This window comes from Salmo trutta, chromosome 8, assembly GCF_901001165.1.
Source record: "Salmo trutta chromosome 8, fSalTru1.1, whole genome shotgun sequence".
Classification (NCBI taxonomy): domain Eukaryota; kingdom Metazoa; phylum Chordata; class Actinopteri; order Salmoniformes; family Salmonidae; genus Salmo; species Salmo trutta.
Window position 1 is genome coordinate 25,339,233 of NC_042964.1, and position 288,358 is coordinate 25,627,590.

Sequence of the window (288,358 nt, forward strand, 5' to 3'; positions counted from 1 at the left end):
GGAAATACTTTTTTAATGAGATATGGAACATTTCTGGTATGTTTCATTTCTGCTCATCAAACATGGGCCCAACACTTTACATGTTGTGTTTATATTTTTGTTCAGTGTAGATAGACATAGCATCATTGTATCTGTCCCATTATGGCGCATGTGAGAGCATGGGCAGCGCCATTGAGGCCATCTTCATTTTGAAATAGTACATTTTCTACTACTTCTATGAGTTGGCAAACAATCTGAAAGGGTGCAAACTGCCACCTAGAGTGTGTTGTTTGAACAGGTATAAAGCCATGGTTGGCGATTTACTGCCACCTACAGTTATGGAATGTTTGCTCACGAGTGTAATTCATTGGTTTATCCCTGATGATCAAGATGGACTCATGTGATCCTTCCTTAACCCATGGGAAGTCCTACCCAGTTGACTACTTAAAAATGGTGAAAGTCCTCAATGGCACTGTCCATGCTAAAACATGCTTTTAGGCACTTGAATCATATATCCATCTCTATGAGATAATCCCAATCCCAGTTGCATTCTGGGTTACCTGCTGCTTTTGCTCCCTATGCCACCAGGGGGAGTGCTGTAGTTTGATTAAACCCTGAGACATATACTGGTACATAGGGACAGACAGTAGGCCTACAGGTACAGGGGTTGCCTGTAACCAATGATACATATAGTTTTCATAACCCTTTCATTGAGATTTAGGTTTGATTTGCCCCATCATTTATCTAATTTGAGATCCATTCAGAACACCAAAGATACATTATTTGTGATCTAGGAAAAATGGTTTATTATAACAGTCAGATATCATTCGATCATGGGAGTAGGTAGAATGTGCACTCTAAGTACAGATACAAGTTTTCTTAATTGATGTAAGCAATTAGGTTTTACTTGCTCCTCTGTGTATCTAATTTGAATGCCATTCAGAATACCAAAGCTACAGTATTTGTGATATTGGGAAATATGTTTATTGAAAGACTGTTACAATCATTTAACTATATGGCCATACTGTAGGCATATGTACTGTTTGTCTGAGTCACCACATATGGGTCATGAAAGTGCATTATTGTGAGTAAATTGACCAGCAGTGACTAGTCTGTTATGAAGCCATGAAAATAGTATCTAATGCAAGCCATACTAACAAGTTACAGTACAACTTTTCCCTTATTTGGGGACTTGGTCTTTACACCTGTAGCTACCCACCAATGGAAACCTCTGCTGTTCAAAATCCAGGAGCGTTTTCCTGGAAGACTGAGGTGTACATAAAAGAACATCATTATAACACACAATAAAAAAAAGAAGCAAAGCTTGCGTTTCAGTAAGCCAGCAGACGGACAGTCTGCAGACGGACAAAGTGTGCTTCCTTTGAAAGTTTGTCATGTTCCCTGTGTCCAATCGTGTCAGACTTTCATTAGGGCACAATGAGAGGATGAGGGGGGAAGTAGGAGAAGAAAGAAGGAAGCAGGAGGATGAGGCTTTGAATAAAATGTTCATCTCCTGAAAGATCCAATCCGTGGTTTGCTGAGTAATACAGTCCAACTGAGTCCTATTAATAGTCCCTGGCTAATGTGACTCATCATCCTACCATCCTGCAAGGTGCTTCTTATTTAAAACAAGCTCCAGTAACCTCTGCACAGCACACAACTTTGCCCCATGCCCGAGACAGTTCCAGGGCTTGTGCAATGCATGACTAGACACTTTCCCTTTTTGAAAAGTCACCAAAAACTTGCATACACAAGCTGGTCACTAGACCCACTCTGCTGTTCCCTTTCAAAGTTGACCATGGAGAAATAGTGAGGATATGTGGCTCAAAACGGACACAGAATCAGTTTTTTAAAAAGTAGTCAATTGGTGGCCCTCATTGGTCAAACCCAAGTTCCATTGGTTCAAAATGGAGTCAAAATAAGCCTTTGCATAATGCCCGTCTTTCTGGCTAGGGTCAAAGGTCGGTCGTGGTGCATCATGACGTTGTCATCGTCCACCATAGTGATCTGAGCCACTGTTCTGATGGTGGAGATCTTCTTCACGGCCTTCTGGAGGAGCCGCTTGAAGTCCTTGTTGATCTCCTGGGCAGACCTGAAAGACACAAGAGAGAGTTTTATATAAATGTTCCCAACACAATAAGAGTCTAGTAAGAGTGCTTTTAGCTTTGCTGCCCCATCATCTTGGAACGTTTTGTAGAAGGACCTGAAATAATAAATAATGCTATGCAACTGAATGTCTAGAATTAGAACAAGATTCAACATTCTACAACTTCTAAATAACTCTAGAAATACATGGCTCTACTAGGGGGTATTCAAATCTAAGCCTGGAGGTCTAACTGGCAGCAACACTGCTGCTGGTTTTCATTCAGGGATGTAACTTAACCTCTCTTGAGTAGGGGGCAGTATTATTTTCACATCCGGATGAAAAGCATGCCCAAAGTCAACTGCCTGTTACTCAGGCCCAGAAGCTAGGATATGAAGATTGGTAGATTTGGATAGAAAACACTCTAAAGTTTCTAAAACTGTTAAAATGATGTCTGAGTATAACAGAACTGATATGGCAGGCGAAACCCCGAGGACAAACCATCCCAAAAAATAATAATTTTCAGCCTTCCACTGTTTCCGATGGCTTTCATGTTTATTATGAGGCGAAGTCCTCCCAGATTGCAGTACCTGGGGCTTCCACTAGATGTCAACAGTCTTTAGAAAGTTTCAGGCTGGTTTTTGGAAAAATGAGCTAGAAGTTGTAGTTTTTCTAACTGGCTCCCATTTTGGCTGTAGTTTTTCCGTGTGTGGGTGAAAACGCGTTCTTTGTTATTTATCTCTGGTAATGAACATACTATTCTCCATGTTAAATTTTATAGTTTATTTACGTATTAGGGTACCTGAGGTTTGATTATAAGCATTGTTTGACTTGTTTGGATAAGTTTATTGGTAATGTTTGGGATTCATTTTGTATGCATTTTGAAGGAGGGAAACCGGTGGATTATTGAATGAAGCGCGCCATCTAAATTTAGTTTTTATGGATATAAAGGACTTTATCGAACAAAAGGACAATTTGTGATGTAACTGGGACCTTTTGGAGTGCCAACAGAAGAAGATCTTCAAAGGTAAGGCATTTATTATATCGCTATTTCTGACTTTCGTGTCGCACCTGCCTGGTTGAAAAATGTTTTTATGTTTTTGTATGCGGGGCGCGGTCCTCAGATAATCGCATGGTGTGCTTTCGCCGTAAAGCCTTTTTGAAATCTGACACAGAGGCTGGATAAACAAGAAGAATATTTATATTTCTGTCATTTGAAATTCGCGCTCTGCAATTTCACCAGATGTTGGCCAGGTGGGATGCTACCATCCCAACTGCCCATAAGAAGTTAAGCATTTTGGGCACTGCTCAGTCGGGCTAATAGACCACAAGTTTTACAAGTCCGTGTCCTAAATCTGTGCCCTGCGATATTTGAAAAGACAATTTTCTACTAGCCTCGGGCTAGTGGGGTAGCTTAATTTCCATCCTTGTCTTCATCCTTCCCCAACCAGGGGAGTGGACACAATGGTCAATCCATGACAATGAATCAATGAACTACCAGGGAGAATCAACTCTGCTGAAGAGACATGGTATTGGCAGCAAGACAAAGGAGCTGATCGTGGACTACAGGAAAAGGCGGGCCGAACAGGCCCCCATTAACATTGACGGGGCTGTAGTGGAGCAGTTCGAGAGTTTCAAGTTCCTTGGTGTCCACATCACCAACGAACTATCATGGTCCAAACATACCAAGACAGTCGTGAAGAGGGCATGACAAAACCTTTTCCCCCTCAGGACACTGAAAAGATTTGGCATGGGCCCCCATATCCTCAAAAGGTTCTACAGCTGCACCATCGAGAGCATCCTGACCGGTTGCATCACCGCCTGTTGTGGCAACTGCTCGGCATCTGACCATAAGGCGCTACAGAGGGTAGTGCGAACGGCCCAGTACATCACTGGGGCCAAGCTTCCTGCCATCCAGGACCTATATAATAGGCGGTGTCAAAGAAAAGCCCATAAAATTGTCAGAGACTCCAGTCACCCAGGTTATAGACTTTTCTCTGCTACTGCACGGCAAGCAGTACCAGAACGCCAAGTCTAGGACCAAAAGGCTCCACAACAGCTTCTACCCCCAAGTCATTAGACTGCTGAACAATTCATAAAAATTGCCACCGGACAATTTACATTTACCCCCCGCCCCCTACACTGCTGCTACTCGCTGTTTGTTTGTTACCTATGCATAGTCACTTCACCCCCACCTACATGTACAGATTACCTCAACTAGCCTGTACACCCGCACACTGACTCGGTACTGGTGCCCCCTGTACAGTCGTGGCCAAAAGTTTTGAGAATGACACAAATATTAATTTTCACAAAGTCTGCTGCCTCAGTTTGTATGATGGCAATTTGCATATACTCCAGAATGTTATGAAGAGTGATCAGATGAATTGCAATTAATTGCAAAGTCCCTCTTTGTCATGCAAATGAACTGAATCCCCAAAAAACATTTCCTCTGCATTTCAGCCCTGCCACAAAAGGACCAGCTGACATCATGTCAGTGATTCTCTCGTTAACACAGGTGTGAGTGTTGACGAGGACAAGGCTGGAGATCACTCTGTAATGCTGATTGAATTTGAATAACAGACTGGAAGCTTCAAAAGGAGGGTTGTGCTTGGAATCATTGTTCTTCATCTGTCAACCATGGTTACCTGCAAGGAAACACATGCCCTCATCATTGCTTTGCACAAAAAGGGCTTCTTCACAGGCAAGGATATTGCTGCCAGTAAGATTGCACCTAAATCAACCATTTATCGGATCATCAAGAACTTCAAGGAGAGCGGTTCAATTGTTATGGAGAAGGCTTCAGGGCGCCCAAGAAAGTCCAGCAAGCGCCAGGACCATCTCCTAAAGTTGATTCAGCTGCGGGATCGGGGCACCACCAGTACAGAGCTTGCTCAGGAATGGCAGCAGGCAGGTGTGAGCGCATCTATCTGCATGCACAGTGAGGCGAAGACTTTGAGGATGCGAAGACTTTGGTGTCAAGAAGGGCAGCAAAGAAGGCACTTCTCTCCAGGAAAAACATCAGGGACAGACTGATATTCTGCAAAAGGTACAGGGATTGGACTGCTGAGGACTGGGGTAAAGTCATTTTCTCTGATGAATCCCCTTTCCGATTGTTTGGGGCATCCGGAAAAAAGCTTGTCCAGAGAAGACAAGGTGAGCGCTACCATCAGTCCTGTGTCATGCCAACAGTAAAGCATCCTGAGACCATTCATGTGTGGGGTTGCTTCTCAGCCAAGGGAGTGGGCTCACTCACAGCCATGAATAAAGAATGGTACCAACACATCCTCCGAGAGCAACTTCTCCCAACCATCCAGGAACAGTTTGGTGACGAACAATGCCTTTTCCAGCATGATGGAGCACCTTGCCATAAGGCAAAAGTGATAACTAAGTGGCTCGGGGAACAAAACACCGATATTTTGGGTCCATGGCCAGGAAACTCCCCAGACCTTAATCCCATTGAGAACTTGTGGTCAATCCTCAAGAGGCGGGTGGACAAACAAAAACCCACATATTCTGACAAACTCCAAACATTGATTATGCAAGAATGGGCTGCCATCAGTCAGGATGTGGCCCAGAAGTTAATTGACAGCATGCCAGGGTGGATTGCAGAGGTCTTGAAAAAGGGTCAACACGGCAAATATTGACTCTTTGCATCAACTTCATGTAATTGTCAATAAAAGCCTTTGACACTTATGAAATGCTTGTAATTATACTTCAGTATTCCATAGTAACAACTGACAAAAATATCTAAAGACACTGAGGTAGCAGACTTTGTGAAAATTAAAATTTGTGTAATTCTCAAAACTTTTTACGACTGTACAGTACAAACAACATATGTAGGATTCCACACATACAGTAGGGTGCATTATTGGCAGCTGATATAAAATGCGATAAGAAACTATAGTACGTGCTTCATATTAGGGCCTGGACGATACCAGTATCGCAATATTTTTTCCATGGCAAAAATGAACACGAAGCAGATCTAACTCTTTTGTCCTTTAAAAACCTGTTCTATGTAAAATATTGTTTGCTATAGCTTGGAAAATAAATAAAATGTGACTCGGGATGACAACTTAATGATGTTTGTTTCCAACATTGGGGCTGTTTTACTAAAGAATTAAATGCGCTTTTTGTTTTGTTTCCTTGCCATGATACTAACGAGTACCGCAATACTGGTGTTGTCCCGGGCCCTACTTCATATTTTTATTTAAATAGGCAAGTCAGTTAAGAACAAATTCTTATTTACAATGACGGCCTACCAAAAGGCCTCCTGCAGGGACAATTAAAAAAATATAGGACAACAGCACAAAGGGCAAGGTAGAGACAACAATACATCACGCAAAGCATCCACAACTGTCAGTAAGAGCGTCCATGATTGAGTCTTTGAATGAAGAGATAAAGCTGAGATAAAACTCCAGTTTGAGTGTTTGTTGCAGCTCATTCCAGTCGCTAGCTGCAGCGAACTGAAAAGACGAGCGACCCAGGGATGTGTGTGCTTTGGGGACCTTTAACAGAATGTGACAGGCAGAACAGGTGTTGTATGTGGAGGATGAGGGCTGCAGTAGATATCTCAGATAGGGGGGAGTGAGGCTAAGAGGGTTTTATAAATAAGCATCAACCAGTTGGTCTTGCGACGGGTATACAGAGATGACCAGTTTACAGAAGAGTATCGAGTGCAGTGATGTGTCCTATAAGGAGCATCGGTGGCAAATCTGATGGCAAAATGGTAAAGAACATCTAGCCGCTCGAGAGCACCCTTACCTGCCGATGAATAAATGATGTCTCCGTAATCTAGCATGGGTAGGATGGTCATCTGAATCAGGGTTAGTTTGGCAGCTGGGGTGAAAGAGGAGCGATTACAATAGAGGAAACCAAGTGGGCTAGGTTAGTAGAAGAACCGAGTCATCAGTGACCAACAAATTAATATAAATGGCAATGGGGTGACGCCAAACAAAAACGTTTTATAAGGATCACAACTAGCCCCAAGTCCTAAACTACAGTAAGTAAAAACATAGCCAAACAAGTCATGTTATACATTTTTCATGCATAACATTACCTTATGTAAATGCAGTTATTTTTCTTTGCAAGCTGTTGCAATTTATCAGCTTTTTTCATCTTCTATCTCGCCATCTCCTCCATCTGCAGACCGTGAGCCATTTGCCTATGGAAAACGAACCGGACACAGAGGCAGGATCAACAAGGAAAGACACACAGACAATGGAGGAGAGACAGGGGAGGGAAGGAAGGAGGGCGTTCCTTACCCTTTCTTGAATTTGGGAGGGATGGGGAGAGGTTTCTCAAAGTTGCCCTTCCCTATAAGCCAGTAGGTCTCCTCTGTTCCTCCTTTTCCCTGTGAGGAGGAGAGGGGGAGAGGACAGAAAGACAGAGGGCAGGGAAAGACGAGAGAGAAAGAGTTTAGTAGGGAGATCTAGGTGAGTTCTAGAGAGTTCTAGACAGTTCTATTAAGTTTTAGGGTGTTGTAGGGAGTTTGAAGTATTCTTGAGCTTACTGTATGTAACATGATGGTGGTACCAAGTAGTCGGTCCTACATGTGACTTTTACCTTGAGGTCTGTCCCGCCTCAGTTGCACCTTGTATCCTGCCTTGAGATCCAGGAGGATTTTAACTGTGCTGTTATGGATGTGGATCTGGACGCTGCAAATACAGGCGGAATGACACTCAAAACTCTAATTTATACACAAAGAAGCTTCCTGGCTCAGTCAATCATGTACCCACGACAAGTCCTTCACTTTTAAGCAACAGTGCATAGACTACATTCCATATCTATTATACATGCATATGTAATTTACGCATCCCAGTAGACTCCATACGAGAGGCAGTGGTGACGGTTACCGAATGAACGGTACCTGGGCATAGTCAGTTCTACTACCCCTGCTACAAACGGACCTATTGGATAGACACAGATAGGTGAGGTAAGGTATGTCCCCCCACTCTCTCACCTGAGTGTAGTCCTATGCTTACGCGTACAGGGACATCAAGCATGTGTCTCATCTTGAAGGTGCCCACAGCACTGAGGTTTTTCTTGATTTTTACTATGTTCTACATTGTAGAATAATAGTGAAGACATCAAAACTATGAAATAACACATGAAATAATAAATCAAATCAAAATATATTTAAGAAAGTAGCCACCCTTTGCCTTGATGACAGCTTTGCACACTCTTGGCATTCTCTAAACCAGCTTCACCTGGAATGCTTTTCCAACAGTCTGAAAACAAGTTCCCACATACACTGAGCACTAATTGGCTGCTTTTCCTTCACTCTGCGGTCCCACTCTTCCCAAACCATCTCAATTAGGTTGAGGTCAGGTGATTGTGGAGACAAGGTTATCTGATGCAGCCCTCCATCACTCTCTTTCTTGGTAAAATAGCCCTTACAAAGCATGGAAGTGTGTTTTGGGTCATTGTCCTGTTGAAAAACACATGATAGTCCCACTAAGCGCAAACTAGATGAGATTGTGTATCGCTGAAGAATGCGGTGGTAGCCATGCTGGTTAAGCGGGCCTTGAATTCTAAATAAAAATCACAGACAGTGTCACCAGCAAAGTACCCCCACACCATCACACCTCCTCCTCCATGCTTCACGGTGGGAAGCACACATGCGGAGATCATCTGTCACAAAGACTTCGCGTCACAAAGACACAAATTTGGACTCATCAAAGGACAGATATCCACCGGTGTAATGTTCATTGCTCATGTTTCTTGGCCCAAGCAAGTCTCTTCTTATTATTTTTACCCTTTAGTAGTGGTTTCATTGCAGCAATTCGACCATGAAGGCCTGATTCACGCAGTCTCCTCTGAACAGTTGATGTTGAGATGTGTCTGTTACTTGAACTCTGAAGCATTTATTTGGGCTGCAATTTCTGAGGTGCAGTTAACTCTAATGAAATCCCCTGCAACAGATGTAACTCTGGGTCTTCCTTTCCTGTGGCGGTCCTCATGAGAGCCAGTTTCATCATGTTGTTTGACTGCACTTGAAAAGCCAGTTTCATCATGACGCTTCATGGTTTTTGCGACTGCACTTGAAGAAACGTTCAAAATTCGTAACATTTTCCAGATTGACTGACCTTCATGTCTTAAAGTATTGATGGACTGTCATTTCTCTTTGCTTATTTGAGCTGTCATCAATGCAAAGGGAGGCTATTTGAAGAACCTCAAATACAAAATATATTTTGACTCTTGAATGAGTAGGTGTGTCCAAACTTTTGACTTGTGTGTGTGTGTGTGTGTGTGTGTGTGTGTGTGTGTGTGTGTGTGTATGTATGTATGTATGTATGTATGTATATATATATATATATATGTGCTGAACGCACGGAGACGTCAGTGTGTTTCAAAAATCGTCAAAAGAGTAATTATTGTAACCTAAAGCACTTAATAAAAGACATTTATAGTACAATATTATGGGGAATGGGAATAAGAGGGTTACTTACAGTGTTTGGAAGGGATCAAAGCAGTGATTGAATGAGTGTATGAGGCATGAGTTGAGGTGTTCAGAGGCTTGACTTCAGTGCAGGACAGGATGTCTGGGAAGACAAAAAAAAACAATAACACAACACAGTTAGACCAAAGAGCTTAGAATGAGTTAGTCCAAGCAAGGAGCAAAATCATTGATGTGTAATAATGTGATTGTGTATGTGATTGACTCTACATAGAGTAATGAGAGAAAATTGAAAGGGGTACACAGTGCTTGGAGAGGAAACATTCAATGTGAAAGTGGATGAGCGGGCACATGAGACATGGCTTCAGTTCATGTCAGGACAGAGTTGTCAATGGTAGTAGAGCAGACTGGTCATCACCTCTTAAAATCAGGGAACAGGAGGGGACTTTGCTGGAAATACAAATAGCAGATACATTCCATTACAGCTGCGCCATCGTAGGTTTGAAGAAGCTTCTACGGGAAGTTAAACACAGAGTTGGCATCTCGCCCACTTGACACATCAAAGTAGCCCAAGAAACATTCCTGAATAAAGCCCTGATCATCCACATACCTGACCATAACAGACAACTGCAAGCAGACTGGTGGCACCATAGGTCCCAGAGCGGGGCAATTTTTACCCCCTTGGGCCCAATCTGTTAACCTACCCAGGAAAACTCTGGACCCTATAAGGTATGACAGTGATTAATCCGTTGTAAAACGTTTTTATAAAGGTTATGATGGGACCAGTTTTTCCTAATCAAGTCCCATGTTTTTAAAAACTGAAGAAGAAAAAAACTTCTGGCCCTGGGCAGATGAAAACCCTGTCAAACTGCATCAACCTTACACTTGTTCATTTGAATTATATTTATACTAGATTAGGAAGGTGATTTCCTCTACCCAGACAACAACTGATAGACAATAGAACTCACAGGGCTGAGCTTGCTTTATGTTTACATCATGCAGTTCTATGCAACTGTAGGCCTTATAAAACATTTACTCACATCAGTCATCACCATTATGTTGATTGATTCATTCCAGTTAATCATTTTTTATTTGAAAACGTATTGGCAGCCTAACCAGCCTGTCACGACTTCTGCCGAAGTTGGTGCCTCTCCTTGTTCGGGCAGCGTTCGGCGGTCGACGTCACCGGCTTTCTAGCTGCCACCGATCTACGTTTCTTTTTCTATGTTGTTCTGTCTTGATTGTACACACCTGGTTCCCATTACGTTATAATTTATTCCCTATTTAACCCTCTGGTTCCCACATGGTTTTGTGCGTGTTTATTCTTTGTTTAGTGTTCAAGACTTCTGTGAGCTGGTGTGTTTTTCCTTGCGTGGAAATCATTGTTTCTTTTCGAGTGAAGTACGTCTTTTACTCAGTTATGTGTCCTGCGCCTGACTCCGTCCTAACCGCTGCACACTGACACTTGACACAGCTCAATGTTGAATATAAACCAAATTTGATCACATTTTCTCCTGACACACAAATGGACTATAAATACATAAAGTTACCTATTAGTTTACCCTGGCCAAATGGACAGCGCACGTAGGCTGTATGCATCTGCTCTTATTAGTAGCTTGCCATTGATCAGACTGAAACATTCTCGTTTTTTATCCCAAACAGCATTTCAGATCTCTAATGTTATGGTGTAGCCTAGACTGCTGCAACATTTAGATCATTACTTTTTGCTTGTCTGTCCGGAGTGATGTGTTTTCATCTTTGCTAAATAAAAACCGGAGGAAAGTGGAAAGCCTACATGAGCTGCGTCAACCTGTAATATTTTAATGGATGCGATGGAGGCTATCAAATCATTCGGAATTGATTTCGACATCCCAGAAAAGACATTCGAAAGTTCGATATGTTCAGCAAGTAAAGCATTGTTACGTGCAATTACCCCTGCGAGCTCATTGTAGTTAACCTTGTCGGCGGGACTTTCCATCTCGTAGTGTCCTCTAAAAGCTAATTATTGCATGCCCAAAAACGCAGTGGCGTTGATAAGCCGCATCCCTGTTTCTTCTAACTTTCTCGCGGTGTCGCCCAGTTTGAATACGCAGACCTTCGTCATGATCGATGCAGATTTTTCCCAGTAGCTTGAATCCGATATGGACAATTATATATGCTGCCTGCTGAACAATCGATGGTCTTCGGGTCACTGTACCAATCTTTCGAGCAAGGCTCAGACTTTCAAAAAACAGGCTATGGCTAGCAATACAGGCTGCTTGATGAAAGGCTCCTGTTAACCAGCTATACTTTTGATACCAGTTGGTATTGAACGCACGCACCTTTTCATCCTTCTTCATGAAACTGATCTTATACAGAGGTCGACCCTCACTTTTAATTCGCACCGTGTACCCCAGAGAATGAAAGGGGTTCTTCAACAAAAAATGCACAACATTTTCGTCAGCCGAGCTACCATTCTGGCCGAGAAAACAGCACACTCGCGCTGGTAGCTAGCTAACGTTAGCTACTAAAGTTAACGGTTCAATTTATTTAAATGTTCCTTAACTGGACACAAATTAAGTTATAAAACCAATACATGTTATAATATCACTTCCTCCGTCTACTGTAAATTGAAAAAAATCATTTGAATTGAATAATATATTTTAAAATAATGCTCAACTATCACTTTACCGTTATTTAACTAGGCAAGTCAGTTAAGAACACATTTTTAATGACTGCCTACACCAGCCAAACAAGGATGACCCTGGGCAAATTGTACAGCGCCCTATGGGACTCCCAATTACGGCCGGTTGTGATACAGCCTGGATTCGAACCAGGGTGTCTGTAGTGATGCCTCTAGCACTGAGATGCAGTGCCTTAGACCCCTGCATCTCAACAATGTACAAATCTGTCGTTCTGCCCCTGAACAGGCAGTTAACCCATTGAAAATAAGAATTTGTTCTTAACTAACTTGCCTAGTTAAATAAAGGTTACACACTCTTAATCTCTATCCAACAATGTCACCAAGATTCTCAACACATAGAACCCCCATAATGCTCTGTGGCACAATCCCAATACAACTCACTAGGTTCATACTCTGATCCTAATTCTATGATCGATGGACAACATGTCAGTTCATACTGCAAAAGTTGATTGGTTGGAGGATGTCATGGTTACAATGACCAAGTATGTCTATAGAAGGGGGTGAGGCCTACCAGCCTCCTAAGTTTTGTATTTAAGTCAATGTGGCCAGAGGAGGACGGACGCTAGCTGTCCTCCGGCTACACCATGGTGCTATCCCAGACAGTGCTGTTGAAGTTTCTGTAGACCTTCATTGCAAAACAGTGTATTTAAATACATTATTTGGTGACAGGAATATATTTAATACAGTTTTATCTTAGGATAAATATTGTTACTATTTTTATGAAATTTCACTGAGTAGGATGGTCCTCCCCTTCCTCTGAGCAGTGGAGGCTCCTATCAATACACACACATGTTACAGCCTTATTCTAATAGATTACATTTAAAAAAATCCTCAGCAATATACACACAATACCCCATAATGACAAAGCGAAAATAGTTTTTGTAATTTTTGCAAATTTATTAAAGATTAAAAACAGAAAGACCTTATTTACATACATATTCAGACCCTTTGCTATGAGACTCAAAATTGAGTTTAGGTGCATCCTGTTTCCAGTGATCATCCATGAGATGTTTCTACAACTTGATTGGAGTCCACCTGTGGTCAATTCAATTGATTGAACATGATTTGGAAAGGCACACACTTGTCTATATAAAAAGGTCCCACAGTTGACGGTCCATGTCAGAGCAAAAACCAAGCCATGAGGTCGAAGGAATTGTCCGTAGAGCTCAGAGACATGATTGTGTCGAAGCTGGCACGTCCTGACCAGTAAAGGGGTTATTTGTTATTGTAGTTTGGTCAGGACGTGGCAGGGGGGTGTTTGTTTTATGGGGTTCGGGGTTTGTTGGGATATGTACTTATGTAAGAGGGGTGTTTGTTTTATGTGTTCCGTTTTTTTTTGGTCTATGTTCTATGTTAGTGTACTTCTATGTTCAGTCTAGTCTATCTATTTCTATGTTTAGTTCATTGGATTGACCTTCAATTGGAGGCAGCTGTTCCTCGTTGCCTCTGATTGAAGGTCCTATGTATAGGGGTGTTTTTGTAATGGGATTTGTGGGTAGTTGTCTCCTGTTTTGTGTCTGTGCACCTGACAGGACTGTTAGTGTCGTTCGTTGTTTTGTATACGTGATTTGTTTGTTTTTCCTTCTTTTAATTAATTAAAGAAGATGAGTATACACGTTCCCGCTGCACCTTGGTCCAATCCTTACGACGCCCGTTACAGAGGCACAGATCTGGGGATGGGTAGCAAAACATTTCTGTAGCATTGAAGATCCCCAGTTTGGAACCACAAACTCTTTCTAGAGCCGGACCGCCCGGCCAAACAGAGCAATCAGGCGAGAAGGGCCTTGGTCAGGGAGGTGACCAAGAACCCGGTGGTCACTCTGACAGAGCTCTAGAGTTCCTCTGTGAAGATGGGAGAACGTTCCAGAAGGACAACCATCTCTGCAGCACTCCACCAATCAGGCATTTATGGTAGAGTTTGCCAGACAGAAGCAACTACTCAGTAAAAGGCACGAGAGTCCGCTTGGAGTTCCCCAAAAGGCACCTAAAGACTCTCAGACCATGATAAACAAGATTCTCTGGTCTGATGAAACCAAGATTGAACTCGTCGCTGCTAAAGGTGCTTCAAAGTACTGAGTAGTCTGAATACCTATGTAATTACATAAAAAAAAATATATAAATTAGCAAAAATGTCTAAACCTGTTTTTGTTTTGTCATTATGGGGTATTTTGTGTAGATTGATGTGGATCCTTGCGACATGGGGCCGTGCATTATCATACTGAAACATGAGGTAATGGCGGTGAATGAATGGTAGAACAATGACCAGGAATGCCATCTGGGCCGGCGGCTTTGGTCTCCTTTGAGAGTTTGAGAGTCAGCCTTGGAGAGCGAAAGCACCTAGTCGTCCGGAGCAGCGGGAGTCTTCCTGGATGACTCAGTATTGTCTGCCTCGAAGCGAGCATAGAATGTGTTAAGCCTGTCTGGGCGTGAGGCTTCGGTTGGCACCTAACAGCTTTGAATTCCAATCAGTATTCTCAAAAAGGTCCTCCAGTATTGAGTCTGCCTCTTCTGTCCAGCGCCTCAATATTCTGTTAGCTCTCTTGAGTTGCTGCTATGGGCAGGGAGTAGGAACTGAGAGACCTGATTGGCTGAAGTGGGGGCGGGAATGGCTTTGTATCCATCACAGATGTTTGTATATAGATGGTCCAGCACGTTGTTTCCTCTCGTGGATACATGGTGATATTTGGGAAAAAATGTATTTTAACCTGTCTGGCCTAGGGGGCAGTATTTTCACGGCCGGATAAAAAACGTACCCGATTTAAACTGGTTACTACTCTTGCCCAGAAACGAGAATATGCATATTATTAGTAGATTTGGATAGCAAACACTCTAAAGTTTCTAAAACTGTTTGAATGGTGTCTGTGAGTATAACAGAACTCATATGGCAGGCAAAAACCTGAGAAGATTCCAAGTAGGAAGTGGCCTGTCTGCGATTTTGTAGTTCTCCTTTTGCTTGTCTATCGAAACTACAGTATCCGTGGGGTTATGTTGCACTTTCTAAGGCTTTCATTGGCTCTCTAAAGCCGCCAGAAAGCGGATTGGGGCGTCTCCTGTCTCTGGGCAAAGTATAGTAACTCAGTTTGTCAGTGGTCTGCCTGAGGACAAAGGGAATGGAAATGCGCGTTCACGAGACCTCGCAATTTTTTCTTTTCCTCTTTGAATGAATACAGTATTGTTCGGTTGGAATATTATCACTATTTTACGAGAAAAATACCATAATGGAACATTTTGATTTTTTTTGTCTCGAAATGCGCTCGCACGTTACCCTTTGGATAGTGACCTGAATGCACGAACAAAATGGGGGTATTTGCACATAACTATGGATTATTTGGAACAAAAACAACATTTGTTGTGGAAGTAGCAGTCCTGGGAGTGCATTCTGACGAAGAACAGCAAAGGTAATCAAATTTTTCTATTAGTAATTCTGAGTTTAGATTGCCCCAAACTTGGCGGGTGTCAAATTAGCGAGCCGTGATGGCTGAGCTATGTACTTAGAATATTGCAAAATGTGCTTTCGCCGAAAAGCTATTTTAAAATCTGACATAGCGATTGCATAAAGGAGTTCTGTATCTATAATTCTTAAAATAATTGTTATGTATTTTGTCAACGTTTATCATGAGTAATTTAGTAAATTCACCGGAAGTTTTCGGTGGGAATGCTAGTTCTGAACATCACATGCTAATGTAAAAAGCTGTTTTTTTTTATATAAATATGAACTTGATTGAACAAAACATGCATGTATTATATAACATAATGTCCTAGGAGTGTCATCTGATGAAGATCATCAAAGGTTAGTGCTGCATTTAGCTGTGTTTTGGGTTTTGTGACATATATGCATGCTTGACAAATGGCTGTGTGGTTATTTGTGTCTATGTACTCTCCTAACATAATCCAATGTTTTGCTTTCGCTGTAAAGCCTTTTTGAAATCGGACAATGTGGTTAGATTAACGAGAGTCTTATCTTTCAAATGGTGTAAAATAGTCGTATGTTTGAAATATTGAAATTATTGCATTTTTTAGGTATTTGTATTTCGCGCCACACGATTCCACTGGCTGTTGAATAGAGTGGGACGCTAAACGTCCCACCTAGCCCATAGAAGTTAAACGTGCTTGGTTAAAAATCACCCAAAACAATAAAGACTGCCTCTGGGTGTGTGCTTGTGACAGTATGTAAACAGCTGTAATAACACACATGAATTCCCTCGGCAGCAGCAGAGGGAGGACCATCCTATCCACGGGACAGTAGTGGAGAAGGTGGAATGTTTTGTTCCTCGGCGTTCACATCACGGACAAACTGAAATGGTCCACCCACACAGACAGCGTGGTGAAGGCGGGCGGTGCAACAGCGCCTCTTCAACCTCATGAGGCTGAAGAAATTTGTCTCCAAAAACACTCAAACTTTTACAGATGCAGAATCGAGAGCATCCTGTCAGGCTGTATCACTGCCTGGTACCACCACCTACAACCCACCTTTAGGGCTTCCGCCACGGAGCTAGGAGCGAGAGGGAGACATTACAGGTGTGTTTGTATGTGTATGTGTGTGTACCGGTGTCTTTATATAGCTTACGAAGGCAGCATCTGAGTGAGTAGTTCTGTTTCTCTATATCTAGCTCCTCTGTCCTCCAGTTTAGAGGAATACTGTTCCAGCATCCGCAACATAGATTCTCTGATGTTGGTCTTCCTGCCCTTGTTGATTTTCTTAAACTGGAGACAGAAAGAGTATATAGTGTGTGAATGATGAGACTGAGTGAGGGAAAGAGTGAGAGAATGAGAGAATTGAAGGAATACAGTACAGGTTCAGTCAGTGACCCTAAGTTTGAAGGTAAGAAGTACACCCTGATAAACGTATGATCATGGAAATACCAGTAGGGTTAAATCATATTGGTCAATATCAAGCCACGGATATACAGTGGAAAGAAAAAGTATGTGAACCCTTTGGAATTACCTGGATTTATGCCGAAATTGGTCATAACATTTGATCTGCTCTTCACCTAAGTCACACAATAGACAAACCGTTTGCTTACACTAATAACCCACTAAAAAGTATACATTTTCATGTCTTTGTTGAACACACTGTGTAGGCTTGGAAAAGTATGTGAACCCTTGGACTTAATAACTGGGTGACCCTCCTTTGGCAGCAATAACCTCAACCAAATGTTTTCTGTAGTCGCAGATCAGACCTGCACAATGGACAGGAGGAATTTTGGACCATTCCTCTTTACGAAACTGTTTCAGTTCAGCAATATTCTTGGGATGTCTGGTGTGAATCACTCTCGAGGTCATGCCACAGCATTTCAATCGGGTTGAGGTCAGGACTGACTGGGCCACTCCAGAAGGCGTATTGTCTACTGTTGAAGTCATTCTGTTGCTGATTTACTTCTGTGTTTTGGGTTGTTGTCCTGTTGCATCACCAAACTTCTGTTGAGCTTCAATTGGCAGTTAGCCTTACATTCTCCTGCAAAATGTCTTGATAAACTTGGGAATTCATTTTTCCGATGATGGCAAGCTGCACAGGCCCTGAGGCAGTAAAGCAGCCCCAAACCATGATGCTCCCTCCACCATACTTTATAGTTGGGATAAGGTTTTGATGTTGCTGTGCTGTGCCTCAACTTTAGTTTCATCTGTCCACATAATATTTTGCCAGTAGCGCTGTGGAACATCCAGGTGCTCTTTTGCAAACTTCAGCAATGTTTTTTTGGACAGCAGTGGCTTCTTCCGTGGTGTCCTCACATGAACACCATTCTTGTTTAGTGTTTTACAGATTGTAAACTCGTCAACAAAGATGTTAGCATGTTCCAGAGATTTATGTAAGTCCTTAGCTGACACTCTAGGATTCTTCTTAACCTCATTGAACATTCTGCGCTGTGCTCTTGCAGTCATCTTTGCAGGATGGGCACTCCTAGGGAGAGTAGCAACAGCGCTGAACTTTCTGCATTTTATAGACAATTTGTCTTACCGTGGACTGATGAACATCAAGGCTTTTAGAGATACTTTTGTAACCTTTATCAGCGTTATGCAAGTCAACAATTCTTAATCTTAGGTCTTCTGAGATCTCTTTTGTTCGAGACATGGTTCACATCAGGCAATGCTTCTTGTGAATAGCAAACTCAAATTTTGTGAGTGTTTATAGGGCAGCTCTAACCAACATCTCCAATCTCATCTCATTGATTGGACTCCACGTTAGCGGACTCCTGACTCCAATTAGCTTTTGGAGAAGTCATTAGCCTAGGGGGTTCACATACTTTTCCAACCTACACTATAGTGTAGTGATATATTCAATATAGACAAGAAAAATACAATAATTTGTGTGTTATTAGTTTAAGCACACTGTTTGTCTATTGTTGTGACTTAGATGAAGATCAGATCAAATTTTATGACCAATTTATGCAGAAATCCCAGTAATTCCAAAGGATTCACATACTTTTTCTTGCCACTGTACATTCAGTATACAAAACATTAAGAACACCACCTTTTTTCCCCCTCAGAACAGCCTCAATTCGTCGGGGCATGGACTATACAAGATGTCGAAAGCATTCCACGAGGAAGCTGGCCCATGTTGACTCCAATGCTTCCCTGGCATGTTGACTCCAATGCTTCCCACAGTTGTGTCAAGTTGGCAGGATGTCCTTTGGGTGGTGGACCATCCTTGATGCACATGGGAAACTGTTGAGCGTGAAAAACCCGTCAGCGTTGTCGTTTTTGACACAAACCGGTACGTCTAGCACCTACAGCAGGTAGCCTAGTGGTTAGAGCGTTGGGCCAGTAACTGGAAGGTTGCTGGATCGAATCCACGAGCTGACAAAGTAAAAACATGTTGTTCTGCCCCTGAGCAAGACAGTTAACCCACTGATCCCTGGGTGCCGAAGACGTGGCTGTTGATTACGGCAGCACCCCGCACTTCTGATTCAGAGGAGTTGGGTTAAACACAGAAGACACATTTCAGTTGAATACATTCAGTTGGACAACTGACTAGGTATCCCCCGTTCAAAGGCACTTAAATATTTTGACTTGCCCACTTTAATTTGATTCACCCTCTGAATGGCACACATACACAATCCATGTCTCAATTCTCTCAAGGCTTAAAAATCCTCCTTTAACCCGTCTCCTCCAGTACACGGATTGAAGTGGATTTAACAAGAAACATCAATAAGGGATCATAGCTTTTCACCTGGATTCACCTGGTCAGTCAATGTCATGGAAAGAGTGATGTTGTAACAGTCGTCGTATATACTGGACCAAGGCGCAGCGGGTTGAGTGCTCATTTGATCTTTTATTGAACAATTAACGAACAAAACAAGAAAACGTACGAACGAACAGTATTGCAGGCTAACACAGCAGTGCAAAAACAACTTCCCACAAGGGACATGTGAAAACAGGGCTACCTAAGTATGACTCCCAATCAACAACAACGATGTACAGCTGTTCCTGATTGAAAGCAATACCAGGCCAACAAAAAGAAATACACAACATAGACAGATCATAGAAATACAAACATAGAACATAACCAAAAACCCCGGAATACTCTAAACAAACACCCCTCTACATAAACACATATCCCAACAAACCCCGAACCACATAAAACAAGCACCCCCCCTGCCACGTCCTGACCAAACTACAATAACAAATAACCCCTTTACTGGTCAGGACGTGACAGATGTTTAGTTCACTCAGTGTATAACTTGTATCATTGCCTTATCTTGAAAACATGTTAATTTGATTCGGATTCATCTCTACATCTAATAAAGTACACATACATACCAAGTCAAAGATCTCGTCGAAGCACGGCCGTCTGTCTGTCTGTTTCTTCCATCACTGTTTCATCAGCTGGATACACTCCATGGGGCGTAGTCAGGGTAGACCACTAGATGACACAGCGGAGGGGGTTTTCGGATCTTCTGGATCAACTCCGGTGGGGCAGGGGGGTAAAGATCAAAAGGACAACAGACTAGTCAGGTATATTAAAGAAAAATACCGTAGCAACATGATTCTCGAGCAGTGTTTCTTAATCCTGGTCCTGGGGACCTATAGGGGTGCACATTTATGTTTGTCTCAACGCCACACACCTGACTCCACTCTAAACAAGTTCCAAATGATTGATGTAGGATTAGGGCAAAAACTAAAATGTACACCTCTTCGGGGGAACACGTCCTGTTACCTGTACTGGGGTACTCTGGGTAATGGACTTTTATCAGACTGCTCCAGCATGCAGAAGGTCGGCCCACTCATGACCACTTCCTGTTTCTTGTACAGGTGTACTCTGCGTAATGTAGTCTCTTACCTGCAGCAGACTGCCCCATGCATGCAGAAGGGCGGGCCCCTCATAACCCCTTCCTGGATGATGATGGCGACGCTGCAGATGTCACCATGGAGACCGCCATAGAGACCGGGGAGGGGCCCTGCAGGATTTCAGGGGCCACCCACAAAAGGTCTAGGAGGGACACGCACGCAGACACACACAAGCATAGAGTTAGCACACACACGTGGCGGATAGTGGGAGGAGCTATAGGAGGACGGGTTCTTTTCATGTCCTGTGTTGGTTGTTGTGGCAGTCATTATGCTGTTGCAAGTTTTTCTTGTTTACGCTGCTGTGCGTTTTTGTTGCCGTTTTTACTTTGCTACCTGACGGTTTTTACTTTTTCATTACCGTATATTTTTACTTTTTCCCCTCACTCAACTTTTTTTTCATTCAACTTTCCTACCCCGGAGGTTTTATCTGGACGTGGTTCGTCAGGACTTCAAACAGCCGAAGCTAAGTAACATTAACATGATGCCTTCTAATTGCAGTCGTTGTACTCATAATATACAGGAGAACGATCGCCTTACGGCAAGGATAGCTGTGCTGCAAGCCCAGCTTCAGACGCAATCGTTAGGCAAGGGTCATTTCAGTGTAGGAAAGGATGAAACAGCGTCTGTGCCACCAGCAAGTACAGATAGTAACGTTAGTATAAACCCCCTCGCACGGTCCCCGCAGCCGGACATCTTTCTCATGGCGTCTGGAGGGAAACGCTGTAGGAATGCTCAACCGGTGTCGCTTATTCAGCCGACAGAAACTTTCAACCGGTTCTCCCCGTTAAGCGAGTCGGAGTTGGAGGCCGAGACTTCTCTGGTCTCTGCTCCTCCCGTTGTGGGGTCTGAGACGCCGACGGCTCCCACCATTAGCTCTGACAAATTGAAAACCCTAGTCATTGGCGACTCCATTACCCGCAGTATTAGACTTAAAACTAATCATCCAGCGATCATACACTGTTTACCAGGGGGCAGGGCTACCGACGTTAAGGCTAATCTAAAGACGGTGCTGGCTAAAGCTAAAACTGGCGAGTGTAGAGAGTATAGAGATATTGTTATCCACGTCGGCACCAACGATGTTAGGATGAAACAGTCAGAGGTCACCAAGCGCAACATAGCTTCAGCTTGTAAATCAGCTAGAAAGATGTGTCGGCATCGATTAATTGTCTCTGGCCCCCTCCCAGTTAGGGGGAGTGATGAGCTCTACAGCAGAGTCTCACAACTCAATCGCTGGATGAAAACTGTTTTCTGCCCCTCCCAAAAGATAGAATTTGTAGATAACTGGCCCTCTTTCTGGGATTCACCCACAAACAGGACCAAGCCTGGCCTGCTGAGGAGTGACGGACTCCATCCTAGCTGGAGGGGTGCTCTCATCTTATCTACGAACATAGACAGGGCTCTAACTCCTCTAGCTCCACAATGAAATAGGGTGCAGGCCAGGCAACAGGCTGTTAGCCAGCCTGCCAGCTTAGTGGAGTCTGCCACTAGCACAGTTAGCGTAGTCAGCTCAGCTTTCCCCATTGAGACCGTGTCTGTGCCTCGATCTAGGTTGGGCAAAATTAAAAATGGCGGTGTTCGCTTCAGTAATCTTACTAGTATAAAGACCTCCTCCATTCCTGCCATTATTGAAAGAGATTGTGATACTTCACATCTCAAAATTGGGTTACTTAATGTTAGATCCCTCACTTCCAAGGCAGTTATAGTCAATGAACTAATCACTGATCATAATCTTGATGTGATTGGCCTGACTGAAACATGGCTTAAGCCTGATGAATTTACTGTGTTAAATGAGGCCTCACCCCCTGGTTACACTAGTGACCATACCCCCCGTGCATCCGGCAAAGGCGGAGGTGTTGCTAACATTTACGATTGCAAATTTCAATTTACAAAAAAAAAAACAATGACGTTTTCGTCTTTTGAGCTTCTAGTCATGAAATCTATGCAGCCTACTCAATCACTTTTTATAGCTACTGTTTACAGGCCTCCTGGGCCATATGCAGTGTTCCTTACTGAGTTCCCTGAATTCCTATCGGATCTTGTAGTCATAGCAGATAATATTCTAATTTTTGGTGACTTTAACATTCACATGGAAAAGTCCACAGACCCACTCCAAAAGGCTTTCGGAGCCATCATCGACTCAGTGGGTTTTGTCCAACATGTCTCTGGACCTACTCACTGCCACAGTCATACTCTGGACCTAGTTTTGTCCCATGGAATAAATGTTGTGGATCTTAATGTTTTTCCTCATAATCCTGGATTATCGGACCACCATTTTATTGCGTTTACAATTGCAACAAATAATCTGCTCAGACCCCAACCAAGGAAGATTAAAAGTCGTGCTATAAATTCTCAGACAACCCAAAGATTCCTTGATGCCCTTCCAGACTCCCTCTGCCTACCCAAGGACGTCAGAGGTCAAGAATCAGTTAACCACCTAACCGAGGAACTCAATTTAACCTTGCGCAATACCCTAGATGCAGTTGCACCCCTAAAAATTAAAAACATCTGTCATAAGAAACTAGCTCCCTGGTATACAGAAAATACACGAGCTCTGAAGCAAGCTTCCAGAAAATTGGAACGGAAATGGCGCCACACTAAACTGGAAGTCTTCCGACTAGCTTGGAAAGACAGTACCGTGCAGTATCGAAGAGCCCTCACTGCTGCACGATCATCCTATTTTTCCAACTTAATTGAGGAAAATAAGAACAATCCGAAATTTCTTTTTGACACTGTCGCAAAGCTAACTAAAAAGCAGCATTCGCAAATGGAGGATGGCTTTCACTTCAGCAGTAATAAATTTATGAACTTCTTTGAGGAAAAGATCATGATCATTAGAAAGCAAATTACGGACTCCTCTTTAAATCTGGGTATTCCTCCAGGGCTCCATTGTCCTGAGTCTGCACAACTCTGCCAGGACCTAGGATCAAGGGAGATACTAAAGTGTTTTAGTACTATATCTCTCGACATAATGATGAAAATAATCATGGCCTCCAAACCCTCAAGCTGCATACTGGACCCTATTCCAACTAAACTACTGAAAGAGCTGCTTCCTGTGCTTGGCCCTCCTATGTTGAACATAATAAACGGCTCTCTATCCACCGGATGTGTACCAAGCTCACTAAAAGTGGCAGTAATAAAGCCTCTCTTGAAAAAGCCGAATCTTGACCCAGAAATTATAAAAAACTATCGGCCTATATCGAATCTTCCATTCCTCTCAAAAATCTTAGAAAAAGTTGTTGCGCAGCAACTCACTGCCTTCCTGAAGACAAACAATGTATACGAAACGCTTCAGTCTGGTTTTAGACCCCATCATAGCACTGAGACTGCACTTGTGAAGGTGGTAAATGACCTTTTAATGACGTCAGAGCGAGGCTCTGCATCTGTCCTCATGCTCCTAGATCTTAGTGCCGCTTTTGATACCATCGATCACCACATTCTTTTGGAGAGATTGGAAACCCAAATTGGTCTACATGGACAAGTTCTGGCCTGGTTTAGATCTTATCTGTCGGAAAGATATCAGTTTGTCTCTGTGAATGGTTCGTCCTCTGACAAATCAATTGTAAATTTCGGTGTTCCTCAAGGTTCCGTTCTAGGACCACTATTGTTTTCACTATATATTTTACCTCTTGGGGATGTCATTCGAAAACATAATGTTAAATTTCACTGCTATGCGGACGACACACAGCTGTACATTTCAATGAAACATGGTGAAGCCCCAAAATTGCCCTCGCTAGAAGCCTGTGTTTCAGACATAAGGAAGTGGATGGCTGCAAATTTTCTACTTTTAAACTCGGACAAAACAGAGATGCTTGTCCTAGGTCCCAAGAAACAAAGAGATCTTCTGTTGAATCTGACAATTAATCTGGATGGTTGTACAGTCGTCTCAAATAAAACTGTGAAGGACCTCGGCGTTACTCTGGACCCTGATCTCTCTTTTGAAGAACATATCAAGACTGCTTCAAGGACAGCTTTTTTCCATCTACGTAACATTGCAAAAATCAGAAACTTTCTGTCCAAAAATGACGCAGAAAAATTAATCCATGCTTTTGTTACTTCTAGGCTCGACTACTGCAATGCTCTACTTTCCGGCTACCCGGATAAAGCACTAAACAAACTTCAGTTAGTGCTAAATACGGCTGCTAGAATCCTGACTAGAACCAAAAAATTTGATCATATTACTCCAGTGCTAGCCTCCCTACACTGGCTTCCTGTTAAGGCAAGGGCTGATTTCAAGGTTTTACTGCTAACCTACAAAGCATTACATGGGCTTGCTCCTACCTATCTTTCCGATTTGGTCCTGCCGTACATACCTACACGTACGCTACGGTCACAAGACGCAGGCCTCCTAATTGTCCCTAGAATTTCTAAGCAAACGGCTGGAGGTAGGGCTTTCTCCTATAGAGCTCCATTTTTATGGAATGGTCTGCCTACCCATGTGAGAGACGCAGACTCAGTCTCAACCTTTTAAGTCTTTACTGAAGACTTATCTCTTCAGTAGGTCCTATGATTAAGTATAGTCTGGCCCAGGAGTGTGAAGGTGAACGGAAAGGCTGGAGCAACGAACCGCCCTTGCTGTCTCTGCCTTGTCGGTTCCCCTCTTCCCACTGGGATTCTCTGCCTCTAACCCTTTTACAGGGGCTGAGTCACTGACTTACTGGTGTTCTTCCATGCCGTCCATGGGAGTGGTGCGTCACTTGAGTAGGTTGAGCCACTGACGTGGTCTTCCTGTCTGGGTTGGCGCCCCCCCCTTGGGTTGTTCCGTGGCGGAGATCTTTGTGGGCTATACTCGGCCTTGTCTTCGGACGGTAAGTTGGTGGTTGTCGATATCCCTCTAGTGGTGTGGGGGCTGTGCTTTGGCAAAGTGGGTGGGGTTATATCCTGCCTGTTTGGCCCTGTCCGGGGGTATCATCGGATGGGGCCACAGTGTCTTCTGATCCCTCCTGTCTCAGCCTCCAGTATTTATGCTGCAGTAGTTTATGTGTCGGGGGGCTAGGGTCAGTCTGTTACATCTGGAGTATTCTCTTGTCTTATCCGGTGTCCTGTGTGAATGTAAATATGCTCTCTCTAATTCTCTCTTTCTTTCTTTCTCTCGGAGGACCTGAGCCCTAGGACCATGCCTCAGGACTACCTGGCATGATGACTCCTTGCTGTCCCCAGTCCACCTGGCCATGCTGCTGCTCCAGTTTCAACTGTTCTGCCTGCGGCTACGGAACCCTGACCTGTTCACCGGACGTGCTTGTTGCACCCTCGACAATTACTGTGATTATTATTATTTGACCATGCTGGTCATTTACGAACATTTTAACATCTTGACCATGTTCTGTTATAATATCCACCCGGCACAGCCAGAAGAGGACTGGCCACCCCTCATAGCCTGGTTCCTCTCTAGGTTTCTTCCTAGGTTTTTGGCCTTTCTCAGGAGTTTTTCCTAGGGAGTTTTTCCCAGCCACCGTGCTTCTTTCACATGCATTGCTTGCTGTTTGGGGTTTTAGACTGGGTTTCTGTACAGCACTTTGAGATTTCAGCTGATGTACGAAGGGCTATATAAATAAATTTGATTTGATTCATTGTAATGTTATCAAACATATGGAAACCACATTGACTCTTTTCCATTAACTCCATTCCAGCGATTACAGTGAGCCTGTCCTCCTATAGCCCCTCCCACCAGCCTCCTCTGACACACACACCTACTCACCCTCTGCAGGTGGTTCTCGGTAGGGGAACCTTGCTGCCTCGTTGTATCCGTAGTCAATGCTCTTCATGACAAAAAGGCTGTCCACCACACAGTTCCTGCGCTTCAGACGACCATGAAACAAGTTTCTGTGGTGCGGGTACTTCATACCCTGGGGGAGAACATGGAACATAGAACTCAGAGAACATAGAATATAGAGAACACTGGTACTTAGCATGGAACCCAGGCGTGCCCTCCCACCTTCCCCTTTGCACTTTAGACTCCTGCTCCTCCCGCTTTCCTTTTGGCTGAGCCACTTTCATATCTCTTGCCCTGCCTCCACCCCCTCTTACTTCTTCCTTTCCTCCTAATGCCTCCATCCCCACTCCCTCTCCACTTCTCCTCACCTTAATAAGGTCCAGCAGTAGAGATGACTTGAACATCCAGTCCACCATCCCCCATCTTCTTTTCCTCCCTCCCTCCTATCTTAAGGTCTACCAGTAGTGATGACATCCAGTCCAGTTTTACATCATTGTTGAGCAGTAGGTTTTCCATGCTTCCCCTGGTGCAGAACTCTGTCACAATGGCAAACACTCCACAGTTGTGGAAAAAAACCCAGGAAAAGGTTAATGTTCTCATGACGAATGTCCTTCATCTGGGGAGATTAGAGGTAGGTATTGTATTATGGTGTCATATTTCAACAGCATTTGTGACAGTGTAAAGTACAGCTAGCCCAGCTAGTTCCCAGATCTGTTTGTGCCAAACAATGACTGACAAGGAGTGGCATGGTAGCACAAAACAGACTGGCACTAGAGTACAGTGTTGGGTTCACCTTGGGGTCATGATAGGGGCTGTACCAAATGTTTGATGTATTATAATAATTGATTATGCTTATGTTGTATTAATAGAAGGGGAAGGGTTATAAGACCCCTCCCCATTACATTTATAGGGTCTTAGACTACAGATTAACAATATGTATTTGCATTATAAGGTTTAATATTGTTCCACAGTTATTTTCTAGTCTCTGCCTCTTATAAAGAAACGGTCTGAGAGATGTGTGACTGAGAAAGAGCCTCAAAGATAAGAGATGCAGAGACACAGAACTCTGCAGGAGAGTGAAAGAGATGAGACTAGTCAAACATTCCACTATAAATCAACTTGGGGAGTGGACATTTACTGCTGAGCCTTTAGATAACACTGAAACTCTTGTTTGTATAGCTGCGTAGGCATGGGTTTGGTCTCATGAGTAGAAGGTAATGACATAGGCAGTGACATCACTAAGATATATGACTGCAGGCATAATAAAACAACTCAAACCCTTTTCTATTATGCAGAACTTACTCGGAAACATGCATGCTATGTTCCCGTTGTCAACTTCTGTCTGCAACTGCATTAATAAATGAATGATTGATTTACATAAAGATACTGTCTGAATGCTAATTTCACCAATGAGCCAATGATTGACAAGGAACAAGGAACGAACCCCAACAACAGCAAGGACAGAAAACATCACTAATCACCAACTTGATGTTAAAATATACTTAGAAAACTATAGCCAAGGATATTAATAAACATTAATTTAAAAAAAAATCTTAAGGAAACCCACCAGTTCAAACACGTCATAGACTGTTCTCTGGAGCGCCAAGTCTAGGTCCAAGAGACTTCTAAACAGCTTCTACCCCCAAGCCATAAGACTCCTGAACATCTAATCAAATGGCTACACACACTATTTGCACCCCCCCCCCACCACTGCTACTCTCTGTTATCATTTATGTATAGTCACTTTATTAACTCTACCTACATGTACATATTACCTCAACAGGTGCCTCCGCACATTTACTCTGTACCGGTACCCCCCTGTATAAAGTCTCGCTATTGTTATTTTACTGCTGCTCTTTAATTACTTCTTACTTTTATTTCTTATTCTTATCCGTATTTTTTAAACTGCATTGTTGGTTAGGGGCTCGTAAGTTAGCATTTCACTGTTGTATTTGGCGCATGTGACTAATACAATTTGATTTTGTTATTAATGCTCCTGAATGTTCCATGAGGTAGTCTCATAAGCCACGCCCAGTCTAAACCAACATTAAATTGGGCCATAATAGTCAAGAATTTCCCCACTCAGATGTTCATCACAAACATGTTTTTAACTAATGCAGTTCATTATAACAAATCAATTAATCATTTTAACAATCAAACAACCATTCCGCTCTTTCTTACTTCATAGAGGACGGAGTTATCGTAGGTGGCAGGTGATTGTTCAGAGAAGGGGACATGACGCATGCGCTGTGACAGGCTCCTCAGAGAGACTCCACTGGTCTTACTCTTACTGTCGTCTATACTCAGCTTCTGGAGCACAGCAGAAATGGGTTCAATCATGACTGCTAATACACCAGGGTCTTTCCACAAAAAGAGTGCCATTTGATATTTTAAGTTGAAATTGTACAACAATATTGAATTTTAAAAGCCTGTTATATTAAATGAAGTGCCCTTTAATATAGACCACATGGAGAATTCAATAAATCACATTTACAGATTTTTTTATGTAAATGAAGGCTTGCTAAAGTGCAAAGAATCTGCATTTTGACATGTCCATCCATCAACCCTGTGTCACTTCTAGGAAGACCCAATTAATCCAAAAATGTCTCCAAGTTTCACCATCATTGTAAACAAAGTTACTTTGTTGCTCTGACAAACTCATTTTGGAAGATCATTGTTTTACGTAATTAGTGATAAATGTAGGTCTGTTCCTCATTTTTAAATCAACCCTGTTACGTGAACTGATATCTGGTTTTATATCGTGAAACAATTCCTTTTTAAATATATTTCCAAAAGAAGCGCAAAAGCAGGTGAGCTGGTTCTACTATTTTTGGCCATTTTCTGGTGTTTTGTGGTAGAAAACTGAGCGGGTTGAGCATAACACGTCAACCCTCAGACAGGCTAGAAATGTTTGAGCAATTACATTTTGTTGTTGCTTGCATTCAACTACCACTTCCTGTTGCACACAACAAGCTTCCATACCCTCTGTCACAAGGGGTTGTATTGCTGATTTAAGATGAAATCGTCAACCCTGTAATTTTATTTGTCACTTAATAGGTGCTTACTATAGTAATCATTTAATTTAACCTGTTGAGATGGGAAAATGTGTTTATGAAGTTGAACATGTGCTCTTTGACAGAATGTTAAAATAAAGTGAAATCAAAAGTTTGTCGACCAAGATATACTTCACAAAAAGGCACTGAATCGGTGGAACGATCCATCAGTATTCATAATTTCCCAACCGTGAGTGAATCGTCATAGACGCCCAGCAAAATAAGCCTACATGTTGTTTATGAGAGCATTTCACAATATTTTGGGTTTGAGTTGGAGTCGAGTTGCTTGGCTGACCTTGTTGGTAGCGACGGATTGATGAAAGTGATGTTGTTGAGGGTGACCAGGATCTTGTTGGGACCCCGAAACAACCAGATGTGGTTAATGCGTCGCCTAAGAAACAAGAGACCCAGGACGTGTTCGTAAATTCAATCTGGAGTGCCAGAGTGCGCTCAGAGAGCGCTCTGGGCATTTGTAAATTTAGAGCGTTGTCAGACTGTCCCTTCGTAAATTCACAGTGCACACTAGACGCTCTGGGCAAGGAGTTCGGTTGATCCAAGCGTTCTGACCTCTGACCTAACTTGCATTGGTGGGAAAGTACCCAACTGTCAAAAGTAAAGATACCTTCATAGAAAATGACTCAAGTTAAAGTGAAAGTCACCCAGAAAAATACTAACGTTACTTGAGTAAGTCTAAAACTATTTGGTTTTAAATGTGTTAAAAGTATAAATCATTTCAAATTGCTTATAATAAGACTGCACAATTCTCTTGTTTAAAAAAAATGCTATTTACAGATAGCCAGGGGCACACTACAACACGCATACATCATTTATAAATTAAGCATTTGTGTTTAGTGAGTCCTCCAGATCAGAGGCAGTAGGGATAACCATGGATGTTCTCTTGATAAGTGTGTGAATTGGACCACTTTCCTGTCCTGCTAAGCATGAAAAATGTAACAAGTACTTTTGGTTGTCAGGGAAAATGTATGGAACAAAAAGTACATCATTTTCTTTAGGAATGTATTGAAGTAAAAGTAGTCAAAAATATAAATAGTAAAGTACAGATACCTAAAAAACTACTTACAGTTGAAGTCGGAAGTTTACATACACTTATGTTGGAGTCATTAAAACTAGTTTTTCTACCACTCAACAAAGTTCTTGTTAAAAACTATAGTTTTGGCATGTCGGTTAGGACATCTACTGTGTGCATGACAAGTAATTTTTCCAACAATTGTTTACAGACAGATTATTTCCCTTATAATTCACTGTATCACAATTCCAGTTACATACACTAAGTTGACTGTGCCTTTAAACAGGTCTAGGTGTGAAAATTCCAGCTTGGAAAATTGGAAAATTCCCAAAAATTATGTCATGGCTTCAGAAGCGTCTGATAGGCTAATTGACATATTTTGAGTCAATTGGAGGTATACCTGTGGATGTATTTCAAGGCCTACTGTCAAATTCAGTGCCTCCTTGCTTGACATCATGGGAAAATCAGAAGAAATCAGCCAAGACCTCAGAAAAAAAATTGTAGACCTCCTCAAGTCTGGTTCATCCTTGAGAGCAATTCCAAACGCCTGAAGGTACCAAGTTCATCTGTACAAACAATAGTACGCAAGTATAAACACCATGGGACCACGCAGCCGTCATACCGCTCAGGAAGGAGACGCATTCTGTCTCCTAGAGATGAACGTACTTTGGTGCGAAAAGTGCAAATCAATCCCAGAACAGCAGCAAAGGACCTTGTGAAGATGCTGGAGGAAACAGGTACAAAAGTCTCTATATCCACATTAAAACGAGTCCTATATCGACATAACCTGAAAGGCCGCTCAGCAAGGAAGAAGCCACTGCTCCAAAACCACCATAAAAAAGCCAGACTATGGTTTGCAACTGCACATGGGGACAAAGATCGTACTTTTTGGAGAAATGTCCTCTGGCCTGATGAAACAAATATAAAACTGTTTGGCCATAATGACCACCGTTATGTTTGGGGGAAAAATGGGGAGGCTTGCAAGCCGAAGAACACCATCCCAACTGTGAAGGACGGGTGTGGCAGCATCATGTTGTGGGGGTGCTTTGCTGCAGGAGGGACTGGTGCACTTCACAAAATAGATGGCATTATGAGGTAGGAAAATTATGTGGAAATATTGAAGCAACGTCTCAAGACATCAGTCAGGAAGTTAAAGCTTGGTCGCAAATGGGTCTTCCAAATGGACAATGACCCCAAGCATACTTCCGAAGTTGTGGCAAAATGGCTTAAGGACAACAAAGTCAAGGTATTGGAGTGGCCATCACAAAGCCCTGACCTCAATCCTATAGAACATTTGTGGGCAGGACTGATAAAGCCTGTGCGAGCAAGGAGACCTACAAACCTGACTCACTTACACCAGCTCTGTCAGGAGGAATGGGCCAAAATTCACCTAACTTATTGCGGGAAGCTTGTGGAAGGCTACCCGAAACGTTTGACACAAGTTAAACAATTTAAAGGCAATGCTGCCAAATACTAATTGAGTGTATGTAAAGTTCTGACCAACTGGGAATGTGATGAAAGAAATAAAAGCTGAAATAAATAATTCTCTCTACTATTATTCTGACATTTCACATTCTTAAAATTAAGTGGTGATCCTAACTGACCTAAGACAGGAACGTTTTACTAGGATTAAATGTCAGGAATTGTGAAAAACTGAGTTTAAATGTATTTGGCTAAGGTGTATGTAAACTTCTGACTTCAACTGGTTAGAACACCTACTCATTCAAGGGTTTTTCTTTGTATTTACTATAGTGAATAATAATGAAGACATCAAAACTATGAAACAAAACATATGGAATCATGTTGTAACCAAAAAAGTGTTAAACAAATCAAAATATATTTTCTATTTGACTTTCTTCAAATAGCCACCCTTTGCCTTGATGATAGCCTTGCACACTCTTGGCATTCTCTCAACCAGCTTCATAAGGTAGTCACCTGGAATGCATTTCAATTAACCGGTTTGCCTTGTTAAAAGTATATTCGTGGGATTTCTAACCTTCTTGGAGTCAATCAGTTGAGCCAATCAGTTGTGTTGTGACAAGGTAGGGTAGGTATACAGAAGATCAACCTATTTGGTAAAAGACCAAGTCCATATTATGGCAAAAACAACTCAAATAAGCAAAGAGAAATGACAGTCCATCAATACTTTAAGACATGAAGGTCACTCAATACGGAAAATGTCATGAACTTTGAAAGTTTCTTCAAGTGCAGTCGCAAAAACCATCAAGCACTATGATGAAACTGTCTCTCATGAGACTGGCTCTCATGAGGACCGCCACAGGAATGGAAGACCCAGAGTTACCTCTGCTACAGAGGAAAAGTTCATTAGAGTCACCAGCCTCAGAAATTGCAGCCCAAATGCTTCACAGAGTTCAAGTAACAGACACATCTCAACATCTGTGAATCAGGCCTTCATGGTCGACTTGCTGCAAAGACACCACTACTAAAGGACATCAATAAGAAGAGACTTGCTTGGGCCAAAAAACACGAGCAATGGACATTAGACCGGTGGAGATTTGTCCTTTGGTCTGGAGTCCAAATTTGAGATTTTTGGTTCCAACCGCCGTGTCTTTGTGAGACGCGGTGTGGGTGAAGGGATGATCTCCGCGTGTATACAGTGGGGCAAAAAAGTATTTAGTCAGCCACCAATTGTGCAAGTTCTCCCACTTAAAAAGATGAGAGAGGCCTGTAATTTTCATCATATGTACACTTCAACTATGACAGACAAAATGAGAATTGTTTTTTTCCAGAAAATCACATTGTAGGATTTTTAATGAATTTATTTGCAAATTATGGTGGAAAATAAGTATTTGGTCAATAACAAAAGTTTATCTCAATACTTTGTTATATACCCTTTGTTGGCAATGACACAGGTCAAACATTTTCTGTAAGTCTTCACAAGGTTTTCACACACTGTTGCTGGTATTTTGGCCCATTCCTCCATGCAGATCTCCTCTAGAGCAGTGATGTTTTGGGGCTGTTGCTGGGCAACACGGACTTTCAACTCCCTCCAAAGATTTTCTATGGGGTTGAGATCTGGAGACTGGCTAGGCCACTCCAGGACCTTGAAATGCTTCTTACGAAGCCACTCCTCCGTTGCCCGGGCGGTGTGTTTGGGATCATTGTCATGCTGAAAGACCCAGCCATGTTTCATCTTCAATGCCCTTGCTGATGGAAGGAGGTTTTCACTCAAAATCTCACAATACATGGCCCCATTCATTCTTTCCTTTACATGGATCAGTCGTCCTGGTCCCTTTTCAGAAAAACAGCCCCCAAAGCATGATGTTTCCACCCCCATGCTTCACAGTAGGTATGGTGTTCTTTGGATGCAACTCAGCATTCTTTGTCCTCCAAACACAACGAGTTGAGTTTTTACCAAAAAGTTCTATTTTGGTTTCATCTGACTATATGACATTCTCCCAATCCTCTTCTGAATCATCCAAATGCTCTCTAGCAAACTTCAGATGGGCCTTGACATGTACTGGCTTAAGCAGGGGGACACGTCTGGTACTGCAGGATTTGAGTCCCTGGCGGCTTAGTGTGTTACTGACGGTAGGCTTTGTTACTTTGGTCCCAGCACTCTGCAGGTCATTCACTAGGTCCCCCCGTGTGGTTCTGGGATTTTTGCTCACCATTCTTGTGATCATTTTGACCCCACGGGGTGAGATCTTGCGTGGAGCCCCAGATCGAGGGAGATTATCAGTGGTCTTGTATGTCTTCCATTTCCTAATAATTGCACCCACAGTTGATTTCTTCAAACCAAGCTGCTTACCTATTGCAGATTCAGTCTTCCCAGCCTGGTGCAGGTCTACAATTTTGTTTCTGGTGTCCTTTGACAGCTCTTTGGTCTTGGCCATAGTGGAGTTTGGAGTGTGACTGTTTGAGGTTGTGGACAGGTGTCTTTTATACTGATAACAAGTTCAAACAGGTGCCATTAATACAGGTAACGAGTGGAGGACAGAGGAGCCTCTTAAAGAAGAAGTTACAGGTCTGTGAGAGCCAGAAATCTTGCTTGTTTTGTAGGTGACCAAATACTTATTTTCCACCATAATTTGTAAATAAATTCATTAAAAATCCTACAATGTGATTTTCTGGAATTTTTTTTCTCATTTTGTCTGTCATAGTTGAAGTGTACATATGATAATTACAGGCCTCTCTCATCTTTTTAAGTGGGAGAACTTGCACAATTGGTGGCTGACTAAATACTTTTTTGCCCGACTGTATTTCCCACCGTAAAGCATGGAGGAGGAGGTGTTATGGTGTGGGGGTGCTTTGCTGGTGGCACTGTTGGTGATTTATTTAGAATTCAAGGCACACTTAACCAGCATGACTACCACAGCATTCTGCAGCGATACGCCATCCCATTTGGTTTGCGCTTAGTGGGACTATCATTTGTTTTTCAACAGGACAATGACCCAAAACACCTCCAGGCTGTGTAAGAGCTATTTTACTAAGAAGGAGAGTGATGGAGTGCTGCATCAGATGGCCTGGCCTCCACAATCCCCGGACCTTAACCAAATTGAGATGGTTTGGGATGAGTCGGACCGCAGAGTGAAGGAAAATCAGCCAACAAGTGCTCAGCATATGTGGGAACTAGTTCAAGACTGTTGGAAAAGCATTCCAGGTGAAGCTGGTGGAGAGAATGCCAAGGGTGTGCAGAGCTGTCATCAAGGCAAAGGGTGGCTATTTGAAGAATCTCAAATATAAAATATATTTAGATTTGTTTAACCCTTTTATGGTTACTACATGATTCCATATGTGTTATTTTTATATTTTTGATGTCTTCACCCTTGAATGAGTAGGTGTTCTAAAACTTTTGACCGGTAGTGTATAAAAACAGGAAATGTTTTTATATTAGGCCTACCTATAACCTTTATCTTCAACCTTATTTTGCTCTTTGTAGGTAGTCCTACACCCGCTGACCAGACACATCTGCCCAAGTAGTGTGGGGCTGAAGTTACTTTGTGGACTACAATAGTGGGACAAATCATGTATCTCAATCTCAACATAATAACCTTATTGTTCTACTACTGGACGTTCTGGGACATAGCACAGCACCAAGCACATGATACGCAGGCTCTAACCTAACATTCCATCTTGATTTTCCATGTCCAGCCTGTCCATGGAGACATTCTGATTTATTCTGTATTTTACAACTCTGGAACTCTGTCTTTGAAACAGATAGAAAAGAGGAAACCATCTGTACTCGGTTGCAACACTCACTGCTGAGTTCCAAACTGCCTTTGGGAGTAACATCAGCACAAGAACTGTTCTTGTGCTGATGTTAGGCTACAAAACATTGTAGGACACCAGGATGCGCTTAAACACTGACCTAAGGTCAGTGTTGTGTTTTACTTTGTAATTTACACCTTCAGATTTGGGAGTAAGTTGATCCTAGACCTGCTCCTATCTTTGGGCAACTTCTACCTACAGCATCCGGATTTTCAGTTATTCTTCTTGAAGCTAGAGGGCAGCACAAGATAGCAACTTCAGTGGTTCATTCTCATTGGGTAACAGTTCTACAATGGAGTTCCCATGTGGAACTCTGAGTATAGAGTTACATTCTGGAACTCTATAATGATAGAAAACAGATTATGTTTATGCAGGCGCTTTCCTCACTCACCCAGACTTACTTAACCAATTCACTGTGATAAGCTAGCTTGTACTATTTGGTGTTGGGAACAAACAACAAGATTTACGTGAGTTTTGGGCTTGGCAAGCACTGTTTAACATAATCTGTAGCATCGGATCCCTTATTACCCTATCTCTTTCTTTGTCCCACCCCTCACTCACTCGCTCTCTTCTTCACCTCCTCTCTCTCTTACCAGTTCTCTCATTCTGAAAATGTCATCATCATGAATCTGTCACGTGGCAGAGAGAATAAACTGTGTGAAAGACCATTAGAGAGGGAAACAGATTGGCAGAAAAGAGTGATAAGAGTGAGTGAGTGTGGGAGAGGGAGAGAAAGAGAATGAAAGACAGAAAGCCGAACACCCGAGAGGTTGTGTCCAAGTCATTAAGGATGACAGAGGTGACATGCTCTCTCTCTCTCTCTTTCTCTTTCTCTCTCTCTCCCCCCTTCCCCTGACATTAGTAACAGCAGTAGTCTGCCAATACTAACAGGTCCAGATGTTCGTAGGGAGACTGACTACCAAAGGTCTGCGTCCCAAATGGCACCCTGTTCCCTACTTATGTAGTACAGAACTTTTGACCAGGGCCCATAGGACTAATGTCAAAAGTAGTGCACTACACTCTTAGAAAAAATAGTTCCAAAAGGGTTCTTTGACTGTCCCCATAGGATAATCCTTTTTGGTTCCAGGTAAAACCCCTTTTTGGTTCCAGGTAAAACCCCTTTTTGGTTCCATGTATAACCCAAAACAGTAGAGCCCAAAACAGTTCTACTTGGAACCAAAAGGGTTCTACCTAGATCCAACAAGGATTCTTCAAAGGGTTCTCCTATGGGGACAGCCGAAGAACCCTTTTAGGATCTAGATAGCACCTTTTTTTCTAAGAGTGTTACTATTTTTATTCTTTATCTGCATCGTTGGGGAGGGCTCGTAAGCAAGCATGTCACGGTGAAGTCTACACCGGTTGTATTCGGCACATGTGACAAATAACATTTGGGACGCAGAGAGGCTGGCTTCTCTCATGGCCCCGTGCAGAGCTCAGCTCAGCTCAGCCCAGCATAGCACCACACTCATTACATTATGTAACGATCGTCGTGCAGGAAGGAAGAAGTGGACCAAGGCGCAGCTGGGAGCGAACACATGTTATTTATTAAAGACTGAAATAACACGGTCAAAACAGAGAATAAACGTATCGTTACTGCTCAAAGACCAAGAGACAACAACCCACAAACATCGTGGGGGGAAAAGGAACTTAAATATGATTCCCCAATCAGAGGCAACTAGCGACAGCTGTCTCTGATTGGGAATCGACAGAACCCAACATAGAAATACGCCCCAAAGCAAGGCTATACCAAAAACATAGAAAATAAACTATAGAAATGCCACACCCTGACCAAAATAGAAGAGTTCACCTGGTCAGGGCGTGACACATTATCATTACGTGTGGTATCGAATCATGAACTCTTTGATGTGGGGCCAGGTTTGGAATACCATAATAGTCATTTTAGAGTACTACAAGTTCAAGCATGGGGGAGACCACTTTCAAAATACATCCTTTTCCCTTAGAGCGCAATACTGGTCAAACGAGCCCTGGTCAAAGTTGTTCCCTACATAGGGAATAGGGAGTTATTTTGGAAGCAGCCACAGGCTTATGCCCAGGTGATGACAGGTGGTCTGATAGTGATGCTGTAACTTAATCCTTCTCAATATTAGTTATCTGGATGAAAATATTGAGCATGCATCCCAAATTGCACCCTCTCCTCTTAAAGTGTACTACTTTTGACCAGAGCCCTATGGGTTTGCCCTATTGGCCCTGGTCAAAAGTAGTGCACTATATAGGGAATAGGGTGCCATTTGGGATGATATATCGAGCCACGTACTGTCAGTGATGGGTGGTTCCCGAAGACTGGCTATCTCCTAGTAAGACCATGTTGAGACATCATCGGCCATTGTCCCTCGAGTCTTGTCTGATGCTGTCCACACCAGTCTGGCTCTCTTCTTAGGGAGGATGATGATTGCACAATAATAATGATAATGGCAATGACAATCTGGACCTCAAAGATTGTAGATCAGAGAGTATTATTTTAGAGGATATTGTTTTATTGTAATGTGGGTTTATTGTAATGATTTTGGTGAGCAAGGCCACACTTCCAAGACTTTGAACTTGAACCACAGAGTTTAAAGGGGCAATCTGCGCTTTGTACATCCATTTTTGACTTTTAAATGAATGATACATACATACCCATTGATTCTTGAGGAATATAACTTATAAATGCCTCAGGAGCTTAGTTCAACTGTCGTACCCCATCCGAACCCAAAATATAAGCTTGTTTAACTTACTGTTTGTAAACAACACAATTGTAAACAAACACTGTATAGCCTCAAAACATGGTTAAAACTATACTTTTGATATCATGGATGGTCAGTCCTTGCATCCATAGCTCTGTCTGTGAATTTTAGTGGTTACATTTTTCCAGCCTCATGCCTCAGCCTTTTACCAAAATAGTGGTTGGGTGGCGGCTTTGTTATTGTCTGAACTACAGATTGCATTCAGAATAGCCTACAGGCTCAAGAAAACACATCACAACTAATTTTGTGTTGTATGAATGGTTGTTGTGATGTTTCAGTGCTAGGACTTCTGAAGATGTTTCTCGGTCAAAGAAGGATCTATTCTTCTCCTTCAAGGAAAACATTTTGGAGAGGATGAACGGGTAAACAAGTGCCCCTCCCTCTTTCTTTTTTTCTTCCTCGCTCTGTTTGTTTTACTTGGAGATGAGGGATGTGGGGGAGGGAGGAGAGGATAGGGTCAGTTGGAGTTGGTGATTACAAAACACTCTCTAAGGAAAGAAAATATGACATTGGCCTCAGCTGCAAAATAGCAAATTACATCACTGATATTTCAAAAGGCTTCTTTCTGTAGAATGTGTAATAAAATGCAAAAAACAATATTACGTGTGAATTGAATTTGAAGTATCATTTAATTCACAGAAATTGCAAATAATAATGCAGTCATCTTTCTTGGGTGGTAAGTGTAATATCTCTCTCTCCCTCAACCATATTGGCTATTATGTTCATGTGTTGGGATGTCCAGTGTAGCCTTTTAATAGGCCTATATGTGGATAGATAATCACTGAAGCCTGTAAGTTTGAGTTTCCATAGCTGACAGATACATTAGATTAAATATGTTTTATACACCAGATGCGGTGAAATGTGCTGTTTTACAAGGTCAGCCATAGTAGTTCAGTGGCCCTGGAGCAAATCGAACAGCTGGATGAGTCAACAGACGAGGCCGCCTGGCACAGCTCGTGGTAAATGTCTGTTACGTTAATGAGGGGACAATTCAGGAAGACATCCTCTTCTGCAAACCACTGGAAACCAGGACAACAGGGGAGAATATTTTTAAAGTACTGTACAGCTTTGTGACATCAAATGGACTTTGGTGGTCAAGATGTGTTGGTATCTGTACTGATGGCACAAACGCCATGACAGGGAGACATGGTAACGTGCGTGCAAGCAGTTGCTTCCGATTATTTGGGTACACTGCAGCATCCACTGACGGCTCTTGCTGCCAAATGAATGCCTGACAGCTTGAAAGACGTTTTGGATACTCCAGTGAAAATGGTTAACTTTGTTAAAGCAAGGCACTTGAACTCTTGTGTATTTTTTGCACTTTGCAATGATATGGGCAGCGACCATGTAACGCTTTTACAACATACAGAAGTGCGCTGCTTATCAAGGGGCAAAGTATTGACACATTTTTAAAAATTGAGAGACAAGCTTAAAGTTTTATTTACCATAATTTTCACTTGTCTGACCACTTGCATGATGACAAGTTTCTCACACGACTAGCCTATCTGGGTGATGTTTTTTCTCACCTGAATCTAGGATTACAGGGACTCTCCGCAACTATATCCAATGTGCGGGCCAAAATTGAGGCTATGATTAAGAAGTTGGAGCTCTTCTCTGTCTGCATTAAGAAGGACAACACACAGGTCTTTCCATCATTGTATGATTTTTTGTGTGCAAATGACCTCAAGCTTACGGACAATGTCAAATGTGATATAGCGAAGCACCTGAGTGAGTTGGGTGCGCAAATACGCAGGTACTTTCCCGAAACGGATGACACAAACAACTAGATTCGTTATCCCCTTCATGCCCTGCTTCCAGTCCACTTACCAATATCTGAATAAGAGAGCCTCATCAAAATTGCAATAAGCGGTTCTGTGAAAATTGAATTTAATCAGAAGCTATTGCCAGATTTCTGGATTGGGCTGCGCTCAGAGTATCCTGCCTTGGTAAATCACGCTGTTAAAACACTGATGCCCTTTGCAACCACGTACCTATGTGAGAGTGGATTCTCGGCCCTCACTAGCATGAAAACTAAATACAGGCACAGACAGTGTGTGGAAAATGATTTAAGACTGAGACTCTCTCCAATACAACCCAACATTGCAGAGTTATGTGCATCCTTTCAAGCAAACCCTTCTCATTAACCTGTGGTGAGTTATTCACAATTTTCAATTAACAAATAACATTTTATATGTAAGATGGCTAAATAAAGAGCAAAATTATTATTATTATATTATTATTTGTGCCTTGGTCCTATAAGAGCTCTTTGTCACTTCAAACGAGCCAGGCTGTGACAAAAACTCACACATTTTTATGTTAAATAAATGTATCGTATAGCGTGTGTGGCAGGCGTACAATGATGGCAAAAAAACACATTTGAGAGTGCTCTGACCCTGGTGCTAGAGGAGGTACGCAGCTGTAGGTTGAATGTTTGAAGGGGTACTGGACTATAAAAAGTTTGGGAACCACTGATCTAGGTTAAGTTTTGTGGTGATCCGTGTATGGTTAAGGTAAGGCTTTAGGAGACTGAGCTGATCATAGACCTGTGCATATACTGACAGCATCTTTGATATTGTGGTATCAGATAAATGAGTCAACTGACGAAACGCGCACACAAACACACCACTCAGAGGAACGGCCCACATTCAGTTAAACCTAGCAGCTAGTCTCTGAACTACAAATGATTGCTCAAATGATTGCACATAGAAGCAAATATGTCCACGTTTCTTGATATTTATCATCAAACAGACCGTGCTCAGTGATCAGACTCAATTCACACAGTAGATAAGGCAGCAAACCAGTCCAGTTACAGTTTTTTTATGTCACAAGTAGTATGTGGTACATTTCACAACTCTTAGTACAAAACTCCAATCTAGTCACACTTGTAGCACAGGCAGTCTTTTATTCAAAACATGTCATTGTGCATTCATTTGGATTTTAAACATCTCTCACCACACAACCATTGATTCAAAATATGTTTATAGTGAAATGAACTGAGAACATTGGTTTAATCACCAAAACACAATATAAGGATATCTTTTCAATTTAGTCATTTTAACTACCAGTTAATCCAATTGCAAACAATGCAGGATACTTGTTTCAAATCACCCTTAGAAGTGATGAAAGTAATATGCTCCAGTACTGTAAATAACAGTAGATTACACAGTTCACATTAGGCAATACACTTAGATTACCCAGCAAAATTGACAGAAAATCTATAATTTCCATAATATCTATCAGGTGTGATCAACGAATCATTAATACAAAACAAACATTGTACTTTTCAGATAAAATTGCAACATAGATGTACTGTCTGTAATCAAATGTAACAAAATGAAATGCAACAAATTAAAGGAATGAAAATAAACATAACATTTAGCACACATTAATCTGCATCAAGTGTTTCTTGAGCATTTGGCCATAAATTCTCATCCACATCACAGTGAATGTCCTCATTGTTCATGCACCGTGGGAAAAACCTCTTGGCATGGCGAATCCTAGCTTGACATTGGTCTGCATTGATGTTGTCGTATGACTCATCCTTGGCCAGAAGGAGGGCGGCATGTTCATGGGGATGGTGATCGTACACCTTCCACCTCCATGCTGAAAAAATGTATTCAATAGTTTTGAGGAAAGGAGAGTATGCTGGCAGGTATTGGGTCACGAATCAGGAATGGGCCCGAAACCATGCCTGAACCAACTCTGCATGGTGGAACCTGACATTGTCCCACACAGTGACATAGGTGACCCTTTCACCTTGACAGGCCTGCTCATTTTAATTGAGAAACACAATGAGGTGTGCAGCGTTGTTGTCTCCAAGAAATGTCCTACATCCTACCACACCATCTTCAGAGATAGCTGTGCACATGGAGATGTTTCCCCCACGTTGTCCAGGCACTTGGGCGGTCGCCCATTGGCCGATGAGGATCTGCCCACGATGCCGAGTTTTGGCCAGTTTAAAGCCTGCTTCACTCACAAAGATATACTTGTGATGGTTCACAACAACATCAATCACCCTCTTTTTGCAGTATAGTTCCAATATGATATTGTGAAGTAGCATGTGCATCAAATAGTAACGGTATACAGTATATTTTGCTGTACCTGAACATACTCGGCCCTCAGTTGTTTCACCCGGTCTTGTTTCTTTTAAAAGGCACCAGGTAAATGTGTTTCATAGATACCTGGTGCCTCTTCAAAAGACAGGCGATTGTTGGTAGGCTGATGGATGCCACATTGGCAAAGATGTCATCGTTCTTGTTCAATCAATCAGTCAAATGTATTTATAAAGCCCTTTTTACATCAGCTGATGTCACAAAGTTCTATACAGAAACCCAGCCTAAAACCCCAAACAGCAAGCAATGCAGATGTAGAAGCACGGTGGCTAGGAAAAACTCCCATGAAAGGCAGGAACTTAGGAAGAAACTTAGAAAGGAACCAGGCTCTGAGGGGTGGCCAGTCCTCTTCTGGCTGTGCCGGGTGGAGATTATAACTGTCACGCCCTGATCTGTTTCACCTGTTCCTGTTCCTGTTCCTGTTCCACCCCCTCCAGGTGTCGCTTATTTTCCCCAGTGTATTTATCCCTGTGTTTCCTGTCTCTCTGTACCAGTTCATCCTGTATATTAGTCAAGTCAACCAGTGTGTTTGTTTTTTCCATACACCTTTTGCTATTCTCTTTTTGTTAGTCTTCCTGGTTTTGACCCATGCCTGACTCTGGACTACTTTCCCGCCTGCCTGATCATCCTGCCCTGACCTTGATTCCACCTGCCCTTCGCTACCTTTTGGACTCTGAACTGGTTTTGACCTTTTTGCCTGTCCACGACCATTCTCTTGCCTTACCCTATTGGATTAATAAATATTGTAAGACTCCAACCGTCTGCCTCCTGTGTCTGCATCTGGGTCTCACCTTGTGTCATGATAATAACAGTACATGGCCAAGATGTTCAAATGTTCATAGATGACCACCAATGGCTTGCCTTATTTCGGACAGCTGTATGTCATTCCTGGGCCTCACCATTTCCACCACTACCCACTCCTGTTGGTCGGTCAGCACACGGCCGCATGCATTTACAATATGTAATTTACTGTAAATGTAATGGTAAACGCATAGTGCATGTCCTGCAGAGTTACCGGTTATCTTGGCGAAATGTTCTCATGATCGAATTGACAGTGGATATTTTCAGATTGAGGTGAACTAATCTGATAGCCTCTGCCATGGTAAGGCCTCTGTTCACAACATGGTCAACAAATTTGGCACAGACTTCATTAGACACAACAGTTCCCTGCTGTCTGCCTCCCCCTCTGATGTCCACCTCTTTGACGGGGCCCATGCCCACCTCTTTGAACTCTTTGATGGGGCCCATGCCCACCTCTCTGACGGGCCTCTTGTCCACAACCTCTTTTATTTCTTCATCTCCTTTGCTGTCTATCCTGCTCCATGTTGAAAGAAATTGGATGTGTTCACACACTGCCTTTTATTGGCGACCAATTGTGTTAACCACTATGTGTAATCAATTAGCAATAACCTGTAGTTACTATGCATGGTTATCATGTACCTTATATGTCATTTAGATGATTATACTTTACAAACACACATTTTATTTCTGTATTTCTCAAAATCCATATATAGTAGGCAAACCAGTTAAAAATCTATAGGTTTGCCAAACGGTGAAGTGACTAACCATTAAGCGCAGTTGGATTAAGTGATGGTCAAATGTATTTAAACAAATGAGAAGAGAATCATATGAAAAGTATTGTGAGCATTGCATTGTGAAAGGCAATTACTTTATATGAAAAGTATTTCTAGATTAAACACTGATAAGGTTTGGTGAAAAAGTTACTGTGTGATTTTCTGTGTTGTACTTTAGTCAATTGAAAATGTGCTTAAAGTTTTGAAAAAACAGCCTTTTTGATGATCTGTTTTGATTTTTGTACTAAGAGTTGTGAAATTTTACCACGTACTTGTGAAAATAGGAAGAAAGCGGTAAACAACTGTAATAACTCAACATCTGCGAGTTGTTTTTCAAATCAAATCAAATTGTATTTGTCACATGCGCCGAATACAACAGATGTAGACCTCACCGTGAAATGCTTACTTACAAGTCCTTAACCAACAATGCAGTTCAAGAAATAGAGTTAAGATAATATATACTGCAAAAAAAGACAATAAAAAGTAACACATAAAAATAACAATAACGGGGCTATATACAGGGGGTACCGGTACCGAGGCAATGTGCGGGGGTACAGGTTAGTCGAGGTAATTTGTACATGAAGGTGCATAGATATGCATAGATAATAGACAGCGAGTAACAGCAGCAGCATGTCAGTAGCAGCATACCACCCTGCATCCCACTGCTGGCTTACTTCTGAAGCTAAGCTGGTTTGGTCCTGGATGGGAGACCAGATGCTGCTGGAAGTGGTGTTGGAGGGCCAGTAGAAGGCACCCTTTCCTCTGGTCCAAAAAAGAAATGATCCCAGGGCAGTGATTGGGGACATTGCCCTGTGTAGGGTGCTGTCTTTTGGATGGGAAGTTAAACGGGTGTCCTGACTCTCTGTGGTCACTAAAGATCCCATGGCACTTGTTGTAAGAGTAGGGGTGTTAACCCTGGTGTCCTAGCTAAATTCCCAATCTGGCCCTCATACTCTCACAGTCACCTAATCATCCCCAGCTTACAATTGGCTCATTCATCCCTGTAACTATTCACCAGGTTGTTGCTGTAAATGAGAATGTGTTCTCAGTCAACTTACCTGATAAAATGAGGAATAAATAAATAAAAAGCAGTGTAAAAACAAGGGGGGGGTGTCAATGTAAATAGTCTGGGTTGCCATTTGATTAATTGTTCAGCAGTCTTTTTGCTTGCGGGTAGACGCTGTTAAGGAGCCTTTTGGACATAGACTTGACGTTTCTTTCTGCTACCGCTTGCCGTGTGGTTGCAGAAAGAACACTTGGGTGACTGGAGTCTTTGACAATTTCTTGGACCTTCCTCTGACACAGCCTGGTATATAGGTTCTGGATGGCAGGAAGCTTGGCCCCAGTGATGTACTGGGCCATATGCACTACCGTCTGTAGCGCCTTATGGTCAGATGCCGAGCAGTTGCCATACCAGGCGGTGATGCAACCAGTCAGGATGCTCTCAATGGTGCAGCTGTAGAACATTTTGAGGATCTGGGGACCCATGCCAAATATTTGTAGTCTCATGAGAGGGAAAAGGTTTTGTTGTGCCCTCTTCACGACTGTCTTGGTGTGTTTGGACCATGATAGTTTGTTGGTGATGTGGACACCAAGGAGCTTGAAACTATATATTCATTACATATTGTATGTGTGATTGCTATTGCATTCTTATATGTTTCATTTCAAACAATTGTTTTAACATTTTATAGACAGGTTGGGTGTTCACCAACAAAACCGATGTGTGCGCAACTTCGAGGCAAAACAGACAGGGTTGGCTTACAATCAAAGGATTATTGACAATCTGTAAACTATATTTTGTCCGCAAATGTTTTATTGAAAACATAAATACATTTGAAAAGAGGGTTCCAAAAGGATTCTCCAGCTGTCTCCATATGAGAACTCTTTTTGGTTCCATATAGAACCCTCTGTGGAAAGGGTTCTGCCTAGTAGCAAAAAGGGTTCTACAAATGGCTTTCCTATGGGGAATGCCGAAGAACCCTTTTTGGGTCTAGATAGCACCTTTTTTTCTAAGAGTGTAATATGGCCAACCATTCCACAGAAACCAAAAAGTGTTCTACCTGGAACCAAAAACAGTTCTCCTATGGTGACAGCCAAAGAACCATTTTGAAACCCTTTTTACTAGAGTGTAGCAAAAAGTTGTGTTCCCTTATTCCTTATCTAAAACCCAGATACATATGTAAGCCCAAAGTCTAGTGTAGGGAAAAGTGGTATGTGTGTCTGTGTGTGCATGTGTGCGTGCGTGCGTGTTGGGTGCTGCAGAGCGTTCATACATCAGTCAGTTTGACTGATGGACTCACAGGTAATTCCAGACCAGCACACTGACATGAGTTCTACTCCAGGCCCATCTATCTCTCTCACTTTCTTTCTTTTCTGCTGCCCTGCCCTTTCACTCCCTTTTGCTCCCCACATCTCAATCGCCCTCTATCTCTGCTTGTCCCCCTCTGCTCTGGCCTCTCTCTCACTCTCTCACTCTCTCCCAACCCTCCTCCCCTGCCCCTGCTTTCTATCCCTCTAACCCCCTCTCCCTTGGCCCTTCTCTCCCTCCCTCCTCTCCCCCCTCATCCATCCCCCTCTCTCATCCTAGGAGGTTAGTGTTTCTTTCTCTCTTTCGCTCTCTCTCTCTCTTGCTCTCTTTCTCTCTCCTCCTCCTTCTCTCCCCTCATCCCAGGCGGTAAGTAGCCTAGTGGTTAGAGAGTTGGACTTGTAACCGAAAGGTTACATAATCGAATCCCTGAGCTGACAAGGTGAAAATCTGTCATTCTGCCCCTGAACAGGCAGTTAACCCACTGTTCCTAGGCTGTCATTGAAAATATGAATTTGTTCTAAACTGACCTGCCTAGTTAAATAAAGGTAAAAAAAAACCATCCCAGGCGGTGAGTGTTCTCCTGGCCTCTGAACCCCCACATCCTGCCTCATCTGACAACGAGGCAAAGCGTTAACAACCTCGCCCACTCTAACACACACACTAACAAGACCAACAGCTGTTCCATGTCCAGCAACACATTTCCTTAGAAGACGTACCATGTTCTAATCCCTCTCATAACGAGCTCTCTCCCACCATCTATCATGCTTTCACAGACTGATAGAGGCATACTATAAATGCTAGTTTACATGCTTTATTTTTAAGTTAGCAGATTTTTGAGTTAGCTGATAAACCCCTTTACAGTTAAAAGAGTTTGTTTTCTTTATTTACATTTTTTAAATCTTTTTTCATCTCTTTAAGGGTTGCGAGGAGGAGGAGGAAGTTGACACAAGAAAGATCTAAGACTAATCTACAGTTAGAATTCAGAGAGGGTAAACTGATCCTAGATCTGCGGGGAAGTTTCTGCCCCAAGCAAGAGCGAGGCCCATCATCAGAAGACAGGAAGTGATCCATTTTAATCTGTCAAGGGGAGTGACCTCATTGGTTAATCTGTCAAAGGGAGTGATCTCATTGTTTATGTTGTTGTCAGCGGTGTCAGTGGGACGTGAACGACAGGAGAGAGCTGGCCAGTGAAGGATGAAGGAGGAGACCATCAACAACTGCTTATTAGGGTATAGGGAAGGAGAGGGTCATCATCACATGCATCTCTCTGAGATCCTTGAGCGCAAATGGCTTTTCTGTGTCATGTTTTGATTTTCTTTGCAGTAATTTCTGGGTATATACTGGTAAAACATCTTTATTGAATACTTTAGTCAGTGAAAGCATTGGCAATGTATCATTTTGGATAAGCTGTACCTTATTGCTGTACCATTTCAGTAATCTTTTATTTGTATAATGTATAAATGCTATCTATCTAGATTAGACGTATATCAAAATATATGCAATGTAACTACTGTTAAAAAAAAGTGCCATGTATGTAAAATGTGTGTAGAACTGGTTTGAGGTCATGGCTCTGTGCAGGCCAATCATGTTCTTCCACACCAATCTCGACAAACCATTTCTGTACGGACCTCGCTTTGTGCACGGAGGCATTGTCATGCTGAAACAGGAAATGGCCTTCCCCAAACTGTTGCCACAAAGTTGGAAGCACAGAACCGTCTAGAATTTTGTTGTATCCTGTAGCGTTAAGATTTCCCTTCACTGGAACTAAGGGGCCTAGCCTGAACCATGATTCCTCTTCCACCAAACTTTATAGTTGGCACTATGCATTCGGGTAGCATTCTCCTGGCATCCGCCAAACACAGATTCGTCCATCGGACTGCCAGATGGTGAAGCGTCATTCATCACTCCAGAGAAAGCGTTTCTACTGCTCCAGAGTCCAGTGGCGGCGAGCTTTACACCACTCCATCCAATGCTTGGAATTGTGCATGGTGATCTTAGGCTTGTGTGCGGCTGCTTGACCATGGAAACCCATTTCATGAAGCTCCCGATGAACAGTTATTGTGCTGACGTTGCTTCCAGAGTAAGTTTGGTAATCGGTAGTGAGTGTTGCAACCGAGGACAGACGATTTTTACACGCTACGTGCTTCAGCACTCTGCGGTCCCGTTCTGTGAACTTGTGTGGCCTACCACTTGACGGCTGACCGTTGTTGCTCCTAGATGTTTCCACTTCACAATAACAGCATTTACAGCTGACTGGGGCAGCTCTATCAGGGCAGAAATTTGACGAACTGACTTGTTGGAATTGTGGCATCCTATGACGGTGCCACGTTGAAAGTCACTGAGCCCCAATATTTGTCTATGGCTGTGTGCTCGATTTTATACACCTGTAAGCAACGTGTGTGGCTGAAATAGCCACTTATTTGAAGGGGTGTCCACATCGTTTTTTATTTTTTATTATTGAATATAAAAAAAAAATCTATCTACTTGTAGTGAAGCCGCTCAACATTTACATTACATTCACTCATCTAACAGAAGCAACCAGGGTCAATGCCCTGCTCAAGGGCACGTTGACAGATTTCCCACAAGGTCAAAAACGGGGAGTCAAACCAGTGACCTGTCAGCCACCGGCCCAAGCTCCCAACCGTCAAGCCATCAGCCCTCCACAGTTCCCCGAGAGCTGCTCCTCAACCATCTGAGACGCCCTCCCACAGTCCCCACCCTCCCGAAAAAAGTAAAAGTAAAATAATTCCTTTCCCCACCCCCAAGACCCCCGCCCCCCCCAAGCCCCTGTCCCCGAATGCACTAACAACAAACAAAATGAACAAAAGAGAAGAAAGAGGGAAAAAAACGAAAACAGAAAACAACACTGCAAAAAATAAATCAAGGACAACAAAAATCATAACAGCAAGGCCAAATTAATACGTTTGAGTGCATGTATGGCACTATTTACATATGTATGTGTGTGTGTGTGTGCACACGTGTGTGAGTTTGAATGCAAGTGTGTGTATATTTTAGATCAGTGTGTGTTATGCTTTTTCATCCATTCCTGAACCTGAGACCAGAAACAGGCTACCTGAAGGCAATACCAAAACAAATGGTCTATTGATTCTGAGACTCACAACAAAATCTGCAGAGCTGCGATGATTGTATGCCCCAAATATTCTGTTGGTGGCAAGAATTCTGTACAATAATTTTAGCTGAAAAGCACAAAGTCTTGAATCTTGTGTCATTTGAACTATTTTGCAATCTGAGTGGCACAGCTGTCAACATCCTGGTCCTCAAATGAAACTGGTATACTTTCCTATTTATGCTATTTTTATTCCTCTGCCAGTTTTTATCCTTTATATTGGGAAGACAGACTAGTTCCCTACCTCCTCCCGCTGCCACCTGCCTCCTCCATTTTTGGGGTAATGCTGTAATCAATTGGTTATAATCTTGGATTGAGCAGACCTTCCCATACCATTCTGATAACTCCATGAAAGACACAACTCTACCATTCCAATTTAAAATATAACTTAAAAACAAAATATCTTTTTAAACACCATTTCCATAAATACAGGTATTTTATCAGCCAGGACATTTGAGTTCAACCATAATATTTGTTCTATGTTTTCAGGGGGATGAAATTGTAACGGTCGTCATATATAGTGGACCAAGGCGCAGCGGGTTGAGTGCTCATATTAACTTTTATTTGAACACATAAAACAAGAACACGAACGAACGGTAATGCAGGCTACACACACAGCAGTGCAAAAACAACTTCCCGCCAAGGACAGGTGAAAACAGGGCTACCTAAGTATGACTCCCAATCAGCAACAACGATGTACAGCTGTTCCTGATTGAGAGCCATACCAGGCCAACACAAAGAAATACACAACATAGACAGAGCATAGAAATACAAAACATAGAACATAACCAAAAACCCCAGAATACTCTAAACAAACACCCCTCTACATTAACACATATCCCAACAAACCCTGAACCACATAAAACAAACACCCCCCTGCCAAGTCCTGACCAAACTACAATAACAAATAATCTCTTTACTGGACAGGATGTGACAGAAATTTGAATACATATGAACCAGCTCTGTAATGCTTGTTTGAAAAAGAGAGATAAGAAAAAGTTTTGATTTTCAATTAAATAAAAAATTAGACATGTCAATATGCACAAAGGCAAAAAGGCCATTTTTAAACAGCTTTTCTTAATAATCTACTTGAGAACCATTTAGGGTTCAAGCAGGGGAGCAACTTTCACTGGGGACGGGGGCACATTCTGAAATTGTCCCCCCCAGTTTTATCAATTGGAATGTGATACAAAATGAGGCAACAGAGTGCTTTAGGACCACGTGGACTCCTCCGAGCGGTTGGGTAGGCTGTTTGTCCGACTGGATAATAATTATGTCCCCCCCACTTCTAAAACCAAAGTTGCGCCTCTGGATTCAAGCAAAACGTTTGTATAAGTGAAGCTTTTAGAGAGAGGTTTACTGCTTTTATATTTAATCATCTCAACCCACCCAGTTCATATTCATTATATATATAGGCACGTTTTATCTTGTCTGGTTTAGCATCCCAGACAAAGCAAAATATTTTTTGCTCATATGATTTGAAAAACGAATCATTAGGAGTAGGCAGCGCCATAAGTAAGTGAGTAAATTGAGATATGACTAAGGAGTTAATCAGTGCACTTTTTTACCTCTCCATGGTTGCTATTTTTACTAGGTTTCTATTGAAATTCATTGTGGAGAGCTCATATCTTTTGTGATATGAATACCAAGTCTGTCTACTTCACCATCAGCCCGTTTTATTGCAGGGTAATGAAAAAGTTGTATTTTTTAAAGATCCAATACATAATACTGTACACTTTGATTTTAGTCCAGAGAGTCCAGAAAAGTTACCTAGATCTTCAATGAGACATTGCAGGGATCTAGCTTGCGGACTTAATATAAAACTTGAGTCATCAGCATACATGGACACCTTTGTTTTTAAGCCTTGAATTTCTAATCCTTTAATGTTGATATTTGATCTGATTTTAATAGCTAGCATTTCGATGGCCATAACGAATAGATATGGTGACAGCAGACACCCTTGTTTAACTCCTTTTGACAATTCAAAACTCTGAGAATTAGCCGCTATTTACTATTTTACACCTGGGGTTGCTATATATTACTTTTACCTGTTTTATAAGAGACTCATCGAAATTGAAAAAAATCCAGGCATTTATAAATCTAATCCAGTCTTACTTTATCGAAGGCCTGGCTTCTTAGATGTTTAAAGTTGTTCTATTATTTCTAGCAGTTGTCGTATATTATCTCCAATGTATCGTACATGTTAAAAACCTCTCTGATCAGGATGAACAATATCTGGTTAAACCAGAGTGCTATGCATTTCGCTAGTATTTTTGCATCACAACATTGAAGTGTAAGAGGCCTACAGTTTTTTAGATCTTTATATTTGCCGTCCGGGTCTTGTTTTAATAATAGAGAAATCAGACCTTTCTGCTGAGTACCTGAAAGACCAACATTTCTATAGGAGTAGTTAAAACAAGCCCAAACATGGAGCTTTGAGTATATAAAAAAAGTATGCCATCAAGCCTTGGGGTTTTACAGACTGAAAGGATTCAATAGCCTCAAAAAGTTAATAAAAGGTTATTACTTTGTCATTTGGCCTTCGCACTGATCTTTTTGTATGTTTGTTACTTTTCCATTTTTTTATTATTTGGAAAGAATTCCTTACAGTAATTGTCATTCAGAGGGGGAGGGGGAGACGGAAAAGAAAACATCTGCTTAAAATATTTAGCTTCCTGTTTTAAAATATAATTTGGAGAATCATAGATGACTCCGTCTTTAGTAACTCGTTTTTGCTAATTATATTTGGTAGCGTTACTGAGTTGGAGATTGAGGAAGAATTTGGTGCATTTTTCTCCATATTCCATCCAGTTTGCTTTATGTTTGTAATAGATTACGTTAGATCATTCTTGAATAAGTTCCTCTAGTTTTTTTGTTTTTACTCTAACTTATTTTGTATCTTTGTAGTACCGTTTTTATTGCTATCTACCTGTAGTATTTGTCACATCTGCTTCTGCAATGCCCTCTACTGCTCATCCTGTGTATCCTTGACCTGTCGCCACTCTCCCAGTACTCTCTCCCTCTCTCTGTGTGTGTGTGTGTGATTGTGTGGGCAGAGACAGGTGTGCTGGAGTCAGAGCAGATCCCCACCAGCTGCAACCTGTTCCATAATCAAGAACTCTACAAATACTCAGCCCTGCCACTTCCACGCTGCCAGATCGTAATCTCTGCTCATTCTGCCCGCTCTGACTCTGGTCACTGTCTTCTGACCCATGTCTCGTCATCCTGCTACTCTGTCCTGGATTCCCCACTCTACTACTCCCTTGGATTCCCCTCTGGACCTGCTTACCTTGTCTCAACCCCTCTCGCTCCAGCCTCAGCCTCCGCACCTGGTTTCCAGCAACCCGCCCGAGCTTCCCCTAACCTGTACTCCATCTCCCACCTGTGTGTATACAGTGTATTCTTTGTGGCACTATTGAAACCAAGCAACTTAGATAAGGCCCTAGGCAGCTAGCCTGATCACTAGAAATAAACTTCGATTTCAGACGATTTCAAAGGTCCTGAGAACGTTGATATGTGCCTTGCTCGGTGCTCACAAAAGTTTTGTAAAAAAATACTTGTGATGCTCGGAGCCGAAGCACGCTGCTCAGACCACTGTGCCACCGCACTTCACAACGCTCTAGCAAGCCGTGAGAATACTGATGATACCTGATGGTAATAGCATATAGTTTTTTTTATTATTCTGTTTTATGCCTTCCCAAAACCATAGCCCTAACCCCAACATCAGGCCATGCCAGAGACCATTACACACACACACAGTCTTGTACAGCTAACCTTGTGGGGACACACAATTCAGTCCCTTTCAAAATCCTGTTTTCCCTAACCCCTAACCCGCAGGTAGCCTAGTGGTTAGAGCATTGGACTAGTAACTGAAAGGTTGCAAGATTGAATCCCTGAGCTGACAAGGTAAAAATAAGAATTTGTTCTTAACTCTTGCCTAGTTAAATAAAAATAAATAACCTGTATGCTTACCCTAACACAAATTCTAACCCTAAACCCCCTAAAAATAGCATTTCACCTTGTGTAGACTAACAACATTTCTCCAGTTGGTCATATTGTGGTTTGCTTACTATTCTTGTGGGGACTTCTGGTCCCCACAACAATAGTTAAACACGTCCACACAGAACAGTTAGTCCTAACTAGTGATATCCATGACAGATTTGACCCTGTTGTGCAAGCCTGCTATTCTGAAGACAGGAAGATGCACTGAGCTAGAAGAGGAGGCTTGCAGAGAGCTGCTGGGTTCAAAGGTCAGAGCTCTTTTTCTATGGTGGGCTGGGGACATGTTGCTACTGTCTGCTCTTCTTCTATGGTGGGCTGGGGACATGTTGCTACTGTCTGCTCTTCTTCTATAGTGGGCTGGAGCCATGTTTCTGCTGTCTGCTCTTCTATGGTGGGCTGCGGGCGATGTTGCTACTGTTTGGCTCATCTGGTAGACTGGTTGGACAAAAGGTATTTAGGCACACTTGGAGGGAAATAAGAGTATGATTGCCTCCCAAATGGCACCCTATTCCCCACATAGTGCACTTTTTTGACCATAGCCTATTCTCCATGTAGTGCAATACTTCTGACAACCAGGGTCCATCGGGTTATGTAGGGAATAAGGTTCCATTTGGGAGAAAACCTCAAATATAACATATCAGATTGTCCTGTTAAAAACAAATGTATAGGTTTTTGTTGTTTCTTTGTGATACTACTAGCCACCTAGCAATTTTATGAAGTTGGCTTTAGCTACCTCAGATAGGTTACCATTCTCTCAACCTCTGTAATGTCGTGTGTGTAGGTGGCAGGGAAGTCAGGCGCAGGAGAATCGAACTTGGTATTAATGGAGTTGTTTAATAGACTTGGCAAAACTCCATAATCAAAAATACAAGATAAATAAAAGTGGGTACAAGAACCCGTCGCGCACCAATACATAATACACGAACATACAAAACAAACAATCTCTGACAAGGACATGAGGGGAAACAGAGGGTTAAATACACAACATGTAATGAATGGGATTGGAACCAGGTGTGTAGGAAGACGAGACAAAACCAATGGAAAATGAAAAATGGATCAATGATGGCTAGAAGTCCGGTGACGTCGACCGCCGAGCACCGCCCGAACAAGGAGAGGCATCGACTTCGGCAGAAGTCGTGACAACCTCATAACGAGCTATCAAGAAGCCATTGCAGGCTATCAATTTAGAGTAGCTAGCTTGTCTAACTATCTTAGCTGGGATGCCTGCTGGCAAGATTGGTAGACTTTAGAAAAGCAAGCAATAACTAAATGTACTGAATAAGACTCACATTCCTTTCAATCTTTGACCAAGATTTTAGCAGAGAAGCATATTTTGTTTATTTAAAAAAATAAACGCCACTCAGGAGAATACAGACAGCTCAAGAGGTATGCTTAGATATGCAGAAAATAAACATATGTTTGTCATAGAATTAAGCATAATGATTATGGCTCTATTTTGCAGGAAGAAGCTGTTTAAGGTGTTTGACAACCCCCTACAGACCACCCACCAGCCATCCTCATGTACTTCATGCCCCCTCAGATTTTGGCCGGTGTGTGTGTGTGTGTGTGTGTGTGTGTGTGGGTGGAAGTAGTCAGGGAGTTTAAATACTCAGAGACAGGAAGAGAAGGACATTAAAATGTAAAGAATCCAGTCAATTACTTCTCTCTCTCATTTTTTCTTTATTAGCATTTCTAAACTACATCTCAAACATCAGTGTCTTGTTTACGACGACATTAGCCGGAAAACTGAAAATAAAAGCACCATTTCAGTCCGTTTGGTCCCTAATGAGCAGGACCCAGTATAGCCATACTCGGTCAGCCACCACTGTGAGATGAATCCTTGTACTGCCACATACTGAGACTGATTCATTTTATAGGTTAAAGGTCAGGGCTCAAGGGGTTAAAAGGTTTTGAAGTGTGTGTGTGTGTGTGTGTGTGTGTGTGTGTGTGTGTGTGTGTGTGTGTGTGTGTGTGTGTGTGTGTGTGTGTGTGTGTGTGTGTGTGTGTGTGTGCGTGCGCGTGTGTGTGTTTAGGGTTGGGGAGTTACATGTCATCTGATTACAATTTTCTTTTGACTGTAATCAGTTACGTTACCAGCAAAGATATTGTCTCACCTAGCTATCTTAATTTACTGCAGTGGGCTAAATCAGGGTCACACAGTGTTTCTTGGTCGTCTTAAACAAATCTACTTTGAATCTACTCACTCACATGGTTATGGGCTTAAAACACCTGTACCATGTCAGATATAGAGTTGAAATGTATTCCATTTTGAGTTTGCGTCCCGATATTACACTTTATATATCACAGAAGACTGAAATATAACAAAGTGACAGATATGACAAATATAAATAACATTTCACCCATGAGGCCATTAGAGGGAGATTTGGTCATTTGACTGCAGGAAAGGGCAAAAAGGATACTTTGGGATTTTGTCAAGGAAGCCCTTTATCTACTTCACAAATGTTATCCACGAGTTCATCTGACTCTGGGGAAGTAGATAAAAGGCTTCATTGCCCGAATCCTGAAGTATCCCTTTAAGATGAATGCACTAACTAAGTCGCTCTGGATAAGTGCGTCTGCTAAATGACTAAAATGTACATGTAAAATGTAAGTGAAGTTACTGATGCCAATTTTGGACAGGTAACTAACGTAAACTCACCCCATTCCGTACAAATGTGCGCAACCGCGACATTCAAATGAGGCTGCAAAGAAAACTAATTGGACTGTAGCGACTGTGTTGACTTCAAAATCTGGGGTGTGAACTACGTTTCTATTCAAGCGTTGATCGACATGGTAATGGATCTATAGTATTGGAGAAAAGTTGAAAAAACGGACCCTCCGTTACATCGTGACGTGTCATGCCGTAACGTACAGCGTGCATAAAGCAACTATTTCTGTCTTACAATCTCTCTCCACCAGGTGTAACACTTCTCTCATCGTTTAAAAACAAGAAATGGACAGTGACGGGGGTAAGGGGCGATACCTAGTCATTTTTTACGTCATCACTGTAAGCGATCATGACTCTCAAAGCCGCTGTTTACTTCTGATCACTTTAGCACCGCCCTAAAAACCCGATTCAAATTCGACACAAACCTTCAAATAGGTATGTAATGACACATTATATAAACTCTTTATAGTGTTTTATTTACATTTGAGAGGCGATAAGGTGATAAGTTGGACAGATCGAGTGAAAAAAAGCAATTTTCCCACACATCTTCTCTCCATCTCACTATCACGCATTAGTTTCGCTTCCCCACCAGCCATTTTAAAAAATACCTGACGGAGCTCATTGCCTTCTTGAATTATGCAGAAACCGGCAGCGAAATTGTGCTTTACAATGGTATTGACATTACAGTTGATCTGGAAGTATTACGTTTTTGGGGCCCTAAAATAAGGTCAATAGAATGTAGCTCAGTTGGTAGAGCGTGGTGTTTGCAACACCAGGGTTGTGGGTTCGATTCCCACGGGGGGCCAGCACAGAAAAAAAATAAATGTATGATATGTATGATATGTATGAAATTGTATGAAATGTATGCATTCACTACTGTAAGTCGCTCTGGATAAGAGCGTCTGCTAAATGATTAAAATGTAAAAATGTCAATTGTACGAACCAAGGCGATGTACAAAAGTGAGTGAGTTTACGTTAGTATCTGTAACGAATTACATTTAGAAAGTCAAGTGTGTCTAACGGAGGAGGTTGGGGGCAACGACCAGATTCACAAAGAAAGATTCCAGGTGCCGAGGAATTTCTCATTATCAGAGCACTGCACCCCAGGCGTCCTAGTGTGTTGTCATTTCTGCGTCTCTCTTCTGGTTGTGTGTCAGTCTTGCTTCCGTCCCTCTCCTTGCCCCAACCTGGGTTCGAATCAGCGACCCTCTGAACACATCAATAACTTGCCTCCCATAAAGCATCACTACCTATCCCTCCACAAAAGCCGCAGTCATTACAGAGCAAGGGAAACAATTACTCTGAGCGAGTGACATCACCGATTGAAAGGCTACTAGTGCGCACGCCTAATTAGCTAGCCATTTCACACCGGTTACACTCACCCCCCTTTGACCTCCTCCTTCTCCGTAGCAACCCCAGCTGCTGGGCAGAGCCCAACTGAATAATCCGGGTCAACAGCGTCAATGTAACAGCATTGCTTCCGTCCTGCTCTTTTCCCCAATCTGGGCTCAAACCAGGGACCCTCTGAATACATTGACAACAGTCACCCATGAAGCATCGTTACCTATCGCTCCAAAGAGCAAGGGAAACAACTACTTCAAGGTTTCAGAGCGAGTGACGTCACTGATTGAAATGTTACTAACGCTACACCGCTAACTAGCTAGCCATTTCACACCAGTTACTTGTGTGTGTGTGTGTGTGTGTGTGTGTGTGTGTGTGGTGGGGGGGGGGGGGGGGGGTTCTGGGGGAACTGGGCACTCCCTAACCTCTGGTGCAGGGTTCCCCAACTGGAGTTTTCTGGGTACCAAAAATATATTTTACTTTTAGTGATGGACATAAAAGATTAAAAACACCAGCAAATCAGCTCCAAGTGATTTTAATTTTGGAAATCTGTTCCAAAGTATTCCCACGCATAATAGAGATACTGTATATATGTGATTGTATACAAATGTAAACAAGGTTTGATATATTATATCTGTTTGGGCTTCTTGCGGTCTACAGTATTTGCGGTTTTCAAATTATTTGTAATTATGTTCCGGCCCCCTGACCATCCGCTCAAGAAAAAAATCAGCCTGCGGCTGAAACTAGTGGATGATCCCTGCTCTGGTGTGTGTTAAACTCTGACACGGCAGATAGAGGTGAAAGGTCATGAGAACTCGTGGTTGCATCCCAAATGGCACCCTGTTCCCTATATAGTGCATTCCTTTTGATAGGCCCTGGTCAAAAGTAGTGCACTATATAGGGAATACGGTGCCATTTAGGACGCACTCCAAGTGCCCTTAAAGGGGCCTGAGTAGGGTTGCAAAATTCCTGTAATTTTCCCATAATTCTCAGGTTTTTCTGAAATTCTGGTTGAAGGATTCAAAGTGTACTGCTTATTCCCTCCTGATTCTAGGAATCTTCCAACCGACTTTTGCAACCCTAGGCATCACAGTGGTTTGATGTAGGATGGAGTTTCCCCTAAGAACTGGTCTGTGGTCAGTTTTATCTATTGCCTTCCTGATGGTTTAAGTTAGGGTTGGGGTAGGGTAAACTGATCCTGTGGTTAGTGACTGTTCAGGGGAACCAAGCTGGTATAGATTAGTACAGACCAGGATGTCAAGGACTGTGGTTGAGTGCATTTTTTAGCAATTCAATTGAATTAAGCATGGCCCGTCCATTTTAAATGTTTCATTGAGAAAATACATAGGTTCCATCTCTAATGGCATTCTACAAACCCTGGTCAAAGGTATATAATATAGCCTAGAACACTACCTTTGACCAGGGCTCATAGAATGCCATTAGAGATAAAGATTCCCTTCATTATAGGTAATCTGTGATGCCAACATACTTTTTCTTTGCCTCTGGGTACAGTTTATTTTAGATTACATTCTTTAAATACAAATGTATCAAAAGCAAGGAGAGTTGACAACTGCATGATCGCTTAGTACGAATAGCCATCTCAGAGAAGCCTACGATTGGTCCGTTAGACCTGTCAGTCATAGTCTGTTTTTCAGTCTCCTCAGTCACCATTGGTTGAATCGGCAGACAGGCTTGTTACATCACATACCACGAAGCCCACTCCTTTGTCGGTAGCGTTTGGTCTTGCTGTCTCTGTGCCATTCCTTCCACAAGTGGAATATAGATTTCCTTATCTCAATGTTCCATTCCAATAGAATGAAATATAATATAGAACCGTTTATCTCTTCTCTCTGTTCCATTGAAACTGTTCCATTGAAACTGTTACATTCATCCTCATACAATGACATCACAAGAGAGTCAACTGGGCTAAATCCATAATTCCAATTCTGGAACCAGAACTAGAACCATCGGAACCAGAACCAGAATCATCACAGCATGGTAGTGGAAGACTTCCCCTTGGAAGAGAGCACCTGTCGGAACCTTCTTTTGAGCTCTTGCATGTTGGGGGACTTAGGCCGGGCTAAGTGCAGCCCCCCTCTCCTCTTCTCCCCGTTTCCCCCGCCCAGTGCTCGGCTCACCTCGCCACAGAGGTGCAGGAAGGCAGCGTGGACCCCCTCGTGGTTCTCCCGGGCAGAGACCTCGAAATACGCACCACCCAGAGAGGCTGCCAAAGTCTCACCCTCATCGGCTGGCACCTGGCGGGCACGGAGGAGGTCACTCTTGTTGCCCACCTGGGAGGAGATGAGAGATGGATTAGACCAATGTTAAGGCAATGTCCAGAAATACTTCCAGATAAAATAAAGGTTATCGAGCCACCAGTATGACGAGGACATATACCGGGAGAGTTAAATATAACATATAATTGAATGTATCTCTATGAACACGGATGTAATAGATGGGTAACAGATACTGTATAGTTAAATAATAATAGCATCCAGCTCCCGTTACAAATAGTGTCACGTCTGTTTGAATGAGCGGACCAAAATGCAGCGTGTTCGTAGTTCCACATATTTATTAGACTTGAAACTGAATGCGATACATAAATAACTTGAAAACACAAAAAACAACAAACCGTGCCGCAGAGAGGAAACCACACTACTCAAAAGATAATAACCCTCAAACAGGAAGAGGAAAAACCCCTACTTAAATATGATCTCTAATCAGAGGCAATGAGGATCAGCTGCCTCCAATTAGAGATCAACCCCAAACAATCCCAACATAGAAGTAGACAAACTAGAACTTAAACATAGAAATAGAAAACATAGAACCCAAAACACCCCCTGTCACGCCCTGCCCTACTCTACTATAGAAAATGACATCTTACTAGGGTCAGGACGTGACAAATAGATGTAATATAACGGTCAAACCCACCAGTATGACAGGTATATTCCCTGCAGGGTGGATGCGTCTGACGTGCTGGTAGAGAGGCTGGATGGTTCTATAGCTGCTGTGATCTGTGATGGAAAAGACCAGGACGTATCCATCCGCCCAGTAGATAGACCTGTTGATCTGCTCCTGACAATAAAGTCCCTCTGCATCGTCCTGGATGGAGAGGTGAGAGGGGAAAGGGGGAGGGGGGTAGAGGAGAGAAAGAGAGGAAAGAAAGAGGGAAAGTCAATGGTATGTAGCTAGTGATGTGTTCATCCGAACACCTACAGTAGTCTGCACGGTTATTATTATGAGATTATGGAGCAGACAGAAAGACAGCACACACTCTATCTCAGGCATAGTCTGTTTACAAGACCAGGCCTTTGAACGGGTGGTGGAAGTGAGTTTGATAAATGAATGGGAGCCTCCCCTTCTTACTGGTAATGATGAACTGTAAATAAGGAGATGTTTCCACTTGTTATATCCAGACCAGGATCAAATACATAAGCTACCGTATGTATGACAAATACTTTTTTGCGATGGAGCCAATACAATAGAATAGTCCCAAAAGTGCAAACTGAGATAATGTTTTATTTACGGTAACTTTTAGTTTATTGAACTTTTTGTTTATTGGAGGTCAGAAAACCTATTTCCCAAGGGAGACTTGGCATGTAATTTAAAGTACTTGACATTTGAAAGTATTTCACATATATTTGACCCAGGTCTGGTTACATATACCCTTAGGCTGTAGAGAGGACTAGGAGTTACCTGTAGAGAGATACAGGGGCTGTGTTGCAAATGGCACCATACTCCCTATGGAGACAAGGGCCCATAAGGCTCCATAATGCCTGAGACTCCAGTCACTCTGTTATCATTTGGCAAGCGGTATCGAAGCATCGCGTCTCGGACCAACAGGCTCCGAGACAGCTACAACGCCTGGCCATCAGACTGCTGGACAGCCAACCCTAGCTGACTCCCTGCACAGACTTGTACCTGTGACTATTTCCACCTAAGAGACAATCTGCACCTTAGACATTATTTGCACTGACTAAGCAAACCCTCACACACAAACACACACACAAACACACATAAACACACACCCAAGAAGCCACACGCACACATGCACACACAATCAATGTTGCTGTTCTATTATATACTATTTACAGTATTCCACTGTGTGAACAAGTCACTACCCACATTATATTTGTAAATACAGTGTAACACAGTCCATTATTACTATGCTACCTCTCTTATTACTTCTATTACTTGTTATTTTTGACTTGACTCTTTTTATTGTTATTAATGTTATTGACTGATGTACTGCATTGCTGAGGGAGCTTGCACATAAGCATTTCACTGCACCTTTTATACCTGCTGTAAACTGTGTATGTGATGTGACTAATAAAATCTAATTTGATTTGAAAATTTGTGAAAATTTAAAAAAATTGAAAATAGGAAATATTGCTGGATCGAATCCCCGAGCTGACAAGGTAAAAATCTGTCGTTCTGCCCCTGAGCAAGGCAGTTAACCCACATTTCCTCGGGCGCCGAAGACGTGGATGTCGATTAAGACAGCCCCCCTCACCTCTCTGATTCAGAGGTTGAGTTAAATGCAGAAGACACATTCAGTTGTACAACTGACTAGGTATCCCCATTTCCCTTTCCCATTCCTTAATGTGCTATTTGGGATTCAGCCCTTGTGTGGAGAGAGAGAGAGACCGACCTGTAGAGAGACGCAGGGAGTGTCCTGAACCTGTAGTGAAACCTGTTCTCCATCTAGATTGATCTTTCTGGAGTACAGGGCCCCTGGGGACAGAGATAAGCAAAACATTACTGACTATGCACAATGGATTGCTATGCAACAAATTAATGAGGATGTAAAATGTATAAGTTGCCTGTATTATTAGGGTGGGTGTTTACAGTATAAGTTAATAAAGAGAGACATTTATTGGGTAAACCACTAACGTTTCAGCATCACAGGGCCTACTTCACAGTGTAGTGCCCTGTATAGTGCACTACACAGGGATGCCGAAACGTTGGTGTTTCTCTAATAAATTACTGGGAGCCTATAGAGTGTGCGACTCTATTTATAGCCTACAGTTAACTCACGGTTAGTCAGCACCTGCACTAACTTTTTGGGGTGTGCGCCAGCTCATGCTTTTCACTGGGTTTTTTATAAGTAAAATTGTTTCTAAATGTGTAGTAAACTTGTATGGGGTTCTTACAAGTTTATAACAATGTGAAATGACAAGTTCAAGTTTTATTGTCACATGCACAAGTACAGTGAAATGCTTAACTTGCAAGCTCTACCCAACAGTGCAGTAATCAATATCATAATAGTATAACTAATAAAAAAATATATATACAAAACAAAGAAAAACACAAACATAACATACATATAGGGTCAGTGGCAATACCAAATGTACAGCATTATGCATATTATGCAGAGATACTGGAGTAATTTGAGGTAGATATGTACATGTAAGCAGGGGATTGGGAGAAAGTGACTGGTTGTCATAGTTCCACCTGTCACCAGAGGGAAATAGAGACCATCCTAGAGACAATTACGACACTCAGGTGTGTTCTATTCCTCATTCTGATTTCCCTGTTAAAAGACGTGTGTTTTCTGTTGTACTTTACAGAAGCTTGAATTGTTTACTGTGTGCGGTCGTTTCCTGAGTGAGTTTTCGAGACTTAGTGTTTGTTGTTTTGTCAAGTGCACTGTGATCCTGTGGTTACCGTTCTTAATAGGGTATTATGTTTATCCTTAACCACTGATTCCTCGTCTGGTCTCTTCTCTGCACCTGGGTCCAACCTCACTACGTCACAGCAAGCTTCTGCCTAAACATGGACCCAGCAGAGATCACCCAGATCAAGAATATTGTAACCCACCAAGGAGCGGCAGCAAGAACAACTCACCCAAATATCAGAGACCCTCCGGGCACTTACCAACTTCCTCCAACCACAGTCCAACCTCAACCCAGGAGGAGCCAATGCCCATGTCTCATCGCCCAGTGCTACAGGAGTTGCCGTAGTTTCTCCAGGGAACCTGCACCGAGAGCCCAAGATCCCAGCCCCCGAGCGGTATGACAGCCACGCGGGAGGATGCAAGGAGTTTCTCACTCAGTGTTCTCTGGTGTTCGAGCTACAGTCCTCCTTGTTCCAGACCGATTGGGCCATGATCGCCTACATAATCTCTCTACTCTCGAGACAAGGCCCTGGCGTGGGCAACAGCGGTGTGGAAACAGCAGCCACCATCCTGCAGCTCCATATTAGCCTTTACTGCCGAGCTGCGACGAGTCCTCGACCACCCAGTCGGTGGACAAGAAGCAGCCAGCCAACTGTTCAGCATCCGCCAAGGGGCCAGACCAGAGGCTGACTTTGCCATCGAGTTCTGTACTCTCGCAGCTGAGAGTGGGTGGAATACGGAGGCCCTGGTCACCGCTTTCCACCAGGGTTTGTCTAACTCCATCAAGAATGAACTGGCCTCTCGGGAACTAGGAGAGGACCTCGAGTTCCTGATAACGCTGGCAATCAGGCTTGACAACCGCCTCCGAGAACGCGTGATACACCGCCTTTCAGACCAAGCCCATTCTAGTGCAGGTTGGGGTGAACCACTCAGAGACTATTTTCATTCTTTTCATCACTGCTCCCGAGAACCCCCTTATCCTAGGGTACCCCTGGCTAGCGCTACATAACTATTCTCTTGGTCCACGGGACACCTGCTAGACTGGGGTTAGGACTGCCAGACTAAATGTCTAAGACCCCACCAAGAGTCTCGTCGTGTCTCACAGTCCTAACCCACAAGTCCCAAACCCATTTTTGCTGGACTCACAAGGCTGACAGTGCATTCATGGAGCTCAAGGGACGTTTCACCTCCAGACCCAGCCTCGTTCATCCTGATCCTACTCGTCCCTTTGTGGTAGAGGTGGATGCCTCAGACACCGGAGCAGGGGCGGTCCTTTCGCAGCGGAACGAGGGGGACAAGAAACTGCACCTTTCTCTCTAAGTGGTTCTTGCCAGCGGAAGGCAACTACAATGTAGGCAACCGGGAGCTCTTGGCAGCTAAGTGGGCCCTTGAGGGGTGAAGACACTGGTTGGAGGGGGCACCTCATCCTTTTGTGATTTGGACGGACCACAAGAACTTGGTCTCCATTCAAGAAGCCAAGAGGTTGAATGCTCGCCAGGCTCACATAAGCACATCGCCCGGGATCTAAGAATCATAAAGCAGACACCCTTTCCCACCAACACAATGTCTCTAACGAGGAGAGGGACTCCGAGCCCATCATCCCCAGCTCCCGCATTGTGGCCCCTGTGATCTGGAGTATTGCGACCATGGTCCGACAAGCCCAGACCCGAGAACCTGACCCTGGCGGGGGACCAACTAACAGACTTTACGTTCCGCGTTCAGCCCATTCCTGAGTACTACAATGGGGACACTCCTCTAACTTAACCAGGCATCCAGGAGTTAATCGGACACTGGAGTTCCTGAGGTGGAAATTCTATTGACCCAACATGATTGAGGATGTGAGATACTTTATTGCGGCCTGTTCCACCTGTGCCCAAAGCAAGTCCATGACAGCCACCGGCTGGGTTGCTCCAAACTCTGCCCATCCCCAGCTGGCCCTGGTCCCTCCTGTCCGTAGACTTTATCACAGGGTTATCTCCATCCCAAGGGCTTACCACTATCCTGGTGGTCGTTGATCGGTTCTCCAAGGCAGCCCATTTCATTGCCTTACCCAGGTTTCCCACAGCGAAGGAGACCACTGATCTCATGATTAACCATGTCTTTCGACTACACGGATTTCGGTTTGTGGGCCCCAGCTCGTCGCATGGTATTGGAAAGCCTTCTGCTCCCTGATGGGGGCATCGGTGATTCTCTCCTCTCGGTTCTACCCACAGTCGAATGGGCAGACCGAGCGGGCCAACCAGGAGCTGGAAAAGTTCCTCCACTGTTTCGTCTCCACCCAGGCCAGCAACTGGAGCAAGTTTCTCATCTGGGCGGAGTAAGCCCACAACACACTGCCAAACTCATCCACTGGACTGTCACCGTTTGAGTGTCCTTTTGGGTTCACGCCCCCTGTTTCCTGAACAAGGAGGCCGAAGAAGGGGTGCTATCCTCCTTGCGCCGCTCCTCTGCCTGACACCAGGCAAACCGACACCGAAGGCCTCTTTGGCTCCTCCAACCGGGTCAACGGGTGTGGCTGTCCACCCGTGATCCTCCCTTAAAGGTGGACTCGCGGAAGCTCGCTCCACGCTACATAGGACCATTCAAGATCCTGAGTTGCATCAACCCGGTCACCTATCGTCTCCAGCTTCCCAGGTCTATGAGGGTCTGTCCATCCTTCCATGTCTCCCGTCTCAAGCTGGTAAGGACCAGTCCTTTCTCCCCACCCCTGCCCCTCTGCCCCCTCGACTTGTTGATGATCATCTGGCCTACACTGTCCAGCGTCTGTTAGAGGCTCGTCTGGTAGCCTGCAGTACCTGGTGGACTGGGAGTGCTACGGCCCCGAGGAGCGGGTATGGGTGCCTGCTCCGGGACATACCGGATCCGGGACTTCAACCAACTACGTGGTGGTCACCAGAAGGTGATAGAGACCATCCTAGAGACAATTACGACACTCAGGTGTGTTCTATTACTCATTATGATTTCCCTGTAAAAAGAGGTGTGTTTTCTGTTGTACTTTGCAGAAGTTTGAATTGTTTACTGTGTGCGGTCGTTTTCTGAGTGAGTTTTCGAGACTTAGTGTTTGTTGTTTTGTCAAGTGTTCTGTGATCCTGTGGCTACCGTTCATAATAAAGTATTATGTTTATCCTTAACCACTGATTCCTCGTTTAGTCTCTTCTCTGCGCCTGGGTCCAACCTCGCCACGTCACACTGGTAGCAGGATAAATAATGATAATAGTAAACAGTATGGCAGCAGCATAAGTGGTAGGTGGGTGAGTGCATGGTGGTGAGTGTGTGTGTATTTTATATGAACGGGACTGTTAGAATGATAAAACCTTACCTGTGTTTGCCTCATAGTCCCCGATGAACCTCTTAGTCAGAAACCTGACTATCAACGCTGTGAACGAAACAACGAGAAGAATAGTCTCCAATGAGAAACACCTTGAGAATAATAATGTAGTTGACTACATATTTTTCATAGTTGCCATTGAAGAATACTGTACTCCTAGTTGGCATAGGCCAACAACATCCTAAACATGGAAAAATATCGATGTACCCTTGATCAAGGAACTTAACCGTAACTACTCCTTTAAATTGCTCTGGATAAGAGTGTCTACTAAATGAAAAAATATATATAAACACCTTGAGAAGAATACTAGAAGGCCACATATCTGTTATAGTTGCTGTAAGAGAATACTGCAGGCTACATACTGTATATTTTTCACAGCTGACATAGCCTGCTCCTTAGTTGGCATAGGCTGTCTGCACACTAAACCAAATAGCACCCTATTCCCTACGTACTGCACTACTTTTCAAAAGTATGTCACTTTATAAGGAATAGGGTGCCATTTGGGACTTGTGCTCAGCCTGTCTGTCCTGGTCGAGTCAGTGAACGTACACGTCGCCCCCTGGCGAGATTGTTTACCTCTCACTGTTCAACTGGCACACCAGTGTGTAGCCTATCCCAAAGACATTATAAAATATTTAGGTGGAAATATTAATTAGACATTTTTCCAAAATCGAAATTTTTATAGGCTATATAGACTACTTGTATGGCCAATCCGTTTGCGCCAAACTGATGCAAATAAATTATTTCCATTCTAGCATACATTTTCTATTAGGACCCGATTAATACGCCTCGATAGATTCATCCAAAGAGTCATATATTAAAAACCTCCGGACTTCCACGAAAACAGAGCGATTCAGACTACTTTTGCACACTTCTCGTAAAGCTTGATCTCCTACCTGTTTTACCCACGTTGCTCGCTCCCAACACCACGATCTTGACGTTTTTGTTGGGTACGCAGTCTAGAACGGGATACTCCTGTATTGGAACTAGCAGAAAGTTGCTAGAACCACTATTCATTGTTGTCGTTGGGTCGATAGGAAGACGCATTTAGGAGTCCTTATCGGTCCAGTCTGGGAATGCCGTGCCTCTCTCGTCGTCTTCGTCCCCCCACTGCTAAAACAATCCTGAGCCTCGGGAGCTGAGGCTTAGTGTGTCTCGCCCATGATGATAACTGAAATTATAATCGTCCACTTTGGCTGCTACGCGAAACAATTCTAACTACCACTTGTAGATCCACTGCATTGAGTGCGCAACAAGTTGACAGAATCCAGTTATTTTGGCGCACCCTGACCAGAACCGTTATCTGACCGTAGGTTTTATATTGTCCCGGTTATTTCACATCGGCTAAGTATACCGAGACAGAGCAGCAAATAGTCCACATAAGCCAAAGGGGTTAGAGTAGCCTAGACAAGCCTATCCCTCCTGTTCCAGAGCCCGCAGCAGTGGTTCGTCTAGTGAGAGAAGAGAGACAGAGCAGCCGGAGAGGGATGAGAGAGAAGAATGAGTAGGCTAGTTGCTGAAGAGGCACAACTCCGAACTGAAATACATGTTTTTGTCTCATAAATGGCACCCTATTCCGTAGCCTATATAGTGCACTACTTTAGACCTGAATCCTATTGGCCCCTGGACCAAAGTAGTGCACTATATAGGGAATAGGGTGCCAAGTAGTGCACTATATAGGCAATAGGGTGCCATTTAGGACTCATCCTCTTAACCAACTCAAGGTGTCATAAAAAAATTCACATTTCTCCCCAACATAAAAAATATTTTCACACCACCCTTCCCTTGTACTGTAAAATAAATGTAACACCCTCTCCCTTCAAATAATTAACTCAAAATAATGTTAATACCCACAAATAGGCTCCCGAGTGGCACAGCTGTCTAAGGCACTGCATCTCAGTGCAAGAGGTGTCACTGCAGTCTCTGTTTCAAATCCAGGCTGCATCACATCTGGCCGTGACTGGGAGTCCCATAGGGCGGCGTACAATTGGCCCAACGTCGGCTGGGTTGGGCTGGGGTAGGCCGTCATTGTAAATAAGAATTTGTTCTTAACTGACTTGTCTAGTTAAATGAAGAAAAAATAACAATACCACAGTTGATGCCACACAGAGTGACTGGCCAGAAGGTTGAGGGTTTGCCAACCACCACAGTTGAGCTCATTCTCCCTGACTGTTTCATTACTTCACGATCAGAGCTGGTTACAGACAATGGTCAACTAGGAGGGAGTCAGATTATCATCATATTGTTGCCATATTTATAATTATATAAAATAGATGCAACACATTTTACCCCAACAGGTTTCTGTGCCAATGCACCACACAACCGATAAACAAAACATACCGACTTCAGACGCTTCAACAACATGGTTTCTGTTTTCAACACCACAATAAATAGACTGTCAATCTCGACAAATAGAAAGCACATCCCTTCCTTCCTTGTAGGTTTACCAAGTATCGGGTTTGACAATCTCCAAATGTCATGAAACTTTTTGGTGTATTGTAACAGATGTCTCTTTCACCAATTTGCCACTGCACAGTTTGGATTGATTGATTGATTTATTTGTCAGTAAATAAAAAAATACGTACAGTACCAGTCAAAAGTTTGGACACACCTACTCATTCAAGAGTTTTTTGAATAATAGTAAAGACATCAAAACTACGAAATAACAGATATGGAATCATTGTAGTAAGCCAAAAAGTTAAACAAATGAAAATATATTTTAGATTTTAGATTCTCCAAAGTAGCCACCCTTTGCCTTGATGACAGCTTTGCACACTCTTGGCATTCTCTCAACCAGCTTCACCTGGAATGCTCTGCGGTCCAACTCATCCCAAAGCATCTCAATTGTGTTGAGGTCGGGTGATTGTGGAGGCCATCTGATGCAGCACTCCATCGCTCTCCCTCTTGGTCAAATAGTCCTTACACAGCCTGGAGGTGTGTTTTGGGTCATTGTCCTGTTGAAAAACAAATCATAGTCCCACTAAGCGGAAACCAGATGGGATGGTGTATCGCTGCCGAATGTGGTGGTGGCCATGCTGGTTAAGTGTGCCTTGAATTATAAATAAATCACAGACAGTGTCACCAGTAAAGCAACCCCACACTATCACACCTCCTCCTCCATGTTTCACAGTGGGAACCACACATGCGGAGATCATCCGTTCACCTACTCTGCGTCTCACAAAGACATGGCGGTTGGAACCAAAAATCTCAAATTTGGACTCATCAGACCAAAGGACAGATTTCCACCAGTCTAATGTCCATTACTCGTGTTTCTTGGCCCAAGCAAGTCTCTTCTTATTATTGGTGTCCTTTAGTCGTGGTTTCTTTGCAGCAATTTTACTATGAAGGCCTGATTTCATGCAGTCTCCTCTGAACAGTTGATGTTGAGATGTGTCTGTTACTTGAACTCTGTGAAGCATTTATTTGGACTGCAATCTGAGGTGCAGTTAACTTTAATGAATTTATCCTCTGCAGCAGAGGTAATCCTGGGTCTTCCTTTCCTGTGGCAGTCCTCATGAGAGCCAGTTTCATCATAGCGCTTGATGGTTTTTAAGACTGCCCTTGAAGACATTTTTAAAGTTCTTGACATTTTTTGTATTGACTGACCATATCTTAAAGTAATGATGGACTCGTTTCTCTTTACTTATTTGAGCTGTTCTTGCCATAATATGGACTTGGTCTTTTACCAAATAGGGATATCTTCTGTATACCACCCCAACCTTGTCACAACAACTGATTGGCTCAAATGCATTAAGAAGGAAAGAAATTCCACAAATTAACTTTTAACAAGGCACACCTGTTCATTGAAATGCATTCCAGGTGACGACATCATGAAGCTGGTTGAGAGAATGGCAAGAGTGTGCAAAGCTGTCATGAAGGCAACGGGCGGCTACTTTGAAGAATATCAAATATAAATATATTTTGATTTGTTTAACACATTCTTGGTTACCACATTATTCCATATGTGTAATTTCATAGTTTTGATGTCTTCACTATTATTCTACAATGTAGATAATAGTAAAAATAAAGAAAAACTCTGGAATGAGTAGGTGTGTTCAAACTGTTGACTGGTACTGTAAATCTACACAAATAAATGTAAAAGTGACCGGGATTGCACAACAAAGTTGGAAATTTATTTCCATTGAGGTCCCTATTTTGCTTCAGCGTATGCTACACTAATATAAGGACTAAATGCCTGTCTAATTTACACATCTCTATCTGGCTTTTGGGGGGGAACTTTATTTTTGAATTGGAAAGTTAATTTAATTTTTGCTGTAGAGTTTTAAATCAGCACATCACTTCAATATTGTTGCTTTAAATCAGTCTGCACATGTGCATTGTCTATCTCGCTCGCTCTCTCTCCCTCAATTCCATTCAAATGATATCCAAAATAGATAAACCTGTTCAAAATCGATAGATAGATAGATAGATAGACGGGGGTCCCGTGTGGCTCAGTTGGTTTGAGCATGGTGTTTGCAATGCCAGGGTTGTGGTTTCAATTCCCACGGGGGACCAGTACGGGGGGAAAAAAATATGAAATGTATGCATTCTCCACTGTAAGTCGCTCTGGATAAGAGTGTCTGCTAAATTACTAAAATGTAAATGATAGATATACATACTACGGTTCAAAAGTTTGTGGATACATACATTTTTTTATTTTTTTATTAAGAAAAGCATATTTTTGATCCATTAAAATAACATACAATTTATCAGAAATACTGTAAAGCGGCGAGTCCAGAATACTGGCCTTCTAGGCAGAGTTCCTCTGTCCAGTGTCTGTGTTCTTTTGCCCATCTTAATCTTTTTTTTTTATTGGCCAGTCTGAGATATGGCTTTGTCTTTGCAACTCTGCCTAAAAGGCCAGCATCCCGGAGTCGCCTCTTCACTGTTGACATTGAGACTGGTGTTTTGCGGGTACTATTTAATTAAGCTGCCAGTTGAGGACTTGTGAGTCATCTGTTTCTCAAGCTAGACACTCTAATGTACTGTACTTGTCCTCTTGCTCAGTTGTGCACCGGGGCCTCTCACTCCTCTTTCTCTTCTGGTTAGAGCCAGTTTCCGCTGTTCTGTGAAGGGAGTAGTACACAGCATTGCAGATCTTCAGTTTCTTGGCAATTTCTTGCATGGAATAGTCTTCATTTCTCAGAACAAGAATAGACTGATGAGTTTCAGAAGAAAGTTATTTGCTTCTGGCCATTTTGAGCCTGTAATCAAACCCACAAATGCTGATGCTCCAGATAGTCTAAAGAAGGACATGTATTGCTTCTTTAATCAGAACAACAGTTTTCATAATTCTAACATAATTGCAAAAGGGTTTTCCAATGATCAATTAACCTTTTAAAATTATAAACTTGGATTAGCTAGCACAACGCGCCATTGGAACACAGGAGTGATTGATGGTTGCTGGTAATGGGCCTCTGTACGCCTATGTAAATATTCCATTAACAAAATCAGCCGTTTCCAGCTACAATAGTCATTTACAACATTAACAATGTTTACACTGTATTTCTGATCAATTGTATGTTATTTTAATGGATAAAAAAAATTGCTTTTCTTTCAAAACAAGTACATTTCCAAGTGACCCCAAACTTTTGAACGGTAGTGTATGTCCCAGGCTACCTCTTTCAGGTAATAATTTCAGGTAATAAATTCAATGCAGTTTTTAGCCTTACATTTAGCTAATGAATGATGTGCTATGCATAAGCTTCTAATGTCTAGCCTCTGTCTCTTGCGCAATATGCACCAGGTGCTCTGCTGTCCTCTCTCCTTAAAAAATGCTCCTTAGCTCTTGGAGTCCCAGGAAAAGCTAGACTAGAATAGCTTGCTGGAATAATTTAATAATTTAATATAATAATTTATTTGTAGCATTTCTTATACTAATAGACTTTTGGAAGAGCGATGCAAGCTTTTGTTTGGTGAATGTTAAGTACCTCAGCCAATAGAACTCACAGCCACGGGCCGGGAAGTTTGAAAGAATTGAGAATTGGGGAGTTTGAAAGAAGAGAGAATGTGGAATGGCGGTAGGCTAGAGCAGTTCTTTGTTCAGACCTGTAACCATTCAATCTTTGTGAAGAGAAAAGAAAGCCATCGGCATCTTATTCTATATTATAAACTGGGTGGTTCGAGCCCTGAATGCTGATTGGCTGAAAGATGTGGTATAAATAAATAATAAATAAAAAATCAGACTGTATACCACCTGTAGACAAAACATTTATTTTTACTGTCCTAATTACTTTGGTAACCAGTTTATAATAGCAATAACGCACCTTGGGGTTTTGTGGTATATGGCCATTATATCATGGCTAAGGGCTGTATCCAGGCATACCGCATTGCGTCGTGCATAAGAACAGTCCTTAGCCATGGTATATTGGTCATATACCACACCCCCTCACGACTTATTGCTTAATTATTCAAGCATGTCATTACAATGTTGAAGATCAGGACAAATAAACATTTAATTTAGGGTAACTGTTGAAAGCGAGGAAGGAATGAAGTAACAAAAGAGAAAGAGGAGGTAGGTATGTCACACAACATTAGGGGAAATATTATGAAAGATGTGCATGTGTCAGACTACCAATTATACAAATGTAAAATAAGCCCTATTATATTTCCAAATGAAAATCTAAATCGCTAGCCTAAAATTGTAACTTTGTAGGCACGTGTCCTGCACCAGCATCACATGTTTTCTCCCAGGTTCATGGTTTGAAAGTGGTGTGTAACTGCAGTCTATATACAGTACCAGTCAAAGGTTTGGACACACATACTCATTCAAAGATTTTTCCTTATTTTTCCTATTTTCTACATTGTAGAATAATAGTGAATACATCAAAACTAGGAAATAACACATATGGAATCATGTAGTAACCAAAAAAGTGTTAAACAAATGAAAATATATGTTAGATTCTTCAAAATAGGCACCCGTTGCCTTGATGATATAGGGGTGGTACACAGGGGTGGTATACAGAAGACCAAGTCCATATTATGGCAAGAACTGCTCAAATAAGCAAAGAGAAACGAAAGTCCAACATTACCCTAAGACATGAAGGTCAGTCAATACGGAAAATGTCAAGAACTTTGAAAGTTTCTTCAAGTGCAGTCGCAAAAACTATCAAGCGCTATGATGAAACTGGCTCTCATGAGGACCGCCACAGAAAAGGAAGACACAGAGTTACGTTGATAAGTACATTAGAGTTACCAGCCTCAGAAATTGCAGTCCAAATAAATGCTTCACAGAGTTCAAGTAACAGACACATCTCAACATCAACTGTTCAGAGGAGACTGTGTGAATCAGGCCTTCATGGTTGAATTGCTTTAAAGAACCCACTACTAAAGGACACCAATAATAAGAAGAGACTTGCTTCGGCCAAGAAACACGAGTAATGGACATTAGACTGGTGGAAATCTGTCCTTTGGTCCAATGAGTCCAAATTTGAGATTTTTGGTTCCAACCGACGTGTCTTTGTGAGACGCAGAGTAGGTGAACGGATGATCTCTGCATGTGTGGTTCCCACCATGAAGCATGGAGGAGCAGGTGTGATGGTGTGGGGGTGCTTTGCTGGTGACGCTGTCTGTGATTTATTTATAATTCAAGGCACACTTAACCAGCATGGCTACCACCGCATTCTGCAGCGATGCGCCTTTCCATCTGGTTTCCACTTAGTGGGACTAGCATTTGTTTTTCAACAGGACAATGACCCAAAACACACCTCCAGGCTGTGTAAGGGCTATTTGACCAAGAAGGAGAGTGATGGAGTGCTGCATCAGATGACCTGGCCTCCACAATCACCCGACCTCAACCCAATTGAGATGGTTTGGGATGAGTTGGACCACAGAATGAAGAAAAAGCAGCCAACATGTGCTCAGCATATGTGGGAACTCGTTCAAGACTGTTGGAAAAGCATTCCAGGTGAAGCTGGTTGAGAGAATGCCAAGAGTGTGCAAAGCTGTCATCAAGGCAAATGGTGGCTACTTTGAAGAATCTAAAATCTAAAATATATTTTCATTTGTTCAACACTTTTTGGCTTACTACATGATTCCATATGTGTCATTTCATAGTGTTGATGTCTTCACTATTATTCTACAATGTACGGTAGAAAATAGTAAAAATAAAGAAAAACCCTTGAATGAGTAGGTGTGTCCAAACTTGTGACTGGTACTGTAATACAGTATAATACAGTACAGTAATACAGTCCACACTCAAAAAGATTAGCTTGCTGGAGCTTGTTTCATTTACTTGCCCAATGGAATGGAACATTTGTAAAATATTCACAGTCTTTAGGATGTCTATAGCTAGGTTTCCATCAAATTGGTAACAGATTTTTATGTGAATATTCTAAAATCTGCATGTAAACAATATGCGCAAAAAAAGATATAGCTTGTATAAAGAAAGGAAGAGAAGCTTAGGCCTACCCCCAGAGAGATAGAGATATTCCAGCAGCATGCTACTACACTGACTGAGTCTGCTATATAGATATAGACTTACAAAAGGAGGCTCATTGGTTCATTTTCGATTAGCATATTTTGCATAATGATAAGCATTATATTGTTAGATTATAGGAGAAACTCTGGTAGGCCTGAAACATTCTTCCTCAACTCCATTTCAACTGTCAGATTAAGTTGGAGCATCGGTGAGGCACTGCCTTCCTATCATAGGCTTGCAGTTGCTAAAGCTTAATAATAGCCACACCACACCAAACCTTCACAAAAATGTATAAACTTTATTAGGATAATATCAAAAGTAAGTCAAGCCATTGTTTATAGGGAATATAGGAGCAGGCTATTGCGGCAAAAACAACATTACAGTTGGTACTTAATTTGGCCAAAGAAAATGGCTCAACATAATGAAACAAAACAATTGCGAATTGGTTTAAACCTTCACAAAAGTTTGGAACAGGCAATATTGCAGCAATTACCAAAAAAGGCAAGTGCCTACCATACCCAACAAACGACAGAAATAGGCTGATATTTATTTTACAACAGATCTACTTAAAACCTATTTTAAACTAAAATATGGAGCAATTGAAAATGTCTTAACAAAATTAAACAAAACAGGTTTTGCATATTTAAAAAACTGGTTTCAATTAATAAATAGGCTTACAATAATAACAATTATATACAGTAAAAATAATGAGATTTTTTTTTATAAATAAATGTAAGTTTCAAAATTGCATCCTTCCTGAATAGGGAGTTGCACAGTAGCCTGCATTTGGCCTGACCAACCTTCTCATCTTCCACTACAATATTAACACTTATATTACATTCCCCTTGTAAGCTATGATAGACAGCCTCTCCTGGACAATTTGGCCCACTACAATTTTATTTATTGGCTTTTCATTTTTTTAATCAGCCAAAAGCCAGAATTACTAAGGGAAACCCTGGAGCATTTTCCAATCAGAGTTTTGGTTTTCTAACAAAAACATATTGCATAGGTATAGTGAATGTGCCCACTCTGGTATTGGCACGTGTGCTCTAGCCAACAGCTTGCAGATACAGTGCAGGTATAGCCTACTACATGAGATTATTATGGACAAAAGTGCTAGATTATTTTTATTTGTCAAATGGCAGCCGAGCATCAATCATCAAGTCACCAGAATAAGACCTATTGAAAGGAGCATCAACCTGCACTTTCACCACCCTCTGAAGTTCATCATAATTCATTTAATCTGTAGCCTAATAAATTCCATGCTTTTTCATGACGTCTTGACACTTTCTATCCGACATGTAGGGTACTTCACTGCATAAAAAGGTTGGATGGAAACCTGGTTAATGTCAAGCCATTTTGAGGATGCTGAAATTATATACGGGATGAATGTGCGTATGCCTACAGGAGACTTTCGAAGTAGCCTAATCCGATTAAAACACCGTGACTGGTTGTGTTGATGTCACATATAAAAGGTAATACATTTTAACAGTTAAATTATAAATATTTAGGCTATATTGAAGCATTAGCTTCTCGGTGCGCGAGGAATAGCCATTTGGATTGGAGAAGAGGCAGAGCACATGTTAAGCTTTCCTGAATAACTGGGCCTGCCAGGAGTATATGTGGCACATGATTATGGGAGGACTTGGGATAATGATGATCTGAAACAGACAACGATTCTTCTGATACTTTTACTTCAGTATCAGAAGTAAAAAAATACTGTCTTACTGGCCTGCTATAGTGCCTTTCTAGAACTTATAAACTGTCGAGAGTAGTCCCACAACTGATCCAAATCGAATTAAACAGTCAAATCACAGGACTTTTGCGCCATTATTCAAATGACAGTTTCACTGCAGCCTAGAGTAGAATGTTGTACTCACTTGAAACAATAATGCAAGTATTCATTGCATTGTGGTGTTGAATACCACTATTATAGTCTAGGTAGGATAAATGTATTGTTTCTACACTGTGTGCACAATTATTAGGCAAGTTGTATGTTTGAGGATTAATTTTATTATTGAACAACTACAGCGCTCTCGGTCAATACAAAATGTTAATAAACCTCAAACCTGAATATTTAAGAAAGTAAAAGTTAGGTTTTGGCTTTCTTTGGAGAATATCCGTGTGTGCAGAATTATTATGCAACTAAATGAAAAGTTCCCCATCTTACTTGTTTATTTTCATCTGTTAAAGTGAGAATAAACAAACATCTCAAAATGTATAAATGAACATTTCTGACATTTAAAAAAAAGAGAATCTGTGACCAATATAGCCACCCTTCTTTTCAATAACAGTCATAAGCCTTCCATCCATGGAGTCTGTCAGTTTCTTGATCTGTTGACGATCAACTGTTTGTGCAGCAGCAACCACAGCCTCCCAGACACTGGTCAGAGAGGTGTACTGTTTCCCTTCACTGTAAATCGTCCGTTTAAGAAGGGACCACAAGTTCTCAATAGGGTTTAGGTCAGGTGAGGAAGGGGGCCCATGTCATTCTTTCATCTTTAAAGCCTTTACTGGCTAGACACGCAGTGGAGTACTTCGATGCATGCGATGGAGCATTGTCCTGCATAAAAATCATGTCTTCTTGAAAGATGCAGACTTTTTCCTGTACCACTGCTTGAAGAAAGTGTCTTCTAAAAACTGGCAGTAGGTTTGAGAGTTGAGTTTGAGTCCATCTTCAACCCGAAAAGGTCCAACTAGCTCATCTTTAATAATACCACCCCATACCAGTACCCCTCCTCCACCTTGCTGGCGTCTCGAAGTGGAGCTTCGTTCCCGTTACTGATCCAGCCACGGGCCCATCCATCTGGTCCGTCAAGAGTCACTCTCATCTCATCAGTCCATAAAACCTTTGAAAAATCTGTCTTAAGATATTTCTTGGCCCAGTCTTGATGTTTCAACTTGTGTCTTGTTCAGTGGTGGTCGGGTTTCAGCCTTCCTTACTTTGGCCATGTCTCTGAGCACTGAACACCTTGTACTTCTGGGCACTCCAGGTAGGTTGCAGTTCTGGAATATGACAGCACTGGAGGATAATGGGTTCCTGGTAGCTTCACATTTGATTCTTCTCAAATCTTTGGCAGTTAATTTGCGTCTCTTTTTCTCAACACGGTTCTTGCGACCCTGTTGACTATTTGCAACAAAACGTTTGATGGTTCTGTGATCACACCCCAATATCTTAGCAATTTCAAGAGTGCTGCATTCCTCTGAAATACTTTTTACAATTTTTGACTTTTCAGAGTCAGTTAAATCTCTTTTTTGGCCCATTTTGCCTGAGGAAAATAATTTGCCTAATAATTATACACACCTTGATATAGGGTGTTGATCTCCTTAGGCCACACCCTCCCTCATTACACAAATACACATCACCTGCTATGCTTAAATCCAATAAGCATTCCAGTTTATACAGCTTGGATTTGGGAAATATGCATAATAATGATGATATGGTTAACATACTGACTTGCCTAATAATTGTGCACACAGTGTAAACAAGATCAATAGGGGAGCTGTGTAAGGTTTTGAGCAGTGTGTTTCATATCTTCACTGCTCTTTCATGCACAATGATGCACCTGGCCTGTCTGCTGTCTATCAGCTATTCCTATTGGTTCTTATCGATTCAAATTGATGCAGCTTTAAATGCTTTTATGTGTGGTATGATTGATAGTCAGCCTATTGTCACTACGAATGGTGGATAGAGGGCAGGATAGACCTTAGACTGGTAGATTATACTGACCTGTAGTAAAAATGTGCACACAGAAGAGTAGTGCATTGGGAAATACCAAAACACCTTGTTATAGGGGTGGCGCATGCAAGCAGATGAGAAAATGTGGCTAGGATGGAAGAAATGCTATAGTAAAACCTGCAAAATAGCAAATGTTAACCAGGAAAAAAATAGGCACAACCCTCCCCTGTGCCCAATAAAAAAAACGCACAACCCTCCCCTGTTTTGGACCACTTCTCCCCCGAATAAATTGTGATCTGTCCCTAATTTAGTTCAACCAGGACAGTTCCACGTCTTTGACGGTTTTGCCTCTCTATGTCCATGCATTCTTAGATCTGCATTCTTGCATGACTGATCTATTAAACATCCTGAGAGTGAGTTGCATAGGCTACGATTTAGCCTGCTTTATTATCTGCGCAACGACCAGTCAATTATAATCCACCCAGTGCTAGTGCACAAACGTGTGTGCGCGTGTACTTTATCTGCGAGCCTCGCTCTCGCCACGAAACTGGCCTGAGAGGAAACAGTGCAGCGTCAGAGCCGTGCATCAACACTCCCTCATCCCCAAACTGGACGGTGCAAAAGGTCTCCCCTGAACTCCAACAGCCGCAGCGGCTGTCAACGTTTTCAAATTGGGGTTCGGTCCAATATGGCGACAGACGGATGGAAATACTGATGACAGTCCGAAAGATCGCCTCGATTTGTACGATGGTAAGGCATTTTTTTCTGTTTAAAACGTTATTTTCTATGCGATTAGCTAGTTGGCTAATGCTAGCTAACCTGTCGAACAGGACATGACTGAGATTTTCCAGAAAGTTGGTTAGCTAGCTAGGCACATCTCTCTAGAGAAGCAAACATAGGTGGCTGTTATTGATGCGTTTAGTTGTTGGGTTTCAAGAAGGCAAAGTATCACTAGACTGCACGGTCTTTTGATATGGGTGGATCAACAGGGGTAGCTAACTTTAGCTAGTTAGCAAATAAGAGCCAGCTAACTAGTTAGCATATAGCCTAGCCACAAGCTAATGCTAGTTTTATCAATACCACAACGTGTTGACAGTTGGCTAGACAAGTAACGTTAAATTTAGCTAACTAACTTAGGTAGTTATGTTGCTTTCTCCGTCATCTTAGGCGTTTTATTTGATAACGTATTTTATGCTAACGTTACTAACACTAGCTAGCGAAATCATATTGGTCAACCTTTAAACTTCAACTAGCTAGCTACATTAAGGTAACTGAAATATTAGCCAGCTACTGAATAGATGCTTGCCAGCAACATTTATCTGGCAAGTTAGCTACCTACATAGTGAGTTAGCTGTGTTCTGCTAATCTCGCTCTATATGTATTGTTTTCATATACCTCAAGGCAGCAAATGAAATGTGAAATCCGTTGCAGAGGTCAGTGCTTGTTAGCTAGCTAACGTTAGCTTGGGCTTCATTGGTTTGTTATGTAGCTATCAGCAGTAACTGAATTCTATGGATTGAAAGAACGCTGGCTGTGTCGTTCAATAATTCCATGAGAGATGCTCCACCTGAAATGCAACTCAACCAATTTCTTCACCTGTCCCTCTGTCAAAACATCAAAGATGCCAGGGAACGTGCCACCCTGTGTGACATAATCTTACTCTCACGGTTCCCCATATTGACAAGTGACAGGTTCTCTACTTCGCCTACCAGTCGCTGATAAAGAGGTGCATTATCCGGTGACAGATTAAGTTTGAACCTGTATTTCATCCCTCTGCCGCTGCACCTCAGCCGTATCAGACCAACAGCTAGTTGAGATGAATGGCAGGGGTGTATTCATTATGGCGATTCTGTAACAAAGCATTTTGTCTGTTGCACAACCTTTTGCAACAGAGGCCTTTTACTCCAAACAGAGAACTTTTTGCTCATTTCTATTGGACAAATTCAGTTAGTTCTCTGCTAGTGATGGATGGATGGGTGTGTGTGTATGTATATGTGTGTATATATTTTTATTTGTTTATTTATTTATTTATCACACACATCATTGGTTCCTCCCCGTTTCTTTCAATTTATTCTTATTTGGTTATTAAACGGTAAACCTTTGCAAGATGTAATGAATGCCCCCCCAGATGTCAGGGAGAAATCTCACACGCAGACTTTTTTAATTAAGAGTGTGCTGAGTGTGTTTAAGCCCTGCTACTGCTAGTCATATTCATAGCCTTTGGTTTTCATTCACAGGGGTTAGCTAGTCAGTACACCGGCATCTTCAGTCTGCGTCTTGTAGATCGGTTGCATCGTATGGAAACATCACACATGTGAGACAAGCACACCTTTTTAGTTATTTCAGTCAGCAGTGGTCATTCTTATATGACAGAGCATCATAATAAATTCATAAATGTGTAGTCATGGATAAAGACTAGGAGGACCATGCCTTCTGTCCCAAGATGATACTGGACAGGTCTCGGGCAGACGGTGCACTTGATACCATGTAAAATCATTACGTAACGATATGTACCAGACCCAGGGGTCAAATGGGATTGGTGCGGATACAGTCCAAGCAGTGTGTAAGGCAGGCCTTCAGTGAATCTAACTAGGCTATATCCCAATATTCATACTAGTAGACCTACTACATGATATGCTAGTAGCCAAGCATACGAAATAGTGTGAGCGCAGTTCTATAGCCAATCTAACTAGGCTATATCCCAATATTCATACTACATGAAAAGTTATTAGAGCATACTAAAAAGTATTCTAGTGTGGAATCTTTATGGCACTCTTGGCTAGAATACATGGCTGATGGTATGCACTCCCTTTGACTCTTACTGATTTGTAAGTCACTCTGGACGATAGATGGTCATTTAGCAGACACTATGTAAATGCAATACTTTACTTTCCAGGGCGCCAATGCCTCAGCTTTGGAGAAGGAGATCGGACCGGAACAGTTTCCAGTTAATGAACACTACTTTGGGTTGGTCAACGTAAGTACCGACACCAACAATCTAAACCATAGATGTTGGTCATGTTACAGTTGAAGTTGGAAGTTTACATACACCTTAGCCAAATACATTTAAACTCAGTTTTTCACAATTCCTGACATTTAATCCTAATAAAAATTCCCTGTCTTAGGTCAGTTAAGATCACCACTTTATTTTAAGAATGTGAAATGTCAGAATAATAGTAGAGAGTGATTTATTTCAGCTTTTATTTTTTTTATCACATTCCCAGTGGGTAAGAAGTTTACATACACTCAATTAGTATTTGGTAGCATTGCCTTTAAATTGTTTAACTTGGGTGAAATGTTTCGGGTAGCCTTCCACAAGCTTCCAACAATAAGTTGGGTGAATTTTGGCCCATTCCTCCTGACAGAGCTGGTGTAACTGAGTCAGGTTTGTAGGCCTCCTTGCTCGCACAGGCTTTTTCAGTTCTGCCCACAAGTTTTCTATAGGATTGAGGTCAGGGCTTTGTGATGGCCACTCCAATACCTTGACTTTCTTGTCCTTAAACCATTTTGCCACAACTTTGGAAGTATGCTTGGGGTCATTGTCCATTTGGAAGACCCATTTGCGACCAAGCTTTAACTTCCTGACTGATGTCTTGAGATGTTGCTTCAATATATCCACAAAATGTTCCTTCTCATGACGCCATCTATTTTGTGAAGTGCACCAGTCCCTCCTGCAGCAAAGCACCCCCACAACATGATGCTGCCACCCCCGTGCTTCACGGTTGGGATGGTGTTCTTCGGCTTGCAAGCCTCCCCCTTTTTCCTCCAAACATAACAATGGTCATTATGGCCAAGCAGTTATATTTTTGTTTCCTCAGACCAGAGGACATTTCTCCAAAAAGTAGGATATTTTTCCCCATGTGCAGTTGCAAACCATAGTCTGGCTTTTTTAAAGTGGTTTTGGAGCAGAGGCTTCTTCTTTGCTGAGCGGCGTTTCAGGTTATGTCGATATAGGACTTGTTTTACTGTAGCTATAGATACTTTTGTACCTGCTTCCTCCAGCATCTTCACAAGGTCCTTAGCTGCTGTTCTGGGATTGATTTGCACTTCTCGCACCAAAATACGTTAATCTCTAGGAGACAAAGCGCGCCTCCTTCCTGAGCGGTATGACGGCTGCGTGGTCCCATGGTGTTTATACTTGGGTACTATTGTTTGTATAGATGAACAAACCTTCAGGCGTTTGGAAATTGCTCCCAAGGATGAACCAGACTTGTCGAGGTCTACAAATTATTTTCTGAGGTCTTTTGATTTTCCCATGATGTCAAGCAAAGAGTCACTGAGTTTGAAGGTAGGCCTTGAAATACATCCACAGGTACACCTCCAATTGACTCAATTGATGTAAATTAGCCTATCAGAAGCTTCTAAAGCCATGACATAATTTTCTGGAATTTTCCATGCGGTTTAAAGGCACAGTCAACTGAGTGTATAATCTTCTGACCCACTGGAATTGTAATACAGTGAAATAATCTGTCTGTAAACTATTGTTGGAACAATTACTTGTCATGCACAAAGTAGATGTCCTAACCGACTTGCCAAAACTAGTTTGTTAACAATACATTTGTGGAGTGGTTGAAAAACGAGTTTTAAGTACTCCAACATAAGTTTATGTAAACTTTTGACTTCAACTGTAAGTTTCCCAGCATGCACCTGCACAAACACTATATTTAACCATAGCTACAGTACCATGGTACAGTAACATGGATTTTAGTGTTAGTATTTGCTTTTGAATTAAGATTGAATGACCTTTTTCCAACTATTGTAACACGAGAGTTATCACATGCTCTCACACTTCTACCTCTCTCTCCTCACTCTCCTCTCCTTTCGTCTTGTCTCCTCCCTCTCTCCTCTTCTGTAGTTTGGGAACACCTGCTACTGTAACTCGGTGCTGCAAGCCCTCTACTTCTGCCGTCCTTTTAGGGAGAAGGTCTTGGCCTACAAGGTCCAGCCCAGACGTAAAGAGTCCCTGCTCACCTGTCTGTCTGACCTCTTCAACAGGTAAAGGGGAGAGAATGTGCACCACTCGTAGACTCTTGCATAAACACATGAAATTGTTCTTGGAACCAAAAATAGATCAGATATGGGAAAAGAAGTTACCATTGAAACTTTGTTACAATTTTCTTTCACTCATGGCAACATATCCTGTTCAACAGCATCGCTACACAAAAGAAGAAGGTCGGCGTCATCCCTCCCAAGAAGTTCATCTCCCGTCTGAGGAAGGAGAATGGTGAGAAGGATGGGAGGGGTGCAAAGGAGAATGGAGAAAATGTAGCGACCTTAGACAGCTCATTACTCTTCCTTCATCCCCTCTTTCTCTATCCTCTTCTCTCTCCAGAGCTGTTTGACAACTACATGCAGCAAGATGCCCATGAGTTCCTCAACTACCTCCTCAACACTATCGCTGACCTGCTCCAGGAGGAGAAGGGCCAGGAGCGACAGCAGAACGGAAAACTGGTACAGAACGGAGGAGGTGGGGGGAGCAGCGGGACAGGAGGAGGAGAGGAAGGGGAGAAGATACAGCAGACCTGGGTCCATGAGATCTTCCAGGGAACCCTGACCAACGAGACGCGTTGCCTCAACTGTGAAGCTGTAAGTGGAGGGAGATCCAAGACGGAGGCTGTTAATGGGGAGATGAATGGGCCTGAGAGCAGTAATTGATGCCGGGCTGTGCTAGTTTCTCGACACTATTGTAATGGTAAAGGCAGATTCAAAATGGAGACTGTCATTGGTTTTTAAATGAAGGAGAGGAATGGGGCCAGGAGCTGTAATTTATGCCAGTTTCCTATTACTGAACAGTGTTTAAACAGAGGTAGATGTCACCAATGTTGTGCTTGTCCAGGTGAGCAGTAAAGATGAGGACTTCCTGGACCTGTCTGTTGACGTGGAGCAGAACACCTCTATCACGCACTGTCTTAGGTAGGTGTGTGTGTACTGCCAGAGAGAGGGCGAGAGAGCCACTGTGGGGATAGAGAGGAAAATATAAATAAATGAATGGATGGAGGAAAAACTGAAGAGTTCAGTAGGCCGAAATAAGAGGAAGCGTTATGAAAAAGTCCCAAGTCATACATATGCCAAATGACATCACTTTGTGGATGCTCCAGAACTCATCTGTGTGTGTGTGTCTTCTTCTTTTCTCTCCACAGGGGTTTCAGCAACACCGAGACACTATGCAGTGAATACAAGTACTACTGTGAACAGTGTCGGAGTAAACAGGAGGCACAGAAAAGGTGAGCTGGCTGGTCTCTGTGAAAAACGTGGCCAAAAAGTGCATTTAAATGGCAGTTGGCGCAAACATGCAGTAAGTAGGTGATTAGTAGACAGGATCGAAGCTTGCCGGTCATACACCTAAAGAGGTTTAAATACTAACATTAAAGGCCCAGTGCAGTCAAAAAAACTTGATTTCCTGTGTTTTAATGTTTCCCCACTGAGGTTTGAATAATACTTTGTGAAAGTTATAATAATGCCCTTTTAGTTTAAGAGCTGTTTGAAAAAAAAAAAAAACACCGGAAATTTCAGCCTGTTTTGGTGAGAGGGAGTTTTTCCATTCCATGTTGACATCACCATGTGGTAAATTTAGTTAATAGACCTATAAGAAAGATTATACAACTCATTGTTTGGATGCTGATTGGACAAGCAGCGTTCCAAGCCGTGCTCTATTGGCCGTCACAGGCACGCTATGTCTGCTAACAGTTCCATCTGAAAATTATCACTCTGCCGCCATAAGAATATCATGTTGCTGTCCGAATCATCTCTTGTGTTTATCACACATTATTTCCCCTTGCTTCCATCCTAGCATTTAGTTTGGTACAGCGAGATTAATATAAGTCTCCCTGTCTAGACTTGGAAACAATCCTTCACTTTTGAGTGTCAATCTCTGTACCATACAGTGAGGGGAAAAAAGTATTTGATCCCCTGCTGATTTTGTATGTTTGCCCACTGACAAAGAAATGATCAGTCTATAATTTTAATGGTAGGTTTATTTGAACAGTGAGAGGAGCACACACTTAAAGGGAGTGCTCCTAATCTCAGCTTGTTACCTGTATAAAAGACACCTGTCCAGAAGCAATCAATCAATCAGATTCCAAACTCTCCACCATGGCCAAGACCAAAGAGCTCTCCAAGGATGTCAGGGACAAGATTGTAGACCTACACAAGGCTGGAATGGGCTACAAGACCATCGCCAAGCAGCTTGGTGAGAAGGTGACAACAGTTGGTGCTATTATTCGCAAATGGAAGAAACGCAAAAGAACTGTGAATCTCCCTCGGCCTGGGGCTCCATGCAAGATCTCACCTCGTGGAGTTGCAATGATCATGAGAACGGTGAGGATTCAGCCCAGAACTACACGGGAGGATCTTGTCAATGATCTCAAGGCAGCTGGGACCATAGTCACCAAGAAAACAATTGGTAACACACTACGCCGTGAAGGTCTGAAATCCTGCAGTGCCCGCAAGGTCCCCCTGCTCAAGAAAGCACCAATACATGCCCGTCTGAAGTTTGCCAATGAACATCTGAATGATTCAGAGGACAACTGGGTGAACGTGTTGTGGTCAGATGAGACCAAAATGGAGCTCTTAGGCATCAACTCAACTCGCCGTTTTTGGAGGATGAGGAATGCTGCCTATGACCCCAAGAATACCATCCCCACCGTCAAACATGGAGGTGGAAACATTATGCTTTGGGAGTGTTTTTCTGCTAACGGGACAGGACAACTTCACTGCATCAAAGGGACGATGGACGAGGCCATGTACCGTCAAATCTTGGGTGAGAACCTCCTTCCCTCAGCCAGGGCATTGAAAATGGGTCGTGGATGGGTATTCCAGCATGACAATGACCCAAAACACACGGCCAAGGCAATAAAGGAGTGGCTCAAGAAGAAGCACATTAAGGTCCTGGAGTGGCCTAGCCAGTCTCCAGACCTTAATCCCATAGAAAATCTGTGGAGGGAGCTGAATGTTCGAGTTGCCAAACGTCAGCCTCGAAACCTTAATGACTTGGAGAAGATCTGCAAAGAGGAGTGGGACAAAATCCCTCCTGAGATGTGTGCAAACCTGGTGGCCAACTACAAGAAACGTCTGACCTCTGATTGCCAACAAGGGGTTTGCCACAAAGTACTAAGTCATGTTTTGCAGAGGGGTCAAATACTTATTTCCCTCATTAAAATGCAAATCATTTTATAACATTTTTGACATGTGTTTTTCTGGATGTTTTTGTTGTTATTCTCTCTCACTGTTCAGATTAACCTACCATTAAAATTATAGACTGATCATTTCTTTGTCAGTGGGCAAACGTACAAAATCAGCAGGGGATCAAATACTTTTTTCCCTCACTGTACATGGAGAGTGAATGGTCCCCAGACAAGATGAGACAACATTGTTTGAGCCAGGCAAAATCACGCATCAACATCATCATCATGGACATATCCAAGTAAATGACGCTGTCGCTTCGGGCCGAACATCGCCATTTACCTGTGACTGTATTCATGATACAGCTCTGCCTTATTGCTTAAGTGTTCCAAACCTCTCTGCCTATAAAAGCTCATTTTCTTTTACCCAGAAATGATTTATTGAGATTTAAAAAACAGCTGCGTTGGATCTTTTAACCCTACTCCTTCCCTCTCTATATCATATATTATTATGTTCTTTGTTATTATTAGGATGCGTGTTAAGAAGCTCCCTATGATCCTGGCGTTACACCTGAAGAGGTTTAAATACATGGACCAGTTGCATCGCTACACCAAGTTGTCCTATCGCGTCGTCTTCCCCCTGGAGCTCCGCCTCTTCAACACCTCAGGAGACGCCACCAACCCCGACCGCATGTACGACCTGGTCGCCGTGGTCGTCCACTGTGGAAGGTAAAGGGAGAGACTGTGCGTGTGTGGTCGCTCGCTCAGATTGTGCCAGAGATCTGTGTGTGTCTGTTTTTAGACTGTTTCTCTCTCGCTCTCCCCTTGTCTGTCACCTTTTCAATATTTCTCTGTTTCTGTCCATCTCTCTTCTCTCCTGCTCAGCATAGTCTTTTAGTTGTACCTCCTGTCTATAACGTGTATATCTATGTTCCTCTCTCTCCAGTGGTCCAAACCGTGGTCATTACATCACCATAGTGAAGAGTCATGGATTCTGGCTCTTGTTTGATGACGACATAGTAGAGGTAAGGAGAGCTCGTCTATACGAGTGATAACTCTTATCTCTTTTTATTTTAAGGGATGTTTTCCTTCAATGAGTCTATATTCCGTATGTTCAAAGAGAAGCGTGAGATGCTGATCAGATGTGGTACATGGGACCCTCAAACACACAAGCTGTGTTTTTAGTTGTAAATATGGTATGAAAGCTGGAGACTGGCAAAACAGAGGCTAAATTAACTGTAGGTACTCGCAAATTCCCAATAAATGTCTCCAACGGCACCTCCAATAACGACCTGTTGTCAACAAATGACACCATCTATTTTTATGGTATAAACTAGTAGTTTGATTCTACTCACTCATTCACAGCATCCATAGAGACCCATCAGAGACCTATTCCAAGCTGCATTCCAGTCCATCCCCCTACTACATACCAGACCTGGGTTCAAATATGATTAGCAATCCAGGCAGGCTAGAGCAAACGCTAAAAGTATTTGATCCCTACTCGCTTCCAATGTTGTCTGGAATTCCATCATTGCTCCGCTTCGGTCGACCCAGATAGCTCCAGGTGGCTGTGTTCATAATGTGGAATCTTTATGAATAGGGAGCGGGAGACAGACTGGAAATACCAGTTTTAGATAAGTTAGTAGGATGAGCCGAAGGGGTGGGGGGGGGGGTTCGTCGTCTTCTTTCTGTCCGTGTATGGTAGTCTAGCTTTCTGTCCTCTCTCTCACACTCACCATAATCAACCTGCTTTTCTCAGGTAATGAGAATGCATTAAAACATGGCATAGCACACACTATGAAATACTTGAAAGTCGAGTAGGCCTACTGCGCCTGGTGAAATGCTTTCAGTCCAGGTCACGTTCAGGGAATGAGTCCGCACAGTAGTAGTACATGGCTCTGTTTCAAATGTACCCACAGTGTAGAGGTATGTTATAGCAATCGAGGGGCCTGCTTTTTCCACTTCGGGTAGACACTTTCCATAGGCACAGATCTAGAATCAGCATACACTCAGTTTACCCAGCGTAAACATTAGAGTGGAACAATGCAAAACTGATCGTTGATCAGTGTCTAGGGTTTTTCCGCTATGGAAAGAGTCCCATTGTAACATCTGGTGGATGAGCAGAACCTGGCTGAGTGATGAAGTTTCCACTGGGCTTTGAAAGACACTGGTCTCAGATCAGCTGTGGGTTTACCGTCTAATGATTAAAGGGGTAGTTAGACATTTTGGCAGTTAAGCCCTTTTCTCTACTTACCCATAGTCAGTCTAGATGTCCAGTCATGAGCTTATACTAGTTACAATGGCTCCAGAAAATACCTTAACTGCACGTGGAGACATTAAAAGGGTATCCATGAGCTAATCTGACTAGGTAAGTAGAGAAATTGCCAAAATGTCAAATTATCCCTTTTACACTAGAACTGCTGGGCCTCAAGGGAGCCCCTTCAAGCCAATCATTCTGACTGCAACATTCTAACAGTATAATTAATACATTTAATTTGGGGAGGTGCGTCTTTCCCTTTCAAGACTATTCGATACGTATCTAGATACTTCGGCTCCGATGTGATATAGGAACGATATGTTTTACTTTTGAAACGATTTGGTTTGATTGGAGAACGAATCGATGCGATACGATTTGATGCACTAACATTTCTTGCATAAGCACGTTCATTTTCCTTTCTCTACTGAGAAAATATATAAACCCAACATGCAACAATTTCAAAAATTTTACTGAGTTACAGTTCATAGAAGGTAATCAGTCAATTGAAATGCATTTATTAGACCACTAATCAATGGATTTCACATGACTGTGCAGGGTCGCAGCCATGGGTGAGCCTGGGAAGGCATAGGCGCACCCACTTGGGATCCAGGCCCAGTCAATCAGAATGAGGTTTTTTCCCCCCAAAAAAAGTCTTTATGACGGACAGAAACACTTCTCAGTTTAATCAGCTGTTTGGGTGGCTGGTCTCAGACGATCCCGCAGGTGAGGAACCTGGATGTGGAGGTCTTGGGCTTGCGTGGTTACATGTGGTCTGTGGTCGTGAGGCCGGTTGGACGTACTGCCAAATTCTCTAAAACAACGTTGGGGGTAGCTTATGGTAGAGAAATGAACATTCACTTCTCTGGCAACAGCTCTCAACATTCCTGCGGTCAGCATGACAATTGTATGCTCCCTCAACTTGAGACATCAGCACATTTTAGGGTGGCCTTTTATTGTCCCTAGCAGAAGGTGCACCTGTGTAATGATCATGCTGTTTCAATAAGCTTCTTCATATGCCACACCGGTGGATGGATTATCTTGGCAAAGGAGAAATGCTTACTAACAGGGATGTTAACAATTGTGTGCACAGAATCTAAGCGAAATAAGCTTTTTGTGCGTATGGAACATTTCTGGGATATTTTATTTCAGCTCACGAATCATGGGACCAACACTTTACATGTTGCATCTTATATTTAAAAAAAATAAAAAAATCTGATGTATCCCATGAGCTGGGCCTCTGAGCTGGATCTGTCTGAGCTTACTATTTTGTGGATATGTCTGAGCTTGTTGAATTATGTATGCCTATGGTGTATGTACCATGTAGGAACCTGATGTGGGTCCTAGAGGAGACTAGGTAGCCATCTACCACCCCACTATATCGTTATACGGTATACTACCCTATCAAGCAAAAAGGCAGTAACTAATAATTTGGTCAAAAGTGCGCTATGTCATTTTTTCTACATTAAATACATGCTAATCATGTGGACAAATATCAGGCCTCTATTGTGTTTTGGAGACAATGAAGGTCATGTTAGCAGTAACTGCATTAAGTTACTGTGAAACCAAGGTAAATAAAATACATTTTTCTCAGTTCCACGCTTATGAGCAGCAAATTTGACAGACTGACTTGTTGGGACGGTGGCATCCTATGACTGTGCCATGTTGAAAGTCACTGAGCTCTTCAGTAAGGCTGTTCTTCCGCCAATGCTTGTCTATGGAGATTGTGCTCTATTTCATACACCTGTCAGCAACGGGTGTGGCTGAATTAGTCGAATCCACTCATTTGAAGGGTTATACACAGTTTTGTGTGTATATTGTGAATCGCCCAAAAAACATCGATTTTTATGCCATTTCCCCCAGCCCTACCTGGATTGTACAATATTTGTCCGTTATTCTTTTTTTAAATTCTTCAAGCTCTGTCAAGTTGGTTGTTGATCATTGATAGACAGCCATTTTCAAGATGCTGTAAGTCAACTGTAACTAGGCCACTCGGGAACATTCAAAGTCGTCTTGGTAAGCAACTCCAGTATAGATTTGGCCTTCCGTTTTTAGGTTATTGTCCTGCAGAAAGATGAATGTGTCTGTTGGAAAGCAGACCAGGTTTTCCTCTAGGATTTTGACTGTGCTTAGCTCAAATTCTTTTTTTTTAAATCTCAAACTCCCTAGTCCTTGCCGATGACAAGCATACCCATAACGTAATGCATCCACCACCATGCTTGAAAATATGAACACAATAGCGTTTCCATTAGTTTGGTACTGTAGGCTATGTAAAAAATGCATTCAAGGGCATATGTCTTGGAATGTGGTAACAGCAACCAAATGTGATATACACCAACCACCAAGACGCACGGTCAAATATTATCAGTAGCCTACACATTATAAGCGCCAAGTGTGCTTGATAAATAGTGAAAATCAGCACAAAAGCAATAATTGCATTATAATGAATAGAAATGTCGAATTGACAGCAGTCAAAACTATTCAATTGTTGTCAGCTCGTGCTTTCATGGTGTGCGTCTACTAGGGTTACAAATCCTCGGGAACTTTCAAGAAATTCTGGTTTTCCCGAAATTCTGGTTGGAAGATTTGCGGAATAAGCAGGAAATCCGGAATCCTATTGTAAGTTCCAGGAATTTTGCACCTGTAGCGTCTTCATGCAATGGCATCAGTTGGAGCATATCCGTGTCACATAAACAAACAAACCAAAAATGTGAGTGCGTTGCTGATGTAGGTTTAATTTGCTTGATTTGTCGGGCCTGCTCTCTGTGGTAATCAACCTGTAGCATTGTCACCAGCTTGTTCTATAGAAATGGTGCCATGCCTTCTTCTGTCCCTGCCTCGCAGTTTCATTTGGTGGTGGCGTCGACACCTGTTCCGTGCGCGCCTTTCTGCACTTGGGCCTCGGCGGTGTCGGTCAGGCTGAGGCTCAGAATCAGAAGAATAATCATCAGATGTCATGATTCATTTCTTCCCCGCCATCGGAGTCATTTTCATTCAGGTTTTGTAGCAACTTGAACGCGGCAGCATGTGCATCTGTCTTAGTCTTCGTGCGTCATTTACAATGGCAAGTTCTCGCTGTGTACTCACAAGTAGGCCAGTGTAGACCAATACGATTCAGTGGACTGTTATGTTGGGCCCTATTAAAATCTGCGTTGTGGACAGAATCCAGACATTTTAAAGCAGGGTTCAACAATATAAAGACATTTATTGAAGTTGTTAGAAAATGTATTAATATGCCTAAATTTGATAAGACATTAACAAAATGCATCAGTGATCTCATATTTTCCTTTAACTTTCTTTAGAGGCAATGCAGGAATGCCCGGGCCTCTGTGTGTGCGTTTGTCTAGCACTTTTTGTGTAGCGTCTTCTGGTAAATGGAAAGGCTTTCCTAAAAACCTTCTCATTTTAAATGTTAACTACAAAGTAGCTAGTGCCTACTTGATATCATGATGGTTTGCGTCAATGCAGTGGCGATTTGTTTAGCAAACTCTGCAATCACGTGTATGCTACAGAAACACCACTAATCAAAGAGTCTCTTGCTGGTGTGCAGTTAAATTAAAGGATGTCTACACTCGTAAATGAAAAGTTTTTAGATTTCTTTTTTTTCCAGACCTCAAAAGTGTTCTCCTTGTGTGGTTTAAGCATTGTTGAGGATTTAAAACATCCAAGTTGGTTGTTTTTTCCATTAAAACATTTTTTTTTTTTTTTTTGAGGGAGTAATCCCCGTTTTTTTTAGGTTAACGGAAACCTGGAGAAAACAGCACTTAGGAAAAAAATAATGGAATTAGGCAAAAAATACAACTGATTTTAATAGGGACCTAGATATAGCATACATGCGATTTTGCGATTATAATTAGAACAGATCAATACAAAGAATGGGCCTCCCTCTTATTCATTCCTAATTGGTGTTTACATAATTTGGCATTGTTTTCTCCCCTCACTCATCAACTCACACATTCTCCCCATCATACTTTAACTTCATTTATTTAATCTGTTATACTGTATGTGTAAAAATGTTTATGTTAAGTTTCAAGGCAGTTATCAACTGGGCACAGCACCTTCAACTGCCGGTAGAAGGAGGGGTGACGGGAAAACATTCAAAAAAATGACATTCCTCCTAAAACTGATTTTATAACTCCAGTTCTGTTAGTGTTATTAAGATTCTAACAACGACAATATGTTACATAGACTTATTTACGAAAAGTCAAGGAAGGAGGGGGCCATACCTTTTCAAAAATGTCAGTGAGAATTGTTTTAAATTCATGAGCAGTCAAATTACTGCTTTAGCGGTTCTAGTGTAAAGGTTGGGGTTTGGAGAAGGTAAGCTGATCCTAGATCTGTAGCGAAGGGGGAACTTGGAATGGGAGGGGATAGAAGAGTAGACATGGCTGCTGTGGGTTTGTTTTGAATTTCTTCTCTTCCTCTCTCTTCCTCCTCTCGCACGCAGTCCACTCCAATTTCAGTTTCCAGGAGAAAGGGAGAGGTACCTTTTTCCTCCTGGAAACTGACATTGGAATGAACTGCAAGTAAACATTGCTGCCTCACTACTCTACCCTCACAACTGGTAGATGCACTACTGATTTATTCTCTTTCCTCTGAGGGGATCCACCTTTGTTCTACCACAAAGATATATTCTTACAGATTTCCAAAACGTGTATGACACAGAACACAGTAAAAAGATAGGGCTCTGGCCAAAAGTAGCGCACTATATGGTGAACTCTGTCGCTATATGTTTGTGTCGTGACAGACACAAACATTTGCGATTTGGTTCTGCGATTTATATGGGGAATAGTAGGCTGTCATTTTGCGATTCGGCCTAACCTTAAACTCTTCTCCTCCTTTTATAGAAAATCGACGCCCAGGCGATCGAGGAGTTCTACGGTCTAACGTCTGACATTTCTAAGAACTCTGAGTCAGGTTACATCCTATTCTACCAGTCCCGGGACTGAACCAGCAAATGGCAGCGGCCCAAGGCTGAAACGGGCCATTGGGATTGGGACTCAGCATAGAGGGGAGGGGCTTGGGCAGCCACAGGCCCTGCCTAGCCCACCACCTGTTTTTTAAATATTCAGGCTTTACAGCGGGAGCTGTGGAGCGCCGAGAGGATGCTTGGAGGAGGATCTTCAGCAGACACGAGCCAACGATGCCCGAGCAACTGATCAGTTGATATGACATCGTAGAACGAAGAGCAGGTACCGGGGATTATGTTTCGTCATCCCCCCCCTCTCTCTCCTCCTTTTCATCATCATTGTCTTTTTTTGGGGTTTGACAGCAGATTAGCAATATATGCTGTGTTAGCTTGGCTAGCTCTCTGCTTACACGGTGTGCCGTTACTGATGTGGCACCATTACTGGTGTGTCATCAATTATTGGTGTCCTTGTCATATTTAGTGCCACTCAGAGGGGCTGAACAGGATTTGGGATTGATGAAAAGTGGAGCTGCCATTTCCTGAATGTTCTCAATACTTTGTTGCCAGTTGTTGTTAGTTTGGAGAGTGGGGTGGAGAGTTGAGTTTGGTCCCTTTGCAGCTCACCGGGCCATATCTGGCAGTGCTTTATTATATCATGGTTCAGATGCTGAAAGCTGCACATCTATATTACCATCTGTTTAAAGGGACACACATATATGCTCTCTAACTTCCCCCTCTGGCTACAACAGCAAACTACAAATAACCTGCCAACCAGATGTTTATCTTATATCCGTCTGCTAAGCAAGCAAGCATCTCATTGGTATCAATGGCTGTGCTTCAAATGACAGCATATTCCCTATGTACTGCACTCTATAAGTAGAGCACTATATATGGAGTAGGCTGTCATTTGGGACATAGCCCAGCCATCCTCTTTGTCGTCTTTAACGCTTTATAAACCTGATTGGCTGCTGCAACATTAAGCTCCTCTTCCTGTCACCTGATATGAACCTTCCAATCAGAGCCTGAGGTATACAAGCGTTTCCTGTTCATTTTTTGGACCGTACAAGTAAACCAAACATAGCGGTTGTTTGGTTTATAATATTAAGTATGTGCTACACTGCCAGTTGGGGTAATAAACTTAACGTCACTCTTTTTTAAAGGCTTTGTCCCAATATCTATTCTAGCACAATACCAAGTATGCAGTCCCAATACATTCTAAGTAATACGCTGGTGTAGGTATTGGAACAGTGCCTGTACTCTCAACAGAAAGATAAATTGATTAAGGCCCACTATTTATAAAACGTCTGAGCAGGAGTGCTGACCTAGGATCAGTTTAGCCTTTTAAATCTGATCCTAGATCAGCACTCCTACTCCGAGAAGCTTTATGAATAAAGGCCCTGATCCATAGCTCTGACATGGGAGGTGTTTATGTTAGCTCGGCCCAGAGTGGGACCTGTATTAAGTTGAATGTAAGACTGTCTGCCGTTTTGAAATATACAGTACGAAACTGGCTGCTTATTGGTTGGCCCATACTTAGGGCCTGGAGTTTTTACCAATCCTGACCAGTACTAGATATATTAATAATGGCACCCGATTCTCTAACACACTGTGCTATTTTTGACCAGGTCTCCTAGGGATTCAGCTGTAGTCTATGACTAGGGTCCAGAGTTTTTTTCTTAAATCTCAAACACACCCCACCAGTTGGAGACCTAGGCACCCTATTCACTACATAGTGCACTACCTTTGTCCAGGGCCCTAGTGGGTATAGAGTGCCATCTTGTGTTTTTAGGCTATACTCGGCAACCATATATTAATTCATATTTTAACGCATAAACCATTCCTTTATGTGAACTGAAATCGAACTAAGACATGCTGCTTGTTTTTAGGGTTAACTAATTATGAATATGAGGTTGACATTGGTGAAGGACTAAAACGAAACCTTTTTACGTTGTGTATAGAGTTGCAAAACTCCGATAACTTCCCCAAAATTCCAAGGTCTTCCGGAAAATCCCATCTGGAGGATTCGCAGAAATCAAGAAGAAATAAGCTGGAAATCTGGAGATCCTAGGAATTTGTGGAAAATTACCGGAGTTTTGCAAACCCTAACTAAACAGATATTGAAGGGCAATTCAACCACGTTTTCATTATCTTCAGCACAATACCATTGTTTACCTATGTGAAAAATGCGCATTTCTACGTTTTGTAGGAAAAAAATATAAAGTTAAGTTCTACACAATGACATCATTAAAAGTTAAAACGGTGATTTCCTAACTCTTGAGATTTGCAGTGAAGTGGGGAGCAAGAAAATACCCTCCCTCTGGCAAATCAAAATATTTGTAACATGCTTGTTTTCCAACAATGCAGAGAGGAGAAAAAGGAGAACCTGATAGAAAAATAATAACATGAGGAATAAATGCACAATGAGTAACTAACTTGGTACCAGTACCGAGGCCAGAAAGTCTTTGCAGGTTTTGAGAAAAAATAATTGTACTTTAATCCTACCCTGTGATATCACAGAGAAGCGTTCCCCCCCCCCCCCCCCCTTGTCTTTTTAACCAGAGATCATGGAAATGTGCTGTTTTCGCATATGTTGACACTGTTATGATGTTGGAGATATGAGGTTGAAAAGTGGAGGAATTGCCCTTTTAATGTTAGATTGTGTGACTTGCTACTCTAATTAGAACGTGTTTGGATTGTGGGAGAGCTAAACTCATTAATGATTGAACTTAGGCTATTACGATCTAGAGTATTTATCTAGTACACTCTTCTAGGGTTCACTCTCACTGGCTGACTCCCAAATGGAACCCTGTATCTTTTGTAGTGCACTACTTTTCACCAGAGCCCATAGGGAATAGGGTGCCATTTGGGACGCACACTCTGTCTACCCTGTCTGTCTGCGTCTCTGTACTCCCTAACCTTTGGTGTGTGTGTAGTAGGTGAGTGAAGTGAGGCGTGGCATACCAGAGGTGTGTGTGTGTATATATAAACAGTGGTTTGACCCCTTTTTTATTCAGTTTGTTTGGGGTTGCTGCTGACAGTGCAGCTTGCGCGCACACACACACACACACACACACACACACACACACACACACACACACACAGCCAATTCTCACGCTTTGGTTGATTTGTGTTTGAAGTGAGTGATCGCGAGCACACCCCACAGGACACGCATGGCTGGACACAGTACAGAGAAACAGGAAATGTTGTTTAGATCTAGCAGCTTTGTATGTAACTAACAAACTACACTGGTCTGCAATGCGTCCCGTTTTGCTTCCTGGGTGCGTTATCAATAGTCTTAACGTGGTTTCCTCGCCTTGTCTCCTTTCCTTCATCTGCAGTGACGTGTAAAACCTGGGTAGGGGACAGCAACATTTTCTATCCATTTCTAGGTATTTAGTTTAACCAGTCCAGTTCTTTTCACCTCAGTGTAGATCATTGGTAGTTACTAATATTTCAGAGGGAGACACTTTAGTAAAACAAAATCACTGGGCGAGCCACATATCCATCAGAGAATGGGGGTAGGGGGTGGTCACAAAGTCAAATTGTACATTATATTAAATTGATCTATACATGATATTTAAGACACTATTAACAGACCATCAATCTATTTGATTCTCGATTTTTGGACACTTGGAGGTATCAGAAACAAATGCATCAGGAAGGTATTGGAAAGTTCAGGAAAACATCAGGGATGATCATCAAACAATGCTATAAGATAATTTGTGGAGAATCGATTCATTTCCCTCAGTTATTCTGTGCAGATTCATCACTCTCCCTTCTAACAAGCCCTGCACAGCTTTGTAGGCGGTAATCACTCCAACCGTTCAAAATCGACAGCCAAATTTGTAGGAACAACGATTTCAAGATGCGCTAGAAACAATTTTTGCTGCTCTGTATGTCCCAGCCGCTAATAAGGTTGCTCACGTAACCAATGACTATGACCGGTTTAGGTGAAGGAAAGGACACGAGGATAGGTGATGGAGAGGAGGCTGTTCTTTTTCTTCTAAAGAAATTCTGTTTAAGTACTGACACATACCGATTGTGTCCCAAATGGTACCCCATTCCCTATGTGTTGTACTACATAGGGAAAAGGGCACCATTTGGGACGCATACACCACCATACTTCCATAAACTTGATGAGGGGTAGTGATGGTTTAGAAGACACGGGTGGGAACCAACACAAATTAAAACTAGGGTCTGAAGTAATTTTTTTATTTTAAGTACAATTATTATTAACTTTTTCCTAGATGTTCACTTTTTTATATATATTTTACTAATTTAGACCTACCATTCTTGTGTAGGCAGCTGAGATGAATGGGGTTGTGATTTATTTGGGGTTATATTTGAGAGAATGTTTGTGTCCCAAATGTCACCCTATTCCCTATGTAGTGCACTACTTTTGACCAGGGCCCATAGGGCTGTCAAAAGTAGTGCACTATATAGGGAATAGGGTGCTGTTCAAAAGTAGTGCACTACATAGGTAATAGGGTGTCATTTGGGATGGAGACATTGAAAATGTGTAAATATAAAGATGTTATTGGAGTTTAATTAATTGCTTGCTTGAAATAAGAGGTCTATACGATTGATCATATTCATTTACGACCAGGAAGTTTTTCCTCATCAGGAAAAAATCCCTGGTCTTAGAAACATTACCTGGGGTGGTAATTTCATTTCAATCCCAGTCAACTAAACTTGCCATGGGGGATTTGTCCACAAGATGTCCATTTCACTTCTTTTAACTCGCCAAGAATGTAATAGGAATTGAACCCGGCACTGCTCTAAGTTGAAGTGCACTTTGAGAAGGGGAGGAGTGTTTTATTGGGGTGCAGAGAGATGTCGCGGCCCGGATGCAGTGAAAATTTGTATGTTTGGAGGGGAAAAAAGAATGTTTTGGTCTCAACTTTCTCCAATAAATAACTGGTTTAAGAAGGAAAAAGCCTCTCTCTCTCTATGTGTGCGCTGGTTCTGTTACATTTTCAAAGTAGAACATTTACAGAACTTTACTGGTAAAGCTGATGCTTTGTTTCCATCAGGGGTTGCTGCTGTTCTACACGGTCATGTCTTTTCCATAAGTAGATGACATTCCAAAAACACAGAATTTCCCCAAACATTACACAAGGGATATACAAGATTCTTCTTGCTTCAGTACGCTATGAATCAACAACCCTGTTTTGTGTTTCTAAATCTGTTTACCCATAAGGGTTCCCCCCCCCACTGGATTCAATAAAGGATAACGAAGCAACAATTGTACATTTAATTCAGATCACGTACATAGATGCATTCCAAGATACAAGAAACACCTGTAAGAAAATAGACAGTTTGAAATCTAGCTACACCTTGAGGGGATATTGCTTGCTTGTTTGCAAAGTATAGAAAAGTATTTCCAAGAAAAATTATCTATAATGGTACAAGAGTTAAGTAGAGATTCATATTTACAGGATAGCAAGCACCTCATGGAACAAGTCTTTTGTTGGATGTCAATACTGCAATTCAATAAGGTCCAGAACAAATACAGAGACTGGATGCACACAAGCCTACATATTTTTATATACATACAAAAAACAGACAATACTGCATTTACGTGGTAGGGACAGGTTTACTATAAGAAGTTGTCTCAATCCTCAGCCCAATTGAATTCTCAGGTAGTTATTGAATATATATATATATATATATATGGGCTCTCTAATGGCCACATTGTCCCTGGTAGTTAATTATAATAGTCCTGTAAAGCGTGATAAGTTCCATACAGAAACGATGTATAGGCCCTACAAGAGGTACACCCCCCTCCCCTTCCCAGAAGACCTTTTACCAGAAGATGAAGCAAACGCATTGAACGATTATATACTTCTCTGTACATATGAAAAATGTCACCTTGTCATGGCAACCAATGTTTCAAACCCAATATATGAGATTCGAGAAAGCACTTGGGATTGAGTTAATTTCCCGATTGCGCCGACACGTGAAGCGGTTAACGTGAATGCAGTCTCCGCTAGCGTGGGAACGTTGTCTTTAAATGTCAATCGGGCTGCAACGCAGAACTTTACGAATTGAATCGAGCCCATAGTCTTCACGGTTTAAAACACGGATGTATTTACAGTGTTGCCCGTCGTCTCCTTGGTCTTCAGCCGCATCAAACATGAAGTGTTCAGTTAGCCAACAGAGGGTTCAGAATATAGATGATCATAAAGGATACATCCACTGATGTTTCTTTTTCTGGCTGTTTGGATGGAGCTCGGCGTAGTGTCACGAGAGATCATGGATAATTTGAGGGATAGAGGGGAAGGGGACAGGCTCTATAGTAAAAAATATAAGTTCACACGTTACAACAATGCGTGTGCGCCGTCTACGTTTGCACTTGTATGAATACGTATAAACACTACTCTACACCAGTGTCCCTCAACATGGTCCAACCACCTCCCAGCCACCCAGAAATTACAATAGGGCAGACCAGACAAAGGCATGGTGGGCCAGTCCGACCATTTCTAGTCCTAATCCACCCTGCACCCCCCCCCCCCCCCAGTGTTCTATCCTGTCATACCATGGTCTCAGACCCTGAGCCCTTGCCTGTGAAGAAGTCCCAAAAATGACTTGTATGACTAGGAGAGGGTTTCTCTTTCTCCTCCTGGGGCGTCTGCCTCACCCAGATGCTGTTTTCCCCCTGTCCTCCCAGGCTGGAGCATGAGGCAGCCCCCAGGTTGAAGCTCAGACCTTCGCCCAGCGGAGCCCTCCGTTCCTGGGCATGGTGTTGGCTGTCCTCTGGGTGGACTCTGGAGCTACTGGAGGGCTGGGCCAGGCTCAGTAGGTTGTGGTGGGAGTGGAACTGTCTCATCTGACCAATGGACTTGGACGGGGTCTCGTTGGAACCTGGCAAGGGAGGGATTTTATTTTATTAGGATCTCTTTTAGTCCTGAATTGGACTAATCTTCCAAGAGTCCTTAAACATTAAAATACAATTTATAATACGATCACATTTTCACATAACACACTGTTACAGACATAAGACACTGACATATTGACCAGATAAATACTCTAAACAGTCTGAAAATATAGGTTGATTCCTTCATCTACCATAGTCCTGCACAACCTTCCAATTTATTATATTTAAATGGTTCTAAAGTATTTTTTGAAGTTTCTGGTTTGCTCAGATAAATTATTCAATTTCATTATTGCTCTGAATCGAAATGTTGTTTTGCCTATTTTTCTTTCATGTCTAACACAGATGGTGGACAATCTATTCCTAGTATTTACTGAATGACTGTCTCTTACCAACTGAATACTCTTGTGAATGGAGTTTGGCTGTTTTAAATGGTGTACATTGTGTAATAAAATAAGCATTTTTTTCTCTCCAATTATTTTGTTGATGAATTACCACCCAAGAGCATTGTGCATGACTACAACAGAATAAATCATATCTCTACCTAAAAACAATCCTTGCTGCTTTGTTCTGTTCAGTCCGCATCCTCCTAATTTCACTTGCTAATGTATGTCTCCAGACCACAGAACAGTAGTTCACCTGACTCCCAATTAATGACTGGGTTGTTTGCTTAAGAATATTTCCCGGTAAATATTTAGCTATCCTTCTGATCGTGCATGTAGTTGTAATTATTATTATTTATTTTTTTACATTGGGTTATTTGAGACGACCACGATAAGCAGTTGTCTAGCTGGACCCCTAGTACTTGGTTTCTGACACTCAATTTGTACTCACTCCATAGTTAATTGTATCCCATTCTGTGTTGGCCTTTTCCTGGTGGAACAGACCAACATAACCTTGGTTTTCTTGGTGGTCAAAACTAGTTTGTTCCAGCAAACCGACTCCCTGATATTTCCCAGATCTACTGGTAGAGCTTGGTGTACCTGTTGAACCGATTATCTTGCTGTATAAATTGTAGTTTCATCTGCAGATATAGTAGCTTGAGTTTCAGATAAGACATAAGGAAGGTTGTTGGTATATATTAAGTAAAGAAGTGGCCCAAGGCAGCTGCCCTGCGGTATTCCACAGTTTAAAGCATGAGGGGAAGAAAACGACCCATTGATATAGGTGGACTGTTTCCCGTCAGTTAGATATGACTGTACCCAATTCAATGCTGCCTCCTTAAACCCATAATGAAATCATTTTGTCAAAATTATTTCATGATCCACAAAATGAAATGCACTAAAATCTAAAAGTAGTACACGCACAAACCTGCTATTGTCTATAGCATTGAGCCTCTGATCAGTCATGTCAACTAATTCAGTGGTAGTGGAATAGTTTTTGCAATAAGCATGCTGATTGGCTGTGATCAGATCATTCTTTTCCATGTACTCCCATGTGTGTCCACTCACAATACCCTCCAATATCTTACTGAGTGAAGGGAGTAGACTAATTGGTCAACTATTGGCAGGAGTAATCGGTTCTTTGCTGTCTTTCAGGATTGGACACAGTATATTTGGAAATGTCCTCTTTTCCAGTGATCCAATTAAATATGTATTTCTGCGGAGCTGCATTCTGGGTAGCAGCATAGCGAAGTAAACGTTATCCATAAGATCATAACCAAATTTACCATTGGGTAATGACTTCAATAGGATGATTGGCAATATCAGCTGGTTTTGTTATTGTTCTGCCGTCACCCTCCACACTAGATGGGCATGATGAGATAGATGTACCAAGTAAGCCCTTAACTGTATTCCATACCTTTTTAGAATCATTTTTACAATCAATAAAAGCATTGTTGTAAAATATAGTTTTTTTTCTTACGATTTAATTTAACTGCATGATTATGTGGTGTTCTATAATTCTGTTAATCAATTTCTAGTTTAGAAAATGCCTCACCCAATCCATGGAAATGGACAAGCCCCAACTGTACTCTTTCTTACTGGGGCATGATGGTCCGTTACCTCAGTGAGCAAATCAATAAAACATTCTGAAGCGTGATTTAAATCATTCTCTAGATAAATCAGCTCCCAGGGTACAGCAGCCAAATCATTTTGAAATAGATTATGATGAAATGTTTTAACATTTCTCTTGACCAAAATCCTTGGGGGTTTCTTTGGAACCTTGGTGTTCATGGTTATGGCCACAATATTATGGTCTGTCCAGCCCACTGGCATTGATCTGGCTCTTAAGGATTGGACCCTTTTTTTCAATTTTCGCCTAAAATGACATACCCAAATCTAAATGCCTGTAACTCAGGCCCTGAAGCAAGGATATGCATATTCTTGGTTAAGCATTGCAATGGTATACTACAGAAGATTAGATCAATGCATGTGTCTGAACGGTGACCCAACTTAGTTCATGATCTAATAGTATCATTAACCATTTGTTTCAAACCACAGTTCTCAGGATATCTCATTAATTTAGTACTATTTGAATTATTATGATCCTTCCAATTGATATTAATATCACCCAAGATAAATACATCTCTGTTACTATCTGTGGCCTGGTCAAACCCAGTGCATAAGTCATCCAGATAGACCTCCTAGCTCTAAGGTGTCCTATACACACATCCTACCAATATGGATGCCTGGTGAGGCAGATGTACTTGAGCCCATATTGCCTCTATTTGACATACCTTTTAAGAGGAGGGATGACCTTAATGTATATGATTCTGAATGTACAGTGCTACACCCCGATCATTCCTATTCCTGTCCCTTCTAAGTAGACTATATCCATTAATGTTCATTTGCCCATCATTTGCAGATGCATCCAAATGCATTTCGGTCAAAGCCAAAATACGAATATTATTTATGTTGACAAAGTAAAAAAAAAATCGAATGTATTTTGTTAGGAAGGCTACATACATTAACCTGAGCTATATGCAGCCCTTTCCTTGTCAAGTAAAGATCAATAGAGCATGTATTCGCTATAGTTGAAGTTGGCATGATACACTACAACACAAACTCAAACTTGAACATTGGATTAAAATAACCAGGATTTACTCTAGAGTACCCGATACAGTTTCCCATTGATGTAAAGTTTATCCATCACCAAGGAAACTTGTTAGTTCAGGTAACACTTTTTTTCTTTTTTCATTGATCTCCGTGGGGGAAGTGATCATTCATTCCAAAATCAGTGTTTCTGAGTTCTCTGCCCCTGCTCTTTGCCATTTCCTTTTGCTTAACATTTTCAAAACCTGCCATAATAGCCCTGTGGCCTTTTCCCAGAGGCCTCTGGGAAAAGGCTAAGGACTCTGGAGAAAGGGGACACTATGGACTCTGGAGAAAGGGGACACTAAGGACTCTGGAGAAAGTGACATCACGCACGACATCTGTAGGCAGTTTCAGTTGAGTTGACATAAAGTCTCGGACAGTGTCCTCACAGCCTCTGTTGTCATTCTCCGATATCCATGAAAATATTAGTTTGTCGACAGTGTACATCAAGCAAGGTTTCTTTAAGTTGTTTGTTCCCCCTTTGCTCCACCTTGCATGAATAGAGTCTACAGTACCTTTCAGCGCCGTGTTTTCTTTCCTTAGATCATCAATCTGACATTGGCTGAATTCTAGACTGGCACATAATGCATTGGTGTCCTCTCGTAGTATATCCAAGATATGAAGTTTGGCAAGCCTTTCATTGATGGATTTCAACAAGTCAACATCCATATCCGTAAACCTCTCCCCACTCGCGCCCTCTTGCTTGGGGATGGTTTGATGCCATCGTTGCTACCGTTTGGCCAACTTGGCTTTGGTTTGTTGATTGGGTTTGTTGTCCTTAACAGTACTTAAATCCTCTAAAACCAGTGACATTGTGTTATTACAATGTTATTAGAATGTTACTTTTATTACAATGTTATCAAGCTCTTACTATACTGATCTTATTATTCTGTTAAGGCCCACCCCCCCCACAAAAAACAAACGTTTTAATCTTAATCATATCACAATCAACTTTTAACAGAAATATATTAAAAAAATATATTTTATTTTTTGGGAAATATTTTATTACAATATGCAAATTAGGCGATGTTCAGTAAATATGTCCATATTTGCATATCACGCAAATCTATTTTTCTGGGCACTGGATGAAGTCAGCTTAAATATTTTGGTTTAATTTTGTTAAGACACACTCCAGGACAGGACTTGTCCAGAGTGGCTTGCGGATGAATACCTTTTTAATCTTGCTATCTGTAAAATACAAAAACGGACGTAAAATGCATTTTTGGCACATTTTTCACCAAAGAAAATGTTATCTAGAATAAAACATTTACAACATATCAACAATTCCCTCTGAGCCAGTTTTTTTTTATTTAACCTTTATTTAACCAGGTAAGCTAGTTGAGAACAAGTTCTCATTTACAACTGCGACCTGGCCAAGATAAAGCAAAGCAGTGCGACAGAAACAACAACACAGAGTTACATGGAATAAGCAAGCGTACAGTCAATAACGCAATAGAAAAAACAGAAAGTCTATATACAGTGAATGCAAATGGCATGAGGTGGTAAGGCAATAAATAGGCCACAGTAGCAAAGTAATTACAATTTAGCAGATTAACACTGGAGTGATAGATGAGCAGATGATGGTGTGTAAGTAGTGATACGGGTGTGCAAAAGAACAGCAAAGTAAATAAAAACAATATGGGGATGTGATAAGGGAATTTATATGCTTAAAGGTAATGATTAAAGAATTCCACCCTGAAACGTAACTATTAGTTTATGTAGCATGTATAATGAATAATTAAAGTACTAAATCTAAGTCCAATAAGGTTAGGTAGAGACATGTGAGGGAGAGAAATGTGTGTTTGTGTGACTAAGAAGATACCGAGAACAATTAAACTGTGTATGACCTGACCTGGCTAGAACTCTGAGAAACTTACGACAGGGAGTCCTTTCAATGTTCCTCTAATCTCGGGGGAATGGAACTGCCAGTTTGGTAGTGATAAACAGTGGTGAGAAGGATACATCCTACCTACTGTTCGTGTGTGTGTATGTGCGTAGGCTATCTACTGTTTGTGTGGAGGTATGTGCGTAAGTAGGGAGTGAGTTATAAAATGGCATGTCTTTGTATTGTGGACTTCAGAACGTTCTCGTGAATAAACTGTACGAACCTGCCTAATTATTATTAAACCCAGCGTCTTACAAACCTCGGGAATTATTCAAAGCTTTAATAATTGTTATTATCATTGGGATTGAAAATTCTCGTGACAGGATGAGGTAGGTAGATTGGGTGGGCTATTTACAGATGGACTATGTACAGCTGCAGCGATCGGTTAGCTGCTCAGATAGCTGATGTTTAAAGTTAGTGAGGGAAATGTAAGTCTCCAGCTTCAGCGATTTTTGCAATTCCTTCCAGTCACTGGCAGCAGAGAACTGGAAGGAAAGGCAGCCAAAGCAGGTGTTGGCTTTGGGGATGATCAGTGAGATATACCTGCTGGAGCGCATGCTACGGGGTGGGTGTTGTTATCGTGACCAGTGAGCTGTGATAAGGCGGAGCTTTACCTAGCATAGACTTATAGATGACCTGGAGCCAGTGGGTCTGGCGACGAATATGTAGCGAGGGCCAGCCGACTAGAGCATACAGGTCACAGTGGTGGGTGGTATAAGGCGCTTTGGTAACAAAACGGATGGCACTGTGATAGACTACATCCAATTTCCTGAGTAGAGTATTGGAAGCTATTTTGTAGATAACGTCGCCGAAGTCGAGAATTGGTAGGATAGACAGTTAGTCAAGTTTGGCGGCGTGAGTGAAGGAGGCTTTGTCTCCAGTCTGGAGAATATATCTAAGCATAGCCACACAAAATATGGTGAATGCAGATGCTTCTGAAGACCAAAAAATGCGGAAAGAGTCTGACTTTCAGGAAATGGCAGTTAACGACAAGTACACTGAAATTAGACTACTAAATGACAAACCCCTATTTAGACCCATTCACCATCTCTTTAAAGTAAGTTACTAAATATAGTCCAGTTTGTAACATTCTCTATGAAATGGGCTTTTACGTTGTGTAATTCAATATAGTGAGCTTTGAAATGATTGATGTGTCCATTTTAAAGTGGTTAAAATTCATAACATTTTTAATTACAGTAGTATGATAAACTAACAAAAATATACATTTGCATCCATTATATTGTTTATAATTTTGGGGAAAATACTAATGTACCAAAATACCAACACATCTCAAAATTGATAGGTAGATGCAAACATTTAATTTCAGCCTGTGGTGCATGGCCTGGCCTTATCTCTAACCCTAGCTTCATGTCTACACCCCAGCTCAACCCTAATCCTAACCGTCACCCTGACTAATCCTAACCGTTACCCTAGCTTCATGTCCACGCCCCGGGTCAACTCTAGCTTTAGGTCTACACTCCGGCTCAACCCTTATCCAAACCCTAGCACATCCACATCCTCGGCTCAACCATAACCCTAACTTTAACCCTAGCTGGATGTTGCATACCAACAGAGCTCATAAAGGTGTAGTGACCCCATAAATATCGATGACTCCTGTCCCGCTAAGTACACTGAACAAAAATATAAATGCAACAATTTCAACGATTTTACTGAGTTACAGTTCATATGAAATCAGTCAATTAAAGTAAATTCATTAGATGCTGATGGACTTCACGACTGGGAATACAGACATGCATCTGTTGGTCACAGATACCAACAACAACAAAAAAGGTAGGGCCGTGGATCAGAAAACCAGTCGGTATCTGGTGTGACCACCATGTCTCATGCAGCGCGACACATCTCCTTTCGCATAGACTTAATCAGGCTGTTGATTGTGGCCTGTGGAATGTTGTCCCACTCCTCTTTAACAGCTGTGCGAAGTTGCTGGATAATGGAGGGAAACAGAACACGCTCTCGTACATGTAGATCCAGAGCATCCAAAACATGCTCAATGGGTGACATGTCTGGTGAGTATGCAGGCCATGGAAGAACTGGAACATTTTCAGCTTCGAGGAATTGTGTAGATACTTACGACATGGAGCCGTGCATTATTATGCTGAAACATGAGGTGATGGAGGCGGATGAATGGCATGACAATGGGCCTCAGGATCTCGAGACGTATCATTGTGCGTTCAAATTGCCATCGATAAAATGCAATTGTGTTCGTTATTCGTAGCTTATGCCTGCCATACATGCCGTCTGCCATTTGCCCGGTACAGTTGAAACCGGGATTCTTCTCCAGCGTGAAGAGCACACTTCTCCAGCGTGCCAGTGGCCCACTGAAGTTGGTTACAACGCCAAACTGCTGTCAGGTCAAAACCCTGGTGAGAACGACAAGCACGCAAATGAGCTACCCTGAGACGGTTTCTGAAAGTTTGTGCAGAAATTCTTTGGTTGTGCAAACCCACAGTTTCATCAGCTGTCCGGGTGGCTGGTCTCAGACGATCCTGCAGGTGAAGAAGCCGGATGTGGCGGACCTGGGCTGGCGTGGTTACACAAGGTCTGCAGTTGTGAGACCAAATTCGCACTGCCAAATTCTCTAAAATGACGTCGGAGGCAGCTTATGGAAGTTAACATTAAATTCTCTGGCAACAGCTCTGGTGGACATTCCTGCAGTCAGCATGGCAATTGCACACTTCCTCAAAACTTGAGACATCTGTGGCATTGTGTTGTGTGACAAGACTGCACATTTTAGAGTTGCATTTTATTGCCCCCAGTACAAGGTGCACCTGTGTAATGATCATGATGTTTAATCAGCTTCTTGATATGCCACACCTGATGGATTATCTGGATGGATTATCTTGGCAAAGGAGAAATGCTCACTAACAGGTAGGTAAACAATTGTGTGCACAAAACTTCATAGAAATAAGCTTTTCGTGCGTATGGAACATTTCTGGGATCTTTCATTTCAGCTCATGAAACATGGGACCAACACTTTACATGTTACGTTTATATTTTTGTTCAGTGTAGTATACCTGCTGATGGTATTGTAACTGAAATCCAACCCCTTTATATACTGTATGTGTGACTTAACTTTCCTGTTGTGGTTGTGTCTACCTGCTATGGGTGTAATAAAAGAAGTGGGACCCTGTAAGAATAAGTAACTTCCTTTTCCTGTTGTGGTGGTGTCAGAAGACATCCAGGACGCTGTTTAAACCTAAATCCAAACCTGAACCTTAACCTAAACCTGATCTTAAACCTAAACTCGATGACTTACGTTTCTTGTTGTTATGGTGGCGTTGGAGGACGTCGAGGTTGAGGAACACCTCTGTGGTCAGCCTGCTGTCCCCGGACTCGTCGGGGTTGAAGAGGGGCGAGGGGGGCTCCAGGGGTGACAGGCTACCACTAGATGCCCCTACAGAGTCCAGAGATGCCCCCGTGTCCCGCCGACCCCCCGCTGTGTCTACCGTCTCCACCGTCAGGTGACTGCCACTGTGGGAGGAGGAGAGAAGGGGAAAGGAAGGAGAGGAACGGAGAGAGAGAAAAGGGGGAGGAGAGCAAGCAGAGGGAGTAGAGATTAGAGTACTTTATTATCCGCGTTGCAAAAAGTCTTGCAGCGCCACAAATGGAGATATCGAAACACTCAATAAACACAACACTAAGACTCAGAGACGACTGAAGTGCTGATCCAGAATCAGTTTAGCCTTTTAGATCATAGTAAATAAGAATATATGGACGGGGGGAGGGGGGGGGACCTACTCCGAGACTGTTTGTAAATATGGGCCCTGAAGTGGACACCGACCTGAGTTTCCTGCGGAGGAGATAGTCGATGATGTCAGGATCTGTCTGGATGAGACTCATCAGCACCTCCTGCTGGAGCTCTGCTGACACCTGGGGAGAGGAGGACAGGAGGGTGACACACACACGCTCGCGCATGCTAACCCGCACAGCGGTGTAAAGTACTTTAAAGTGCTACTTAAGTAGATTTTTTGGGGGGGTATCTGTACTTTGCTATTTATATTTTGGACAACCTTTACTCCACTACATTCCTAAAGAAAATAATGTACTTTTTTTACTCCATACATTTTCCCTGACACTCAAAAGTACTCGTTACATTTCGAATGCTTAGCAGGACAGGAAAATGGTCCAATTCACGCACTTATCAAGAGAACATCCCTGGTCGTCCCTACTTCCTCTGATCTGGCAGACTCCCTAAACACAAATGCTTCGTTTGTAAATTATGTCTGAGTGTTGGAGTGTGCTCCTGGCTATCTGTACATTTTTTAAACCTGAAATCCCCCCCTCCCAACCCACACACTCCAACTACCGTGAACAGTCGCCTGTAGTTCTGTATAAGGTGAAGGGTGACGTTGATGATGGCAGCGCTGTCCTCAATGCCCATGGCATGGGGACTCATCTCCCTGTCCCCTCCGCCCCTCTCCCCCTGCAGCAGGTTGGGACCAAAGATCACTGCCAGGTTGGTTGCTGTCATCTTGTTGCCGGGGAACTGCAGGTAAAGAGAGGGAGGAGTTAGGGAAAGAGAGAGATAGAGAGGTTAGGGGAAAGACCGCATATTAGGTCTACCTACTGTGTAGGCTAGGCTAGTTAGTGTAGAGCTACAGGAAGAGAGGTGTTAGGAGACCGTATATAAAATAGAAAGGGTCCGGTGAAACAGAGAAACCGAAACAGGAGAGAGAGAGGGTTAAGACAACCCAAAATCTATTATGTGCTCTCCTCTTGAGAGAGAGAGAGAGAGAGAGAGAGAGAGAGAGAGAAGGTAACGTGTTGACGACGGACAGATAAAACAGACAAACTGACAGGGAAAGAAATATGGACAGATGAACAGAATGATAGACAGTCCCATGACACACAAACACGGACCCCCCCCCCCCCTTCCCCACATTGGGACTAACCTCCTGGTGCTGTGGTCCTGTGGTGTCCTGTGCGTGGCTCTGTACGGTGTGTAACAGGGTGAGGAGGCGGAGCAGGGTATCGCAGTTACAGGGGGGTAACAGGTAGAGCAGCTGCTGGAGGTACAGGAGCTGGTCTGTCCCTCGCAGAACTGAAAGAGAGAGAGAGAAAGAGAGAGAGAAGAGACCTTGTTGAGCATAAATTCACGTTGTGAATTTACAGGTAGAAAATGATAACGGTTGCATTCGTATGGCTAGTGTGTGTCGTATGGGTTACTGTGCGCAGGCGCCTTACGGTTGGCGTGTAGGAAGGCAGCGTAGAGCTCTCTTGGCAGTAGAGGGTCAGGCATGTCTCTGAGGAACTCCTTCAGTAATGCCGCTACATCGTGGACACTGTGCTCCTCATCCAAACACACGTCTGTCCCTATGTCAAAGTCCTCACGCAGCTAGGTGGGGCAAACACACATCAGCACCATATCAGAACACCCACGCACTCACACACACATACGCACACACACTAGAACGAGCAGACACACACACTTAAAAGGCAGTGGCCAACAGATACACAAGAACGCACTGTTCGAGGCAGCACCCATGTGAGAGTCAACACACACACACACACACACACACACACACACACACAAAACCAGACACATACACAAATAAGTTAACATGCACCGGCCACACACACAGTATAAGGTCAGTTTCCCATGTGACGCATTTCTTTTTAAACAGGAAATGACAGGGATCAACGGCCCTGAGTACGAAGTACACAGCTGAAGAGAAGTACACCTGCCACAACATCAACACACTGGCTAGTACTACCGAGTAGGGATAAATAACTACTGTATGAAGTGAAGGTAATGCACAATTCTGCTGTAGTTGGGCTAACGTTTGTGTAATATGGAGAGCAAATGCACATCGACACACTGGCTAGTAAATAGGTCTAAACCAGGGGAGAGCTAATTGTAATGTTGAAGACATTTAACATTTATGCGTGGAGAGCAAAAAGACTCACCTGCCGAACTCTCTTTTTGGAGCTCCCAACACGAAAGATCCCCACAGTTTGTAGACCTGTGGAGAAGGAGAGAAAGCCACTTCGGATTATTGTGAAAGAGCAAGATCTCTCGATATTCTATCCCATATATTTTACACTTTATAATTGTCAGAGGGATGGTTCAATGAACCACGCTCGCATGATGAGTAACCTTGCTTGAGACGGGAAGACTTACGTTGGTTTCCCCTGAGCTAATGCCTAAGCTTTAGCTAGACGGGCTAACATAGTCACATCAGCAGACCTCTGTGTCTCACCGTGTCTCTCTATGTGGCAGCAGCACCTCTCCAACACACGGGGAACCTGTCTATAGATGGGGTTGAGGCTCAACTTGGTCTGGGTCCGCCCCCCGGCACCTGCTGCAGTCTTCTTCAGCTCCAGCTCTGCAGGGTGGGACAGCTGCAGCGCCTCTAGCAGGCGGGACTGGCTCTCTACAAGATCTGAGATGGAGTCCACTGACAGGCCACCCTGTCGGAGGGAGAAGGGGGAAGGCAGGAGGAGAGGGAGGGAGAGATTAAGCATTTCAAGTTCAAGTTTCACAAAACCTTTAGGAGTTGATTAAAAGGGAGAGTGAGAAAACAGAGGTCAGGGGAAAAAGGATGAGAAAAGAGTAGGAGAGAGAAGATAGTAGGAACGAAGAGAGGGAGACAGAAGAGAGTGAGGGACAGAAGAGAGTGACAGAGGGAAGCAGAGTGGAACATTAGGAAAGTATGGATGAGAAGGAAGGAGAGGGAGTGAAGGAACAGAAGAACGAGGGAGTGATAGGGATAAATAGAAGGGTGATGGAGAAGGGGGTAAAAGTAAAGGGAAAGCAAAATTATTTCAACAATATTTTTCCTGGCTTTCAAAAAAGATTTCCATTAGTTGATCATGTAACAAAATTCTGCCAGCTGCCATGAAAACGTTCTTGCAAAACTATCCAGTTAATCTTGGGATTAGTATGACATTTTTCCTGGGTAACATAATGAGGTAGATTTTATATTAAGAGAAATTATATAAATGGAGTTTTCCAATTTTCATTTTTGGGCAAAATGTTCTGGGTTTTTTCAGGACAGTGTTCTCATGACTAATTATAAGAGTTATTTACTTGTCTGCCATTTATTTGCGTTCCCTTTGTTTCCTGTTCTTCTGTGTCTCCATCTTTCCCAGTAGTGGGAGTCTTATATATATATAACCTGTGTGTGTCAAGTTTTTTCAGTTTTCCAAGTAAATCTGAATCAGAAATGTAAAAAGGGGTTGCTACACCAAATTATTATTCAACTCAACTTTCTTGTATCTATCTCTTAGATGTAGACATGACAATCACACACAAACCTCCCATCAACATCAATACTTCATTTATTAAAACATAATTCAAGTTATGCATGAGTAACTTGGTCCCAGATTTGTTTGTGCTGTTTCTTATTGCCTTTGTCACATTTGGCAGCACATTCAGTAAATTGGTCATGTTTGGTTTAGGCCCTAATTAAAGGGTGCATCTCAGTAGTCTCAAACATCCCTTCCTCTAGTCTCTATCCCTTCATTCTGTTCTGACGTGGAATGACTACAGACAAACACTAAGTGAAAACAAATACAGTATCAGGTCCCCTAACCCTGGCTAGTAATGACAGTGTGTCTGAGCTCTCACCCAGCAGGACAGCAGGTTAGAGCACAGCACGATACAGACATTAACACAGCAGGAGCTCAACTTAAATACACACACAGAGACTACGCCCAAATGCATGCACCGTCACGACTTCTGCCGAAGTCGATGCCCCTCCTTGTTCGGGCGGTGCTCGGCGGTCGACGTCACCGGTCCTCTAGCTATCATTGATCTATTTTTCATTTTCCATTGGTTTTGTCTGGTCTTCCTACAGACCTGTTTCCAATCCCATTCATTACATGCTGTGTATTTAACCCTCTGTTTCCCCTCATGTTCTTGTCGGAGATTGTTTGCTGTTATTGTGTTTCGTGTATTTTGTATAGGTGTGCGACGGATTCTGTTACCCATGTTATTTTTATGTACGTTGGTTTTTGGAGTTTGTTTTTTTATCTTATTAAACTACTCCAATTACATCAAGTTGGTTTCTCCTGCCACCTACACCCACGACAATGACATGCAAGCATGTGCACGCAGTTTTTGCTCTGCTAATAATTTGACTGTGTTGCTGTAGCAAAACAACGGTCTGACTCCATACCAGGAAAATGAATTGATAGTGCAAATGATTGTGATGGAGAGACAGCCAGAGGCAGACAGATTTAACTGAATGTTCCCTTGTGTGTGTCTCCAATGGCACCCTATTCCACTACTTTTGCACTATACGGTGCCATTTGGGTTGCAGACCTTTTTTCATTTTCCAATGTCAACACTGATTGCCAGGGTCGAGGTTCTGAGAGAGTAATACTGATAGTCATCGTTGAACTTCTACACCCCAGATTTTTGTTGAAGTTGGGTATATTGTTATATTGTTAAAATAAACCAACTCAGATGTATTTTTGAACGGATATGTTTGGATTAGTTTCACCTACGTCACAGTATTTCACAGTTCTTAGGACTACGGTGTATGTGCTGGCTAGTACGTTTAAGTGCCAAATGCCTACAATAGAAATGTTTGATTGTCTTGGAGGAGATATGTCAGCGTGGTCATGTTTTGAAACCGTAGTTTGAAGTTGATAAGTCATGGTTGACAAATGTTTGTTGAATGTTCGACTGCTCTTTTGTTAGCCAAAGAGAGGTCCGCATATTTCAGACCAAAGTAAAGCCCAGACATAGAAACAAGCATCTACATCTACTTGAATCTGTGTGTGTGTGTCTCTGTGTCTGTGTGTGTGTGTGTGTGTCTGCGCTCTCCAACTCACCCGTCTCTGCACTCTAGCTTTCTTATCCAGGAACCTGGGTGAGAGTGGCTTGCTGTGCAATGCCAGTGCTGCCGATGATGATGAGGATGTAGCACCACTGAAGGGCGATGAAGCCGTGCTACAGAGGGGTTTATTCCCGTTGCTCTGCTGTTGTTTCTCAGCCCGGAACCTCAGGACGCTGGCCTCTAGATCAAGGCAGTCTCTCCGGCTCTCCTTCAGAGCAAATCAAATCCAACTTTATTTAAAGTGCTTTTATAATCAATCACAACACACTTTACAGTAAATAGACCTAAAGTAAAAGTGTATTTTGTAGTGTGCGGTTTTTACACTTGTATTTGGATACATGTTGTTTTCTGTATTTTTATTTTTTTTTACACTTCACAGTAAAACAATCTAATAAAGTAGATTAACAACAAAAACCTTCAGAGCATCCTGACGCTGCTTGTATGCCCGGTCGTTGGCTATCGCCTGCGAAAGAGGGATGCCAAACGCCTTGGCGGCTGTCTCTGTGGGGTGATGGAAAAGGTAAAAAAAAGGTATGGATGGAGGAAAAGAGATTGGGATAGATGGGGAAGGAAAGAGGCAGGGACAGATATTGCATTTCAACTATCTACTAACCCTCACCCCAGCTCTAACCCTAACCTTAACCCTTATCCTAACGCCAAACTTCAAAATAGACATTTTATGACCCATCGACACACAATACTCCATCATGACAAAGTGAAACATGTTTTTAGAAATGTTTGCAAACTTATTGGAAATGTAAATATCTAATTTACATAAGCATTCACACCCATGAGTCAGTACTTTGTAGAAGCACCTTTAGCGGCGATTACAGCTTTGAGTCTTTGCTTTGCACAATCTGGATTTTCTCCCATTCTTCCTTTCAGATTTTCTCAAGCTCGGTTAACTTAGATTGGGAGCGGCAGTGAACAGCAATCTTCAACTCTTTCCACAGATTTTCAATGGGATTCAAGCTTTGGCTGGGCCACTCAAGGACTATCACATTCTTGTTCTGAAGCTATTCCAGCGTTGCTTTGGCGGTATACCTTTGGTCATTGTCATGTTGGAATGCAAATCTTCGCCCCAGTCTAAGGTCATTTGCACTCTGAAGCAGGTTCTCAACAAGGATTTGCCTGTATTTGGCTCCATTCATTGTTCCCTCTATCCTTACAAGTCTCCAAGTCTCTGCCACTGAAAATCATCCCCATAGCATGATGCTGCCACCACCATGCTTCATGGTAGGGATGGTGTTAGACAGGTGATGAGCTGTGCCTGGTTTTCTCCATACATTTTGCTTTGCATTCAGGCCAGAGAGTTACATTTTTGTCTCATCAGACCACAGAATGTTTTGAATTATGCTCTGAGTCTTTTATGTGCCTTTTTGCAAACTCCAGGTGTGCAGTCATGTGCCTTTTTCTCAGGAGTGGCTTCTGTCTGGCCACTCTCTCCTAAAGCCCAGATTGGTGAAGTGCCGTAGAGACTGTTATTTGGCAGATTCTCCCATTTCAGCCAAGGAACTCTGTAGTTCTGCCAGAGTGGTCATTGGGTTTTTGTTCACCTCCCTGACCGAGGTCTTTCTTGCCCAGTTGCTCAGTTTGGTCGGATGGCCAGGTCTAGGCAGAGTCTGGGTAGTTCTATATTTTTTCAATTTCCCAACGATGGAGATCACTGTGCTCTTGGAAACTTTCGACACTCTAGACATTGTTTTATACCCTTCCCTAGATATATGCCTCAACACAATTATATCCCAGAGATCTATGTCCAGTTCCTTGGACTTCATGGTATAGTTTCTGCTCTTATACATGTTAGAATCGCCTTTGGCAGTGATTACAGCTCACAGAGTCTTTTTGGCTAAGTCTCTAAGATCTTTGCACACCTGGATTGTACAATATATGCCCATTACTCTTTTTAAAGTTCTTCAAGCTCTGTCAAGTTGATTGTTGATCATTGCTAGAAGGCTATTTTCAAAACTAGACATAGATTTAAGTCAATTTAACTCAAAACTGCAGCTAGGCCACTCAGGAACATTGCATGTCATCTTGGCAAGCAACTCCAGTGTAGATTTGGCCTTGTGTTTTAGGTTATTGTCCTGCTGAAAGGTGAATTTATCTCCCAGTGTGTTGTAAAAAAGATTGAAGCAGGTTTTCTTCTAGGATTTTACCTGTGCTTAGCTATATTCCATTGCTTTTTATCCTGAAAAACTCCCTAGTCCTTGCCAATGACAAGCATACCCATAACATGATGCAGCCACCATGCTTGCAAATATGACGAGTTGTACTCAGTGATGTGCTGTGTTGGATTTGCCCCAAACATTACACTTTGTATTCAGGACAAAACATTTATTTATTTTTTTTGCAGTACTATTAAAGTTCCTTGTTGCATGTTTTGAAATATTTGTTATTCTGTACAGGCTTCCTTCTTTTCACTCTGTCATTTAGGTTAGTATTGTAGAGTAACTAGAATGTTGTTGATCCATCCTCTGTTCTAATATCACAACCATTAAACTCTGTAACTGTTTTAAAATCACCATTGGCCTCATGGTGAAATCGGTGAGCATTTTTCTTCTTCTCTGGCAACTGAGTTAGGAAGGATGCCTGTATTTTTGTAGGGACTGGGTGTATTAATACACCATCCAAAGCCTAATTAATAACTTTACCATGCTCAAAGGGATATTCAGAGGGATATTTGTTACACATCTACCAATCGGTTCCCTTCTTTGCAAGGCATTGGAAAAACCTTCCTGTTCTTTGTGGTTTAATCTGTGCTTGAAATTCACTACTCGATTAAGAGACCTTACAGATAATCGGGGTGGGGTATAGAGATGGGGTAGTCATTCAAAAATCAATTATTGAACACAGAATTAGTCCATGCAACTTATTATGTAATTTGTTAAGCATATTTTTACTCCTGAACTTATTTAGGCTTGGTATAACAAAGGGGTTGAATAATTATTGACTCAATATATTTCAGCTTTTCATTATTTTTGGTTTTTACATTTTTTAATTTCAACAAACAAAATTCCCCTTTGACATTATGGGATATTGTGTGTAGATTGGTGACAGAAAATCTCAATTTAATCCATTTTAAATTCAGGCTGTCACACAACAAAATGTGGTAAAAATAAAGGCATATGAATACTTTATGAAAGCACTGTACATGTAAACAGGGGTAATGGTGACCAGTAGCAGGATAAATAGATAGATATTAATGGTAATGGAAATCAATAATCAATGAACAGCAGTGTAGGGGTAGTAATAAATCGAATCAATCAGCAGCAGCAGAGTAGGTGTGAGGGGTCGTGTGCGTGTGGGTGTAAGTTTGTGGCGTCAGTAGAGTGTGGGAGTGAGGATGTTTCTGAGTGTGTGTATGTGCGTTTGAGTAAGAGTGACAGTGAGGGTGTGTGTGTGTTTGAGTGGGTAGAGAGCTGTGGATGAGCATAGAGTCAGTGTGTATAGTCTGTGGGAGAGGGAGAGCAGTAGCCATTCAACAGTCTGATGGCCAAGGGATAGAAGCTGTTTAGGAGTCTGTTTGTCTGAGCTTTGATGTGCCGGTATTGTCTGCTGGACTGGAGCATGAAGAACAGGTGTGCCCTTCTTTGCAACTGTGTTGATGTGAGGGGACCATGTTAAGTCCTCAGTGATGTGGACACCAAGGAACTTGAAGCTCTTGACCCTCCCCATTGCGGCCTACCACCGTCGTGTCGTCAGCAAACTTGATGATGGAGTTGGAGTTGTGCGTGGCCACACAGTTGTAGGTAAACAGGGAGTACAGGAGGGGGCTGAGCACACACCCCTGGGGGGTGGAGGTTGAGGGTCAGCGTGGCGGAGGTGTTGTTGCCTACTCTCACCACCTGGGGTAGGCCGGTCAGGAAGTCCAGAATCCAGTTGCAGAGGAAGGTGTTCAGTCCCAGGGTCCTGAGCTTTTCCAACAGTCTAACTATGAACATTTGTACGAAAACCAAATTAAGGAAGACATAGACGCTATTAAAAACAACTGAAATGGCAATATGAAAATAAATGGGTGAAGGAGATTAATCCCAATCCTAAATTGAGAACCTTTTGTTTGATTAAGAGTGCATTTGTGTGTGTGAGATATATTATGTACAACCTACCTAAAAGCAAAAGAAAGATTGCTATGGGCACAGGTAAGATCAGCGATATTGCCCCTGCTATTGAAACAGGTAAGAACAGCGATATTGCATATTGCCCCTGCTATTGAAACAGATCGGTATTGTGGTGAAATGGAAGAGGAATGACTATATAACTATTGTGACCTCGAAGAGATAGAGAATGATGTTCATTTTATCCTCTATTGCCATTTTTACCACAATATTCGCTTGTCCTTATTCCAGAAAGCCCACCAGATATACCCTGGTATTATGTGGCTGAGCGATGAAGGGACAGAAATGTTTTTTTTTGTCCATTGTGTATTTCCGTTTGCTGAATTTTTTGATAAAGCCAGGAATAAAAGAAAAAGGGCGACCTATAACTATAGTGAACAAAAATATAAACGCAACATGCAACAAACTCAAAGATTTTACTGAGTTACAGTTCATAAAAAGAAATCAGTCAATTGAAATAAATTAGGCCTTAATCTATGGATTTCACATGACTGAGCATTAGCACAGCAAGGCCCAGCCAATCCCAATGAGTTGAGGAAGCCGGATGTGGAGGTCCTGGGCTGGCATGGTTTCACGTGGTCTACGGTTGTGAGGCCGGTTGGACGTACTGTCAAATTCTGTAAAACGATGTTTGGCGACTTATGGTAGAAAAATGAATATTAAATTCTCTGGCAATATCTCTGGTGGACATTCCTGCTGTCAGCATGCCAATTAGACACTACATCAAAACTTGAGACATTTGTGGCATTGCGTTGTGTGACAAAACTGCACATTTTAAAGTGATCTCTTATTGTCCGCAGCACAAGGTGTACCTTTGTAATGATCATGCCATTTAAACAGCTTCTTGATATGCCACACCTGTCAGGTGCATGGATTATCTTGGCAAAGGAGACATTTCTATTAACAGGGATGTAAACAAATTTGTGCACAAAATTTGAGAGAAATAAGCTTTCTGTGCGTCTGGAAAATTTCTGGGATCTTTTATTTCAGCTCATGAAACATGGGACCAACACTTGACATGTTGCGTTCATATTTTTGTTCACCATAAATTATAAAAATATTTACCTCCAGACATAGGCATATGTACACTGAGTGTACCAAACATTAGGAACACCTTCCTAATATTGAGTTGCACACCCTTTTGGCATCAGAACAGCCTCAATATTCATCTACAATAATTGAAGAAGATTTAACAAGTCATATCAATAAGGGATCATAGCTTTCACCTGGATTAACCTTGTCAGTCTACGTCATGGAAAGAGCAGGTGTTCTTAATGTTTGTATACTCAGTGTATATAAAATGTTTGTGGGCCTACAATATATCTCTCTCACTTGAATCTTTCTCTTTGTGACAGACCAGGGTTAAATGCCTTCCATTTCATTTTTCTGTATTTATTTATATATATTTTAATAGTATTTTTTTAATTATTATTGCTTGGGTAAACTTAAATGTGTTCATTTATTTTTCATTCTTTATGCGGTGCGCACTATGCAGAACACCAGAATAATTATCACTGTGAATCAATGTAATGTTTGTTTATGTGTCAATTAATCCCGTAAGGAATGGGTTGCCAACTGGCAATTTGACAAAACAATTTTTGTTAATGAATTAATTCATATGAAACACACAAGCACACACTCCTGCTGTGAAGAGGCCATAAGACCTAAAGCTGGTCAGACATGGGAGACTGGCAGAGTGCCAAGAGGTAAAGCTCTAAGGATAGGTGGATTAAACCTGAAATATCTCTCTCTCTCTCTCTCTCTCTCTCTCTCTCTCGTCTTTATGCTCTCTCTTTCTCTCCCTCTTTCCTTTTCGTCTCTCTTTTAACTCTCGATCTCTCAAACCCTCCTCTCTCTATCATTCTCTCTATCTACCACTATTCTCTCTCGCTTGCTAGGTTTCCACCCAATTGGCGTCAGGTTTTCATGGAAATATTCAAAAATCTGCATAAATAAAAGATGTACATTTTCCCACCAGTGACGTTTCCACCAAACTGACTTGTTGTGGATGAAAATCAGTGTGTGATGGCGTAGTGCACAATGTTCATTGTGTTTGGCACGTGCACTCTAGCTGACATCTCGTAGATACAATGTGGGTAGGCTCTGCGGGTAGGTAAGTCTACATGATGAGATTATTATGGATAAGAGCGATAATATTTTTATTTGTCAAACGGCAGTCAAGCATTGATCATCATGTCACCAGAATAAGACCCTCGACATTTATTGGAAAGGAGCATCAAGCGCATCACTGTACACTTTCATCACCCTATGAAGTTTGTCATAATTTATTTAATCTGTAGCCTAATAAACTGCATGGTTTCCCAAGTCGTTATGAGAGGATCACACACCATGTCATCGTGTGACTCCAAGTTTACTTCGATATGATGGCAGTGGTGTAAAGTACTTAAGTAAAAATACTTTAAAGTACTACTTAATTAAGTCATTTTTTGGGGTATCAGTAATTTACTTGACTATTCATATTTTTGACAACTTTTACTTTTACCTCACTACATTCCTAAAGAGAATTATGTACTTTTTACTCCATACGTTTTCCCTGACAGCCAAAAGTACTCGTTACATTTTGAATGCTTAGCAAGACCGGAAAATGGTCTAATTCACACACTTATCAAGAGAACATCCGTGGTCATCCCTGCTGCCTCTGAAAATAAATAAATAAAAAACTACAACATAAGGAATTTGAAATTATCTATACTTGTACTTTTACTTTTCATACTTAAGTACATTTTAGCAATTACATTTACTTTTGATAGTTAAGTATATTTAAAACCAAATACTTTTATACTTTTACTCAAGATGTGTTTTACTGGGTGACTTTCACTTTTACTTGAGTAATTTCGAATTAAGGTATCTTTACTTCTACTCAAGTATGACATTTGGGTACTTTTACCGCCACTGTATGATGGTTATTATATCAATATTTGCACATAGAGGGTTTTCCACCACCATTTCTCGCAAACCTTCCTTCTCTCTTTCTCCCCCACCCTCTCTCTCTTCCCTTCACCCCCCGCTCCTCTTCTTATCCTTTCCTTGAAGCGGGTTCAAGGTACACGAAAGCCATGGACACGTGTATGTAGGTACATCAACTGACTAAATCCTCCCGCAGATGCCACTGCTTGGTTGCAGGCCAGTGGCTAGCTACAGCAGCTAACAGGCTAACTAGTTAATAGGCTTACTGGCTAATTAGCAAGCATGTAGCTAGCTGACTAGCATGCTAATAAGCTATATAGTGACCAGCGGACTAAGGTTTAAGAGGCACACTACACTACTAGACCATGTGTGTTGTGGTTTTTCATTATGAGCTCAAGGGGTTTAGTAGGGTAAAGTAGGCCTACACTTTGTCATTGCAGATCGAGAAGTCAATATTGCATAATGTGAGTATAAATTACTATGTTTTTGGTCACTTAACCCAAGAAACTGTGGGTCATGGACCATCATGAGAATACATTATAAACAACTACCATGCTTTCATGTTTCACTAGTATCACTACATGCTGCTAGTACAAAACGATGGTATTATCATGGTATTTTGGTAACTAAAATGGCAGGAAAATACTATAGTAATTCTGCAAATGCCATGGTATTTTCTTGCCATGGTAGTAGTTTTGGTCACTAGCGTGGGTTGAAAATACCACGGCATATGCAACAGTACCATGGTATTTTCCTTCTATGGTAGTAACCAAAAAAACATGATAGTACCATAGTACTGTTTTCATTGTACTACCATGGCAGGTACCATGGCAGGAAAATACCATGACACATTTCTTTAAGGATCCTGCACACTTTTTGACTAGCGTCAGGCGCCAAATACAGTTAGCATGAATAAACAATAGAAAGTACACACAAGACAATTAGCAGAAACACCTGAGTGTTAGTGTTATTGCGATTAACAACCATCTAAATGCATTTGCTCCAGATTAGGCTACCCATACCACTTTACCCACTGTGCTACCTTCACAGATAAGAGGCTGAAGCCTTAAAGGAACAAGCACAACATCCATCCACCATCCAGGGTTGTAGTGGAGGGTAAACAGACACGTAAACACAGTATACACAAACTTTAATTTTGTGAAAAGTGCTTTTACACACCCAAATGGTTTGGCCTACAAACTATTATGGAAGGAGGAGACTCTCATGAACATGATGCTGTTCTTGGGACTTGTCTGAAGTCGGTATAGCCGATCTTCCAACTTCTGTCTGTAGCGTCCGAACAGTTTAGGCTAGACACTTAAATGACCACTCTGTGTAAAGGTGAGACTCCCACAGGCCTCACCTCTGAATGTCCCCCGGTACCAGTCAAAAACATTTATGGAAGTATATATGGAGACTGTTTAGTGACAAAATAAGGGTTTAAATACATGTACAAATATATATATATATATTGGATAGATACTTCAGAACAAACTTCCTTTAGATTTTTAATGGGGGACTATCTGTTGTTCCATGTAGTGAATCTGTTATTCAATGCAATTATATGGGCTAATATCAGTAATTTTTCATCAAATACAGTGCATTCGAAAAGTATTCAGAACCCCTTGACTTTTTCCACATTTTGTTGTTACAGCCTTATTCTAAAATAGATTTTAGTTAGTTTTTTCCCCCTCATCAATCTATGCACGATAACCCTTAATGACAAATTCAAAACTGTTTTTTAGAAATGTTTGCAAATTTATTTAAACTTTTTAAAATAAAAAAATAAATATACAGTTGAAGTCAGAAGTTTACATACTCTTAGGTTGAAGTCATTAAAACTTGTTTTTCAACCACTCCACAAATTTCTTGTTAAACTCAGTTTTTCACAATTCCTGACACTTAATCCTAGTAGAAATTCCCTGTCTTAGGTCAGTTAGGATCACCACTTTATTTTAAGAATGTGAAATGTCATAGTAATAGTAGAGAGAATGATTTATTTCAGCTTTTATTTCTTTCATCACTTTCCAAGTGAGTCAGAAGTCTACATACACTCAATTAGTATTTGGTAACATTGCCTTTAAATTGTTTAACTTGGGTCAAACATTTCGGGTAGCCTTCCACAACCTTCCCACAATAAGTTGGGTGAATTTTGGCCCATTTCTCCTGACAGAGCTGGTGTAACTGAGTCAGGTTTGTAGGCCTCCTTGCTCACACATGCTTTTCAGTTCTGCCCACAAATTTTCTATAGGATTGAGGTCAGGGCTTTGTGATGGCCACTCCAATACCTTGACTTTGTTGTCCTTAAGCCATTTTGCCACAACTTTCATTGTCATTGTCCATTTGGAAGACCTATTTTCAACCAAGCTTTAACTTCCTGACTGATGTCTTGAGATGTGGCTTCAATATATCCACATCATTTTCCTCTCTCATGATGCCATCTATTTTGTGAAGTGCACCAGTCCCTCCTGCAGCAAAGCACCCCCACAACATGATGCTGCCACCCCCGTGCTTCACGGTTGGGATGGTGTTCTTCGGCTTGCAAGCCTCCCCCTTTTTCCTCCAAACATACCGATGGCCATCATGGCCAAACAGTTTCATCAGACCAGAGGACATTTCTCCAAAAAGTACGATCTTTGTCCCCATGTGCAGTTGCAAACCGTAGTCTGGCTTTTTTATGGCGGTTTTGGAGCATTGGCCTCTTCCTTGCTGTGCGGCCTTTCAGGTTATGTCGATATAGGACTCGTTTTACTGTGGATATAGATACTTTGTACCTGTTTCCTCTAGCATCTTCACAAGGTCCTTTGCTGTTGTTCTGGGATTAATTTGCAGTTTTCGCACCAAAGTACGTTCATCTCTAGGAGACAGAACGCATCTCCTTCCTGAGCGGTATGATGGCTGCATGGTCCTATGGTGTTTATACCTGCGTACTATTGTTTGTACAGATAAACGTGGTACCTTCAGGTGTTTGGAAATTGCTCCCAAGGATGAACCAGACTTGTGGAGGTCTACAATTTCTATTCTGGGGTCTTGGCTGATTTCTGTTGATTTTCCCATGATGTCAAGCAAAGAGGCACTGAGTTTGAAGGTAGGCCTTGAAATACATCCACAGGTACACTTCCAATTGACTCAAATTATATCAATTAGCCTATCAGAAGCTTCTAAAGCCATGACATCATTTTCTGGAATTGTCCAAGCTGTTTAAAGGCACAGTCAACTTAGTGTATGTAAACTTCTGACCCACTGGAATTGTGATACAGTGAATTGTACGTGAAATAATCTGTCTGTAAACAATTGTTGGAAAAATTACCTGTGTCATACTCAAAGTAGATGTCCTAACCGACTTGCCAAAACTATAGTTTGTTAATTGAGGACAGACGTTCCGCTAGCGGTAGAGCATGGTGCAAAATACAAAAAACCTAAAAAATGCTATAACTTCAATTTCTCAAACATATGACTATTTTACACCATTTGAAAGATAAGACTCTCGTTAATCCAACCACATTGTGTCAGATGACACTCCTAGGACATTATGTTATACAATACATGCATGTTTTGTTCAATGAAGTTTATATTTATATAAAAAAACAGCTTTACATTAGCATGTGATGTTCAGAACTAGCATTCCCACCGAAAACTTCCGGTGAATTTACTAAATTACTCATGATAAATGTTGACAAAATTCATAACAATTATTTTAAGAATTATAGATACAGAACTCCTTTATGCAATCGCTATGTCAGATTTTAAAATAGCTTTTCGGCGAAAGCACATTTTGCAATATTCTGAGTACATAGCTCAGCCATCAGGGCTAGCTATTTTGACACCTGCCAAGTTCGGGGCTCACTAAACTCAGAATTAGTATTAGAAAAATTGTATTACCTTTGCTTTTCTTCGTCAGAATGCACTCCCAGGACTGCTACTTCCACAACAAATGTTGTTTTTGTTCCAAATAATCCATAGTTATGTCCAAATACCCCCGTTTTGTTCGTGCGTTTCAGGTCACTATCCAAAGGGTAATGCGCGAGCGCATTTCCAGACCAAAAAATTCTAAATGTTCCATTACCGTACTTAGAAGCATGTCAAACGCGATAATATTCCAACTGGACAATGCTGTATTCATTCAAAGAGGAAAAGAAAAAATGGCGTGATCTCGTGAAAGCGCATCTCCAATCTCTTTGTCACCAGGTAGTCCACTGACAAACTGAGCTGCTATTATCTGCCCAGAGACAGGAGATGCCTCAATCCGGTTTCTGAAGGCTTTAGAGAGCCAATGGAAGCCTTAGAATGTGTCACGTAACAGCTCAGATACTGTAGTTTCGATAGAGATGCAAAAGAAGGACTACAAATTCGCAGACAGGCCACTTCCTGCTTGGAATCTTCTCAGGTTTTTGCCTGCCATATGAGTTCTGTTATACTCACAGATACCATTCAAACAGTTTTAGAAACGGTAGAGTGTTTTCTACCCAAATCTACTAATTATATGCATATTCTAGTTTCTGGACAAGAGTAGTAACCAGATTAAATCGGGTACGTTTTTTTCATCCGGCCGTGAAAATACTGCCCCCTATCCACAACAGGTTAAATGTATTTGGCTAAGGTGTATGTAAACTTCCGACTTCAACTGTATATATATTACATTTACATAAATATTTAGACCCTTTTCTCAGTACTTTGTTGAAGGACCTTTGGCAGCGATTACAGCCTCGCATTTTCTTGGGTATGTCGCTTCAAGCTTGGCATACTTGTATTTGGGAAATTTCTCCCACTCTTCTCTGCAGATCATCTCAAGCTCTGTCAGGTTGGATGGGGAGCGTCACTGCACAGCTATTTTCAAGTCTCTCCAGAGATGTTTGATCAGGGTCAACTCCAATCTCTGGCTGGGCCACTCAAGGACATTCAGAGACTTGTCCCGAAGCTACTCCTGTGTTCTCTTGGCTGTGTGCTTAGGGTCGTTGTCTTATTGGAAAGTGAACCCTGTCTGAGGTCCTGAGCACTCTGGAGCAGGTTTTCATCAAGGATCTCCCTGTACTTTTCTCCGTTCATCTTTCCCTCGATCCTGACTAGTCTCCCAGTCCCTGACGCTAAAAAACATCCCCCCAGTATGATGCTGCCACCACCATGCTTCCCCGTAGGGATGGTGCCAAGTTTCCTCCAGATAAGAAGCTTGTCATTCATCTGACCAGAGAATCTTGTTTCTCATGGTCTGAGAGTCCTTTAGGTGCCTTTTGGCGAACTCCAAGAGGGCTGTCATGTGCCTTTTACTGAGGAGTGGCTTCCAGCTGGCCACTCTACCATTAAGGCCTGATTGGTGGAGTGCTGCAGAGATGGTTGTTCTTCTGAAAGGTTCTCCCATCCCCACAGAGGAACTCTGGTGCTCTTTCAGGGTAACCATCGGGTCCTTGATCACCTCCCTGACCAATCCCTTCTCCACCGATTGCTCAGTTTGGCCAGCTGGCCAACACTAGGAAGAGTCTTGGTGGTTCCAAACTTATTCCATTTAAGAATGATGGAGGCCACTGTGTTCTTGGGGACCTTCAATGCTATAGAAGTGTTTTCTTACCCTTCCCCAGATCTGTGCCTCGATACAATCCTGTCTTGGCGCTCTACGGACAATTCCTTCTACATCATGGCTTGGTTTTTGCTCTGACATGCATTATCAACTGTGGGACCTTATCTAGACAGGTGTGTGTCTTTCCAAATCATGTCCAATCAATTGATTGTACCATAGGTGGAATCCAATCAAGTTGTAGACACATCTCAAGGATGATCAATGGAAACAGGATGCACTTGAGCTCAAACCTATTTTCACTTGTCATTATGGGGTATTGTGTGTAGATTGATGAGGATTTTTATTGATTCCATTTTAGAATAAGGCTGTAACGTAACAAATTGTGGAAAAAGTCAAGGGGTCTGAATATTTCTGAAGGCAGTGAATATACAGTACCAGTCAAAAGTTTGGACACATCTACTCATTCAAGGGTTATTCTTTATTTGTACTATTTTCTACATTGTGGAATAATAGTGAAGAAATCAAAACTATGAAATAACACATATGGAATCATGTAGTAAGCAAAAAAGTGTTAAACAAATCAAAATATATTTTATATTTGAGGTTCTTCAAAGTAGCCACCCTTTGTGTTGATGACAGCTTTGCACACTGTTATTTCATAGTTTTGATGTCTTCACTATTATTATACAATGTAGAAAATAGTAGAATAAAGAAAAACCCTTGAATGAGTAGGTGTTTTGTCTGGTACTGTATATATTTATTTTTATAGGCTTCAAGGGGTTTTAAAATTCAATTATTATTATTTTTTTATCATTGGTATGAACATCTTAAAACAATTCCATATAGTTTAGTAGTACCCCACCCCCCCTCCCCTGGCTTAGACAGGGCTTAGAGTCTTATGGGTTAATTAGCATTTGTTGGCATTAGCGTTAGTGACGCTACTCGCCTCTGATCACTTGAGCGTTCGTTTACCCTCGTTTGTTTTCGACCACTCCATCCCTTCATCCATTCATCCATCCATCCCTGCCAAGCCCCTAATGTTCTGACTGAGCATTAAGTACTATCATCTTAGGAGATTTACCCAGACACACACCTGAGAGCACCAAAAGACAGACAGGCAGGCAGGCTGGCCACTGCCCTGCGTAACACAACAGGCTCTCTAGCTGGCCCTCATGACAGACAGGCTTCCCTAGGTATTGTCCTGGCTTGGCCTGGGTAGCTAGCTTAATCAACAGGCAGGTTGCCTAACCCCAACCCTAGATAAAACAGCAGGCCTGCTGGTCACTGGCCTAGGTAACAGGCTGGCTAGCTGGCCATAATGCTAACAGGTTGGCCACTGGCCTGGGTAAAACGTTTGCTAGCTGGCCATAATGCTAACACATTGGCCAATGGCCTGGGTAACAGGCTAGCTTGCTGTCCTGGGTAGGCCTAATATAACAAACTGGCTAGCAGACCCTGTCCTGTGTCACGGGTAGTCTAATCAACCCTAACCCTGGTAAGACAACAGGCTGGCTAGCTGGCCCTGCCCTGGAGGTGACCAGCTGGAGGAGAAAGAGAACATCTCTTTATTCTCTCTGATCACACCTCCACATGGCCAGCACTGGGCCAAGGAGAGGATAACAGAGTGTGTGTGTGTGTGTGAGGGGGGGGGGGGGGGGTGAGGTGAGTGAGAGACTGTGTACACGTGTGTGCATGTGCCTTTTAGTTTTTTGTGTGTGAGAAGGAGAAAGAAAGCGACTGTGTACGCACATACTTGTGTGCACATGCCTTTTGTGTCCGTCAGAGCGTGTGTGTGCATGCGTGTCAGAAAGAGAGCGAGAGACAGACTGTACGCATATACTTGCGTGCCCATGCCTTTCTTTTTTGTCCGTTCGTGTGTGTGTGAATGTTTATAAGAGTGTATCAGTGTATACACTTAGGAGGCAGTGTTTAAACCTTCTACAACAGACAGAAGTTGCAAAAATGAGTCATCTACAGTATAAAGAGGCCCTTGCCTCTTGGGGTTGAAATCGAGCACACTGTCGTCAACACAATGATTTCACAGGCATTAAGCATTTAGTCCCTGTTAAACAATGAAGAGGTAGAAAGCAACTGGCCTGTAGGTCAACAGTGCTTGATTTGACAAGCATTAGTCACTTAATTGTCATTACAGAATAGAGAAGAAGCATTGGAGAAACTGTACTGGACGTCAACAGTGGTTGATCATTTCACAGGCAATAGTCAATTAGTCAAGAAGGAGTAGAAGCTCCTGTAGACCTACGTCAATAGTGGTTAGTCTGTCTCAGAGCTGTGTATCTAAGTACATGACTCTGGTCTGTCTGACCTTCTGAGGTATGGTATGTAGTCTTCAGTTTTAACAAAGAGTACTGAGTCATAGGCGTGCGTCCTTAACAGCACCCTATTCCCCGACACAGTGCAGATTTCGACACTTCATCCTCTAGTTTATGGGGGGGGGGGGGGGTTGGAAGGGTGGTGGGGGGGTGTACCTTACCTCGCTCTTTCTCTTTCTTTTCTTTGGAGAAGGAGTCAAACTTCCTCCTGAGTGATTTTCTCCTCTTACGAATTTCTGGAAAAGGTGGACAAAAAAATGGGTTGTTAAAAAAAGACAAAAAGAAACAAAATAGGTTTTTTGTTCATGATAGTGAAGAGTAATGTACCGTTTGCCTGGTGACGTTTTAACTGGCTTCTTTATAATCTGCGTCTTACTTGCAGTTTATTTGAATTTACATCCCAAATGACACCCTATTCCCTATATACAGTATAGTGCACTACGCCCTATCGGCCCTGGTCAAAACTCCCCAACCCTGTTCCTGAAGAGCTACGCTCCTGTAGGTTTTTGCTCCAACCCCTGATTCAGATTATCAAACAGCTAATTATTAGAATCAGGTGCACTAGATTAGGTTTGGAGTGAAAACCAACAGGACGGTAGCTCTCCAGTAACAGGGTTAGAGAGCCCTGATATAGGGGATAGGGCGCCATTTGGGACACATCCTTGGTAATGTTGGGTTTTCTCTTACTGCTCCCACCATATCGTCTCCTTGTAAAAAAGGAACCATAAACGATGCTAAACAAACAAACCGGGACCGAATATTAGCACAAAATCTCCACCCATGTGAAGACCAAACAAGAGAAGAAGGAAACACATGTCCGCACGCACGCCCCACCAACCCACTGCGGCAAGTTGCTTTCCTGAGAATTACATCTATTCCTCAATTCAGGCGTTACTAAGAATAGACCTTTTACAACATCAAGTCTTTGCGTGTGTGTTTGTATAGGCCACAGCCTCCTGAACTGCCTCTGTAGCCTTTAGCCAGAGGGTGACACCAGAGAAACTATATGCAGATCAAGGATGTGATTTTACAACCTAAACATCCTCTGACGAGCTTTGTCTGGAAGACATCACTGTTTGGGTTTTGGGGCTTTAAAGATCACAGTCATGTGTACAGTCTGTGTGTGTGTGTTTGTAAGGTAGCACGCTTTTGCTGTTTAGGACTGGTTTGTTGCAGAATCCTTGAACTTCCAAGACTAGAATGTATTTTTCTTTGTTTCTCTCAACGTGATTGGGCCTGGGCACAGATCTAGGATCAGCTTAAACTCACAGAATCCCAATCCTCACCACTAATGGGAAAACAACAGAACTGACTCTACACCAGTGTCTAGATGCAACTTCATCCTTAAGGGCTGACCGGATAGGAGTTTTGAAGGCCTTGAAATGTAAATGATCCGAGCAGTCAAATCCCCATGTGAAGAGGTTTGTTTGTGTGTGTATGTGTGTGCGTGTGTGTGTGTCAAGGGTTTAAAGGGGGTCAAATTCCCATGACTACAGGAAATTAAAGTTTATTTCCACGGCAATCGTCTCCTCCCACTCGGCACATGCCAGAGCAAGGGTTAATCTTGAGCAAACTCAACGCTCCGTGTGTGTGTGTGTATTCCTACATGCAATGTACTCAGTGTGTGTGTGTGTGTGTGTTTGCCAATGGCGTGCACACTTTAAGATTAGAGGACTGACACACACACACAGAGTGGAGAGAGATAGATTTAGGCAAAGCAAAACAATCTGAAAGAAAGGCCCAATTGGGGCTGAGAGAGAAAGAAACAGAAGGACAGAAATATCATGCAAGAGAAAGAAAGAAAGTAAGAAAATAATGACAGACCCTGTGGGATTGCTCCCTATATCCATGAGAAAATGAGACATAAAAAACAGTCTCCAGACTTGCCAAATAAGCACCACTCTGACTGCTAAGAACAGAGATTTCAGAAAGAATCCATCCATCAAGCATAGCCAAGGCGTTGCCAGGAAACCAACAACAAACAAACACACACACATGCACACACACACACACTGTAAAAATAAACCAGAGGTTCTGGTATTGGCTCAAACAGTGGGATCAGAACAGAAACCTATGGCGACCTCACTCCATCCCTCAAGCAGCTAGCTCCCATAATATGAGTTTTCAGTGTGTGTGGACGTGTTTAATTACCAATAGTAAACAAACAAAAAATGTGACTAACTGGGGACATTTTGTTAGTCCCCAAGAGAACTAATGCTATTTCTAGGGGGTTTAGGGTTAAGGTTAGAATTATTGTTATAATTACGTTAAGGGTTAGGGTTAGGAGCTAGGGTTAGTTTTAGGGTAAGGAGCTAGGGTTAGGTTTAGGGTTAGGCTTAAGGTTAGGTTTTTGGGTTAAGGTTAGGGTTAGGTTTAAGAGGGTTTATGTTTATGTTGGTATCAAACCTTCCACGGGCCTATTGCAACTTTCTGCCCTGTTTCTGTGTTGTACATCTGACCGGTCTGGAGAGGGTGGGAGAACATGAGAGGCCGAGAGCTCGTCACCCACAACAGTTCAAATACAGGAGGAACATAATTATCAATACAATCCTGAGAGTAAAAAGGTTTAATTTTAAACCAAATTTCATATAAAATCACAATAAAACATGCATACTGGAATAATTAAATAAATAATTAAGTAAGTACATAATTGGAAATCCCCCCCAAAAAGGATGAAGGGATTATGTGCTATATTAAAGTGCATAATATAATACAATTCAATACAAAATATAAAAAAGACAAAACCAGACTAAGCAATTAAATACATTATTCTTTATTGAACTTCCTCCTTGTGTCGATGGCCCCTCCAGCTCTCTTAATTAGGCCCTCTCTAACTCCCACTGTCAGTACTTTATACTACTCCTTAATATTCATACCAAGTGGAGCCAAGGTCTTAAGTTTGGATATCCACCTTGATTCAGCTGCTCTTCTCTGGCCTATGGTCCAGGAGGCTTTCATCTCCAGACCGGTAATGCGGAGGGAGGTTGTAGGGTGGATTTGAAAGTGTTTTACCAGGTGTGTTTGTAATATGTTTGTTTTTTTCAATTGTGTAGAGGTGGTGTTTGAGGCGTGTCAAGACTGAGTGACTGGTTTCTCCTATATAGATGTTGTGGCATAATGTGCATATTATGGCATAGACAGTGTTGGTGCTCTGAATGGTCATGAGTTGTGGGATAGGACTGGAGCTTTGTGCATGTGGATTTTGAATGTGTTGAAGTTGTCTATGGTACTGTTGTTCCGTAGGTGGTTTTGGAGTGGGTTTATTGGAACATTTGACAAAAATTAAGGGGTTTCTGCGAAAGGCTGATAAAGGTCTGAATTCCTGGAGTGGGGGAAATGTACATTGTGTTTGGGTGAAAGTCTAGAATGAAGGAGTCTGTTTATGTCTGAGAAGGTGATGGTGATGGGTATAATCTGGGGTTCTGTATATGTTGGGGGGATAGGAACAGGGGGTCTGGGAAAGGTCTGAGGGTGGAGGACAGGGATAGGATGGGGGGATAGGGATACGGACCCAGAATCAGGAAAGGGATAAGAATAGGTGTGGACTGTTCGCCCAGGTCAGGAGTCAGTGCCTAGTCCAGAGTTCTGCAGGGAGAGTTACGGAGTTTAGGGTTAAGGTTAGGGTTAAGGTTAGGGTTAAGGTTAAGGCTAGGGTTGGGGTTGGGGTTGGGGTTAGGGTTAGGGTTGGGGTTAAGGGGATCAGGCAATCTGTTCTGGGTGAGGCCTGCCAGTGTGTTAGGGTTGGGGGGGATCAAGCATTCTGTTCTGGGTAAGGCCTGCCAGTGTGTTTGCCTTTATGTACCTCAATGACCGCTTCGAGTATCCCCTCTTCCCCATTGCACTAAATAGGGTCTGTGTGGCTGAATGAAAGTCTTTCTGTTGTGTACATAGTCTACGGAATCGAATGAGTTGTGATTTGACAATGCCAGTGAATGTATGTTTTGGGTGATAACGGGACTTGAAGTAGGGCGTGCGTGTCTGTGTCCTTGAAATATACTTTTGTTTGTAAAGAGACCATGTGTGTGTCAGTCTCTTGAAAAAATATAGTTGTTTCCAAGAAGTTGATTGTATGTGGGTGGATTACATATTTAACTGTTATGGTAGGATGATTGTTATTGAGTATTTCAATGAATGTTGTGAAATGTACCAGATCATGTTCCCACACTCCGAAGATATCATCCAGATATCGTCTATAAAACATGGGATGCAATGGGCATTTATCCAAGGCTGTCAATTCCCAGTCTGCCATATAGATATTAAGCATAGGCTGGGGCAAACCTTTTACCCATCGCCGTCCCATGAATCTGTAAGTAGTGTTTATTATTAAATGTGAAATCATTGTTTCTTAATCCAAGTTCTAGAAGCTGTAGGAGCTGTGAGTCTGGTCTATCTGAATCTGGATATCTCCGGAGTGCAGATTTCACCGCTGCTAAACCTGACAAAATATCTATGTTGGTGTAGAGAGAATCTACAGTATATCTATAGTGAATAGGTATGCGTCCTTAAGGTAGCTAGGGTGCCTTTGTGAGATGGGATTGAGGAAGTAGTCAATGGAGAGGACGAGGACTCACTCCCGCAGATGGAGGTTAGGGTTAAGGTTAGGGTTAAGGATAGGGTTGGGGTTAGGGTTGGGGTTAAGGGGACCAGGCAATCTGTTCTGGGTGAGGCCTGGTTAGGTTAGGGTTAGGGTTAAGGTTAGGGTTAGGGTAAGGGTAAGAGTACGGGTTAAGGTAAGGTTTAGGGTTAGGGAACATAGGATTTTGAATGGGACTGAATTGTGTCTCCACAAGATTAGCTGTACAAGACTGCGTGTGTATGTGGGTGTGTGTGTGTGTGTGCATGTGTGTGTGTGCATGAGCGTGTGCATGCATGCACGTGCATGTACTGTGCTTTCTCAGACATCAGCTCGCTCCCATATTTTATACATGAGCCATCACTGAAACAGTAGTGGGCCTGATACACCAGCCTACTTCCTTTATAGTGCACTACTTTTGATAAGAGCCCTATGGACTTTGGTAAAAAAGTAGTGCACTATAAAATAAATAGGGTGTCATTTGGGACAAAGACACAGCAGTAACACACATGGGAGGTGGCTGGCTAGCTAACAGAGACTCTGTATGAGGTCTCCACCCCAGGGAGAGGGACAGGAATAATCCCAAACATTACAGACTCTGACTGATCCCACTCCCTATGACAGTAATAAACACTGGCCCCCTCCATTTTATATTTGTATGTGTTTCATTTATTTATACAGTATATTGCATATAGAGTCATGCTGCAATAGAGTTATCTGACACTGACTGACAGATTTAACTGTTTTCTATTTACGTAATCTGCAGCTCAACAGAGAATGAAATGCAGTAAAAAATATATATATTTTAGTCTTAATAATATAGTCTTGTCCAATAACTTTGACAATATTAGATTTCAAGATTCTGTAAGGAATGAATTATTGACATATAATTAGAATGTACTGGAACAGATTAAGTGAAAACTGATTTGAAATGTTTGTCGGATTTTCTTTGTTCCATCCATGACTGGTTACATGCTGTAACTGTAACACATTTGAATGCCCTATGATGTACAGTATGGTTGTATAGCAACTGTGTGACAGCAACTATGCCTTACTGAGGGGCAACAAAATAGTGATCAAATTAAGATCCCACATCTGTATTCTAGTCTATTCTAACATACCTCCATTCCTAACAACTGTGAGTGAAACATAACACTTTTGAACACGTTTAATTTGTACATTTATACAGCGTGTGGGAGTCCATTCTCCTGTTTTACTTCAGGATAAAAAAGTCCACAATGGAGGCAAAAGGAATGGATGAGCTGGATAAAATACAGTAGGTCTTGATGAAGGTCTTTGTGAGCAAAATCTTGCACTTTCCAATTAGTTTAACTTCTTTGGGATAGGGAGCAGTATTTTCACGGCCGGATAAAAAACGTACCCGATTTAATCTGGTTACTACTCCTGCCCAGAAACTAGAATATGCATATAATTAGTAGATTTGGATAGAAACCACTCTAAAGTTTCTAAAACTGTTTGAATGGTGTCTGTGAGTATAACAGAACTCATATGGCAGGCCAAAACCTGAGAAGATTCCATACAGGAAGTGCCCTGTCTGACAATTTGTTGTCCTCTGTTGCATCTCTATCGACATTACAGCATCTGTGCTGTAACGTGACACTTTCTAAGGCTTCCATTGGCTCTCTAAAGCCGCCAGAAAGTGGAATGGGGTGTCTGCTGTCTCTGGGCAAAGTACAGCAGCAGAGTTTGTAAGTGGTCAGCCTGGGGACAGTGAGACTGAGATGCGCATCACGAGACTTCTACATTTTTTTCTTTCAGCCTTTGAATGAATACAACGTTGCCCGGTTGGAATATTATCACTATTTTACGAGAAAAATAGCATAAAAATTGATTTTAGACAGCGTTTGACATGCTTCTAAGTACGGTAATGGAATATTTAGAATTTTTTTGTCACAAAATGCGCTCGCGCGTCACCCTTCGGATAGTGACCTGAACGCACGAACAAAACGGAGGTATTTGGATATAACTATGGATTATTTGGAACCAAAACAACATTTGTTGTTGAAGTAGAAGTCCTGGGAGTGCATGCTGACGAAGAACAGCAAAGGTAATACAATTTTTCTAATAGTAATTCTGAGTTTAGGTGACCCCGAAGTTGGCGGATGTCAAAATAGCTAGCCGTGATGGCCGAGCTATGTACTCAGAATATTGCAAAATGTGCTTTCGCCGAAAAGCTATTTTAAAATCGGACATAGCGATTGCATAAGGAGTTCTGTATATATAATTCTTAAAATAATTGTTATGTATTTTGTCAACGTTTATCATGAGTAATTTAGTAAATTCACCGGAAGTTTTTGGTGGGTATGCTAGTTCTGAACATCACATGCTAATGTAAAAAGCTGGTTTTTGATATAAATATGAACTTGATTGAACAAAACATGCATGTATTGTATAACATAATGTCCTAGGAGTGTCATCTGATGAAGGTCATCAAAGGTTAGTGCTGCGTTTTGCTTTCGCTGTAAATCCTTTTTGAAATCGGACAATGTGGTTGGATTAACGAGAGTCTTATCTTTAAAATGGTGTAAAATAGTTGATTGTTTGTACCCTGCATATTCTCGTTTCTGGTCAAGAGTAGTAACCAGTTTAAATCGGGTACGTTTTTTATCCGGCCGTGCAAATACTGCCCCCTAGCCCCAACAGGTTATTGGGGTGGGTCTCCCATAGACACCAATGCAATATCAGCTGGGTCTGGTCTACTTAGTTAATTTACTTTTATTGAACCAGAAAAAAACAACGAGTGGGGTGTTTCGCTTCCTCTTCTGTCTCTGCGTGGACTACATGGAGAAGCACTGAGATCAGACTAATGCCTCTTATGTAACCCAGGGTGACACGAGAGAGGAATGTAGCACGCTAGACCCCTCAGAATCAGAAGCTTCTAACTCCTACAGTACTCTTCTTACCCTGGGGTGGCAGGTAGCCAAGTGGTTAGAGCGTTGGACTAGTAACCGAAAGGTTGCAAGATCGAATCTCTGAGCTGACAAGATTAAAATCTGTCGTTCTGCCCCTGAACAAGGCACTGTTCCTTGGCCGTCATTGAAAATAAGAATCTGTTCTTAACTGACTTGCCTAGTAAAATAAAAAGCTCTTCTTACTCTTCTTACTCCTACGATTTTTACTCCTATAGTGCTCTTCTTACCCATACTTGTCTTACTCCTACTCTTCTTACCCGTCTTACTCCTACTATTGTTGCTTTTTAACTTAAACTTTTATCTTAATTTTGTATCTAATCTTCTGACTCCTACTCGTCTTACTCCTACTCTTTCATCTTAAATTGTAAGATTATATCTGAGCTGTACTGTAAAATTCACTCAGACTTATTGAGATAATACAGTCTGGGAGTGGTGGTGGAATGAGCAGAAAACATGTAGTGGGCTTTTATATCATATACAGTTGAAGTCGGAAGTCTACATACAACTTAGCCAAATACATTTAAACTCAGTTTTTCACAATTCCTGACATTTAATCCTAGGAAAATTCCCTGTCTTAGGTCAGTTAAGATCACCACTTTATTTTAAGAATGTGAAATGTCAGAATAATAGTAGAGAGAATGATTTATTTCAGCTTTTATTTCTTTCATCACATTCACAGTGGGTCAGAAGTTTACATACACTCAATTAGTATTTGGTAGCATTGTCTTTAAATTGTTTAACATGGGTCAAATGTTACGGGTAGCCTTCCACAAGCTCCCCACAATAAGTTGGGTGAATTTTGGCCCATTCCTCCTGACAGAGCTGGTGTAACTGAGTCAGGTTTGTAGGCCTCCTTGCTCACACACGCTTTTACAGTTCTGCCCACAAATGTTCTATAGGATTGAGGTCAGGGCTTTGTGATGGCTACTCCAATACCTTGACTTTGTTGTTCTTAAGCCATTTTGTCACAACTTTGGAAGTATGCCTGGGGTCATTGTCCACTTGGAAGACTCCTTTGCGACCAAGCTTTAACTTCCTGACTGATGTCTTGAGATGTTGCTTCAATATATCCAGATGATTTTCCATCCTCATGATGCCATCTATTTTGTGAAGTCCCTCCTGCAGTAAAGCACCCCCACAACATGATGCTGCACCCCTGTGCTTCACGGTTGGGATGGTGTTCTTCGGCTTGCAAGACTCCCCCTTTTTCCTCCAAACATAACAATGGCCATTATGGCCAAACAGTTCTATTTTTGTTTCATCAGACCAGAGGACATTTCTCCAAAAAGTACAATCTTTGTCCCCATGTGCAGTTGCAAACCGTAGTCTGGCTTATTCATGACGGTTTTGGAGCAGTGGCTTCTTCCTTGCTGAGTGGCCTTTCAGGTTATGTTGATATAGGACTCGTTTTACTGTGGATATAGATACTTTTGTACCTACTTTTGTTCCTCCAGCATCTTCACAAGTACGTTCATCTCTAGGAGACAGAACGCGTCTCCTTCCTGAGCGGTATGATGGCTGCGTGGTCCCATGGTGTTTATACTTGCGTACTATTGTTTGTACAGATGAACGCGGTACCTTCAGGCATTTGGAAATTGCTCCAAAGGATGAACCAGACTTGTGGAGGTCTACAATTTCTTTTCTGAGGTCTTGGCTGATTTCTTTTGATTTTCCCATGATGTCAAGCAAAGAGGCACTGAGTTTGAAGGTAGGCCTTGAAATACATCCACAGGTACACCTCCAATTGACTCAAATTATGTCAATTAGCCTATCCGAAGCTTCTAAAGCCATGACATAATTTTCTGGAATTTTCCGAGCTGTTTAAAGGCCCAGTCAACTTAGTGTATGTAAACTTCTGACCCACTGGAATTGTGATACAGTGAAATATAAGTAAAATAATCTGTCTGTAAACAATTGTTGGAAAAATTACCTGTGTCATGCACAAAGTAGATGTCCTAACCGACTTGCCAAAACTATAGTTTGTTATCAAGAAATTTGTGGACTGGTTGAAAACGAGTTTTAATGACTCCAACCTAAGAGTATGCAAACTTCAGATTTCAACTGTATAATGTCCCTATCACTATCATTCTTCACCTTGTTCAATGCCATGTACTGCATTGTGAAGAGCTCTACAATCTAGACCAGGATGAGCAAAATGTAATCTTTTCAGGAATTTGATAAAAAAAAAGTGTTATGTTTAAGAAATTAAAATCACCAAGAAGAGAGATACAATACTTTTTCAGGACGCCGACTATATATTTCAGTCCGTCCTTTCTAACGTGGCCATAGTAAATGCTCCTCGCTTGCATACCTTTGGGGACTTCAATGTCGTATAGCACTACATATCTATGTCCTTTCTACCATGGCAATATAGTAACTACTACTACTACTTCCTCTTTACCTCTGGGGATGCTGATGTTGAATTCGAGGTCCCTCTCCTCCAGATTCAAACCCCAATTGAGATTTGAAGAGCTTTACAATCTAGACAGAGCCCAGCACTGTATACATATCTCTGTCGTCCTTTCTGGCCTGGCCATATAGCAACTAAGCCTTTGTGTACCTCTGGGGATGCTGATGTTGAAGTCAAGGTCCCTCTCCCCGAGATGGTAGCAGGCCACCTCTTGCAGCCTGGCTCTCTCCAGTTCAGATAGGCTCTGGATAGGCACCGGCTGCAGACGCACACTCTGGCCCAGCATGGTCGCCCACGTATGGTCCCCCTGGAGGCAGGGAGGGAGGGAGGGAGGCAGAGAGGGAGAAGAGAATGATTAATGTGCTATTACTTGGAGGCATTACACATAGAACCAATCACAGCTAAGAACTGAATTACTTGATATCATTTACAATGTACTCATAGAAAGGGGAGGGGCCAGAGAGAGAAAAGGGCATGTGGGAGATGAGAGGGAGAGACCTGGAAAGAAGGGAGATGAAAGGAGAGAAAGCTAGGAAAAGAGATGATCTAAACATGAAAAGGCAATCATAGAAAACATTGCTGAGTAAGATAAAACATTTCCACAATCAAGACCCTCGTATCCAAACGACTTAACATTTGAATTATTATAATGTTTTCTTTAATATGTTTCCTCAAACCATACAATTTACTGTAGCTAAGTATCAAATGAACAGTAAACCATACAATTTACTGTTGCTAAGTATCAAATGAACAGTAAACCATACAATTTACTGTAGCTAAGTATCAAATGAACAGTAAACCATACAATTTACTGTAGCTAAGTATGAAATGAACAGTAAACCATGAAGGTGGCTATTTTCATAGAAATCATTATCGCTGGCTTCAACCCATCTCCACGAGGTTACTGCTGTCCTTGGGACGTCCCTACCCTTAACCCTAATCCTAACCTTAACCCCTACCCTACCCTAACCTTAACCCTTACCTAACCCTAACCTTTTTAGATGTATTCTTCCATGGGGTAGGGACGTCCCAAGGATCCCGGAAAGACTATCTCAACTATCAACCAACCATCAAATAATCTTTGACTAGGATCTACTCTATAGAGTGCGTCCCAAATGGCACCCTATTCCCTACATAGTTTCCTACTTTTGACCAAAGCCCATAGGGCTGTTGTCAAAAGTGCACTATAGGAATAGAGTGCCATTTGGGACGCATAGATAGCCAGAGGTTAGGCCTACCGAGAGCTTAAAAACATCTTTACTGTATCTCCCTTTCCCAACAACTTGATTATAATTATGCTGTAGATTGATAGGAATGATGATAGGGAAATTGCCTTGTCCTCTGCAGGTGGTCATTTGAGTTTTCTCTGAGAGTTGACTGGGTCAGACAAATACACACAGACATGTATGTGCACACTCACATACACACATTTCTTACGGAAAAAGAACCATCCATCTGTTTTCTTTCTTTCTATTTTGTTTTGTTTTGGTTTAGTCAGAAGACAAACTTTCTTTCGACTGCTCAAGGCTGTGTCTGGGGGGGCCAAAGTCAGGCCATTCTACGTCTGGACGATAGAAGAAGAGAGTTTGCAACCGAAGGACACTGTTTGAGACCCTTTCCCTCTGGGTTAACACTGGACCCACAAAGCTTGGGAAACAATCATAATGTGCGTCTCAAATGACACCCTATTCCCTATAGGCTCTGGTCAAATGTAGAAGAACTGTAGGTCTCCGAAAACCGACATGGACTTTGAATGTACCATTGCTGTGGGAAGATGCAAGGCATGCTGCCTGTTTATGCTGTTGCCAAACGCTTCATGCTCTTGCCAAATCCCATTTCTGTCAATGTCACAACAAACATGACAAGTCCATTAGGAGTTGGCAAGGAACAAGAAAGAAACTGGAAGAAACAGACCCAGACTAGGAAGATGCTGTCCTAAAATCAGAATCAGCTGGTATAGAACCTTATCCTATACTCCTGCAGTATATATTGATGTTCTGGAATCAGTATCAGCTGCTGCTCTAGAACATTAGAGTAACACATGCTGTTCTAGAATCCTTTATACACTAGAAAAACAGTCTAAGGTACAGTATATTCATATGAAGTAATTTTGTAGAATATTATGTAATATACTGTTAGTTGTACTTAGCGTGGAATGGATGGAATGGTAGGAACATGGTAAGGGGGAAGAGAGAAGGACAGATTTAAGTGTTCAGATGGAATCCATTCCTACCTGGTTACAATTCCATTCCTGGGGGATTACCAGGAAGCTAGAACCTTATAAACAACCTCATATCATTGGAATGGGCACAGGATGAAGGGAATTAAAGAGGTATAGAATAACAAATGAAAACCAGAAACAAGAAAATAAAGAGGGAGTAAGAGGAGAGAGAGAGGAAAGAAAGAAAAAGAGGGAGTAAGATGAGAGAGAAAGAAAGAAAATGGAGGGAGTAAGATGAGAGAGAAAGAAAGAAAATGGAGGGAGTAAGATGAGAGAGAAAGAAAGAAAATGGAGGGAGTAAGATGAGAGAGAAAGAAAGAAAATGGAGGGAGTAAGATGAGAGAGAAAGAAAGAAAATGGAGGGAGTAAGATGAGAGAGAAAGAAAGAAAATGGAGGGAGTAAGAGGTGTTTTCTTTGATGGTGGATTAAGGTGACAACATGGTAAGTAAAAAACAAACATGGTGCTGGGATGAACCCCATCCGTGGTGGTCCACTTTGACGACCCCTCACCCTACTAGCAATATGCATGTGTGTACGTGTTCTAGAGTCCTGCGTCTGGTTGGATATCCGCGGTTCTCCATGGATGACCCGCACATTTTTTGAATCATTTTTTCAACCTGCGGTTCGGCTCTTGGTTCTCGAAAATGTCTTACAAACTCAGGAGCTTGTTGTGTTGTATTTTGTTGCGAATTCCACTTTGTGAACGGTGAGGCAGACAGACAACCAGCCATGCACCCAGTGGATCAGGGAACTGTTTGTTATTTGTGGGATCCTGAAACTTTTACGTTTTGTCCTCCCACGTGAGAATACGTTCCCAAGTGTACTTTCCCTGGCTAGTCTAGTTCACTCAAAAATGGCTAACGTAGGCCTAGGCCTAACCGGATAAATACAAATAATTGTTATGAAATACACCATCATAGAAACAGGTGCTGCGCGAGTTAAATCCCCCGGTTTGGTTTGGAAGGATTTTGGAGTCATTGTGGACAAGGACAACAACCTGGTAGATGGATACCCAGCCTGCAAAAAGTGCCTATGCTACTACTCTGGAGTCTGAAAAACAATGAAATAAATAGATGTTTTTTGGCGGGTCGCGGATCAATTCTGTGCGGGTGGGTCGGGTTGCAGAGAAAAAGACGTCCTTATATCAGGCATCGGGTGGGGCTCGGAATTGATGTGGCCGGCGTGGGGTGGGTGCGGCTCCAAACAACTGACCCATACAGGACTAGTGGGTTGGGACAAAAACTCCTCGAAATCCCCCACTCTACTCTACTCTGGTGGTCCATTTTGATGAATCCTTACCCAGACTGGAGCTGAGGAATGTGTGTGTTTATAATGTGTGTGTGTATATATGTAGTCAGGTCAAAAATGATTGGCACTCCTGATGAAGACTATATGAAATAAATAACACAGATACTGAGCCACAGTATATTGTATGCTGACATTTTTTGAAAAAAATAAAAAATAAACAATGGCTCAAAGAAAGTTTTTAAAAAATCTAATAAGGATAGGTGTCAAAATGATTGGTACCCCTGTTTTCAGTACCTTTTCATCCCTCACCTTGTGAGGATAATGGCACTTTGCCTTTTCTAATGTTTTATGAGATTGAAGAACACATTGAGAGGGATATTGCAGATAGATTGTGGCTTTCATGAAAGTTATTGTCTGCATAATTTAAAATCCCCCAAAAATATATTTTTTAAACAAAATATAACTATTTTAAAATACACTGTCTGTAAAATGTATATAGTGTGTATAAGCTGGAAGTAGAAGCCTATGTGTTGTTGTCCACTAGTTTACTCCAATTAGGGGAGGGGTGGTAGGGTTAGGAGAAAATAAAGAAAAATATATTTTAAAAAGAATAATAAAAAAGCTATTGTAAATATATATTATAATTTTGTATTATTATTTTTAAAATATATTTTTCTTTATTATTTTCTCCTAACCCTACCACCCTCCCCTAATTGGAGTAAACTAATGGACAACAACACTCAGGGTTCTACTTCCAGCTTATAAACACTATATACATTTTACAGACAGTGTATTTTAAAATAGTTATATTTTGTTTGTTTTTAATCCCATCCTTCAGGTTCTCTCAACCCCTCCCATCTATATCTGAAGACCGTCCAGTTTTGATTTCTATTTGACATATATTTTTAACTGTGTTGTTTCACAAAAGTTCTTAACCTATATACATTTTATAGACACAGTATATTGTACATTAGTTATCTTGTTGTTTTTAGTCCCACCCTTCAGCTCCACTCAACCCTTCCCGTCTATCTCTGAACACCATCTAGTTCGTGATGTGCTGTGATGGCACAGCTGTAAATTTTTGGGGTCCTTAAATTAAATGAAACTGGTATACTTTTTTATTTATCACAATTTTCTTTAACCAATTTGGTCTTTAAAGCAGGGCCGACAGACAAGTTCCTTACTTTTTCCCCCTTCCACTTGCCTTCTCCATTTCTGTTTTAATGCTGCAATTAGTTGGTTGCAATTTTGGGTAGAGCTGACATTACTATATAGTTCTGTTAGCTGCATGTGTGACATAACTCCATTAGTTATATTTATGATATCCATACAGAATCTTTCCAGATCCTTGATATTCTTTGTCTGACCTTATGGACTGCCCACTTCAATTCAAACCACAGGTTTTCAATGGGTTTAAGTCCGGAGACTGAGATGCCATTGCAAATTTTAGATTTTGTGGTCAATTAACCATTTCTTTGTGGATTTTGATGTGTGCTTGTGGTTAATGTCTTGCTGTAAGATCCACTTGCGGCCGAATTTCAACCTCCTGGCAGAGGCAACCAGGTTTTTAGCTAAAATATCCTTGTACTGGGTAAAGTTCATGATGCCTTAAAAATTGTTTTGCCTCTTCGTCAATTCCAAGCTGCGCCCAGCTCTTCATGTACAATTTGACAATTGATAATATTGTCACCCATCAGACTATTGTCAATTTAACCTTGTCTATAGGCTAACTATATTATTATACAGTACCAGTCAAAGGTTTGGACACACATATTCATTCAAGGGTTTTTCTTTATTTTTTACTATTTTCTACATTGTAGAATAATAGCGAAGACATCAAAACTCTGAAATAACACATATGGAATCATGTTGTGGTCAAAAAACAAACCAACATATATTTTATATTTGAGATTCTTCAAAGTAGCCACCCTTTGCCTTGATGACAGCTTAACAGAGTCTTGGCATTCTCTCAACCAGCTTCATGAGGTAGTCATCTGAAATGCATTTAAAATAACAGGTGTGCCTTGTTAAAAGTGAATCTTTGGAATTTCTTTCCTTCTTAATGGGTTTGAGCCAATCAGTTGTGTTGTGACAAGGTAGGGGTGGTATACAGAAGATTGCCCTATTTGGTGAAAGACCAAGTCCATATTATGGCAAGAACAGCTCAAATAAGCAAAGGGAAACGACAATCCATCATTACTTTAAGACATGAAGGTCAGTCAATACGGAAAATTTCAAGAACTTTAAAAATTTCTTCAAGTGCAGTCGCAAAAACCATCAAGCACTATGATGAAACTGGCTCTCATGAGGAACGCCACAGGAAAGGAAGACCCAGAGTTACCTCTGCTGCTGAGGATAAGTTTATTAGAGTTACCAGCCTCAGAATTTGCAGCCCAAAGCCTTCATGGTTGAATTGCTGCAAAGAAACCACTACTAAAGGACACCAATAAGAAGAAGAGATTTGCTTATGCCAAGAAACACGAGCAATGGACATTAGACCTGCGGAAATCTGTCCTTTGGTCTGATGACTCCAAATTGGAGATTTGTGGTTCCAACCGCCGTGTCTTTGTGAGACAAAAAGTAGGTGAACGGATGATCTCCGCATGTGTGGTTCCCACCGTGAAGCATGTAGCAGGAGGTGTGATGGTGTGGGGGTGCTTTGCTGGTGACACTGTCAGTGATTTATTTAGAATTCAAGGCACACTTAATCAGCATGGCTACCACATCATTCTACAACAATATGCCATACCATCTGGTTTGCGCTTAGTGGGACTCTAATTTATTTTTAACAGGACAATGACCCAACACACCTCCAGGCTGTGTACGGGCTATTTGACCAAGAAGGAGAATGATGGAGTGCTGCATCAGATGAACTGGCCTCCACAATCACCCGACCTCAACCCAAATGAGATGGTTTGGGATGAGTTGAACCGCAGAGTGAAGGAAAAGCAGCCAACAAGTGCTCAGCATATGTGGGAACTCCTTCAAGACTGTTGGAAAAGTATTCCAAGTGAAGCTGGTTGACAGAATGCCAAGAGTGTGCACAGCTGTCATCAAGGCAAGGGGTGGCTACTTTGAAGAGTCTAAAATATAAAATATATTTGTTTCACACTTTTTTGCTTACTACATGATTCCATATGTGTTATTTCATAGCTTTGATGTCTACGCTATTATTCTACAATGTAGAAAATAGTCAAAATAAAGAAAAACCCTTGAATGAGTAGGTGTGTCAAAACCTTTTACTGGTACTGTATGTGTGAAATTAGTTTCAATATACAATGCATTTGGAAAGTATTCAGACCCCTTCCGTTTGTCCACATTTTGTCATGTTACTGCCTTATTCTAAAATTGATTAAATAAAACATTTTCCTCATCAATCTACACACAATATACCATAATGACAAAGCAAAAACAGGTTTTAAAATAAAAAAACAGAAATACCATACTTATTTAAGTATTCAGACTCTTTGCTATGAGACTTCCATTGACATCCTTGAGATGTTTCTACAACTTGATTGGAGTCCACCTGTGGTAAATTCAATTGATTGGACATGATTTGGAAAGGCACACACCTGTCTATATAAGGTCCCACAGTTGACAGTGCATGTCAGAGCAAAAACCAAGCCATGAGGTTGAAGGAATTGTCCGTAGAGCTCAAAGACAGGGTTGTGTTGAGGCAAAGATCTGGGGAAGGGTACCAAAAAAGTTCTGCAACATTGAAGGTCCCCAAGAACACAGTGGCCTCCATCATTCTTAAATGGAAGAAGTTTGAGTGGCCCAGCCAGAGCCCAGACTTGAACCCAATCTATTATTTCTGGATAGACCTGAAAATAGCTGTACAGCGACGCTCTCCATCCAATCTGACAGAGCTTGAGAGGATCTGCAGAGAATAATGGGAGAAACTCCCCAAATACAGGTGTGTCAAGCTTGTAGCGTCATACCAAAGAAGACTTGAAGCTTTAATCGCCGCCAAAGGTGCTTCAACAAAGTACTGAGTAAAGGGTCTGATTACTTATGTAAATGTGATATTTCAGTTATATATATATTTTTGTAAAATTTCTAAAAACCTTTTCTTTCTCTGTCATTATGGGGTATTGTGTGTAGATTGATGAGAAGAAAAAAAACGATTTCATCCATTTTAGAATAAGGCTGTAATGTCACAATATCTGACTCATTTCAGGAAACTAAACATATGTCGCGCATCAATACTTCACAGGAGCCATTTGAACAGCAACTTTTTTTTTTTATCAAAATGCGTTTTTTGGCAGAAATGCCTTCTAGAAAATGTGAACTTTCATGTGCCTTAATAACAAACTTTTATGCCATCTGTAAATACAAGATGGCATTTAGCCACAGAAAAAGCGAGCAACTTTCCCACTAGCCATGCCGGGATATAAATTCAGATTGGTATGCCATGTGACACGTTTCTGTCTATTTGAGCTGGTCAGTATGTGTAGGTAATCCTGTCTAACGCAGCTTTTTTTAAATATATCACATTATTCAGATTTCGGTTATTTGAAAACGAAATCATCTCCAAAATTGTCACACGCTGATCTGTTTCGCCTGTCTTTGTGCTTGTCTCCACCCCCTCCAGGTGTCACCCATCTTCCCCATTATCCCCAGTGTATTTATACCTGTGTTCTCTGTTTGTTGCCAGTTCGTTTTGTTCGTCAAAATTACCAGCGTTTTTCCCGTTACTCCTGTCTTTTTCTAGTTCCTGTTTTCTATTTTTCATGGTTTTGACCATTCTGCCTGCCCTGACCCTGAGCCTGCCTGCCGTTCTGTACCTTATGGACTCTGATCTGGATTACTGACCTCTGCCTGTCCTTGACCTGTTGTTTTGCCTGCCCCCTGTTCTAGTAATAAATGTTTGTTACTTCGACACTGTCTACATCTGGATCTTCTCCTGAAACGTGATAAAAATATAGTTATTTTTTAAACAAGCCATAGAAACTTGGTTGCAATTTCAGTTTAATCCACCAGAAAAGACAGAACAAATAATACAACAAATATTGTGGTTAAAAAATATAAAAATACAATTTAAAAAATGTATAATCTTTGTAAATTATATCATAATTAGGACTGGTGGAGTTATGTCACACATGCAGCTAACACAAATATATGGAAATGTCTGCTCTACCCAAAATTACAACCAACTAATTGCAGCATTATTGCAAAAATGGAAGAAGCAAGTGGAAGGGGGAAAAAGTAAGGAACTTGTCTGTCAGCCCTGCATTAAAGACCAAATTTGGTTAAAGAAAATTGTGATAAATAAAAATATATACCAGTTTAATTTAAGGACAGCTGTGCCATATAGATTGCAAAATAGTTGGGAAGAGATTTTCAATGGACCGATTCCATGTCACATGGTTTATGAATTGCCTTGCAAAACGATGCCGGATTCAAAACGTATAATTTTTAAATTTAAATGATTATACAAAATTCTTGCAACCAATAGAATGTTATAGATATGGGGGATACAACCTTCCCAGCTCTGCAAATTTTGCTGCAATGAGGCAGAGTCATTAGATCATTTATTTTGTCCATATGTAGCTTGTTTTTGGTCAAAGGTCCAGGAATGGCTGAAGAATTGCAACATTTACAGTACCTAGAGCTAACCCTGCAGATAGCAATACCAAAAGGCACCTAAATGACTCTCAGACCATGAGAAACAAGATTCTCTGGTCTGATGAAACCAAGACTGAAGCCTTTGGACTGAATGCCAAGCGTCACGTCTGGAGGAAACTTGGCTCCATCCCTATGGTGAAGCAAGTTTCCTCCAAAATGTCAAATTTTGCTACATAAGACCAAATCGAGCTGGTCGGTCACAAATGGCAACATGCAACAATTTAATAATGTTAGTGTGTTACACTTCTTGTAAGGAAATCAGTCAATTGATTGTAGGTGAGGGTGGGAGGTCCTGTATAAACACAAACTCACTTTGTTGACAATTTCCTTCACAACAGCTCTGCACTGCGCGGCGAAGCGCAAGAAGTATGAATGCCCTGTCTTCTGCAGAGGCCATATCACCATAAATGCTGCAAGGCCAATGCAGATGTCGAATTGACCATTCAGCGTCTTCAAACGGGACGTAAACAAATTTGTCCCAAAAAAATTGAGAGAAATAAGCTTTTTGTGAGTATGGAACATTTCTAGAATATTTTATTTCAGCTCATAAAACATGGGACCAACACATTACAGGTTGCGTTTATACTTTTGTTCAGTGTAGTTTAGGTGTAGTTTCGATGGGCCATTAGCTGATGACATGTCCTCTTAAAACAGCTTATAACACAAATTATTTTTGTGATATTAAGATTCTAACAACGACAGTGTGTTATGTAGACTTATTTAAGGAAAAGTCAAGGACGGGGGGACATGAGTTTAAAAATGAGTAATTACACATTTAAATTTGTTTTGCGTCCACGTGACGCTCTCTGCTTTTCTAGTGTTAAATGTATATGGTCTTTTTTTTGCTGGACATTTGTAGAATTTTTAGCATCTCAAATGGAACCAAGTTCTATTTTAGGGTTCGGCAATGCAGATGTTGGCCGATCTGGTTTCCCTGTTAGGGTAAGTTTGGGGCGGCAGGTACACTAGTGGTTAGAGCGTTGGGCCAGTAACCGAAAGGTTGTTAAATTGAATCCCTGAGCTGACAAGGTAAAAATCTGTCGTTCTAACCCCTGAACAAGGCAGTTAACCCACTGTTCCTAGGCTGTCATTGTAAATAAGAATTTGTTCTTAACTGACTTGCCTAGTTAAATAAAGGTGAAATAAAAAGTGTAGAAAGAAAAACAAAGAGCAGTGAGGATTCTGGAACATTTACTATGACTTTAAGAAGGTTGAATACATTCTCATATGATTTGGTTCTGTTGCAAGAATACACCATGATCAGGGCCAGGAGTTTTTCCTGTCCTTGTGACCTGATGAATCATTGTAAACATGACTGATCGGATATGAATCCTCTAATCTCCATCCCTATGACGCCTGTTCCGTTTATTCTTTCCATTTTATTTATATTCCCCGTTTGTCATGTCCGCAACTGGGACAGCTTTCCACTGGAGTCATCATTACTCCATACTGTACCTGCCTGACCAGGTCGGGAATCAAAGGTTAGAGGTCAGAGGTTACAGGTCATGTCCTGTTCAAACTATATCAGGACATGAACAAGAGAACATGATGATACAGACCGCATCAAACTGCATCACCGTCACACTTGTTTTATTGGATGGCTGTTTCCAGTATGTGTGAAAAACGTACCGGAAAATGATTTATGAAAGGGCAGGGAAGGGGATCTCCTGTCAAATGTTACGTCACACTGCTCTTTTGCTATACAGCGTACATACACACACAAACACACACACACACACACACACACACACACTGGCTGGGATTCAATCAGAGGCGTCAATCAGAGACAATGGGATTCGATCACAGACTTGTCGTCAGACAATTTCCTTGACAATCTAGAAAATCACATTGACCACGGTTATATGCACACAATAATACAATTGTGGATAGTCAGATGAATATAATAGTTTGTTTATAATGTTTACATGCTTTGCAAGAATAATGATTTCCCTAATAATCCTGTTTACATGGACACATCTGATTTTGATAAATGCAGAAAATCACCAATCAAAATGTACAGTGTATTTTCCACATTTACATAAGTATTCAGACCCTTTACTCAGTACTTTGTTGAAGGACCTTTGGCAGCAATTACAGCCTTGAGTCTTTGTGGGTATGACGCTTCGAGCTTAGCACAGCTGTATTTGGGGAGTTTCTTCCATTCTTCTCTGCAGATCCTCTCAAGCTGTGTCAGGTTGTATGGGGAGTGTCACTGCACAGCTATTTTCAGATCTCTCAGAGATGTTCAATCGGGTTCAAGTCCGGACTCTGGCAGTGCCACTCAAGGACATTCAAAGACTTGTCCCGAAGCCACTCCTTCATTGTCTTTTTTAAAATGTATTTTAATTTCATATTATTTGATATTTTTTTCTCCTTTATTACCCTCCAACCCTACCACCCCTCCCCTAATTGGAGCAAACTAGTGAACAACAACGCGTATTTCCAGCTCATACTGTACATACTATATACATTTTATGAACACATTCTATTTTACAATAGTTTTATTTTGTTTGTTTTTAACTCTTGTTTTTCTTCTACCCTCACCCTCTCCCATATATTTATGATGTCCATCCGGTTTGATTTCTATGTCCTTCAACTGTGCTCTTTCAAAAAAGTTCCTAACCTATATACGTTTTACGGGCACAGTATGTCTTACATTAGTTATCTTGTGGTTATTAGTTGTTATTAGTCCCAACCTTCAGCTCCATTCAACCCCTCCCATCTATCTCTTAACACCATCCATATTGGATTTCTATTTGCCATACATTTTTCAACTGTGCTGTGATGTTTCACAAAAGTTCTGAACCTTTCTATTCTCATTGTTTCTACAGATTGTAAATTGAAAATAAAAATATTTGCTAAAGGCATTATTATATTATTGATCGATTGACTATGATTTTTCAGACCCCCCAGTTGTGCTATCTGCAGGGTTATCTCCAGGTAAATATTACAATTCTTCAGCCATTCCTGGACCTGTGTCCAAAAACAAGCTACATATGGACATTGCCAAAACAAATGATCTAATGATTTTGCCTCTTCGCAGCAAAATCTGCAGAGCTGGGAAGTTTGTATCCCCCATATAAATAACATTCTGTAGGTTGCAAGAATTCTGAATAATAAGTTAAACAGAAAAATGTGAAGTTTTGAATCCGACATCATTTTGCGAATCAGTTCATAAAACATGTGCCATGGAATTGGTATTTCAAAAATCTCTTCCCAACTATTTTGCAATCTATATGGCATGGCTGTCAATTTTTTCGGTCCTTAAATTAAACTGGTATACTTTTTTATTTATCGCAATTTTCATTAACCAATTATGGTCTTGAATGCATTGTCTTGGCTATGTGCTTAGGGTTGTGTCCTGTTGGAAGGTAAACCTTCGCCCTGGAGCAGGTTTTCATCAAGGATCTCTTGGTACTTTGCTCCGTTCATCGTTCATCTTACCTGACTAGTCTCCCAGTCCCTGCCGCTGAAACACATCCCCACAGCATGATTTTGCCACCACCATGCTTCACCATAGGGATGGAGCCAAGTTTCCTCCAGACGTGACGCTTGGCATTCAGTCCAAAGAGTTCAGTCTAGGTTTCATCAGACCAGAGAATCTTGTTTCTCATGGTCTGAGAGTCATTTGGCAAACTCCAAGTGTGCTGTCATGTGCATTTTACTGAGGAGTCGCTTCCGGGCCACTCTGGCCACTCTACCATAAAGGCCTAACTATTGGTGGAGTGCTGCAGAGATTGTTGTCCTTCTGAAAGGTTCTCCAATCTCCACAGAGGAAATCTGGAACTTTGCAGTGTGACCACTGGGATCTTGGTCACCACACTGACCAAGGCCCTTCTCCCCCGATTGCTCAGTTTGGCCGGGAGGCCAGCTCTAGGAAGAGTCTTGGTGGTTCCAAAGTTCTTCTATTTAAGAATGATGGAGGCCTCTGTGTTCTTGGGACCTTCAATGCTTCAGAAATGTCTGGTACCCTTCCCCAGATCTGTGCCTCGACACAATCCTGTCTCAGAGCTCTACAGACAATTCCTTTGAACTCATGGCTTGGTTTTTGCTCTGACATACACTGTTAACTGTGGGACCTTATATAGACAGGTGTGTGCCTTTCCGAATCATGTCCAATCAATTGAATTTACCACAGGTAGACTCCAATCAAGTTGTAGAAACATCTCAAGGATAATCAATGGAAATGGGATGCACCTGGGCTCAATTTTCTAGTCTCATAGCAAAGGGTCTGAATACCTATGTAAATAAGGTATTTATGTTTTTTATGTTTAATACACTTGCTAAAATTTCTAAAAATCTGTTTTCACTTTGTTGTCATGGTGCATTGTGTGTAAATTGATGAGACATTTTTTTAAAAAATCCATTTTAGAATAAGGCTGTAATGTAACAAAATGTGGAAAAAGTCAAGGGGTCTGAATACTTTCTGATTTCACTTTATGTTCTATCACAGTGAACATGTTATTTTTGCGAAGACTATTTGATTCTGAGTTCGGACATATACAGTTGAAGTCGGAAGTTTACATACACCTTAGTCAAATACATTTAAACTCTGTTTTTCACACTTTCTGCCATTTAATCCTAGTAAAAATTCCCTGTCTTAGGTCAGTTAGGATCACCACTTTATTATAAGAATGTGAAATGTCATTGAAATATTTATTTCAGCTTTTATTTCTTTCATCACATTCCCAGTGGGTCAGAAGTTTACAAACACTCAATTAGTATTTGGTAGCATTGCCTTTAAATTGTTTAACTTGGGTCAAACATTTTGGGTAGCCTTCCACAAGCTTCCCACAATAAGTTGGGTGAGTTTCAAATCAAATCAAATTTTATTTGTCACATACACATGGTTAGCAGATGTTAATGCGAGTGTATCGAAATGCTTGTGCTAGTTCCGACCATGCAGTAATATCTAACAAGTAATCCAACCTAACAATTCCACAACAACTACCTTATAGTGTCAAGGAATGAATAAGAATATGTACATAAAAATATATGAATGAGTGATGGTACAGAACAGCATAGGCAAGATGCAGTAGATGGTGTAGAGTACAGTATATACATATGAGATGAGTAATGTAGGGTATGTAAACATTATATAGTGGCATTGTTTAAGTGGCATTGTTTAAAGTGGCTAGTGATACATTTATTACATAATTTTTTTCATTATTAAAGTGGCTAGAGATGAGTCAGTATGTTGGCAGCAGCCACTCAATCTTAGTGATGGCTGTTTAACAGTCTGATGGCCTTGAGATAGAAGTTGTTTTTCAGTCTCTCGGTCCCCGCTTTGATGCACCTGTACTGACCTCGCCTTCTGGATGATAGCGGGGTGAACAGGCAGTGGCTTGGGTGGTTGTTGTCCTTGATGATCTTTTTGGCCTTCCTGTGACACCAATTTTGGCCCATTCCTCCTGACAGAGCTGGTGTAACTGAGTTAGGTTTGTAGGCCTCCTTGCTCACACACGCTTTTTCAGTTCTGCCACAAATTTTCTATAGGATTGAGGTCAGGGCTTTGTGACGGCCACTTCAATACCTTGACCTTGTTGTCCTTATGCCATTTTGCCACAACTTTGGGAGTATGCTTGGGGTCATTGTCCATTTGGAAGACCCCTTTGCGACCAAGCTTTAACTTCCTGACTGATGTCTTGAGATGTTGCTTCAATATATCCACATAATTTTCCTCCCTCATGATACCATCTATTTGGTGAAGTGCACCAGTCCCTCCTGCAGCAAAGCACCCCCACAACATGATGCTGCCACCCCCATGCTTCACGGTTGGGATGGTGTTCTTCGGCTTGCAAGCCTCCCCCTTTTTCCTCTAAACATAACGATGGCCATTATGGCCAAACAGTTCTATTTTAGTTTCATCAGACCAGAGGACATTTCTCCAAAAAGTACAATCTTTGTCCCCATGTGCAGTTGCAAACCGTAGTCTGGCTTTTTTTATGGCGGTTTTGAAGCAGTGGATTCTTCCTAGCTGAGCGGCCTTTCAGGTTATGTTGATATAGGACTCATTTTACTGTGGTTATATAGACTTTTGTACCTGTTTCCTCCAGCATCTTCACAAGGTCCTTTGCTGTTGTTCTGGGATTGATTTGGACTTTTCACACTAAAGTACTCGAGGAGACAGAACGCGTCTCCTTCCTGAGCGGTATGACGGCTGTGTGGTCCCATGGTGTTTATACTTGCATACTATTGTTTGTACAGATGAACGTGGCACCGTCAGGCATTTGGAAATTGCTCCCAAGGATGAACCAGACTTGTGAAGGTCTACAATTTATTTTCTGAGGTCTTGGCTGATTTCTTTTGATTTTCCCATGTTGTCAAGCAAAGAGGCACTGAGTTTAAGGTAGACCTTGAAATACATCCACAGGGACACCTCCAATTGACTCAAATGATGTGAATTAGCCTATCAGAAGCTTCTAAAGCCATGACATCATTTTCTGGAATTGTCCAAGGTGTTTAAAGGCACAGTCAACTTAGTGTATGTAAACTTCTGACCCACTGGAATTGTGATACAGTGAATTATAAGTGAAATAATCTGCCTGTAAACAATTGTTGGAAAAATGACTTGTGTCATGCACAAAGTAGATGTATTACTAGCTTGAAGTGAAAGATAAAATTGGTGCACTCCACAGATCATATAGGAACCATGGACAAGAAGTCAGTGTGTGTGTGTGTGTGTTTGTGTGTGTTTGTGTGTGTTTGTGTGTGTGTTTGTGTGTCCATATAATCAGCAGCAGTTACACTACCACAACAGCCCTATTGAGTTTCAGTGTAATAATGAGTTGTGTTGGCATCATTCTTGATCCCTAGGGTATACTTGTTCATCATCAGGCTTGATTAAATAACAGACACATGAAAAGCTGTCCTGATCACTCCAAACACCACCAGAAGGGGAAAGAAGCCAAAGGAAAGTAGCCATTTTGAATAGAATAACTAAAATAATCCAACCTGCATTGTCCCAGGTTTGTTTGTACTTCAGCAATCTTGTCTGACTATCATTGTTAGGCCATATAAGACAACAATAGTCAGGAGTTAGATCAGAGGGGTAAGATCAATGCAATACAAAGAGAAGGAAATGAATGAGAACATTTTAAATAGAAAAACACCTCAGAATCCAGTTTGTTCTTTAGCCAACTACTCAGACTATAGTTGTTATGCCATACTCCTGATTATTGCCCTAGCTATATCTGTTGTTTCATCTGTGCCTGAAACAAAAAATGAAAAGTGTCATTGGCAATAGTCATGTTAGGAATTAGATAAGGTTCACACAGATCTGGAACCAGGCTACCAGTGTGCGTGTGTTCCAATGATAAAAAATGATGTAAATGTTCTAAACTAACAGAGCGCAGGCAATGTTTTATAGGTTTATGCACTACGCTTGGTGGAAGAAAAACAAACTAACAAACATACTAATTGATAATAAAAATAAAAAATAAAAAAACTTTTTCAAAAGTTATCTTTTTACATTATATCATGAATAGGACTGGTGGAGTTATGTCACACATGTGGCTAACAAAAATATGTGGAAAAGCTGCTCTACCCAAAATTACAACCAACTAATTGCAGCATTACCACAAAAATGGAAGAGGCAAGTGGAAGGGGGAAAAAGTAATACACTTGTCTGTTGGCCCTGCATTAAAGATCAAAATTGGTTAAAGAAAATTGTGCTAAATAAAAAAGTATACCAGTTTCATTTAAGGACCAAAAAATTGACAGCTGTTCTATATATATTGCAAAAATATTGCAGTCCAGGAATGGTTGAAGAATTGCAACATTTACCTGGAGCTAACTCTGCAATTAGCACTGTTGGGTGATTTGAAAAGTCATAGTCAATCGATCAATAATATAACACTTTTAGCTAAAATATTTAATTTACAATCTATAGAAACTATGAGCATAGAAAGGTTCAGAACTTTTGTGAAACATAACAGTACAGATGAAAAATATATATTTTTTAATTTAACCTTTATTTAACTAGGCAAGTCAGTTAAGAACAAATTCTTATTTACAATGACGGCCTACCGGGGAACAGTGGGTTAACTGCCTTGTTCAGGGGCAGAACGACAGCTCAGGGATTCGATCCACCAACCTTTCGATTACTGGCCCAACGCTCTAACCACTAGGCTACCTCCTAGTCAATGCCAAAAATGGATGGTGTTAAGAGACAGATGGGAGGGGTTGATGGTAGCTGAAGGGTGAGATTAAAAACAAACAAAATATAACTATTGTAAAATACATTGTGTCCGTAAAATGAATATAGTGTGTATAAGCTGGAAGTAGAAGCATACGTGTTGTTGTCCATTAGTTTACTCCAATTAGGGGAGGGGTAAATATATAAATATAAATCTGCACTATTAAAGCTGATCTACCCCCTAAAATTATTTTATAAAAAAATAGAAACATACTATAGTGACCATCTGATCACTAAAATGAATGGAAGTTACTAACTTAAGAAGATCCCTATTTTAGTAATGTTCTACTAATTTAGTCTGTATTTTAGGGTGTTTTCACACTTGGTACCTTTCAGTCAATTCTTGTGAACTCAGTGCCGTTCGCTTAATTGCTTGAACACGCCAAAGGGACTCACAGCTCTCAAAAGAGACCCAGAAGCGAACCAAACTGAGATCATCTCGAGACTTTGGTTCGCTTGAATTCCGCTGTCGGTTCCCTTTGTTTAGGGCAATGTGAAGACGAAGCTCAGCGGGTTTTGCTTGACCCTTTTCCCGTAGTACACACTAGACTATTGCAACACCGTCTTCCCAGCCATAACCCCTGACATTGGTGCCACAAAAGAGAGAAGATGATGATGTCCAGGTTGGTGGAAAAAAACGTGTGCTGTTTTTGGATATTGATTAGCGATTGCCAAGGATGCACAGAAATGCCAAAATATGAGTTTTGTACCCCATAGAAGTTGACAATTTAAAATGGTTAAGGTAAGGGTTAAAGTTAGGGTTAAGGTTAGGTAAGGGCTATGGTTTAGGTTAGGGTTAGGCTAGGGGTTGAGGTTAGGATTTAGGGTAGGGACAACCCAAAGATTCCGGATAGCGCTAACCACAAAAGCAATGCTAACACTAAAAGGGCCAGTAGCCTACATTTAGGGTGTCATCTATTACAGCATTTACATTTAGGGTGTTACATTTAGGGTGTCATCTATTATCTTCTGCTATTTATTCTGTTACCAATAATATTTAGATGTTAATATTATCTACTGATTATAATTATTATGTCTCATCTTTTAACAAAATGCAATATAGCAACTTCCAAAATGTTAGTAGGTACATCTTTCTGTTGATAACACAATCTGATGGAACGGCTTGTCCTGCACTTTGTGAAAACCCAGAGTTCATTGAGTAAATTTTGGAAGAAGATCTTGGTTCCTTTCTAAACATAGCAATGTGAATGCAAAGAGGACTCCGACCACAAAATAGGTGAAGTGAAACGGCAAAAGAGTCCTCATTCAAATGCAAGGGCAGTGTGAATACAAAGAGAACTGAGTTATTTTGCTTTTCTTTTACCCAAGAGTTCACTTTAAAGAGGACTGAGATCGGTTATTTTGAAGAGGACTACATGTGAAAATAGTCACATGCAGAAGTATTTGCTTTGCACAAAGGATAATCATTTTCCATATGTGCATTTTACTTTATTCGTTTAATCTATTGTTGAAGAAGTCAGATTGAATTCAGACTATAAATGCAACCCTTGACAATACCAATTCACAGAAGGCACAAATTCACAGAAGGCACAAATTCACAGAAGGCACACATTCACAGAAGGCACACATTCACAGAAGGCACACATTCACAGAAGGCACACATTCAGATTGTTCAAGCGGATTGATTAAATACTTCATAGATAAATGACAGCAACCAGAGCAGAGCACTTAAGGAGACTGAGAGAACCTACTGTACAACGCATTCATTGAAACACACACATTATCCAGCTTTATTCAATACTTGACAGAGCAAGCCTTGAGACATAGCACACATTCTCTGTGACACACCAAGATATGGAGACAGTAGCAAACACGCAATACCTTTTGACGACAAATACCTATTGAACACAAACACACTCGCTACCGGACAGACGTTTTCGACACAACAAAGAGCACGAGAGTCTCAACAATTGTAGCACTTTGTGACTAACAAACCGTTCTAGAGACAGTAGCAACAAATTCACACCTATTGATGACTTAGAGAGACCACAAATGCACATTAAGCACACACCGACTGACTTGCCTAGTTAAATAAAGGTTGAATAATAAAAATTTAAAAAACAATCTATACCTGTACGTAGGGAGTCAGCTGCAGACGAATAAAGACCTTTATGCAGTGAGTGAGTCCACTCAGATAAGTCCTGTAGTCTGCACAGCTACTTCTCACGCTCCCACTCAAACTCACACACTCACAGCAGAGATGCAGACCAGGTTTGTGTGTCCAGTCCAAATGGGGCATGAAGGAACACACTCGGTGTAAGGAGAGCAAGACAGAGCGAGCAACAGAAGGAGAGAGAGAGATCTGCTCCCTCCATCTGCTGGTGTAAATCAGTGAGCTGAGTCTCGCTGCCAAGAGATCACTTCACGTAAACACTGTGATGGAAAGGGGGGGGGCTGAATCTGGGAGGGGAGGGGAGAAGGGGGATAGAAGGGAAAGAGGAGGAAATAAGCGTGGATGAAAGGGTTGGAAACGGGAGAGATTCAGGGGAGAGAACTGAAAGGGAGAGAATGAGAGGAAGGGAGGGGGGGAAGTGGGACGTGAGATGAACAGGGGATGAAAGGGAAGGAGGGGGGATAAGTCTGAACTAACTAAGCTGTCCTGGCTTGATTTAATAAGTGATTTTCACTATCTCCTCCTCCCTCTCCTTTCTCTCTGCTCTTCTCCTCTCTCCCTCTCTTTTGTTCTCTCCATCACGTACTTCTCTCTGATCTGCCCTTCTCCTCTCCCTCTCTTTTCTCTCTGCCCTTATCCTCTCACTCTCTTTCCTCTATATCAGTACTTCACTTCTCCTCCTCTCCTCCTCTACTCCTGGCTTTATTCCCCTTCAGCACAGACAATAGAATCACAGGGAGATCTACCTCAGCTATTTCTTTTAACGCTGTCCCTCAAAGGAGAAATAGGATAATAGGTGTTTCTAGACTTTTCTGCACTCTCTGGATGTTGGAATGTATTTTGCTGTGTAAATATCTCATTTGGAAGCTTGTTCCAGTTGCTTTTACTCCTTTCTTGGTTCAATTATCTGTGGATGATTATAACCAAGTGCATGTTGAGTAAGAAAATATCCAACTACCAACTTTAAATCACTCATGATAAGTGCAATTATACTTATACTATTATGCCTTTATTTAACCAGGCAAGTCATTGAGAACATATAGTATTCTTTTATGAAAAATGACCTGTTTTAGCAGATTTAGCTATCTGGCTAAATCTGGCACATTTACAGAAATGTTGATTGATGTGCCTTATCCCTGTCAAATAAATGTAACGAAAACAGTTAATCCAAATGAAGTGAAACCAGTTGGTTCAGGATGGAAGGTGTTTTTGGATACTGACATATGATTCAACTGAGCTAGTTCAGGGATACAACAAAAATGTGAAACGTCCGGGGGTCCCGGAGGATACGTTTGGAAACCACTGAATTAACCCTGTGAAAACCAACATTGTAAAGAACAAATGTTTCCTAAACCGCATCCTGTACAGGTCCTAAACTCAAAGCTCATGGGGCACACTACATAGTGCATCTCCTTACATTTTTACATTTACATTTTAGTCATTTAGCAGACGCTCTTATTCAGAGCGACTTACAGTAGTGAGTACATTTTAACACTTTTTTTCGTATTGGTCCCCCGCACTGGTCGTACTTGTCCTTAGACCCAGATTTATCTCTTAGTAGTATTTGTTGTGTGTTAGTATGATTATTGTGGCATCAGTAGCCTCTGAAACAATAGAAACTGTACACCCATCTGAGATTACACTGGTCCCCTACACAAGCATATGATTTAAGCCATACGTGCAAGTACATGACTTAAAATATGTTTCCTGTATTCTCTAAGATGTAGTGATTATGTAGAAAAACTAAAAATGAGAAACAAACCTTCTGAGCCAGAGCTAGAGGTAGTTTTGTAAGTGTCACAAAAACGCAACATTGGGCTACAATCCTATATTGATAGACACGTTTTAAAGTTAGGGAAAGATTGAAATGTACTTGGGGGAGGGGTGGTCCAAGATAGGGGGAGGGTTATCAAACTTTTGTTTTTGCTTTGAGGAGGGTTGTGTGGTGTTTTATTGAGCACAGGGAGGGTACTGCACACTTGCTCTGCTGCTCATATTTTCGCAATAAACAATGGCTTGACTTACTTCTAATATTACCCTAATGAAGTTTAGAAACTTTTGTGAAGATTTGGTATGGCGTGGTTATTATTAAGTGTGGAAGGACCACCAGGGGGCAGGCTGGTCCCACGGATAGTAGCCCAGCCCGGCATGTGAGTAAAGGCGATCAGAGGGAGTTAAGCACAGCTGATGGTACTAATGACCTATTTTCTTCCCCCTACAAGAGAGAGGAGGGAACCGGCAGTGGGGGAGACTGGAGGGGGAAAAAAAGTTATTGATTCTCCAAAGGAGAGGATTTACCCGACGATAGGGAGAAGAAGAGGACAAACTACCTCTTGGGAATGGCAACCACGGATCCGCACCACCTCCCGAAAGGAGATCTCCACGAACGGATAGTTGAGGCAGTGACACACCCGTGATTTATGTTATAGTTAAAAGTTACTCACATTGTGTTCCTTATCCCTGTAAAGAAGAAGATTTGTGTTATCCTTGTGAGATCATCCTTGATTGTGTGAGATTGTTTGAGAATAAAAAAAATACCTCAATAGAGAACTTTGTTCAATGTAAGAAAACCTGCTCCTGACTCGTTTATTCTACCTTTCCGCTGTAGAGCAACCGAAAAATACTTGGTCCGCTCACATTGGTAGAGAATGCGGGCATTAGGTGGATGAGTTACATGAGGATAAGTAAGGAAAAGACAAAAATCTACCTGTAGACACAGAGGAACCATACAAGAAAGATGGATGACGCTCTGCTACAACAGTTGATCACGGCACAGCAGACAACCATAGAACTCCTGCAACGACATCTGAGCCGGCGAGAAGAACTGAGAGTGAAGCCAAGAGCAGCTGCTCACGCCGTCTTACCTCGCCTCTCCAAGGAGGATGATATTGAGGCTTTTATCATGCCTTTCGAAAGGACGGCCACCTTGGAAGAGTGACCCCCAACAGAATGGGCGAGCGCATTAGCCCCTCTTTTAACCAGGATAGCCCAGGAAGCCTACTATGACCTGAACCCCCGCAAAGCTGCTGACTATGGGCGACTAAAAACCGAGATTCTGTCCCGGTACCAGCTGACCGCCCGAGATAGAGCCGTTAAGTTCCATCAATGGTCCTATATGGCCGACGAAACCGTGCGGGCCCAGATCTTCGCACTCATACGACTAACAAAACAGTGGCTGGAACCCGGAAAGGAAGTAGGGCATGTTGTAGAGACTCTCGTAGTGGACAAGATTTTAAGGGAATTACCCATGGACTTAAAAAGGGTTGTGGGGGAAACTAACCCCTCGGCAGCAGACGACATAGCCCAGGCCGTGGAAACGTACCGATCTACATGGGAGTTGTTAAAAGGGGACAAGGAGGACCGGAAGGACTCTGCCAAGACCTTTCTCCAATTAACCCCGGCACGACCGAACCTGCTCCGGATATGAAGAGATGTCATCACCCACACAACAGGGTTGGTGGGTCCCAGAAAGGTCCCAGAAAGAACGAGTCCATGGCCACCGAGTCATCGTTGCCCGTCCCCACACATCCCTGTTTCGAGAGGGCAGGATTGCCCCTGTTGGTTAGCAGAAATAGCCCCAGCCCCAGAGATTCATGTTTGAATAGAAGGACGAGACGTGGTAACCATTCTCGACTCAGGAAGTATGGTTATATTAGTGGAGGAACAGATGGTGACCACAGCAGCACTTCTACCAGACAAAGTAGCCGTATGCTGTATCCATGGAGACACCCACTATTACCCCACCGTGAGTCTGTCCATTCTCACCCCGAAAGGAAGGTGTACAGTCAGGGCGGGGAAAGTACCCCAGCTGAAGGTGCTATTATTGATGAGGAGAGACTGTCCCCTGTATAAGGAGCTTCGGCAGACAACTTTACGCTCCGAACAAAGGGGACCAGGTCTCTCTATCACACGCCGAGGTCCGGCCCACTACAGGGGGGCAGGAAAGCAGAGAAAGAAAAAACCCAATTCCAAGCCCGAGGTAGTAGCTCTACAAGGAAACATAGCCTCGGCCTCTACCTCTGGAGCAGAGGAAGAAATACAGACCCAACGCCTCCGACAGCTATTCCAGGAAACCTCAGATGAAGACACCTTCGACGGGTTGTATACGACGGAGGAAGGAAGGCGCGACCAGAGGCTACGGGATATGTTTGAAACCCAGTCAGAGGAGGGAACATGGAAGGGATTCTCCTCGGGCACCCCCAACGGGGATGGGGAACAACCTCCACACCCCTCTACAGAGGTCGACTTGCCCCAAGAATTAAAGGGACAGTTCTCCACAGCTCAGCATAGAGACCCAGACCTACGGGACGCCATGAGGAAGGCGATCGACAGGAGAAATGTCGACGGGTCAGGTGAGCCCTCCCTTCCCTACTATGCAGTCAGGCATGCTCTTGTATTGGGTCGTGCAACGAAGGGGGGAAAAACAGGAATTACTAATGGTGCGTAGACCGTACAGTACAGGGATACTGTCCTACAGCTAGCCCATGCCCATGTCCTAGGAGGACACCTGGCACGGGACAAAATGATTGACAGAATCATGCAGAGGTTCTATTGGCCCCGTGTCACTCGAGCTGTGGCCAGGTATTGTAGGACGTGTGATCAATGTCAGCGTATGGCCCCACGGCCACACCTGCGTAATCGTTTGATTCCTCTTCCCATTATAGAGACCTGCTTCGAACGCATAGCTATGGACCTCGTGGGACCCCTCCCGAAATACGCCAGAGGACAGAAGTACATCCTGGTTGTCGTAGATTACTCTACCAAGTTCCCGGAGGCCATACCCCTTCACAACATGTCATCAAAGGGAATCACCAAGGAATCGTTATGCTGTTCTCCCGGGTGGACCTTCCCAAGATGATCCTAATGACCTAATGACCAGGGAACCCTGTTCATGTCCCGGTTGATGAAGGACCTGTGTCGGTTATACCAGGTTCAACAGATATGCACAAGCATATTACACCCACAGACAGACGGTTTGTGCGGACCCCTGAACAAGACGATTAAAAGCATGTTGAGAAGAGTGGTGTACAGAGACCAGAAAAACTGGGACATGCTTCTGCCCAACTTAATGTTTGCCCTGAGAGAAGTACCACAGGCGTCCATAGGGTTTTCCCCGTTCTAATTGCTGTACGGCAGACCATGTCAAGGGATCCTCGACTTAGCCAAGGAGACCTGGGAGGCCCAACCCTGCCCATGCCGGTCGACGATAGAACATGTTACCCTGATGCGGGACCGACTGTCGGCAGTCTGACCCATAGTAAAGGAGCATATGGAGAAGGTGCGATAGACTCAAGGTCGGGCCTACAATAAGTCAGCGACACCCAGGGAGTTCACCGTGAGAGAGAAAGTGATGGTACTCGTGCCCATGGCCGAATACCACTTGCTGGCACAGTGGAGGGGGCCCTACGGGGTAAAGGAGAGGGTCTCACTGGTCAATTACCGCATCAAGCAACCTGACAGGAGGAAGAAGGTCCAACTCTATCATATCAACCTGCTGAAGAAGTACCATGGAAGAGAGAAGGGTGTGGCTTTGTTGGCAGTGGAGGACAAAGAAAAAGAGGAGGCCCCGCTACAGGTACGCCGTGCCCGAACTCTCCTGCAGGAGCAGTCGAGACAGCTAGACAAGCTGATTATGCAATTCGGCCGGGTATTCTCTCCTTTTCCAAGCCAAACAGATGTCTTGTTTCACCGTATCCACACTGAACCAGGCAAGAAGGTGCATATCTGGCCTTACTGGATTCCTGAGGCACGCCGAGTTATCGCTAAGAACGAGGTAAGGGAGATGCTGAGGATGAGGGTGATCGAGCCATCTACGAGTGAGTGGCCCAGTTCCATAGTCCTGGTCCCCAAACCTGGCGGTAGAATGAGGCTCTGCAACGAAACGACGTCATCTCTACATTCAACGCGTATCCCATGCCCCACGTGGTTGAACTCTTGGAGCGCTTGGGAAGGGCCAAGTTCATCACCACCATGGATCTGACGAAGGGATATTAGCAAGTGCCGGTGGCTCCGGAGGACCGCCCAAAGACTGCCTTCGCCACACCGGAGGGGCTTTTTCAGTATGTGAGGATGCCCTTCAGACTGTATGGTGCTGTGGCGATTTTCCAACGCCTCATGGATGCCATTCTACTGCCCCATCAAGAGTACGCAGCAGCGTATATAGACAATGTGGTCATCCACTGCGAGGACTGGGATAGGCACCTCCTGCGACTGTGGGCGGTCCTTGTGGGCTTGGAGTCTACAGGGCTGACAATCAATCCCAAAAAATGCTGCCTGGGTCTGTCTGAAGCGCAATACCTGGGATGCACCGTGGGGAACGGAAAAACATGTCCACAGGCAGAAAAGACCAGGTCAAATCGGGACTGGCCTCGGTCCAGACGAAGCGGGGCGTCCGACCCTTCTTGGGAATAACGGGATATTATCGCAGTTTCATCCCTGGATATGCAACCATTGCCACACCCTCACAAATCTCATCAAGAAAAACCTGCCAAACCGTATAGCGTGGAAGGAAGAGACGGAAGACGCCTTCCAGCCTGTGCTTTGATCCCGTCCTGCAGGCTCCCAACTTTTCCCAAGAGTTCATTGTGCAGCTAGACGCCTTAGATACAGGGCTCGGGGCCGTCCTAGTTCAGGATGTAGGTGAAGCAGAGAGACATATTCTCTTCATAAGTAGGAAGCTCTGTGATTGGGAACAGAGATATGCTACCATAGAGAAAGAGGCCCTAGCCATTAAGTGGGCCCTCGATTACTACCTACTCGGGCGTAGGTTCGCCCTCGTTACTGACCATGCTCCCCTCACGTGGATGGCCAGTAAGAGAAACAATAACAACAGAATAGCCAGATGGTTTCTTGCATTACAACCATTATTTTTCCATGTCATCCACAGGGCTGGAACGAGGAATGGGAATGCGGACGCGCTGTCCCGACGCGACCAAATCGGCGCGTCTGGCGCCCGGCCCTCCGGTCCAGTCCTGAGGGGTGAGGTATGTGGAAGGACCACCAGGGGGCAGGCTGGTCCCACGGATAGTAGCCCAGCCCGTCACGCGAGTAAAGGTAATCAGAGACAGTTAAGCACAGTTTACGGTACTAATCTCCTATTTTCTTTCCCCTACAAGAGAGAGGAGGGAACCGGCAGTGGGGGACACATTGTGTTCCTTGTCCCTGTAAAGAAGAAGATGTGTTATCCTTGTGAGATCATCCTTGATTGTGTGGGATTGTTTGAGAAGAAAAACCATTTCTCAATAAAAAACTTTGTTCAATGTAAGAAAACCTGCTCCTGACTCGTTTATTCTACCTTTCCGCTGTAGAGCAACCGAAAAATACTTGGTCCGCTCACAAAAGCTTTAGCTACTACAGGCCTATGATATAAAGGCAGTGCACCCCGGCACTGCAACTGACAGTTGAACTTGAGGTGAGGAAGGCCTACCAGATTTACTCCTTTAATCTAACACTATACTGCTTATCTTTATACAAAATATTCTGATTGAAAATGTACAAATTAGCCTCCTTCTATACGTCTACATCTGTATAACAGACTTGGTAGCCATCTGACATAAAGAAATGCATGTCGGTGTCGTAGCATGCCACTGGCATATCACTATCTCTCTGGGGTTAGGCCTAAGCTTCTCTTCATTTATATAGGCTATATGTATCTATTCAAACGTTAATATCATACAGTGGACACATAAGCCTATAGGCCTATGCATGCAATAATCTGATACATTTAGTGATCAAGTCTCTGACAGCTGAACCGTGAGGTGGACAATTGTTGTTTTAGAAAAGTAGCCTAAAAACAATACAAAAATTGGCTATAAAATTTTGCATATGCTACACATCGAAGGAATAGTGTTTTTGTAATTTGTTATAGGCTGCTTTTAAGGATGGAAATGTGTGTCGTTTAGCCAATATTGAGAGGAAACTTCTTCAAAGGGAATCTTTCTGGATCCACAGGCTCAACACACTGTCTCCTCTTGGCTTTAATGAGGATTTTGACTTGAAACCTTTTTTATAGTTTCAATATGTCTAAATAGTTTAAAAAAAAATCCTAATTGAATATTGTACGTCTATTACTGATCACATTCCCTGTCTATGATTATATATTTTGATTGAATGTTAATATTCTGAAACTATATTAGAAACTAAAAATGTTTACCTTCTGTTTCAGGAAGTGATGTCACTTAGTACTGCTCCTATATATAGGACCTTCCACCCCCACCTGGGATATGGATGCCTGATGAAGACCTACAGTAAGGGTCGAATATCCCTTGTTTATTGATGGCGCTGGCTGTTCCAGGTCGGATCTGAATGCATATGGATTTCCATAAAATATCTTAAATGTCCGGTAAATTAAAGTCTTGCCTGTCATGTTGTCCAAAACCAATTTTTTCTAAAGGAAACTCTGTAATGGCATATTGTTTTAATGAAGATTTTAGAATATTCACACTAAAATGTGTCACCAATTGGACGGAAACCTAGCTAGTGCGCTGGTCCAGTGTCACTTTGATTATGCCTGCAGGTCATGGTTCACCAGCAGCCCCACACATCTAAAGAATAAGCTACCAGCCAAACAAGCTTGTAAGAATTGTACTTAAACTCACCCCTCATACTCATAGCATTTTTTCATCTCTATCTCTGTAATGTGTCTGTATTTATGTAATTGTATATGTGTTTATGTAAAAAATAGGGACCACAATGAAATAAGTTCTCAACTTTATTGTGCATTCCCAGTCACTTTAAAACATTGTTATTTATTTTTTTACTGACAAATAAAATCTATCATTCCAAACTGTGCAGCGGCCAATTGATGAATGGAAAGATGCATCTTCTACAAAACATCAAATCGTTTAATGACATTCGAAGATTGTCAAGCCAAGCCTTCTGTACTGGGTAAGCCAACAAGGTAGGGAGGGATGGATTTTCTGTTTGTTGAGATTGATATAGCTTATTATTGTTGTGTTGAAAATGCAAATCATGATATTGAAGTGCCTGAAGTCTGTATGCTTTGTTTATTGGTTGTGTGGTGCATTGGCACAGAAACCTGTTTGTGGAAAATTTGTTGTATATATTTTATATAATTATAAATATGGCATCAAAATGTAGAAAATCTGATTTCCTCCTAGCTGATCATTGTCTGCAGCCGTCTCTGAAACAGGCAGGGAGAGTGAGCTCCTCTGTGGTGGTCAGCAAACCCACAACCTTCTGGCCCATAGCCCTGCGTGGCATCGACTGTGCCACAAATGCATGCCGAAGTGTCAAAGTCGATATCCATGTTTACAAACACAGCGTCGCTACGGTTATTGTTATTTGTGATCGTAACAATATTACGAGTTAATTCTACGAGGGGGAGGGTGTTACATTTATTTTATTGTACAAGGGGGGCAGATGGAAATTTACTGGGGGGGAGCATCATGTGAAAATATTTCTAACATTGGGGAGGGTATTTTTTTATGACACCTTAAGTTGGACCAGCCCCTTCAGTAAATGTTGATCTGTCCCTTAATTTTCTGCAATTCTACACATTTGCCATGGAGCATAGAGAAAATGTAGCAATTTTAAAGCAAGTTTTCTGCAATTCTAAACATTTTGTCATTGGGTGGAGAGGATTTAAAAAAAAATGTATAACACATTTCTACTAATTTCTACTAATACTAATTTTGACGTTGGGCAGAGATTTTTTTTTCTTCAGTTTTACAGCTAATTTCCTGCAATTCTATCCATTCAATGTTTGAGATACATTTTTGCCGTTTCAAAGTCAATTTCCTGAAATTCTACACAATTTCCCATGGGTTTGAGATATATTTTTGCAGTTTCAAAGTCAATTTCCTGCAATTCTATCCATTTTGCCATGGGTTTGAGATACATTTTTGCAGTTTCAAAGTCAATTTCCTGCAATTCTACACATTTTGCCATGACTTATTATGCCATGTAAATATGATATCTGAGTGAGAATGACAAAACGCTTCCGCATGCTTCCCAGCCGAAACATTTCGGAACAGACGACATTTTATGATGTTTCTGTTCTCTTTAAGTCTTTGGCAAGTTTTTTCTGTAGTTCATGAACACAAAACATTTTCTTAAAGCGAGCCGGAGTTTGTAGCCAAGGTCTACACCCCTTCCTCAGTTATTTGGTCAATAGTAGGAAATCTCAATAAAGTGTTCGTTTTCATTCAATGAAAGACTAATCGTGTTTGTACTTGAGAAATACTGCACCAAACATCCTAGTTAGATGTAAAATTGCGCGACTAAGATCTCCTATGCAAAAACATAAAAAAGTAATTTACAATTTCTTGATTTATCTTAGTTGAATTCAGACTATTTTGAGGCAGTCTCAAGATGGACAAACAGTACTATTGTCATTTCTAAAGCAAAGGTCTTGTAAGGGAGTATGCGAGCACAGTCGTACGGTTTGCCTAGCCAAGTTCGGCTAGACTCCAGCTGAACCGAAGCATGCTGACGCCTTAACAAAATCAATGGGGGACAGCTGGAGGTTAGGGCCCTTGGCACATGCCCTGTGTGCCCGGTCAGTACACAGTCATGATTACTACAAGTTTAGAAAACTGGATAGACTAACTATAATCTAAAAATTCTTAGCTGACATGTCAGTGACTGACATAACAAGAGAAAATCTAAAGAATTATGCACAACCAAATTTTCAAATGTCTAAATTTCAAAATTAGACTATTCTTACTCTCAATAGTAAGTTGAGACCCCTAAAAAATACAGAAGAGAAATCAGCCAAGACCTCAGAAAAAAAATTGTAGACCTCCACAAGTCTGGTTTATCCTTGGGAGCAATTTCCAAAACGCCTGAAGGTACCACGTTCATCTGTACAAACAACAGTACGCAAGTATAAACACCATGGGACCACGCAGCTGTCATAGCGCTCAGGAAGGAGACGCGTTCTGTCTCCTAGAGATGAATGTACTTTGGTGCGAAAAGTGCAAATCGATCAGCAAAGGACCTTGTGAAGATGCTGGAGGAAACAGGTACAAAAGTATCTATATCCACAGTAAAATGAGTCCTATATCGACATAACCTGAAAGGCCGCTCAGCAAAGAAGAAGCCACTGCTCCAAAACCGCAATAAAAAAGCCAGACTACGGTTTGCAACTGCACATGGGGACAAAGATCGTACTTTTTGGAGAAATGTCCTCTGGTCTGATGAAACAAAAATAGAACTGTTTGGCCATAATGACCATCGTTATGTTTAGAGGAAAAAGGGGGAGGATTGCAAGCCGAAGAACAACATCCCAACTGTGAAGCACGGGGGTGACAGCATCATGTTGCGGGGGTGCTTTGCTGCAGGAGGGACTGGTGCACTTCACAAAATAGATGGCATCATGAACTATCAATTATGTGGACATATAGAAGCAACATCTCAAGACATCAGTCAGGAAGTTAAAGCTTGGTCGCAAATGGGTCTTCCAAATGGACAATGACCCCAAGCATACTTCCAAAGTTGTGGCAAAATGGCTTAAGGACAACAAAGAAAGTCAAGGTATTGGGAGTGGCCTTCACAAAGCCCTGACCTCAATCCTATAGAAAATTTGTGGGCAGAACTTTAAAAGCGTGTGCGAGCAAGGAGGCTTACAAACCTGACTCAGTTACACCAGCTCTGTCAGCAGGAATTCACCTAACTTATTGTGGGAAGCTTGTGGAAGGCTACCCGTAACATTTGACCCATGTTAAACAATTTAAAGGCAATGTTACCAAATACTAATTGAGTGTATGTAAACTTCTGACCCACTGGGAATGTGATGAAATAAATAAAAGCTGAAATAAACCATTCTCTCTACTATTATTCTGACATTTCACATTCTTAAAATAAAGTGGTGATCCTAACGGACCCTAAAACAGGACATTTTTACTAGGATTAAATGTCAGGAATTGTGAAAAACTGAGTTTAAATGTATTTGGCTGAGGTGTATGTAAACCTCTGACTTCAACTGTAAGTGCCTTTGAACGGGGTATGGTAGTAGGTGCCAGGCGCATCTGTTTGTGGCAAGAACTGCAACGCAGTTTTTCATGCTCAACAGTTTTTCATGTGTATCAAGAATGGTCCACCACCCAATGGACATCCAGCCAACTTGACACAACTGTGGAACGCTTAAGACACCATGACCGACAAATTGAGGCTGTTCAGAGGGCAAAAGGGGGTGCAACTCAATATGGTGTTTGTAATGTTTTGCACACACATTATACGTGTATACAATGCATTCAGGAAAGTATTCAGACCCCTTCCCTTTTTCCAAATTGTTGTTAAATTACAGCCTTATCTAAAATGGATTAAATAAAAAAAATCATAATCAATCTAGATACAATGCCCCATAATGACAAAGTGAAAACATGTCTTCAGAAATGTTTGTAAATGTTTTAAAAATAAAAAAAACAAATTACATTGTTTCATTCAGACCATTTGCTATGAGACTCGAAATTGAGCTCACATCCATCCTGTTTCCTTTGATCAACCTTGAGATGTTTCTACAACTTGATTGGAGGCCACCTGTGGTAAATTCAATTGATTGGAAAGGCACACACCTGTCTATATAAAGTCCCACAGTTGAGAGTGCATGTCAGAGCAAAAACTAAGCCATGAGGTCGAAGGAATTGTCCGTAGAGCTTCGAGGCAGGATTGTGTTGAGTCACAGATCTGGGGAAGGGTACCAAAATAATTCTGCAGCATTGAAGGTCCCCAAGAACACAGTGGCCTCTCTCATTCCTAAATTGAAGAAATTTGGAACCACCAAGACTCTACCCAGAGCTGGCCGCCCGGCCAAACTGAGCAATCGGGGGAGAAGGGCCAGTGGTGGAAAAAGTACTAAAATGTCATACTTGAGTAAAAGTAAAGATACCTGGCTAAAAGTGAAAGTCACCCAATAAAATACTACTTGAGTAAAAGTCTAAAAGTATTTGGTTTTACATTTACTTAAGTATCAAAAGGATAAAAGGATTAATAATTTTCAAATTCCTTATATTAGGCAAACCAGACGGCACAATTTTCTTGTTTTTTATTTTATTTACGGATAGCCAGGGGCACACTCCAACACTCAGACATTAATTTCAAAACAAAGCATTTGTGTTTAGTGAGTCCGCCAGATCAGAGGTAGTAGGGATGAACAAGGATGTTTTCTTGGTAAGTGCGTGAATTGGACCATTTTCCTGTCAAAATGTAACGAGTACTTTTGGGTGTCAGGGAAAATGTGTGGAGTAAAAAGTATATTATTTTCTTTAGGAATGTAGTGAAGTAAAAGTAAAAGTTGTCAAAAATGTAAATAGTAAAGGAAAGTACAGATACCCCCCAAAATATTTTTACTTAAGGACTTTACACCCCTCTGAGTGAGCTTCAGAAGAACAACCATCTCTGCAGCACTCCACCAAATCAAATCAATTTTTTTTGTCACATGCGCCGAATACAACAACAAATAATTAAAGAACAGCAGTATATTAAACAATAGCGGGGCTATATACAGGAGGTACCGGTACAGAGTCAATGTCTGAGGCCACCGGTGTCGAGGTATTTGAGGTAATATGTACACCAATCAGGCCTTTATGGTAGAGTGGCCAGACGGAAGCCACTCCTCAGTAAAAGGCTCATGACGGCCCGCGTGGAGTTTGCCATAAGGCACCTAAAGGACTCTCAGACCATGAGAAACATTGAAACCAAGATTGAACTTTTTATGTTTAATACATTTGCAAAAATGTTTAAAAAAAATGTTTTTGCTTTGCCTTTATGGGGTATTGTATGTAGATTGATGAGGGGGGAAAAACTACTTAATCCATTTTAGAATAAGGCGGTAAAGTCAAGGGGTGTGAATACTTTCCAGATTCACTGTACATATTTATTTATTTGGGGGCCTAGTGACCGGGGCCCTAAGCAACTAATATGTCGCTTATGCCTGGAACGGTTTGGACGGGTCGAGTTGATCAATTTGGCTATTTAATCAAATTAGGACATAATTTCAGATTTATATACCATTAGACACTATTTTCCATCACATATAAATGCTTTTGCACCATTTTGAGATGATTTTAATAGAATAACAGTTTTCTTACCACAGATTTGTCCTTCCATTGAAGCCCAATGTTGCATTTTTGCAACACTTCCAGAAAATTGTTCTACAAACTTCAAATAAATTGTATTTTTAATTTTTTTTTATAAACAGAGGCCTATTACAGAGGCCTATTACAAGTATTTCTGAAGTTAAAAATGTTTTATCCTCATTTAGATCTATGCTTGGGTCTCACAGGGTTAATGCATACATCTTGCGAGGAGCATCACTAATGGACAGTGCGTGATCCCCAAGACCAACACAATCAGTCGTTTATTATTTATTAAATGGTTAATCCTCATACATACATTTTCCTGAGTGAACATTTTTGGGGCAAAAAACAAGATGCTGTCGATTACTGCAGCAGTCAAAAAGAGCAGCAGCAGGGAATTTTTCATTTTCTTGCACAAAGCTTTTGGGATTGTCAAGTTGTGACCCACTTAAGCAAACAAAACCAATGTCACTCCGGGACCCTTATCATCATTTAGGAAGCACTGCCGTAGGGAGACAAATACATGCTCTTAATAATATTCATGCATAGACCTGCAGCAGTTCAGGAAAATGAAACAAATAAAAACATACATTTTTTACTCAAAAGAGCAGTAAGGTTCAGACTTTTCTTGCACATATATTTTTGATCCATCAAGCAAACTAAACCAATGTGACTATCATTGACTCCCCCCATTTGGGAACTATTTCTGGGAGGTGCTGACGTAGGTGTACAAACCACTGACAATGGCAAAAAAATCCTTCCTGGAAAACTCCAGCCCCCAACTTCCCATTCCGATGTTCAGATGCTTTGAGTCGGAGCGCCGGGGTGGAGTTGGAAAGTCACCGTCAGCAGTGTGTGTGTGTGTGTGTGTGTGTGTGTGTGTGTGTGTGTATGTGTCAGCAGTGCAGCTAGACTGAGTGAGCAGCAGATTAAACAAAATAAAAATATATTACCTTTGACCTTTAGAATTGACCTCTGGAGTTGCCAGATTCCACCAGGTTCCATGACTCCTGTCGTCTCAAAATAATATTTTAGGGAGAAGTTTTCCCGGCACCACGCAGACAGGTCACTGACCTCCTCCCTGTAGGCTGTCTCATCTTCTTCGTGTCATCAGCAAACTTGATGATGGTGTTGGAGTCCTGGGTGGCCACGCAGTCGAGGGTGAACAGGGAGTACAGGAGGGGACTAAGCACAAACCCCTTGTGGGGCCCCCGTGTTAAGGATCAGCGTGACAGAGGTGATGTTGCCTACCCTCACTATCTGGGGTCGGCCCATCAGGAAGTCTAGGACCCAGTTGCAGATGGAGGTGTTAAGTCCCAGGATCCTAAACTGGGTGACGAGCTTGGAGGGGACAATGTTGTTGAACGCTGACTTGTAGTCAATGACCAGCATTCTCACATAGGCATCCCTCTTATCTAGGGGGGTGAGGGAAGTGTGGAGTGCAATTGAGATTGCGTCGTCTATGGATCTGTTGGGGCGGTAAGCAAAATGCCTGTGTTTGTGTTCATGCCTCCCAAGGGTCCTCTCCATCTCTGTCATAGTAAACCCTCTCCAGATGCAAAGCATCACATCTGGCTGGCGTCTATGTGGCTCCCAGTTACACTGCTCACGTTACTGCTGGTGCCACTAGGCCTAAAACCGTCTGCCTGTCACCAACCAAGCTTTCCCATTCTGCAACCCAGCAAAGAATACAGACACCCTCTCTCCAACCTGACCAACATGTCTCTCAGGAGCTTTCCAATCCTCAATCCAGCCAGGAATAAATACACCCTTTGGATTATGCAATCACTCACAAATGGCTGACAAGTCAACCCTTACTGAGCTGAGAGATTCTGGAACAGAACTGTTAGAATGTTCTAATCTAAAACAAATTAATGAATGAGCAAACAAACTGATGACTCTTAACTAACTAATACTTTTCCCGCGGTGCCTGTTTATACAGTACTACAGGGATTATTGATGATTGTGCAATAACTTGACCCACATAAAAACTATTGTATTTCATTCTTTATGCTGTGGCCATCACCTGTCAGGAACAACTGTGTCGGTCCGGAACAACAGCACAGTGAGGAACCAATTTGGGTACAAAAGCATTCGTTATGTAAGAGATACATGTGCTGGGTACAGGAGGACAGGAGGAGTGAGTGTGTGTGTGTGTGTGTGTGGTAAAGGAGAATAGAAGAAGGACAGGAGTTGACCTTGTCCCTGTGGAGAAGGGGAGGATAGCAGGGCATGATGAACACACACACACACACGCAAGTCTTTCCTTTCTTTCTGCTCTGTCTGTTAGGAACAACAATTTGGGAACAAAGGCTTTTGTTACATAACAGAAACATGTACTGCAGGAAGACAGGAGAACAGACATGGGACAGGGGTTGACCTGTACAGTATGTGTGTGTACATGAGTTGACATGGTCCCTGTAGAGAAAGAGAGGACAGGAGGTCATGATGTGCACACACAGACATATATTTTCTTTCTTTCTGTCCGTCAGGAACAACCGAACAGCAGGGGAAAAGCCTTTGTCACATAACAGATAAATGAGCTGGGGACAGAATAACAGAAGATATGACAGGAGTTGACCAAACCCCCCCCCCCCCCCCCCCCCACCACACACACTCATCTATCCTGTTTTCGCCAGTAGAGTAGTGGAACATTGGTGGCTATAGCATGACTCCAGCATGCCCTGGATATAAAGTGCCTTCGGAAAGTATTCAGACCCCTTGACTTTTTCCACATTTTGTTAGGATACAGCCTTATTCTAAAAATTCATTAAATTGTTTTTTCCCCTCATCAATCGACACACAATACCCCATAACAACAAAGCAAAAACAGGTTTTTAGAAATGTTTGGTAATTTACATATAACAAAAAATATCACATTTACATAAGTATTCAGACCCTTTACTCAGTACTTTGTTGAAGCACCTTTGGCAGCAATTACAGCCTTGAGTCTTCTTGGGTATGACTCTACAAGCTTAGCACACCTGTATTTGGGTAGGTTCTCCCATTCTTCTCTACAGATCCTCTCAAGCTCTGTCAGGTTGGATGGGGAGCGTTGATGCACAGCTATTTTCAAGTCTCTCCAGAGATGTTCGATTGGGTTCAAGGCCGGGCTCTGGCTTGGCCACTCAAGGACATTCAGAGACTTGTCCCGAAGCCACTCCTGCATTGTCTTGGCTGTGTGCTTAGGGTCGTTGTCCTGTTGGAAGGTGAACCTTCACGCCAGTATGAGGTCCCAAGCGCTCTGGATCAGGTTTTCATCAAGGATCTCCGTTCATCTTTGCCTCGATCCTAACTAGTCTCCCAGTCCCTATTGAAAACACCCCCATGGCATCATGCTGCCACCACCATGCTTCACTGTAGGGATGGTACCACGGTTCTTCCAGATGAGTTGAATCTTGGTTTCATCAGACCAGAAAATCTTGTTTCTCATGGTCTGAGAGTCTTCAGGTGCCTTTTGGCAAACTCCAAGCAGGCTTTTACAGAGGAGTGGCTTCCGTCTGGCCACTTTACCATAAAGGCCTGATTGGGGGAGTGCTGCAGAGATGGTTGTTTTTCTGGAAGGTTCTCCCATTTCCACAGAGGAACTCCATAGCACTGTCCAAGAGACCATCGGGTTCTTGGTCACCTCCCTGACCAAGGCTCTTCTCCCCCGATTGATCAGTTTGGCCAGGTGGCCAGCTCTAGGAAGAGGCTTGGTTGTTCCAAACTTCTTCCATTTAAGAATGATGGAGGCCACTGTGTTCTTGGGGACCTTCAATGCTGCAGACATTTTTTTGTTCACTTCCCCAGATCTTTGCCTCGACACAATTCAGTCTCGGAGCTCTACGGACACTCCCTTCGACCTCATGGCTTGGTTTTTGCTCTGATATGCACTGTCAACTGTGGGACCTTATATAGACAGGTGTGTGCCTTTCCAAATCATGTCCAATCAATTTAATCTACCACAGGTGGATTCCAATCAAGTTGTAGAAACATCTCAAGGATGATCAATGGAAACAAGATGCACCTAAGCTCAATTTCGAGTCTCATAGCAAAGGGTCTGAATACTTACAGTACCAGTCAAAAGTTTGGGCACACCTACTCATTCAAGGAATTTTCTTTATTTTTTACTCTTTTCTACACTGTAGAATAACAGTGAATACATCAAAACTGTGAAATAACACATGTAAGCAAAAAAGTGTTAAACAAATCAAAATATATTTTATATTTCAGATTCTTCAAAGTAGCCACCCTTTACCTTAATGACAACTTTGCACACTCTTGGCATTCTCTCAACCAGCTTCACCTGAAATGCTTTTCCAACAGTCTTGAACAAGTTCCCACATATGCTTAGCACTTGTTGGCTGCTTTTCCTTCACTCTGCAGTCCAACTCATCCCAAACCATCTCAATTATTTTATTTATTTTACCTTTATTTAAGTAGGCAAGTCAGTTAAGAGCAAATTCTTATTTTCAATGATGGCCTAGGAACAGTTGGTTAACTGCCTTGTTCAGGGGCAGAACGACCTTGTCAGCTTGGGGATTCAATCTTGCAACCTTTCAGTTACTAGTCCAACACTCTAACCACTAGGCTACATGCTGCCCCAATTGGGTTGAGGTCGGGTGATTCTGGAGGCCAGGTCATCTGATGCAGCACTCCGTCACTCTCCTCCTTGGCCAAATAGCCCTTACACAGCCTGGAGGTGTGTTGGGTCATTGTCATGTTGAAAACAAATGATAGTCCCACTAAGTGCAAACCAGATGGGATGGCGTACTCGCCGTATGTAAATTATATTGAATTTTTTCACATTTCTAATCTTGTTTTTGCTTTGCCATCGTGGGGTATTGTGTGCAGATTGCTGAGGATTTTTTTATTTAATCAACTTTAGAATAAGGCTGTAACTTAACAAAATGTGGAAAAAGTCAAGGGGTCTGAATACTTTCCGAAGGCACTGTAAGGGGGATGTAGAAGGAGAGATGAGAGGTGGCGAGAGAGACAGAGAAAGACAAATCTGCTCCCATCATTAGCATGTCTCAGAGAGAAGCTGCTATAGCGTCCTCATTCCCTCAGCTGACCGCACAATTAGTGATCTGCATAAATACCAGTCATGTGTTTGAGACCACCTAAAGCGAGACCGATTCAAGTCCAAGACCGGAGCAAATCGATTCCGAGTCAAGACCAAGACCAAAGGGGGTTCGAGACCGAGTCAATACCGAGACAAGACCATGATTGTAATTTTGTAAAATCACCACCACAAAATGTCCAGTATTTCTGTGTTCATATTTCATAACAACATATGGATTAAGAATAGCAAAAAAATCTATGTTGAGGGAAAATAGAGCCACTCTACACATTATTACTAACCCAAACACAGTGGGGAACAATCAGGCTTCTACGCCTCCAAAGAAGGGCTAAGTATTTCTAAAATAATGATATATATATATATATATATATTATTATAATTATATAAAAATAATAATAATTATATTATTATTTTCAATGATGTTCTGATTTAGTCTACAGTTTTTGTTGGAAAGTAAAGGGTTAACACTGAAGAGAAAAAAGATCCAATCAGGATTTTTCTTTGATGGTCTCTGGAGAGATAAATCTAGCTAGCTAAATCAGCCTTTGGCTAGGCCATCAGATGCTAGATAAGGCATCTGCCATTCAACTGTATTAGGGCAAAATTTTGGAGTGACAGTGGAATCAACCAATCACATTTTGAGTTCATGAGTTGGACCGGTTTTACAGAAATGTATGGAAACGTCTGCCTTCTTGAAGGCTAACAGGCCACTGCGCAGTAGCGATCAGTAGTTTTCCCACGGTCTAGCTAGCCAGCATTTCTTGTCGGCTTGTTTGCAGCGGCTGCAGCAGGTGTTATCAAAGAGGATGTTGTTGCTAATTAGCTTCTCCTATTTGAATAATAACTATCAACAAAAAGTTATGTTTCAAATGATCATCATCTGGTGAGTGGAACTGTGTTTTTTATTGTAGTGCGTTTGCTGTTAGCCATCTCTTTGAAAATACCTTGTGTGTGAAACATTGTTGCATTTAACGTGAAACTGACAGCATTTTAGCAGCATGAAATCTTATTAAAATATGTTCATATACACCCCCAGGAATTATAGGACACAAAACAAATGTCTGACAAGCAACCACTTAGATATGGTCGTTTTTATGTTTTCATAAATTCTTAAAATGTTTGGGAATTACGTATACTAAGGCATTTGTGAAAATTCTATAGCAATATAGAGTGGGCAAGTGGTTTGGACAATTAATAGACACTGCAGTAAATAAAAGCATCTGTCTTGTCCAGGACTGGAGTTGACACAGCTATAGCCAATCAGAGCTACAGTAGACCTTCATACGAAAAAGCCATTTGCCACATGGGCCTGCCACTCTAAACTGGACTGTTTGTTTACAGGAAGTTGCAACAGCGCGACAGATAATTAGAACGTATTCGCCAAAAGCCACAAAATAAACCTGAATGGATTTCTGCAAAAATGTAAACACCATGCGAGTCCTCTTACATATGGGAACTTGACAGTCCTATTGCTCAAACAACCATGAAAAGGTAGGCGCTCTCTCCCTCAGTTATGCATATCAACAACAGCAAAATCAACAACTAACGCTAGCCAGGAACATTAGATAAACCCTCTCAAACTTTTTCAGCTAGTTGGCCATCAAAATTGCCCTGATAAATGATGGGGAATTGTCGCCTCCTTGTCCTTCTGCAGCTTGCCGGCCAATGCATGCTTGTCCCAACAAAGCACCCAAGCTAACTGGCTAAAGTTGGCTAGCTTGCTAGCTAGCTTCTTCCAGACACAAATGAGAGAACACCTCACTGACCATTTTACTCACCGTAGCAGAGCTGGTTAGGTTGCTTACATGTTATCTAGAGCGTACTTGGCTAACTATTACTTGTTTTGCCTACATTTACTGACACCGGTCATATTCAGTAGTTGTTGCGCTCTGGCACACTCAGACGAGAGTGCTCTGAAATCGGAGTAGATAGCTAGAGTGAATTTGCGAATGCAAGAGATATGCTAACTGTATAACAGTCGTTCAAGTTCTTGCTAGCTAACCAAATGACGCCTGCATCTCTAGCTGTGTATAGCCACCGAAAAACATTATTAGGGTAAAAAGTCAGTCACTCACCCACTGATCCAATGGCATGACATGACATACTCCTAGCAGCTAGCTAGTTAGCTACCAATCTAGCTAACATTAGACTACGTGTTTTTAGCTTGCTACATAAATAGATACGCATCGATCTATTCTGCCAACAATGCCTTAGTGTACGTCATGGAACGTTGAGTCAAATAAAACCTATTTTTAAACCTCTTATAAAGTTGGTTTTGTAGCATAAACTGGGAATTGGATATTTTTGACTGATATTATGATTGTTTGTTTGTTTCATATCTGAATAGTAGTTAAAACGCTGTCAGTTCCACTTTAAACTTTAGGTCAATAGTTGTACATTTAGAGTGGGAAATGCTTAATCGTTGAGTTTTCACATTCATATGATTGGGACCTACTGGCTTATTATGTCAGAGTTTATGGACTGCTTATCCTTCAACATCATGCTGTGTGTGACTGCTGTCTTTCCATCGGCCCTGTATGGTTCCTGGAGAAGTGGGTATACTCCAATTCTGCCCAAAAGTTCCCAAACGGACCTCCCAGCGAAGGAAAGGCACCCTGTGTGAAAAATCTTGTTTTCCTATGTTTTTTTCCTATAGATTTGTCAGATTTTCACTCTCAAAATCCCACTTTCTTTTAGAAAAAAGGCAAAAATGTGATGGTCTAAGTCCACAACAATGGTTAACCCACATCAATCTGATTGGGTAGGCCTGTTAGGGCCTTGCTCCCCAGTGGAAGGGCCTCTGCCCACCCAGGCCCATCCATGTCTACGCACCTTATGCAAACAGCGTATGATGACAATTGTGCATCATCAATAGCCTACTAACCAACACTTTGGACTAAACTTTTTCAATACCTGGTTTGCATACCCATTGTTGCCTTAGTTACAATTTACTGATAGATATCATAAGTGGAAACATCTTTCCTACAATTGCTTTGCAATTGTGTAGGCTACTTGGTGCATCATTTCTCTATTGTACTACATAATTGATAAGTCCTATACCTCCACTATATTACTTTGATATGCATCAGTAGGGATTAAGAAGTGAGTAATACACGGTGGCTATCCATCATTCAGGGCAGGTGGCAAATCTTTTGTCACAGTTATAGTGCAATTAATGTATTGTTTAGTGTTGTGTAGTGGCTTTTCTGGCAATTTCTTGGGGAGTGTGCCCCACCAAGATTCACATGCTAAAATCGCCACTGGGTATAAGCAATGCCCACTGAATTTGTTTTTTTGTATACGGCTTATAACTGCGTATACCCTCCACTACACCACTGGCCCTTAGTGTTTACAAAATGTGCACTCTCCTACATGAGTGTGCTAGTATTATGGTTGCTGTCCTTCCGGAATCACAAACCTGTCACACACTGAAAGCCTGTAGGTTTGCCACGGCGCAAACATGTCTAGAATAGATATAAAGGCTGTTAAGATATTAATGTTTCAAGAAAGGAGTGTATATATTTGGCCTGGTGAAGAGGTTTTATGCGCTGACTGAATGGAAGCTGATAATTAGGAGACCGAGTCAAGACCGAGTACAAATGTATCTGACATCGAGACAACACCGAGACACTCAATATGTGGTCTTGAGACCGAACTCGAGACCTGTACTACAACACTGATAAATACCGACACTCACTCCCTCACACAAACGGAAGGGGCTCTGAGGATCAAAGATCAATAGGTGGATCAAAGATTCATCTGGTAAATCAGAAAGTGAGTGTGTTAACAGCTTTGATTGGAATACAGGCATAAAGGACCATTTTTTAAATATATTTACTCAACCTTTATTTAACCAGGAAGTCCCATGTACTTGAAGAGTCCAATAACAGGTCAACGAGAGGTCAGAGGAGGCGAGCCAGAGGTAAATCACCGGATATCCTAACATGTGTTTGTCCTGTCATATAACAAGTACCTGACCACTGTAAGAACACTATGAACCTATAAGAAAAAGACTCTCCCTCCCTCGCATCATTATAGTCTAATGTATTTGTCCTGTCATATAACAAGTGAAGGCACCTGACCACTGTGGAACAATTAGGAAACCAGCAGTGGTACAGGATCACACCACATTTGGCTTGAACCAGAAGCGTGTGGCTTATGAGCAGCAATGGAATAGCAAATAATAAATATACTCTATGTACTGTATTGTTGAAACATCAATCCCATATGAATGTGGCTCATGAGGTCCTCCTATCCAAACTACCCTCCCTTAATGTGTCCCACTGAAGTTATTAGTTGGATGTATTCCTATCTGACAAACAGAAGTCAAAGGGTTCATTTGGGGGACACTCAGTCGGACTCTCTTTACTATAACATTGGGGTCCCACAAGGGTCAATATTAGGCTCCCTTCTGTTTACCATCTATATAAATGATCTCCCACTTGCTTGCCCACAAGTTAACATGCAGATGTATGCAGACGATACAGTTCTGTAAGTACGCTCAAAAAACAGACAACTAGATGTTAACAAGTTAACTGAAGCTATGGTATATGTTTCTAAATGGATTACTAATTCTTGCCTGTATTTAAATATTGACAAGACTGTTTGTATGTGCTTCTCTAAGAAATCCTCTAATTCTTCCCAAAGAGCTGTTCTTGTTAATGGGGAGAATCTGATAGTTGTGTCTAACTTCAGGTATCTCGGCGTCATTTGGACTCCAACTTGACATTTAGGAAACACATGACTGTGGTTAACACGGTCAAGTTTGGATGATCTAACTTTAGGCCTCTGGAGGCCGCCAAACCATATATGCAGGCTATGATCTTCTCACATCTGAAATATTGCCTCACACGCTGGTCACAAGCAGGAGCTACAGTACTATTCTGAAACCAATTGAATCACTCTACAAACAAACACTTATTGATAACAAATCAAACAGTTACCACCATTGTCATATCATTTACAAACGTAATTTATTTAGTCTGGATAGCTTTAAGCAGTATGTAGATGCAAGCCTTGTCTTTAAGATCCTGCGTGGTCTTGCCCTTCCACCCCTATGCCGGCATATCATGCTCAAGGAAAGCACCTGCAGGATAACAAGGGCAGTAACTAGAGGGGATTGCGTTGTCCCTTTTCGACACAGTAAAATCGGTCAATCGTCCTTCTCTGTTAGAGCTACAATATACTGGAATGCAATGCACATGGACTTGAGAAGCTGCACCGATTATTGTACTTTTAAATGTAATTGAAAACATGGCTCAAACCTGTAGACATGAGTTAATCTCTCGTTCCTCATCTGTAAGACGATAGTTGATGATAGTGTTGTTGTTAGAATGATATATTATTGGATGTAATGTATTTAGTATTTTGTACTGCACTGGGACTACGGGTGCATATTAGCTTTTGGCTAACCCTGGCACATTTACATGGATGTTGCATTATTTTAATATTGGTGTTGATTAATGTGCATTGTCCCCTATAAATAAATACATGAAAAAATATATAGCAATAGGCAAACAAATTATTAGAATAGAATAAAATACAGAGACAAGGATAGGGGAAAAAGGGGGGAGAGGAGAGGCCAGTGTTGATGTATAGTCTAGCGCTCTGGAGGTCTCCGTAAAGATTGAGGAGGTGAAACTTGTTTATTTGTTCAGGAAATTCCTGATGAGTTTTGGAGCTGATTACTATGACACACACACACACACACACACACACACACACACACACACACACACACACACACACACACACACACACACACACACACACACACACACACACACACACACACACACACACACACACACTTACAATGACCAAATAACCACATGTCCAACTCAACTCAACTTCAAACCAAGGAAAGCCATTGACTCTGCTGTCACCCTTAGTCTAAGCGTGCAACCACAAGTCACTGAGACTGGGAAACGGGTCACATGCGTCAACCTTCTGAGAAAAACACTTCAAATACAGAAAAGCCAAACACCGCAGTATCAATCGACGAAAAAAAGCCAAACATCGCAGTATCAATCGACGAAAAAAAGTCAAGCTGCCAATGTTAAATAGCACCCTTACACAGTGGACCGCCATGCTGCATGTAATGTCATTAAAAAGTACGTTGATGGTTAAACTTTTCTGTCCAGACTTGTGAGCAGGTGACAGTTAGTAATCGCCAATAAAAACACATTGCTCAACCTCTCCTCCACTCACCCTTATAGCCATACGACCAACTCAGGTGAGCTGACAGGGAAACGCACAGTACGACACAGTAAACACACAAATACACACATACACACCAGAGGAGGCTGGTGGGGGGAGCTATAGGAGGATGGGCTCATTATAATGGCTGTAATGTATTAAATGGAACGGAGTCAAACATGTGGTTTCCAAGTGTTTGATACCTTTCAATTCATTCCATTCCATCCATTACAATGAGCCTGTCCTCCTTATAGCTCCTCCCACCAGCCTCCTCTGACACACACACACACACTCTCTAACGTCACAGTGGTAGAGGTAATGTACCGTGTTGGTTTTACGTGTTGGTTTTACCACAGATACCCATACCTTCTTTCTCACACCTACGTGACTGAAGGACTGGCCAAGTCAGTGTTGTGTTGTGCATGAAGATAACAGATAGGAAATCACCTAATAGGGTGTCAGAACTTACCAACAACCCAAAAAAGGTGAGAGGCATGGTAGCAGCATAGTAAGGGTTAGGTTTAGGTTTGAACCAGGATGTGAACATGAAGCTAGGGTTAGGTTAGCTGCTTTTAGCGACGCTAGTGTTTAAAGTCTGTTTAGTTTATGTTCTATTAGATGTTTTCCCCTCTGCATGAGGACCAACTCTACGGACATAATAATCTCTCTAATATCCTAATCTCTATCTTTTACACGGTGACATTGCTTCCTTTTAGCTAAATGGAATGTAGTTAGTTCATTGGGAATCTAATAATAACCAATCTTTGTAACTCGCTCTACACATTGCAAACATAGGATAAACTGTTTTGAAGTAGCTGACCCTATACATCACATAGGTCAATAATGTTTATAGAGGATGATTAGCATCAATATAATGTTTCTGAGAAGAGAAGTCTAGAGCTTCTAGGTAGCTGGATCCCTTCACAGTGCCTTATATACAGTGCCTTGCGAAAGTATTCGGCCCCCTTGAACTTTTCGACCTTTTGCCACCTTTCAGGCTTCAAACATAAAGATATAAAACTGTAATTTTTTGTGAAGAATCAACAACAAGTGGGACACAATTATGAAGTGGAACGAAATTTATTGGATATTTCAAACTTTTTTAACAAATAAAAAACTGAAAAATTGGCCGTGCAAAATTATTAGGAGCATCACATTAGAAATTCCTGATTTATCATTGTATCTATCTTAAGATCCTAGAACCAAGCATGGCTCAACTCCAGACCTAGTCTAGATGGCTAGGACACTGAGGTTATTGTGTGTGTCTGTATTTGAGAGCGTGGTATGCGAAGTAAACAATAAATCAATTTTCATAGTCTAGACCAGGGGTATTCAAATCTTACCCTATGAAGTCCAGAATACTGCTGGTTTTCTGTTCCAGCTGATAATTAATTGAGCACACCACCATTTTTTTTTTTTTTACTCTGCATCGTTGGGAAGGGCTCGTAAGGAACATTTCATGGTAAAGTCTACACCCGTGGTATTCGGCGCATGTGACAAATCCGTTTTAATTTAAAGAAAGCTGTGGAACTGGCTGGAATTTGAGGGGTCTAGACTGATAACAGGGATAAGTATCTCTCTCTCTCTCTCTCTCTCTCTCTCTCTCTCTCTCTCTCTCTCTCTCTCTCTCTCTCTCTCTCTCTCTCTCTCTCTCTCTCTCTCTCTCTCTCTCTCTCTCTCTCTCTCTCTCTCTCTCTCTGCCAATTAAATTACATTCTCACAGATCGTTCACATCTTTGTGGAAGTTACCTGTGGTGCTGATGTTTAGGTCGGAGTAGATATAGATTTTTGTGTGCTCTAGGGCAACACAATTGGAACACAATTATTTTTTGTCGAACTGAGATTAACTGTCAGGGCCTACAAAAAAAACAAAAGCAGACCGGATTTCTCTCTCTGTCTTTCTCTCTCTCTCTCTCTCTCTACTCTCTCTCTCTCTCTCTACTCTCTCTCTCACTCTGTCATCCTGCTGTTCTATCACTCTATCCCCAGAGGTCTCTGAGAGGTCTCTGAGAGGAAGTGCCAGAGGGAGAGAAAGATCCAGCGAGGAGGATGCCAGGATACCAGGGCTTCTCTAAACAGGACATACTCTAACTGACCCCGCCCGTCAGAGAACAACCCGCTGATCTGTTGGCTGATCAACTCGGTAGTATTTCATCAAAACATGCTCGCAAAAGGTAGCCCACCACCACCACCACTCATTGTCTATGGGAGCTTGGAACTGATGCGTTTGAATGTTATGAAAACTCTTGCACCTATACATTTGACCCAACAGGTTAATTTCCAACGATACCAGCGTTTCTCTAAACAGGACATACTCAAACATAACCCACCCATCATCCATCATCTCCTAACATTGCCCCTCTCCTCTGCCACTGATGCCTTCTGGGTACAGTTTTTCTCCTGTGCTGTGCTTATTTAGTCAGATGTTATGCTAGATAACACTGTTGGCGTACAGACTCTGTCAAGTGCCAATGGTAAGCTTCGGTACGATAGACTCCAAAATGGTGCTTGGTGTCCTTCACTCTGTCCCCGGTTGCCAGCTTAAACAGATTAAATTGTTGGCTAACAGTCCAATGATGGGTCGGCTATGGATACTGCCAACAAAGTGCCAACCATGTTCCAACAGAACGCTGTCTTGTTCAGCTATGAAACCATAAAAGGCACAATAGCGGATGTTACGAGAGCAAACAATTGTTCAAAAGATTCCAAATGATAGCGACTGTAATTCCAAATAGTGGTTCCATATCAAGTCCTAGTTCAAAATATCCGTCCAAAATCAAGTCCAAATAGTCGTGTCCACACAGCACTGGCATATACAGTATACACCGAGTATACAAAACATTAAAAAGACCTGCTCTTTCCATGACATAGACTGACTAGGTGAATCCAGTTGAAAGCTATAATACCTTATTGATGTCACTTGTTAAATCCACTTCAATCAGTCTAGATGAAGGGGAGGAGGCAGGTTAAAGAAGGATTTTTAAGCCTTGAGACAATTGAGACATTGATTGTGTCTGTATGCCATTCAGAGGGTGAATGGGCAAGACAAAATATTGAATTGCCTTTGAACGGAGGATGGTAGGTAGTAGGTTCCAGGCGCACCGGTTTGTGTCAACAACTGCAACGCTGCTGGGTTTTTCAACAGTTTCCCGTGTGTATCAAGAATGGTCCACCATCCAAAGGTCATCCAGCCAACTTGACACAACTGTGGGAAGCATTGGAGTCAACATTGGCCAGCATCCCTGTGGACCACTTTGACATCTTGTAGAGGTCATGACCAATGAATTGAGGCTGTGCTAATGGCAAAAGGGGACCTATATCACGACTTCCACCGAAGTCGGTCCCTCTCCTTGTTCGGGCGGCGTTCGGCGGTCGACGTCACCGGCTTTCTAGCCATCGCCGATTCACTTTTGGTATTTGTTTTGTCTTTGTTTTACACACCTGGTTTCAATCCCCCAATTACTTGTTCATTATTTAACCCTCTGCTCCCCCATGGTTGTTTGCGAGTGATTGTTTGTCTTGTATAAGGTCCGTTATTGTGGGCTCGGTATATTGTGTTGTATTTGTGTATACTTGAGTAAATACGTTGATTACTCATATCTGCTGTCCTGCGCCTGACTCTCTACACCAGCTACACACAGGCCGGTTACAACCTAATGTTTGGTACACTCGGTGTATATGAAGGCTTCACAGAAACTACAGTGGTATTGTCATAGATTACTGTGCACGAAAACAGAGTTTCTTACATTTTTTGTTACCCTTATTATTATTATTATTATTATTATTATATATTTTCTTTAGGGGGTAGATCAGCTTTAATAGTGTAGAAAGATTGTGGCTTCCATCAATTTAATTGTCTGCATCATTTCCAATCACCCATATATTTTGTGTATTTATACAGTATATATATTTTTTTTATTTTGAAATATATATTCCTTTATTATTTTCTCCTAACCCTACCACCCTCCCCTAATTGGAGTAAACTAATGGACAACAACACTTAGCCTTCTACTTCCAGCTTATTCATACTTTATACATTTTATGGGCACAGTGTATTTTACAATAGTTATCTTTTGTTTGTTTTTAATCCCATCCTTCAGCTACCCTCAACCCCTCCCATCTATTTCTAAAGACCATCCAGTTTGATTTCTTTTTGCCATATATTTTTAACTGTGCTGTTCAGCAAAAGTTCTGAACCTATTCTGCAAATTATCTGGTACACCAATTTAAAGCTAATTTGAATTGTAACTTCTATTTACCACCACAAAGATGGCCGCCTGTCCACCCACTGTTGAACATCAACTTAAATGATCATGTCTATTCTATTATCTATGTCTCTATGATTCCAGTCAGTTTCCTATGGAGGACGGACAGTGTCATTTAAAACAACAGATATTCCTATTCAAGTCAACGCTCTCTGAAGTCTGGACCTCCAACCATCTTTGTGGTAGCATTTGAAAGTTGAAATTTCAATTGAATTCCAATTTTAGTACATTTATCAGCCAAACATGACAACCACCCTGTATTCAAGAGAATGTTGTGTCTCAACCGATGGCGGGCACACCACAAAAACGTCAGATGATGTCAAATATATGCAACATATGCGAATATGAAAATAATTGAAGTTCACACATTTTTAGATAATTTATGGTAAAAAAAATATATATATATTAAATAGTTTGACAGCCCTGTTCGTAAGCTTTTAAATTAAATCAATCTCAACCATTTTTTTTCTTCTTCCAGTAATGAAGACATTTATGTCTCATGGTAAGGTGGAGTATGCAAAAGGGATCAACTTTGAACACTTATCTCTTGAATGTTTTGGCATTCAGGTCCATAAAGTAACTTTGTGAGAACTTCTACATTGGACAAATACTCTATGAATGGAAGGTTTTGTTCAAACCATAAGGGGTGCTGTCAAAAAGTGATTCAATTCAAATGGATTTACCCTGAACTCAATGCTAACTATTATTGATTATCCCAATACTGGTCGATATAGTGCACTAATGTGTGTGTGTGCATGCGTGTGTGTCCGTGCGGTATATGTGTGAATGTTTGTGTATTGCATACCCAACATTTCTGGCATTATCTGGAGATGTTTATCCTACATTCCTTTGGATGCTCATTCAGCATCAGCCTGATAGTTATTAGATTAGTGTGTGTGTGTGTGTGTGTGTGTGTGTGTGTGTGTGTGTGTGTGTGTGTGTGTGTGTGTGTGTGTGTGTGTGTGCGTGTGCGTGCCCTCTCTGATAGAGGGTCATGACCGAGGTCTGTTACTGACAGTGTATATATTCAGAGAAAACATTATGGAATAAGATCAATTATGATCGCTTAACCTCTAAAAGAAACCGATATTTATATGCATATTCATTCAATAGATCATGTGTAGTAATCTAGTCATAGGTCTCCTTATAGTTAGATTGACTGGACACTAAAGAGAATGACTTATTCATACATCTTCTTAGAATATGTCTTTAGCTGCTCTGTCTGTGTGAGCGTGTGCGTGTGTGTGTGTGTGCGCGCGCATGTGTGCGTAACTCAGACACGTATTTAATTCTGTCTGATGAAGTTGGCTCTATCAAAGTGTCCTAAATTCAACTTGGAATTCAGTTATCCTGTCCTAATCTTAATACCAGACCAAAGAACAGCATTAAAGCTACAGTCTGCAATTCGAAAATTCAACAAACGGGTAAAATGGGTAAAGAACTGAACTGACCATTGAACAGATTCCCAACCAGATCACAGACTGTAGCTTTAAGCTCATTCCATGCTCACAATAAAATAACCTCTGACCTCAGAGCAGCAGCTCTTTTTTACTTAGAAAAGAGTAGGGAGCCAGAGAAAGAAAAAGTCAAAATCCTTCTCTAAGAAGTTTGAATTATATCCAATTTAAATAGTTAGTGCACAGAGAGTCTTATGTTCACTTCTCTTATACACTCTTAGAAAAAATGGTTCTCAAAGGATTCTTTAAGGAGGGCTTTACATGGAAGGCTGGTAGAGTAATAATAGAAAACATTCCATTTATAATTGAGCAAATGGCTAAGTTAGTTGGGTGGGTTTGATTCAAGAATAGGCCAAATGGGATGTGTTAAGTCCCTTTAAAAAGATAAGTCTTCTAGTTCACCATACTGTACACCTACAGTACCTATCAATGATTTATGAATGACAATGACTAGAGAACAATGCCGACTATATAATCAGATCATAGGGCAGGTTGACAGCTTCAAGTTCCTTGGTGTCCACATCACCAACAAACTAGAATTGTCCAAACACACCAAGACAGTCGTGAAGAGGGCACGACAAAACGTATTCCCCCTCAGGAGACTGAAAAGATTTGGCATGGGTTCTACAGCTGCAACATCGAGAGCATCCTGACTGGTTGCATCACTGCCTGGTACGGCAACTGCTCGGCCTCCGACCGCAAGGCGCTACAGGGGGTAGTGTGTACGGCCCAGTACATCACTGGGGCTAAGCTGCCTGCCATCCAGGACCTCTACACCAGGCGGTGTCAGTGGAAGGCCCTAAAAATTGTCAAAGACCCCAGCCACCCCAGTCATAGACTGTTCTCTCTACTACCACATGGTAAGTGGTACCGGAGTGCCAAGTCTAGGACAAAAAAAACTTACCCCCCAAGCCATAAGACTCCTGAACAGGTAATCAAATGGCTACCCGGACTATTTGCATTGTGTCCCGCCACATAATCATTTGTGCTTACATTTGTATACGATCATAAGTTTCTCTCTATTATGCGGGGGAATACTTGGGGACACATTTCTTAAATTAAAATCAATTGAAGCTGATTTCCTGGTGTTTTACAGTCTTGTATGTCCAACAACAAAAATATATATATATACTTGGGGGGCCAAATAAAACCACACGCGGGCCAAATTGGAGAACCCTGCTATAGTTCGGGAACCCTGCTATAGATTGTACAATGAGTGACGGACAGGAACAGGAAGAGACAGGTAAAGGTCAAAGGTAAAGAGGAAGTGGTCATCAGAGAGGCAGACCAAATATTGTCTATTATATTGACAAGATATTCAAGTGACCGCTCTAACATTGGAAATACATTTCCTCAAAGAGTGAATGCAGGCTGGAGGAGGTGTGACCATTCTAGCCAATGAGATGGCAGATACGTGTGTGAACAACAAGTCATAGAGATAGAGGACTCATCTTTGTATTTGTGTCATCATAACATCTGTGACAGCACGGGCAGCGCCCTTAAGGTTATCTCCGTTTTAAAGTAGTCCATTTTCTATTTTTCTTCATTGGCTGATTGCTCCCAACTCATTGGAATCCCCACCCAGTTGACTACTTTAAAATGGTGGAAGCCCTCAATGGCAATGTCCATGCTAAAACCAGTTATATCCATGATAAGTCCTTTACTTATCTCTATGAAAACAGGCACAACACCGATATGAAGTCGTTTTTTTTCAAAGTTGCCGAAATGCCATGTGTGTCCACTTATATTAGTGCATTCGTAACCACCTAAGTGTTACATACTTCTATTCAATCAAATAAGCCTCACGTAGCAAATTAGCAGTTACATTCTTTGTTAACCAAATTCGACAGTCTCTCCATACAAAAATGTCGTCACTTCGAAGGCTTATTTTCACCTTTTCCTCTATGGTGCCACAGACCCGGATGGCCATCCATCTTGTGATAAAAGCTACAGAGAGACGGGCGCTGTTTTGTGTCCAGTGTGAATTCCTCCATTGGGAATAGAGAGGAAATGGGGAAGCTGACGGAGATGGGGCTTTGACGTTGAGCCTGCTGACTGTGGGCGTCTAAACAGGTCTTAAGTAAAGTACAGCACGTGAAGGGTTTGTACTCAGACATTGTGAGTTAGAAACCGTCAATAGTTGAGTTGCTTTGCACCTCTCAGGACCCAAAGAAATGCTTCTGGGTGGCTCACCATCCAACCAAGAACAACAACAAATGATTGAGCGAAGAGATACTCAAGCTCTCTTTGATGATAATAGTAGTCCAATATAAGAATGCTTCTTCAAAACTCCTGTCTCAGGACAAAGACTAAATTAAATACAATATTTACCTTAGCAACAAACCGTTTATAAGTATTACCAGATGCACTCTTCAAAAAAGTGTTATCTAGAACCTAAAAGGGTTCTTCTACTGTCCCCATAGGAGTAATCTTTGAAGAACCCTTTTTGGTTCCAGTTTGAACCCTGGGTCAAGATAGAACCATTATGGGTTCCATGTACAACCCTTTCCAAAGGGAAAGTCAAAGACCAATTTTGGAGTGTATGGTACACTATCTCACGCTACAGAGACACTGGCACTGAATGTTCAGAAGACAGAGACTCATCGCTTACACACACACACACACACACACACACACTGGGACTGAGTGTTCAGAAGGCAGAGAGACACTGGAAGAACGTACAGTACTGTAGCCGGCTGTGATGCTGTGTTAGCGTGTACGTGCAGATCCGTGTCTGTGTGCATATGTGTGTGTATTTTTCTGTGTGTGTGTGTACGGGTCTCTCTCGGCGTGTCTGTATGTCTGCACACCTCTCTGGGTGTTGTTTGTGTGTCCTGGGACAAACTCCTTCAGATAAATCTAGAGAGGGGTGAGTAAAGCAAACACAAGGAGACATGTACCCAAGACGTTTTCCACAGTAGCACTCCAGAAGAGTAATGTCTCTGTTGGTGTGTATGTGTGTGCGCGTGTGTGTGTGCGCACACGCGTGTGTTAGCACTAAATCAAGAAGAGGTATCCAGCCCAGTAGACTCGTAAATTCGAGTAGATGGTTGATTTATTGACGTTAGCTGGTAGAAATATTTTTCGGACCTCAAATTTTCCTTCCTCTTTTCCTACCTCTTGAGAGAATCCTCCATCTCTTTCTCCCTTTCTCCATCCGGCTCCAGTGCCACAGCAAATACAGAAAATACAGTTCTGAGAGACCACCTGGTTAGATTAGTATGCCCACTTCAGTAATAGGGCATTCAATATTATGTTGCATTGTGTCAATATAATTGTAGGCCTATTATGTTGTCCACATTGAAAAACATCACATAGGTATTAAATAGCGAGAGAGGTTATCACGTAAAGTAATTAGAAAACAACTGATCGTCTGAGAGAATAAACACAGTGAACAGCGTAAGAAGCAGAAGAAACAGGGAAGAAAAATGGTCGTTGTGCATCCATTAAATGAGTAGGATTGCAATCACGCTAATGAAGGGACACATACAGTACAGTATCCTTCTCTCTCTTCTTCCTTGCCTAATGCCACTTCCCTTCTCCCACCTCGACCCCCACTCTCCCCCTCTTTCCATCTTCTGTCTTTTCCTCCGCCTCACTCCCTTCACTCCGGCGTCTCCGCCTCTCCCTTGATCCATCTCCCCCTCATCCCGCCATCCCTCCATCGCGCACTCCCTTCACCCCACCTCTCTCTCTCTCTCTCTTTCTCTCTCTGCCTCTGTCTCCTTCCCTCCACCTCTCTCACTCTCTCCATCCTTCCCTTCCTCCCCACTTCCTTCCATTAGCATATGGTGCTCATTATACTGTTGAGCATCCAAGACGTTAGGCAATATCCTAACCACCAGCAACAGACGTCAAATATTGACACGCATACAGACACACACACAATTCCATATAGAATGTTTGAGTGCATACCAATAAAAACAGCAGATTATTGCAGAGTGAAAAAAATACTCCATCTTGATGGATTTAGCTATGGTAGATTAGTGGTTAATCTAGAAACAACATGTGTCAGCGGTAAATTATCTGTCTGTCTGTCTGCCAGGAAGAATACTATGTGTTTTGTAATCCCTGGGTTAAATTACGCTCTAAGAAAGATGCTCCAGACACAAATCTAAAAAGAACCCTTACAAAAGAAGATTGCAGTCAGAGTGCAGTCCAAAACAAATATATATATATTTTTTACTGTAGTAATTTTGCAGTGTAATTGCAGTTACAGTGCAGTATAACTGCAGTTACTGCAGTTCTGCTATTACTGCGTCCAAAATACCATAGTCGACTGCAGTTACTGCACCCCCCCCCAAAAAAATAAAAGATGGATGTCAATGGTGGAAGGTTGAGGGTTAGACAAACACACATCAACTCTTGAAGAGTCAGGTGTGAGCTATATGTGACGATGTGAGAGGATTACTTTTGTAAGGGGCATCGTTTCATTCCCTCTCCACTACAAGCGGTGGCATGCGGTCATTCCCTTCACTGAACCATAAATACATGAACGAGTTCATATCATTGGTACTCCCTCAGGGACGGTCTGAGGTTAAAACACCAGTAAACACAAACTACTATGTATCCCATAACGCGTATTACATATACAGTTGAAGTCAGAAGTTTACATACACTTAGGTTGGAGATATTAAAACTCGTTTTTCAACCACTCCACACATTTCTTGTTAACAAACTATAGTTTTGGCAAGTCGGTTAGGACATCTACTTTGTGCATGACACAAATAATTTTTCCAACAATTGTTTACAGACAGATTATTTCACTGTATCACAATTCCAGTGGGTCAAACGTTTACATACACTCAGTTGACTGTGCCTTTAAACAGCTTGGGAAATTCCAGAAAATTATGTCATGGCTTTGGAAGCTTCTGCTAGGCTAATTGACATAATTTTAGTCAATTGGAGGTGTACCTGAGGATGTATTTCAAGGCCTTCCTTCAAACTCAGTGCCTCTTTGCTTGACATCATGTGAAAATCAAAAGAAATCAGCCAAGACCTCAGAAAATTGTAGACCTCCACAAGTCTGGTTCATGATGACCATTGTTATGTTTGGAGGAAAAAGGGGGAGGCTTGCAAGCCGAAGAACACCATCCCAACCGTGAAGCACGGGGGTGGCAGCATCATGTTGTGGGGGTGCTTTGCTGCAGGAGGGACAGGTGCACTTCACAAAATAGATGGCATCATGAGGATGGAAAATCATCTGGATATATTGAAGCAACATCTCAAGACATCAGTCAGGAAGTTAAAGTTTGGTCGCTTGGTCGCAAATGGGTCTTCCAAATGGGCAATGACCCAAAGCATACTTCCAAAGTCAAGTGGAGTGGCCATCACAAAGCCCTGAAAATTTGTGGGCAGAACTGAAAAAGTGTGTGCGAGCAAGGAGGCCTACAAACCTGACTCAGTTACACCAGCTCTGTCAGGAGGAATGGGCAAAAATTCACCCAATTTATTGTGGGAAGCTTGTGGAAGGCTACCTGAAACGTGTGACCCAAGTTAAACAATTTAAAGGCAATGCTACCAAATAATAATTGAGTGTATGTAAACTTCTGACCCAGTGGGAATGTGATGAAAGAAATAAAAGCTGAAATAAATAATTCTCTACTATTATTCTGACATTTCACATTCTTAAAATAAAGTGGTGATGCTAACTGACCTAAGACAGGGAATCTTTACTTGGATGAAATGTCAGGATTTGTGAAAAACTGAGTTTAAATGTATTTGGCTAAGGTGTATGTAAACTTCCGACTTCAACTGTATGTACTTTAAATACATTAACCTTAATCTAAAAGTACTTTAGTTACTATATATTTCACTGTATTGATATAGTCATATCAAACCACTTGTCCTACTTCTAAAATCACACTAAACACACAAACACAAGTTGCAAAAGCGGTTTTCTCCTTTCAATATTACTGTAACATGACGGTTAGCACTAATGCACAATGTAAGAACGACGGTGACAAGTTCATTCATTCACAATTGCCAGCAATGTAGTAATATTGTTCCAAAGGTCAAGTGCCCCTGAAGTTTATTGAGCTTTATTGAACGAAGAGCCATAAGGAAACTAGACCAAAGGGAAAAATGATCAAGGTGTGCTGAATGGAGTGTACTGAGTAAGGAGGACAAACATAGCCTTTTTCCAAATGGCACCTTATTCTCTATGTAGTGCACTACTTTTGGTTGAAAGTGTGGCACGCACACACACAGAAACACATACATGCACCCGCACGCACACACATAGACTTACCACGTAGTAGAACTGCATGTCCTGCCGCACAGGCTGCTCCATCTGCATCACTGAAGAAGATATTCCATCAGAGACTAATAACAGAAGAAGAAGTCTCTTTTTTTCCTTCTCAGAGAGGGGACCAAGGTATGCCTCCTTGACTTTCTTCTCTTTTGCGCTCCTCTCTTTTCTATCCTCTCCTCCTCTCAATGCTTAGACAGTAAGAGTTTCCTCTCTCTCATTCTCGTCTGTAAAAACAACTCCATCAACGGCAACTGTTGATTTGTCCATCAGTCAAGAGACAGCTTGAGCCCAGTATGAGCTTGTTGTTGTGTGGTCCCCCCCCCTCTCTCTCTCTCACACACTCCCTCTCTCTCTTTCTCTCTCCTGCTTCTCTCTATCTCTCTGAAGATAGCGCTCAGTTCTTCCTGTGCCTGCCGCTGCTGCGGCCGCTGGATGTGTGTGTGAGAGAGAAAGAGTGTGTGTGTGTGTGTGTGTGTGTGTGTGTGTGTGTGTGTGTGTGTGTGTGTGTGTGTGTGTGTGTGTGTGTGTGTGTGTGTGTGTTCTGTGACAGATAACGCACTGTGCGCTCTTTGCTGTCAGAAACAGGAAACGTGGAGTTTGGCAGTTTAGCCCTGATGCGTGCGTTCTTGTCAGTCTGTCCATATATATGTGTGTGTGTGTGTGTGTGTGTGTGTGCGTGCGTGCGAGAGCGAGACGGAGTTGGTTGAGTTAGTTGGCAATCACTTTTAGCCTACTGAACCCTGATAAATAGTAACACACACACACACACACACAGGGATCAACTTCCGACCTGCGTAACCTCAGGTAATTTCCCATGTAATCTATAATGTCTTGTAATTTGTATGTAATACCATATTTTTACACACTGGCACACATATATCTTATCATAATGATACTGCAGTAGCTGGATTAGGGAGGGGTAGATTATTCATTAGCAAAATGATTTAAGATTACAGGTCAAAAATGAAAAACCCAGAATAGCACAGAATATTCTGTATTGCATTACTTAATTCTGTGATTCCTGGGATTTTCCATTGCAAATAGCAATAGTATTTGTGTCATGATGCATCTATAATATTAATAATAACAAATCATAATAATTTGGTGGGTGCTTGCATTTGTCCTATTTCACACATGTACAAGTGTATTAATACGCATGTGTGAATTGGAAATATTTTTTTTTGCATATCCTATTCTTTGGCGAGTGGGGTCAAGGCCAGGGTCTGCCATTCAATAGCGACCCTGGAACAATTAGGGTTATGTGCCTTTCTGAAGGCCAAATCGACACATTTTTCACCTTGTCGGCTTGAGGATTCAGTTACTGGACCAACGCTCTAACCACTAAGCTACCTGCCGCTATGGTTATGTATAACATATATTTTTGTTATTTTGACTGAGAACACTTTTATCATACAGGATGGATTTTCAGCATTCAACATTCCAACTGCTGCCAATTCCATGGAATTCGAGTTCTAGGATCAGGACTGCGTCAATAAAACTATGGTCACTTTTAGTTCCAGTGTGATGTCATTGAGTAATATTTCCACTAGGTGGCGACAGACTCCAGTAGGTTCTTACAGTGAGGGCCATAGGCCCCAGATGCATGTGTGTCCCAAATGGTACCATTTTCCGTATGTGGAGCACTACTTTTGACCTGAGCCCATAGGATTCTGGTCAAAAGTAGTGCACTATGTAGGGAATAGGGTGCCATTTGGGATGAATGCTATGTTACATAAGTTTGTTTTGGATTTTAATAACGAACTGTCTCTGTGGAATTCAGTTTATTAAAGAAATACCCTCCCTCTAGGTAGACATTTTAATCTGAGAGAAATGCAGACTACCACCACTACACAGTCTGAAATACAGACACACTCCCACCACTACACAGTCTGAAATACAGACACACTCCCACCACTGCACAGTCTGAAATACAGACACACTCCCACCACTACACAGTCTGAAATACAGACACACTCCCACCACTACACAGTCTGAAATACAGACACACTCCCACCACTACACAGTCTGAAATACAGACACACTCCCACCACTACACAGTCTGAAATACAGACACACTCCCACCACTACACAGTCTGAAATACAGACACACTCCCACCACTACACAGTCTGAAATACAGACACACTCCCACCACTACACAGTCTGAAATACAGACACACTCCCACCACTACACAGTCTGAAATACAGACACACTCCCACCACTACACAGTCTGAATACAGACACACTCCCACCACTACACAGTCTGAAATACAGACACACTCCCACCACTACACAGTCTGAAATACAGACACTCCCACCCCTACACAGTCTGAAATACAGACACACTCCCACCCCTACACAGTCTGAATACAGACACACTCCCACCACTACACAAGACTATACAGTTTGAAATACACACTACCACCACTACACAAGTCTGAAATACAGACACACTACCACTACCACAGAAGAATACACCATCTGAGGCAGACTCTGCTCGCTACAGAGGGAAGAAAACATAGCTACCGTTTAAACATGGCAAGGCATCTATGAATGTAAATAATATATTTAATTTAATGAATACATTGGACGTAGGTTCTCAAGATAAAGATGACTTTTCATTTGTCTTGGACTGACCATAGATTTTTTTTCTTTCTGCTATCACCAGCAATGTTCTTTCATTCAGGAAACACAGATATGATAACAGGGTCGTTTGTGTTCTCTGGGAACCAAATGAAATCAAACGACTGAAATGAGGAGGGACTAACCTGAACTTGTCCAACAAGAGACATTCATTTTCATTGCAAAGAGTTTTCCATGGCAAAACGCTTTGCTACCGTTTTGCCATGGTGGGCACTAATCAGGGGCGGAAATCCCGGGGGGGACGGGGGGGACACGACTCCCCCATCCTGGGAAAAATATGATTTGTCCCCCCCCAATATATGACTGAAACATAACTATGTAATTTAAATAATATTAATAATACGCAATGAAAGCAATTGTGCTGATTAAAGACACTTAATAGCGCTTTTTTAAGTTTCAAAAGATTGCAACCCCCCACCCTTTGCCTCACAATGGTTTGATCCACTGCCAGTTCCTTAGTTGGCAAGGTAACAGAGGGGTCGAGTCTACTGTCTGAAAGGCACTCAATGAACGTAACTGACGTGAGGTTAATCCAGTCAATCGCGCACACACACTAGCTGAATATGCGGAGCTAGCGCGCAAATATTAACTATTACGCTAGCTAGTACCTATTCCATTTATGTGGCCTCGTCAAAGATGGAATCTTTGCTATCGTCAATTTATTCCAAGATCAGCATGCAGATGATGTAAGTTAGTGCTTCAAAGTCCCTGTGATAAGGTTAGCGATAAACTGAAGTCCAAACTGAACAGAACTACACTCTCTTCCACCATTGTCTTAAATATATTTAATGGTCTCGTTTCAAAAGCTAAATTGTCGCAAGGGAACTTTTATTTATTTATTTTATTTCACCTTTATTTAACCCAAGCAGCAAAGATTATAGCAAACACCACTGAAACGGAATTGGTGCTCGCTAGCTTTGCAAATTGTTGGAAGCCAGCCAATATGAAACAAACTATTAAAATTACAAAAGGTTGCAGCATATGTTGTGTAAATGGTGAACTCATACAGCTGTCAACTCTTGTCGTTTTAATCCGTTTCACATTTGCTAGCTACCTTTTAGATCGAAGCCCAAATAGAATGACAAAAGATAAGATGATAGAAGCCCATCTCCTACTGTAAATAACCTACACACTGTGTGTGTGTGTAGCCAGCCAGCCAGCCAGCCAGGTAGAAAAATGGCAGAAAAATAAAAGACGGACATCATATTTTTCAGTACACCAAAACGCAAAGTAAGAACCCTAGTAGCCTAATATCTCAAAGACTAGTTGATAAAATGTTCATAAGAAAGAAATGAAATTCTAATGGAAATGTTTCACAATGATGTCATTAGGCAGAGCAGGCAACAGATGGCACACAGACAGCAGAGTTGGGGACAGATATGCAGGGACAGACTGGCAGAGACAGGGAGTCTCAGGTAAGTTTGTTGAGTCTTTGTTTGGCAACATTATGAAAGGTTCTCAATTTTTTTTACTTGTAAAATAGGAACATAATTGGAAAATGCCATGGATACCCCCACTCTCAACTTAAACTGGTGACTGAACTAAGATTTGTTAAAGGCAATGGTATTGCTGTTGTGATTAGTTGTGTAGTTTTGGGTACCGGTAGTTAGGAGTACGGCAAACACCTTATTTCTTTGGTTCCTCAATATACATTTACCATATTACAATGTAGGCTATGTGTTACAGCACTACTTTTGGTGTCCCCCTCAGGAATTGCTCTTGAGAAAATATCATGTAATTGTCCCCTCCAAAGTTGATATCAGATTTTCGCCCCTGGCACTAATGAATACACCCCAGGTTCAGAAGAAATTCAAAAGGACATCCATAGACAAAATCAGTGTTGAGCAAGAAAAATAATTTATTTGAATGATATAATAATTTGAATCACATTGGCAAGACATACATAGCTGCATGTGTTCAAACCAACAGCTACATAAACCACACTGCTGGATCTGAAAACGGAGGTTCTTGATGATTATCAGAATATTAATCAGATATGCAGTAGAGTTTTAAATATGTCCTTCCAATGAGGAATAACAAAAATAGAATAATTCCAAGAACTCTCTCTCTCTCTCTCTCTCTCTCTCTCTGAGTAACCTAACCCAACAAACATCATCTTGTTTCGTGGGTGTTTTTGTGTGTGTCTTTTAACTTAAAGCTTTATTATTGTCCTGGTCCTATACATACAGAGAGTACTGTGAGCAGTTTAACTGCTGTACAACTAATTATCGGTTATACTCATTATACTTTGGGACAGGAGTTTTTCCTGACCACATGACCTGACCGGGAAACACTCTGGGCCAGAGTTATATGCTATTTGTTTCTTATAGCCTATAACTAGGCCCCTGAGTTTTTCCTGCATGGTTAGGTAATGTGGTGAGGGGAAATTATGGGGCTAGGTTTCTGTAAGAATGTTGTGAAAAAAATACATATTTTGACAAAAATAACTCCTGTCCCTAATCATCCTATCATCTCTATATTTATTCTGAATAAGGTAGTCTAATGGTACTTACACTGTATATACAGATGAACACTTCAACATAGTTTGAAAGGGTGCGATCAAATCTCGTATGATACCATTTCAAGCGTTAGACCAGAGTAGTGCACTAGATAGGGAGTATGATGTGATTTTATTTTTCTGTCATCCCTCCTCTCCCTCTCTCTTCTTCTCTCCCTCTCTCTCTAGACTTGTATTGTTCCGTGGGGAGTTTGGGGAAAGCTTTAAGAGTTGTCCTTATGAGTCACGGAATAACGAAGGGAAGGAAAGAAAGGAAGGAAGAAAGAAATGGACAGAAGTTGTATTAACCCAACTGTGATCCCCTCTTTCAGAGGAGTGAAATATCCACTCGTGAAATGTTACCCACCTTCTCTCCCTCCCCCTATCCTCATACCTCTTTCTCTTCTGCCCTCATACTCTGTAATACTCGACCACATTCCTAGACATGGTTGATTGGAGTTTGGAGAGTGGAACCCACTATAATAAATCACTGTATGTGCCAACTGTAGGCTACTGAACAAATCTGTATTTCTTCCTCTCTGTGTGTGTGTGTGTGTGTGTGTGTGTGTGTGTGTGTGTGTGTGTGTGTGTGTGTGTGTGTGTGTGTGTGTGTGTGTGTGTGTGTGTGTGAGTGTGTGGCGTTGTGCAACCATTTCTGTGGCTAGAGCTGGAATCTGCAACTGGATTCAGAGTTACAGTATTTAGTGAGTATTTAGCCTCGGTGTGTGAAAATGTGTTTCTGCCTCGTCCTCGGTCTTGGGCTAAGTCCTCTATCTATTCCTTACTTTTTTTTCTCCAACTCTTTCTCTCTCCCTCTTTTCTTTCTCTCTATCGTTGTACCTGTGTTTTATGAACAATATAAGGGTACAGCCAAGAGTAGTAATAGTGACGACCACTACTGTAACAGCCATAGTATATGACAGTAGTAACCATATTATACAGTATTACCGTAATAGCCACAGTATATGACTGTAGTAACCATAGTATACAGCATTACCTTAGTAACCATAATAACTACAGTACTTCAGAACAGAAAGAGTAACAACTCTGCATACCTCTAAGGGAGTGTAATATCAAGGTAGCTGAAAAACATAGAATATAATCAGTAGAATGGGCATAGAACCTCTGACCATAGGAATTAAACATTATGGCCCCATTGACTTAAATAGGGGTGTCCATTCTAGTAATTCTATTTCTATGTAGAAAACACAGAAGGTTAAACATCACGCCAGACTACAAGGCAAACTAACACTGAGTTTTGTCATAGTTATTTTTTTTGTTGTAGTTCCATTCACTAAATATTTAAAACAAGCGTCACTTGACTATTTATTAATAACGTGTTCATCTACATTTTTTTTCTTCTTCTTTTCATTGTCTTTATAAGTTGTTGTAGTTGTTCTGGTTTCCTGAATGACCGATATAACAAAAAGAGGACCCAGATATTAATCTGGAGTCGTTGAATCTCTGTGTTGTTGCTGGAGGGACAGAGCAGTAGTCTTACAGGGTGTGCTCCCACTCTTCATCCATAGGGGGGCGCTGTAGCTTAATAGCACCAGGGTTTGCACAGCCCCAACGTAATGGTTCTGGAAAAGTGTGGTGAAAGGAGGATGGGTTAAAGATCAGTGTTCACAGTCTGAGTGGGTCCAGAAGTCCACTATCCTTTCCTTTAAGTACACATCCAGACATTCACACACACTGTCCCTTTTCCATCTGTCTCTGTGTGTTCTTTCACACAATCCACCCTCTTGTTTTCCTTGTAACACGGATTGTTGGTTTGGTCTGGATATATGGACGGATGCACAATGCAGCAGAAGGATAAAAAACATGTTTTATTTTTGACAGAGAGGGGTGGATTGAAAGATGAATTTGAACGTAGCGCTCTTGAACACAACACCAACGCGGCATCCGTTTTTCCCTTACTAGCAATCATTGACATTCAGGCTGTGTCGTCCGTGAACGTGAAGCTCAGATGCACAGAAAGAATGGGAGGGGTACGGAGGGAGGGATGAGGGGAGGACGAAGAAATGAGGAGAGGAGGGGGGCTACTCTATGGGCAGAGAGAGACAGATGGAGTATGTGTTCCTGCCAGGAAGGAGGACGAGAAGAGAGGGAGAGTGGACGAGAGGAAAGGGCTGCGGCATCACCACTGCACAAAATGGACAGTTTGAGAAAAAAACATGTGGAGAGGGCAAAAAGAAGAGGGTGATGCATTTTTCAATATGGCCGATGGATGGTTAGCTGTATTCCTGGACTGTCTCTGTTTGTTTTGTGATGGTTGTTAGAAAAGTGGGTTCTAATCACAGTTACGGAATCCCCTCAGGTCCAGAATCCCCTCTCAGTTCCAAAACGTCACGGAAAACTCCAAAGACTACAGCCACATGATTCAGACCACTTAATCCTCTCCTTAGGGCGGATAAATGAAGCCCTTGTCTCCACACACACACACAGGTCCTAACAGAAACCAGTCTAAACCCTGTTAAATAAACCCAACCCTGTATCATACTCTCTGTTAAGAAAGATCCACAGGGTTCCCTCCATCTTTCACAACTCCCTTGCTGTGTTTGGTTATCATTTCCTGTATACACACACACGCAAGCAAGTACACATACACTCTGGCGGCAGTGTGGGGAGATCCGTCGGTAAGGGTTCGTGGGCTTGTGTTCCATGGCGTTGCTCCTTCAGTTCAGTTGGTTTGATCCTGGTGTGTGCTGTGAGGTGTATCACATAGTCGCCTACTACTGTTAGTACTACTGTAGTACTATTACTGTTAATAGTACTGTAGTACTACTACTGTTAGTACTACTGTAGTACTTCTGTCCTACTACTGTTAGTACTATTGTGCTACTACTGTTAGTACTACTACTGTTAGTACTACTGTAGTAATATTGTACTACTACTGTTAGTACTACTGTAGAACTACTGTTAGTAGTACTACTATACACTGTGGCTCTCCATAGTCTGTTAGAACAGTTCAAGCGGATATATTTCAGTTTATACGGTATGTATGCATGTATATCTTTGTACAGGTTAAATACAATCTGAGAAAACATTTATATGGCCTTCTATCTCGTATGAAAAGATAAACATAAACAAACGAATAACAGGGATGACACAGGCGTCGTTGTTTTCCTCGTTGTTGTAAACTACCTCCGTACGCAGTCGCCAAAGTGCTTCGATTCAAACATAAAGGGTCGGGGCTTGGTACCATGTCCAACTGTCAATCTTCCCGTGGAATGTTTTCGATTTGAACCTTTTTAGGTTTTTTTTTTGTGTGAGGGACAGAAAATACGACACACACTCACACCATGTCTTCAAAAGACTAGTGTGGCATCTGTCACCATCAAGCATAGGCCTGCGATGTACCCAGTCTATTCAGTAGGCCTGTAATCTGTCTGCTTAGATATTGATGATTGTTTGCATGGACCATATACGGTATATACTGGTGGTGTTTCCATGGATATTTCAGATTCATTCATTTCCACAAAGATCATTGAGAGTCATAGTCAGACTCCCAGATCGGCTATTATCCAATCAATCTTTCTCTAGTATAGTTTCTCTCTCTCTCTCTCTCTTTCTCTCCTCCACTGTCAGTCACACAGCAAAGTAAAAACACGAGCGAAAGAATGTGTTTAAGCATGACGTTAAAAGTCCTAATTTTCTCCTTTAGACTGAAGGAGACCTCCAAAAAATAATACCCCTTATGATGGAATGGACGGTGTTAAAAACAAAACTCCTTTCATGACCATTGTGACCAACCACTGAGCAGCTAATAAACGTTCACGAAAGGTCAATCAGTGGTTGAGTGGTCTGGTTGGACGTTCCTTTCTCCATCAAAAAGTGGTCATCTATAACTAGATTCAACCTCTACTTTCTCAGGAGATCTCTTGGTCTTGGTAAGGCTACAGTAAGTATAAGAGAGAGAGAGAGGATGACCTGGGACAAGTGGTTTAAAAACATTCAATGGTTCAGACTCTCATTGGTCCCGAGGCAGTCTGGTTCCATTATGGTTCAGACTCTCATTGGTCCCGAGGCAGTCTGGTTCCATTATTCCCGGTGGTCATATCCCCTCCTCCGTCCGCCGAGGTCGAGAATTCTGTGACGCGTCGCGCGAGGGGGTTTGTGCTCTTGAGGAGTTCCATGGCAGAGACTCTGGCCCCTCCTGTGCTGGACTTGCTGCCCTTCTTTTGGAGCAGGGCCATGAAGTTGTCATTCCGCGAGGTGGAGCGCGGGGTCGAGCCCAGGGTCAGGGTTCGGATGTCACCACCACTGGTGCTGTGCTTCACCGGGGAGACCAGACTCTGGCGACTGCCGAACGAATCCCCTGGTTCCTTACGGCCCAGGACTTTCCTTTTTGACCTGTAGGGAGGAGAGAAGAGTAGAAAAGAGGAGAGAAGATGTTAAACGCATTAGAATTATTATTTTTTTTATAAATATGTGTGTGAGTTAGCGTAACTGTCCTTGGTGGAGTGTGTGTGTTTGTGTGTGTGTGGCGTTTGGTTTTACTTTCCTTGTGGGAAACAGAAGTCCTGACATGGATAGTAAAACAAGTAACATTCGGACCAGTGGGGACATTTCGCCGGTCCCCACAAGGAAAAAGCCTTTTCAGGCTTAGCGGTTAGGTTTAGTGTTAGAATTAGGGTTATATTTATATTTAGGGTTAAGTTTAGTTTTAGGGTGAGGGTTAAGGTTAGGTTAAGGTTATTTTTTTTAAATGGGAATTAATTGTTTGGTCCCCATAAGGATAGTAAAACCAATGTGTGTGTGTGTGTGTGTGTGTGTGTGTGTGTGTGTGTGTGTGTGTGTGTGTGTGTGTGTGTGTGTGTGTGTGTGTGTGTGTGTGTGTGTGTGTGTGTATTGGCATACCTGTGTATTTTGGTGAACAGGTCCTCTGTGGTGTGTGTGGTAGGTGTGTGTCCTCTGACATCATCATCCATTTCCTCTGTGATGTGGAGTTCCGTCTTGTCACTAACGACCGAACTGCTCTCCTCAACACTCTCCGCATCATCACCTGGAAACAATATGATTGGTCAGTTACTCTCTAACAACTGACCAATGAAAACAAGAAACATTTCTATCAACGAATATCAATCAATAAACGAAGAAAACAATTAATGACCAATCAAAACAATATTGGTAGTTATGGTTTTTCATTTGCAATGGTAACCAGTTACATTTTAACTACAATTGGAGTGAACCTGGAAAGGAAGTTTTGCACTGTAATACTTTCACTCCTGACAGGATCTGAATTCCAGCTAAATTGATTTTCATTTATTAATTCTCCATCATAACATTGTAAACATACCTCTGCCTGTCTCTGTAATGTTGAGCGTCCCCTCCACGTCCGTTAAAGAAGAGTCCTGTAATGAAGACTCCATGGAGCTTTCCTCATCCGTTCCCATTCCCAGGTAATTTTCCTGGTTTTCCTCTTTCCCGGGAATCTCTTCTGGTGGGAACGCGCCAACGGGAGAGCGGAGAGCGGCAGGGCTGTCTGTCTGTGTTCCCTGTCTGTCGGTGGTACCGTTGGAGGGAAGAAGCAGGACGTTGGGCTTCTTTGGAACCGGCGGAGGAACCTTGGGGAGAGATTTGTTATTAGTAGAGTGTACATGTTAACCAAAGGACAATGTGCTATGTAGCAAGTAAATACATGCAGACAATATACTGTGTGTGTGTGTGTGTGTGTGTGTGTGTGTGTGTGTGTGTGTGTGTGTGTGTGTGTGTGTGTGTGTGTGTGAGTGAGTGAGTGAGTGAGTGAGTGAGTGAGTGAGTGAGTGAATTGACTGACTGACTACAGAACAAAAACTTGGCATTCATTGAACCATAACCCATTCAGCTGGCCTACCTTGGGTTTCTTCTTGTCCAATTCAGCCAGACAGGATATGGTCATCCTGCTAGGTAGAGACTTGCTCTTATCCTGAGTCTCCAGCACTTCCTGGTTACTGCAGGGAGAGGGGAGAGACCCTCCATCCTCAGGCCCAAGACGGAGCTCCAAGTCAGAGTTGAACTCCGGCTCCATGGTGGGGTCCTCCAGGAGGGGCTGGGGCAGGGGGAGCGGAGGCAGATCGTACAGGGATTGGGTGTGGGGGAAGGAGGGGGCATCGTAGAGGCTCTGGGGGTAGTGGAGAGGGAAGGTTTGGGGATGTTCCTGGGGTCTAAAGGGGCTGGTGGGGATGTGAGGGAAGGCTTTCTTCAGCTTGGGCTTCCTACCTACCACCATGTAGATGCTGGGGTTAGGCATGGGCCGGGGAGGGTCAACAGGGGAGGCAGGGGGGGAGTCGGAAGCGACGGGGGAGGAGGAGGGGGACTTGAGGAGGATGTTGAGGGGGCGTTTGGGTAATGGAGGCTTGAAGGCCACAGGGGGTTTGGGTTTGGGGGCAACGAGGGGGCCGGGGGTGCAACCGGGGATGACAGGCGGGGGGGAAAGGTCGCGACCCCGCTCCTCCTCAATGATGTCATTAGAGGCTCCATCGAGCAAGTCCTCCAAGTCGGTACGGGAGACAGAACGCAGGCGGATGTTCCGGAGCTCGTTCGTGGTCACCACTGGGAGAGTTGACTGGCTGCCGGCACTCAGTTTACCGGGCTTAGCGGCGGTGGACGTGTCAGAATGGCGCCGGCTGGCCTTCTGTTTTGGTTTGATGGAGGACAAATCCAGATGAGCGTTAACCGGCATCTCGAAGGACAGCCTCGATCGGGCGGCAGGGTCCCGTGGTGATGTAGCTGGCAACGAAGACTTCCTCTCTGGGATTTTGGGGCGCATCTTACACCCTAACGTGGAGGCGGGCCCTGTTGGTGTTCCTGCCACCTGGTTGGAGGGGGTGATGGGCGTCGGAGTTTCTGATTGGCTAGAGTAGCCGCTGGAGGGGGACATGAGTCCTGGTGGCTTGAAGGGGGAGGAAGCTTTGGTCGACTCTGCCTCAACGGAGAGCAGGGAGGGGGAGGTGGCTCTGGAGGTGGAGGGGGAGTCCAGGAGAGACTCGGAGCTGCCCCGAACCTTAGATTAGATTCAATTAAATGTGATTAGATGAAATGTATTAGACATGAATGGTTAAAAACATGAAAATCATCTTCCTGGTCGTACATCAGAAACAAATCCTACATTAAACCAGGGCTGCCCAACCCTCTTCTAGAGATCTAGTGTCCAGTAGGTTTTCAGTCCACTCATTAGCTGCTCACCAAGGACTTAACTAGATGAATCAGGTATGTTCGGTTTGGACTGAAAGCCTACAGGACTGTAGATTTTCAGGAAGAGGTTTGGGCAGCACTGCATTACACAATATAGACCAGGCCTGGGTAATTATTTTCCACGGAGGGCCACATAAGAATATATTTTTGCCATCGCGGGCCAGAATCATATTACAGGATTATACATCATGTGTATGACTGTGTTGACAAATATATATACACTGTAAATCACGACCAGATATGCTACTTATTGTACTTTTTTAACATGCACAGAAATACACCACATCCATGTTCTCCTTTTGGTAGGTATTTTCATTATTAAACATGCAATAAACTACACGGAGGGAAAAGTACACTGTGCATTCAGCACCACGGAAAAAACACCAAAAAGAGAGAGAGCTCAACATTACATTTAAACTACTCAATCAGTGTGAGGAATGAAGTCTCTGATGGGCATTGACTAGAGCAGTGAAGTCCGATATAGTTTCTGACGTCGCTATGTGCAGGATTGCTGAGAGCTGAGAGTCAGTAAGAGATGATCTGTGCCTTGAATTGTTATATTTCATCAATGAAAATGTCTGTTCACATACATAGGTTGACCCAAACAGTACAAACATCTTCTGAGCATGACTCCTAATCTTTGGAAGGTTTTGTTCATCGAGAGATGCATAGAATCTCGTCAGTGACATTGTTTTGAATAGTTCTCCAATCACAGCATCAGACTGAAGGTCGATAAGCTCAAGTTGCAGGTCAGTGGGAGCGTTATCCACATTGAAGGTGAAAGGAGAGGAAACCAACAGCATGCCATTTTCCAACACTTTGAAATCCTCAAAACGATGAGAAAACTCACCGTTCGAAGCACGCAGCAGCGATGTATACTTCTCCCTATGGTCATCTGATATTGAACAGACTAGTAGTGTCGGAAGGTGGGTGAGATTGTTGGCTTCTACTTGACGGGTCAGGAGGAGTAATTTTCCCTTGAAGGCTTTGACAAAGCTGTACATCTGATGTGCAAAAAGGCCCTTCCCTTGTAGTTCGGAATTCAGTTTATTCATGAGGGCCATGATGTCCACGGTGAAGGCAAAATCAGCCAACCATTCTTTATCTTGCAGTTGAGGGAAATCCACATATTTTCCTTTCATTTGCAAAACAAATGGTTCCACACCCTTTAAGTACCTTCCTCAAACTCAGCCATCTCACGTTTGTGTGGTAGGGGAGATCTGCATGACCCGACTCTGTCTCTTCTAACAGAGACAAACCACCTGTGGTTTAAAGATTTTGCTCTTATGAAGTTGACCACTTTAGTGACTGTATCCACAACACGGCTCATTTTCAGAACACATTTACAGAGCACCTCTTGATGAATAATGCAATGCAGGAAAATCATTTTCTGATCTGGGTCCGCTCAGCTACTTGATCTTGTATCCTTTTCAAAAGGCCAACGTTTTTTCCTGTCAAGTTTGGGCACCCATCAGTGGTCACACTGGATAACTTCTCAAAACTCAGCTTTGTCACACACTTATTAACCTCTTCCGATAAAACGTTCCCTTTGGTTGTGCTCTTCATTGACTGCACTGAAGCAAGCTCCTCTGGAATTTCAAAGTCTGGGGTTATGCTTCGTAAGAATATCAACAACTGCACCATGGCACATGCATCACTGCTCTCATCCAGGGCCAAGGAGAAATAGGTGAAATCCTTTACCTTGTCTTTCAACTGTTGTTCCATATTCTCTGCGATGTCCTCAACACGCCGTACCACTGTTCGTCTTGACAGGGAAACATTTTCAAACAGCTCTTCCTTGTCGGGGCAAAGTATTGCTGCAGATCCAATTAAACACTCTTTAATGGATTCGCCCTCAGCGAATGGCTTGCTATGTTCAGCACTTTTGTGGGACAGTACATAGCTAGCTCTCGTAATACCATCGAATGCAGTTTTGGGAAAAGTCCTTGCTGCTTTCGCAACTGAGAAAGCAACTCTTTCGATGTACTTGCCCTCTGCTCAGAAGACATATTCCTATATTTCTCTGCATGCTTCGTCTGGAAGTGTCGGGACAAGTTGTAGTCTTTCAAGACAGCGATCCTCTCTTTGCACACAAAGCACACAGCTTTCCCTGATACCTCAATAAATACATATTTTGATGTCCACTCTTGCTGGAACACCCTACATTCATTATCTACAAAAACTCATTTTTTAGCAATTTCTAGCTAGCTACTATTTGTAACTGTGACATGTGTCAGCCTGTCAGTCACTCTCTGTCCTCGTTCAGTTGTTATTTATACGTGCTTTCAAAATAAATGTCCCACAAGCGGTGGGAGTTAAATCATTACACAAAGGTGAGTATTCATTGGGCTTTTAATTTGAATAACAAATACATTTTTCAAAACTTTACTAGCGCAAATTCTTTATGTGATCTGAGCATAATTCCGCGGGTAGTATTTAATCAGGTCGCGGGCCGCATACGACTCCCGGGGCCGGCCTTTGTCCAGGCCTGATATAGACAGTACATACAGTAAAATACCAAAAACCTGTGACTAAGGTAAGGGCTAATGGCTCTATTCACACTTGAGATAAGTAGACTTAACATGGAAAGTCAAATTTTGACTTATCTCAAGTCTGAAGAGGGCCCTTAGTGTATAGGAGACTCTCTTACCTTCATGCACTCTATAACAGTTGTCCCTGTGGCTGTACTAGACCCAGACAACGACCTGTAGGGGTCAGAAGCTTTCCACTCCTCCAGCTGCCAGTGGGCTGGGAAGGACAGCTCTGTTGGGTCTGGTCCCTGGACCTCGAGGCTAGGGGGTCCGTCCACGCCGCCGTGGCCCAGCTCAGGCTCCTCCAGATCAGTCTTGGAGAGGGAGGAGGAGGAGGGTAAGAGGAAGTCTGGCTGGAAGTCCTGGAGGTGGTCCCGGGGGATGTGGAGGGATTTTGGGCGGCCATCCCGGTAGTGGCCTCCGTTGTGGCCATGCACGCGCCCCTCGGCGTCCCCTAAATTCTTCATGAGCGAGACGCTCCGGACGGGCGGAGGGGGTTTGCGTTTGGACTTCTTCAGCGAGATGGAGCGAGAACGTAACCGTAGGCGACCGTCTGGGGGGAAGTTGCCGTCAGTTACGGAGATGTTGTCAATGCTGTTGCTCCCATCCTCGGAGCTCCCACTGGGGTAGAAGAGGGCGTAGCTCTCGCCCCTCTCACCCCCCTCGCCGCGAGGGTAATGGTGGTGGGGGTGGTGCATCTCTGTTAAACCGCTGCCACCGTTCCCGTTTGTCCCATTACCGGCTCCAGATGGTCCACCAACGCCGTACATCCCGCCGCAGATGTTATCCGTGGAGCAGAACGAGCCGGAATCCGTCGGCGTAGAAAGAGAACGCTCACGGAACTTAAATGCATTGGCGGCGGCGACAGAACGCGCCGACCTCTCCCTTCTCTCTCCTCCTCCCATCCCTCTCTCCGAACCACTCCGTTCCTCAGTGGGGCTAGCCGCCGCCCCCTCTGTCTCGCTCCGCCTCCCCATCATCATCCCTATGGTGCCTGGGTGCCTGTGTCCAGAAGGTTCTGATATTGACGTGAACGAACTAGAGTGAGACTGCGAGCTCACGGAGAGTCCCAAACTGGTCTGAGAGGGGCACATCAACTCCCCACCCTGCCCCCCAACCATCCCCACCATCCTTGCGCCCTTGGGCATGGTCGCCGGGCCCTTCCCCAGCGGACTTGCAGCTAAACTATAACTATAGGGTTCGTTCCAGGCTCCCGGAGAGAAGGTGGAGCCCTTGGGGCCGTTCCAGGACTGAGAGGGGGAGTTGGAGCAGAGGAGGGCGGCAGAGTGGTCCATAGTGCCCAGGGTAGGAGGGGGGTTCCTGGGGGACTGGGGAAGGCTGAGGCTGGGGTCCAGGTCACTATGGGTCTTCCTCAGGGGTATGTGCTGGACAGGGGTGTCTGTGACAGGCTCCAGAGACCGGGGCTGGCCTCCTCCACCGCAGCCCAGGGACGGAGAGGGGTAACAGGATCCCTGGAGGAGGTCTACGCCCAAGAGTTTACCCTCACCTAGGGAGAGAGAGAGAGAGGGAGAGACTATTGAGTTACTCATGGACAAAAAGAGAGGTTGTCTCATGGATAATGAGGAAGCATACTGACTCACTTAACATCAGAATAATGTTTTCCTGTGCTTGCCTACATTAAGAATGAAACCATATTTGTTTAAAGACATTGGTTAACTCATTACCTTCTACACAGTCATCTCAGGTCTGGTCTGCTTTCTTTACATTCATTCATGAAAATAGTGCAAGGAGGAGAAAAACAACTCTCCCTGTAATATATATTTCACTTGCTCTTTCGCCATCTCTTTTTCTCTCTTTCCCTCTCCCTCTGCAGCTTTTTTCGGATAGAGGAGTGGAATGAAGGAAGAGCTGGGCATTGCCATGGCAACAGCTACCTGTTTTGTCATTGGGGCAATGGCAAGATGATGAGAGAGAGAGGGTGCAGCAGAAAACATACATGGATACAGTGCATCTAACTGGAAATCAGGTACCCACCTAACCTTACCAAGCTAGTCTCAACACACCTAACTCAGAGACACACACACACACAGACAGAGAGACAGAGAGAGAGACAGAGAGAGAGAGAGAGAGAGAGAGACAGAGAGAGAGAGACAGAGAGAGAGAGACAGAGACAGAGAGAGAGAGAGAGAGAGAGAGACACAGAGAGAGACAGAGACAGAGACAGAGACAGAGAGAGAGAGACAGAGACAGAGAGAGAGAGAGAGACACAGAGAGAGAGAGACACGGAGAGAGAGAGACACAGAGAGAGAGGGAAAGAGAGAGGAGACACAGAGAGAGAGAGAGACCAGAGAGAGAGAGAGACACAGAGAGAGAGAGACACCACAAGAGAGAGAGAGACACAGAGAGAGAGAGACACAGAGAGAGAGAGACACAGAGAGAGAGACACAGAGAGAGAGAGACAGAGAGAGAGAGAGACACAGAGAGAGAGAGACACAGAGAGAGAGACGGAGCGAGACAGAGATGCAGGGAGAAGGATGGAGCAAGAGAGAGAGATGCAGGGAGAAGGATAGAGCGAGAGAGAGATGCAGGGAGAAGGATGGAGCGAGAGAGAGATGCAGGGAGAAGGATGGAGCGAGAGAGAGATGCAGGGAGAATGATGGAGCGAGAGAGAGATGCAGGGAGAATGATGGAGCGAGAGAGAGATGCAGGGAGAATGATGGAGCAAAAAAAAGATTCTGGGAAAATGAGAGTGAGGGGAGAAACGAGAGAGAGAGCAAGGGAAGAATAAAAGATAGATTGAGAGAGAGAGATAGATAGATGCAGTGAGAGGGAGAGAGAGAGAGTTCTGAAAGAGAGTGAGATACTCTTCTGTAGATGGATGAGAATTAAGAGGAGAGGGAGGAGAGGGAGGATAGGAAATGAGGGGGAGAGGAGGCATCCAATGACAAAGCAGTTGCTATGCCAAAACCAGGAGGAGGTTTGGAGGGTGAGTGTCAGAATGCTGCAGCTATGCTGACCAGAGCATACTACCAAAAACGCACGCACTCACACACAGAAACACACACACACACACGCAAAACATAAATAGAGAACAGAAAATAGAGTAGATAGAATGTAACCAAATAGATAGGATAAACAATTCAGATTCGGTACGCAGTGATGCTTACATACGCACACTTTCGCACCCCTAGGTGTGTTGGTAAGGTTAGGTGTGTTGTGTATTTTAGATGGGCACAAGGTGGGCACCTGATTTCCAGTTAGATGCGCTGTATCCATGTGTGTTTTCTGCTGCACTCTCTCTCTCTCTCATCATCTCACCATTGCCATTGCCCCAATGACAGAACAAGTAGCTTAAATAAAAGTAGTTAAAGGTTCATTTTAAATTAAATAAAAATAAAAACACAAGCACACACCCGCACACACACACACACACACACAACCCACTCTCCTACCTGTGACGTCGAGGGATAGCAGGTGAGTGGGGGTGCGTCGTCCCAGGTGCCAACGAGGTTTCTCGGCCACGGGGGGTCCCAGGGAGGTGCTGCTCCACCCCACTAGAGGGCGATCTGACCCACAGGGGGACGGGGAGGGAGAGGGGGACGGGTCTGTACCCCTACTGATACTTACTGAGGAGGTCTCATCCTCCTCACACACCTGCCCCTTAGACGCCGGCTGAAGAGGAGGAGAGAGGAGAGGATGTAGGTGATGGAGGAGGGGTGACGGGAAGGAAGGAGTTACACTTAGATTCCTATGCTAGAGAATATTTGTGTTGTGACGTTTCAGATTGACATGAAACTCTAATTTTCTGTTTGAAATCAAGCAGTCAACTTCAATCGTGGCAATGGAAAAAATGTATTTCCATTATCAAACAATATGCTAGCATGTCCAGATACATAGTCCCCACCACCTAAAAATCAGCTGTAGAACATTTGTACAATAACTACAATTTGTACAAGAACGAAATACAGGTCAGTAAAGGTAAATTAACGTACAAGTTAAATCAAATAAAGGCGTTAATATTTACCAGGAAGATGAATAAAGGCGTTAATATTTACCAGGAAGATGAATTCGGGTCTCTTGTTGTTGAGGGAGACAGGGGAGCGACTGAGGGTGGTGGACGTGTCGTCAGAACTCTGGGAGGAAGCTGTGGGGTGGCGGAACGTCTGGCCTGTTAGCTTGGTGTCATACAGCTGCTCTTCAAAGTCTGGTAGAAACACATACACATGGTGTCAGACACACACACACACACACACACACACACACACACACACACACACACACACACACACACACACACACACACACACACACACACACACACACACGGGCACGCACATAAAACACACACAAGACACAGCAACCTCAGAGTTAGTCAAGTTGCAGAACATCCATCCCATTAGCTGCTTCTTGAAGTCTGTTCGGAGCAGAACACTAGTTAGCCACATGCTAAGTGGAGGCTTGGAGGAGTGGACATCTAACACAAGAGAACAAAATGTGGGGTCCACCTCGTGCAATGATTCACTGATTCACTACTCTCACCCATTTCCCTCTATTTTTCCTCACACTCTCTTTGGGAATGTTGCTCTCCACCTACTTTCTCTACTTCCTCCTGCCTTTCTTTCTTTCGTGTCCCTTGTTGCTTCCTCGCCGTCTTCCCCTGCTTCCCTCCCTGTCCTCCTCTCCTCCTGTTTCTCTAGAAGCTGCAAGACTCCACCTCAGGCCATTGTAAACATACCGATTACCATTCCACAACCCACCCCCTTAAAACTCACCAAACACAACCCCCTAGCCATTCATTTCCCCCAAAACACACTCCTCCACTCCCCTAAACCTCCACTCACCCCAGCAGCCCCATATCCCTCCCAGTCCCCCCCACCCACCAGCCCAAGCCCTGTCCCACCACCAAACTCCTTCTGACAGTATTTTTTTTGGGGGGGGGGTTGTGATTGAACTTGCTCTCTGGGACATTATGGATGCCTTCCTCCCGGTGTAGGGTTGCCTAGCAATGCCAGTCGCCTGGGGATAATGGAATACCACTTCAATCAACAATGTACCCCAGCAAATCCCCCTAACAGAAGAGGGAAGACCTGCCCACTGATTATAGTTGACCAACTTACCGGGAGCCTGTGGTTGTCAGGTCTGGTTCTGGTTCTGGTTTGGCTATAGCAACACAGATCTGGCAACTTAGCCATCTAACATCAAATATAACATCCCCAGTTAACTTCAGACTATTCAAGGTGAACTGATCACAACCTTACAGTGAATGTGGAATGAATGAAAGTTTAAGTAATAACTTATTGATGACTTTCTTGATTGCATCACCTCAATTGTTTTTCTGTATTTGCTGTAATGTCATGAAATCAAATGTTATTTGTCACATGCGCCGAATACACAGGTGTAGACCTTGCCGTGAAATGCTTACTTACAAGCCCTTAACCAACAATGTAGTTTTAAGAAGTTAAGAAAAAATATTTACTAAGTAAAAAATTAAAGAGCAACAATAAAATAATAATAATAATAATAATAATAATGAGGCTATATACAGGGTGTACCGGTCAATCCTGGGTAGCCATTTGATTAGCTGTTCAGCAGTCTTATGACTTGGGGGTAGAAGCTGTTCAGAAGCCTTTTGGACCTACACTTGGCGCTCTGGTACCGCTTGCCGTGCGATAGCAGAGAGAACAGTCCAAGACTAGGGTGGCTGGAATCTTTGGCAATTTTCAAATCAAATCAAATTTTATTGGTCACATACACATGGTTAGCAGACATTAATGCGAGTGTAGCAAAATGCTTGCGCTTCTAGTTCCAACAGTGCATGAATATCTAACAAGTAATCTAACAATAACTACCTTATACACACAAGTGTAAAGGGATGAATAAGAATATGTACATATAAATATATGGATGAGCGATGGCCATGCGGCATACGCAAGATGCAGTAGATGGTATAGAGTAGAGTATATACACATATGAGATGAGTAATGTAGGGTATGTAAACATTATATAGTGGCATTGTTTAAAGTGACTAGTGATACATTTATTACATCCAATTATTAATTATTAAAAGTGGCTAGAGAGTTGAGTCTGTATGTTGGCAGCAGCCACTCAATGTTAGTGATGGCTGTTTAACAATCAGATGGCCTTGAGATAGAAGCTGTTTTTCAGTCTCTCGGTCCCAGCTTTGATGCACTTTTACTGACCTTGCCTTCTGGATGATAGCGGGGTTAACAGGCAGTGGCTCGGGTGGCTGTTGTCCTTGATGATTTTTTTGGCCTTCATGTGACTTCGGGTGGTGTAGGTGTCCTGGAGGGCAGGTAGTTTGCCCCCGGTGATGCATTATGCAGACCGCACTACCCTCTGGAGAGCCTTACGGTTGTGGGTGGAGCAGCCCGACAGGATGCTCTCAATTATGCATCTGTAAAAGTTTGTTTTCGGTGACAAGCAAAATTTCTTCAGCCTCTTGAGGTTGAAGAGGCGCTGTTGCGCCTTCTTCACCACGCTGTCTGTGTGGATGGGCCATTCTCCACTACTGTCCCGTTGATGTGTGGATGGGCCACCTTCTCCACTACTGTCCCGTCGATGTGGATAGGGGGGTGGTCCCTCTGCTGTTTCCTGAAGTCCACGATCATCTCCTTTGTTTTGTTGACGTTGAGTGTGAGGTTATTTTCCTGACACCACACTCCGAGGGCCCTCACTTCCTCCCTGCAGGTCTGTCTCGTCGTTGTTGGTAATCAAGCCTACCACTGTAGTGTCGTCTGCAAACTTGATTGAGTTGGAGGCGTGCATGGCCACACAGTCATGGGTGAAAAGGGAGTACAGGGGAGGGCTGAGAACGCACCCTTGTGGGGTCCCAGTGTTGAGGATCAGCGGGGTGGAGATGTTGTTTCCTACCCTCACCACCTGGGGGCGGCCCGTCAGAAAGTCCAGGACCCAGTTGCACAGGATGGGGTCGAGACCCAGGGTCTCAAGCTTAATGACAAGTTTGGAGAGTACTACGGTGTTAAATGCTGAGCTGTAGTCGATGAACAGCATTCTTACATAGGTATTCCTCTTGTCCAGATGGGATAGGGCAGTGTGATTGAGATTGCGTCATTTGTGGACCAATTGGGGCGGTAATCAAATTGGAGTGGGTCTAGGGTATCAGGTAGGGTGGAGGTGATATGATCCTTGACTAGTCTCTCAAAGCACTTCATGATGACAGAAGTGAGTGCTCCGGGGCGATAGTTGTTTAGCTTAGTTACCTTAGCTTTCTTGGGAACAGGAACAATGGTGGCCCTCTTGAAGCATGTGTGCACAGAAAACTTGGATAGGGATTGATTGAATATGTCCGTAAACACACCAGCCAGCTGGTCTGCGCATGCTCTGAGGATGTGGCTAGGGATGCCGTCTGGGCCAGCAGCCTTGCGAGGGTTAACACATTTAAATGTTTTACTCACGTTGGCCACTGTGAAAGCAAGCCCACAGGTTTTGGTAGCGGGCCGTACCAGTGGCACTGTATTGTCCTCAAAGCGTGCAAAGAAGTTGTTTAATTTGTCTGGGAGCAAGACGTCGGTGTCCGTGACAGGGCTGGTTTTCTTTTTGTAATCCGTGATTGACTGTAGACCCTGCCACATACGTCTCGTGTTTGAGCCGTTGAATTGCAACTCTACTTTGTCTCTATACTGACGCTTAGCTTGTTTGATTGCCTTGCGGAGGGAATAGCTACACTGTTTGTATTCTGTCAGGTTTCTGGTCGCCTTGCCATGATTAAAAGCAGTGGTTCGCACTTTCAGTTTTGCGCAACTGCTGCCATCAATCCACGGTTTCTGGTTAGGGAAGGTTTTAATAGTCCCCGTGAGTACAACATCACCGATGCACTTGCTAATAAACTCGCTCACCGAGTCAGCGTATACATCAATGTTGTTGTCTGAGGCTATCCGGAACATATCCGAGACCACCTGATCGAAGCAATCTTGAAGCGTGGAATCCGATTGGTCGGACCAGCGTTGAACAGACCTGAGCACGGGCGTTTCCTTTTTTAGTTTCTGTCTATAGGCAGGGAGCAACAAAATGGAGTCATGATCAGATTTGCAAAAGGAGGGCGGGGGAGGGCTTTGTATGAGTCGCGGAAGTTAGAGTAGCAATGATTCAGAATGCTGCCAGCTCGAGTCGCGCATTCGATATGTTAATAAAATGTAGGGCCTTCCTCTGACACTGCCTGGTATAGAGATCCTGGATGGCAGTGATGTTCTGGGCTGTACACACTACCCTCTGTAGCACCTTGCGATCGGAGGCCGAGCAGTTGCCATACCAGGCAGTGATGGAACCAGTCAGGATGCTCTTGATGGTGCAGCTGTTGAGGATCTGAGGACCCATGCCAAATCTTTTCAGTCTCCTGAGGGGGAATAGGCATTGTCATGCCCTCTTCACAACTGTCTTGATGTGTTTGGACCATGATAGTTTCTTGGTGATGTGGACACCAAGGAACTTGAAGCTCTCAACCTGCTCCATTACAGCCCCTTCAATGAGAAATGGAGTGTGCTTGGGCCTCCGTTTCCTGTAGTCCACGATCATCTCTTTTGTTTTGATCACGTTGTGGGAGAGATTTTTGTCCTGGTACCACACGACCAGGTTTCTGACCTCATCCCTATAGGCTGTCTCATCGTTGTCTGTGGTAGGCCTGATCACCGACGACACCGTTGTGTCATCTGCAAACTTAAGGATGGCGTTGGAGTCGTGCTTGGCCACGCTGTCATGGGTGAACAGGGAGTACCGGAGGGGACTAAGCACGCACCCCTGAGGGATCCCCATGTTGAGGATCAGCGTGGCATATGTGTTGTTGCCTATCTTTAGCACCTGGGTGCAACCCGTCAGGATGTCCAGGATCCAGTTGCAGAGGGAGGTGTTAAGGCCCAAGGTCCTTAGCTTACTGATGAGCATTGAGGGCACTATGGTGTTGAACGCTGAGCTGTTGTCAATGAATAGCATCTCACGTAGGTGTTCCTTTTGTCCAGGTGGGAAAGGGTAGTCTTGAGTGCAATAGAGATTGCATCATCTGTGTATCTGTTGGGGCAAATTGGAGTTGGTCTAGGATGATAGTGTTGATGTGAGCCATGATAGCTTTTCAAACCACTTCATGGCTACAGACGTGAGTGCTATTGGTCAGTAGTCATTTAGGCAGGTGCCTTGGGCGGTCTGCTTGAAACATGTAGGTATTACAGGCTCGGCCAGGGACAGGTTGAAAATGTCAGTGAAGACACTTGCCAGTTGGTCAGCGCATGCTCGGAGTTTATGTCCTGATAAACTGTCTGTTGACCTGTTTAAAGGTCTTACTCAGCTATGGCAAGGGGGATCATACAGTCGTCTGGAACAGCTGGTGCTCTCAGGCATGCTTCAATGTTGCTTGCCTTGAAGCGCGCATAGAAGTAATTTAGCTCGTCTGGTAGGCTTGTGTCACTGGGCAGCTTGCACCTGGGCTTCCGTAATAGTTTGCAAGCCCTGCCACATCCGACGAGCATCAGAGCTAGTGTAGTAGGATTCAATCTTAGTCCTGTATTTACGCTTTGCCTGTTCGATGGTTCGTCTGAGGGCATATCAGGATTTCTTATAAGCGTCCGGGTTAGAGTCCCGTTCCTTGAAAGCGGCAGCTCTACCCTTTAGCTCAGTGCCAATGTTGCCTGTAATCCATGGCTTTTGGTTGGGGTATGTACGTACTTTCACTGTGGGGACAACGTCATCGATGCAGTTATTGATGAAGCTGGTGACTGATGTGGTATACTCCTCAATGCCATCGGATGAGTCCCGGAATATATTTCAAGTCTGTGCTAGCAAAACAGTCCTGTAGCTTAGCATTTGCGTCATCAGACCACTTCCGTATTGACCGAGCCACTGGTAATTCCTACTTTAGTTATTGCTTGTAAGCAGGAATCAGAAGGATAGGATTATGGTCAGACTTGCCAAATGCAGGGTGAGGGAGAGCTTTATTGTCACGCCCTGACCAGGTGAACTCTGCTATTTTGGTCAGGGTGTGTCATTTCTATGCTTTATTTTCTATGTTTTGGTTATAGCCTTTCTTTGTGTTTTATTTCTATGTTGGGCTCGGGGGTGATTTCCCAATCAGACAGCTGTCGCTTGTGAAGTCTGATTGGGAATCACATTTAAGTTCCTTTTCCCCCACGATGTTTGTGGGTTGTTGCCTCTTTTGTTTGAGCAAGTTAACGTTTCGTCTATTCTTTGTCTGTTTTGGTAACGTGTTTATTTGTGTCTAAATAAACATGTGTTCGCTCCCAGCTGCGCTTTGGTCCGCTTCCTTATCACCCGACGACGAGCGTTACATTTATATGCGTCTCTGTGTGTGGAGTAAATGTGGTCTAGAAAATGTTTTCTTCTCTTGTTACACATGTAACATGCTGGTAGGAATGAGGTAAAACTAATTGAAGTTTCCATGCATTGAAGTCCCCGGCCACCAGGAGTGCCACCTCTGGATGAGCATTTTCCTGTTTGCTTATGGCTTTATACAACTTGTTGAGTTCGGTCTTCGTGCCAGCATCGGTTGGTGGTGGTAAATAGACAGCTACAAAAAATATAGATAAACTCTTGGTAAATGGTGTGGTCTACAGCTTATCATAAGATGCTCTACCTTAGGCCAGCAAAACCTCGAAACTTCCTTAATATTTGATTTAGCGCACCAGCTGTTATTGACAAATAGACACAGACCGCCATCCCTTGTCTTACCGGAGGCAGCTGTTCTGTCTTGCCAATGCACAGAAAAACCAGCCAACTGTATATTATCTATGTCGTTGTTCAGCCACGACTCAAAGAAACATAAGATATTACAGTTGTTAATGTCCCGTTGGTAGAATAGTCTTGAACGGAGCTCATCCAGTTTATTCTCCAATGATGCACGTTGGCTAATAGGATGGATGGTAGAGGCGGGTTACCCACTCGCCAACAAATTCTCACAAGGCACCCGGACCCGCGTCCCCTGTATCTGCGTCTTCTCTTCACGTGAATTAAGGGGATTTGGGCCTGGTCAGGTATGTGGAGTAAATCCTTCGCGTCCGACTCGTTAAAGAAAAAAATCTTTGTCCAGTTCGAGGTGAATAATCGCTGTTCTGATATCCAGAAGCTCTTTTTAGTCATAAGAGACGGTGGCAGAAACATTATGTACAAAATAAGTTACAAATAACGTGAAAAAACACACAAAATAGCACAATTGGTTAGGAGCCCGTAAAACGGCAGCCATCTCCACCGGCACCATTACACTCATTTCTCAAATCTAGCCTGAGTGCCAGTCTGTTTATGTTATAGATATGTGGTAATGGAGTAAGGGCCTGAGGGCACACATTTAGTGTGTTGAGAATTCTGTAATGAATGTATTGTAATGTATTTAAAATGGTATAACTGTCTTAATTTTGCCTTGGCTGCAGCTAATGGGGATCCATAAGAAATACAAAATGTTATGATGTCAATTCCTTGTCACCTTCTCACCAAGGCAAATTCTGGGTATGTGTAAATGTAATTGGCAAATAAAGGTGATTCTGATTGCATGGGAAAAAATATTTGGCTTGACAATGAGCAATTGATTTGGCAAGAGTACAAACAGATCTGGGATCAGGCTACAATAAATCTGCTTTGTGGTGCAAAAATCAAAAACAAAAATCTATGCCAGTGATTCTGTTTAATGTATTAGTCTTGCTATTGAGAGTAGAAGAATCTGTCCTCATCTATCAGACTGCAGTCTCAGTCTTTCAACATCACAAAACACAAAAGAGTGCCTATTCTCATCCAAGGCTGCTCTAAATGTGAGTTGACACCAGCAGCAAAAAGGTACAGACAAGTATGCCACTGTAAATGTAGGAATTAATTAATCATGATATAGAAACAACAAAATAAGAGTTTTTATAAAATGGTGGTATTGCAAGGGGCACAGGTGAGTATTATATGCCAGATAGTATAGAAGTCTTTTTAAAAATATATTTAAAATATATTTAAAAAAAGTTCATCTCAATTAGATGCAATGGTGTAAAGTACTTAATAAGTAAAGCTACTTTAAATTACTACTTGGGGTATCTGTACTTTACTATTTATATTTTTGACAACTTTTACTTCACTACATTCCTTAAGAAAATATTGTACTTTAAACTCCATACATTTTCCTTGACACCCAAAAGTACTTGTTACATTTTGAATGCTTAGCAGGACAGGAAAATAGTCAAAATCACTGGTCATCCCTACTGCCTCTGATCTGGCAGACTCACTAAACACACATGCTTTGTTTGTAAATGATGTCTGAATGTTGGAGTGTGCCCGTGGCTTTCCGTAAATAAATAAAAAATAAATGGTGCCATCTGGTTTGCCTAATAAAAGGAATTTGAAATGATTTATACTTTTACTTTTGATACTTAAGTATATTTTAAACCATATACTTTTACTCAAGTAGAATTTTACTAGGTGACTTTTACTTTTATTTGAGTCATTTTCTATTAAGGTATCTTTACTTTTATTCAAGTATGATAGTTGGGTACTTTTTCCACCACTGATTAGATGTTTGTCTCTAAATATGCAGATTTGGAGGAAAGTGAGTTAGTTGGATTCAAGAACAGCAACTCTCTCTCCAGACATGATTGAGCAGCTTAACACTGACTCCATCTCAAATGGCACCCTATTCCCTCTATGGTGGACTACTTTTGACCAGGACCCATCGGGCTACAGTATGCTGCTTGTCGACTGTAACACCAGTATTGCACTAGTCTATACACCCTTATGTTATACTAGGGAAATTGTTTCCTTTACTCTGGCTGACAGTGAAGACTTGTGAAGAGAAGAATCAACAACCTCTGCATAATCAAAACAGTTGCTTTGTGAGAAGATGATACAGTTCACAGTTAGCCTGTGTTATGCAAATGATAGCTGAAAAGTACCAGTGGCCTGGCTTTGGCCCCAAGTGAGAGCAGTGTCAATCAATCAATCACATGTATTTATAAAGCCCTTTTTACATCAGCAGATGTCACAAAGTGCTATACAGAAACCCAGCCTAATACCCCAAACAGAAAGCAATGCAGATGTAGAAGCACGGTGGCTAGGAAAAACTCCCAAGAAAGGCAGGAACCTAGGAAGAAACCTAGAGAGGAACCAGGATTAAAAGAGTTCATGGCCTTTTAAGGCCAGATTGTTCTTCAAGATGTTCAAGCGTTCATAGATGACCAGCAGGGTCAAATAATAATCACAGTGGTTGTAGAGGGTGCAACAGGTCAGTACCTCAGGCGTAAATGAGCCATGGCGCAGTGAGACATGGGTGCCAGTTTGCATAGATGGAAAAGTCTGAGCCTTTTGGGAAAAACACTGAGGTAAATCCTGTATGGAAATGTGTCAATATATTTAGGGAATATGGTGACATTTGGGACACAGACTCAGTCTTCCCCTCAGGCTAGCATAGCATTAGCATTCCAGTGGAAAGCTCATTTAATCCTGCTTTAATTAGCATAACCATGCTAATATTTGCCCATTAAAAGCTATAAGATTGACACCAAAACATGCTTATGCTAAATTCAGAGCAAGTAAGATCTTGCTACCATGGAAAGGAAAATACCTGTCTATTTGTGGAAAAATCACCCAAGATGAACTCTTTAGTCATATCACAGTTTACCTATTTGCTTATGGTTTTGCCTACACCTAGCGACCTGCTTTTTAAATTATATGAACAAAAAAGATTCTATTTTATTTGGTATGGCAAGCCTGTCAAAATTAAAAGGGCCTATTTATATAACGAATATGAATTTGGAGGGCAGAAATTATTATATACTGCTCAAAAAAATAAAGGGAACACTAAAATAACACATCCTAGATCTGAATGAATGAAACAATCTTATTAAATACTTTTTTCTTTACATAGTTGAATGTGCTGACAACAAAATCACAAAAATAATCAATGGAAATCCAATTTATCAACCCATGGATGTCTGGATTTGGAGTCACACTCAAAATTAAAGTGGAAATCCACACTACAGGCTGATCCAACTTTGATGTAATGTCCTTAAAACAAGTCAAAATGAGGCTCAGTAGTGTGTGTGGCCTCCACGTGCCTGTATGACCTCCCTAGAATGCCTGGGCATGCTCCTGATGAGGTGGCGGATGGTCTCCTGAGGGATCTCCTCCCAGACCTGGACTAAAGCATCCGCCAACTCCTGGTCAGTCTGTGGTGCAACGTGGCGTTGGTGGATGGAGCGAGACATGATGTCTCAGATGTACTCAATTGGATTCAGGTCTGGGGAACGGGCGGGCCAGTCCATAGCATCAATGCCTTCCTCTTGCAGGAACTGCTGACACACTCCAGCCACATGAGGTCTAGCATTGTCTTGCATTAGGAGGAACCCAGGGCCAACCGCACCAGCATATGGTCTCACAAGGGGTCTGAGGATCTCATCTCGGTACCTAATGGCAGTCAGGTTACCTTTGGCGAGCACATGGAGGGCTGTGCGGCCCCCCAAAGAAATGCCACCCCACACCATGACTGACCCACCGCCAAACCGGTCATGCTGGAGGTTGTTGCAGGCAGCAGAACATTCTCCACAGCGTCTCCAGACTCTGTCACGTCTGTCACATGTGCTCAGTGTGAACCTGCTTTCATCTGTGAAGAGCACAGGGCGCCAGTGGCGAATTTGCCAATCTTAGTGTTCTCTGGCAAATGACAAACGCACGGTGTTGGGCTGTAAGCACAACTCCCACCTGTGGACGTCGGGCCCTCATACCACCCTCATGGAGTCTGTTTCTGACCGTTTGAGCAGACACATGCACATTTGTGGCCTGCTGGAGGTCATTTTGTAGGGCTCTGGCAGTGCTCCTCCTGCTCCTCCTTGCACAAAGGCGGAGGTAGCGGTCCTGCTGCTGGGTTGTTGCCCTCCTACGGCCTCCTCCACATCTCCTGATGTACTGGCCTGTCTCCTGGTAGCGCCTCCATGCTCTGGACACTACGCTGACAGACACAGCAAACCTTCTTGCCACAGCTCGCATTGATGTGCCATCCTGGATGAGCTGCACTACCTGAGCCACTTGTGTGGGTTGTAGACTCCGTCTCATGCTACCACTAGAGTGAAAGCACCGCCAGCATTCAGAAGTGACCAAAACATCAGCCAGGAAGCATAGGAACTGAGAAGTGGTCTGTGGTCTCCACCTGCAGAACCACTCCTTTATTGGGGGTGTCTTGCTTGTTTCCTATAATTTCCACCTGTTGTCTATTCCATTTGCACAACAGCATGTGAAATTTATTGTCAATCAGTGTTGCTTCCTAAGTGGACAGTTTGATTTCACAGAAGTGTGATTGACTTGGAGTTACATTGTGTTGTTTAAGTGTTCCCTTTATTTTTTGGAGCAGTGTATATTAAAGCATTAGACCTCACACTAAGGGCATCAGTCATACAAAAGTTATACTTAAATCCAAAATGGTTCTCTAGTAAATTGGTAGGAATGTCTCACCCCATGTTCAAGAATGCCCTTTTTCCCTTTATTCAGATTACAACTGCTCACTTTCGGTTGTTTGAAAAGGAAATAATCTCCAAAATATCACTATATTTTATACAAGCCTTAGAAAGTTGGTTGCAATTTCAGTTGGTTGCAATTTCAGAACAAATAATACAACAAATATTGTGGTTAAACTCAAATATACTAATTGATTAAAAAAAACGATTTTTCAATGAAATGTTTAAAAAAGGTATAATCTTAGTGAATGATATTATAAATAGGACTAGTGGAGTTACGTCACACATGCAGCTAACACAGACATGTGTATATGTCTGCTCTACCCAAAATTACAACCAACTAATTTCAGCATTACCACAAAAATGGAAGAGGCAAGTAGAAGGGGAAAAAAGTAAGGAATTTGTCTGTCAGCCCTGCATTAAAGACCATAAACGGTTAAAGAAAATTGTGATAAATAAAAACATACACCAATTTCACTTGGACCAAAAAAGGACAAAAAAATTGACAGCTGTGCCATATAAATTGCAAAATAGTTGGGAAGAGATTTTTGATGTACCCATTCCATGGCACATGGTTTATGAATTGACACGCAAAACAACGCCGGATTCAAAACTTCAAATTTTCCAATTTAAATCACTATACAAAATTCTTGCAACCAATAGAATGTTAAATATATGGGGGATACAACCTTCCCAGCTCTGCAGATTTTGCTGTGAGGAGGCAGTCATTAGATTATTTGTTTTGGTACTGTCCATATGTAGCTCGGTTTTTGGTCACAGGTCCAGGAATGGCTGAAGAATTGCAACATTTTCCTAGAACTAACGCTGCAAATAGCAATACTGGGTGATTTGAAAAGCCATAGTCAATAAATCAATAATATTATAATTATTTTAGCAAAAATGTTTATCTTTAATTTACAATCTGTAGAAGCTATGAGAATAGAAAGGTTCAGTACTTTTGTGAAGCATCACAGCACAGTTGAAAAATATATGGCAAAATAGAAATCCAAAATGGATGGTGTTGAGAGATAGATGGGAAGGGTTGAATGGAGCTGAAGGGTGGGACTAATAACAAGATAACCAATGTAAAACATACGGGATCTGTAAAATGTATATAGGTTCAGAAATGTTGTGAAATAGCACAGTTACAAATAGAAATCAAACTGGATGGACATCAGAAATAGAGGAAAAAATCTATAACTATTGTAAAATAGATTGTGTCTGTAAAATGTGTACAATATGTATATACTGAAGGTAGAAGCCTAAGTGTTATTGTTTATTAGTTTACTGCAGTTGGGGGAAGGGTGGTAGGGTTTGCGAGGAATAATAATGGTATATTCAAAACAAAGTATTTATATATATACATACATACACATATATATATATATATATATGTGTATGTATGTATGTATGTATGTATGTATGTATGAATGAATGAATGAATGAATGAATGAATGAATGAATGTATATATATATATATATATATATATATATATATATATATACACACCCCAAAAATATATGGAGGATTGGAAAGTATGCAGACAGTTACATTGATGGAAGCAACAATCTTTCCCACAATATTAAGCTGATCCACCCCTAAATACAAAAAAAATAGAAAAAAATGCAGCGCAAGTAAAACTGAGATCTACATTAAGGGAAAAAGCGCAATTGGTCGCCCCAGGCTCATTTGTTATTGTTCTTGTTTTGTTTATTAAACGGTGGAGAGGAGCTCCAGCATCAAGGGGAGAAAAGTAGACATCCTTAGTAGACAGTCCGCTGCTCTATCGCACGTGCAATGATGTGCAATGATGTTCAACAAGAAAAAAAAAAGTGTTCATTGTAGTAACGCCGTGTAGTATCGCAAACAGACTTGGCAGTTTCACCACTAAGGATTCCAACTTAAAAGTAACAATACAACGAGTTGAAAATAGTGACCGGAGGTGCCTAATGGCACCCTATTCCCTATGTAGTGCACTACTTTTGACCAGGGCCCATAGGGAGCCAGTTGGGACGAAATGATATGCTTGCTACTGTTTGTTATGCAAGCAGAAGAAGGCACAGTGATGCCGAAACGTTGGTGGTTTACCCAATAAATTACTGGGAGCTTGTATATAGAGTGTGCGACTCCATTTAATTTTACGCTAATAATAGTCAACAGGAATCATTCAACTGAATACACAGAACACACACACACACACAGAATCATTTGCCAATTAGCTAGATGTCACGCAACTCAAGTTCAACTCACCAGATCGCATGCAGAGATAGAGGGAGGAGGATGGCGGGCAGAGAGACACAGCTAGTCCATATGGTTACTGATAGTAGGGCATACACTACAGTATAGTAAAGGAATAGGACAGGGCTATTGGAGTCTATTGGCACTGGTTGGTGTGTGAAGGTCTGCTAGACACTCCCACACACACACACACAGCGATAATTAGGGCCAATCCCCCCCCTCCTCCTCCCTCCCATCATTAACCCCTTGTCCAGACAAGTCGCCCTCTCCACTCATGCATCACTAAGTGTGTGTGTTTTGTTTGTATGCACTATATCCGTGTGTGTGTGTGTGTGTGTGTGTGTGTGTGTGTGTGTGTGTGTGTGTGTGTGTGTGTGTGTGTGTGTGTGTGTGTGTGTGTGTGTGCCCTTTCATACTCAGAACCAGCCACCCCTAACAAGACAAGCAACTGGGACCGGTTAAAAATGGGGTCACCCTTTCTTATCTCCCCAGTGAAGGAATGGGGGAGTACAGGAGGAACAATACCCCTCTTTCAGTCCAACGAGGTCGTCTGATAACGTACAGCCTGTCTATCTCTCTTCTGTCCCATTCTTTTCTTCTGTCCATCTCAGTCTGTCTATGTCCCCAATGGCACCATATGCCCTATGTGGTGCCCTACTTTTGACCAGGGGGCTATGGGGAACCGTATGGGTCCGGGGCAAATGCAGTGCACTATATAGGGAATAGGGTGACATTCGGGATGCAACTTCTGTCTCATTCCTCTGTACTCATGATTGAACATTGACAATCGATGATTAGCCTATTCTAAGAGGGCCTTAGGGTTGGTGGAAAGGCTATGGGTGGTTTTGTCCAGTTATGACTGTCAATTTGGAGTTTGTTGTAGCTAGTGCTCTATTTTAGTGACCAGATTAATGATTCCTTTCCCCTCGGTCTTTGTTGATGACATGAAAATGATCAACAGTAAAAATGTAGGTAATATCACTTACACTTATCCACTCCTTCAAGGACTCAGACGGAGGGTTGACAAGGGAATGAGGAAATGATACAAGGACAGAATGGGTGCAGGGAGCAAGGGGTCAAGGGGGTAAGAAAGGGAGCCATTTAACAGATTGTGAGTGACAATCACTGGTCTCATGTCAGATCAGGGATAATTTCAAGGAAGGAAGGATGCATTTCAAAAGTACCTCTCTCAACCAGCTTCACCTGACCTCAACCCAATTGAGATGGTTTGGGATGAGTTGGACCGCAGAGTGAAGGAAAAGCAGCCAAAAAGTGATCAGCATATGTGGGAACTCCTTCAAAACTGTTGGAAAAGCATTCCAGGTGAAGCTGGTTGAGAGAATGCCAAGATTGTGCAAAGCTGTCATCAAGGGCGGCTACTTTGAAGAATTATTTAACACTTTTTGGGTTACTACATGATTCCATATGTGTTATTTTGTCGTTTTGATGTCTTCACTATTATTCTACAATGTAGAAAATAGTAAAAATAAAGAAATACCCTTGAATGAGTAGGTGTGTCCAAACCTTTGACTGATACTATACACACAGACACACTGTGACCACGCTCTAATTTAGGACCAAGAAGACAGACCATTAATCATGAGAACAGACCATTAAACCAGTCAAATAGATACATGGTTCTAAAAGTTGAAATACTTTGAAGTGAACTTGACTTAACTTGTCAAGCAACAACGGTACTAATAAAATAGTCCCGAAAGTGCAAGCTCTGCATTTCCAGGCAAGATATAGTGAACTTGGCCTCCTGAGTTGCGCAGTGGTATATGGCACTGCATCGCAGGGCTTGAGGAGTCACTACAGACCCGGGTTCAATCCCAGGCTGTGTCACAACCGGCCATGACCGGGAGTCCCATAGGGTGGCTCACAATTGGCCCAGCATTGTCCGGGTTAGGGGAGGGTTTGGCCGGGGGATTTACTTGGCACATCGCGCTCTAGCAACTCCTTGTGGCGGGACAGGCGCCTGCAGACTGACTTTGGTCATCAGTTGAACAGTGTTTTCTTCCGACACATTGGTGCGGCTGGCTTCCGGGTTAAGGGGGCGGGTGTTAAGAAGCGCAGTTTGGCGGGTCATGATTCAGAGGATGCATGACTCGACCTTCGCCTCTCCCGAGACCGTTGGGGAGTTGCAGCGATGAGACAAGATTGTAATTGGATATCACGAAATGGTGGAGATAAAGGGGGTGAAATAAATCAAATTAGCTAACGCTAATTGATTATTTAATATGTTTAGTCCTGGCAGTCTCCTAAATTTGTACTGATGTTAAAGCCCATATTCTTCACCTGGCACTACCTTGTCATGTCTGCACCTTTATGTTGTTCCTAATGTTCCCCTCTTCTCTTCCTTCCAGACCACCACATCCTTCCTAATCCAACACATCCATGGCCTAACTCCTGATCTCCATCCAAACCCTCTCTCCATATGCCTTTTTGTGTGTTCCTGTGTTCAACTGTGTGTGTAATAAATATCCCTAAACCTGGATTCCTCATCTCCATCATTGCATTCTGACCGATGCGGTACAGTCAGCAACACACAGATGTGGAGAGAAAGAAATGAAATAGAGAGATTGAAAGATTGAACATGAATGAGAGCGTGGGAAAGAGAGGGAAGGAAAAAGGAGGGAAATGCAACCTGATGATGCATTGGCAGTAAGTAAGCGTTCTTTCATTCATTCATTCATCTGTTCATTCAGTTAAGGAAGAAGGGAAGGCTTAACCTAAATTTGCATCCCAAATGGCACCCTATTCCCTATATTGCGCCCTATGGTCTGGTCAAAAGTAGTGCACTGTATAGGGAATACGTTGCCATTTGGGAAGCAACCATAATCTAAGCTGCCAATCTAAACCAGGGTAACTGATCACACAGAAGGGCAGTCATGGGTTAGTATGAGGCAGAGCGAGAGCGAGAGAGCGAGAGAGTGAGAGGAACACATAACCAGCATATTTGGTATAAACAAAGCAGCATCTTTGGTATAAACAGAGAGGAGAACGGAATGGATTACTGTAAAGATGGCAGCAAGGTCCCCTCACATCGACCTCCTCTCTCAAACACACGCACACACACAAGCGGCATCTTTCATCACATAAACAGAGATTGTCACCCCTTGTCCTCCTCAATCCCCAACCTACAGCCTCCACCCCACACACAGACACTCCCGACACACACAGACTCCCAACACACGAACACACTCCCGACACACTCCCGACACACACACACACACACACACACACACACACACACTGCCGACATACACCCACCCAGGGTTAGTTACTGTACCTTGCAGCAGGCTCTGCAGGTTAAGCTGAGCCTCCTGATGGAGCTCCTGAACACAGTCCGGCCTGCTCCACGAGCCAAACACATTCACGCTCTGTTGCCATGGAGACCGGAAGTGGGCCGATGTCGCCGTCGACGACGAAGCCGCACTACGCTTCGACTCCGCGTCCAAGTTGGTGTTGGCTGGAGAGAGGGATGGAGAGAAGAGAGTGGTAGAGAGGGAGGAGGGAAGGAGGGATAGTAGATGGATAAAGAGGGTGGAGAAAGGAGGGGGAGAGGGAGGGTGGAGAGATGCAGGGGGAGATGGAGGGAGGAGAGGGGAGACAGTGGCAGTTAGAGAGAGAGGAGAGAGGTAGAGCAAGAGAACAGAGAGAGGTGGGAGGTGGAGATACAGACAGAGATGGAGAGAGCGAGAGAAGAGGCAGAGGGAAGGAGAGATACAGAGATTGAGGTGCAAATACAGAGGGAGTTGTGCAGAGAGAGGGAGGAGGGACATAGAGAGGGGGGGGCGATAGATTATACGTAAATACAAATTTATGACATTTGCATAACTAATACCCAGAGACTTGTGTTACATAATAGCTGGGTGTGAAGGGAGGGATTGTTATTAGAGAAAGGAAAGGAAGGGGTGTGTGTGTGTGTGAGTGTGTGTGTGTGTGTGTGTGTGTGTGTGTTGCAACAAGATATCACAGTCTGACTTCATCTCTGTACGTCCAGGGACAAAGGTCTATTTTTAACGCGTAAACTGACTTGATCGCCTCACTTTCTGTGACAAATGTGTTAAATGTAGGCACACAGAAATGACTCTAGGGTTAAATTTAGGCATGCATTTAGACTGGTGTTAAGTTAAAGGGATACTTCGAGATTTTGGCAATGAAGCCCTTTTACTCATGAATGCCATTTTTATGTCTCTGCATCTGGTATGAAGGAAGTTAGAGGTCGTTTTGTGAGCCAGTGCTAACTAGCATTAGCGCAATGACTGGGAATCGAAGGTATCTACAAGCATGCTTGCAGTTACCTTAGACTTCCAGTCATTGCGCTAACTCTAGTAAGTAATAGTGCTAATGCTAGTTAGCAACTTCCTTCAAACTGCACGAAGAGACATAAAAATGGTATCTCTAAGTTAATCTGACTCTGGGGAGGGAGATAAAGGGCTTAATTGGCAAAATCCTGAAGTATCCCTTTAAGGGTTAAGGTTTGGATAGGGTTAAAACTTTAGGCATTGATTCCAACTGGACTTGATATATCATTGTGGTTTGATGGTGGAGTGGGCTAAGCTGCAAGTGCCAGCTCTGTAGACTGTGGGTTCAATCCCAGTGAGGGGCAGTCCTTTTTTAGGTTTGTTTTTGCCCCTAGTAACCGGTTTTGACAGTGTCTCCCAACATCATGGGGACCTGCACAAACGTCAAATTTCACCTTGGAATTACAGTTATCCCTCTGGTGTATGTGTGTGTGTTGTCAGGAAGAGTAGGGGAGGCAGGGAGCAGGCTCCCACACAGCTGAATAATAAAACAGTTAGATAATCATCATAACAAAAATATCACTGAAATCAGCATAAAAACAACAATTCATAGATCCATAACAAATCATAACAACCAATCAGAGAGAGGGAGAGGAATCAGAAGCTGTATGATCTGCAAAGAAACAGAGAGACGCAAAGAGAGAGGGAGAAGAGAGACGAGGGAAAGACAGGATGAGAGAGGGAGAGAAAGAGAGGGAGAGAAAGAGAGATAGACAAAGAGATAAAGAGAGAATGAGAAGGAGATAGAAAGACAGAAAGAGAAGAGAGGGAGAGAGAGACAGAGTGGTACAGAGAGAGAGAGAGAGAGAGAGAGAAAGAAAGACAAAGCGGGGACGTAACGGTAGTTCCAGTACAGGGAAAACCTCTTATCTCCCATAAGGTTATCAGAGTCCACTTAATTACAAGTTCAGCAGCAGTTCCTCTACACTGGAATTAATGTGCTCTTCCTCCTCTCCTCTCCTGCACCTCATCTTCTCTCCTCCTTTCCTCTCCTTTCTCTTATGTAACCACAGTGTTTTAGAGGAGGAGAGGAAAGATAACAGAAAATAAGAAAAACAGACAGCTGTCTATGCATCGTTGGTCACTGAAGGGTGTGTGTGTAAGAGAGAGAGAGAGAGAGAAAGTTAGAGCTCAACCTCCGTTGACCTCTAATACAGAGGTCAGGGTCATTACAGACCACCACATTTCTTAAGGGCAGATATGAGTGGCCAGCAGCCATCTTAACTATTGGCAAAGGCTACTCGCCAGCGCCTGTGCCCTGAGCAGTAGAATTAAGTAGTAGAAGTCACCTTTAAACACTGATCTAAGATCAGTTTAAGAGTTATATCCTTAATGGTTGAAGATCGAATCCACATTAAAGATCGAATCCATGTTTTTATTTTGTTGATGAAATGGATGTGAGGAGTGTCTGGCACTGATTGGACAAAACATTAAGAACACCTGCTCTTTCCATGACATAGACTGACCAACAACATTCCCTATAAGCTGTGCATGTGCGCGTGCGCAAAGCTCCACGGGACTGCCACACAGGAGAAATATCAGCCTGCGCAGAGAAGCACGAGATTGAACTTCACTCAACTTTCTAGAGTTTTCCCCTTTAGTTAACAATATTTAACGTTTCCCTTTATTGTGGGAATTGGGATCGAATTAACACGTGTACAATTAGCCACTTTCCGAAACAAAATAAACTATGCAAGACTTAGTATGCAAAACTAAGTATGCAAGAGATTTTGTTGTAGGCAGAAAACATCGGAGTATGATTCTATTGCATTGACAGGCATCTGACTCAGGCCTGTACTATACACAGACAGGTGCGCCATAACCAATCAGAGCTGCAGTAGTCCTATATGCAAATAGACCATTGCCATATATGGATCTGTGCTATTCACTTTGAACTGGACTGTGTTTACAGCATGAGCGGTCCTGAGTAGATGCGCTTGTTTTGAGATCAAAGCGAGAGCTACATGTAGCGACGTGTGCACATTTGTACAGTCATTCATATCCTTTTCTGGTTAGTGTATTATTAGCCCAGTTATATATCATTTGTAGTCAGCAGTGGGGGAGTGATTGCTTTCTACAAGAGGACAAAACGGGTGCATTTCTAGACATCTTTGAAAAGCAAGTCAGTTACAGAGCTTTTTTTGTCTTAAAAGGGCAGTGTTGTATTTTGAGACAGGCTTGAATAAGCTAAGTAGCCAATATGCTCCGTAATAATGCTATGGGAATAATGATGCATTCTATTTTGTAAAGTGGTCTCTTGCATCAAACACCACAACAACATTTTCAGTCACCTCCTTGTCTGAAAGACAAGTTGATAAACAGGTTAATATCAAGCCTTGCATGTAGGCCTACATTGAACACCACACATTGGCTGCTACTGTAGGCTGACCGATAGAATAGCTATTTCCATGTTAAAATGTTATGGGATGCATTCTCTCCATTGTTTTTGATGGTAGGCCACTCTGGTAGTCCTACATTATGATCAAATAGCCACAGTAGCCTACTTGACCACTGCTAAAACTAACTTAAAGTGGGTACAGCCTCAGTGTTCACAGTAAACACGTGCTGGAAGTTGCACAGAATTTTCACAATGTTTGAGCTCAACAGACCTGAAATGAGCTCAGTGCTGAAAAAGAAATAGAGGGAACATTGCTAACCAGGTAAAAGCTACAGTATGATCCCTTATTGGTGTGACTTGTTAAATCTACTGCCATTTAGAGGGTGACTGGGCAGGACAAAATATTTATGTGCCTTTGAACGGGTATGGTAGTAGGTGCCAAGCACTTCAACACTGCTGGGTTTTTCACGCTCAACAGTTTCCCATGTGTATCAACAATGGTCCGCCACCCAAAGGACATCCAGCCAACTTGACACAACTGTGGGAAGCATTGGAGTCAACATGGGCCAGCATCCCTGTGGAATGCTTTCGACACCTTGTAGAGTCCATGTCCCTACGAATTGATGCTGTGTTCTGAGGGCTAGGTACACTAAGTTGACTGTGCCTTTAAACAGCTTGGAAAATTCCAGAAAATGATGTCATGGCTTTAGAAGCTTCTGCTAAGCTAATTGACATCATTTGAGTCAATTGCGTCCGATCTGCTCCTGCCACACCCCCTAGTGTGTGGGGTCTCTCCCAGCTGCAACCCGTTTCATAATCAAGACCTCTACAAATACTCAGTCCTGCCACTTCCACTCTGCCAGATCGTAATCTCCGTTCAGTCAGTCATGCTTCTAACTATTTGTTATTATTTAAGATCCTGTTTCCTGCTGTGCCTGTTTCCCTGCCTGACGCTGTTAATCCTCTTACTGCAGTTTTGCCGCTCTGAGTCTGACTCCTCTTCCACATCTCACCACCCTGCTACCCTGTTCTGGATTCAGCTCACCATCACTCCCTTGGATTCCCCTCCGGACCCGTTTACCCTGTCCCAAACCAGCTCACTCCAACCTCAGCCTCCACATCTGGTTTCCTACAACGCATCCGAGCTACCCCAGGTCTGCACTCCATCTCCCCCTGTTTTACAATAAATATCTTGGTTCATTCCTCACTGTTTCCTGGTCTGCTCTTAGGCGGAGCAGCATAGGGGAACCTAACACAATTGGAGGTGTACCTGTGGATCTACTTCAATGCCTACCTTCAAACTAAGTGCCTCTTTGCTTGACAACATGGGAAAATCAAAAGAAATCAGCCAAGACCCCAGAAAGAAAATTGTAGACCTCCACAAGTCTGATTCATCCTTGGGATCAATTTCCAAACGCCTGAAGGTACGACGTTCATCTGTACAAACAAAAGTATGCCAGTATAAACACCATGGGACCACGCAGCCATCATACCGCTCAGGAAGGAGACGCGTTCTGTCTCCTGGAGATGAACGTACTTGTGCGAAAAGTGCAAATCAATCCCAGAACAACAGCAAAGGAAGATGCTGAAGGAAACAGGTACAAAAGTATCTATATCCACAGAAAAACGAGACCTATATCGACATAACCTGAAAGGCCGCTCAGCAAGGAAGAAGCCACTGCTCCAAAACCGGCATAAAAAAAGCCAGACTACGGTTTGCAACTGCACATGGGGACAAAGATCGTACTTTTTGGAGAAATGTCCTCTGGTCTGATGAAACAAAAATAGAAATGTTTGGCCATAATGACCATCGTTATGTTTGGAGGAAAAAGGGGGAGGCTTGCAAGCCGAAGAACACCATCCCAACTGTGAAGCCCGGGGATGGCAGCATCATGTTGTGGGGGTGCTTTGCTGCAGGAGGGACTGGTGCACTTCACAAAATAGATTGCATCACGAGGATGGAATATTATCTGGATAGATTGAAGCAACATCTCAAGACATCAGTCAGGAAGTTAAAGCTTGGTCGCAAATGACCCCAAGCATACTTCCAAAGTTATGGTAAAATGGCTTAAGGACAACAAAGTCAAGGTATTGGAGTGGCCATCACAAAGCCCTGACCTCAATCCTATAGAACATTTGTGGGCAGAACTGAAAAAGCGCGTGCAAGCAAGGAGGCCTACAAACCTGACTTAGTTGCACCAGCTCTGTCAGGAGGAATGGGCCAAAATTCACCCAACGTATTGTGGGAAGCTTGTGGAAGGCTACCCAAAACATTTGACCCAAGTTAAAAATTTAAAGGCAATGCTACCAAATACTAATTTAGTGTATGTAAACTTCTGACCCACTGAGAATGTAAAAGCTGAAATAAATCATTCAAGCTACTATTATTCTGACATTTCACATTCTTAAAATAAAGTGGTGATGCTAACTGACCTAAAACAGGGAATTTTTACTAGGATTAAATGTCAGGAATTGTGAAAAACTGAGTTTAAATGTATTTGGCAAAGGTGTATGTAAACTTCCAACTGTATGTCCGAGGAGGAAGAAAAACAGTGTACGTTGTTTGCAGTAACTTATTTTGTTGTTACAATATCCCAAACAGACATGGCAGTTTCACCAATGAAGTATTCTAGCTTTAAGGTTAGGCTTTGGGGAGGGTAAGCTGATCCTAGAATCTGTGCATACGGGTGACTTCTACCCTGATATTCCGTCCCAACCCAGCTTCTCACTATTGTCTCATTAAATACTAAAAGGGAAGAGACGACAAAAATAACGTGGCAGAAAGAGCTTACACCACAGTGACACTTTCACAAGACCCACTCAGACACAGAGGAGAGAGAGAGAGCGCGAGAGACAGCGTGAGAGAGAGTGCGAGAGAGCGCGAGAGAGAGCGCGTGAGAGCGAGAGAGAGAGCGCGTGAGAGCGAGAGAGAGCACGTGAGAGCGAGAGAGAGCACGTGAGAGCGAGAGAGAGAGCGCGTGAGAGCGAGAGAGAGAGCGCGTGAGAGCGAGAGCGCGTGAGAGCGAGAGAGAGAGCGCGAGCGAGAGAGAGAGAGAGAGCGAGAGAGAGAGAGCGCGTGAGAGCGAGAGAGAGAGCGCGTGAGAGCGAGAGAGAGCGCGTGAGAGCGAGAGAGAGAGAGCGCGTGAGAGCGAGAGAGAGAGCGCGAGAGAGCGAGAGAGAGAGCGAGAGAGCGAGAGAGAGCGAGAGAGAGCGCGAGAGAGCGCGTGAGAGCGAGAGAGAGAGCGCGTGAGAGCGAGAGCGAGAGCGAGAGAGAGAGAGAGAGCGAGAGAGAGAGAGCGAGAGAGAGCGCGAGAGAGCGCGTGAGAGCGAGAGAGAGCGCGTGAGAGCGAGAGAGAGAGCGCGTGAGAGCGAGAGCGAGAGAGCGCAAGAGCGAGAGAGAGAGAGAGCGAGAGAGAGAGAGAGCGAGCGAGAGAGCGAGAGAGCGTGAGAGCGAGAGAGAGCGCTTGAGAGCGAGAGAGAGCGCGTGAGAGCGAGAGAGAGCGAGAGAGAGCGCGAGAGAGCGCGAGAGAGCGAGAGAGAGCGAGAGAGAGCGAGAGAGAGCGCGAGAGAGCGCGAGAGAGCGAGAGCGAGAGAGAGAGCGCGTGAGAGCGAGAGAGAGAGCGCGTGAGAGCGAGAGAGAGAGCGCGTGAGAGCGAGAGAGAGCGCGTGAGAGCGAGAGAGAGCACGTGAGAGCGAGAGAGAGAGCGCGTGAGAGAGCGAGTGAGAGCGAGAGAGAGAGCGAGTGAGAGCGAGAGAGAGAGAGCGTGAGAGAGAGAGCGTGAGAGAGAGAGCGTGAGAGAGAGAGCGTGAGAGAGAGAGCGTGAGAGAGAGAGCGAGAGATAGAGAGCGTGAGAGAGAGAGCGAGAGATAGAGAGCGTGAGAGAGGGCGAGAGATAGAGAGCGTGAGAGAGAGAGAGAGAGAGAGAGAGCGAGAGCGCAAGAGAGCGAGAGCGCAAGAGAGCGAGAGTGAGAGACATAGGGAAAGATGCAGTCGCATATGCAGAGAGGACACACAGACAAGTACACACACAAAACAATATAAGCACAAACACATTTTAGTGAGGTGTTACTGTTTCTATTTAGTTTGGTTCTCTATGACTAATGTATACCCCTCTGGGAGTGTGTTATTCTGGGATTAGTCTTACAGTCTTATATGAAACTGTTAAAGTTGTGCATACCTCTATAATCAATCACAACAGTCTCAGCTCACACTGGAAGCCAATACAACCTTGAGGAGACTTTAATTCTGACACCGAAATACTATAAAACAAGGTTTGAATCACAGTGACTCTTAAAAAAGTTGGGCATATTTAAAAAAAATAAAAGTTTTACCTTTATTTAACTAGGCAAGCCAGTTCTTGTTTACAATGACGGCCTACCAGAAGGCAAAAGGCCTCCTGCGTGGGACGGGGGCTGGGATAAAAATATATATATATAGGACAAAACACACGTCATGACGAGACACCACAACACTACATAAAAAGAGTCCTAAGACAACATAGCATCGCAGCAACACATGAAAACACAGCATGGTAGCAACACAACATGGCAGCAGCACAAAACATGGTACAAACATTATTGGGCACAGACAACAGCACAAAGGCCAAGAAGGTAGAGACAACAATACATCACACGAAGCAGTCATAGCTGTCAGTAAGAGTGTCCATGATAGAGTCTTTGAATGAAGAGATGGAGATAAAACAGTCAAGTTTGAGAGTTTTTTTGCAGCTTGTTCCAGTTGCTAGCTGCAGCGAACTGAAAAGAGGAGCGACCCAGGGATGGTTGTGCTTTGGGGACCTTTAACAGAATGTGACTGGCAGAACGGGTGTTGCATGTGTAGGATGAGGGCTGCAGTAGATATCTCAGATAGGGGGGAGTGAGGCCTAAGAGGGTTTTATAAATAAGCATCAACCAGTGGGTCTTGCGATGGGTATACAGAGATGACCAGTTTACAGAGGAGTATAGAGTGCAGTGATGTCCCCTATAAGGAGCACTGGTGGCAAATCTGATGGCCGAATGGTAAAGAACATCTAACCGCTCGACAGCACCCTTACCTGCCGATCTATAAATTACATCTCCGTAATCTAACATGGGTAGGATGGTCATCTGAATCAAGGTTAGTTTGGCAGCTGTGGTGAAAGAGGAGCGATTACGATAGAAGAAACCAAGTCTAGATTTAACCTTAGCCTGCAGCTTTGATATGTGCTGAGAGAAGAACAGTGTACTGTCTAGCCATACTCCCAAGTACTTGTATGAGGTGACTACCTCAAGCTCTAAACCCTCATAGGTAGTAATCACACCGGTGGGGAGAGGGGTATTCTTCTTACCAAACCACATAACCTTTGTTTTGGAAGTGTTCAGAACAAGGTTAAGGGCAGAGAAAGCTTGTTGGACACTAAGAAAGCTTTGTTGTAGAGCATTTAACACAAAATCCGGGGAGGGGCCAGCTGAGCATAAGACTGTATCATCTGCATATAAATGGGTGAGAGAGCTTCCTACTGCTTGAGCTATATTGTTGATGTAATTTGTGAACAGCGTGGGGCCTAGGATCGAGCCTTGGGGTACTCCCTTGGTGACAGGCAATGGCTGAGACAGCAGATGTTCTGAGATTATACACTGCAATCTTTAAGAGAGGTAGTTAGGAAACCAGGCCAAAGACCCTCAGACACACCAATACTCCTTAGCTGGCCCACAAAAATGGAATGGTCTACCATATCAAAAGCTTTGGCCAAGTCAATAAAGACTTTGCTTTGTATCAAGGGCAATGGTGACATGATTGAGAACCCTTACGGTTGCAGTGACACATCCATAACCTGAGCAGAAACCAGATTGCATAGCCGAGAGAATACTATAGACATCAAGAAAGCCAGTCAGCTGATTATTGACACGTTTTTTCAACACTTTTGATAAACAGGGCAAAATCGAAATTGGCCTATAACAACTAGGATCAGCTTGATCTCCCCTTTTAAATACTTTGGCCTTCCGGATAGCCTGAGTGCACTTATTTCTAATTTGCCTGAGTATGCATGTGCCGAGGTGGAGTAACTCTGCTAGATCACAGTCGAACCAGGGGCTGAAACTGTATTTCATTCTCATTTTCTTTATGGGTGCGTATTTGTTAAAGATACCACTGAAAATATTAAAAAAGGTCAAAGCATCTTCGACAGTAGGGATCAAGCTGATTCTGTACCAATTTATAGAGGCCAGATCATAAAGGAAGGTTTGCTCATTAAAGTTTTTTAGAAGCGTCTATGACAAGTCAGGACAGGTCATTTCACTGAGCAGCCATTACGAACACAGGCTGTAAAACAGTGATCACTAAGGTCATTACAGAAAACACCAGATACCTATCAGGATTATTTGTGAGGATAAAATCAAGGAGAGTAGCCTTTTCTGGGTGTTTGGAGTTATACCTTGTGGGATTGGTAATAATCTGAGAAAGATTTAGGGAGTCCCATTGCTTTAGGACTTGGTCAGATAGTTTAAGCATGTCCCAGCTTAGGTCACCTAGGAGGACAAATTCAGACTTCGTGTAAGGGGCAAGGAGAGAGCATAGGGCAGGTAGGGTACAGGCCAGTGCTGATGGAAGACGATAGCACCCAGCAACAGTCAACAGAGTGTTATTTGAACGTTTAATGCGTAAAACCAGCAAATCAAATTGTTTAGGGACAGACTTGGTGGAGACAACCGAGCACTGAAGGTGTTCCTTGGTAAAGATTGCCATTCCCCCACCTTTGGAAGATCTGTCTTGCCGAAAAAGGTTATAACCAGAATGGTTAACATCAGTGTTCAAAACAATCTTTGGCCTTCCGTAATGACCAACACATCTGGATTGGAGCTGTGAACCCACACTTTCAATTGATACATTTTAGGCATTAAGCTTCTAGTGTTAATGTGCAAAAAAAACAGGTTTTTATGAGAGCAGAAATCAGTGAAGCAGATAGAGCACAAGTCAGAATTGGGGCTAGAAACAGTAGATGGATACATGCACATTTCCAGATACAGTTGAAGTCGGAAGTTTACATACACTTAGGTTGGAGTCATTAAAACTCATTTTTCAACCACTCCACAAATTTCTTGTTAACAAACTATAGTTTTGGCAAGTTATTTTTCCAACAATTGTTTACAGACAGATTATTTAACTTATAATTAACTGTATCACAATTCCAGTGGGTCAGAAGTTTACATACACTAAGTTGACTGTGTCTTTAAACAGCTTGGAAAATTCCAGAAAATTATGTCATGGCTTTATAAGCTTCTGATAGGCTAATTGACATCAATTGAGTCAATTGGAGGTGTACCTGTGGATGTATTTCAAGGCCTACCTTCAAACTCAGTGCCTCTTTGCTTGACATCATGGGAAAATCAAAAGAAATCAGCCAAGACCTCAGAAAATAATTGTAGACCTCCACAAGTCTGGTTCATCCTTGGGAGAAAATCAATCCCAGAACAACAGCAAAGGACCTTGTGAAGATGCTGGAGAAAGCAGGTACCATAGTATCTATATACACAGTACCATGAGACCTATATCGACATAACCTGAAAGGCCGCTCAGCAAGGAAGAAGCCACTGCTCCAAAACCGCCATAAAAAGCCAAACTACGGTTTGCAACTGCACATGGGGACAAAGATCGTACTTTTTGGAGAAATGTCCTCTGGTCTGATGAAACAAAAATAGAAATGTTTGGCCATAATGACCATCATTATGTTTGGAGGAAAAAGTGGGAGGCTTGCAAGCCGAAGAACACCATCCCAACCGTGAAGCAAGGGGGTGGCAGTATCATGTTGTGGGGATGCTTTGCTGCAGGAGGGATTGGTGCACTTCACAAAATAGATGGCATCACGAGGATGGAAATGTATCTGAATATATTGAAGCAACATCTCAAGACATCAGTCAGGAAGTTAAAGCTTGGTCGCAAATGGGTCTTCCAAATGGACAATGACCCCAAGCATACTTCCAAAGTTGTGGCAAAATGACGTAAGGACAACAAAGTCAAGGTATTGGAGTGGCCATCACAAAGCCCTGACCTCAATCCCATAGAACATATTTGGGCAGAACTGAAAAAGCATGTGCGAGCAAGGAGGCCTACAAACCTGACTCAGTTACACCAGCTCTGTCAGGAGGAATGGGCCAAAATTCATCCAACTTATTGTGGGAAGCTTGTGGAAGGCTACCCAAAACATTTGACCCAAGTTAAACAATTTAAAGGCATTGCTACCAAATACTAATTGAGTGTATGTTAACTTCTGACCCACTGGGAATGTGATGAAAGAATAAAAGCTGAAATAAACCATTCTCTCTACTATTATTCTGACATTTCACATTCTTAAAATAAAGTGGTGATGCTAACTGACCTAAGACAGGGAATCTTTACTTGGATTAAATGTCAGGAATTGTGAAAAACTGAGTTTAAATGTATTTGGCTAAGGTGTATGTAAACTTCCGACTTCAACTGTATAATCAGCAGTAATACAGTCAGGGCACGGAAGAGGACAGGGAGAGCTCTGCAGAGTTGATTAATAACATTTGAATGTGCTTCAGATGGCAACAAGATCATATTGTACAGCAATTTCATCAGCTAACATGAATATAAAGCCGGTGAGAGGTGGTTAGAATAGGATGGGAGGCCAAGAGTCCGCGTAACCAATAGAGAGTCAGAGTCCCGAGTGTGGGAACAAATAAACAAAAACTGTCCCACAGTTGGGTAAACAAGCAAGTTCATAGTCAACAAAGCACACAGGAGCCATGAGGCAAATAGCATAAAGCACAAGTGAAAAATATCACAACTTGGGGCTAGCCATTGTAAGTTCAGAGTCACTCGCCTCAACAGTCCGTGTGTGCTGGAGGCGAGCGAAAGCTGGGGAGAGAGAGGGGTGAGTGTAGTGGGGGTACCTATACCAGACAGGGGTAGACAGGCCAGAGCAGACGGTGAACAGATCACCAGGTGGAATCCAAGCAACAGTGCAGCAGGCAACAGGAGTAGGTGTCACACCCACTTGGGAGAAACTTATGGGGATCCCAATACTGAGAGTGTGTTACTGCAGTAGCGAGAAGCCATTTTGTGCCAGAAAGCTTTGAGTGCAGTGAGTAAGGCTCTCTCTCTCCCTCTCTCTGACTGTGTCTCAAGGGACACACACACATAGGACACACTGTGAAGACTGAAGCGAAGCATGTGTTTCTCTACAGCCTGAGAGGCCAGGCAGTCCTGCTAAAGAGACTCTCTCGCTCTCGTGTGTGAGTACATGTGTGTGTGTGTGAAATGGAACTGTCAGGCGTGTAAATCTATGTTTCGCTTACAGGGACACACACATCTCAGTGTTCTGCTCATTAGCAAGGCAATGGAATGCCACTTCAATTGGGACGCCTGGACAGATGGGACATGGTAACTGTTGTTAAGTAGATGTTGTATTTCTAGATATTGCATTTCTAAGAGGTGTTGTGCAGAATGAGATGGAGTGGGTAGTGCGAACGAGGGTAGTAGTGTGTGTGTGTGTGTGTGTGTGTGTGTGTGTGTGTGTGTGTGTGTGCGTGTGTGTGTGTGTGTGTGTGTGTGTGGGCTTACGCATGTGTGTATTTGTTGGTTACCATGCTAAGGTGCTACGGTCTATTAAAGGTGCTGAGGTCTATTCAATGCTGGTCTGACCAATTGGAATCCATGCTTCAAGATTGTTTTGATCACGCGGACTAGGATATGTTCCGGGTTGACTCTGAGGATTACATTGACGTATACACTGACACAGTGACGGAGTTCATCTGGAAGTGTATAGGGGATGCTGTTCCCACTGTGACTAATTCTACCCAAACCAAAAACCTGTGGATAGATGGCAGCATTCGCTCAAAACTGAAAGCGTGAACCACCACATTTAACCACGGCAAGGTGACTGGGAATATGGTTGAATACAACCAGTGCAGTTATGCAATCAAACAAGAAAATGCCAGTACAGAGTCAAAGTGGAGTCAGTGGCTCAGACGCAAAGTGGCTCAGACACGAGACGTACGTGGCAGGACTCCAGACAATCACAGATAACAAAGGGAAAACCAGTCACATCGCAGACACTGACATCTTCCTCCCGGACAAGCTAAACATAACACATTGCCACCGACACGGGCTGCTTCCGAGGACTGTGGGCTCTCCTTCTTGGTTTACCGACTTGAGTAAGACATTTCAACTTTTTAACCCTCGCAAGGCTGCCGACCCAGATGGCATTCCTAGCCATGTCGTCAGAGCATGCGCAGACCAACTGGCTGGAGTGTTTACGGGCATATTCAATCTCTCTATCCCAGTCTGCTGTCCCCACTTGCTTCAAGATGTCCACCGTTGTTCTGGTAACCAAGAAAGTAAAGGTAACTGAACTAAAAGACAGTTGCCCCGTAACACTGAATTCTGTCATCATGATGTGCTTTGCGAGGCTAGTTAAGGATCATATCAACCTCCACTTCACCTGACACACTAGACCCACTTCAATTTGCATACCGCCCCAATGGATCCACAGACGATGCAATCGCCATCGCACTGCACACTGCCCTATCCCATCTGGACAAGAGAAATACCTATGTAAGAATGCTCTTCATTGACTACAGCTCAGCCTTCAACACCATAGTACCCTTCAAGCTCATCATCAAGTTCAGGGCCCTGGGTCTGAACACCACCCTGTGCAACTGGTTCCTGGACTTCCTGACAGACCGCCCCCAGGTGGTGAAGGTAGGAAACAATACCTCCACTATGCTGATCCTCAACAAAGGTGCCCCACAAGGGTACGTGCTCAGCCCCTCTTGTACTCCCTGTTCTCCCATGACTGCGTGGCCACGCATGCATCCAACTCAATCATCAAGTTTACAGACGATAACAGTAGGAGGCCTGATTACCAATAGGAAGGAGCTGATCGTGGACTTCAGGAGACAGCAGAGGGGGCATGCCCCCATCCACATCGACAGGACCACAGTGGAGAAGGTGAAAAGCTTCAAGTTTCTCTGCCTACACACACAGACAGTGTGGTGAAGAAGGCACAACAGCTTCTCTTCAACCTCAGGAGGCTGAGGAAATTAGTCTTGGCCCCTAAGACCCTCACAAACTTTTACAGATGCACCATTGAGAGCATCATGTTGGGCTGTATCACCGCCTGGTACGGCAACTACACCTTCCTCAACCGCAGGGCTCTCCAGAGGGTGTTGCAGTCTGCCCAATGCATCATCGGGGGCACACTGCCTGTACTCCAGGACACCTACAGCACCCGATGTCACAGGAAGGCCAAAAATATCATCAAGGACATCAACCACTCAAGCCATGACGTGTTCAACCTGCTATCATCCAGAAGGAGAGGTCAGTACAAGTGCATCAAAGCTGGGCCCGAGAGACTGAAAAACAGCTTATATCTCAAGGCCATCAGACTGTTAAATATCCATCACTAGCCAGTACCTGCCCTGAACTTAGTCACTGTCACTAGCCGGCTACCACCCAGATACTCAACCCTGCACCTTAGAGGAAACTGTCCTATGTCCTGTACATAGACATGGAATCACTGGTCACTTTAATAATGTTTACATACGGTTTTACTAATTTCATATACTGTATTCTACTCAACCTTATTCAACTATTGCTGTATATATACACTATTCTACAGATAAACTAAATATTCTTTCAACATATTGTCTATAATGTCTATACATACATACATACATACATACATACATACATACATACATACATACATACATACATACATACATACATACATACATACATACATACATACATACATACATACATACATACATACATACATACATACATAAAATCCGGACTCTGACATTGCTCGTCCAAATATTTATATATTTCTTAATTCCCTTATTTTACATCTGTGTGTATTGTTGTGAATTGTTAAATACTACTGCACTGCTGGAGCTAGGAACACAAGCATTTCACTACAGCCGCAATAACATTTGCTAAATATGTGTATGCGACCAATAACATTTTGTGTATGTACGTGCATTTGTTTGTTAGAAACCAGACCACGGAGTGAGAAGCAATGGAAAGTACGATCTAACACCCCCACAGTCACCCTGGTCCAAACCATTCCATGGTGTGTGGGTGAGACTGAATGTGTGTGTTTTTGTGTGTGTGTGTCAGTAAACCTGGTTCAATCCCCTACATGGAGATGACCATATTTATGGAATGAATAAGTGTTATCGTCCCTGGCTCTATTATACCATGGTTACCGTGACTACAGGTGAATCAGCCATGCTCCAGGCCGCAGCAGGAGAGACTAGCAACAAGCTCTCACACTCACTGCCGAATGAACCGCTTCTCCAAACGTCAAATTTCCAAGTTGCTCCAAACCGCACGTTCAATCCCAGTAGGGTTGTCACGATACCAGTATCATAATGCTAGGACACCTGATTTTCCATGGCAAAAAGTAAAACACAAAGCAGACTAAACTCTTTTAAAAACATACTGTATGTAAAACATTGTGTGCTATAGTTTGGAAAATAAACAAATTTGATTCTGGGTGACAACATAAGGCTGCTGGTATCGTGATAACCCTAAATCCCAGCTCCTGGCACTCTTTTTGACTTGCTTATTTTTGCCCCTAGTGGAGAGTTTTGACGGAGTCTTCACGGTGTTCTGGGGACCTGCAAAAACGTAAGATTTCTACTTGAATCTGGAGTGATCTCCCGGAGATGAGACCACTCTGAGAATACACACACACACACACACACACACACACACACACACTGCAGATACTGTCCAAGCTGACTGAGCAACTTCTTTCAAGGTCATGATGGGGAGTGTGTGTGTGTGTATATATGTGTGTGTGTGTGTGTGTGTCCTTCCAGAGGAAGTCAGTGAGGCAGATTGACAGGAAGTGATCTCAGAGGTCCGCCAGGGTCAGTCGTCCCCGCCCGTCCCCTTGGTCTGTCCCCCAACTCTGCCCCCGCCACAACACAAAGACCCCATCAAGGAGGTCACCACACACCCGTCCTACCCGAGCTCACACACACACACACACACACACACACACACCCACACGCCCCAGTCTTGCTCTCTCGCCCTCTCCCTAGGGGTCCCCCTAACCCTCTGACATTCAACTGTCATAAACCTACACACGCAGATGGCACAAACACACGCACACACAGAAGTCCTTCATCCTCTGGCCGAATCAACTGAGCTTACAGTACAACACACAGATTCTGAGTCTAAACCGAGTTCAAAAGGGTAGCTAGACTTACAGTAGACAGTTTGTGTACTGGCTGGCATGTTGAAAGCAAAGGCATATATACAGTAGATACACTATATATACAAATGTATGTGGACAGCCATTCAAATTAGTGGATTAGGCTATTTCAGCCACACCCGTTGCTGACATGTGTATAAAATCGAGCACACTGAAGGGAAATCTAAACGCTACAGCACACAATGACATTCTAGATGATTCTGTGCTTCCAACTTTGTGGCTATAGTTTGGGGAAGGCCCTTTCCTGTTTCAGCATGACAATGCCCCCGTGCACAACAAGGTCCATACAGAAATGGTTTGTCGAGATTGGTGTGGAAGAACTTCAATGGCCTGCAAAGAGCCCTGACCTCAACCCCATCGAACACCTTTGGGATGAATTGGAACGTCGACTGTGAGCCAGGCCTAATCGTCCAACATCAGTGCCTAACCTCAGTAATGCTCTTGTGGCTGAATGGAAGCAAGTCCCTGCAGCAATGTTCCAACATCTACTGGAAAGCCTTCCCAGCAGAGTGGATGCTGTTATAGCAGCAAAGGGGAGACCAACTCCATATTAATGCCCATGATTTTGGAATGAGATGTTCGACGAGCAGGTGTCCACATACTTTTGGTCATGTAGTGTATCCATTTATTTGTTCCTCAGTAAAGGATTACTGCGGCACAAAATTCTTAGAAATATTTTAAGCCTATTTAAGGAAAATGTTTTGAGGACATCTTTCCATTATACTGTTGTGTGATTTGATGTTTCAGAAAGCATCAACAAATGGAAAAAATGTTTGTGTCACATTTGTGAGAGCACTAAAAGAAGCACTTATGGAGAATGTATGAATGATTCATAAAGCCTTTATAATCTGTCTTTCATTAAAAGTGTGATCTGACAGACTAAAGTTGTATCCTAAATGTTTATCTATTAGGATGTAAGAGCTTCTCGATACTCTTCTCTTGTCCCATACATGTGACCCAAATGGCACCCTATTCTTGTGCACTATAGGTCCTGGTCTAAAGTACCGCACAATGAAGAGGGTGCCATTTGGGACGTAGCCATTGCGATGTGAGTCAGAGAGGAGTTAGTTACTAAATGTATCACAGTAACGCAGCTGGGGACTAGGGCAACACGCAGAGGAATTATAACCACACACACACACACACACACACACACACACACACACACACACACAGAGAGAAATAAGAAGACAACAGTTCTAAGGCATTAACATCTCCCATTGAGGATGTTCTTCCTGATGGGACATGAAACAACAGGGATTGTGTTGTCTCAGAACTGGAAATCACAGACTGAGTCCCCAAATAGCACCCTATTCCCTACCTAGTGCACAACTTTTGCCTATGGGCCCTGATCAAAAGTACACTTTGTAGGGAATAGGGTGCCATTTGGGAGGCAGTCCCAGTGTGGTGTGGTGTTACGTACAGAGTAACATTTTAAGTGATGTACATGCCATGTATGCTTAAAGAGCATTTTCAATTAGAATGTTTTACAGTTGACATCAGATTAATGTCATGACTAGTTACTGCAAAAGGTGCTGACAGTCTGAGCAGAGAACTGTAGCCAAACAAAATGAGTTCCTTAGACAACACAATGCCTGTAGGCTTACGTCATGACAGATTGACCACATTGACCTTTGAACGACTGTGAGAACATTAACATTTTTAATAATGGTTAGCATCAACATGACTTCTGACTATCTCCATCTCTCCTTATCTTTTGCTCTCTCCTTCCCCCTCTCTCGCTCACTCTGTCTCTCTCTCTCTATTCTGTTCTCTTTCTCCCTCTATCGCTATCCATTTTTCTCTGTCCTTTTCTCACTACCTGTTTGGGGTTGTTTAGGGTACCTGTTTGGGGTCATTTGGGGCACCCGTTTGGGGTTGTTTGGGATATCTGTTTGATGTTACTTTGGGGTACCTGTTTGGGGTTGTTTGGGGTCCTTTGGGGCACCTGTTTGGGGTTGTTTGGGATATCTGTTTGGGGTTACTTGTTTGGGGCTGTTTGGGGTCAGTTGTCGGCCCTGGAAAAAACATTTCACTACTAGTCCTTGATGCTTGAATCAAGTAAGGCATATGTGACAAAGTATATGATTATAATAATGTATATAAAACATTGTACTGTACATGTAAGTGTAGCCTACCTAAGAAATTAAGTGGTGTTTTTGGTCTAACAGTAATGTTATATGCTATTATATAAACGCAACATGCCACAATTTCAAAGATTTTACTGAGTTACAGTTCATATAAGGAAATCAGTCAATTTAAATAAATTCATTAGGCCCTAATCTATGGATTTCACATGAGTAGGCAGGGCTGCAGCCATGGGTGGGCCTTGGAAGGCATAGGCCCACCCACTTGGCAGCCAGGCCAACCCACTGGCGAGCCAGGCCCAGCCAATCATAATTTTTTTTTTTCTCCACAAAAAGGGCTTTATTACAGACAGAAATAATCCTCAATAACAGGGATGTAAACAAATTTGTGCACAACATTTGAGAGAAATAAGCTTTTTGTGCTTATGGAACATTTTGAGGATTTTTTATTTCAGCTGACGAAACATGGGACCAACACTTTACATGTTGCGTTTATATTTTTTGATCAGTGTAGAATACTAATTCATCATTAAGTGATCTTGCGAGACATTGATTCTGCTTTGATCTAAACTTCATTAAATGAGCACCCTTCTGAGAGTCGCTCCGGCATCACCAACGTTACACTCCTGTAGCAGTAGCCTATGTGTAGGTCTGCAAGAGCAACTTCAAGAAGCTCCTCATTAAATATATTTGTCATCTTCATTTAGAAGGTTTTGTCTGCAATTCCCTTTTCAACACACTATCACAATAAATGTAATTCTACATTTCAAAGGAAATAACTATACCTCACGTGGGATTCGAACTTACCGCAAACGGCGAAAAATACCAGGAACCTTCGTGTTTTAATAACGTTGAATAGCAGATCATGCCATTTGACTTCTATTAAGAACGCACTCATGGAAAAGTGTTCTATCACATCAAGTTTAAGATCTTTGATAGGCCGATGAGGAGGTTGTTACGGGAAATAATCACTGGAACCTGGTGACAAGTTATCTGATGGGACCAGCTACAATGTAGCATTCTATCACGCGATACCACGTCGACGATTTTAATAGGCTGATGCTAAAACTTAACCTTGAACTTAAACTGTTTCTAATGTTCGCAAGTATGGCCCCAGGGAGACCAGTCACACACGCAGAGCCAAAGAACAGTTAGTACTTAAGACTCTATTTTGCTGTGAGTGGAAGTGTCAAAGTTAAGAGAAGATTTGTTCCCCTATTACTAGGGGAGATGATAAGACTAAACTGAGCAGCTTTTCTGTCATTGAAGCTTAAAAGTTAAGTCTAAATGGACCCAGCAACTTTGTATAGTCACATCAAACACACATACTGTACAGACAATCACACACACACACACACACACACACACACACACAAACAGAGATTACTTCCAGAGCTCATTGTATCGGCGGGAGGTTGACAGGAAGCAGTTCTCCATCCACTTCCTGCCCAGTTCCTGACCAGACAAGACTAATAAACCTCAGATGTAGATATACAATATATAGAACTCACACACCACCCTTCATTTCATCTGGAATTTCTATCACAAAAAGGTGCTTGATGGTTAGGTATCACATGGAGAACCATTGCAAACGTTGAAAAACATTGTAAATTTGAATGACATTCTGAAATTCTGTTTTAACTGAATAATCTTGGGACTGAACAATGTTCTATAAATTCGAGATCTATGCTCCAAGCTAGTCGCAGGCAAAAGTGAGAGCAGTCCAGTATCCTCATCCACACCCAAGTCAAATAGATAAGACACACACTTGAACTACACAAAGGGAGGCCAGGGTTGAGACACACACTCTCACACACACTCACACCCACCTAATATAAACCGCAGCTCAGACACAGGACATGATGGGATAAACTGTTCTCTACAGACAACAGCCTGGAGACAATACAGTTAATAACGGAAATTATAAGATACTAAATGATTAGAGAAGAGCGAGGGGAGAGAGGGAGAGGGAGAGAGAATACAGTTAATAATGGAAATTAGAAGATACAGAACTGACTCCTGAATGGCACAGCGGTCTAAGGTACTACAGGCATCACTACAGACCCGAGTTCGATTACAGGCTGTCACAACCGGACATGACCGGGAGTCCCATAGGGCGGCGCACAATTGGCCCAGCGTCGTCCAGGTTAAGGGAGGGTTTGGCGGGGGGGGGCTTTATGTGGCTCATTGCGCTCTAGCAACACCTTGTGGCGGGACGGGCGTCTGCAGGCTGATTTCGTCGTCAGTTGAATGGTGTTTCCTCCAAAACACTGGTGTGGCTGGCTTCCAGGTTAAGAAGTGCAGTTTGGTGGGTCATGTTTCGGAGGACTTGACCTTTGCCTCTTCCGAGCCCGTTGGGGAATTGCAGCGATGAGACAAGATCGTAATTGGATCGCACAAAATTGTGGAGAAAAAAATAAAAAGATACAGAATTACTAGAGGAGGGGGTAGATGGAAAGAGAGAAGGAGGGGGAGGAAAGGAGGGGGGAAAGAAAGGGAGGAGAGAGAGAGAGACAGTTAAAGGAAATGAGAAGATACCGAATGATTAGAGGAAAGAGCAGATGGGGTAGATGGAGCGAGAGGGGGGAGGAAGGGTGGAGAGAGAGGAGACAGGGAGAAAGAAAGAAGAAAAGGATGAGCGGGAGGGCGAGAGAGGGTGGGGCAGAGGCAGCCATGAGGGACCACAGAAAGAAGATCTGGTACCACACACTCAAGCACAGACACACACACACAGACTGACAGAGCCAAAACATAGGGATACCACTGGGAGAGTGTCACATGGAGGTCAGAGCCATCGTTTACACACTAACTCAATTCAGAAATACACACACACACCTCTCCTCCTAAGCACTCTTCTCCATCCTCCTCTCCTTGTCCCCTGCTTTAACCCTCATCAAGCCTCCTCTCCTCCATAATCTCTTCCTCTATCCCTACTACTGGCTCTTTAACTCTGTCTCTCTCTCCTTCGGTCTCTCTCATCCATCCTTTCTTCAGTGTCATATCTGTCAGGCTAAGGAGCGTGATGAGGCTGCATTTAGAAACTCGTTTGCATAAAAATTCTATGAGCTTTAATTTCTATCCCATTCATTTTTATAGATAATTACCAAGAAGGACAGAAAGACGTAGAAAGAGTGTGTGTGTGTGTGTGTGTGTGTGCGCACGCGCGTGTGTGTTTAAGCCACATTAGTCCTACTCCTGACACATTGTCTTCAGTGCAGTGTGATATGGTGAAAGCTGAGCCTGTGGTATGTGGTTCTATAGTATAGTTCGAGTTATTATAATGATTGGCTGGGGTCTAATGGAATGTTCTAATGTACTGTTGGAATACTGTTACTCGTCCAAGGGCCTAAACAGTGTTTGAGTGTGTGTGTGTGTTTCCTCTCTCAAAACACACAGAGGCAGTGACCCAGTCAAACTCGGTCACCTCAACACGTGTATGTAAGGATTCCTAGAGTTCAGGGGTCAAGGTGAAAGATCTGAACTACATTCAAATAGTGTATATTCCTTCATCACCCAGAAAGCCCTTCAGTAGGATTCTCTCACACACACACACACACACACACACACACACACACACACACACACACACACACACACACGTAACATGTGACTGTGAGGTATCCGCTCGGGGACTTGACATTCATACTGTAGCAACAGGACCTAGCTCAGTAGGAACCATAGAGATACATAGAGATACAGCTTTATGGTAGAAACATCACAAGACCATCTGTCAGAATGGCAGAGTGTTTACTCACTCCAGAACTTTCAACCTTGAAAACAATAACATTAACTTTCCCGCCTAAGAGAAACAAAATTAGTGGAATGAATATTGGCCATATGCCACAACAACTCTGGCCTTTTTAAGTACAACACTGTAATGGTCTTACAGAAGGGTTAACTTTTTAGTGACAGGGGCAGTATTCGGAAATTCGGATGAATGACGTGCCCAAATTACTCTGCCTACTACTCAGGCTCAGAACTTAGGATATGCATATTATTAGTAGATTTGGATAGAAAAACACTCTGAAGTTTCTAAAACTGTTTGAATGATATTAGTATAACAGAACTCATATGGCAGGCAAAAACCTGAGAAAAAAATCCAACCAGGAAGTGACTTGTAGTTCTATCTAATCCCTATTCAAACTACAGTGTCTGTGGGGTCATTTTGTACTTCCTAAGGCTTCCATTGGCTGTCAACAGCCTTTAGAAACTTGTTTGATCCATCTACTGTTACTGGGCAGAGAATAGGAGCTCAGTCTATCAGTGGACTGCCTGGGACCAGTGAGTTGTTTACAGCGCGGGCACGTTGGCGCGCCTCTCCTTCTTTTTCCTCTGTAATGAATACGCTACTGTCCGGTTGGAATATTATCAACATTTTATGTTAAAAAGACCCTAAGGATTGATTGTAAACATCGTTTGACATGTTTCTATGAACGATAATGGAACTATTTGACTTTTTGTCTCTGGTTCTGCGCTCTCGCGTTATGCCTTTGGATTAGTGACCTGAACGCGCGAACAAAACGGAGGTATTTGGACATAAATATGGAGTATTTGGAACAAAAAGAACATTTATTGTGGAAGTGGGAGTCCTGGGAGTGCATTCCGATGAAGATCAGCAAAGGTAAGGGAAGATTTATAATACTAATTCTAAGTTTAGTTGACTCCAGAACTTGGCGGGTAACTTGATGGCTGAGCTCTGTACTCAGAATATTGAAAAATGTGCTTTCGCCGAAAAGCTATTTGAAAATCTGACACAGCGGTTGCATTAAGGAGTAGTATATCTATAATTCTTTCAATAACTTTTGTAAAGTTTATCAACGTTTATGATGAGTATTTTTGTAAATTGATGTGCTCAGAAGTTTTGGTGGGAATACATTTTCTGAACATCACGCGCCAATGTAAAATGGGGTTTATGGATATAAATATGAACTTTATCGAACAAAACATACATGTATTTTGTAACATTGAGTCCTGGGAGTGTCATCTGATGAAGATCAAAGTTTAGTGATTCATTTTAGCTGTATTTCTGGTTTTTGTGACGCCTCTCCTTGCTTGGAAAATGGCTGTGTGGTTTTTCTTGTCAAGGTGATGTCCTAACATAATCTAATGTTTTGCTTTCGCTGTAAAGCCTTTTTGAAATTGGACACTGTGGTTAGATTAAGGAGAATCTTATCTTTAAAATGGTGTATAATACTTGTATGTTTGAGAAATTTTAATTATGAGATTTTTGTTGTTTTGAATTTGCCGCCCTGCTATTTCACTGGCTGTACCGCGGGTGGGACGCTAGCTAGCATGGGCTAGCGTCCCACATAGCCCATGCTAGTTAAACAACACTAAAACAGAGTGACTGTCCCTGTCTGAGTCTGTAATACCAAAATGTTGAGCAGACCACCATAGTCCCTGTGCCCAAGAACACTAAGGTAACCTGCCTAAATGACTACCGACCCGTAGCACTCACGTCTGTAGCCATGAACTGCTTTGAAAAGCTTGCCATGGCTCACATCAACACATTTATCCCAGAAACCCTAGACCCACTGCAATTTGCATACCGCCCCAACAGATCCACAGATGATGCAATCTCTTTTGCACTCCACACTGCCGTTTGCCACCTGGACAAAAGGAACACCTACGTGAGAATGCTGTTCATTAATTACAGCTCAGCATTCAACACCATAGTGCCCTCAAAGCTCATCACTAAGCTAAGGACCCTGGGACTACGGGAGCCCCTCAGGGGTGCATGCTCAAGCCCCTCCTGTACTCCCTGTTCACCCATGAATGCATGGCCAGGCACGACTCCAACACCATCATTAAGTTTGCCGACGACACAACAGTGGTAGGCCTGATCACCGACAACGATGAAACAGCCTATAGTGAGGAGGTCAGAGACCTGGCCATGTGGTGCCAGGATAACAACCTCTCCCTCAACGTGATCAAGACAAAGGAAATGATTGTGGACTACAGGAAAAGGAGGACCGAGCACGCCCCCATTCTCAACGGTGCTGTAGTGGAGCAGGTTGAGAGCTTCAAGTTCCTTGGTGTCCACATCACCAACAAACTATCATGGTCCAAACACACCAAGAAACAACAAAGCCTGTTCCCCCTCAAAAAAAAGATTTGGCATGGGTCCTCAGATCCTCAGAGTTTTACAGCTGCACCATCGAGAGCATCCTGACTGGTTGCATCACTGCCTGGTATGGCAACTGCTCGGCCTCCAACCGCAAGGCACTACAGAGGGTAGTGCGTACGGCCCAGTATATCACTGGGGCCAAGCTTCCTGCCATCCAGGACTTCTATACCAGGCAGTGTCAAAGGAAGACCTTAAAAATGTTCAAAGACTCCAGCCACTCTAGTTATAGACTGTTGGCTCTGCTACCGCACGGCAAGCAGTACCTGAACGCAAAGTCTAGGTCCAAAAGGCTTCTTAACCTCTACGGGCTAGGGTCAGTATTGAGAATTTTGAAAAAAATATGTGCCCATTTTTAACTGCCTCCTACACCAGCTTCTATCCTCAAGCCATAAGACTCCTGAACAGCTAATCAGATTGCTACCCAGACTATTTGCATTGTCCCCCACACCCACCCCCTATTTTACGCTGCTGCTACTCTGTTTATTATCTATGCATAGTCACTTGAACTTTACCTACGTATTACCTCAATTACCTCAGCTAATCAAATGACTACCCAGACTATTTGCATTGTCTCCCCCCACCCCCTATTTTACCCTGCTGCTACTCTCTGCTTATTATCTATGCATAGTCACTTTTGAGTATAGCCTCGCTACTGTTATTTTACTGCTGCTCTTTAATAAAAAAAAATGTTTTTGTTAGTTAAGGGCTTGTAAGTAAGCATTTCACCTGTTGTATTTCGGCACATGTGACATATTTGAGAGAGAGAGAGAGAGAAGACATTTCCATTGAAAAGGACCCATGAGCACCAACATGTGACGTTCATAGGAACATATCAAGTTGGGTGTCAAATGAAAGCTAAGAGCCTATATTTTGAGGAAATTAAGGCATAGATACATTTTTCAACCCTTTTCCATCTTAAAAATTAGACATAATAAAGGCTTTGATTTCTGGATAAACATATGGAAAACAGATCTTGACATCTCCTAGAAAACGTCTGAAAAGGTATCAGAAACACATAAAAACACAATCACGTTGACGTAAAGACCCCTGCCAACTACCGTAAATTCCGGACTATAAGCCGTTACTTTTTTCCCAGCTTTGAACCTCGCGGCTTAAACAATGACGCGGCTAATATATGGATTTTTCCCGCTTTCAATTTTTTTTCTCCAAAAAAACACATTCTGTGACGTGCTCAGTTTTTTGCCGGCATGAAGCTTTCATTAGACCAATGAAATTGCCGAACGGGTTAAGGTCAAACAACTTTTTTGTTTACTGTTTAGATTAAATCGAGCGCTCTCAAACTTCCCATCATTCTGATTACGGTAGTCATTTTGTCACCCTCATCATGGCAAAGACACGGAGAAATGCATATGATGCAGCTTTCAAGTTGAAGGCGATTGATCTGGCTGTTGGAAAAGGAAATAGAGCTGCTGCACGGGAGCTTGGTCTTAATGAGTCGATGATAAGACGTTGGAAACAGCAGCGTGAGGAATTGACTCAGTGCAAAAAGACAACTAAAGCTTACTGCTAATTTTTTTTTTGTTACAAGCCGTGTTTCGTTAAAGCCTATTTATTTTTGTTACAAGCCGTGTTTCGTTAAAGCCTATTTATTTTTGTTACAAGCCGTGTTTCGTTAAAGCCTGTGTAAAGTTCATTTGTTTCAATGTACCGGTAGGCACCTGCGGCTTATAGACATGTGCGGCTTATTTATGTTAAAAATAATGATTTTTTTACAATTCAGTGGGTGCGGCTTATATTCAGGTGCGCTTAATAGTCCGGAAATTACGGTAATATAGTTTGAGAAATTGATTAAGTATTGCCTTGTGCAAAACCACATATCTTTAAGATATTTTCGAATTTCTCTCCCTCATGAGGAAAGCTCACAGAAGTAACAAGTAATAGTAGATCTATCAATTAGTTTTAGTGATATTACTGATATCATATTTTTCGTATGAATTATTCAGTGAATAAAACTCGTAATTCCGTCACCAAAAATCAGTAATGGAATTACTGCAGCTGAATTGGTCAAAACAGTCACATAACACAGTTGTGTCACCTGGTACTGTCCTCCCTTCCACTGGAAGCTCATAACTTTTTTCTTTATTTTCTCTCGCTCTCTCTGCCTTTCTCACTCTCCAGTTAATGTCACCTCTCCCGGATCCTACTGACACCTACCCATGAGCCCCCTCTCTTTCCATTTACTGTAACCAGCATCCTTACCCACTGAGCACCCACCGACACCGGACAGCCATGGACGTTGAAAAGTAGTGGAAATTTGGTCAGTTCACCCTGGCCTTGATGTTAATGTCCACAGACAGACCGGTCCAAATCTGAACCTGTCATAGATGTATGTTTCACCAGTTTGAATAGTACAGTACAGTGAATAGAACACAGTAGAGAACAGTACAATACAATACAGTAAAGAAAAGTAGAATATAGTAGAGTACAGTATATCGTACTGTACTGAATTATACTTTACTGTATTGTGCTGGACGCAACTGTACTAAACTCTACCCTACTCTGCTGTGCTGTATTGTATTGTATTGTATTGTACTGCGTTATGATGTCCAAATGTGTGAAACATGAGAAGGACATTCATATCCATAATGATGAATTTCTGTTTAGTACAGATCAGGGACCCATGATGTTATTCCGTTATCGTAATTCCGTTACCGGGTGTAAATCCATTTCAGAGCTCTGCTTTCCAACCCGAGCCCGATGGGCCCCGACACTATACATTGGGTTAGGGCCGGGCAGGCCCTGTTTTTTTCCATCAATAACTAGGTTAAGGGTAGGTCTTGGGTATGACTAAATTGATCACTAACATTTTGAAGCTGAGCCATTTGTTCGTGCTCTGCTGCATAGTACAGTCATATCTGACGAAGATCACAACATGCTGACAGAAGTGCTTCATCCTCGTCAAATATATAAACAGGAGAGATTATTATTTTCGTGAAATAATGTTTTGTCGGAGTTTAGAGTGACGAAAAACAGCTCACTGCTCTCTCATGTCTTGTCATTGAGCAGAGCAGCCCAAGCCGAGCCGTTACTATGGATACTCATCGACGAAGAGCCGCCATTGGGCAGAGTGCATGCAGATCGAGCTGCCTGCGCGCAGTGAGTGAGTGACAGAGAGAGAGGAGCATCTAATGGATTTACTAACTGAGGAGGTTATTTCTGATTTCGTGCAGGGCCGGGCTTTAAATTTGGCAGAAGCAATCGGGCCTGGGTACGGTAGGGCCTTAATGTCACGGGCATGGATAGGCCTTAAAATGTATGCCCATGCAGGGCTCTAATTCACGTCACTTATTGTAGTTCAATAACCAAGGTATATTTTTTTCTAACTCAAGGTGCCATGTCATAGCTGACACCCAATTCCTTCTGCAGACATCTTTGAAATCTTAATTCGGAGCAGATATTGAACTTTGTATGGTTTTATTAAGCATGGTGGCATAAAATCCTGAGGGAGGATTTATCGTAATTTCGTTACCAAAATTTGCATCTGCACTGTTATTCCACTAAATTCGTTTTTTTTTTCAGTGGAAATTGTTAAACTTTGAAATAAACGGTTTTTGTTTGGCATACACTTTAAAGGGAAAAAACTGAGTCAAAGCTGTAATACCGTCACCGTGGAATTGCCCTTACCTCACTGATACTCCTCTGTGCAAACACACATTCTCAGGGCCAACAGTGTTTCATATCTTGGCATCGTAGCTCTCATTCCCGATCAATGAGACGCTGACTACTTTTCCTTGCATGACTTGTACAAGAAAGGAGATCTCACGCCACGCCACTGTTTCTCATGTATACAATAAAGCTTACAGCAAACATTTCAGCTTTTCTCATCTTAGCATGAGAGGTGAAGTGCTAGATTTCACATAAGAAGACAGAAGGCTCATGTCATGCCATTTAGTGGTGAAGTCCAATATAACAGCAAACACATGACTTCTTACAGCTTTTTGGGTCTTTCCAACTCCAATCCACAGTTTAACTGCAACACACACACACACACACACACAGAAACACACACACACACACACACACACAGCTGCTTTCAAATAAGCTAACATTCCTAAGCGTTTCTTATAATGACAAACACCCTACTCCTCGTGCTAGGTTGTTCCAAGCGCCGATTCCAAAATCCCTACATTCCCAGGCAGCCTTACCTGACCTGGTCCGTAAAACTTCCAGCTTCTCCATGTCTGCTTCCACACTTACTCACTCAGTAGGAGTGGGAACGGAAAGCGAGAGGGGAAGAGGGAGAGAGCGAAAGAGAGAGACGCTCCAGACTCTGAGGTAAGTCTTGTGAGTCATTAACTGACTGAAGCTAGGAGTGTCAGCAAGAATGAGAGAGAGAGGAGAGAGATTTCTCTAGTATGTCGAGGGGAGAAAGAGAGGAAGTCAATGGTGCCGGCTCTGTTCACACCCTCCCCTCCTGTCTCCCCCTCTCCTCCCCCATCCTCCCCCTTCCCTCCCTCTGTGGCCATTGTCATCGCTGCACTGCTTTTTCCTTCCCTTCCTCTTTAACCCTTTCCTGAACCATTTCCTGAGCACACTGGAGGTGACGGATAACTGGCCAATAGGGAACCTGGGTGTGTGTGTCCGCAGGAATGACCATGTGAGCACACCACATAAAAACACACAAGCAACACACACAAACAAACGTTCACTTATGAGCGTGTTGGAAAAACATGACCACAACAAGAATCAAACCATGGATGTAAAACCAAAAGAACACGCCAAGAAGCAAAAACATCCAAACTAACAGATAATAACTCGGTGTGTGTGTGTGTCTGCAGGATTTACCGTGCATCCACACCACAGGGCCGGTAGCCACATAGAAACACACACACACACACACACACACACACACACACACACACACACACACACACACACACACACACACACACGAGAACGTTGGGGGAACTTTACCAACCAAACTAAAGTGGCTAACTCTGTGTGAGTTAATTGTGAAATTCCTCTTTGAAGCCTCTACAATCAGCGCTTTCTACAGCCAACACCAAAAGCATGTCTGAGTAATCAGCAGATAATCTTATTCTTCTGACTCTACGTGTGTGTGTGCGTGTGTGTGTGTGTGTGTGTGTGTGTGTGTGTGTGTGTGTGGTATGAAGAAATATTGAAGCTTAAGACTTGGTCTGTATAGATAATATAAGTATTGCCAATGTATTCGCTTTCAAGAGCATGTAAAGTACATCAGTCGAGAGAAAAGGAGAGAGAGAGAGAGAGAGAGAGAGGGAGAGAGAGAGAGAGAGAGAGAGAGAGAGAGAGAGAAAGAAGGATGGAGAGAGGAATAGAGAGAGGGATAGAGGGACAGAGAAAGGGACAGAGAGAGGGACAGACAGCCAGAAGACAACAGTCTCTCTAAGAACACATAACACCCTGAACAATACCTCCCTCCCCCCTCCTCACCTCTAAGATAAAAGGATATGATAGGCTACAACCACAACAACGGTATGATCTATGGCATACAGGCAGCATATTGTATACATTCATGGTGGAATCTGTACAAAAACAACTCAGTTACTGGCACTATGGGACAAACTCACTAACACACACACACACACACACACACACACACACACACACACACACACACACACACAAATGTACTCCCTAACAGTCAGTAGACAGTGGATTTACATTCCTGCTATTTACATTCCCGCCGTCGATGTCTGATGGGATAACACTATGACACACCCTCTATGTCTGCAGCACATAGACCAGGTGACCAAAGACACACACACAGACTGTCTCTCATATAGATACACATGACCTCATGTTCACACACACACGAATGAACAAAATGTACACACACACACACACACACAAACACAAACACACCCGTCATCAGCAGAGAACCATTCGGCATTCAACCTGCTTTAACACCTGAATGTTGCCATAGCAACAGAAGCCTGCTCTGTCACTCACACACTCATTCTCAAGCATAGAGCTGGGCGATATCGCGATAAATTGACTGAATTGATACAATAACGATAAATAGAACCATAAGTTTATAGCGTTAATGTATTTTAATTATCCTTTAAACTACTACTACTATTGTAGTTTGATGGTTGTAGCCATCAATTGTCCCATTAACAAATCACCCATATTAGCAAACTTATTTCATTTCAAATGTCAACTTTCTCTAGAATAGGCTATTTATCGTAGTGAACGATATCAGCAAAATGCCTGCGATAAGTGATCGGAATGGTCGGTGTCCCTAGTTTTCGATTTATCGTCCCAGCTCAACTCAATCCCACTCGTTCCTGCCCTCCCCGCACCATCCATCCATCCCTCCCTCCCTCCCTCTATCTCTGGAGGGTGCTGGCTACACAGCGGATGAGAGATTTAATTGGTCTGAGAAAATCTAAAATGGAAGTCGTGTGACTGTTTGTTTGCTAGTGGGAGCAGTGCGGTGTGTGTGCGCGTGCACACACACACCGCACATCATCATCATCATCATCTTCTGGAAAACCGTTGTATAGCAGCAGAGAGAGATGGAATCACAGAGAGACTGCATAACCTATAGTCAGCCATATATATAATAGGGTTGGGTAGGTTACTTTCTAAATGTAATCCGTTACAGTTACCTATCCAAAATTGTTATCAGTAATGCAACTTTTAGATTACCGAAACACAATCTGATTACTTTCAGTTACTTTCCTTTTAAGAGGCATTCGAAGAAGAAAAAAAGGATCCATCAAACGCATTTGGTGTATCATCACATTGGTCTCTGACTTGTGATCAGACTCGCTCCGGTGGAACAAACTTCCGCTTTTTTTTCAATGCTGAATTGAATGTCATTGAGAAAACTGAAAGATGCCATAATATGTATTTTTTTCCGCAAACATCCTTTCTAAATTTAAAAGTTATCCAAGAAGTAATCATCACAAGTTTTTAAAAAGTATCTGTAATCTGATTACAGGTACAGTTTTTTGTAATCAGATTACATGTAACAAACCACATGAAATCAGTTACACCCCAACCCTGTATATACAGTTGAAGTTGGAAGTTTACATACACCTTAGCCAAATACATTTAAACTCAGTTTTTCACAATTCCTGACATTTAATCCTAGTAAAGAATCCCTGTTTTAGGTCAGTTAGGATCACCATTTTATTTTAAGAATGTGAAATGTCAGAATGTTAGTAGAGAGAATGATTTCAGCTTTTATTTCTTTCATCAAATTGCCAGTGGGTCTGAAGTTTACATACACTCAATTAGTATTTGGTAGCATTGCCTTTAAATTGTTTAAAACTTGGGTCAAACGTTTCAGGAACCCTTCCACAAGCTTCCCCCATTCCTGCTGACAGAGCCAGGTTTGAAGGCCTCCTTGCTCGCACACGCTTTTTCAGTTCTGCCACAAATTTTCTATGGGATTGAGGTCAGGGCTTTGTGATGGCCACTCCAATACCTTGACTTTGTTGTCCATTTTAAGCCATTTTGCCACAACTTTGAAAGTGTGCTTGGGGTCATTGTCCATATGGAAGACCCATTTGCGACCAAGCTTTAACTTCCTAACTGACGTCTTGAGATGTTGCTTCAATATATCCACATAATTTCCCCTTCCTCATGATGCTATCTATTTTGTGAAGTGCACCAGTCCCTCCTGCAGCAAAGCACCCCCACAACATGATGCTGCCACCCCCATGCTTCACGGTTGGGATGGTGTTCTTCGGCTTGCAAGCCTCCCCCTTTTTCCTCCAAACATAACGATGGTCATTATGGCCAAACGGTTCTATTTTTGTTTCATCAGACCAGAGGACATTTCTCCAAAAAGTACGATCTTTGTCCCCATGTGCAGTTGAAATCCGTAGTCTGGCTTTTTTATGGCGGTTTTGGAGCAATGGCCTCTTCATTGCTGAGCGGCCTTTCAGGTTATGTCGATATAGGACTCGTTTTACTGTGGATATAGATACTTTTGTACCTGTTTCCTCCAGCATCTTCACAAGGTCCTTCGCTGTTGTTCTGGAATTGATTTGCACTTTTCGCACCAAAGTACGTTCATCTCTAGGAGACAGAACGCACCTCCTTCCTGAGCGGTATGACGGCTGCGTGGTCCCAATGTGTTTATACTTGCGTACTATTGTTTGTACAGATGAACGTGGTACCTTCAGGCATTTGGAAATTGCGTACAGGCTCAGTGAGCACAACCTTGCCATTGAGAAGGGTAGACACAGGAAAATCTGGCTCCCTGTAGAGGAAAGGCTGTGCAACCACTGCACAACAGCAGAACTTGAGACAGAGCTGCATTTCCTGACTAAATGTAAAAAATTGAAAACAATTAGAGAGTGTCATTTCCCCAAATCTGAAACCCTTATTCAAGGTTTCAAAGACCTCTCTGATGAGGATAGGGGGTTGGCAGCGCACTACATTGCTGCCTGCCATAAGATGAGGGACAGTGTCTGACAGACCAACCAACCTGCACATGTCCTCTATGCTTATTGTTCATTGTATGGTTATTTTGACCCTTGGTTATTGTTGTTACTGTTGTCCCGTTGACAATTTGTATTCTTATTATTTTAATATTGTAAATATCCAAAGTAAGCTTTGGCAATATGTACATTGTTACATCATGCCAATAAAGCTAATTTAATTGAAAAATTGAGAGCGACAGAGAGAGAATATGCATGTAAATAAGCAACAGCTGAAGATAAGGCAGTTTTGGCAGCCAAATATGAGAGAGAGATGCAGGGAGAATGATGGAGCGAGAGAAAATGATGGAGCGAGAGAGAGAGAGAGAGAGAGAGAGATAGAGAGTGTGTGTGTGTGTGTGTGTGTGCATAAGCAACAGCTGAAGATAAGACGACAGTTTTGGCAACCAAATATGTGTCCTCCTGCCACAACCTGAGGGGCCGCCAGTGAAAATTGCAATGAAACAATAGTATTTGCCATGTTGTTTTGTTTGGGCTTTGATACCATATGGCTTTTCATTCATGTTCAGTCATTTTCAAACTAGTCTACTACTATTTAGATTTGTATGTATTATGGATCCTAAGGCAGCAGCTACTCTTCCTGGAGTCCAGCAAAATTAAGGCAGTTCTATACAATTTTTTAAACATTACAATACATTTTACAACAGATTTCACAACACATTAAGTGTGGGCCCTCAGGCCATTACTCTACTACCACATTTCTACAACACAAAATCCATGTGTACATGTGTGTATCGTGTGTATGTTATCATGTGTGTATGCGTGTGTCTGTACCTGGGTGTGTCTTTTCACAGTCCCTGCTGTTCCATAAGGTGTATTTTTATCTGTTTTTTTAAATCAGTTTTTACTGCTTGCATGAGTTACTTGATGTGGAATAGAGTTCCATGTAGTCATGGCTCTAAATAGTACTGTGTGCCTCCCATAGTCTGTTCTGGACTTGGGGTCTGTGAAGAGACCTCTGGTGGCATGTCTTGTGGGGTATGCATGGGTGTCTGATCTGTGTGCTAGTAATTTAAAACAGACAGCTCGGTGCATTCAACATGTCAATACTTCTGACAAATACAAGGGATAAAGTCAATGTCTCCTCTACTTTGAGCCAGGAGAGATTGATATGCATATTATTAATGTTAGCTCTCTGTGTACATTTAAGGGCCAGCCGTGCTGCCCTGTTCTGGGCCAATTGTAATTTTCAATAGTCCCTCTTGCTGGCACCTGACCACACAACTGGACAGTAGTTCAGGTGCGACAAAACTAGAGCCTGTAGGACCTGCCTTGTTGATAACGTTGTTAAGAAGGTAGAGCAGTGCTTTATTATGGACAGACCTCTCCCCATTTTAGCTACTGTTGCATCAATATGTTTTGACTATGACAGTCTACAATCCAGGGTTACTCCAAGCAGCTTAGTCTCCTCAAAGTGCTCAATTTCCACATTATTCATTACAATACTTAGTTGAGGTTAAGGATTTAGTGAATGATTTGTCCAAAATAAATACTTTTATTTTTTTGAAATATTTAGGACAAACTTATTTTTTGCCACCCATTCTGAAATTGACTGCAGCTCTTTGTTAGGTGTTCCAGTGATTTCACTTTCTGTGGTAGCTGACATGTGTAGTGTTGAGTCATCAGCAAACAAAGGCACTCAGAGCCAGTGGAAGGTCATTAGTAAAGATTATAAATAGTAAGGGGCCTAGACAGCTGTCCTGGGGAATGCCTGACTCTACCTGGATGTTTGAGAGGCTTCCATTAAAGAACACCCTCTGTATTCTGTTAGACAGGTAACTATCAACAATATATCAGGGGATGTAAAGTCATAACACATACACCACCGTTCATAATTTTGGGGTCACTGAGAAATGTCCTTGTTTTTGAAAGAAAATCACATTTTTTGTCCATTAAAATAAGATCAAATTGATCAGAAATGCAGTGTAGACATTGTTAATGTTGTAAATGACTACTGCAGCAGGAAATGACTGATTTTTCTGGAATATATACATAGGCGTATAGAGGCCCATTATCAGCAGCCATCACTCCTGTGTTCCAAAGGCACGTTGTGTTAGCTAATCCAAGTTTATCATTTTAAAAGGCTAATTGATCATTAGAAAACCCTTTCGCAATTATGTTAGCATAGTTAAACTGTTGTTCTGATTAAAGAAGCAATACAACTGGCCTTCTTTAGACTTGTTGAGTATGTGGAGCATCAGGATTTGTGGGTTCAATTACAGGCTCAAAATGGCCAAAAACAAATAACTTTCTTCTGAAACTCGTCAGTCTATTCTTGTTTTGAGAAATGAAGGCTATTCAATGCGAGAAATTGCCAAGGAACTGAAGATCTGGTACAACGCTGTGTACTACTCCCTTCACAGAACAGCGCAAACTGGCTCAAAGCAGAACAGAAAGAGGACTGGGAGGCCCCGGTGCACAAATGAATAAGAGGACAAGTACATTAGAGTGTCTAGTTTGAGAAACAGACGCCTCACAAGTCCTCAACTGGCAGCTTCATTAAACAGTACCCGCAAAACACCAGTCTCAACATCAACAGTGAAGAGGCAACTCTGGGATGCTGGCCCAGAGTTGTTTTGCCCATCTTCATTTTTTTTAAATTATTGGCCAGTCTGAGATATGGCTTTTTCTTTGCAACTCTGCCTAGAAGGCCAACATCATGGAGTCGCCTCTTCACTGTTGACGTTGAGACTGGTGTTTTGCGAATCAGGAGAACAGAATTATGGTCAGATTTGCCAAATGGAGGTCAAGGGAGAGCTTTGTATACGTCTCTGTGTGTGGAGTTTTTTTTCCCTCTGGTTGCACAATTGACATGATGGTAGAAATGTGGTAAAAGAGATTTAAGTTTGCCTGCATTAAAGTCCCTGGCCACTAGGAGCCCCGCTTCTGGGTGAGCATTTTCTTGTTTGCTTATGGCCTTATACTTCTTGTTGAGTGCGGCCTTAGTGCCAGCATCAGTTTGTGGTGGTAAATAGATGGCTACGAATAATATAGATGAGAACTCACTTGGTAGATAGATTACCTCATGATAAGCTGTAGACCACACTAACTCAAGCAAGCAATACCTCGAGACTTCTTTAATATTAGACATCGCGCACCAGCTGTTATTGACAAATAGACACACACGCCGCCCCTCGTGTTACCAGACGTAGATGCTCTGTCCTGCCGATGCACGGAAAACCCGCCAGCTCTGTATTATCCATGTCACTGTTCAGCCACGACTCGTTAAACATACGCTATTACAGTTTTTAATGTCCGCATTGGTAGGATAGACTTAAATCGTAGATCATCCAGTTTATTTTACAATGATTGCACATTGGCCAAAAGTACGGATGGTAGTGGAGGTTTACTCACTCGCCTATGAATTCTCACAAGGCAACCAGACCTCCGCCCCCTTTTTCTCCGTCTTTTCTTCACGTGAATTACTAAGATTTGAGCCTGATCTCGAGAAAGTAGTATATCCTTTCCGTCAGACTCGTTAAAGAAATCATCTTCATCCAGTTCGAGGTGAGTAATCGCTGTTCTTATGTCCAGAAGCTCTTTACGGTCATAATAGTCGGTAGAAGCAACATTATGTTCAAAATAAGTTAAAAACAATGCAAAAAATATAAATAAATAGCACAGTTGGTTTGGTGCCCGTAAAATGGCAGCCATCCCTTCCGGCGCCATTACTAATCGAGCATCCAAGAATAACAAAGCAACCTTAATTGTCTCAAACAGCTGACCAATTAGCCTGATTTTGCGCTATGGTACCGTTTGTCATGCGGTAGCATAGAGAACAGTCTATGACTTGGGTGACTGGAGACTGACAATTTTTTCAGCCTTCCTCTGACACCGCCTAGTATATAGTTCCTGGATGTCAGGAAGCTTGGCCCCAGTGATGTGCTGGGCCGTACGCATTACCCTTTGTAGCGCATTATGGTCAGATAATGAGCAGTTGCCATACCAGGCAGTGATGCAACCAGTCAGGATGCTCTCGATGGTGCAGCTGTAGAACTTTTTGAGGATCTGGGGACCCATGCAAAATCTTTTCAGTCTCCTGAGGGAGCAAAGGTGTTGTAGTTGCTGTTAATGTTAATATCATTACCACTCCTACCAGGTCTATTAGTATTATTACCATTAGCCCATTGTTATACGTGTACATGTACTTTGACAATGTAAGTAATTTAACTTGCCATGAAAATACAGTTAATTGAATTGAGAGATAACACTGTACATTGTTACATTCACCTATTAGTAGCTTATAGATATAGAAGGTACAGTGAGTTTAAGTGAGAGCATATGCACATGTGAATTTTATTTAACCCTTATTTTAGCAGGTAAATTGACTGAGAACACATTCTCATTTACAGCAACAACAACAGGGGGAATAGTTACAGGGGAGAGGAGATGAATAAGCCAACTGGAAGCTGGGGATGATTAGGTAGCCATGACACCGTGCCCCATACTGGCCCTCTAACACAACTTCTAGAAACATTTGGTCTCCCATCCAGGGACTGACCTGGACCAACCCTGCTTAGCTTCAGAGACAAGCCAGCAGTGGGATGCATGTTCGTATGTCTAACATGTCTGTCTGTGTGTCTGTGCGTGTCAGCATCACCAAAACAGAGGTGGTCTGCCAATGGAGATCCAGCCCTCCACCCTGTCTTCACCATTGAACACAAATCACTGGCAATAGTCCTGTCATTCAAATACCTGGGGAGCATCCTCTCGGAGGACTGAAGCATCGACTTTGACATTTAAAACAGGATGAAGCAAGCATCAGCTGCCTTCAGGAAACACAGACGCAGGGCCTTCCAAAACAGGGATCTCCACCTCCACACCAATCGCCGTCTATCACGCCATCTGCATCACGCCATCTGCATCACCACACTTCTTTACGGCTGTGAAGCCTGGGTCACTTACAGTTGCAACAACAAGCAGCTCGAGCGATTCCACATAAGATGCCAGCAGCGCATCCTGGGTATCACCTGGTGCCACCGTGTGCCCCATACAGAAATACTTGCTAAGACCAACTGCAAGAGTATGAAGGCCATGGTCACCCAACACCAACTGCGCTGGCTTGGCCATGTCATTAGAATGTCTCAGGACCGCTTGCCGCTCAAGATCCTGTACGGCCAGCGGTCTGCAGGGGGGCAGATGAAGTGCTACAAGGATCGGTTGAAGAAGAGCAACATCAAACCCCTGATTGGGAGTCCCATAGGGTGGTGCACAATTGGCCCAGTGTTGTCCAGGTTAGCTGGGGTAGGCTGTCATTGTAAATAAGAATTTGTTCTTAACTGACTTGCCTAGTTAAATAAAAGGTTAAATAAAATTCCGAAGTGGAAGTCATCATTGGATACGATGGACTACCATAACAATAATGGCGTGGAGAGACAGAGATAAAGCACAGGGCTTTGCTTGTATAAGGTTGTCATTGTGTGTTCTGTGTGTGTATATATGCCTGTCCCCTTTACAGCAATAAGGGGATACAGAAAAAAATGATTCCTTGTCTTATCCTCCTCCTCTCTCCATCTGTTGTTCCCACTCTCAACCCAGCTCTCTTTCCTCCTCTCCTCTCTGTTCCAAATCATTGCTCTTCCCTCTACATCTCAGCCCCTCTGCTTCTCTCTCCCTCCTCGTTTCCTTCCCCTCTTTTCCTCTCCTCCTTTATCAGTAAACCAGGGAATGAGGAGACAGATTTGCGTACTCTCTCATCTCTTCTCCCTCCTCCCTCTTCTACCCATTCCCGCTCTCCAACTCTCTGTCTCTCGCCCTCTCAATTTTCTTCTCCCTACTCCCTCTCCACCATCTCCTTCTCATTCCCTCTCTTGCTCTCCCACTGTCTTTCTCTCTCTCTCTAACAAGATCTCACAGTTTTAATAATTTTACTTCAGATTCTGATGTTTATCCACGTTTCCCCAAATGTAAGGGTTAATGTAAGGGTTACATGCTCTGGTACTATGGCGACTAAGTAAGAATTTTTTAAACCTCCTGCTTTGGGCTGCATGTGTCAATGTGTAGTCCATACATGCATAATCTATGAGCAGAATTTGTGTCTTAACTCAATTAGTCACGAAATCCCTAGTTTGAAAGTGACTTTTCCGGAAGCTGTGCGCGCCATTTTGAGTACTGCAAACTTGGACCATGTGGGCCACCCCCCTAGTAATTACAGTTCCAGCCCATGAGGTTCAGCCCCTTGCCATTTGAGTGACAGCTAGCAGGAAGCGCCCAATGGCTCAGTGGACACAGCAGAGAGAGCGAGAAAGAGCAACGAAGTGGTGCACATATGTGACGTAATATGCAATTTTCAGGGACCACTTTGGATCGTGAGCGGTACTTTCAGAACTACTGGCTAAAAAGTGTACAAAAGTACCGGAGAAAATCTTTAAGATAGGCTAAGTGTTAAGGTTTGGGATAGGGTCAAAAAAACAACAACAACAAAAAACAAGTGTCTACCACTGGGATTGAGCCACAACCTTCAGATCTGGAGTCATGGGATTACACCCATCTGCCAACCCCATCCACAATGGCCTAGCACAACCCAAGTTTACTTGATGGTAATAGGGCTCACTGTTTCCCATAGTGGCCGGTTTTGAAGGAATTTCCCGACGTTCTCTGGACATGGACAGAAGTCCAATTTCGAAGTCAATCTTGAGCGATCTGGTTGCTCTCTCTTCCTCTCTCTCTCTTTCCTTCTCTCTATCCCTCTCGCTCTCTGGATGAGAGACAACACAGCATAGACAGTATATTTAAAAACCCTATAGTAATCCAGCCGTGCAGTACCAAAAGCACTGAAGCAGGACCTTCACACACACTCAGTGTGCGCACACACACTTTGATACACTTTGAGATTATGGAATTCAGGGAGATCAAAACAACAAGAAATGTGACACTGTCCAGACGCTGATGGAAGAGGCGTTTCCAGGAGAGCTGTGCTTCAATAGAACAGTTAAGACAGATGTTAAAGACAGAACCCTGAACAAATGACACAGACCAACGATGCCCTCCAAGAGGAGCTGTGTGTGGTAAAGGTGGAGCTGCAGCAGAGCGAGAGGGATATCCAATGCCCTCTGTCAGCAGCTTCTAACCATGCCACCAACAGAGCAGCCCCATCAGCCTGTTAGAAGCCCAGATACTCCTGAACCCAGTGCAGCCTTCACCCCATCTGCTTCACAAGCCCCTCATCCTCTTAGGGTCCACCCTGACCGGCCAACCTCCCAGCCTGCCACAGCCTCCCCTGCCTCGCCAACCTCCCAGCAGTCTGACCATGTTCACCCGAACACACCTCCAGTGGACAGAGGACAGTTCAACCCAGCATACCTCTCAAAACTGCAGTTCTGATAGACTCCAATGGGAAGTATCTGGAAGATAGGAGACTATTCCCCAGACGGCTAAATTCTGGTGTCCCTCTACTGACAGTGCACTACAACTGCATGAAAATGCTGACAACCGTGTCCGACATACTGGGACAAATGACCTGCGCACAAAAGGAGAAAGACTGGATGAGAAAGTGAGAAAGGTGGCAGAGAAAGCACACACCCTGTTCCCAAGGGCAAACATTATTATGTTCACCCTTTTATCAAGGAAAGATCCCCCCTGGCAAATGATCCTAAATGTCAACCAACAGAAATCACCATGGACTGCTCCTCACTGACTACCAATGTCAGCATCTCTCACCACCACACCCTGACATGTGAGCTCTTGTACGACCATGTACACCTGGACCATAAGGGAGTCAGTGTCTTTGCCAAGGCCCTGAAGGATGCCACGTTAGGCAGAGTTCCACAATCATACCAGGCCAGCAACAGAGCTCCCCCACCTCTTTGCTATCCAAGGAGAGAGAGGCGGCCAATCTCATCTCAGCTGAGCTAGACACAGACATCTCCAGCCCCTACCAACATGTCCAAGCCCAGCAGCACAAGACCCAGACCAGCTTAGCCAGGCGGTGCCAGGAACCAACCCAGCTAAGCCCAAAGGTGCCAGAACCAGCCCAGCTCAGCCCCCCACAACCCTTCATAGCACTGGACTGTACTCTAGTGGTAGGACAAATAGTGGCCAATGGGAGGGTACCCCAGCCCAGCCCATATCTCACCCTTACTGCCAGCCCACATATGCAGATGCAGCTTCTGGTAAGAGACAAATAGACCCTTCAGCCAGTGGAGACACAACCAGACCCGGCTGGCCTCAGCACAGCTAAATCAGACCCGGCCCATCACAGCACAGCTCAACCAGACCTGGCCCGGCTTAGCACAGCTCTACCAGTCCCGGCCCATCACAGCACAGCTCAACCAGACCCGGCCAGCCTCAGCACAGCTCAACCAGGCCCAGCCCATAACAGCACAGCTCAACCAGACCTGGCCCATCACAGCACAGCTCAACCAGACCTGGCCCATCACAGCACAGCTCTACCACACCCGGCCAGCCTCAGCACAGCTCTACCAGACCCGGCCAGCCTCAGCACAGCTCTACCAGACCCTGCCCATCACAGCACAGCTCAACCAGGCCCAGCCCATCACAGCACAGCACAGCCAGACTCGGCCCATCACAGCACAGCTCTACCAGACTAGGCCCATCACAGCACAGAACAACCAGACCCGGTCCATCACAGCACATCTCTACCAAACCTGTACCATCACAGCACAGCTCTATCAGACCAGGCCCGCCTCGCAGCTCTACCAGACCTGGCCCATCACAACACAGCTCTACTAGACCAGTCCCACCTCAACTCAACCCAGCTCTACACAGCACCGACTACTACCCTAGGGTCTGACAAAACTCTGTTGAGGGTAGTGCACCACATGATGCAGTCCACACCATGTACCATTCACATCATCAGCCCTCAAATGCAGAGTTTGGAGCTTCACTAGCCACACTGCCGTTCACACCACCCTCCTCAATTCCCCCCACAACCTCCTGTGCACACCCAGAAAGAGGCATTGGCAGCCACTCGGATCCCCTGCAGCAGCTCCACTCCTTCGGTGGGAGCTTCATTCAGGGTGGACTGCTCTGCCAAAACTGCTCTCCCAGTTCCCGTCCCAGCCCCTGCATGCACCGACTTGAGGGAGGTCTGTCAAATGCTCAGTCTGCTCTGCTCTCACGGGGTTGGCCAGCGACCTTGGCAAGGTCTCAGCTCACTCAACAAATAGCTGCAGATGACCCTACCCCTGTTAGCTCTGATGGGAATGAGCTGAATACCCGCTCTGACTTTAAATCTCGTAGAGGGTTTGGGCTAATGCACCTAAATCAAATTGGTCACATACACGTTTAGCAGATGTTAATGCAAGTGTAGCGAAATGCTTGTGCTTCTAGTTCCGACAGTACAGTAATATCTAACAAGTATTCTAACAAATTCACAACGACTACCTTACACACAAATGTAAGGGGATGGAATAAGAATATGTACACATAAATATATGGATGAGCGATGGTCGTGCGGCATAGGCAAGATGCAATAGATGGAATAAAATACAGTACATACATATGAGATGGGTAATGTAAGATATGTGAACATTATTAAAGTGGAATTATGTAAATAACTAGTTATACCTTTATTAAATCAATTTATTAAAGTGGCCAGTGATTTGAGTCTGTATGTTGGCAGCAGTCTCTATGTTAGTGACAGCTGTTTATGTTAGTGACAGCTGTTTAACAGTCTGATGGCCTTGAGATAGAAGCTGTTTTTCAGTCTCTCAGTCCCGGTTTGATGCACCTGTACTGACCTCGCCTTCTGGATGATTACGGGGTGAACAGGCAGTGGCTCGGGTGGTTGTTGTCCTTGATGATCTTTTTGGCCTTCCTGTGACATCGGGTGCTGTAGGTGACCTGGAGGGCAGGTAGTTTGGAGAGTCTTGCGGTTGAGGGCGGTGCAGTTGCCATACCAGGCGGTGATACAACCCGACAGGATGCTCTCGGTTGTGCATCTGTAAACGTTTGTGAGGGTTTTAGGTGAAAAGCCAAATTTCTTCAGCCTCCTGAGGTTGAAGAGGCGCTATTGCGCCTTCTTCACCATGCTGTCTGTGTGGGTGGACCATTTCAGTTTGTCCGTGATGTGTACGCCGAGGAACTTAAAGCCTTCCACCTTCTCCACTACTGCCCCGTCAATGTGGATAGGGGGTGCTCCTTCTGCTGTTTCTGGAAATCCACGATCATCTGCTTTCTTTTATTGATGTTGAGTGAGAGGTTATTTTCCTGACACCACATTCCAAGGGCCCTCACCTCCTCCCTGTAGGCTGTCTCGTCGTTGCTGGTAATCAAGCCTACCACTGTAGTGTTGTCTGCAAACTTGATGATTGAGTTGGAGGTGTGCATGGCCATGCAGTCATGGGTGAAAAAGGAGTACAGGAGAGGGCTGAGAACACACCCTTTTGGGGCCCCAGTGTTGAGGATCAGCAGGCTGGAGATGTTGTTTCCTGCAGTACCTTCACCACCTGGCAGGCGGCCCGTCAGAAAGGCCAGGACCCAGTTGTACATGGTGGGGTCGAGACGCAGGTTCTCAAGCTTAATGATGAGTTTGGAGGGTACTATGGTGTTGAATGCTGATCTGTAGTCAATGAACAGCATTCTTACATAGGTATTCCTCTTGTACAGATGGGATAGGGCAGTGTGCAATGTGATGGCGATTGCATCGTCTGTGGACTTATTGGGGCGATAAGCAAATTGGAGTGGGTCTAGGGGTCTAGGGTATCAGAAGGTGATGTGATGCAACCAGTTAGGATGCTCTCGATGGTGCAGCTGTAGAACATTTTGAGGATCTGAGGACCCATGCCAAATCTTTTCAGTCTCCTGAGGGGGAAGAGGCATTGTCATGCCCTCTTCATGACTGTCTTGGTGTGCTTGGACCATGTTAGTTTGTTGGTGATGTGGACACCAAGGAACTTGAAGCTCAACCTGCTCAACTGCAGCCCCGTTGATGAGAATGGGGGCATGCTCGGTCCTCTTCTTCCTGTAGTCCACAATCATCTCCTTTGTCTTGATCACATTGAGGGAGAGGTTGTTGTCCTGGCACCACACGGCCAGGTCTCAGACCTCCTCCCTATAGGCTCCCTATTGTCGTTGATCAGGCCTACCACTGTTGTGTCATCGGCAAATGTAATGATGGTGCTGCCTGGCCATGCAGTCATAAGTGAACAGGGAGTACAGGACGGGACTGAGCACATACTGCTGAGGGGCCCCTGTGTTGAGGATCAATGTGGCGGATGTGTTGTTACCTACTCTTACCACCTGGGGGTGGCCCATCAGGAAGTCCAGGATCCAGTTGCAGAGGGAGTTGTTTAGTCCCAAAGACCTTAGCTTATTGATGAGCTTTGAGGGGACTAAGGTGTTGAACGCTGAGCTGTAGTCAATGAATAGCATTCTCACATAGGTGATCCTTTTGTCCAAGTGGGAAAGGGCAGTGTGGAGTGCAATGGAGATTGCATCATCTGTGGATCTGTTGGGGCAGTATACAAATTGGAGTGGGTCTAGGGTTTCTGGGATTATGCTGTTGATGTGAGCCATGACCAGCCTTTCAAAGCACTTCATGGCTACAGACGTGAGTGCTATGGGTCGGTAGTTGTTTAGGCAGCTTATCTTAGTGTTCTTGGGCACAGGGACTGTGGTGGTCTGCTTAAAACATGTTGGTATTATAGACTCAGACAGGGAGAGGTTGAAAATGTCAGTGAAGACACTTGCCAGTTGGTCAGCGCATGCTCGCAGTACGTGTCCTGGTAATGCGTCTGGCCCTGCGGCCTTGTGAATGTTGACTTTCTTAAAAGGTCTTACTTGCATCGGCTGCAGAGAGCGTGATCACACACGTCTTCTGGAACAGCTGGTGCTCTCATGCATGTTTTAGTGTTATTTGCCTCTTAGCGAGCGTAGAAGTAGTTTAGCTCATCTGGTAGGCTCGTGTCACTGGGCAGCTCTTGGCTGTGCTTCCCTTTGTAGTCGGTAATGGTTTGCAAGCCCTGCCACATCCGACGAGCATCAGATCTCGTGCAGTACGATTCAATCTTAGTACTGTATTTAAGCTTTGCCTGTTTGATGGTTCTTCAGAGGGTATAGCAGGACTTCTTATAAGCTTCCGAGTTAGAGTCCCGCTCCTTCAAAGTGCCAGCTCTAGCCTTTAGCTCAGTGCGGATGCTGCCTGTAATCCATGGTCGGGGTATGTACGTACAGTCACTGTGGGGACGACGTCATCAATGCACTTATTGATAAAGCTAATGACTGATGTGGTGTACTCCTCAATTCCATCGGAGGAATCCCAGAGCATATTCTAATCTGTGCTTGCAAAACAGTCCTGTAGCTTAGCTTCTGCTTCCTCTGAACACTTTTTATGGATCTAGGTCACTGGTTCTTCCTGCTTTAAGGAGGATAGAATTGTGGTCAGATTTGCCAAATGGAGGGCGAGGGAGAGCTTTGTATGCGTCTCTGTGTGTGGAGTATAGTTGGTCCAGAGTTATTTTTCCTCTGGTTGCACATTTATCATGCTGATAGAAATTTGGTCAAACGGATTTAAATTTCCCTGCATTAAAGTCCCCGGCTACAAGGAGCGCCACCTCTGGATGAGCATTTTCTTGTTTGCTTATGGCTCAATCAATGCTGTCTTAATGCCAGCCTCTGACTGGGGCGGCAGGGTAGCCTAGTGGTTAGAGTGTTGGGCTAGTAACCGAAAGGTTGCAAGTTTGAATCCCCGAGCTGACAAGGTACAAATCTGTCATTCTGCCCCTGAACAAGGCAGTTAACCCACTGTTCCTAGGCAGTCATTGAAAATAAGAATTTGTCTTAACTGACTTGCCTAGTTAAATAAAGGTAAAAAAATGTAAACAGCTACAAGGAATACAGATGAAAACTCTCTTGGTAGGTAGTGTGGTCTACAGCTTATCATGAGATACTCTACCACAGGCGAGCAATAGCTCGAGACTTTCTTAGATATTGTGCACCAGCTGTTTACAAAAATACACTGACCGACGCCCCTTGTCTTATCAGACGCCGCTGTTCTATCCTGCCGGTACATTGCATAACCAGCCAGACAACATATGTTGATGTTGTCGTCGTTCAGCCACGACTCCGTGAAGCATAAGATGTTACAGTTTTTAATGTCCCATTGGTAGTTTTAATCTCCCGCGTAACTCATTGATTTTACAGAATGGTGGGAAGTGGGGGTTTATTCACGCAGATCACGGGGATCAGGGCTTGTTCCTGAGGAAGCAGTATATCCTTCGCGTCGGGCTTGTCAGAGTCGTGAAAAGAAAAAGAAGATTCTGCTAGTGGTGAGTAATCGCAGTCCTGATGTCGAGAAGTTATTTTCGGTCATAAGAGACGGTAGCGGAAACATTATGTACAAAATAAGTAAAAAAAACAAGTTACAAACACAAATAAACAACAACAAAAAACAATCGCCATCTTACACATACAGTTGAAGTCGGAAGTTTACATACATCTTAGCCAAATGCATTTAAACTCAGTTTAACAATTCCTGACATTTAATCCAAGTCAAAATCCCCTGTCAGGTCAGTTAGGATCACCACTTTATTTGAAGAATGTGAAATGGCAGAATAATAGTAGAGAGAATGATTTATTTCAGCTTTTATTTCTTTCATCACATTCCCAGTGGGTCAGAAGTTAACATGCATTCAATTAGTACTTGGTAGCATTGCCTTTAAATTGTTTAACTTGGGTAAAACGTTTCAGGTAGCCTTCCACAAGCTTCCCACAATAAGTTGGGTGAATTTTGGCCCATTCCTCCTGACAGAGCTGGTGTAACTGAGTCGGGTTTGTAGGCCTCCTTGCTCGCACATGCTTTTTTAGTTCTGCCCACAAATCTTCTATAGGATTGAGGTCAGGGCTTTGTGATGACCACTCCAATACCTTAACTTCATTGTCCTTATGCCATTTTGCCACAACTTTGAAAGTATGCTTGGGGTCATTGTCCATTTGGAAGACTCATTTGCGACCAAGCATTAACTTCCTGACTGATGTCTTGAGATGTGGCTTCAATATATCCACATTATTTCCCTTCCTCGTGATGCCATCTATTTTGTGAAGTGCACCAGTCCCTCCTGCAGCAAAGCACCCCCACAACATGATGCTGCCACCACCATGCTTCACAGTTGGGATGGTGTTCTTCGGCTTGCAAGCCTCCCCCTTTTTCCTCCAAACATAATGATGGCCATTATGGCTAAACAGTTCTATTTTTGTTTCATCAAACCAGAGGACATTTCTCCAAAAAGTACAATCTTTGTCCCCATGTGCAGTTGCAAACCGTAGTCTGGCTTCTTTAAAAGGCGGTTTTGGACCAGTGGCTTCTTCCTTGCTGAGCGGCCTTTCAGGTTGTTTTAATATAGGACTCGTTTCACTGTGGATATAGATACTTTTGTACCCGTTTCCTCCAGAATCTTGACAAGATCCTTTGCTGTTGTTTTGGAATTGATTTGCACTTTTCGCACCAAAGTACGTTTATCTCTAGGAGACAGAATGCGTCTCCTTCCTGATCGGTATGACGGCTGTGTGGTCCCATGGTGTTTATACTTGAGTACTATTGTTTGTACAGATGAACGTGGTACCTTCAGACGTTTGGAAATTGCTCCCAAGGATGAACCAGACTTGTGGAGGTCTACAATTGTTTTCTGAGGTCTTGGCTGATTTCTTTTGATTTTTCCATGATGTCAAGCAAAGAGGCACTGAGTTTGAAGGTAGGCCTTGAAATACATCCACAGGTATACCTCCAATTGACTCAAATGATGTCAATTAGCCTATCAGAAGCTTCTAAAGCCATGACATCATTTTCTGGAATTTTCCAAGCTATTTAAAAGGCACAGGTCAACTTAGTGTATGTACATTTTTGACCCACTGGAATTGTGATACAGTGAATTATAAGTGAAATAATCTGTCCGTAAACAATTGTTTGTAAAATTACTTATGTCTTGCACAAAGTAGATGTCCTAACCGACTTGCCAAAACTATAGTTTGTTAACAAGACATTTGTGGAGTGGTTGAAAAATGAGTTTTAATGACTCCAACCTAAGTGTATGTAAACTTTCGACTTCAACTGCATCTGAGTGTTTAACACCTTTTCTGTCCTCGGAGTTAGTCATTTTAGGCGATTTGAATCTGGATTGGCTAATCCCGGCCTCAGAACAATTTAATACTATATGCATTGATTTTAATCTGATTCAATTGATATCAAAACCTACATGGCTAAATGTGAAAAACACTGTTAAATCCTCCTTGATTGATTTAATTCTTACTAATAACCCCCATAAATATTTGTCTTGTGGAGTATTTGCGTTTGATCTCAGTGATCATTGTCCCATAGTATGTATTAGAGATACGAAACAGCAAAACACTATTCCAGTGTTTAATTAAGAAGAGACATTTTTCAAAGTTATCTCCTCAAGGGTTTTTACATAACATGTTCTACTCTGATTTAGCCACCGTCGCCTGTATTCCTGACCTTGAGTTGGCTCTAGAATATGTATTCTCCATAATCATTTCTCTGGCAGATAAACACACTCCTTTTAAACAATTTAGAGTGAAAGGATAGTTCAGAATAAAACCAAGGGTTAGATCTATCTGAGCTCATTCAGATGACAAATCGGGCCTGGGCCAAAACAAGGAAAACTGACTGTTTAGAGGACTGGCAATTTTGATGAAGAACGCTAAATCAAGCTACTTTTTAAGCTAATCTCAGACTCTGCTGGTGATCCTTCAACATTTTGGAAAACAGTAAATGCACTAAAGCGTACCAATTCCTCTTCTTCCCTGCCTAAGCAAGTTCTGTCTGAATCTGGCATCATAACTGAAAAGAAACGGATAAGTGATGCTTTTAATTATCATTCTATCTTGGCAGGCTTTTTATTTGAGAGAAACGGTGGTTTAATTGACCCTGGTCAGTCAAATCGACAGCTCTTCCCTCTGCCAGCCTCTAGCTGACTCGACAGTTAACACGTCAACTTCTAGTGAATATTTTTTTTTTCATTTTACTAGCTGTGATGTGCTAGATGCCTTGCTTGAGATTGATGTAACAAAATCCACTGGGGCTGATATGCTTAATCCATTTTTGCTGCAGCTCTCTGCACCCCTGATTGCTTAATCATGAACCCATATTTTTTACGATTATATCTGGTACTATCCCCAAGGTTTGGACGGTGGCCCATGTACTCCCCCTTCACAAAAGTGAAAAAAAATGTTTTTAATCAAAATGTGTTTGTCAGAAAAGCCTTCTTGAATATGTGAAATTTCATGTGCCTTAATAAACAAACTTGTATGCCATCTGTAAATATGAATAAAATTGTTAAATTAGGAGCCTTGTTGGTAAAGCCACTTAAAGACAGCAACCTTCCCACTAGCCATGATTGGCTGAGATAATGAGTGGGCTGGACATGCAGAGAGATGAGTTCGGATTGGTCTGCGATATAGAAGGCTTTTGTCTATTTGAGCTGGTCTGTCTGTATTGGTAATCCTGTCGAAGGCGGATTTTAAAAAATGTAGCTGGAGGACCGAGTTTTGAAATCAGTGGAATTAAAGTATGATAGCTAAAGAGATGGGAAAACACCTGTTTCCTGATTACGTCTTCAAACTAATGGCATTTGAGGCAGGGTGACAGGGAGACGTGTCCATCATGCATGATGATGTATACGGGTAAAATAGTCTAGCTAGCTACATTTTCAGATATTACATGTTTAAAATTTTGTCAGAAAGTGGTTTCATTTCAAGCTAAAGTGTACTGTTAGCTAGCGTTAGCTGGCTGGCTCCCTAGCTAACGTTAGGTGGCGTGACGTGATCTTACATGTAGTTTACCTAGCTAGGTTCATTGTTTACCTAAGTAGCTAGCTACATGTCTTAAGCTAAAGTGTACAACACCCGTTGAATATGACTGGTGTCAGTAAACATTGTGTCACGCCTGCTCCCGCTCTTCCCCCTCAGCCGGATCGTCAGGTCTTGTTTGCCCAGCCGGCCCAGGAGTTTCCTTGTTTTGTTGGTGACGTCGGGCTTGGATTCCGCCGCCGATGGAACCGGGGGTGCCTAAGCCAGCTCGTCAGGCTTCCACGTCCTAGCTTGCTCGAGAGGTTTCCTTGCCTCGGTTGGCTTGGCAGGTTTCCATCCCACGTCATACCCCGCCGGATCATCGGGCTTCCACGCCGCAGCGGGATCGACAGGCGTGCTTGCCTCAGCCGGATCGTCAGGCTCCTATGCCTCAGCCTCCTCGCCAGGCTCCCATGACCCTGCCGGTTTGTGGGGAGTTTAACCCCAGCCGGCTTGCCCAGCGCCCATGTCTCGGCCAGTTCGCCCAGGTGGTACGCCGGGTGGCATCCCTAGAGGGGGGGGGTACTGTCAAGCCTGCTCCCTCTCTTCCCCCCTGGCGCACGAGGACGCCATGCTGACCTGCATCACGCACTCCTGCCACCATCATTTACGAACACCTGCCTTCCCTCGTCACGCGCATCAGCGATATTGGACTCACCTGGACTCACTCATCACCTGTTATTAACTCCCCTATATTTGTCAGTTCCCCAGCTCTGTTCCCCGCTGCTGTATTGATTGTAATTTGTCTGTGTTACCCATGTGCTGACGCTGTTCCTGTCTCGTTCTATGTCCGTTCCCTATTAAATGTTTGACTCCCCGTACCTGCTTCTCCTCTCCAGCGTCATCCCTTGACATATTGGCAAAAAAAGCATAATGAAATTGTTGCCAGCAGAGCTGGTTAGGCTGTTTTTATGTTATCCAGAGGTTAACAAATCATCGGCCAGAGAGTCAAGTGTGCGCTCTGAGCGCAAGGAGATGGGTGGGGCTAAAGCTTAAGAGGGTGTGAACGATGTTGAATGGGTATAGACAAAGAAGAGCTCGCTCACCAAAACTCTCACTAAAATTGTATTTTCTCAAAAGTGAGTTTACAAGTTGATCAACTTTCAAAGCAGAATTACTTTCCCATTGTCCCTCAAATGCAGTGTATGACATGCCATTTTCTAGCTCGGAATCTCTGCTTTTATCAAATGTAAAAAACAGATTCAAATTTTGCTACATCAGACCGAATCCAGGTGGTGAGTCACATACGTACTTTGGATGGTGTCCATATTGATTGTGTCCCTGTTTACCATTTGGGCATCTGGATAGATAAAAAGCTGTCTTTTAAAAAGCATATTTTGATGAGTTAGTTAAGACGCTGAGAATAAAAATAGCATTTTTCTATAGGAATAAGTCCTGACTCTCGATAAATAGTAGAAAGCAGATTATTCAGTTGACGTTCCTATCGGTCCTAGACTATGGTGACATCATCTATATGAATGCAGCTGCTACTTCATTAAAGCTGTTAGATGAAGTTTATCTTAGCGCACTGCGCTTTATTACGGGCAACAGTCATCACTGCACTCTCTACCAGAAAGTTGGTTGGTTCTCTTTGATGTCACGTAGGTTGAGACATTGCTAGGTTTTCATTTATAAAAGCCTTTTTACAAAAATTCCCACTGTACCTAACGTCATTACTAAACTTTAGAAATACGAGTTACCACACCGGGTCAAAGGTATGGCTTACTCTGGAAATTGGCCTCTACGGAGTTAGGTAAATCAATTTTGTTTTTTTTTGCACCTTATTTGTGGAACAATTTTCAAAATGTTCAGAAATGTATGTTTTGGTGCCTCTAGGCCAATTCAGAACGCTGATTGAGGACCTTTTAACCGATGAATGTATTTTTTCGGATCGTGTATCTTTCTGCTTACATTTTGCATATATATATTTATTTTTTTATGTGTGTATTTTCTGTAATGTATGTGATTCAGGGCTCATCTGTAAACTCCCTGATAAAAGAGAGGTTACATTTTTAAAAATGTAGTTAATGCCTAAACTGAACCCTAATCTTAAAAATGTGGAGTTAATGCCTAAACACTTCGAAATTTGACGTTTGAGAAACAAGGATGAACATCGAAATTTGACACTTGGAACAACTTTGAAATCTGAGGTTTGAGAAAGACAGATGAACGTCTAATTCTGACGTGAGACTGTGAGAACTGGTAGCACATACGCACACACACACACCATCACCTCATGGATCACCCCTCACAGATGTACAATCCACACACACACACTACCCTGTCCACCTCCCCCCTTCTCCCTCTTCCCGGCTGCTGCGAAGGTGACGCAGAAAAAGGGAAAGCAAGATCAATCCAAGCCGTTTAATGATTCGATGAACGTATAAATGAATGACGGAATGAATGAATGGACATATGGAGAGAGAGAAAGAGGGATGAGGGAGAGGTAGTACCTGTTGCCCCCTTGGTTCTGTGCCTGCCTTTGGGTCGCCGTTGGGAGTTTCCCATGGCTGAGTTCTTCCTGTCCCAAAACATCACAACCTCCACATAGCCCTCTACTCACTGACTGACTGACTGGCTGGCTGAGAGTGTATGTGAGTGAGAGAGTGTGTGTGTGTGCGTGTGTCAGAGCATGTGATTGTGTGTGTGCACCTGCATCTTGTACGAGTGTGTCTCGGAGTATGAGTGTGTGTGAGTGTGTCTCAGACTATGTGCGTGTGAGTGTGGCGCATGAGCGCGTCTCGGTGCGTGTGTGTGTGGAATGTGCTGCCTGTATGAGCGTTTGAATGGGACGGTATGCGTGTGTGTGAGTGTGTGTCTGAGAAAGGTGGGTGTATGTGTGTGAGAGAGGGAAAGAAAGAGAGAGAGAGAGAGAGAGAGAGAGAGAGAGAGAGAGAGAGAGAGAGAGAGAGAGAGAGAGAGAGAAAGAAAGAGAGCGAGAGTGCATGCATTTGTTGCCTCTATATAATTCCAACCAGTCAGGAGCTGAGGTTGGTGTTCAATTCATAAAGAGCCAAGAAGAGCAGAGAGAGAGAAAGAGAGAATGTGTGTGTGAGAGAGACAGCAAGAGAGAGTGTTGTGTGAGTATATGCGCGTGTCGGTGTGTGTCAGAGAGAGGAAGAGAGAGAGTGAGAGTGAAGAGAGGAGTAACAACAGAGAGGTAGAGCAAGAGATGGGAAAGGTGGAGGGACAGAGACACAGAGAGGGGTGCAGCAAGGAGGAGAGTCAGGGTTGGATGGAGAGAGAGAGGGGGGGGGGGTATCAGTACTGAGTGTTCCAGCGGGAAGAGAGGGGCTGGAGAGAAAAAAAGACAGGAGGGGCCACGACTGCAGCTGGAGAGAGAGAGAGAGAGAGAGAGAGAGAGAGAGAGGAGATTGAAAATGAAGCGAGCGGCACAGACGGAGAGAGCGACAGAGCGAAATAGCACGGGCAAGCGAGTAAAAGAGGGAGTGCGGAATGAGACGGAGCGACAGAGTGAAAGGGGGAGGAGAGGAGAGGCAGCAAAGAAAGGGAGGAAAGGAGAGGCATGCGATAAAGGAGGAGGACAAGAAAGAAAGATACGTCTGGAACACACGTTAGGTATTAGCAGCAGATGGAGGGAGGGAGTGGGAATGGTGTTCAACCGCAGAGGAGAGGTGGGAGAAGCTTCATAAGGTGTCGTAAGGGTGACGTAAGGGTGACGTAAGGGGGGAAAAGCAAAAGCAGACACACACATAAATACAGTTGGCCTTGTCATGGCAGAAGGGAAATAATAGTAGTCTCTTTAGAAGCAGGATGGAGACCAAGGACATGTTAGTGTCAGTCTAATCCAACACACACAAAGGCGCTATTTACAACCACACACACACACACAATGCGGTGTGAATGCGGGTCTCACCCTAACGCTACTGCGGACGCTGGCTTTAACATTCCAATCCATCCCTCCTCTCTCTCTCTCTCATCAAGTCTGGTAAACACCCCTTGACCTCACAGTCAGATAAAGGACACATTACACACGGTTAACATCCATACACACGTTTGGGGAAAAAAACATTCCCACACATTTGTTAGACTAGATTTTCCACAGAACATTCCACAGCATTCTCCCACCTTTCGTTCAACAACAGGAGAACAGTGTGTGTGTGGGAGGGGGGGTTAATTCTGTGGAGATTGTAGTGTTTTACAAGATACAGAACAGCCCTCCACAGCAGGGCTAATACAAGGTCACACAGCCCAAAACACACACCTACATACCACACACACTGTCTCACACATGGTCAGTTTGCGTCAACAGACAGGAGCAGTAGAGAATGAAAACACTGGGGGCCAGGATAGTCCTCTTCCGTCCTGTCTTCTCATATCCTGTCTATCCCACTCTTTTTCCTTATTTTTGCGTCTCTCTCTCTCTCTCTCTCTCTCTCTCTCTCTCTCTCTCTCTCTCTCTCTCTCTCTCTCTCTCTCTCTCTCTCTCTCTCTCTCTCTCTCTCTCTCTCTCTCTCTCTCTCTCTCTCTCTCTCTCTCTCTCTCTCTCTCTCTCTCTCTCTCTCTCTCTCTCTCTCTCTCTCTCTCTCTCTCTCTCTCTCTCTCTCTCTCTCTCTCTCTCTCTCTCTCTCCCTCCCTCCCTCCCTCCCTCCCTCCCTCCCCTCCCCTCCCCTCCCCTCCCCTCCCCTCCCCCCACAGGGCTAGTGTTGCACGGTATACCAAAACGTCTGTACTTTTTCTATGCTAGAACCTGAAACACAGTTTGGTACTGGCATTTTTGTTACTTTCAGTACTTCTGTCAAATGTTTCTCATGTCATCTACTGATTGAGAGAGGATCAAGTCTGTATATCAGCGCAACCGATGTCCCTTTATAGCATGAGAGCACCGTGCCTGCTCCACTTACTCATTGCTAGCGCTAGCCTGTCCTGAGGAACCACTGCACTCACTGGGAGTCTGGGCTACATCACCACTTGTGCTGCACATAAGTTAACACACTTGAATAACACAACACAGCATGTAGTAATGTTGAAAGTGTTAATTACTGTTCTCAAAACAATGTCCATTACAGGATAGAACACTTTACAAAGCAAGAAGATACAACTAGCTTCCAGCTTTGTGAGCTAACTTTCCTTGCTAGATTACCTAAATTCACTACCCTAGTACCTTGTTTGTGATAATTTGCTTGTACCTTGTTTGTGATTAATATTGTTGATTTGAAATCACTTCATCTCCCCCGCCTCACGTCTCTCCCAATCAAGATCCTCTTTGCTTGAACCTGGAACTGTGTGTATGTGTGTGAATGATGTTATGGGTCTTAAAGAGACAGCGCACACTTTAAAAAAATAAGAGATTACTTCTTCTACGCAAATGTTATTGATCTGTACAATTAAAAAGGTGGAAGGGAAGGGAAACAGATTGTTTTCTCATCTGTAGCCCCATGAACTCAGCTAAAACAAGCACAATAACTCAATGCATGCACACACTCCTATTGAATATGCATTCACCTGTATTGTAAATAGGCCTAGTCTTCATCTTGATTGACCCAGTTTATCAATAGAGATGTACCATTCAAATAAATTATTAGCATTATGTATTATTATGTAGTTAAATTGCTAAAAATAAAAACTGTCAAATTGACTGTATAATTGATTCATGGATGCATACATAAAAAAAACTCAAATAACAAATGTAAAGATCTGTCTGGATCAAGTGGCATTCTGTGACTTTTGCTTATACGCCTTGTTTTTTCCCCCTTGGTATCATTTTGGTATCGAGTATCATGATAATATCGAGTATCGTGATACTAAACCTGGTATCGGAGTCAAAGTTCTGGTATCGTGACAACACTACACTGCGGTGTGAACGCAGGCCAGCTCTCACCCTACTGCGGACCCTGGCTTTAACATTCCAATCCATCTCTCCCGCCATCTCTCCATTATCAATTCATCCCAGGCATATGTCTGGTAAACGCCACATGACCTCACAGCCAGATAAAGGACACATACACACACACCGTCTCACACATGGTCAGTTTGAGACAGACAGGAGCAGTAGAGAAAGAACACTGGGGCCCATGATGGTCCTCGCTCTCTCTCAAGCCAGACTTTTAGTAATCCCCCAGGGACAAGGTCTGAATGAGAGGAACGCATTCGCCTCTCTCGAAATCAAAATACTAGTCATAATACGGAGCAAGCGATAAAGCTTCACGTGACACCGATGTTTGCTTTGTAGCACTTACAGATCAAACACTATTGAGTCTTAAAGAAGGCCTGGGTAAGGTCAAAATCTCATAAATATGCCAACTTTGATACATAACAGGGTTAGCAATTCAAACCAGTATATTGCCACCATATTGGCTGTTTGCTTGATGGATATGGTATCTCTCAGGATTTAATATAATAGATCTCCAGTTACTGTACGTGATGTATCACAATTAAGTATTGGCATAATGATGTATTGCACGGTAGAATTCTGGAAACAAACCATCTTAAAAAGAGACTAAAGATATACGCCGCATGAAAGCAATGCTGTCTCAATGCAGTGTATTTAACAAACTCTGTCCCACCTATATCTGGCCCCATCATATCACTGTTACACTAACATCTGTCACTATGGACAACAGGGTCTCTCTCACACACTCACTCACTCACTCACTCACTGTACATTTTTTGATGTCTCAACCCCATACTTTATGGATGTGTCAAATAGTCTAATAGTAAGTCTAATAAAAAGTTACCGCTCTCCCTCTCTCTCTCTTTCTTTCATAGACCTCTTTCCCTCTCTCTCCCTCTGTGTTTCTGCCAAAGTACATTG

General features: G+C 42.7%; 4 protein-coding genes, 3 long non-coding RNA genes and 1 pseudogene across 12 annotated transcripts in view; 1 reads left to right on the forward strand and 7 right to left on the reverse strand.

The window, feature by feature from the left end:
* Positions 1 to 761: 761 nt before the first annotated feature.
* LOC115198588 (uncharacterized) lies at positions 762 to 6,863 on the reverse strand. The gene is made up of 2 exons (XR_003879258.1): positions 6,824 to 6,863; positions 762 to 2,071 (listed from the first exon to the last, which is right to left on the reverse strand). It is a non-coding gene; the product is annotated as an uncharacterized LOC115198588 (long non-coding RNA).
* On the reverse strand, positions 6,861 to 9,599 carry LOC115198587 (uncharacterized). 2 transcript variants are annotated; one of them, XR_003879256.1, is made up of 5 exons: positions 9,511 to 9,599; positions 7,625 to 7,716; positions 7,324 to 7,412; positions 7,119 to 7,223; positions 6,861 to 6,898 (listed from the first exon to the last, which is right to left on the reverse strand). It is a non-coding gene; the product is annotated as an uncharacterized LOC115198587 (long non-coding RNA). The 2 variants fall into 2 exon arrangements; XR_003879257.1 differs by lacking the exon at positions 9,511 to 9,599 and adding an exon at positions 8,022 to 8,115.
* A 6,770-nt stretch (positions 9,600 to 16,369) lies between these two features.
* LOC115197938 (retinal guanylyl cyclase 2-like) lies at positions 16,370 to 28,477 on the reverse strand (annotated as a pseudogene).
* Positions 28,478 to 58,814: 30,337 nt separating this feature from the next.
* LOC115198589 (ras-like protein family member 11A-like) lies at positions 58,815 to 67,877 on the reverse strand. The gene is made up of 5 exons (XM_029760637.1): positions 67,167 to 67,877; positions 66,262 to 66,318; positions 61,977 to 62,059; positions 60,257 to 60,427; positions 58,815 to 59,616 (listed from the first exon to the last, which is right to left on the reverse strand). The coding sequence occupies exons 1-5, from the start codon at positions 67,315 to 67,317 to the stop codon at positions 59,314 to 59,316; spliced, it is 765 nt and encodes a 254-aa protein (XP_029616497.1). The 5' UTR covers positions 67,318 to 67,877; the 3' UTR covers positions 58,815 to 59,313.
* Positions 67,878 to 77,783: 9,906 nt separating this feature from the next.
* On the reverse strand, positions 77,784 to 78,054 carry LOC115197919 (uncharacterized). The gene is made up of 2 exons (XR_003879109.1): positions 77,994 to 78,054; positions 77,784 to 77,958 (listed from the first exon to the last, which is right to left on the reverse strand). It is a non-coding gene; the product is annotated as an uncharacterized LOC115197919 (long non-coding RNA).
* A 653-nt stretch (positions 78,055 to 78,707) lies between these two features.
* LOC115198591 (ubiquitin carboxyl-terminal hydrolase 12) lies at positions 78,708 to 98,587 on the forward strand. Its single transcript, XM_029760641.1, has 10 exons — positions 78,708 to 79,118; positions 81,265 to 81,345; positions 83,224 to 83,363; positions 83,519 to 83,592; positions 83,701 to 83,954; positions 84,205 to 84,281; positions 84,509 to 84,592; positions 87,020 to 87,217; positions 87,435 to 87,513; positions 93,590 to 98,587. Exons 1-10 carry the CDS (start codon positions 79,071 to 79,073, stop codon positions 93,689 to 93,691), a joined length of 1,137 nt encoding a protein of 378 aa, XP_029616501.1. The 5' UTR covers positions 78,708 to 79,070; the 3' UTR covers positions 93,692 to 98,587.
* Positions 98,588 to 98,891: 304 nt separating this feature from the next.
* arhgap36 (Rho GTPase activating protein 36) lies at positions 98,892 to 196,225 on the reverse strand. 2 transcript variants are annotated; one of them, XM_029760640.1, is made up of 13 exons: positions 195,760 to 196,225; positions 139,207 to 139,363; positions 129,302 to 129,376; positions 114,668 to 114,753; positions 114,248 to 114,460; positions 111,667 to 111,877; positions 111,374 to 111,429; positions 110,651 to 110,801; positions 110,359 to 110,507; positions 109,773 to 109,952; positions 109,248 to 109,336; positions 108,723 to 108,937; positions 98,892 to 100,515 (listed from the first exon to the last, which is right to left on the reverse strand). In XM_029760640.1, exons 1-13 carry the CDS (start codon positions 195,805 to 195,807, stop codon positions 100,184 to 100,186), a joined length of 1,962 nt encoding a protein of 653 aa, XP_029616500.1. In that variant the 5' UTR covers positions 195,808 to 196,225; the 3' UTR covers positions 98,892 to 100,183. The 2 variants fall into 2 exon arrangements, with proteins under 2 accessions (XP_029616500.1, XP_029616499.1); XM_029760639.1 differs by lacking the exon at positions 195,760 to 196,225 and adding an exon at positions 158,444 to 158,669.
* A 7,935-nt stretch (positions 196,226 to 204,160) lies between these two features.
* The window catches only part of nhsl2 (NHS-like 2), a 141,061-nt gene continuing 56,863 nt past the window's right edge, over positions 204,161 to 288,358 (reverse strand). For 2 of the 4 annotated variants that reach the window (XM_029760642.1, XM_029760643.1), the window contains exons 2-9: positions 231,559 to 231,738; positions 214,628 to 214,776; positions 214,025 to 214,244; positions 210,731 to 212,118; positions 206,741 to 207,889; positions 206,204 to 206,471; positions 205,765 to 205,909; positions 204,161 to 205,257 (exon numbers count right to left, since the gene is read on the reverse strand). In XM_029760642.1, coding sequence (XP_029616502.1) covers positions 204,918 to 205,257; positions 205,765 to 205,909; positions 206,204 to 206,471; positions 206,741 to 207,889; positions 210,731 to 212,118; positions 214,025 to 214,244; positions 214,628 to 214,776; positions 231,559 to 231,738 — 3,839 coding nt within the window. In that variant the 3' untranslated portion in view covers positions 204,161 to 204,917. Of the gene's footprint in view, positions 205,258 to 205,764; positions 205,910 to 206,203; positions 206,472 to 206,740; positions 207,890 to 210,730; positions 212,119 to 214,024; positions 214,245 to 214,627; positions 214,777 to 231,558; positions 231,739 to 260,526; positions 260,711 to 284,036; positions 284,203 to 288,358 lie in introns of those variants that run through there. The other 2 variants (XM_029760644.1, XM_029760645.1) reach the window with 2 other exon arrangements.

What these genes read in the sequence shown, in the direction of transcription:
- LOC115198589 (XM_029760637.1), bottom strand. Translation starts at nt 67,317, where the DNA reads ATGCGTCTTCCTATCGACCCAACGACAACAATGAATAGTGGTTCTAGC. An exon ending in GAGCAACGTGGGTAAAACAG is followed by an intron (nt 66,319 to 67,166) that starts GTAGGAGATCAA and finishes TTTCGTTCACAG; the next exon opens with CGTTGATAGTCAGGTTTCTG. An exon ending in GGAATATACCTGTCATACTG is followed by an intron (nt 59,617 to 60,256) that starts GTGGGTTTGACC and finishes ATCTCCTCCCAG; the next exon opens with GTGGGCAACAAGAGTGACCT.
- LOC115198591 (XM_029760641.1), top strand. Translation starts at nt 79,071, where the DNA reads ATGGAAATACTGATGACAGTCCGAAAGATCGCCTCGATTTGTACGATG. An exon ending in CTGTCTGACCTCTTCAACAG is followed by an intron (nt 83,364 to 83,518) that starts GTAAAGGGGAGA and finishes CCTGTTCAACAG; the next exon opens with CATCGCTACACAAAAGAAGA. An exon ending in TTGATGACGACATAGTAGAG is followed by an intron (nt 87,514 to 93,589) that starts GTAAGGAGAGCT and finishes CTCCTTTTATAG; the next exon opens with AAAATCGACGCCCAGGCGAT.
- arhgap36 (XM_029760639.1), bottom strand. Translation starts at nt 158,611, where the DNA reads ATGCCCCATTTGGACTGGACACACAAACCTGGTCTGCATCTCTGCTGT. An exon ending in AAGCTAGAGTGCAGAGACGG is followed by an intron (nt 111,878 to 114,247) that starts GTGAGTTGGAGA and finishes TCCCTCCGACAG; the next exon opens with GGTGGCCTGTCAGTGGACTC. An exon ending in CTCCTCCGCAGGAAACTCAG is followed by an intron (nt 108,938 to 109,247) that starts GTCGGTGTCCAC and finishes CTCCTCCCACAG; the next exon opens with TGGCAGTCACCTGACGGTGG.